General features: G+C 43.7%; 3 protein-coding genes and 1 long non-coding RNA gene across 6 annotated transcripts; 1 reads left to right on the top strand and 3 right to left on the bottom strand.

Moving 5' to 3' along the window:
* Window positions 1-16,607: 16,607 nt before the first annotated feature.
* On the bottom strand, window positions 16,608-62,698 carry LOC120909356 (tetraspanin-33-like). Of its 2 annotated transcripts, XM_040321112.1 has the most exons (8): window positions 62,300-62,698; window positions 56,845-56,902; window positions 51,387-51,511; window positions 42,828-42,902; window positions 38,568-38,663; window positions 34,225-34,353; window positions 32,073-32,234; window positions 16,608-16,904 (listed from the first exon to the last, which is right to left on the bottom strand). In XM_040321112.1, exons 1-8 carry the CDS (start codon window positions 62,354-62,356, stop codon window positions 16,746-16,748), a joined length of 861 nt encoding a protein of 286 aa, XP_040177046.1. In that variant the 5' UTR covers window positions 62,357-62,698; the 3' UTR covers window positions 16,608-16,745. The 2 variants fall into 2 exon arrangements, with proteins under 2 accessions (XP_040177046.1, XP_040177054.1); XM_040321120.1 differs by lacking the exon at window positions 51,387-51,511 and having other exon boundaries at window positions 62,300-62,692.
* An 8,359-nt stretch (window positions 62,699-71,057) lies between these two features.
* On the bottom strand, window positions 71,058-122,319 carry TMEM38A (transmembrane protein 38A). The gene is made up of 6 exons (XM_040321102.1): window positions 122,106-122,319; window positions 96,062-96,218; window positions 90,626-90,810; window positions 80,978-81,065; window positions 77,886-78,003; window positions 71,058-72,985 (listed from the first exon to the last, which is right to left on the bottom strand). The coding sequence occupies exons 1-6, from the start codon at window positions 122,227-122,229 to the stop codon at window positions 72,767-72,769; spliced, it is 891 nt and encodes a 296-aa protein (XP_040177036.1). The 5' UTR covers window positions 122,230-122,319; the 3' UTR covers window positions 71,058-72,766.
* Window positions 122,320-141,558: 19,239 nt separating this feature from the next.
* On the bottom strand, window positions 141,559-142,191 carry LOC120909336. 2 transcript variants are annotated; one of them, XR_005741249.1, is made up of 4 exons: window positions 142,172-142,191; window positions 142,007-142,053; window positions 141,686-141,873; window positions 141,559-141,598 (listed from the first exon to the last, which is right to left on the bottom strand). It is a non-coding gene; the product is annotated as an uncharacterized LOC120909336 (long non-coding RNA). The 2 variants fall into 2 exon arrangements; XR_005741248.1 differs by lacking the exon at window positions 142,172-142,191 and having other exon boundaries at window positions 142,007-142,155.
* Window positions 142,192-184,532: 42,341 nt separating this feature from the next.
* On the top strand, window positions 184,533-218,713 carry SMIM7 (small integral membrane protein 7). The gene is made up of 5 exons (XM_040321082.1): window positions 184,533-184,637; window positions 205,359-205,400; window positions 207,524-207,576; window positions 215,043-215,133; window positions 218,229-218,713. The coding sequence occupies exons 1-5, from the start codon at window positions 184,612-184,614 to the stop codon at window positions 218,242-218,244; spliced, it is 228 nt and encodes a 75-aa protein (XP_040177016.1). The 5' UTR covers window positions 184,533-184,611; the 3' UTR covers window positions 218,245-218,713.
* The last annotated feature ends 13,481 nt before the right edge of the window (window positions 218,714-232,194 follow it).

Raw genomic sequence — 232,194 nt, 5'->3', positions numbered from 1 at the left:
AACGTCACAGGGAACGGAGCTCGACACTCGACACTGTGACTCGAGCGAGGAGACACAGCGGAGGAGCCCGCACACGCAGTGGGGACACATCGCAGGATCCAGGGACAAGGTAAGTGTTAGGATTAAGTTCACCTGCTGGTGGCACTATCCTGCTCTGGGCTGTTTGCTGCAGTTCCAGTGTCCACCAGCAGGTGTCTCTCAGAAGCCAGCAGGTTCTGATCAGCCACACCTGGCTCCAGCTGCCAGGTGGATATTTAAGGCTGCTCCTCCCTTCCCCCAGGGCGTCACGATTCTGGTCCTTTCCTGTCTGCCTGCTACCAGCTTGTGCCTGATAACCTGCCCTTGTCCTGATCCATCCTGCACCCTTCTTGCCTTGTTCTATGCTTTTGTCCCCAGCCGTGTCCCTTTTATTGCATCCCTGTTGCCTTTTCCCTTAAGTTGTAGATCTTGTAAATAGATAGCTGTTAGGTTTATCAGTTATTCTTGTTCTTGTTTGCTGGAGTGGTTTATGTTTTCACTGGTTGCTGTATATGTTTATTGGTGTATGTTCACTGTAAATAAATATCACTTTAATGATAAATGCTTGTTTGGTCTCAGTTCCTCTGTGTAGCTACGTGTCTGGTGGTCTTAGACTAATGGAGGGGGTGGTTTGTTCTAGGGGGTGGTTTGCCCTGACGGGGTCTGTACTGAGGGAGGTCTATACTGATGGAGGAGGGTGGTTTGTTCTGGGGGGTGGTTTGTACTGAGGGGGTCTGTACTAATGGAGGGGAAGGTGGTTTGTTCTAGGGGGGTGGTTTGTCCTGAAGGGTGGTCTGTACTGAGGGGGTCTATACTGATGGAGGGGGGGTGGTTTTGGGGGGTCTGTACTAATGAAGGGAGTGGTTTGTTCTGGGAGGGGATGATTTGTCTTGAGGGGGGTCTGTACTAATGGAGAAGGGTGGTTTGTCCTGAGGGGGGGTCTGTACTAATGGAGGGGGTGGTTCGTTCTGAGGGGGGTCTGTACTGAGGGGGGTCTATACTGATAGAGTAGGGTGGTTTGTCCTGAGGGGGGTCTGTACTAATGAAGGGGAGTGGTTTGTTCTGAGGGGGGTCTGTACTATTGGAGGAGGGGGTGGTTTGTCCTGGGGGTTTGTACTTAGTGGGGGGGTTTTCATTGATGGAAGGGGGTCTATACTTAGTGGAGGGGGGTCTGTACTGAGGGGAACTACAGTTTGTGGGGGGGTGACACCATGTTTTGCCGCACTGGGTGACACCAACCCTTGTGACGCCACTGGGATGAATGCAGTATGTTATCAAAAAATACTGGAGGAACATTTGCATTCATCAGCCAGAAAGCTGCACATGGGGTGTATTTGGACATTCCAACATGACAATGATCCAAAACAAAAGGCCAAGTCGACCTGTCATTGGCTACAGCAGAATAAAGTGAAGGTTCTGGAGTGGTCATCTCAGTCTCCTGACCTCAATATCATTGAACCACTCTGGGGAGATCTCAATTGTGCAGTTCATGCAAGACAGCCCAAGAATTTACAGGAACTGGAGGCTTTTATGCCAAGAGGAATGGGCAGCTTTACCATCTGAGAAGATAAAGAGCCTCATCCACAAATACCACAAAAGACTTCAAGCTGTCATTGATATTAACCACTTACGGACCCCCCGCTGTCATTATACGTTGGCACTTTGAAGATATTGTTGTTATGGCAGCAGCTAGCTACCATACCCTCTTCTTCAGCGGGCAGTCCGCTTTCAGATAAAAGTGGTTTCTGAGGCAGATTCGCCGCAAGATCACTTTTATCGGCGACGGGAGAGAGGCGATCCCGTCAGCTACCGTCTGTGGTATGGAGCTGACTTAGGGGAAGATGACCCCCCACCCGCCTTCATACTATTGCAGGGCGAAAGCAACGTCAAAACGTCACTTCCACCCATAAAAAGAGCAATTTTTTTCAAACAACATTTTTTTTTTATTGCATTTTAGTGTATATATTTAAGAGGTCTTGTCATGCTTTTGTTCTATTACAAGTAGGGTTGCCACCTCATCCCTTTAAAACAGAACACATACGAATTACACAGGTTCTGAGGCTAATTTAATGCAGGTAAGGCACCAAATGAGTCTAATTACCACCTTAATTAGCCTCAGAACCTGTGTAATTCATATGTGTTCTGTTTTAAAGGGATGAGGTGGCAACCCTAATTACAAGGGATGTTTAAAATCAACCCATTTTCAGGCTGTCCGGTCATGTTATTCCCTGTGTGAGCCAGTGGTGTATGCAGGGGAGAGGAAGGAGCACCAACAACAGATGGGACACAGGAATCTATATTTAATGTCACCACTCCAGGCTTTACCAGTCATTGACGAGCACGCTCTCCTCTCCCCTGCAGCCACCGCTGGCTCACACAGGGGATCATGTAACCAGACTGGAGCTAGCTGAAAATAGGTAAGTCTGTGAGTCGGGGGGGGGGGGGGGGAATTACCCCGGGTGCTGACAACCCACTCTACGCCACTGGTGTGAGCGCAGATACAACCGGCCCTTTGAGGGCAACCAAACTGCTGATGAGGCCCCCGATGAATTTGAGTTTGACACCCCTGATGTATCAATTTACACGGCATAACATCATCTTTCACAATATAAAAAATATTAGGCTAACTTTACTGTTGTCTTATTTTTTAATTCAAATTTTTTTTTCCAAAAAAAAAAAGTGCACTTGTAAGACCGCTGAGCAAATACGGTGTGACAAAAAGTATTGCAATGACCGCCATTTTATTCTCTAGGGTGTTAGAAAAATATATAATGTTTGGGGGTTCTAAGTAATTTTCTAGCAAAAAAAAATATTTTAACTTGTAAACAACAGGTTTGAAAAATAGGCTCGGGGCTGAAGTAGTTAAAGGGGGCAATACACAATATTAAGAACTAGGGGATCAGGGTCATTTGGGCAGTTTCTGTTGTCATTAGGATTTAAAAAAGAGTAAACACAGTTGATTGATAATATATGACTTCAGCCAAACACTTACCATAAGTGAAAGAAATGTTTTTGTGTATACATATTCATTGAAAAATGAATTAATTGCCAAGAAATCATAAATTCTGCCAGGGTATGTAAACTTATGAGCACAACTGTACATATAATACAATAATCATTCATTAGTCATTAATTAATTAGTCCTTACCTGGTCGTGTAGAAAAATAACAACAGCTCTTGCTTCGAACAAGACCTTCACTTCAAATCCATACTCAGGCTACCCAACTGTTAATACATTTTATGTCTGTCTCACTATTGATTATACAGTGACAAGTGGCAGAAATAAAGAAAAAATGTTCTATATAAAGAAGTCTATGTAAAAATAATTCTTCTGAAAGTAACAGAGCGAAGCTGTTGATGATGTTAGCTGCAATGAAACAGTGAGTAGCTTTTGTCTACAGGGGAGTACAATGCTAGACACGCAATGTGTGTGACAATACACCATCTCTATAACAACATGTGTTTTCGCTTAGGGACTGTTTAAATGAGCCTTTAGGGAGCTGCCGCCGATGATCTCAGTTCACATGCCTCTGTGCACATACTTCAATAATGGTAAGCTTTGTAGGAAGGCAGGTTGGACCAGTTATGATCTGGTCCGTTCATTATTGATCATGGTTTCCCTATCACCCAACTGACAGAACTTTGTTGCACTTGCTCTCATTTAACCACTTCAGCCCCGGAGGCTTTGCCTGCCTAATGACGGGCCATTTTTTGCGTCACTTTAACAATTGCGCGGTCGTGCGACGTGGCTCCCAAACAAAATTGGTGTCCTTTTTTTCCTACAAATAGAGCTTTCTTTTGGTGGTATTTGATCACCTCTACAGTTTTAATTTTTTTGCGCTATAAACAAAAAGGGCCAGATTCAGATACAATTGCGTTGCTCCTGAGCGGCGTAACGTATCTGATTTACGTTACACCGCCGCAGGTTTACAGCGTAAGTGCCTGATTCACAAAGCTCTTACCTGTAAACTTGCGGCGGTGTAACGTAAATGCGCTCGGCGCAAGCCCGCCTAATTCAAATGGGGCGGGCACCATTTAAATTAGGCGCGTTCCCGCGCCGAACGTTCTGCGCATGCTCCGTGTTTAAATTTCGGCGCCCCGACGTTTTTTTTTAAATGCGACGTGCGTTACAGAGTTTCAAATTCCCGGACGTCTTACGCAAAAAAACATTTTTTTAAATTCGACGCGGGAACGACGTCGTATCTCTTCTGTGAATCTGGCCCAAAGAGCGTAAATTTTGAAAAAAAAAACAATGTTTTTTACTTTTTGCTATAATAAATATCCCCCAAAAATATATATACATTTTTTTTCCTCAGTTTAGGCCGATATGTATTCTTCTACATATTTTTGGTAAAAAAAAATCGTAATAAGCATATATTGATTGATTTGCCCAAAAGTTATAGCGTCTACAAAATAGGGGATAGTTTTATGGCATTTTTATTAATATTTTTTTTTTTAGAAATGGCGGCGATCAGCGATTTTTATTGTGACCGCGACATTATGGCGGACACATGGGACACTTTTGACGCTATTTTGGGACCATTGTCATTTATACAACGAACACTGCTATAAAAATGCACTGAGTACTGTGTAAATTACACTGGCAGGGAAGGGGTTAACCACTAGGGGGCAAGGAAGGGGTTAAGTGTGTCCTAGGGAGTGATTCTAACTGTGGGGGGGGCGCTACGAGTGACACGACACTGATCACTGCTCCCGATGACAGGGAGCAGTAAATCAGTTTCTTGTCACAAGGCAGAAAAGGGAAATTCCTTGTTTACACAGGCACCCCCCTGTTTTGCAGCGCCGTGACACGATCGTGGGACACCGGCGGACATCGAGTCTGCGGGTCCCAGGGGCACGGTCACGGTGCGCGACGGCAAATTCAAAGGGACGTACAAAGGGACGTCCCTTTGAGCAGCCATGCCATTCTGCCGACCTAAATGTTCATGCAGCGGTCAGCAAGCGGTTAAAAGTCTGCCTGAATAATTGTCACAAAGCCTAAAAATACCACCACTGTCTCTTAACCGCTTAAGGACCGCCTACGCCATATATACGTCGGCAGAATGGCACAGACAGGCATTATCACTTACCTGTACGTGGCCATTTAAATGCCTGCCGTGTGGTCTCGAGCGCGGCGGCACGCTCCAGACCCTGCCTCCTTCCCCATGAGTCGGACCGGAAAAAATCACTGATCGCCGCCATTACTAGTAAAAAAATAAAAAAATAAAATTGCCATAAAACTATCCCCTATTTTGCAAACACTATAACTTTTGCGCAAACCAATCAATAAATGCTTATTGCGATTTTTTTTTAACCAAAAATATGTAGAAGAATATATATCGGCCTAAACTGAGGAAAAAATATATATTTTTTATAGATTTTTTGGAGATATTTATTATAGCAAAAAGTAGAAAATAACATCACTGTAACAGACAGAAAAGCGCAAATCGTCTTTTACTAACACGGAATCAGCTAAAGCAGCCCCAAGGGTGGCGTCATCCGCATGGAACTTCCCCTTTATAGTGCCGTCGTACGTGTTGTATGTCACCGCGCTTTGCTAGAGCATTTTTTTAAAACGATGGTGTGTGGGCAACCTCGTTTTAATGATGAAGTTGGAAAAACTTTGTTTTTTCTAAATGCCGAAAAACTTCGTTTTTTTTCATGCCGAAAAATGATCGTGTGTACGCGGCATAATATTCTTTTCACAGAAACACAAATATGCAGAAGTCTTGAATTCTTAGTTTGCACAAGGAAACTAGAGCAGACTACACTTTATTAGAAAAATCTGAAAACTTGCTTATTCATGCAGGTACCTAATTAGTCAATCATGTGGTGTCAGCACAATCCAAAAAATCATACAGATATAGGTCAGAAGCTTCAGTTATTGTTCACTTCAAGCACCAGAATGAGGAAATGTTTCATCTCAGTGATTTTGACTGTAGCATAGTTCAAGTGGGCGGGGCTGAGCACTGCTGCTGACATCAGCCGGGAAGGAGAGGAGATAGAGAGCCAAGGAGTCACATGATCGCAGCAAGACGCTGTGTTATCAGTACAGATAAGCAAATTTATGATATAACACAGACACAGGGGAACTTATTGTTCTTTTTTTTTTTTTTTTTTTTTTTTTTTTTTTTTTACTTCAGACTCAACCTCATAGAGTGTACGTTATATGCTCATGTTCTACGTACCAGCCCATTGCATCTCTATATTGGTTTTGCATCATAAGTGTCGCTTCTTTTGTGTGAAAATTTACTTTTTTTTTTTTTTTTTTTTTTTTTTTTTTTTTTATAAGTATATATTATTTTAATTATTTATTTAATATCATTCCTCATGCTTAAGAGGCGCAAAGTAATTGTGATTTCAATTATCCCCCCCCCCCCTAGACCATCCCTCCCCTCCCCTCCTATCTCACCTAAAACAATCTCCTATATCTCTAGTTCTCTCCAGTTTTCTTCTGGTATATCTTTTTAGATGTCTACCCTTAATTTTTCTGCGTAACTCCACGTTTTCTTAAAAGTCCTCCATTTATCCCATTTCGTGATTTGTAGGATGTTGTTACCCTCTATAGCCTCTTTTAGTTCTTCCATTTTGTACGTTTCTTCAACCGCATCTATCCACTCCCAGATTAAGGGGCACTCCACCTCCTGCCACTTCCTTGGAATAAGTCTCTTAGCGGCATTGAGTAGATGCGGTACCAGCGTTTTCCTGTAACTCCTTATACCTTCATCCCCCCCATGGAATAGGATGACCCATGGGTCCATCTTGATCTTTTTCCCCGTGATCTCTTCTACACAGGCCAAAATTTGTTCCCAATACCTCTTAATCTTAGGGCATCCCCACCAGAGGTGTGCCATATTTCCTGATGTTTTACATCCCCTCCAGCACTCTCCTGTCTGCTCTTCTTTATACTTTTTTAGCTTGTCCGGAGTCATGTACCATCCGGATATGCATTTAAAACACATCTCCGCAGTGCGGCTATCAACCGCTGAAGAGTGCGTCAGAGCCAGCATTTTATCTATTGTGCCCCCATCCTGCTGTGTTCCCAGTTCCCTTTCCCATTTTCTAATGAATGGGGGTACATTCTGCCCATCCATCTTCAATAGGATCCTATATAACTTTGAGGTAGTTCCTTTTGATCTTTCCGTGGAACATATTTTTTCTAATTCTGTTAACTGGTCTCCCAGTCTCAATGGTCCTGGGAGATCCTGAATAAAATGTTTAAGCTGCTGGTACCTCCATTCATTGATTTCCATTAAATTATTTTTACATTTTAACTCTTGTAGTGTTATTATGTGACCGTCCTTCATTATATCCCTTAATTGTACGGTGTCCTGTTTAATCCAATTACCCCCCACTTGTGTTTTACCTGGTGCAAAATAATCGTTATTTTTTAGTGCTATTAAAGGTGAATTATATTCTTTTTGAGTTTTTTTATATATCTTATCCCATATTTTAAGTGCATTTTTTGTTATTTCGTGTGCGTTTTTATCTAGTGTCCTAAATTGGGGAGGGTTCCAAATTATCTTATCCAACCTCGCCTGTGCTAATTCATTTTCTAAAATTACCCACCTTTTCTCTTTATTGGCTCTGGCCCACTCCACCACCCTTGCTATTGCCACTGCGTCATAGTACCCTTTAATATCCGGTACCGCTAATCCTCCCTTTTTTTTTGGTTGTTTTAGGGTCTGGAGTGATATCCTATGTTTCTTATTTTTCCATATATAGTTCATAATTACTTTTTTTAATACAGAAAATAATGTTCTCGGGAGGGCTATGGGAATCATCTGAAATTTATATAAGATTTTGGGTATAATCACCATTTTACAATAGTTGATTCGTCCAATCCATGATATTGCTCTATTTTCCACTCTTTTTGTTTCTATCTTAATTTCATTTAATAGGGGGATGAAGTTTATTTTATACATTTTTTTAGTAGAATTTGCTAACAATATCCCTAGGTATTTAAGTTCTTTGACCCAGGCGAAATGGTACTTCACTTTCAAGGATTGCTCTTCTAATTTACTTATATTTATACTCATAATCTCCGTTTTGGTGAGGTTTATTTTGAAATTCGTAATTTCCCCGTACTCTCTGCATAAGTTTAATAGGCTTGGGATTGATGTTTTGGGTTCATCCAAATAGAAGAGGACGTCGTCTGCAAAAGCAGAGAGTTTGTATTCCTCCTCTCCTATTTTAACCCCTTTTATTTCTTGGCAGTTCCGGATCCTGGCCAGAAGAGGCTCCAATGAGAGCACAAACAGGAGCGGCGACAGAGGGCACCCCTGCCTTGTACCATTTTTCATTGAAAAAGTTTGAGATAAACTGCCATTTATCTTTATTTTGGCCGTGGGAGACACATAGAGTGCTGCGATCCAGTCTATCATTCTCTGTCCAAACCCCATGTCCTTCAGGGTAAGCAGCATAAATCCCCAGTCTACTCTGTCGAACGCTTTTTCTGCATCGATCGACATAAGCAGACCTGGGGATCCTGCCGCCCTGATTCCCCGGAGTATCAGGAGTGTTTTTACTCCATTGTCTCTTCCCTCTCTACCTTGAACAAAGCCCGTTTGGTCCGGGTGTACCAATTTTGTCATTTCCTGTCTGACTCTTCCGGCCAGTACCTTTGCGTATAATTTTATATCAGTGTTCAGAAGAGATATCGGCCTGTACCCTGAGCAGCTTCCCGTGTCTTTACCTTCCTTTGGAATAACCGTAATGGTTGCCTCTGATGCTTCTTTACTTAATTTATACTCTCTTCCAAGGCCATTAAAATACTGGCATAATTTCGGGAGAAGGATCTCCTTGTATTTTTTGTAATACATCACAGTGAAGCCATCAGGGCCCGGGCTTTTACCGGCCTCTGTACTTGTTAGTGCTAGTTTAATTTCATTTTCTGTAATAGGCCTGTCCATCTCTCCTGCCTCCATTTGTCCAATTTTCGATATTCCTGCTTCCTTTAGAAATGTAGAGATCTTATTTTCTTTTTCCCCTTTTTGCCAGTTCTTTTGTTCTACCGAGTATAGTTTTTCATAATATAATCTAAATGTTTCTGCAATATCTTTTGTTGTATGTAAGACCTCGCCTTTTTCATTTTTAATTTTGTCTATATAGTTCCTTGATTTCTTTTCCTGTACCATCCGAGCTAGATGTTTGCTTGTTTTATTCCCCCACCTGTATCTTTCCCTTGCTATTAAGTTAAGTTCCCTTTTTGCGTCCTGATCTAATAGTTCTTTGAGTTCATTTCGCTTATTTACTAGATTTAGATATAGGTTTGGTTGTTTTCCCATTTTCTTATGTTTCTGTTCAAGATTAAAGATCTCCCCCATTAGTTTTTCTCTTTTACTACTCTCCTCTTTCTTCCTCCTTGCTCCTTCAGAGATCAGGATCCCTCTTATCACCACCTTATGGGCATCCCATAGGGTTGCTTTAGAAATTCCATCTATCTCGTTTATTTTAAAATACTCTTCTAATTCTTTTTTAACCCTCAGAAAACCTTTCTCTTTGATTATTAGATCCTCATTAAGTCTCCAGTTTTGATAGGGCTTTTGGTTCCCTGAGATTTTTATGGATATGCTAATGGGGGCATGATCCGAAATTGTCATGGTTTCTATTCTTGTCTCGACCACCATTTCCAGTATTCTATGGTCTACCAGTATGTGGTCAATCCGAGAGTAGCTCCCATGAACCGGGGAATAGAACGTATAATCTCGTTGGCTTGGGTTAAAGATTCTCCATGTATCCACTAGTTGATTTCTATATAAACTTTCCTTAACCTTTCTTAGTTGTTTGTCTTGGGTTTCTGATGTCTGGTGAGTCTTATCTACTTTCGGGTCCATACAGAAATTTAGGTCTCCTCCCAGTATTAACTTTCCCCTCCTATAATCTTTTAATTTCCCTAGAATTCCCAGCAGGTATTTCATCGGGGAGGTATTTGGGGCATATATATTTACAAGGGTGTATTCTTCCCCCTCCAGGTTTCCCCTTAAAAAGAGGAATCTCCCTTCCGGGTCTGTCATTCTGTCCGTTAGTACAAACCTAGTCCCCTTCGCTATCCCGATTGCTATCCCTCTGGCTCTTTTGGAGATGGTATCTCCATAGTACCATCTGGGAAAGTCGGGGGAGTAAATCTTTGTATTTGACTCCAATGTAAGATGGGTTTCTTGTAAGAAGGCAATGTCTGTCTTATACCTTTTCAGCTCCTTTAATATCTTATGTCTCTTAGTTGGGCTGTTAAGGCCTTTTACATTATAGGACAAACATTTAATCACTGGCATCTTTGTTTTCCTTTCTTCGGATTACGATCTCTTCTGATTGTTTTGGTGAGATAGGGTTTTTTCCCTCCCTGCTTCCCCTCCCTCCCCCCTCCCCCCAACCCCCCCAACTCTCCCCCCTCCCTCCCATCCCCTCCCCCCAACCTCCCTCTAACCCCCCCTCTCTCCCCTCCCCCCCCTCCTCCCCCCCTCCCAATTGGCCTCCCAAAGACCCCTGAACCAACTACCATATCTTGGTCCAGATCTCTCTGGGTGAGGTTTGGGATTTTCCTCCCCCTCCCCTATCTTTTGGACAGAGGAGGTGGGGGGCAAATTGCACTCATCTCCCCCCCTGTCCACCATGTGGCCCTCTCGGGACCCAAAGGCGGACGGGGGAAGGAGAAAAAAAAAACAAAAAAAAAAAGGAGAAAAAAAAAGAGAGTAGCAAAAAAAAAAAGGAATAAGGAGAGGTGGTCTGAAAGAGACATGGTGTGCCTACACACCGGTCTGGCCAGAGAGGGAAGGAGCGGATGGGGGGTCGCCAAATAGAGCCCCCCTCTCGTACTCCCCTCCCCCCCCTAACTCCAGCCCGGCAGATCCGGCACCCGAATGTCCAGCTTCCTGCAGAACTCGTTTAAGTCCTCCGGGAATCTCAATGTTGCAGATCTTCCCTCTCTTGTCCCGATCAAGCAGGCCGGGAACCCCCAGGTATATTTGATGTTCAAATCCGTCATCTGTTTTAGGAGAGGTTTTAACAGCCATCTCCTGGACAGAGTTTCTGGGGCAACATCGGTGAAAATCTGGAGGTTCACCCCTTCAAAAACTATCGGGGGTTGTCCCCTGAGCTTCTTCCAGATTTCTTCCCTGTCTACAAAGAATCTAAAACTTATTATAACATCTCTGGGTCGCTCCGAGGACATTCTTTTCGGGTTTCCTACTCGATGCACCCTTTCAGTCATAACAGGATTTTCCGCCGATCTTCCCAGTAGTGAATTGAATATCGTCTGTGTTATCATCCTGAGGTCTTCCCCCTTCTTCTCTGGTATTAACCTTATCCTCAGGTTTTGTCTCCGGTTTCTGTTTTCCTGATCTTCTAGTTTATAGAGAATGTGCCTCTGTTGGAGTTGAATTTGATCAATCTGATTTTTTAGTGAGTTTGACTCTTGTTCTTGTTTCTCTATTTGTTCCTCTACTGATTCAAGTCTGGAGAGCATATGGCCCAAGTCAGTCCGTAGGTTCTGTATTTCGCCCATTATCGTATTTTCCATTTTTTTCAGCATCTCTGCCAGATCACTCTTTAAAAGGGGCTGGGCGTCTGTTCTTTGTTCGTCCATCCTACTGCTTTCCATTGCCCCTATTGAGGACCCTTCATCCCTTGATTCCATAGATGTTTCTCTAGACGTTTCACTTTGAGGCTTCTTATTTTCAGTCTTTTTCGCTTTATGTGCTTGTTGTTGCAGCTTTGTTTCCCCCTGGGCACCAAGCATTCTTGGGCTTTCTCCTCGGGTCACGAAGGGTCTTATTGAGCTTGTTGCTGTCGTGTTGCTTGGGGTGGTGTGGGTTCCACCCTTTGTTGATCTACTTATCATTCTGCTCATTTTAATTGCCTTCCTTCTAATTCTCTTCCCCAGCTTGACTTTTTGTTTCCAGCAGAAAAGAAATGTTTTTCCTTTTTTTTTTTTTCTTTTTTTTAAACGATGGGCCAAGCGCCAGACAAAAAAAAAAAAAAAAAAAAAAAAAGAGAGAGCAGACCCAATATGGACGGGGGTACTCTGTCGGGTACTGGGGGCCTCGGGGTATTTTCCCTTCCCTTCCTTCCCCTCTCCCCCCTAATAATAAAGTAGGGAGGGAAAGGGAAAAAGAAAGATAAGAAATAGAGGCCAAAAAAAAAAAAAAAAAACGCAAAAAGGGTATGTATTATCCTCCCTTTTACCCTACCACCTCTCTCCTCTTCCCTTAGGGTTCCTCCCCTATTTCACATATGTTACATATGTTTATTAATATTTTTAGTTATCACCAGGTCTGCTTCCGGGGGAAGTAATGTCCCTTTCTACTAGAGGGATTATTTAGCCAGTAATTTCCCTATTTAGTGTTTACTGTAAGGGCAGTCGGAAGATGGTAATAGATCCACTTTAAGTTTCCTCTCAGTCTCTCTTTCTGCCTAGTTACATGGCCTATGAGAGTGTAAGACCACAGAAACGGAGGAGGGAGAGTCCCGCACCACCGGAGGTCCCCAGGTCCTCAAAGTCACCCCTCGGTACTCAATGACCTAAAGGCACAGGGGCGGCCCCCCCGAGCTCCATGGTAATGTAAGTATAAGGAGAAAATCTATGTTTATATGGAATTGTAGGTTTGTCTGCTCTATGTTTCTCCTGTTAAGATTTTTTTTTTTCTCTTTTTTTTTTATAGTCTCCCCTGGTCCGTCCGTTGTCCTTATCTTCCCATTTATTCGAGGTCAGTCAGGGCCAGCCACTACTGCCGATCTTTAAACTCCCGCTCTCTCTGCAGTGTGGATCCCACTGTTCACATATGGGGGTTAATTCTATGTCCCTTCAAGCTTTGTAAAATGCCTTTCCCCAATACAATAACCTGTATTTTCTATGTCCTATGGGGGGTATCTTCTCATACAAGGGAGAGAGAGAACAAACGACATGCAGTATGCAACATGTAAGGCATCAAGGACTAAGTTCTCCCATCGGGTCTGATATGTCTCTTTTTGTAATAGTGTTCACATAGTTTAACAACAGTGTTCACATAGATATACCACTCTTCAAAACTTCTGTGATGAAACTTTATACCGGTCTTTAAAAGATTACCTCATATCTTCTGGATCCACTGTACAGGGTATAGGCATTTCATCCAAGCTCAGCATGTCACTGACTCATCATACTCACGGTTGAAGCCAAGCTGGGGAGCGTGTGATCCGCAGATGCCGACCCCCCCCCTGGGCTTACCCCGCTCGTCCTCCTATGCCTTTCCCCAAGCGTCTGCGTAGGCTCCGTCTGATATGTGCCTCTGAGTGCCTCTACGTGGTGCGGCGCCGGTCAGCATCTATCTCCGGCTATCTCCGGTTCTCATGACGGTGGGATTCGAGCCGTCTCAGCGGCTCCCTGGTAAGCCGAATAGGAGGCTGTGCGGCGTTCACGCAAGCATGGGGGAAGCCTCGCTCTCACTCCGTCCTTCCTCCTATGTCTGCTATGCCTCTCCCTCCTCACCCACGAGCGCGGCGCGACCTCACATCCTCACATGAGCAGCGCTCCTCGGAACTTATTGTTCTAATACAGAGGGGATGGGGGCTTTTATCGTTAAAGTTTATGTAAACCCACTCTCATCCTTTCTAAACTACTGCCATAGTGGTTATCTATAAGGATATACATGCCTCCTGGATGTATCCTTACCTGTCAAATGTCTCCCCTCTGTCTGTTATGAAACCCGAAAAATTGCAGATTCTGTGGGTGGGTCTGTTGTCTGGAGCTCGGTGGGTGGAGTCGTGATGTCAGTAGACTCCCCGCCCACCTCTACACTCCCCTTGTCAACGTGCATTTTCTCCTGTGTATTTTTTACACTAAACTTCTGCTATGATCACTAACATCAAGTCAAAATCCAGAAAAGTCACCACATGACTCCAGCATGCCTAATCATGCTGAGGTGTGGAGCAGCCAATCCTGGGAGAGCTGGAGAAAAAAGGAGAGGATCTGAAGTACACATAATGCCTCTCTAAGGCCCCGTACACACGATCGGACAAACCGATGAGAATGGTCCGACGGACCGTGTTCATCGGTTCACCGCTGAAGTGGCCTGATGGTCTGATGTGTGTACACACCATCAGTTCAAAATCCGATCAGGTCAGAACGCGGTGACGTAAAACACACGACGTGCTGAAAAAAACGAAGTTCAATGCTTCCAAGCATGCGTCGACTTGATTCTGAGCATGCGCGGGTTTTGAACCGATGCTTTTCTGTACTAACCATCGGTTTGGTCCGATCGGGCAGCGGTCCATCGGTTCGGTTTTAAAGCATGTTTTAAAATTTTGGACCGAAGGAAAACAGACCAATGGCCTATACACACGGTCGGTTTGGTCCGATGAAACTGAACTTCGGTTCATTTTCATCGGTTTTGTCCGACCGTGTGTACGGGGCCTCAGGCTCCTGCATGAGATATGTAAATCACCTGTCACTCAAAGCAAGGGGGAGAACCTGACACCTATTTTTCTGTGTGTCAGTTTTTATCTCACTGAAAAAAGATAATAAGATTGCTCAGAGCTGGATTAACTCTTTGTGGCAAGACTGTGCACAGATGACGTGAAATCCTATACTGTACAAGGTGCAAGCCTTAATTTAAAAAAAATTATCGGGTTTACATCCACTCGGGGTGAGATTTTTATACCAAAAGTGGTATCCCCGAGCCAGACTCGGGCTTGCCTCACTGCAGCCAGAGACAAAGTTACTTACCTTGTCCCTGGATCCAGCGATGCCACCGCGCTGTGTGAGTGAGCGGGACCTCGCTCGATTCACACAGTGTCCTTCTGTGCCGCCAATCTCTGTTCCCTGCGACGTTACGACGCACGGGGGCGGAGAACAGCGCCAAATTCAAAAAAGTAAACAAACACATTACATACAGTATACTGTAATCTTATAGATTACAGTACTGTATGTAAAAAATACACACCCCCCTTGTCCCTAGTGGTCTGCCCAGTGCCCTACATGCACTTTTATATAATAAAAACTGTTCTTTCTGCCTGCAAACTGTAGATTGTCCATAGCAACCAAAAGTGTCCCTTTATGTCAAAAATGGTTTTAGATCAGCTAGAAAACAGCGATAATAAATTATAATCACTTGCAGAATTGTGCGATAGCGATTTGTGGGGAAATTCGTCATAAAAAAATAAAAGTAATGACAGCGACAATTCTGCAACTGAGCAAATTTCAGTGATTTTGAGTTGATTACATTATTGAATAATTTTTATTATAATTATATTATTACTTGTTATAATTATTTATAATTATTTATTATATTATAATTTATAATTTTGTTTTTAAAAAAAAATTCATACCCGGGATGCCTATTAGACTCTTGTTTGGTCAGATTTAAGTGAGTTATTCCTAAGAATTACAGGCCTACAGTATAAAACGCCAAATTTCCTTGCAAATAATGGTACCGCTTTCAGCACCTTTTTTCTGAAATAATCATACCGCCAGGGAGGTTAAGGGAACAGGATCTGTTTTTTTTTTTTGTGTGTGTGCTTTAAGACTATTTCTATTTTTTTATTTTCATATTCTTGACAAAGTGAAACTAATTCATCAATATCTATGTAGTAGATGGTTTGCAACTATTTATTAACAATTGATAAATATATCTTAAAATTTCAAAAACCTTACAAAAAAATGATAAAAAAATAAATAGGAGCTGTGTTTGACCCCTACTTCTTCACATGTCCTACTCTTCCTTTGCTTGCCCTTGATTTAAATGGTAGAGTCAGCACAGCACAACTTCTCCAGCTTTCATTGAATGTAAAACAGACCTATCACAAACTTTATTGCAAAAACTGAGACATACTGGTAAATGTAAATACGTTATGTAGATATTATTAGAAATAAAGATTTTGTTTATACTGTACATAGGGTTATTTTTCATCAACTTCTAATTCACAGTGTTTTTTTCAAGCTCTATAAAACAGAGAAACAGAAACAAAACTTCAGATAAATAAAGACATCTTGTTTCAAATAGTTACAGGGGGCCATATTCTGAGTATAGTTACGACGGAGTATCTCAGGATACTCCGTCGTATCTCTCTTTTTTGGCCAGTGTATCTATGCGAGTGATTCTTAGAATCATTTTCGCATAGATACGCTTAAGATCCGACATGTGTAAGTCACTTACACTGTCGGATCTTAAATGTAATTCGCCGCCGGCGGCTAGGTGGAGTTTACGTTCAGGTCTCATTTGTTTATGCAAATGAGCCTGATACGCCGATTCCCGAACAAATTCGCGCTGCGTAACCGTCGCCAACGTCGTTTGCGTAAGCGTAAGGTTACCCCTGCTATATGAGGGGTAACCTTACGCCAGTCCCACGTACGCCATGTTAAGTATGGCGTCGGGTCCGCGTCGTCTTTTCCCGTCAGGTACGTTGTTTCCCTAAGTCGTTCTTGAATACGACTTTACGTCAATGACGCACACGTCGACGTCATTGACGTTTTACGCCGAGAACTGGAGCATGCGCACTGGGCTATTTTAAGCCCGGCACATGCGCAGTTCGTTCGAATCGGGGGCGCGCTTAATTTAAATACAAGCCAATTACACTACGCCGCCCCGGAGCAAGTGTTTGGGGAATACAGCACTTGCTCCTGTAGGTTGGGGCGGCGTAGTGTAAATGGCTTACGCGCCGCCCGCCGAAAATGTACAAGAATATGGCCCACGGTTCTGTTCCTAAGTAGGTCATGATTGAAAAACAAGTTCTTGATGACCATGCCTGGTTATTCACAGTCCATCTGTATCTGCTCCATCTGTGGAAGTTGGAACAAACTCTTCTCTGTTTTGCCGTGTTCCACTAGATATCTCCGTAGCCATGCTTTTTTTTCTTTCCATTATGAAATTGATCTGGTAGATTTGCACAAAAGCCAGACAGGTCACCAGGATCTAGGAAGAAAGATAAAAAAAATGTAAAGGCAGCACCAGTTTAACCACTTTAGCTCCGAAGCATTTGGCTGCCCAAAGACCAGAGCACTTTTTGCGATTCAGCACTGTGCAATTGCATTGTTTATGTCAGCATTTCCCCGTTCTTCCTCTCCGTGAGACGATCGCGTAACTCCCGGTTGACATCGAGCCCCCGGGACCTGCGGTCACACTCACGGAGCTTGCGCTTCTCTAAAGGGGACGTACCTGTACGCCCATATGCCCAGCGAAACCATTGTGCCAACGTATATAGGCGTGCGCTGGTCGGCAAGTGGTTAAAGCGGAGCTCCGCCAAAGTCAGCAGCTACAAATACTGCAGCTGCTGACTTTAAAAATAAGAACACTTACCTGTCCAGCGCACCCGCGATGTTGGCACCCAAAGCCGATCTATGCCTCAGCTCTCGGGTGCTGCCACCACCATCTTCGGTAGGGGAATTAGGAAGTGAAGCCTTGCGGCTTCACTTCCTGGTTCTCTACTGCGCATGCGCGACTCACGCTGCGCGTTCCCACTGGTCCCTGCTGTCTTATGGGATCTGAGTGTCTCCCAGAAGACATGGGAGGGACAGAAAAGGCTCTGGAAGTGGCGCAGATACCCGCGGGTAGCTTGGGTATCTATGCCCGGAAGTGGGAGCAAAATACCTCTATTACACAGGTATCTTCTCCCCCCTCCTCCCTGAAATGTGTCAAACTTTAGTGGATGGCCCTTCCACCTTACCTATAGAAACCTCTTCCAGAGGCTGGTGGGAGTAATTAACCACCAAGCTTAGGGAAACCTGACCACACCTAGAAAACAGATTGCTACTCCAGCTGAGCCAAAGACTAAATTTAGCCTAACTAGGGCAGGGTGCTAAAGCCTTAAAGTGTTTGTAAAAGTATTATTATTATTATTTTTTTAAATAACAAACATGTCATACTTACCTCCACTGTGCAGTTCGTTTTGCACAGAGTGGCCCCGATCCTCCTGTTCTAGGGGCCCACGGCAGCTCCTCCCCGCAATAGCTAACCCCCTCTGGGAAGCTCTCTCCCAAGGGGGTTACCTTGTCGGCGCACTCCTGTGTCATTGGATTTGATTGACAGCAGCGGGAGCCAATGGCTGCGCTGCTATCAATCTATCCAATAAGCGCAGAGACTCCGTGGAGAAGAGGATGCCGGGGACGCATAAAGCAGGTGAACTGGCTCAGGTAAGTAAAACGGGGGGCCTGTGATTGGCAGGTGTTTTTTCATAGGATGCATTAAGGTGAAAAAAACAATTGCAGTAAGAATATGATGATAGGTCTTTGCAAAAATTATGTGATGAAAATACAGGCGGCAAACAAGAACATCAAAATACATGGGTTTTAAAGACAGGCAAAGCTTTTCAGTTAAATATACCATGAACCTCTTGGATACAGGTACATCTTGGATACAAATACAGTATACAGTGCTGAATAATACTTTTTTTGACTGACGCTTCTGACCACTGTTGGATAATGTGACCTTATACAGGGGAAACAAAATCTGTTTTCGATTTTGTCTATAACATCATTGGGCACTGATTTAATTCATATGAGGTCATATTGACAATAAATTTGGAAAACATGTGTCAATAATTGTTATTCGCAGAACATTTTTGCAAAAATTAAAGTACAGATTTTGCCTTTTCTGGCAATTTTGAAGAGTTAAGCTGATACTCTATGTCCCTGTTCAATATGTATACCATTCCTATTAAAATTGTTAATAAATTGGGGTATATTAACCACTTCAATACAAGGCATTTTCACCCCCTTCCTGCCCAGGCCAATTTTCAGTTTTCAGTGCTGTCGCACTTTGAATGACAATTACTCAAATTATTTTTTTCCCCACAAATAGAGTTCTCTTTTGGTGGTATTTGATCACCTCTGCTGTTTTTATTTCTTGTGCTATAAACAAAAGAAGAGTGACACAAAAAAACACAATATTTTTTACTTGTTGCTATAATAAATATCAAACTTTTTAGGCCGATATGTATTCTTCTACATATTTTTGGTTAAAAAAATCGCAGTAAGTGTGTATTGATTGGTTTGCGCAAAAGTTATAGCGTCTACAAAATAGGGGATAGATTTATGGCATTTTTTTTTACTAGTAATAGTGGTGATCTGTGATTTTTATCGTGACTGCGATATTGCGGCGGACATATCAGACACTTTTTTTTTTTTTTTCTTTTTTTTTTTTACTTCAGACTTCAACCTTATAGAGTGTGCGTTTATACGCTCATGTTCCGTTTGCCAGCCCTTAGCGCCTCTAATCGGGTTTCGCATCATTAGTGTGGTCATTTTTCTTAAGTTGCTTTTTCTCTTACGAAAATATGTATATTATATATTTTTATATATATATATATATTTTTTCTTTTTTTTGAGATATATAGTCCCAGAAAAAAAAAGTAATTTTGCAATTCCTTCACCTTATCCCAGTTCCTCCCTCCCCCCGTCCCCCCCTCCCCCTATCTCACCATAGACAATCCAAAATGCCTCCTGATGCCTTCATCTAATTTTAATTTGTCTTTAGGTCTCAGCCCTAAGTTTTTCTACATAACTCCAAGATCTCTTAAATTCCCTCCAGTTGTCCCACTTCTTATCTTGAGCTATGTTATTGCCTTCTACTCCTTCTCTCATTTCTTCCATTCTATAGGTCTCTTCCACGGAATCTATCCATTCCCAGATTGAGGGACATTCTACCTCCTGCCATTTTCTCGGTATTATCCTTTTAGCGGCATTTAATAGATGTGGGACTAGGGTTTTCTTATAATTTTTAATTTTTTCCTCTCCCCCATGGAACAGTACTACCCAAGGATCCAGTTTAATTTTTCCTTTTGTAATCTCTTCTATGCATCCCAATTTTTTTTTCCAGAATTCCTCTACTTTAGGACATTTCCACCACAGATGAGCCATGGTTCCCGGGGTCCTACATCCCCTCCAACACTCTCCCGTTTGTTCGTCGTTAAATTTGGATAATTTATCCGGGGTCATGTACCATCCAGTCAGGCATTTATAGCTCATCTCGGCTGTACGGCTGTCTACTGCCGAGGAATGAGCTAGTGTCAGCATTTTTTCTATTGTGATCCTATCCCGTTTTGATCCTAATTCCCTCTCCCATTTTTTGACGAAAGGGGGGACCATCCGCTCGTCCACCTTTAGCAGAATCTTATATAATTTTGAGATGGTTCCCTTGACCTTCTCTGATGTACATAGTTTTTCCAAATCGGATAGCTGCTCCCCTGACCTCAGTGGGTGCGGCAATCTTTTTATAAAGTGGGCCAGCTGATGGTATCTCCATTCGTCAATTTCTAAAAAAAAAGTTTTTTTCTCTTTTAATTCTTGTAGTGTTGCAATGTGCCCATCTTTTATTACGTCTCTTAATTGGGTCGTGTCTTTTTTTATCCAGTTTCCTCCAATCTGTGATTTGCCCGGTGCAAAATAATCATTGTTTTTTAGTGCTAATAGTGGTGAATTAAATTCCTTTTCTGTTTTTTTATACATAGTATCCCAAATTTTTAGTGCATTTTTAGTAATCTCATGTGTATTCTTATCAAGTGTCCTATATTGAGGTGGGTTCCATATAATCTTATTGAGACTTGCCTTTGACATTTCATTTTCAATGTTAACCCACCTCTTTTCCTTGCTGGCCCTAGCCCACTCCACTACCCTTGACAAGATCACCGCCTCGTAGTATGTTTTAATGTCTGGTACTGCTAGTCCCCCCTTTATTTTAGGTTGTCTTAGGGTCTGGAAGGATATTCTGTGTTTCTTGTTTCTCCAAATGAAATTCATAATCTGTTTTTTAAGAGCTGAGAAGAGTATTCCAGGCAAACTTATAGGTATCATCTGGAACTTATAGGTAATCTTTGGTAAAATTACCATTTTACAGAAGTTTATTCGTCCTATCCAGGATAATGGTCTATTTTTTATCCTCCCAATTTCCTCCCTGATTTCATTTAGCAAAGGAATGAAGTTTTTCACATACATTTTTTTGGTTGATTTTACTAGAAAAATACCGAGGTACCTGAGTGCTTTTACCCAGGAAAATCGGTATTTCAACTTTAAGTCCCTTTCCTCTCGTCCGTCAACATTAATACTTAAGATCTCGGTTTTGGCTACGTTGATTTTAAAGTTTGATATTTCTCCGTATAGCGTGCATAGGTCTAATAAATTTGGAATTGAGGTTTTAGGGTCCGACAAATAGAAGAGGATGTCATCTGCGAATGCCGAAAGTTTGTGTTCGTCCTCTCCTATTTTAATTCCTCTTATATCGTGGCACCTGCGTATCCTGGCCAATAGTGGCTCCAAAGAGAGCACAAACAGGAGTGGAGACAGGGGGCATCCCTGCCTAGTACCGTTTTTCATTATCAGATCTTGAGATAAACTACCATTTATTTTTATTTTTGCCCTCGGTTCCTGATAAAGAGTTGTTATCCACTCTCTCATCCTTTGTCCAAACCCCATTTCCTCCAGGGTGCGTAACATGAATCCCCAGTCTACCCTGTCGAATGCCTTTTCTGCATCTATCGACAGGAGTAGACTGGGGGATCCGATCATTTTCATTTTTTGCATTATCAATAATGCTCTGACTCCATTATCCTTCCCCTCTCTTCAGTGGTGTCTCCAGCTTTCATATTTAGGGGGGGCACATGGGGGGACAGGGACAAAAGTAGGGGGGCCAACTATAAAATGCAATTATATATATATATATATATATATATATATATATATATATATATATCCTGGGCCCCTTTACTACGATCCCACTATGGGCCCTTTCACATATTCTGCAGTGAGCTCCCTTCCTACTATACTGGGGCCCCCCAGGGTGGCAGAAAACAAGAGATATATGTCACCAGCACACCAAGAAAATATAAGGGTCCAAAGCAGTGGGAGAACTATCAGGGTTGCAAAGGTTGTCTTGCCACCGGGCCCTGGGGTTCTGCCACAGTGGGGATCCCCAGCTGTCCTGTCCCTGCTATTTACAGCATCTGGTCTGGCGTCTGTCTCCTTGGCAGCGGCGGCAGTCTATTAGGACCTAGTGCTGGTGACATTATGGGTGCATGCAGGGAAGGCTGGCACTATTGGTTATAGAGAGCCGAGCCCCCAGCTGGTCACCTAGCAGCAGTAATGCTGTATAACCTTCTCTGTTGACATGCTGATTGGCATGTGATCCAGGTCATGCTCCCAGTCAGATCTAATAAACACAGTATTTATTAGCATCAAGAGTACAACCACATAAATATAATCAACCGTATGATCAGCAGCCATGTGGGCTCTATGCCTGTAAAGTGTGGGCTTTGATCAATAAAATCACTGATATTTATGACTAGGATTTGACTAAGAGCATCACCTGGATTGCATCCCGATCAGCATGTCAGAGAAGGGTCCACTGCTGCTAAGCAACCTGCAGGGAGCTCAACTGTCTACAACCAATAGAGATGGGCTCGGATGTGTTTGAAATCCCACATGCCCGATCACGCCAGGAAGCCGACACTCCACAGTGCTAATCAATGTATGGGCTGCCTAAGAGCTAAGACCAGCCATAGACCGTTTAAATCTCAGCTGGTTCAGCAGAAACTGGCTGAGATTTGAACCATTAATGAGCAGATTCTCTTATAATTATCACTAGTGGTTGCTGTATAGTCACTAGTGATAATCACTGTTTGTCGGGAGAATATAATTGCTGGGCAGGAGGGATATTCCTGTCAGCAGTGTCTGTGTTGATGGGGGAATCATGCAAGTTTCTTTCCTGCAATGTGGATGCAGGAAAGAAATTTGCACCATATATTATCTGCCTAACTGAAAGTGAAAGTAAATTGTGAATGTTTTGAAAGAACAGGAGAGGGGGAGGGAGACAGATGGGGGGAGAGAAGGGATGGAGATAATGTAGTTCAGTGATTACAGTGTACTGCAGTCTGCAGTGCACACACTTAAACACGGCCCAGGCTAGAATATCTGGTTGTGTGAGCACTCGCATTATGCAGTGTCGGCGAGCACAGGGAGGGGGAGGAATCCCCCGCAGAGCTGACTGGGGACGCTCTCCCTCTCGGGGAGCAAAATACAAAAATTGCAAAAAAAAAAAAATTTTTTTTTTTTTTGGGGGGGCGCATGGTGGGGCACAGCATGATGTTGGGGGGGTCAGGGCCCCCTCTGGCCCCCCCCTAGGGACGCCTCTGCCTCTCTTCCCTGGATAAACCCTGTCTGGTCTGGATGTACCATCTTTGCCATTTCTATCAGACACTTTTGACACTATTTTGGGACCATTCACATTTATACAGCGATCAGTGGGTGCTATAAAAATGAACCGATTACTGCATAAATGTCACTGGCGGAAAAGGGGTTAATATTAGGGGGCAATCAAGGGGTTAAATTAGTAATCTAGGGAGTGATTCTAACTGTAGGGGACTTACAAGGGGAGGAGACCGATCAGTGTTCCTCTGTATTGTTTACACACACAGATCCACATCCCTGCTCTGTTTCAGGCAATTGCGGGTGACGTCATTTGACTAAGGGGCGGGAAGCAAGTGGTTAACCACTTGGTTACTGGCCCATAGTCAAAAGACGTCCTGTTTTTAAAGATGGATATCTCAGTAACGGCAGCAGCTGCTGCCACAACTGAGGTATCCATCTTTAGTGCCGACGGTCCTGTACACGATAACGGCGGTCTCCGTGGCGAATTCGCCGCGAGATCGCCGTTATCGGTGGCGGGAGAGGGGCTCCCGCCGCTGTAACGCGCCCTCCGCCACTTACCGGAGCCGTCGGTAGCGGCGGAGGGGATCGCGACCATCCGGCAGCTGAGCGGGGACGAGACTGAAGGAAAAATCTCCTTCGCCCGTCCCCCATAGCTCTGCTGGGCGGAAGTGACGTCAAAACGTCAGTCCCGCCCAGCCTCTTAAAGAGACATTTTTTTTTTTTGTCATTTGAAAAAATGACATTTCCAAATTTTTATTTTTTTTTGCATTTAAGCCCAAATATGAGATCTGAGGTCTTTTTGACCCCAGATCTCATATTTAAGAGGACCTGTCATGCTTTTTTCTATTACAAGGGATGTTTACATTCCTTGTAATAGGAATAAAAGTGATAATTTTTTTATTTTTTTTTTATTTCAGTGTTAAAAATTGTAAAATAACTAAAAATAAATGCGAAAAGCAAAAAATAATTTTTTTAAAGCGCCCCGTCCCGACGAGCTCGCGCGTAGAAGCTAACTTATACGCGAGTAGCGCCGACATATGAAAACGGTATTCAAACCACACAAGTGAGGTATCGCCGCGATCGTTAGAGCGAGAGCAATAATTTTAGCCTTAGGCCTACTCTGTAACTCAAAAAATGCAACCTGTAGAATTTTTTAAACGTCGCCTATCAAGATTTTTAAGGGTAAAAGTTTGACGCCATGCCACGAGCGGGCGCAATTTTTAAGCGTGACATGTTGGGTATCATTTTACTCGGCGTAACATTATCTTTCACAATATATAAAAAAATTGGGCCAAATTTATTGTTGTGTTATTTTTTTATTTAAAAAAGTGAATTGTTTCCAAAAAAAGTGCGCTTGTAAGACCGCTGCGCAAATACGGTGTGACAAAAAGTATTGCAATGACTGCCATTTTATTCTCTAGGGTGTTAGAAAAAAATATATATATAATGTTTGGGGGTTTTAAGTAATATTCTAGCAAAAAAAACTGTTTTAGTCTCGTAAACACTGAATCTGAAAAACAGGCTCGGTAACGAAGTGGTTAAGATAATGTGCCGGTCCCTTTTTTACCTTGTTTTTTTTTTAAGCTTCTGGAATAAAAACTTGTTTTTCAATTTGATGATGTATTTTGTTGATAATTACTGTATTTATTGGTGTATAACACTCACTTTTTTACCCTGAAAATAGAGGGTAAACTGTGCCTGCGTGTTATACGCAGGAGGCTGTGGAAAGTTTTTTTCCTGAAACTTCCCAATTAAAGTTAGGGTGCGTGTTATATGCCTGTGCGTGTTATACGCCGATAAATACGGTATATACAAGACATTTATACAATTGTTAGAAGCCCCCTAGTGTCTAGGATGTTAAGCCAATTTCCAGACCTATAGGGGGCCTTTTGCTTTTTAGGGACAGTGAGCTTAAGCTCCATCTCGTCCTGCTGGTTCCACAGTATAGACACTGTAATATTCGCTTTCCTGACTGACTCCATGGCAGCCTACGTGTGGGTTAATCCCGCCTCCTCTCCAATGTGATAGGACCCCATACCCATAAAAGTTAACTCACCAGTAGCACCAGTGTTCCTTTTTTTTCCTCCTCCATGAATTTAGAAACTTCTCAGGACAGGAATAGGATGGCACACCTGAGCGGTGCAGCTCGGATCCCAGCCATGGGCGGGTGGAGAGCTTTTGCAGCAACCCTTTGGGCGTTTGCTATGTGTGCTGAAGACGTCTCATCACGGCTGGCAAGGTCCTATTCTCTCATGGCAGTCGCCTATTTGTATTATTTGTTGTCTTTCTGTGTCTGTTTTTGTCCCCATGGCGGCTGGAGCGCTTCTGCGTTCCAGCTCGCACTTTGCTTCCTGGTCGCGAGCGCCAGTACCCCGCGCATGCGCTGTGCCCACTCTCAGAGCGAGGCCTGGTTTCGCGCATGCGCAGTCTGTCGAATCTGCGGCGGCCGCGCACGCGCCGTCGCATCGATTGTACCGCGCAGGCGCGCGGACGACAGGTGACGTCACCGGCGGGTGATTTAAAAAGCGGCTGCTCGCCTATGCACATTGGGATGTTCCCTGATCAGGCGTGCAGCCGCAAAGAGCGATACTCTTCTTTGCCAGGTCAGTGAGCAGGGCTCCCCCTGCTGTATTAGCCTTTCATGTTGTACTAGCATATAGTATTGCTTCTCATCTGTGTAAGCGATTTTAAAATGTTGGTCATTCAAATTATTTAATGTATTAATAATTTATTTATTTATTCATTTGTGTAAAAAAAAAAAAAAAAAAAAAATCTTAAAGGGACAATGCATTTATCTTTCCATTATTTTGACACTTTAGGTTTTCTTCCTTTTCGGATCCGTATCGCTGTTTTACGCAGGTCCTAAGTCATGGACCAGTCACCGTCTACAGGTGGCCAGCCCTCACGCACAAGGTATGTGCAGGATAAGGGCGGGGCTAGGGGTGGAAGTCACAGTCAATATGTGTTGTCTGACAATTTTCCTCCCTATGTGTCTCTCTTTAAAGCCCTCCTGATCCAGATCCTATCTCCGCAATCCAGTCCCATGACCTTGCCAGACCGCATCATTCTTCCAGATCAAAATCCAAAAGGAGTTCTCCATCTACATCTTCCCACCGGAGGAGACGCTCACATTCCTCCTCAAGACACCGCTCCCACCGCCATGATAGTCGCTCTGATCGCAGAGCCTGCTGGGGATGTGACACTCATGTCCCGGAGGGCAAGTCACTGTGCGACCGATGCTACGCCCATGCGGTCGGGGAAAAAGAGACTGAAGGTCATCGGATCGAGTCTCTGGTGGAACGTGTGGTTCAACGAACTCTAAAAGAGCATATGCCCCACACGCAGATTCAGACCAACACTGACGGGTCTGCTTCTCCAAACTTGGAGATCCTAGAGGATCCAGGTCCTTCCCGGCCTCAAGCCTCCACTCCGGCTTCTCCTCAAGGTGACCTAGAGAGTGACGAAGAAGGCTTAGAATTTGACTTCGCGCAGGTGACGCCACTCGTCAAAGCGATTAAAGAGGCTCTCTTATGGGAAGAACAACCCGCTTCTCCAGCCAAGCAGAAAAAATATTTTAAACGCTTGGGGAAAGAACGCCCTACGTTCCCGTTCTTGACTGAACTAAAGGGTATTTTTGAAGAGGAATGGAGCAAGGTGGACAAGAAATCTTCCATGGCTAACAAAGCCTCAAAGCTCTATCCCTTCAAACAGGAAGAGGTCAAACACTTGGAGAATGTTCCTCTAGTAGATGCGGCAGTAACGAGACTTGCTAAACACGTCACTTTACCTATTGCTGACTCCGTCTCTTTCAAAGATGGCCTGGACAGAAGAATGGACCAGGACCTCAGAAGAATTTATGGCCTTGCGGGCACAGCCTGCAAACCGGCTCTAGCTTTAGCGGCATTATCAAAGGCCATGGAAGCCTGGACGGAAAACGTTGATTCTTTCCTCAAAGGCGTCTCTGAAGAACTAGCCAAGAACTCAGCCACGGCAGAGTTAAAACTGGCGGTCGCATTCCTGGGCGAAGCCTCCGTTGACTTAATCCGCCTGTTAGCCAGGATTATGCTTTCTTCTGTGACCGCGAAACGGGCCCTCTGGCTACGCCCCTGGGTTGCCGACCCATCATCGAAGCAGAATTGGTGCAAGATTCCTTTTGAAGGATCAACCCTGTTTGGCAACAAGCTAGATGATGCCATCTCCAAAGTCTCGGGCGGCAAGTCTGGTTTCCTTCCTCAGGACAAGCGCCAAACGGGAAGAAAAATGCCTCAATTTCGGCGATACAGCCCGGACCGCGCTAGGGAAGCTCGTGCTTACAGGCCTGGTGGAAACTACAGAAGGAATTGGAGCAGAGGTAGAGGCTCCTACCGGAAACCTACTCTAACTACTCAGGCGTCAACTGGACGCGACAAGGGGAAATCTTTTTGAGACAACGCCCGCCCAAGCGGATCGTGTGGGAGCTCGTCTACTCCTTTATCGGCACGTCTGGGCGGCCTCAATCAAGGACTTTTGGGTCATCAAGACCGTGACCTCAGGACACGCATGGTCCTTTTCCAGTCCTCCCTGTCCAAAGTTCATCTCCACCCTTCTTCCAGGGTCACTGGAGCAGAAACAGGTCCTTCTAGACTACATTCACCTCCTGAAGATTCAAGGAGCAGTGATACACGTCCCAAAAGACGAACAGTTTCTTGGGGTGTACTCCCCTCTCTTCTTAGTACAAAAGAAGAACGGTACCTGGCGCCCAGTCATAGACTTGACATATTTGAACAGATTTATAACACACAAAAAGTTCAAAATGGAAACTCTATCAACCATCCAACAAGCAATACAGCCAGGCGACTGGATGATTTCCGTGGACCTAAAGGATGCCTATTTCCACGTCCCAGTAGCAGCAGAGCTGCACAAATACCTCAGGTTCTATGTCAACCAGGAACACCTCCAGTTCGTGTGCCTACCCTTCGGCCTAACAACATCCCCACGGGTCTTCACCAAAGTTCTTTTGGCTCTGGTAGCTCTCATCAGGCTGAAGAAGATTCGTCTGTATCATTATCTGGACGACCTCCTGGTCCTGTCCCAAGACAAGACCCTTCTCTTGGCACAGAGGGATCAGGTCATCGCGACCTTGTCCGAATTCGGGTGGCTCCTGAACCTGGCAAAAAGCCATCTGGAGCCAACTCAGTGTCTAACCTATCTAGGTGCTCAATTCGACACAGTAAGGAAGACCATCTCTCTACCAACAGAGAAAATTCCGGTAATTCAGGAGAGGATTTCCCGGGCCTTGAGTACTCGTCACCTAAGAGCTCATCAATGTTTGAAGATCATTGGGACAATGGTATCCACAACACCAATGGTAAAATGGGCGCTCTGGAGGCTACGTCCCTTCCAATCCGGCTTTCTCAGGCAGTGGAAATCAGGGAGCATGAATCAGCGGATCCACATTTCAACGTCAATGAGGGGCAGCCTCTTCTGGTGGCTTCAACCGAAGAATCTGCTGAATTGTCACTCCATCGCTCCAGTCTCGTGGGTCACAGTGACGACAGATGCCAGTGGCTCCGGTTGGGGGGCCCTGTGCGGCACAAGCATGGCGCAAGGCAGGTGGGACGCTCGCCTCCACAATCCAGGCTCGAACACCCTGGAGCTTCGTGCGGCCTGGTGTGCCCTACAGTCCTTTTCACAACTGCTGAAAGGAAGGTCAGTAATACTAAGGATGGACAACACCACAGCAGTATCATATGTCAAGAGACAAGGCGGGACTCGGAGCTCATCCCTTCTCCAGGAAGTAGAGCCCATTATGAAATGGGCCCAAGTGAACCTAGTCAACCTGACGGCGGTTTTTATTCCAGGTATTCAGAACTCCCAAGCGGATTTCCTATCACGAACTCAGGTGGACGTCAACGAATGGTCTCTCCACGATCAGTCCTTCCGTTGGATCTTGTCCCTGGGAGTCAATCCCCAAGTGGATCTCTTTGCTTCTCCGAACAATGCCAAATTGAAAAAATTCTACACAAGAGGTTACTGCAACCAGGCAATCGGGACGGATGCCCTAACGGATCGGTGGTGGTTTCAGAGGGCGTACGCCTTTCCCCCGATCCCAATAATTCTGAAATTCCTGAAGAGACTTCTTGCGGAAGAAGTAGAAATTACAATGGTGGCTCCATGCTGGCCGAACAGGCCATGGTTCCCTCTTCTGGTTCACCTGAGTCTTCAGGACCCAATTCTAATACCATGCAGACCAGACCTTCTCTCCCAGGGAACGCTCCTCCATCCCTGTCCGGCTCAAATGAAACTAGCGGTCTGGTTCTTGAAAGGGAAAGGTTAGAAACCCTTGGCTGCGCCTCTCGGGTGATCTCTACCCTTATGAGCTCAAGGAAAGGAAGCACAAATAAAGTGTACGGTAGAATATGGTCTAAGTTTGTGGAATTTTCTTTAACCGCGGGCAGTTCCTTCAAGAACCCAGAAATCCAAAACATCCTAAGCTTTCTTCAATCAGGACTAGACCTACCTCTGTCTGTAAGCTCACTAAGAGTTCAAATCTCAGCACTTTCAGCCTTTTCTGGAATTCCTTGGGCAACCCATCCACTAATCAAACAGTTTTTTCGTGGAGCCTCAAGATTGAGACCTCTGAGGAAGCCAAGATTCCCCAAATGGGATCTCCCGTTAGTACTTGACTTTTTGAATGGACTTAGTATGTCGGGGCCCTCCCCGTCCTCGTTGAAGAACTTTTCAGCCAAAGTAGCCTTTCTGGTAGCTATCACCTCGGCCAAGAGAGTGTCCGAGATCGGTTTTCTAGGTCACGAGGAGCCATTTCTCACCTTTTTCCCAGACAGAGTGGTTCTGATACCCATGCTGGGCTCCAAACCGAAGGTCTCGTCGGTTTTCCATGAGAATCAGGAAGTAGTTCTCCCTACCTTTAAAAACCCAGATTCTGATGAGACTCACCCTCTGGATATGGGCAAGATACTCACTGAATATCTGCAAGTTACATCTACATTCAGACGATCTGATCACCTGTTCATCCTGCATTCAGGCAAGAACAAAGGGAAGAAGGCATCTTCAAGAACAATTGCATCCTGGATTGTCCAGACGATACAACAGGCTTATTGTGCAAAGGGCTTGGCTCCTCCGCAGGCGGTAACAGCTCACTCCACGAGAGGGATGGCAGCTTCCTGGGCAGCAGCCCGTCATGTGGCGCCAGACGTTATTTGTAGAGCGGCCTCTTGGTCTTCTATAAACACCTTTATGTCCCATTACTGTGTTGAACCTGCAGCACTGTCTTCTGTAAATTTTGGTTTATCTGTCTTGTCGGCTGACGGGACAAATTAAATATATTTCTGTTCAGCATACCCACCCGTGTGTTTGGCTAGTTATTTCCCACACGTAGGCTGCCATGGAGTCAGTCAGGAAAAAGGAAAATTTATTATCATACTTACCGTAATTTTCCTTTCCTGATGGACTCCATGGCAGACGGAGTTCCCACCCTGAAATTATGGAGTCGGGATAGTTACGGAACACTGGTGCTACTGGTGAGTTAACTTTTATGGGTATGGGGTCCTATCACATTGGAGAGGAGGCGGGATTAACCCACACGTAGGCTGCCATGGAGTCCATCAGGAAAGGAAAATTACGGTAAGTATGATAATAAATTTTCCTTTTTCTCATGTCATTGGCATGGATAGGAGTAAGCCATACTTATCTTCAGAGGCCTTAATTACTAACGTGGTTACAGATTTAATTTACCGGTGGTCACGCCCATGACTGGTAGTATATGTTTCCCGAAAAGGGTAACTGTTCAAACCTACTGTATCTTAGGTGTCCTACGTGTGTGGATTTTAATGTATTATGTAAAACTGTTATGCCCTGTACACACAATCAGTTTTTCCGACAGAAAAATCGTGGGTTTTTTCAGCAGGAAAATAGCTGAAACTTGTCCTGCATACACATGGTCACACAAATCTTGTATGAAATTCCGAACATCAAGAACGCGGTGACGTACAACACGTACAACGAGCCGAGATCAATGAAGTTCAATAGGCAGTTCGGCTCTTCTGCTTAATTCTGAGCATGCGCATTTTTTTTCCGTCGTAATTGCATACAGACGACCACAATTCCCGATCACGAAAATTTAGATCCTGCTCTCAATCTTTTCTTGGCAGGAATTCTCACAGAAAAAGTGTGAAGGAGCATACACACGATCGGAATTCCTAACAAAAACCTCACATCACACTTTAGTTTATAACATTTTAGAATGGGGTGCCTTCAGATTATCCATAATTTTAAAGGGTGCCTTGACTGAAAAAGGTTGAGAAACACTGGCATAGATAATAGGTGAAAGCTAAAGGAAAATGGCAGATTGAAAAAAAAATTATGTTTATATTTTTCTATACCGCATATACGTATGGTTCGCACAAAGGTTGGTCCGTGTCTTGGTGACTTTTAGTACTAGAAAATGCATTCTTAAAATATTACCAACTGCACAGAAACATTCAATCATTCAATACTTCTCTAAAGCAGGCCATACACGGTCGAATTTCGAACAAATTTTCTTTTCAAAATCAGAAAGTTTTTTTTTTGTGATCTGATGAGGCCACTATTGATTTTCAAAATTCAGCCGACCAAACCTTCATGTTGCCGGGAATATTCGCTGCTCTCCGGGAATATTCTTTTCTCTCCGGGAATATTCTTTTCTTGCACATGCGCATTTTTTTTCTATTACATTTCTTGCATAATCATTGATCAGAAAATCGTTCGCTTTTCAAAAAAATTCCAACATGTCGGATTTCTCAAATTTGCTTGCCGCACGAAAATCGGCTGTTGCTGCAGCCCACTAACGGTGCGAAATTCGTACAAAAATTATTTTATACGATTTTCGAAATAAAATTCTTTCGAAATTCGAACCGTGTATGGCCGCCTTAACGCTTAGGATGGTAAAGTTGAAAAAGTTAAATACCTCTAGAAGGATGAGTCCCATTGCAATGCCTCCCAGGAACAACAAATTTCTTCTACCCCAGCTTACAATCTTATTCAGGCACCCATCCACGAAGATCTGATGTTCCACATGCCACCTCTTGAGATTCTGTGTCCCATATCCACACATTGTATTTATGACAGTCTGTGAAAATATTCATCAAGTTATGAAATTATTGTGTGCATAGTTAAATTCCAAAATTCCAATACAGAAAAAAATTGGATTATGAGCATAATTTGTTCCAGAAACATGCTTGTAATCCAAAGCACTTGTATATCAAAGCAAATTTCTCCATAAGAAATAATGGAAACTCAAATGATTCGTTCCACAACTATTTATTCATAAGTCCTTCAGTTTATAGTCCATATAAAAAGATTATAGCAATGTGATAGGTTGTGTAACCATAAAATATCCATCCACAAATGGAAGTCGCCACAAGGGGATTAGAAGCAAAATCCACCAGGAACTACAGAGTATAAGGCCCCTTTCACACGGACGGATAGAATGGTACACAATGACACCCTTCACACACTGCGTTTAGCTGCAGTTTCGTTACCTGCGGTTTGGTGCGAATAGAAAAAATAGAATTGAACTGCGATTTGGCGCAGCTATCTGCACATAAGTGCAGGTACTCGCAGTGCACTGTGTCAGCTGCGTTTGGTATGAATCTTGAGGGGGAATTTTAAATAAAAACCGGCATAGGTTCCCCCTCCAAGAGCATACCAGGCCTTTAGGTCTGCTATGGATTTTAAGGGGTACCCCGTACGCCGAAAAAACGTTGTGGGGTTCTCCCCAAAATCCATACCAGAACCTTATCCGAGCACGCAGCCCGGTCAGTCAGGAAAGGGGGTGGGGACGAATGAGCCCCCCTCCTGAACTGTACCAGGCCGCATGCCCTCAACATGGGGAGGTAAGAAGCGACGTGTCAACATCGAAGAAGAGAAGAGGGAAGAAGACTTTGCGGAAGACCGGGCCCCCGCTAGTAAAAGAGCTGCAAGAACACAGCGAAGAAGCCTGGCAGAAGGACACCGGAGAAGAGGGAAGAAGACGACGCGGAAGACCGGCCCCCTGCTAGAAAAAGAGCTGCAAGAAGATAGCGGAGAAGCCCGGCAGAAGGAAGAAGGCACCGGAGAGCAGAAGAAGAGACCCCTGAAGTCGGAATAAGACCCCCAAAGTCGGAAGAAGACCCCCAGAGCTGCCTAATAAATGACTTTTAAAACCTGTGTAGTGTGTTTTTTTTTTTTTATTCCTCCAGGTGAATGGTACAGTTTCATTCACCTAGGGTGGGGGGGGCCCCCTTATTAAAGGGGGCTCCCGGATTCCGATAAGCTCCCCGCCCACAAACCCCGACAACCAACGGCCAGGGTTGTCGGGAAGAGGCCCTTGTCCCCATCAACATGGGGACACGGTGCTTTGGGGTGGGGGGCCGCCCCCCTGCCCCAAAGCACCTACGCCCCATGTTGAGGGCATGCGGCCTGGTACGGTTCAGGAGGGGGATGCTCGCTCATCCTCACCCCCTTTCCTGACCGACCGGGCTGCGTGCTCGATTAAGGGTCTGGTATGGATTTTGGGGGGACCCCCACGCCGTTGTTCCGGCGTACAGGGTTCCCCTTAAAATCCATAGCAGACCTAAGGGCCTGGTATGCTCTTGGAGGGGGAACCCATGACGTTTTTTGTATTAAAAATTTGGCGTGGAGTTCCCCCTCAAGATTCATACCATACACAGTGCCTGGTATTGACAGGTATCCAAGTCGGATCCCGTTCAATATCGTGCCGCGGCTAAACGCAACCCCAGCTAATCGCACTGTACAAATGCAGCTGATCGCTGTGCCTGGAGTCTTGAATTTCAGCAGAAAATAAACATGCTTTGGACTGAAGGACAACGGACCGATGGGCCTTACACACGGTCGGTTTTGACAGATGACACTGGACTTAAGGCCGTTTTCATCGGTTTGGACCGACCGTGTGTACGCGGCCTTAGAGGCGCCTCTCTTGACCAATGAGGAAGCATAAAAAAAAACTACACATTCTATACAGTAAATATATAATCATGTTAGTAATGTTTGCATTGACCTTATCATTGATATACATAAGAGTGTAAATCATGTTAGCAAAGGTTTGTTCCTTCAATTACCTGCCCTTCTTCTCTGATGCAACAAGAGTATGGAACCCCACATCTTTCCAGACTTGGGTTGGTTTCTATACAGTAGAAGTATATGTTCAGAGACCAGTCTGTGTAGCTATTCACTCCACAGCATTCAAACTTTAATACAAACAAGAAAATGTACAACTTAGATAATCATTGTGTTTATATAATGTCTTTCTATGTCTTTGTATAAGTTATGCAAAACTGTCATGTAAAAATGATTCAATCCAGCCTTTCTCAATTGTTTCAACACAGAGGAACCCTTGAAATATATTTCCAGTCTCAGGGAACTGTTGCTTAAAAAAAATTACTATATCTACAACTCGTGATATGGTCAGTGGGAAGAATGATCCTTACATGTGTGGTCATTGGGAAAAATTACTCCCTTACAGATAGCTAAAATGATCAACCAATCAACCAATAATTTATAATCAATCAATGATCAATGGTGTTAGTGGGAACTTGTCTGAGAGGCAGAAATTGTTCATTGCTGATTGAACCCCTAGCAACCTCTGGGGAAACCCTAGGATCCTTGAAACCCTGGTTGAGAAGCCCTGCTATATACACTGTACCATATTGTTTAATACCTGATACTGTATATGTACCAATTTGTACAGAAACACCAAAATGCTCATATTGTATATTCACTACCCTATGGCTATGAAGGTAACAGCTACGATTCTTTCATATACAGTATCTCAGCATATTTATATGAGGTTTGTAATTTTAACACAATTACAGTATGTATATAATTAATTATATGTAAACCCAAAATCAATTTTTCAGTATGTTTGGCATCATACTGTACCTCAGCCTTACAACAGGATTGCTTTTACTGTCAGAATCTCTAGGTAATAAATCTTGGAACAATATTACAAAAGATATTTGCCTAAAAATGCTGTATACACTTTGAAACCTAAGTTAAAGTGATTGTAAAGTCCGTGTGTCCATTGCAGCTCCGTGTGTCCATTCAGACACTGAGCTGCGGTTCGGCCGGCCCCTCTCTCTCCTGATTGGCTAACTGATTTTGATTGACAGCAGCAGGAACCAATGGGGAGAGGGAGAGTCTCAGATGGCTGATACACTTGTGGACATTGCTGGATAGAGATGGGGCTCCGGTAAGTATTAGGGGGTGCTGGGGCGGCTGCTGCATACAGAAGACTATTTTTATCTTAAAGGGGTTGTAAAGGTTCGTGTTTTTACCTTAATGCATCCCATTTAACTTATTTGAGCCTATTCATCTCCTTGACGCGTCCCGCTGTCCTCCTCTTCGCGGAGTTTCAGCTTTGATTGGATAGATTAATAGCAGCACAGCAATTGTCTCCCCTGCTGTCAATCAAATCCAATGACGCAGGCGCCAAGGCCAAGTCAAAAACTCTGCGTCTATGGACGCCCGCAAGGTAACCCCCTTGGGAGAGTGCTTCTCCAAGGTGGTTATCTAATGCCAGGAGGAGCCACGAGAGCCACAGAGGGACCACAGAAGAGGATGTTCAGGGCCACTCTATGCAAAAACGAGCTGCACAGTGGAGGGTATGGACAGGTTTGTTATTTAAAAAAAAAATAACCTTTAGGGCCCTGTACACACGGGCAAGAAATCTCATCAGAAAAAAAAACATGCGGTTCTCTTGAAAGGAAAGAACCGCTGACGTTCATTGCGTACGACGAGCATGCGCTCGTCACATTCAATGCCTTTGCCGCCATCTTGCTTCACCCTACCTATGCCGTGGAAGCTACTTGCGCATGCGTCAGTCATTTCGAGCATGCGCGGGTTTTCCACAGCGACGGGGTAAGTATACACACTCTCGGGTTTGTCGTCAGGAAACAGGCCGACAAGAATCTCGACGAGAAAAAAGAGAGCAGGTTCTCTTTTTTTCTCGTCGAGATTCTGGCCAGATTTCCTGACGAGAAACCTGAATGCCTCGTACACACAAACGGTAATCTCGGCAAGAAGCAGTTTTGCCGAGAAAACCGGTCGTGTGTACGAGGCTTTAGTTTCACTTTAATGCACTAAACCAGTACACAGCAAGATAAGGGTCATATTACATTGAATATCCTTTGTGCACATTTTTTATTTATTACAAAATTTTGACATTTAGGGTATTTTAGATAGTTTTTAAAACATTGAAATCTAATGTTTGAATTTTGTATTGGAACAGTTTATATGCAAGGTGACCTCAACCCCCCTTGATCACTATCCCATTATTTGTTAGGGGAGTCCCTACCTCTAAAAGAAAGTCATTGTGATAAATAAAGAATGCATAAGAAAAAGAGAAAGTCATTGTGACAGTATATGGGGCATATAGAAAAATGTTCTATAGATATAAACAGATCCTTAGAAGGTTTTATATTGGAAACCATAGGTGGACAACCAATTTTGTAAAACTCATGTGGTTGGTTAATTAACCACTTAGCAAGGGCATTATGAAATCTTGATGAGTTGCACGGCTTGTTTTCATCTACATGTAGCTAGGTGGGCACTCACCATCATCCAGCAGTCTTCACAGCTCTTTTCCGCTCATCTACTAACAGCCGGCTGTGTGATCATTGCTCTCTCCCTGTGGAGATCCAAGGACCTGCACAGCTCATCCTGCAGTGTCAGAGACTACATATATAGCAGTATTGTGAGAGGGCATATGCCCACCTTTCTTTTTACCTAGATGCACAAAGAGACTGCTAGCAGACAACGGTCTAGCAAAAGATACTATCCCCAACCTTTGTATTACTCTATTCTATTTACACAATTGCTCATTGCTTATTTAAAGGTGCACCCTTCCTTCATACAAACATTTCTAAAAAGGTATTCACATGGTCCCATTGCGTTGCACCAGTGGTCACAAGGGAGCTGGCGGCCTTCTTAAGCCTCTCCTCCACAACCAGTGTTGCACTCTCAACAGGCACCATTAATACACAGTGATTATGAACAGTCTCCTGATATTATTTAAGCCAGGGCTCGACAAATCCCGGTCGCCAGGTCGCCATGGCGACTAGAAATAGGGTCCTGGCACTGGGCTTGAAGGGGGGAAAAAAAAAAAAAAGTTTTTTTTTTTTGTGAGCTGGCGCCATCTGGTGGTGAGCCGTTGGTATTACAAGTTATTACCACCAGATGTGTAAGCTGGCGCCATCTGGTGGTGGCCATTGGTATTACAAGTTAAGCATTACAATTTTAACAGCAATTCTAATGTAATTTTTCACTATTTTTCACTATTTTCACTGCCATCTTCCTCCCTCTAATTAGAACCCCCAAACATTATATATATTTTTTATCCTAACACCCTAGAGAATAAAATGGCGATCGTTGCAATACTTTCTGTCACGCTGTATTTGCGCATCGGTCTTACAAGCGCACTTTTTTTGGGAAAACTTACACTTTTTTTAATTAAAAAATAAGACAACAGTAAAGTTATTCCCATTTGTTTTAATATTATGAAAGATAATGTTATGCCGAGTAAATTCATACCCAACATGTCACGCTTCGAAATTGCGTCCGCTCGTGGAATGCCGACAAACTTTTACCCTTTAAAATCTTCATAGGCGACGTTTAAAAAAATCTACAGGTTGCATGTTTTGAGTTAGAGGAGGTCTAGGGCTAGAATTATTGCTCTCGCTCTACCAATCGTGGCGATACCTCACATGTGTGGTTTGAACACCGTTTACATATGCAGGTGCTGCTCACGTATGCGTTCGCTTCTGCGCGCAAGCTCGTCGGGACGGGGTGCGTTTTCTGGCTCCTAACTTTTTTTAGCTGGCTCCTAGATTCCAAGCAAATTTGTCAAACCCTGATTTAAGCATTGACATTCACTTTGTGGTACCATTGCTTACTCCTTCAGATTGTGTGCATTGCTGTAAATATTTTGTAAGTCAGGGGGTCTCAAACTGGTATAGTCCCATCATGCCTTTGCCTGAGGTAATCATGTTACTGTAACTGTCACCCTTGCCATAAGTTGTTACTTGAGCACCATTAAGGTATTCAATACAACTGTGCCCCTTTTATTCTGTGCTTGGTAATATTGGTGAACATTATTGGTCTAACTATGTCTGTAGAGTTTCAGAAGGGTTGAGGATGAGGAGTTTACAGGGTCAAGCAGCACCAGAGGACGTGCATCATCCATGGCTCCTACGTGGTAAGCGCTACATACAGACAACCCTTACTGCATAAGAGATTTTCTGGGTAAGGTGAACTAACCCATTACAAAGATAAGGAGCACAATAACATATGCTATAATTCTCTTATTAGCTCACTGCATGCTATGTAAATCCATAGCTGTTATAGGTATACAAGATGATTGGTCAAAACATTGATACTGTTTCCTGTTATTAAAGCAAAATCTCACCTTTTTCTGGATATAATCGATAAAGTTTTCTAAATCTGCATCTTCCCGATAACGGATGATTGCCTTGGACATTACATTAGAGGCTTTTTCTAAAACCTGAAATAGAAACAATCGACCATCCTTTAGAATTTTAGATGGAACATGTTATCTTAGTAACCCCTTAATGACTGGGGTCAAAACAAACTTTAAGGCCCAGATCCAACTTTGCAACTTTGAGATGTGTTAGTAAAACTGTACATATGATTGCAAATACTTTGTGTATCCAGATGAATTGTATCTTTTTTTTATAGAACAAATTGGGCTTTAATTTGGTGGTAAATGGTAATGGTCATCTGATTTGTTTCTATTATCAAAGGAAAACTGGCCCAAAATAGTAACTTAGCTGTATATTTCTTGATATTGTCATAACCTACCACCAAAGAACAACAACAACAGAAATTCTCCTGCTCCTTATGATTGCAGAAATACCATATATGTGTATAATACTTGTTGTATGTAATGTACACGTAATAGGGCCTGAGAAACAATAATACAAATTTTAGCTTTTTTTTATCCTACCTAAAACACACTGACAATGACACTGCCATTGATACAATTTTTTTTAAAAACACACATTTAAAAAAAAAAATCCTACCTAAAATATACTGGCCCGGATTCACAAAGCACTTACGCCTACGTATCTCGAGATACGCCGCGTAAGTGCAAATATGCGCCGTCGTATCTATGCGCCGTGCCCACAATCTGAGATACGCCTAAAATTAGGCTTCCTACGACCGACGTAACTTGCCTACGCCGTCGTATCGTGGGCGCATATTTACACTGGGCGCATTTGCCGCTCCTATTGATTTTCTATGCACATATGCAAATGAGGGAGATACGCCAATTCACGAACGTACTTGCGCCCGGCGCATAATATATGCGATTTGCATAAGTCATACGTCCGGCGTAAAGTTATTCCCCATATATGAGGCGCAACCCATGCAAAGGTATGGACCAGGGAACACAGCCGTCGTATTTTACGTAGTTTACGTAGTACGTGAATAGGGCTCGGCATAGGTTAAGTTCACGTCGTAGGCAGTGATCCGTCGTATCTTAGGGAGTAGTTCCGACGTGATTCTGAGAATGCGCACTGGGATACGTCCACGGGACGGCGCATGCGCCGTTCGTTTTAAGTACTTGTATGGCACTCGGCCCATCATTTGCATGGGGTCATGGCTCATTAGCATGGCTCACGCCCACTCCCACCTACGATGGCTTACGCCGAGGGAACCCAGCGCAGTTTGGGAGGCAAGTGTTTTGAGAATTCGGTGCTTGCCTCTCTGCGCGACGTCGGCGTAGCGTATATTAGATACGCTACGCCGGCATAAATATGCGCCAATGTATGTGAATTCGGGCCACTGACTCTAACATCCTGATCCTGACACTGACCTAGATCAAATCTTGATCTAGCTATTTTTTCCTTTTTTTATTCTTTTTTTTAATACACTTATTTTTCTCCCTTGGCAAGGAGGTAAACAATCTCAGGCCCAGGCTGCACAGTGACTGATCAATGTAATAGCCAATCAGAGGCAGGTGATCAGAAACCAGGACATAGTTACATGGTTACATAGTTAGCCAGGTTGAAAAAAGTCCATCTAGTGCAGGGGTCTCCAAACCCCGGCCCGTGGGCCACATCCGGCCCGCTTCTGTGTTTTATCCGGCCCGCCCGGCGCCCACCCGCAGCTGGCAGGTCCTACAACCAAAGTCGCACACCCGCCCATGCTTCCACGCCGTGCTTTTTGTTTGGCTGCTGGGACCGCCGATATCCCGGCAACCAGTGACGTCACAGGCGCGGCACCTCCCCTCGTCGGGACTCAGGAGTGGCTGGGAGCTGCAGAAGCCGGCTACTGCGGAGGCAAGTGTTACACAATGCCGATGGGGACATTGCTGTGCTGAGCTGCTGGGGACACTGCTGATGACATTTATGTGCTGCTGGGGACACTGCTGATGTGGATGTAAACCCAAAAAATATATATTTTTTTTTTTATGTCACAACGTAGAGTATAAGATGTCCTATCATCTGTGCCCAGTCTTGCCATACAGAGTTAATCCAGCTCTGAACAATCCCCTTTTATTGTTCAGTGAAAATTAACAGACTTCCAGATAAAACCCTGTCTAAATACAAAGTCCATTCCTCTCTCCTTACTTTGAGTGACAGGTTATTTACATATCTAGCTTGGACATGTTTATCATATGCAGGGCCGATCCGCCCTTTAGGCTCACTATGCAAGCCGCTTAGGGCCCCGAAAAGCTGCGAAGGGCCCCCCAAATTACTAGAGGCCCCGCCTGGTGAGAAGTCATTTTCGCCCCCTCACCCCGCTTCTCACTCGCTGGCTGCATGGGAGAAGAGGTAAGAAGTCAGCACCCCCTGCTTCTCAATTTAATGTAAGATGTCATTTCCGACAGCAGAACACCCCCTCCCCCCGCTTCTCAACTTTCTTTAATGTGACATTACACTGTCTGTTAGCATACAAGGTTTGTATTCAATAAGCAACAACCACTATATGTCATTGCTGTGTGCCTACTACATTGTATGATCACTAGATGGCAGTGTTACGTTTGTGAGTTCATGTTTTGTCTATGCCTTATAAGTAATAAAAGAGTTCCTGAAGCAGTTTTTCACAGAGAAACAACAGACTGTCTGCCATGTACTTTGTCTAGCCCCAAAAGATTATATCTAACACTGTCGTCAGCGCCCCCCGCTTCTCATCATTTTTAATGTGCCATGTCATTTTGCTTAGGGCCCCAGGGAGATCAGGACCGGCACTGATCATATGTTATGTTATGTTTATCATTATATGAGGTGATCCACAGGTCATAGTATATTACCAGGGTGTGTTATGTGGGGGAGGGGTGGATTTGTCACTTTTTATACTGTGGATCACCTCATATTATGATAAACATAACATAACATATGATAAACATGTCCAAGCTAGATATGTAAATAACCTGCCACTCAAAGCAAGGAAAGAGGAATGGACTTTGTATTTAGACAGGGTTTTATCTGGAAGTCTGTTAATTTTCACTGAACAATAAAAGAGGATTGCTCAGAGCAGAATTAACTCTGTATGACAAGACTGGGCACAGATGATAGGAAATCTTATACTCTACATGGTGACATAAAAAAAATGTTTGGGTTTACATCCACTTTAAAGTAACCTATTTAGAAAATGTGCATATTCAAAGAGCCACTAAATCATTTGTTGTGTGTAGGATGAAATATACCTTGTTGATCGTTCCTTCAGCTATTCATTCCTCCCATATTCTCTGTGCTTGCACTGCAGCCTGAGATTGTATAAACCAGCTGTTGTCATCTACTGCAGTGTTTCTCAACTCCAGTCCTCGGGGCGCACCAACAGGTCATGTTTTCAGGATTTCCCTCAGATCAAACTGCTGTGGTAATTACTAAGGCAGTGAAACTGATAAAATCACCTGTGCACAATAATGGAAAGCCTGAAAACATGACCTGTTGGTGCGCCCCGAGGACTGGAGTTGAGAAACACTGATCTACTGAGCATGCTTCAGTTTCAGTTCCCTTCTAAGCTGATAATTTCTTCTTCTCTCTTATCTGTGCAGCCCGTGTAACTATAGATTCACAATTGTGGGCATATACACGGTTGAAAATGACACTCTCCTCCTCCATGTCCTTCTATTGCTAAACACTATGGGGCGGGATATAGTATGCTGATTGATTAGATTCACTTAGAATTTGACAGAAATGCTTAGTTTTTTCAATAAATCAGTATTAAAGATATCAAATGTAATTGCTAATGCCTGTTAAGTTAGAAAGAGCCTTAAATGCAGATGCTGTCTGAAGAAAATAAAAGCTAGTGTCAATCATCTTTGACTCCGCCTACATCATATTAATGCACAAAAAAATAAGCGTTTGATGTTCCATAAAGATTAAGAGAGAGCTGTAAAACATTTTTTATAATGTAATTTAAATTGCTGTTTTTTTTTTGTTTTGTCATCCGACTGGCACAGCACCAATCAGAATTGTGCAGACACAGACTGCAGTAAAAGAAGCCCCTCCCTGCAGATGCCAAGGAAAAGGGAAAAATGATGTGACCACACAACAGCGCTGCAGAAATAAGGTACTTATGGAGTATTGAAAAAAAAAATACAGTAGCATGATATACTGCATATGATTTATGTGAATGAATTTTGGCAATTAACATTTCTCTGTTTAGTATCACTCTAAGACAGGTGTACAGTACTTACCATTCCTGAGAATATAAAGCCAAGAATGGCTGCAACAAGCTGAAGAATTAAGACCAGCAGAAGCATAGCAGCAAACTGAAAAAAAAAAAAAAAACATCTAGTAACTTTTTAACTATGGTTTTTAAACATGCATATAGACAAGGTATGAAAGAGGTAGAAGTAAAATGATGCTAGTAAACTTATTTATTTTGTTACCATGGTTTCTAAATAGGTGAGCAGAAATCAGTAGCACAGCATCAAGGATACGAATAGCCATGGCCCCCCCGGCCATGTTCACACATGGTTGGTTGACTGGCGTTTTTCCACACTGGGTGAACACCGGTCACCTCTAGGGCACATAGGGCCAGATTCACCAAAGAGATACGACAGCGTTTCTCCTGATACGCCGTCGTATCTCTGTTTCTATCTATGCGACTGATTCATACAATCAGTTACGCATAGATAGCCAGAAGATCCGACATGTGTAATTGTTTTACATTGTCGGATCTTAGGATGCAATACCGCGGCCGCCGCTGGGGGGAGTTTGCGTCGTAAAAACAGCATCGGGTATGCAAATTAGGAGTTACGGCGATTCCCGATGGATTTTCGCGTTCGCTACGTCGCCGCTAGTCTAGTTTCCCGCCGCAAAGTTAGTTGTTTTTTTTGGTGCCCTAACTGTAGTCAGCAATCGTATTGCTGTCTAAAGTATGGCTGTCGTTCCCGCGTCGAAATTTAAAATTTAACGTCGTTTACGTAACACGTCCGGGAATACGGAAGTACGCTACGCGCGTCGCCGTTCGAAAAAATGACGTCAAGGCGCGCAAAGCACGGCGGGAGTTAGGAAACGGAACATGCGCAGTAGGTCCGTCGCGGGAGCGTGCCTAATTTAAATGGCACACGCCCATTTTAATTGGCCCGCCTTGCGCCGGAGGCCGCCGGCGTAGTTTTCATCGCAAGTGCTTTGTGAATCACTTGCGATGAAAACTTGCGGCGGTGTAACGTATCTACGATACATTACGCCGCCGCAGTTCTATGTGAATCTGGCCCATAGAGAACAATTATTTTCTATGTGCTCCATGTACACTGCAATGCAGCCGGGAGGTGTGATGCATTGAGCTGTGATAAAATGCAGACATGCTGGTGGGCACTGCAAATCACTGCACAGCAGCTCAATGCACTGTGCTGCTGTGCGGAGACATGGACAAACTGTCACTTTGTGCACTTTAAACAAAGTTAAAGTGAATGTAAAGCCACTCTCATCCTTTCTAAACTACTGCCATAGTGCTGATCTACAAGGATATACATGCCTCCTGCATGTATCCTTGCCTGTCAAATGTCTCTCCTCTGTCTGTTATAAGACCTGAAAAACTGCAGATTCTGTAGGTGGATCTGTTGTCTGGAGCTCAGTGGGTGGAGTCGTGATGTCAGTAGACTCCCCGCCCACCTCTACTCTCCCCTTGTCAACATGCATTTTGTCCTGTGTATTACTTACACTGAATTCTGCTATGATCACTAACATCCAGTCAAAATCCAGAAAAGTAACCACATGTTTTCAGAAAAGGAGTGGAGGTGGGAATTAAAAAATAATGCCTGTATCCAGACTAGTGCATGAGATATGTAAATAACCTGTCACTCACAGCAAGGGGGCGGAACGGACTAAGGTTTTTCTCTGTAAGTCCGTTTTATCTCACGGAACAATAAAAGAGGATTGCTCAGAGCTGGATTAACTCTTTGTGGCAAGACTGGGCACAGATGATAGGAAATATTTTACTCTACATTGTGACAGCAAAAAAAATGTGCATCACACCTCCCCCTACTGTTCCGCACTGCAGCACAAAACTGACAGCTGTCCACATGATAACATAGAGCATTTAGCATGAGAGCAGTGTTAATTGGACCTTAACCCCTTGCCGACCGCTGCACGCCGATATACATCAGCAGAATGGCAGTGGTGGGCAAATGGGCATACGGGTACGTCCCCTTTAAGAAGCCATGCGGCGGACTCTCCGTGACTGTGCCCGCGGGCTCTGCGAACTCGATGTTCGCCGGCGGCCCGCAATCGTGTCAAGGAGAGGCAGAACGTGGCATTTCCCTGTTCAGCCTAGTGACAGAACAGTGATCTACTGCTCCCTGTCATCGGGAGCAGTGATCACCGTCGTGTCACTAGTAGCCCACCCCCCCCACATTTAGAATCACTCTCTAGGTCACACTTAACCCCTTCCTCGCCCCCTAGTGGTAAACCCCTTCCCTGCCAGTGTCATTTACACAGTAATCAGTGCATTTTTATAGCACTGATCGTTGTATAAATGACAGTGGTCCCAAAATAGCATCAAAAGTGTCTGATGTGTCCGCCATAATGTCGCAGTCACGATAAAAATCGCAGATCTTTGCCATTACTAGTAAAAAAAAAAATTATAATAAAAATGCCATAAAACTATGCCCTATTTTGTAGACGCTATAACTTTTGCGCAAACCAATCAATATACGCGTATTGTGATATTATTTTACCAAAAATATGTAGAATAAAATATATTTTTGGGGAATATTTATTATAGCAAAAAGTAAAAACTTTTGTTTATAGCGCAAAAAATAAAAACTGCAGAGGTGACGTCGCTTCTGCCTACGCATCTGCACATTATTCATCTGCATGTGTATGACCCGGTTTGTCTGACTCTGCCTCTGTCCCCATTCCTGCTTGGCTGCCTGTTTTGCTCATCTGCCTATATTCCTCCGGTTCCTACTCATCACCTGTCTGCTACCAGCCTGTCCCTTTCTGCTGTCGCCAGTGCCAGGCTGCTCCTATTTGCTGCTCACTTGTGTCCATCCAGCACTCCTGCTTCACTGTGGTGTTACAGGTTTATTCACATACACATACAGAGAAAATAAGAGGCACAATCGTGCATACATTGGCAATCTCTTAACATATGTTCAGACCTCAGTGCAAAGTAAACATGAAATAAGAAAAGGAAGCAAGGGATACCCCATCAAGTAGTGTGTGTCTAGTACCTCTTCTGGGACTCTTTTGAGATACTATACCAGATAAAGTAATTGGGTTGAAGCAGTGGCACTAAAGCCTAGTACACACAGGCCAAATGTTGGGTGGCAGCGGACGGTTCAATAGAAATCAGGCAACATTCGACCTGTGTGTACTGCAGCAGGTCCGATTAGTGCTCTTATCCAATGACCAGAGTGTTCTGGCAACAAAAAAGAAAATATGGACAGCCGCACTCCAAAAAACCTTGATGGTTGTCTTTATTTAAAAAAGGAAAAATGAACTACAAGTCACAGCACACAACACAGGAGTAAAATAACTGACGCGTTTCGCACTATAAATTAGTGCTTAATCATAGCTGACAATTATAAAACATCACATCTAATATATAGCAAACTTTCAAAGACATGTGATCAATGCTAACCCCTGATAGATCAAAACTAATTGACCAATGGGGTTGCCAGATCTGAATCCCTAACCACAATCATCTGTGTGTGTGTGTGAATAGGTCTCAGAGATCACTGAGATTTAATCGCGAAATGTCTGGATTATTGGAAAATGTATAATGAAAAACAAATTGTGCATTGCCAGCACCCTTGATCTCCTGAGACCATACTGATCATCCTAACACAATCCACCTGGAGCGGTAACTTTCTTTCTTTCAGAGTGTTCTGGCGTTATTCTGTAAGCACACAATAGAACAGCAGGGGAGATAACTGTACTAACATTGCATAGTTAGTACAGCAGCTCAGACTGTCTGCCCACACGCAGCTACCCTGTGTCATTCCCCGCTTCAGCTACCTCTGGATAAGAGGTGCTGACTGTCAAGAGGTGAGTGAGCTCACAATGCATCCCTTTCTGTGACTGAAGTTTCCCTCCTTCTCTCTCCTGCCTCTGAGTGAGTACACTAAGGTAAATCGTGGTTCTCAGAGCACCCCTTACATCACAGTCCCCCTTTACACCAGAGGCCACAGTGTACCCCCTTACATCAGAGTCCTCTCTGTGCGTCAGAGTGCTCAGTGTTCCCCTTTGGATCAGGGTTCACAGAGTATCATTATGTTCTTCCTCACATCAGAGTCTGCAGAGTTCCCCCCTTAAGCCCCATACACACCATCAGATTATCTGCAGATTTTTGTCTTCAGATTTACCAAAACCATCTAATATGAGGTCAAACCTTAAGAGTTTCAATTTGTATGCAATCAGGCAGGCCCTTGCACTACATGGTTTTGGTAAATCTGAAGACAAAAATCTGCAGATAATCTGATGGTGTGTATGGGGCTTTAGGCTGGATTCACACCTATGCAGTTTTACTGCTTTTTGCATTTTGCAGATTTGCATGTTCTGTAGTGCAAATCTGCAAAATGCAAAAAGCACAAAAAATGCATAGGTGTGAATCCAGCCTTACAGTGTAAGAGAACTCTGCGAGCTCAGACGTAAAAGGGGAACTCTGTGGACTCTGATTTAAAGGGGGACTCTTGTGATTAACTTAATTTGATTAGAAATGTTATTTAACCACTTCAGCCCCAGAAGAATTTACCCCCTTCCTGACCAGAGCACTTTTTGCGATACGGCACTGCGTCACTTTAACTGACAATTGCGCGGACGTGCGACGCTGCACCCAAACAAAATTTATGTTCTTTTTTTCCCACAAATAGAGCTTTCTTTTAGTGGTGTTTGATCACTTCTGTGGTTTTTATTTTTTATGCTATAAACAAAAAAATGCGACAATTTTGAAAAAAAAGCAATAAATATTTTTTACTTTTTGCTATAATAAACATCACCCCAAAAAATATTAAAAAAAAAAATTCCTCAGTTTAGGCTGATATGTATTCTTCTACATATATTTGGTAAAAAATCGCAATAAGCGTATATTGATTGGTTTGTGCAAAAGTTATAGCGTCTACACGTTTTTTTTTATTAGTGATGGCGGCGATCTGTGATTTTTATCGTGACTGCAACATTATGGTGGACATGTTGGGCACTTTTGACACTATTTTAGGACCATTGTTATTTATACAGCGATTAGTGCTATAAAAATGCACTGATTACTGTGTAAATGACACTGGCAAGGAAGGGGTTAAACACTAGGGGGCGATCAAGGGGTTAAGTGTGTCCTAGGGAGTGATTCTAACTGTGGGGGGATGGGCTACCACTGACATGACAGAGATCACTGCTCCCGATGACAGGGAGAAGTAGATCTCTGTCATGTTGCTAGGCAGAACAGGGAAATGCCTTGTTTACATAGGCATATCCATGTTCTGCAGTTCCGTGACACGATCGCGGGACACTGGTGGTATCGAGTCCGCAGGTCTGATGGACACCTCTCTGTTGTCTATCAATTTAAGTTGTCATTTCTTCTTTCACAATCAATATATCAGAAAATTCTACAATGACTAGAAAGTAAAGTTTGCACTTCTCTACTGACCAGGGCTGGCACAAGGCCATTTGGTGCCCAGGGTGAAGATGGCAAACTGCGCCCCCCCCCCCCCCGTTTTTAAGAAAGAATCAATGTTGTTTCAAAACTGGCGGCAATTGATGGGGCAAACTGACAACAAGTGATGGTTACCATTGTTGCCAGTTTGCCCCATCAATTGCCGCCCGTGTGTTCTGCCTGTGTGCCCATCAATTGCCACCAGTGTGCTGCCAGTTTGTCCCATCAATTGCCGCCAGTGTGACCATCAAACGCAGCCACTGTGCCATCAAACACAGCCACCTAGTGGCTGTGTTTGATGGCACAGTGGCTGCATTTGATGGCACAGTGGCTGCGTTTGATGGGCACAGCTGAGTGGCTGCGTTTGATGGGCACGGTGGCTGCGTGTGATGGGCACAGTGGCTCTGTGTGATGCGCACAGTGGCTGCGTGTGATGGTCACAGCTGAGTGGCTGCGTGTGATGGGCACAATGGCTGCGTTTGATGGGCACAGTGGCTGCGTGTGATGGGCACAGTGGCTGCATTTGATGGGCACATTGGCGACAATTGATGGCACAGTGGCTGCGTGTGTTGGCACAGTGGCTGCATGTGATGGCACAGTGGCTGCATGTGATGGCATAGTGAGGCTGCAATTGATGTTCTTTTTTTTTTTTTTGCTAGTCAGAGAAGGCAAGCATGGCTCAAAATAACACAAACACTTTTTTTTTATTTGCCATTTTTTATTAACAAAGTGCTGGTCACCTCAGTCAGCCTCCTCCACCAGCATACTGGTGGCAATTGATCGGGCAAACTGGCAGCACGCTGGCGGCAATTGAGGGGCACAGTGTGGAAAACTGGCAACAATTGATGGTTACAGTGGCTGCGTTTGATGGGCACAGTGGCTGTGTTTGATGGGCACAGTGGCTGTGTTTGATGGGCACAGTGGCTGCGTGTGATTGGCACAGTGGCTGCGTGTGATTGGCACAGTGGCTGCGTTTGATGGGCACAGTGGCTGCGTTTGATCGGCACAGTGGCTGCGTTTGATGGGCAAAGTGGCGAGAATTGACGAGTGGCACATTGGCTGTGTGTGTTGGCACAGTGGCTGCGTGTGATGGCACAGTGGCTGCGCGTGATGGCACAGGGGCTGCATGTGATGGCACAGGGGCTGCGTCTGATGGGCACAGTGGCTGCGTTTGATGGGCACAGTGGCGACAATTGACGAGTGGCACAGTGGCTGCGTGTGATGGCACAGTGTCTGCATGTGATTGCACAGTGGCTGCGTGGGAGAGGCACAGTGGCTGCATGTGATGGCACAGTGGCGACAATTGATGGCACAGTGAGGCTGCAATTAATGTTTTTTTTTTTTTACAGAAAAGGCAAGCTCAAAATAACACAAAATCATATTTTTAAACTGCTTTTTTATATTAAAAAGATTCAATTTTTTTTATTAAAAAAATTATGGTCATCTCAGTCCAATCCCCCCGATTGGACTGAGATGACCATAATTTTTTTAATAAAAAAATGAGTTTGTTATTTGTATTACACTATTTTCTTACTTTTTACAGTCAGTAGTAGCAGGCGCAGCTAGTGAAGGCAGGCGCAGCTAGTGAAGGCAGGCGCAGCTCTGCAGCAAGCTCCTCGTGGCTTGTTCTTCACGCGCCGACACAGCAAGTCCCTGTAGGCTGCGCGAGTCCTCCTCCCTCTCTCACCTCTCACCTCGCCTCCGGCGTGAGCCGCGTGACGTCACACGGCGCACGCCGGAATCAACCAAATTAATCCTCCATGGGGGGGGGCGAGGAAACGCAGAGGAGGAAAGGGAGCCCGAGCCAGGAGCGCAGTCGGTCGGCACAAAATTTCTAAAGTGCCACTGCGCTGTCTATGAAACGCACTGCCACTGACACACTGATCCAACTAGTGTGTCGGCCGTGGCTGATTGCGCCCCCCTCTTGTACAAAATGGTAGCGCCAAGGCCACTCGCCCCTCCCGCCCCTGCCTTGTACCGGCTCTGCTACTGACCACCAATATAATGGGGCATTTACATTGACCTCCAATGTAACCGGGGCATTTACTTTGAACACCATTGCACTTAAAATTTGTGGACCTGTAGGCCACTTACTACCACCGCTAAAGGAGTTTGGTATTGGGGTATTAGGGATACTAGCTGACACAGGAGTTTTGACACTGACACTGGAAAGAAGAGGGTAATCAGATTTTTACTATGGGACGCTATGATTTGTAGTTTTGTCCCTGTTTCCTCTAACTCTGTGCCAGGACTGGTAGGGGGGGTGGCCAGGATATTTAGTCATTAGCATAAAATGCTGGCACCAAATGATACCTGCAGCAGCATTTGCCATTCTCATTTTGCAAATGCTTCAGGTAGGAGCTTGCTGCTAAGCGATTTATAATTATTTTCATTGGCCCATCACTATTAACGGTGGACATGCTTCAGTACTGTAGAGAAACGCTTATTCCTCGTTTCCACTGAGCGGTTCGGTTTGGTACGCTATATTGGGTGTTTCCATTATGAAAGTGTGCCATAAAACCGAACCGTACCGAACCATTCTGGGTCCTGCTTCAGATGTGGGGCCATAGAAAATGGAACGGTTCCATTAGGGCGGAGATGCAATACATTCCACTGATTGGTGGACGTGCTAGGCATTTTTTCTAAATCCTGTTTGGTCCCGACGGTCCGATTTGCAGTGGAAACGCTCACAAGAATAGACCGGTCCGTTCTAAACCATTCCAAATCTACTGACCCGAACCGTTCCGTCCAGTGGAAACAAGGCTTTAAACTTTGTCAAATAAGAATTTTGGACAGAATTCACTATTCCTAAAGTAACAAAGTCTCTTAAGCCAATAAAGTTAATTATGCTCCCTAAAAACACTGATAACGTTTACAAGTGTTAATCCTGATAAAATAACCAAAATGTGAAATAGCAAACAGATAAAATTTGCTGGTGAAACCAAAAATTACTTTAAAAGTTACCATTAAAACTCAAAATATGTACGGTACTCACTGAAAATATACCATAGTCTAATTTTAATCCCAAAATGGCATAGCCTGGATAAAGTGAGATTTGCTTCTATACATTTAGAAGTGTCACAAGAAATCTAAATGGATCTTAACTGTTAATTTGTCAAAAAACTTTTGACACTGTTCACCTCTGTCCCATACTTACGATTTTTAGTAATATATGCAAATCCCTCAGTGCTCCCATACATCCTAGAAAGGTAATGGCAAACATCAGCATTCCCACCACAATTAATATTATGGCCGGATCGGTTGTTAGGGTGTCCACAACACCTGTCAAATGATACAAAACTCAGTTCCAAATTCAGACACTTTACAACATTGCTTTCCACTGGCCATATCTATATGTTAGAATGCAACATATTGATGACAAACCATCACTAAGACCCAACTATAGCAAAGTCAGTTTTTTGTATTTCTTGATTGGACTGTTAAAATAATAGGCTAGGCTAAACAAGAACAACGAGTTGTATATATTACAATTAGGTAGCTTCATTCATAAATTCCTCTTCAGCTGTTCTAAAGTAGCACTGCAACAGAATAAAACCTGCCCTTGACTAGGGCATCTGTTTTGAAAGAAACAAAGGGCCAGATTCACAAAAGGGATACAACGGCGTTTCTCCTGATACGCCGTCATATCCCTGTTTCTATCTATGCGACTGATTCATAGAATCAGTTACGCATAGATATCCCTAAGATCCGACAGGTGTAATAGTTTTACACTGTCGGATCTTAGGATGCAGTACCGCGGCCGCCGCTGGGGGGAGTTTGCGTCGTAAACCAGCGTCGGGTATGCAAATTAGGAGTTACGGCCGATCCACGACGGTTTTTCGCGTTCGCTACGTCGTCCGTAGTCAAGTTTCCCGTCGCAAAGTTAGTCTTTTTTTGGTGCCCTAACTTTAGTCAGCAAGTGTATTGCTGTCTAAAGTATGGCCGTCGTTCCCGCGTCAAAATTAAAAATTTAACGTCGTTTGCGTAAGCCGTCCGGGAATACGGAAGTACGCTACGCGCGTCGCCGTTCAAAAAAATGACGTCACAGCGCGCAAAGCACGGCGGGAGTTAGGAAACGGAGCATGCGCCGTAGGTCCCGCGCGGGAGCGCACCTAATTTAAATGGCACACGCCCATTTGAATTGGCCCGCCTTGCGCCGGAGGCCGCGGGCGTAGTTTTCATCGCAAGTGCTTGGTGAATCAGGCACTTGCGATGAAAAATTGCGGCGGTGTAACTTATCTAGGATAAGTTACGCCGCCGCGATTCTACGTGAATCTGGCCCAAAGGTCTTATCTCCAGTGGTAAATCTGTTTCAGACTTTGTTAACGGACCGGATTTGCATCTACATTTGTTGATAATTTGCTTGATAAATGTCCTTTAAGGAGCCTTGGGTTAACGCAACTACTGACCACATGAGAGGGCAATTCCATCCTACACTGTATTGCTTTCAAACAATGCAATGTTGCTAACTAAATGAAGATATAGCACGCAATAAACAACATCGATGACCCATTTGTGTTGTGTTTTTTTTTTTTGTAGTATTGAGTGTGTCACATACTACACTGCCCAGATCTACCCAATGACATTCTTTGCTCTGAAGAATGAAGCCTCGTACACACGGCCGAGGAACTCGACGTGCCAAACACATCGAGTTCCTCGGCCAGTTCAGCACTGAAGCCGCCGAGGACCTCGGCGGGACGAGAGCTCCCATAGAACAACGAGGAAATAGAGAACATGTTCTCTATTTCCTCGCCGAGCTCCTCGTCGGCTTCCTCGGCCGAAAGTGTACACACGACCAGTTTCCTCGGCAGAATTCAGCCAGAAACTCGGTCGGAAGCTGAATTCTGCCGAGGAAACTGGTCGTGTGTACGAGGCCTGAGATGTTCTAAAAGCAGCTTAAGCTAACCATCAATGGGATTCTACCTGCAGACTGCCAAACCAGGAGAAAAGTAAGCTGCAATTCAGGAAGCTTGCTCTTCCACCCTCTTCCAAGGCAACACCATTTAAAAACATCAGATTTGATTTAAATAATTTTAATTAAAACGGATATGACTTACCGGTACTTTAAATCCTTCAAAATCCTCATCATGCTCATCGTGTGACATAAGTTCATCAATGACATTTTGTGATATATTTGTGCATCAATATCATTTCAGGCTTTTATGACAAAGTTACACAAAACATCCAACTGTGGAGCACGCATGTTTCCTCCTTTTGTGAATGACTTTTCACCGCTAACCATCCACTCATTCCACTGTTCTCAAATGTGATCTTTAACCACTTAACCCCCGGACCATATTGCTGGTCAAAGACCAGAGCACTTTTTGCGATTCGTCACTGCGTCGCTTTAACTGACAATTGTGCGGTCGTGCGATGTGGCTCCCAAACAAAATTGGCGTCCATTTTTCCCCACAAATAGAGCCTTCTTTTGATGGCATTTGATCACCTCTGCGTTTTTTAGTTTTTGCGCTATAAACAAAAATAGAGCGACAACTTTGAAAAAAATGAATATTTTTAACTTTTTGCTATAATAAATATCCCCCAAAAATATATAAAAAAACTATTTTTTTCCTCAGTTTAGGCCGATACCTATTCGTTTACATATTTTTCGTAAAAAAAAATCGCAATAAGCGTCTATTGATTGGTTTGCGCAAAAGTTATACCATTTACAAAATAGGGGGTATTTTTATGGCATTTTTATTAATATTTTTTTTTACTAGTAATGGCGGCGATCAGGGTTTTTTTTTCGGTACTGCGACATTATGGCGGACACTTCGGACACTTTTGACACATTTTTGGGACCATTGGCAATTTTAATAGCGATCAGTGCTATAAAAATGCATTGGATTACTATAAAAATGCCACTGGCAGTGAAGGGGTTAACACTAGGGGGCAGGGAAGGGGTTAAGTGTGTTCCCTGGGTGTGTTCTAACTGTAGGGGGGGTGGACTGACATGTATACATTGTATGAACAGAAGATCAGCATTTCTCTCCCTGACAGGACCGGGAGCTGTGTGTTTACACACACAGCTCCCGGTCCCCGCTCTGTAACGAGCGATCGCGTGTGCCAGGCGGCGATTGCGCCCGCCGCGCACGGGAGTTGGGGGCGAGCGGGGGGCACACACGCCCCTATTGGCTGCTGGGCGAGGTGACGTATAGCTATGTGCTCTCGCCCAGCAGAGCCGACCTGCCGTCGTATAACTGCGCCGGCTGGTCGGCAAGCAGTTAAATGGCTTCTTTAGGCACACATCCTGTACCAACATTGTCAATCCTGCAGGAATAACTGACGAATCTGTGTTTATTTTTGCCAGCCTTTTCTTTGAGCTGGTAGTTAAATGAGCCCCTAACATATCCCACCCCACTAGGCTATGTTCTCGACTAAGTCCACCTGGTCGCCTACTCCAAGCCATAGCTTTACCCCTTCTTCATCCATCCAGCCTTTTTCATTCACATGTACCAAAAAATCCAACAGGGAACTTGATTTTCGGCATTGTTTTTCTTTTAAAAATAATAATTGGTCTCAGTTTGGCGCCATCAGCTGTACATGCTAGTACCACTGTAATACTGGACTTCTCATGTCCTGTTGGTTTAATTAACACTGTTTTTGCACCTATTGACTTGACAGTTTTATTTCCAACCATATCTAAATTCATAGGAGTTTCCTCCATATTTCCAATAATACTTAACGCATAGCCGGTAATTTTTGTGCAATTTGGGTCTTTTGCCTCAGTACCAGATTATGCCTTTCCAAGAACCTAGTACACCAGGATACAGTGGCTTTAAATCCTTTGCTGTGATCTGGGTTAGATTTGGCCCAATGAAGTGCAAACATACGTATGTTGTTTCGTGTCACTACATAACCATTTTGACAATGCTCATGCATCTTGTCTGCTACATGATTTTCGAGTTCTGGCCAATGTGGGATGCCTCTTCTTAATGTACACTTACTCCTTGGCATTCTTTAATGCATCTTAATTTGCTTTCCAGTCTCAGACCATCTTTTCTGTTACTCCATATCGTCTTGCAGGAGCACAATTATTATTTTCCTTGGCAAAGTTTATAATTTTCAGCTTGAAACTGGCTTAATTTTGCTGGTGGAGCCATGATCGGGTCTTGTCTACCAGCCATTTTGTTTACACCCACTAATCTGTCAGCCCTCTGGATGTGCGGTAATACTGTATGTATGGTAGCTTCAGCTACATACAGTATACCTCGCTGAGCCAATCACAGCGAGCGATGTATTCTATTAATGAATACAAAGCCTGCTTGGATTGGCAGAGGTTGTAACATCATCAGCCCGCCTCTCTGACTCAGCCAATCCGAGCAGGATTTGTATTCATTAATAGAATACATCGCTCACCGTGATTGGCTCAGCACGGTATACTGTATGTAGCCAAAGCTTTTTACCGCACATCCAATAGGCTGACAGATTAGGGACGTTAGTTTTGGGCTAGCTTGGCTCAAACGAACTATGTAAAGTAGTCCTAAACCTAAAGGTTCACATTTTATACTCCGCGCATAAGACGACACCTGATTTTTGGGGGGTGTTATTAACCCCCCTGACGGTAAACCCGAGCGTGACTCGGGGTTGGTTTTACATGTTAGGATCGGCAAACCCGAGTCACGCTCGGGCTGGACGGGCTTACCTTTCGCTGGATTCACAGGCTTGGTTTACTCACCTTGTCCCTGGATCCAGCGATGCCACCCGCTGTGTGAGCGAGCGGCGTCCTCGCTCGATTCACAGTCCCCGTGTGACGCCGATCTCCGTTCCCTGCGACGTTACGACACACGGGGACGGAGAACGGCGCCAAATTCAAAAAAGTAAACAAACACATTACATACAGTATACTGTAATCTTATAGATTACAGTACTGTATGTAAAAAATACACACCCCCCTTGTCCCTAGTGGTCTGCCCAGTGTCCTACATGTACTTTTATATAATAAAAAATGTCATTTCTGCCTAAAAACTGTAGATTGTCCAAAAGTGTCCCTTTATGTCAAAAATGGTTTTAGATCAGCTAGAAAAACAGCGATAATAAATTATAATCACTTGCAGAAATGTGCGATAGCGATTTGCGGGGAAATTCGTCATAAAAAAAATAAAATAATGACAGCGACAATTCTGCAACTGCAAATTTCAGTGATTTTGAGTTGATTACATTATTGAATAATTTTTATTATAATTATATTATTATTTGTTATAATTATTTATTATATTATAATTTATAATTTTGTTTTAAAAAAAAAAATCATACCCGGGATGCCTACAAGACTCTTGCTTGGTCAGATTTAAGTGAGTTATTTCTAAAAATTACAGGCCTACAGTATAAAACGCCAATTTCCTTGCAAAATAAATGTACCGCTTTTGGTACGTAATTCCAGACAGAATCATACCGCCAGGGAGGTTAAGGAGAAAAAGTCGTCTTATACGTCGGCAAATACGGTAGGTCTCAATTCTTGAGATTAATGAATTCTGCATTACCAAAATATTTTAAGAAAATTCTTAAATATATCTAATATGATAAAGTAGATAAAAGCTTGAATAAATATGGATATTTTTGAGCTGTTATTACATACATATGTATGCATAAATACATAGAACTGAATAACATACCTGTCTCTTTGCATAGTTTAGCATAAAGTCCAACAGCAATCATGAGACCACTAGCCACCTGAAAAAGTGACGCAAAGTAGTTAATAGCATTCTTGATAAATTTCTAGGTTTAAACATGTGAAAAATGTACCCAAAGACGTTAAGACAACAATGGAAGGTTGTAACTAGGACATATCCACAATGACTTATTGATAGTGTGGCTGATAATCAAGTCAAGCCTTTACAATTTTAATATTTTGCTTTATATTTCATATAAATTCACACATTCACATAATATGCGTAAAACATGCATTGCACATTAAAATGGTTGCGATTTCGCTGAAATAGAGAGTGACCAAAAATGTGCTTTTAGCTACTTACTCCTTAAAATCCTATAATATCTTCCTATTTTATATATGTGTCCCTTTTTTCACAATGTTTTGGGTGGTCTTTTTTATATCAAGGTGATGATGTGTGTGTGTGTGTAGTGTGATGTGTACAGGGACTGCATACAGCAGGGGTAGTGAATTAAAATTCACGGGGGTTCCAGTCAGAAAAATCTTCTTCTAGCGGAGGTCCGAGTGTCATATTGGTGCTATGACTCCACATGATATCCTCTACATCGCAGCCTCCTGTGTGTGTCACAGGCCCCTCATCACAGACCCCATCCCAGACTGATCCCCATCACAGACTGGTCCTCCATCACAGACTGGTCCTCCATCACAGACTGGCCCTCCATCACAGACTGGTCCCCCATCACAGACTGGCCCTCCATCACAGACTGACCCCTATCACAGACTGACCCCCCCCCCATCACAGACTGGCCCCATCACAGACTGACCCCCATATCACAGACTGGCCCCAATCACAGACTCACCCCCCACCACAAACTGACCCCCTATCACAGACTGGCCCTCCATCACAGACTGACCCCCCTATCACAGTCTGGCCTCCCATCACAGACTGGCTCCCAATCACAGACTGACCCCCCACCACAGACCTACCCCCATCACAGACTGGCCCCCAATCACAGACTGACCCCCATTGCAGACTGGCCCTCCATCACAGAATAACCCCCCAATCACAGACTGACCCCCATCACAGGACTGACCCCCCCCATCATAGACTGGCCCCCTATCAAAGACTGACCTCCCCATTACAGATCCCCCTTGATAGTAGACTTCTGTCCTGCACAAGGCAGAAAGCACAGTAGCCCTGGACAACGGGCAAGACTTTTCACATTAAAGGTGAGTGATTGATTGCTGGGACAGCCCCGCTGCAAAGCAACCAATCACCCGCTTCTTAACTTAAAAAGTCCCACCCTTTGTCCAGAGCGGCCGCACTTCTTATCTTGTGTGAATAAGACAGGCAGTGTGATAAGGGGGCAGTGCAGCGATCCTATCAAAGGGATAGACACGTGCGCGGTGCACCTGCCATGCTGTGAACATAGCAGCACCAGGCAGGCAGATTAGCCTGTGGTGAGAAGAGGACAAAAAGGCAACTATTTGGCGAGGCTGCAGTCCGAGTAGTATGGCTACTGGGGACAGAACCTGACTGTGGACCTCTATGATGATCTCACTATCTTCCCCTATGTAAGAGGAACGTATGGCTTGCACATCACTCAAATCTTCATGCTGCAAGTCTGCTGTGGTATAGTCAAATATTTACAAAGAGTGCTTAGTTTGGGTGTTTATGGTGGGATAAGCAGAGGGAGAAGATGGTACTTTAGTAACACTGTGGACAAATGTCTGCACTAAGCCTGGGAAGATCAAAATTCAGCCAGTCAACTATCTGCTGGGTGTGTTGTGACTGTGTTGTTCAGCCACTTTGGGAATAAAATGGTACATGCCCTATCTTCAGTTTTAGTGGCTGTGCCATCGCTACCAGCCTTTCCCCTGCTGCTGCTGCAGATTTACTACTGCCAGGTGTAACAACTCTGCCTCTCATTTTAGACCTGCCTCTATATAAAGGGCAGCTCCTCCATGCCTCCATCAACTATTCAGCAACAAGCATATGCTACACATCTCAAACTCAGAAAAGGCCCTAGCATAAGAAAAACAAATAGAATAACCCTTCCTTCAAAAATATATATACATCTGCCCAAAATAAAAATGCCAGCATTTTTTATTCCTACCTTAGCATAATATAAAATAAAAAAACGTTATTTGGAAGAAAACGACCCTAATAGATCACAAAGAAAAATACAGTTGTAAAAGGTGAGTGCAGAGACAAACAAGAAAGCACACTTGCTGCTAATACAGAAATAAACAGTCCTAAGAAGGACAATTGGGTGTATGGAACAGTAAACACAGTTGGGTTACACATGGGTATGTAGCCCACCACACTACAATCCACTGTATTGCAGAGTAGCCCCGTATAGCATTTTATATCCTTATGCTCTTTCACAGATTTGTCAGCCTTCCCTAACCAATTCAAACACACAGTGACAATATGGCTGCTGGGAACCTACCCTTTTTAAAAGGGATTTTTCAGTACATTTTGGGTTCAGGCATGAATTTTCAGACATAAATTCAGAGTTTTGTTGAACTGCAAAATTATGAGATCTGCCATGAACTTAAAGCATTTAAATAGCAAACATGGTATACTTACCTGCTCTGTGCAGTAGCATTGCACAGAATGGCCCCAAATCTCCTTTGCTGGGGTCCCCTGCCAGTGCTTCAGGCTCCTCCTTTTCTGTGTCTGCCCCCATAGCAAGCACTTGCTATGTGGGCTTGACTCAATCCAAAGCCAGGCTGTGTGTATCTATTGACACACACAGTGGGACTTGGCCTTTCCCCTTGCTCCCTCTTCATTAGACTTGATTGACAGCAGCAGAACCCAATGGATCCCCCTGTCACCTCCATGTCCTGTGAAGAGAGAGAGAGAGAGAGCAGTGCTGCGTAACTCAGGCACAAGACTGGATCAAGATTGGGCTCAGGTAAGTATTTAAAGGAGGGGTGGGGGGAGCTGACATTGATAGTTTTTTGTTATCACAGCAATTGGCTAGGCACCTCACTTGAAAGATCTGCGACTGCAATTTTGTTACCATTCTACTAATGGGAATTACTAGTACTATGATACCAATAATGTCACTGATAACATTTTTATTAACCACTTCCAGACCTTAGGTGTTTTTCAGATTTGGTGTTTGCAAGACTAAAACAGTTTTTTTCTGCTAGAAAATTACTTAAAACCCCCAAACATTATATATATTTTTTTCTAACACTCTAGAGAATAAAATAGTGGTCATTGCAATACTTTTTGTCAAACCGTATTTGCGCAGCGGTCTTACAAGCGCACTTTTTTTGGAAAAAATTCACTTTTTTGAATAAAAAAATAAGACAACAATAAATTTGGCCCAATTTTTTTATATATTGTGAAAGATAATGTTACGCCTAGTAAAATGATACCCAACATGTCACGCTTGAAAATTGCGCCCGCTCGTGGCATGGCGTCAAACTTTTACCCTTAAAAATCTCGATAGGCGACGTTTAAAAAATTCTATAGGTTGCATTTTTTGAGTTACAGAGTAGGGCCAGGGCTAGAATTATTGCTCTCGCTCTAACGATCACGGCGATACCTCACTTGTGTGATTTGAACACCGTTTTCATATGCAGGCGCTACTCGCGTATGCGTTCGCTTCTGCGCGCAAGCTCATCGGGACGGGGCGCTTTAAAATAATTATTTTTTTGTTTTCTTATTTATTTTTATTTATTTTATTACTTTTTACACTGAAAAAAAAAATTGATCACTTTTATTCCTATTATAAGGAATGTAAACATCCCTTGTAATAGAAAAAAGCATGACAGGTCCTCTTAAATATGAGATCTGGGGTCAAAAAGACCTCAGATCTCATATTTAGACTGAAATGCAAGAAAAAAAAATTGAAACTGTAATTTTTTCAAAAAAATGTTTCTTAAAGAGGCTGGGCGGGACTGACGTTTTGACGCACCCGATCTCCTCCGCCGCTACCGACAGCTCCGGTAAGCGTCAGAGGGCGCGGGAGAGCGGCGGGAGGGGGGGGGGCCTCTCCAGCCTCCGATAACGGCGATCTCGCGGCAAATCCGCCGTGAAGACCGCCGTTATCGTGTACAGGACCGCTCACACTAAAGATGGATACCTCGGTTGTGGCAGCAGCTGCTACCGTTACCGAGATATCCATCTTTAAAAAGAGGACGTATATCGTCGTGCGCAGGTCTGGAAGTGGTTAAACAGTACTTATAGTGATTAGCATATTAATATACATAGTTCATTTTTTTACTACCGTATATATACTGAAGTATAAGCCAACCCAAATATAAGCCGAGGCACCTAATTTTACCACAAAAAACTGGGAAAACGTATTGACTCGAGTATAAGCCTTGGGTGTCCATCTGCATGCCTCACTGTGCCTCACTTTGCCTCACTATGTCCATGTGCATGCCTCACTGTGTCCACGCCTCACTGTGTCCATGCCTCACTGTGCCCATGCCTCATTGTGCCCATGCCTCACTGTGCCCATGCCTCACTGTGTCCATGACTAGACTGACGTTTAACATGGAAGTCTATGGAAGGGGTGCCCAGCTTTGAAAAATCGGTGCTCCCCCAGACAACAAACTTTGCACACTTGTATAAGAGAAGTGGGGCTACATGTGTGCCAAGTTACGGGATCCAGGGGACCTACGACCGGTACCGGTTACCCAAAGTCACCAGAGAAATGACCGTTTAACATTGGAGTCTATGGAAGGGGTGCCCGAAGAGTGTGGCTACATGTGTGCCAAGTTTGGGGTCCAGGGGACCTACGGCCGGCCGGTAGATCAGGCGCAAAAAGGTGACTCGAGTATAAGCCGAGGAGGGCATTTTCAGCACAAGAAAAATGTGCTGAAAAACTCGGCTTATACTCGAGTATATACTGTACTTTTTTTTTTTTCTTGTATTTAGTTTTTTAAATAGAAAAGTCATAAACATGTAAATCTATGTCCACTTTCAGAAATGCTGCAAAGTGTTATGCAAATAATAGTAAACTGTAGTAAAGGAGTCAGTCATGTGGAGTTAGAAAGTATGTGTATTTAGTACCATGTAGAGGAAAAGTAGCCATAGAGAGACGATAGTTGACTGATCAAGCCATTTTGCCAGACATACTTGGATATCCAATCTTAGGGTAAATAGTTACAGGTCGTGTTGTCTCATTTCAGCCGAATGCTAGTTTTATTCCTTACAGACAGTGCTAAAGGTTTATTACTGTACTCCACCTTCCTATCCCTACATGTAGAAACAAAAAACTGAGGACATTTAAGTATGTTTGTGCAGGAATGTATGAAAAAAAAACTTATAACAGTAAGGTTGTGCCGGTATGTCTTTCTGCTCCCTAACATCTGGGGCCACCCCTAAATATAAAATGTTCTTATTCATCAATGGAAACCACATTATCCTTCGCCCCAGAACAAGACAACTATTTATGTTGTTAGGTATGTTAGAAATAAAGTTGTGTACTCACCCAAAAAATATAGCAGGACACAAACAGCGAATATTTAACAATCTGGCTGGTTCTCATTTCCTTGCTAATAGTTGGTTGCTAGCCTCCAGACTGAGAGTTTACCATGGGCTGGATTGCAGTTGTATAAAGAGAGACATGTGTGCTACTGTAAGACAAGGATAGGAGTGAGCAAACCTACAGACGTGCAGGGTCATGTCATATATGCAGCTTTCAGCTGACTATTCTACCATGACCTGTTTCTCATATCCTTAGTTGTAATACTGCCAACATTTCTTAATTCGTTGTTTACAGCCTTACTAAAACCTCATAATGCCTAATAAAAAGTACAATGTTGTAAAAGCATTGCACTGATCACACATAAGGTGTATGTCACTTATGGTCTAAATCCAAAATCAAGCAATGTACTGTAGTATAGAAAGCACTGCAGATTTAAGTAGCATGGAGCCTTCTATTTTATTCATTGTTGTTGTGCCTAACCTATCTGGTAATGCTGACAGTAAAATTCAGAAGGCTGCATCTCCTATGTATAGCTGACAACGCTGTATACTGTCTTTCTAATTCTCCACAGCGTTGTCATCTTTTAAACTCTGTAGCCACCATTGGACTACATTGTTGCATGGGGCAGCCTCTGCCCCCCATTGGCAAAGCACTGTCACCAGGAAATAGAGGTCCACGTTGGCTTGTCACCGTCATCGTCTGCCATATCTGTCATCTCTGCAGCAGATTGAACTAGAGCAGAATTCTCTGTGAACTGTAGTGAAGGACAAGACTGTAAATTTAACAAATGGGGTATAACAATACAGTTGCTGTCCACCCATAGCATATCTCCCAACTTTTCAACTTCAGAATGAGGGACAAATGAGCATACCCCCCAAACGAAGTTGTTGAGCGGGTGGGGGGTCCGCGGATCAAAGTTGTTGAGCGGGGGGGGGGGGGGGGTTGGCAGATCAAAGTTGTTGAGCAGGATTTATCGCGGATCGCGGGACAATCCTGCTAAATCAAGAACGGTTGGGATGTATGCCATAGGCCCTGCAAATGAGTAGAAGGAAAACAGTAAACACTATAAATGAGAATATAAACACATTTAGCTAATGACAGTGTATATTTTAAGTTGACTCCTCATCAAGTAAATATAGAATGCATCTATTACTTGCATACACAATTTGCCCGATACATTGTAATTCCATTACTTTGCTTTTTGTTGTCCAAACATTCACTAAGGCCCCTTTCACACTGGGGGAGGGAGGTGCGGTGGCGGTAAAGTGCCGCTAGCGGCCGAAAAAGGGTTAATACCACCCGCAATGCACCTCCACAGAGGCGCATTGCCGGCGGTATAGCCACGGTTTCCCATTGCTTTCAATGGGAAGGAGCGGTAAACACACCGCTCCTTTACCGCTCCAAAGATGCGGCTAGCAGGACTTTTGGAGCGGTCCTGCTGGCGCACCGCTCCAGTGTGAAAGCCCTCAGGCTTTCACACTGGAGAAACAGCAGGTGCTGTTTCAGTTCGGTTTGCAGGCGCTATTTTTAGCGCAATCTGCCTTCAAACCGCCACAGTGTGAAAGGGGTATAAGAGGGTATCTCTCCACGAACAAAGATCAGGAATCAAAATAACCTAGTCATTATGACAGCAAGCATGCACATGATGCACTTACTGTACCTGCTTGTTAATCAGAAGAGTAACCATTTCAGCACCATGGCGAATTGTGGTGCAACAACATGCAGCGGGTAAGTGTGTTTGGAGTATCATTGAAAAAGGAGTTAAAGCCGAATTTCACGCTCTCAGTCAACATTGACTATTTTTAATTCTTATGCTGTTAGCATTAGTAAAACAATAGGAATGTATATTATATTTGTTTTAAAACATTGTTTTTTTCTTTAACATTTCAGTTACTTTCTGGTTTTCACGCCTAGGCTAATGATGTCATGCATGTCAGGAGCCTTCAGAAGGGGAAGAGGGTTTTCCTCAGCTAAGCACGCCTCCTGCATGCAGCACCTGAGCTAAAGGCAGATGGATTCCAGGAAGTGAATGCTATATGAATCATCTGCCCTTACTCAAGAAGGCCAGGCCAGAAATGCATAGAGACATGCATGGATAGGCGAGTTTGCTTAGAATATTAAAAATAAATTAAACAGCAATTATAGTTTGTGGTGTTCAGATGTAGTGTAGTTTCACTGTAAGACTTTCAACCTAATAAAAAATGTTAACTCTCAAAGAGTCTAGTGCATGGTTTCTCAACCAGGGTTCCAGGTTCTAGGGTTCCTCCAGAGGTTGCTAGAGGTTCTTTGAGCAATGAGCAATTTCTGCCTCTCAGATACTGTAAGTTCCCACTGACACCAATAATCTTTTTAGCTTTCTGTAAGGGGTATATCTTCCCAATGACCACAAGTGTAAGGAACATTCTTCCAAGTGACAATCACACTAAATGTATTATGAGTTGTAGATATACACTGTAGTCATTTTTAGCAGGGGTTCCCTGGCACTGGAATGGAATTTTTAAAGGTTCCTCTGTGTTGAAAAGAATGAGAAAGACTGAAAGAAAAAAAAAGCAGGGCAGCCACAATTAGACAATCGAATATTTAAACACTAGGCTATTTTGATGTCCTGGACTCTAAGGCCCTGTACACAAAAAACATTGTTTTCCCTGACAAAATTCATGGCAAGAATCTCTTTTGCCGCCCGAGTGTACACACTGACCTTTTCAAAAGAACCGCGGTTCTCCTGAAAGGCAAGAACGCGGTGACGTCATCGCGTACGACAAGCATGCGCTCATCACATTCGATACCGTCGCCGCCATCTTGCTTCACACTACCTATGCCGTGGAAGCTACGTGCGTCATGCGTCAAGGTCATTTCGAGCATGCGCAGGTTTCCACGGCGATAGGTAAGTATACACACGCTCGGGATTTCTCGTCGGTAAACAGGCCGACAAGAATCTTGACGAGAAAAAAGAGCGCAGGTTCTCTTTTTTTCTCGTTGAGATTCTGGCCAGATTTCCTGACGAGAAACCTAAAAGCCTCGTACACATGAATGGTTTTCTCGGCAAGAAGCAGTTTCTTGCTGTTTTTTGCCGAGAAAACCGGTCGTGTGTACGAGGCCTTATTGTTTTTCTTTATGCTTATACCACTCCATTATCCTGCCCGAGCTTGCATCTGGCTGACCTCATCCTGGCCTGTTGTCTTAACTCTGCTGCTAAAGGCATTTTTGCTTCTGCCATGGATACTTATACATTAACTCCTTTTAATTTGCTCCTCCCCACCTCAGGCCTCTTTGTGGTCTTTCCATGCTATACCAAATGTATAAAGCTATTTAGAACACTTTTATGTTTATATCCCAAAACTGTGCTAGATTCACCTTTAAGCCACATTAACAGGCATAAGCATTACAGTAGTGCTGATAGGCATCTCGTTTTTGTATCAGTACGTTCTAGCAAGTCTCAGCAAGCCTATAGTTTAGCTCAAAGCGCATATAGTGATGACACTTTATGTAAAATTATATGCAATTCAAATTTGTTAGGAAAGGTGTGTTGCACAATGTTACATGTAGCATATCCACTAACTGGATAATCAAGGTCATAAAAAACCTGAAAAAGTAGACTAAAATTCCACAGCCAAATGTCCTAAGGATACATTTCAAGGAAGTTTTGGCTTTGACTTTTTTTCTTTGTAATTTTTAATATGCTGAACTGAAGAAATTATATTTAAAAAAAAATGTTTGGATATCTTCATCAATCAGCATAACATACAGGGCTAGATAAAGTTTTAATACAATAGGACATTTTTCAGGGAGTTATTTGAACACCAATATGGGGGCCGCAAAGGTTTTTTTTATTATGCCCTCTTACAGCAAATTGGCCTATGCTTGTAGGGGTCTTTTGTTGCCCTCATATTAAACATACACATACACACATGTTGAACATAATGAACCTGTGTTTTTTTTTGTTTCAAACTCAATAAACTCATCAAAGATAGTGTGTTTAATAAATGACTCAACAATCCTTTATTTAGATGGATAGAGCTTACTTTTGGTGATATTTAATAACCACTGGGTTTTTTATATTTTACTATATCATTTTTTGGAAAATGAAAAAAGTAAATTCAATATATTTTTTCTTGTACTTGTTATTTTAACAAGTTATTTCTCACACAAAGAATGAACATACTTGGAATTACACCTCAAAGCACATTCCGCTACTCCTTCTAAATGTGGGAATACCATATATGTGAGACTTTTTCACTGGCTATCTGCATAGAGAGGCCCAAAATTCAAGGAGCACCTTCGAGTTTTTAAGGGGCCTAAATTCCACATCTGGTTTTCTAACTACCACCCACATTACTGGAGGCCCTGAAGTGCTGGAGAAATGGAAACACCAGCAAAATAACCACATATTGAAAAGCAGACATGCCAAGGTGTTTTCTGAGAAGCATGGTGAGTCTTTTTACAATACTTTTTTGGCCAAAAGTTTTTGGGAAAATGAAGAAAGAAACTGAAAATATGTTGTGAATTAGACCCCAAAGTGCATTCTTTTACTCCCTCTGGGAATGGAGATAGCACATGCATGGGACTTTTTTTTAATGTAAGGACTGAATATGTACCTGACAGTTATAATGATAAAACTTAAACTTAAATTTAAAGTCATCATAATACACAGTTTTGGTAATTCTAAGCTTGTTTGTACAGAAATTGTTTGGTCATATCGTAATGTGTATGGTGAGTATGAATATACCCATAGCACCATTTAAAACTTGCTCCTCTTATCATATATGGACATCCCGGGTGCTGGCTATAAAGCTAGATTCTACTCTCTAGCAAAGATATGAAAATATATCAGTCATACTCCAAACTTAGATCCTGATTGTCAGCGAAGTGACTGCATATAACCTGTCTCCACCCAAAAAACAACCTTTCTTGATGCATTTCACCACTCCTGGCTTGCTCACAAGGTTATGGCAATATTGATTTAGCCATAGCGACATTTCACTACTCTGGTGAAAGTATGTAAAACAAACAAACAAAAACAAGATTGGCTTGCTTGGCTTCAATTGTGATCTGACCAGAGCACCTTCTTCCACTGACCAAAGCACCTTCTTCCACATGTTTGCTGTGTCCCCCAAACTGCAAATGGGACTTCTTATGTCTTTCTTTCAACAATGGTTTTCTTCTTGCCGCTCTTCCATAAAGGTCAGATTTGTGGAGTGCACGACTAATAGTTCTCCTGTGGACAGAGTCTTCCACCTGAACTGTGGATCTCTGCAGATCCTCCAGTGTTACCATGGGCCTCTTGGCTGATAAATGCTCTCCTTGTCCGGCCTGTCAGTTTAGGTGGACGGACATGTCTTGATAGGTTTGTCGTTGTGCCATACTCTTTCCATTTTCAGATGATGGATTGAACAGTGCTGCATGAGATGTTCAAAGCTTGGGATATTTTTTTATAACCTAACCCTGCTTTAAACATCTCCACAACTTTATCCCTGTCTTGTCTGGTGTGTTCCTTGGCCTTCATGATGATGGCTGTTCACTAAGGTTCTCTAACAAACCTATGAGGGCTTCACAGAACAGCTGTACTTATACTGAGATTAAATTACACAGGTGGACTTTATTTACTAATTAGGGGACTTCTGAAGGCAATTAGTTCCAGTAGATTTTAGTTAGGGGTATCAGAGTAAAGGGGGCCGATTTCAAACGCACGCCACACTTTTCAGAAATGTATTTGTAAAAAATGTTGAAAACCATTTTTCATTTTCCTTCCTCATCACAATTATGTGGCATTTTGTGTTGGTCTATCACATAAAATCCTAATAAAATACATTTACGTTTTTGGTTGTAACATGACAAAATGTGGAATATTTCAAGGGGCATGAATACTTTTTTCAAGGCACTGTATTATTGACTAGCATATCTTTAGTCAATTAGAACTGATTTAATGGTGCTTCAAGACAACATTGTGCAAGAAACGGGGGGGGGGGGGGGGGAATAAGATATACAGGTTATAAGTATAACTAAAGGCAAAGGCAACATTTTTGAATAGAGCAGAGAGGGATTTGAACTGTTTTTTTATTGCTGGCTGTGTCCCTGTTACCGTTTTGTCTGTGTACTATTTATCATTACCACCCAGAGAGAAAGTAAAAAACTAGAACAGGAAGGCCCCTTTCACACGGGGCGGATCAGTAATGATCCGCCCCGTGCACCTCCGCTTGCTCAGCAGGGATCGCTCCGTATATCCCCGCTGAACCGGCGGATGACAGGGCGGTCCCCACACACTGCGCAGGGACCACCCTGTCTTTTCTCCGCTCTCCCCTATGGGGGGATCGGATGAACACGGACTGTCTGTCCGTGTTCACCCGGTCCGATCCGCCAGACAGATGGATAAGTAGGTTTTTCCTCCGTCACACTTTGGCGGATCGGAGCGGTTGGATGTCAGCGGGCATGTCACCGCTGACATCCGCGGCTCCATAGAGGAGCATGGAGCGCCCGTTCAGGTCCGCCTAAAAAACTGTCAGGCGGACCTGAACGGGCCTCCCGTATGAAAGAGCCCGAATAGAGGAAAAATCTAGTTCTGGTGACCCTGGGGACACTTTAAAGGGGATTCCCTCTCGCTTCTCATTCTAACTATGGGACAAGAAGTGAAGGGATATCTCCCCAATAGGACACAAATGGCAACAAAATAAAAAAGTGACCCTCCCCTTTTCTATCCAAAATTAAAGAACACACCATAGCCACACAGTGCATTACTGCATATCGCAACTTAAGAATATACAGGTATACCCCACTTTTAAGTACACAATGGGGTTTATTTACTGTTGCTGGAGAGTGCAAAACCAGGCTCACTTCTGCATAGAAACCAATGAGCTTCCAGGTTTTATTACCAAAGCTTAATTGAACAAGCTGTGGTTAGAAGCTCATTGGTTTCTATGCAGAAGTAAGCATGATTGTGCACTCTCTTTCTGCGATAGTAAATAAACCCCTTTGTGTACTTAAAAGTGGGGTATGCCTGTGCAGAGGTTTGTATTGAATATGTACAAATTTGAAAGCCTGCTACTGCTTCTCAATAATGGATCATAAAAAGGTGTAAACTTGTAATCAGCATGACAAAGTGTATTTGTGGCCACTTGGTATATTATCTTCATATCACCTCACTCCCTAGGGCCCATGTTAGCTTAAATTGCTACTCACTACAGCACATGTAAATGTAAACAAGCAGAGATAGTGAGATGAATACATTTTTGCCTCATGGGAGTCGGGTCTTTGAGTATCATATGTGCAGAATGGTCCTAAGGGCACATCTGCAGCGAATGTCAACATGGCAGTGTTAGATTAGGCATAACACAATCTAGTAAAGCTCTCAGCCTTGTTGTCTGCCATAGCATTCCAGGCAAGTATTGCATTAAGTTTTAATAACTTTGTAAAATGTTGGTTCGATACTGTTGCAACACAGTGTTAAAAAAACTGCCTATTCAGATGAGGGGTGTCTGTAGATGAAAACAAACGGTGCAGCTTTAGCCAAAATTGAATAATGCTCTTGCTATAGGTGTATACCATTTACGTACCTCATGAATCTTGATCTGCAAACTCCTAGGACTTTGCTAAGCAAGGCCTAATCATTACTGCTCACCTCCGCCATCACAGCAATAAGGTCTGATTCAACCTCCTTACACATACTTTTTTTCCCCTGATGCATTAGCTCTGAGCTCAGAGTTTGAGAGCTTGCTCTTGTGATGGTGAACAGTAATAGCTGGACCTCTCTTAGGCCTCGTACACACGACCGCTTTCCTCGACAAAATCCATCAAGAAAATTGGTGGCAGAGCTTTTTTGCCGAAGAAAAGGGTCGTGTGTATGTTTTTCGTCGAGAAAACTGTTGTGGATCTCGACGAGAAAAAAAGAGAACATTTTTCTCGTCGGGAGTCTCAATTTCCTCGTCGTGTTTCTCGTCGGGCTGGTTTATGACGAGAAACACGTTCGTGTGTATGCTTAGAAACCCGCCGCATGCTCAGAATAAAGTATGAGACGGGAGTGCACCTTCAGTAAAAGTAGCGTTCGTAATGAAAAAAGCACATTTGTCACGCTGTAACAGACTGAAAAGCACGAATCGTCTCTCACCAAACTTTTACTTAACACGCAGTAACATGAGATTAGCAAAAGCAGCCCCAAGGGTTGTGCCAGTGGAATCGAACTTCCCCTTTATAGTGCTGTTGTACGTGTTGTTGTACGTCACCGCGTTTGAGAATGACGAGATTTTGTCTTGACAGTGTGTATGCAAAGAAAGCTTGACAAGATTCTCGACAAGCCTGACAAGAAACTCGCCGAGGAAAACAACGTTTCATTTACGTCGAGATTCCCGGTCGTGTGTACGAGGCCTCAGACCTCGTACACACGACCGAGTTTCTCGGCAAAAACCAGCAAGAAACTTGCTGGGAGATATTTTTTTGCAGAAGAAACCGGTCGTGTGTACATTTTCGTCGAGGAAACTGTTGACGGGAATGGAGAAACTTGCCTTGTCGAGTTCCTCGACAGCCTGACAAGGAACTCGACAAGGAAAACGATGTGTTTCGCCTCTCGAGTTCCTCGGTCGTGTGTACGAGGCTTCAGACTTTAGGAGGTGCACAAATGGGCAATACCTATTGTAGGAGCATTATTCAACTTTAGTCAAAGCTGAACAGTTTGTTTTTTATCTACAGGCACCTCTTATCTGCATAGGCAGTTTTTTTGGTAAAGGTGAAACCTTTAAGTACAACTGACTAGTAAAAAATGAAGACAGACACAAAAGTTTAAAGCTTTCTTCCCCAAAAATATTCATATGTTGTATTCATCATACAAATGAACAGATGTGATTGAAATGCTTTGTTTAGTAACATAGAAAACACCATGATTTTAAAATGTTCTTCCTTCACAAAATGAGTGGCTTCTCTTTAAAACGACTTTTAAAATGCTAACCAGTAAATAGTCTGTGCATTTTAAGAACACATCATGTATTTTTGTTTTTTTTATTAAAGTGAACATGACGCCTAACTCTATCAGTTATACTACATGCCTAAAGCTGGCTATACACATGGCAATTTTTAGTCAACTGCAACCACTTAAGAACCACTGGGAATTGAATATGTGATTGAAAATGGTTTCCTTAAACCAAGAAATCTACCATTCATGAGTTTGTTTGATCACCTGAATTTGATCAATTTGGGCTATAAATTGACAACTTCAATACCAGTTATGTAAATATCTAGAAGAACTATGGCTATTTTGGCAAAAGCAATGGGATATTTACACAGGGCCTGATCAAGGCATTTTTGATTGAATTTCCATGAGGTCAGTCAAAGCCACTAGCTTCTGTGTTTGGTCAACTGGAACTTTGACTCAACTGATAGTGGTTAAAATTGGGGGAAAGCCACCATGTGTATGGCCAGCTTTAGGGTTGCCATAAACAGCCTTAATTAACTTAATGGCATGATATAACATCTGGGAAAGAATTAGGGCTATTTAAAGGAGAGATAACAAAGAAGTGCAACCTTTGGAAGCACCTATTAATGCACAGAGATGTCATACTTTGTTGGTAATTTCATTGTATTAGACCAAATTCTCCTTTTTGTTGAGAAATGGGAAGCTAATAACTGATAGCAAATGCACAGCATTCTCATCTAAATAGCAGAGTTTGCATTGGTGCATTTGATACAAGCTGATGTATTTTATTCCTGGGTGAATTTAGAAATTTGGCCATTAACCTATAGTTAAAAGTTCCAAAAAACAGATACATTTAGAGTAACATTAATATTAGATATTGATTTTTGTCAAAATGTATGTCATTCCAACCACATATAAATGAGAGGGCTGTTTTAAGCTGTTTTATTTCTCATTGCTTTAGAATGTATGCCTAATACAGGACTCGTTTGTTATTGGAAGGTTTCTGTGCTCTCGCATCTGAGAGTAAAGTCGGTAAGAGCCAGTGAAATAACAACTCCACTGATGGAAACTGTGACTACTTCTAGTTTCTAATAAAAAAAAGATTATTAAATTAATTAAATATAAAGGCCTTATGTAGCATTTAAAAAATATTTAAACAATTAAAAAATAAATAGTTCTTAGAATACCTGCATATATTTTATGTTAAAAGTTTTGTGAAATTGCACCTTATTATACAAATTTGTGAAGTATTTTCTTTAATTTGATTACCCTTCATAGATACATTACTATGGAGTGTAATGTATATGTATTTAAGAACCTTAGCCAATTGGTTCAAGTTTCATCTGTCTCAAAATGCTCAAACACTTAATTAACTTCTATTGGTACAGGAGATAACATGTTTAAATACTGAAAACATTCACAAGTCTTCTCTGGTAGTTAAAATTTAAAAATTCATGGACAGATATGAAAAACTCATATTTCTGTTATTAAGTCCCAATATAAAAGGCTGAGGTTTGACATGAGGACTGTTTTATTATGAGCCATAATGACCCATTGAAGACTACTTATTGTCTTCATTCGGCTTTCTTCACTTTCCTTTTTCGAGTTCCTTCATTCAATTCTTCTTTGGATTTTCCTGCTGAATGGGACACCTCATGATCATCATGATGGTGGTGATGATGGTGGTCATGTTCCTCATGGATGCCATCAGGGGAGCCGAAAAGCACAAGGCAGAGGCCATTTTCTACTGGAGCGAAAGGTGATCCATGGGAGTGGGTTGCAGTCATGAATATCTGGGAAAGAAAGTCATAGTAGTTGTTTGAAACTTTACTAGATATTTTATGATGCAAATATCAACATTTCTACTGCAGTTGTTGTGAAAATGGCAATGAATGGTGAGCTGAAATTTGGTGAATAGGGGCTATACATTCATTAAATTAAGACTGTATATGGAGCAGCACTAAAATTAATAATAATAATTATAATAAGAATAATAATAATAATAATAAAAAAACTTCACTTTTTACAGGTTCCTTTGCCACTACATTATATGATCCCTGTGCAATCTAATTCTACTATTGAAAATCTTGGAAGAGGCGATAGCTATACCTAGGGACAGTAGGGGGACAAAATGTTACTGATTCTAACAGGCCTCCTGGACAAAAAACTATATTTTAGTTTAAGGTGTGCATTCACCTTAAAGTAGATGTAAACCCTAGGCTTCACCATGCAAAGAGTACCCAAACACTTACAAGAAAAATAAAAAATACAGCTTTTTTTCTTGCACATGATTGGATGATGGAAGTCAGCAAAGTTTCTGCTCATTTACTAAGCTCTGGAGCAACTGCACCTGCAGTATGCAACTGCAAAGTGCACAGTCTTTTTCCCTTTAGTAAATCGACCTCAAAGTTGGCTCTGGGTACCATGTATTATAAACAGCTGGCATGTTTCTTCCACAAAATACTGATTTGGGGGGGGGTGTACCAAAACTAGAGCAGATACAATCTGGAGCAGTTGTGCATGGCAACTAATCTGTTTGTTCAGTCAAGCTTTAAAAAAAAAAGACAGAATTCCAATTTTACTATCGTAAATTATACAATCCATACTTTCACATATAATGGTGCTTCCCACACAAAGCAAGGATCTCTCACAATGCAGTAGTTATATACAAATGTAGATCTCAAGCTGTTCTCCAAAATTCTTGACAATAGACTCCTTCCTTTTATATCCTCAATTGTCCATCCTAATCAGGTAGGGTTTATCCTCCAATGTAAAGCACATAACACAAAGCGGGTCATTGACCTCATTCATTTGGCCATGTTGATGGCCTCTCTGCTCATGATTCAATCTACTGATGTGGAGAAGATTGGAAATTTCTCTTATCAATCCTTTCTTATGTAGGCCTGGGGTTCCACGTGCTGTCATGTCAGCTCTGTATTCTACCCCACAGGCTGTGGTATTGATCAATGAGACACGTTCTGACTATTTTCCATTATCCAATGGCACTGTCCTTTGTTGCCCCTGATTTCTGTATTGACTCTGGAGCTATTGTTTTGTATGATTGGGGCCAATCCCAACATTCAGGGGATCATTGATAAGTTGGGCCACCATAAAGCTATGGCATATAAGGATGACTTACTCTTCGTGGTCTCTACTCCAGAGGTGACGTTCCCAAACCTAATGTTCCTTTTCCTGCAATACAGGGCTCTCCCTAATTACAATAAATTATTCCAAATCAGAAGCCCTCAATGTCTCCTTGGCATCCAACCATGTCCCCAGACTGAAACAGGCCTTTCCTTTCTCTGGGCTACTCCCAGTCTTAAATACTTAGGGATTCAAATCACTCCTAATCCAGATCAGTTATTACATGTGAACTTTCCGCCCCTGTTGACCAAGATCCGTTTTGACCTTCAGAGGTGGAGGACCCTGAACTGGTTTGGGTGATGTAACGCCTTTAAAATTACCACTTTAACCCAGATCTTGTACCCAATTCTAACTCTCCTGATTTGGATCTCCCCGGTCTTTTTTGCCCAGCTGAAGACATTACTTCTTACATTTATCTGGGGAGATAGGAGGCCTTGAGTCCTTTTATACCTACCTAAACCAAAAGGCGGAGTTGGATTGCCTGATATTCAGTTATACTTCAAGGCTTTTTACATAACCCGAGTGGTTAGCTGGTACACAAAACCAGACTCGGGATTCGCATCGCAGTATCCAGGCAGAGTTACTTACCTTGTCCCCTGGATCCTGCGATGTCGCTCCGCTGTGTGATCAAGTAAAAACACAGTACACATACAGTACACTGTAATCTGGCAGATTACAGTACTGTATATAATAATGACACACTCCCTTTGTCCCTAGTGGTCTGTCCAGTGACCTGCATGCACTTTTATACTATAAATACAGTTTTTTCTGCCTAGAAACTGGAGATTGTCCATAGCAACCCAGAAAGTGTCCCTTTATGTCAAAAGTGGTTTTAGACCAGCTAGAAAACAGCGAAAAGAAATTACAATCACTTGCAGAATTGAGCGATATCGATTTGTGGGAAAATTCGTCATCAAACACTGAAAGTAATGACAGCGACAATTCTGCAACTGAGCAAATTTCAGTGTTTTTGATTTGATTACATTATTGAATAATTATTATTATTATATATATTATTATTATTCTAATTATACACAGCAGCCATGTGCAATGTGTGTTGATGTGCAGTGGTGTGGGCTTTTAGAGGTTAAAACAGGAGGTGAGGCAGTGACATAATGCCTTCCAGTCTGCTGTCAAATGCCAATCCACCACAGATAACTCTTCAAAGTGCACAGCTAATGTAAAAGAGCCCTTTTAAAGTATACATATACTTTAAAGCGGAGGTTCACCCTAATAACATTTATATCTGACCAACTTCCTTATACTTGTAACAAGTACAGTACGCAAGGCGCAGGCGCCATATAGAGCCGACTCACAGCTCTGCATGTTCGGCTCCTTCCGGAAACGCTGTGACTCGTGCGCGCCTACGCAATACAGGGGTGGGGCCTTATCCACCGGGGGGAACGGACGTCAATCATCTGGGCGACCTCCCAGATGACATTCCCCCTTGGCAGAGAAACGCCTACTCCCGCGGGGAGAACTACCCGGAAGTCGGGTTGTAAAGATAGATTACAAGGTTCGTACAGCCTAAAAAAAAAAAAAATTGCGGACTGTACTTGTTACAAGTATAAGGAAGTTGGTCAGATATAAAAGTTATTAGGGTGAACCTCCGCTTTAAGGGCATGCCAGTTAGGGGGAAAACTCTGTGGTTCCCCTTCCTATGGTACCCTAAGCACCTAAGCATGTGCTTATTTTGCTTAATTGTTATTCCAGCCCTGACTGTATGTAATGTCACATTATTCAAATCTCCTTAGGCAAAATTAGTAAACCTGCAGTGCAGAGGGGTCTACACTCCAAAGGTAACTTTTTCTCCAGCCCAACATTCAACTTTAATGTAATGTAAACATTGTGGGCCAGATTCAGGTACATTTGTGGCGGTCTAACGTATCCCATTTACGTTACACCGCCGCAAGTTTTAAGCGCAAGTGCTTGATTCACAAAGCACTTGCCTGTAAACTTGAGGCGGCGTAGCGTAAATGCGTCCGGCGCAAGCCCGCCTAATTCAAATGGGGCGTGTATCATTTAAATTAGGCACGTTTCTGCGCCGAACGTACTGCGCATGATCCATTTTGAAATTTCCCGCCGTGCTTTGCGCGAAATGACGTTGCACCGACGTAATCTTTTGAACGGCGACGTGCGTTACGTCCTTTCCTATTCACGGACGACTTACACAAAAAAAAATTTTTTAAATCCGACGCGGGAACGACGGCCATACTTTAACATGGGCAGTCTAAATATAAGCCATGAAATAGCAGCCGTAACTATCCGCCGGGAAAAGCCGACTAGCGACGACGTAAGAGAATGCGACGAACGCGCGTACCTTCGTGGATCGCTGTAAACAGCTAATTAGCATACCCGACGCGGAAAACGACGCAAACTCCACCCATCGGGCGCCGAAGTATTACACCTACGATCCGAAGGCGTACGAAGCCGTACGCCTGTCGGATCGAAGCCTAAAGCCGTTGTATCTTGGTTTGAGAATTCAAACTAAAGATACGACGCGCCAAATTTGAAAATACGCCGAGTATCAGTAGATACGCCGGCGTATTTCTACTGTGAATCTGGCCCTGTTTTTTTTAGGACTGTTGTAAGCTTTAACAGTGGAAACTACTAGTAACTGCTGCAGTAGGTAAAGTCATTCCATCTGCCACTTTGATCTGAACACAATTTTAATAAAACTGGAGAGTGCAAAATCTGGTGGAGCTCTGCATTGAAAGCAATCATCTTCCATTTTTTTTTTTGTCAAAGCTTGATTGAACAAGCTGACGTTAGAAGGTTGGCTACCATGTACAGCTGCACCAGACTCAAATTTTAGTAAATAACCCCCATAATGTTTAATTTCTAACTACAAGATATCTAATGGCAAAACAGCTTTTCCTTATACAGTAAATAGAATACAATTATTTAATTCCTGACAGGCTTTTTTGTCTACCAGAACATGAAAGGAAAACTCTCTGAAGTGTTCTGCCTGGAACAAGCGTCCCACAAGTGTCCCAAGGTGAAAGATTTCTCCTCTATTGCTGTTTCAGTGACAACTCAAAATTCTGGATTTTCTCACATTTTAATTAAAAATATTTTGTATTACATGCAGGGCCGGATTTGCTCTCCCTGCCGCCCCAAGGCCAGGTTCTGCAATGTACCCCCTGCCCAAATCAATGGAGAATGGTAACCGGATGGCAGGGGTGGCACGGTTAGTTCAAATATTTTTTTTATTTTTTTATTTTTTCACTTGTTAACGAGCGAGCGGATTTCCCCACACTACATTTAGCCCTGCTAGAAAGCAACTTACCGCCCTTAACTGTATGTTGCGGCCGTCGGGGGACTCCATGCCGCTGCCGCCCCTCTGTGCCCTGCCGCCCTGAGGCCTGGCCTCGGTGGCCGTGTGGGAAATCCGGACCTGATTACATGACACTACTAAACCCAAAAAGTAATTTTTAAGTCTATATATTGATAAAAATAAATAGATTTGCTAGTTCCTCCTCATTAGTCTACATTGACATAAAAACATTCTTTAATTTACTCCTGTATTGAATCTGCTATGATTCTTACCTTGCAAGCTGCCATGAACAATGTAAAAAAGAAGATGAGGTTGGCTTTGGAAATAGGTAACCAGTGGGCCTGCTGTAGAGTAAACAGGATAGCTCCATACAAACTGGCCTTGGTTGGGCTGCAGGAGAAAAAAAGACAAGATATTCAAAAGAAACAGTATGACAAAGTCCAGGATTCGATTTATAAAGTTACCCAAAATGTTAATTTGTTTTAAGATATTTTTATTATATATTATATATATCAATTATTATTTTCTCACTCTATATATACATATACAGTTGTGCTCAAAAGTTTACAAAATGTATGATTTCTTTGCCATTTTTCAGAGAATATGAATGATAACACAAAAACTTTTCTTTCACTCATGGTTAGTGTTTGGCTGAAGCCATGTATTATCAAGCAACCGTGTTTACTCTTTTTAAATCATAATGACAACAGAAACTAATGACCCTGATCAAAAGTTTACATACCCCAGTTCTTAATACTGTGTATTGCCCCCTTTAACATCAATGACAGCTTGAAGTCTTTTGTGGTATTTGTGGATGAGGCTCTTTATCTTCTCAGATGGTAAAGCTGCCCATTCCTCTTGGCAAAAAGCCTTGAGTTCCTGTAAATTCTTGGAGGAACTGCATGTTTGAGATCTCCCCAGAGTGGCTCAATGATATTGAGGTCAGGAGACTGAGATGGCCACTCCAGAACCTTCACTTTATTCTGCTGTAGCGAATGACAGGTCAACTTGGCCTTGTGTTTTGGATCATTGTCATGTTGGAATGTCCAAGTACGTCCCATGCGCAGCTTCCTGGCTGATGAATGCAAATGTTCCTCCAGTATTTTTTGATAACATACTGCATTCATCTTGCCATCAATTTTGACCAAATTTACTGTGCCTTTGTAGCTCACACATCCCCAAAACATCAGGGATTCACCTCCGTGTTTCACAGTAGGAATGGTGTACCTTTCATCATGGGCCTTGTTGACTTCTCTCCAAATGAAACGTTTATGGTTGTGGCCAAAAAGCTACATTTTGGTCTTATCACTCCAAATGACTTTGTTCCAGAAGGTTTGAGGCTTGTCTCTATGCTGGTTGGTGTTATGTAAGCGGGATAATTTGTGACATTTGCATAGTAATGGCTTTCTTCTGGCGACTCAACCATGCAGCCCATCTTTCTTCAAGTGTCTCCTTATTGTGCATCTTGAAACAGCCACACTACATGTTTTCAGAGAGTCCTGGTTTTACTCTGAAGCTATTTGTGGGTTTTTCTTTGCATCCCAAACAATTTTCCTGCCAGTTGTGGCTGAAATTAGTTGGTCTACCTGACCGTGGTTTGGTTTCAACAGAACCCCTAATTTTCCACTTCTTGATTAGAGTTGCTGCTGATTGGCATTCTCAAATTCTTGGATATCTTTTTATATCCCTTTCCTGTTTTATAAAGTCCAACTACCTTTTCCCGCAGATCCTTTGACAATTCTTTTGCTTTCCCCATGACTCAGAAACCAGAAATGTCAGTGCAGCGCTGGATGAAAGATGCAAGGGTCTGTCAGGAGTCCAGAAACTCATTGACCTTTTATACACACACACTAATTACAAGAAAACAGATCACAGGTGAGGATAGTTACCGTTAATAGCCATTCAAACCCATTTGTGTCAACTTGTGTGCATGTTATAAGGCCAAAATCACTAGGGTATGTAAACTTTTGATCAGGGTCATTTGGGTAGTTTCTGTTGTGATTATGATTTAAAAAAGCGTAAACACAGTTGATTGATAATAAATGGCTTCAGCCAGACACTAACCATGAGTGAAAGAAACGTTTTTGTGTTATCATTCATATTTTCTGAAAAACAGGCAAGAAATCAAATTCTGCCTGGGTATGTAAACTTATGAGCACAATTGTATACTGTATAACCAATCTTTAAAGCACTAGTTACAGAAGATTTGTACACTATCAATCAAAAAGAAAACGTTGCTTGTTGCGGAGAAACGCATTGGACAGGGCCACACACGTGACGTCATCCCGCACGCCGGGTGGAAACTCTGGTGATGTCTGTTTGTTGTGTTACATGCCGTTTGTATCTGTGTCTCTTTGAGAAGATTCAGGAGTGGAGAGTTTGCTATCTCTGGGATCTGAGTTTAAGTGGCTGCAGAACAGCAAGGTCTCTGTGTGAGACCTAATGGTCTAGTAAGGAGCTTAATAATCCTCTATGGTGGCGTGGCTCTGTGGCACAATTCTTTACTTGGGGGTGGTACTCACTCAAGAATTCTTTACAGTTGACCAGTGTGGTGAATCTTACATTTGCAGTTGATTTGGACAATCCTTCCTTTATATATTCTTTATAAGATGTTTACACTATTATTAATATGAAATGAATTCACTTATATATATATATTTATTGAGCACTTTATTGGAGAAAGCATTTTCATGACTTGATCACTTATATTCATTGATTGCGTTTATTAGCATTTAGTATTTTATACAAATACCTATATAATCAGATATATATCATTACTAAGTGCTCCTTTTTTGTCACCAACAACTCCATCTCCTCCTCTTTCCATAGGGATACCACAAGGCTCGATCCTCAGTTCTGTTTTCTATGTACACCTCCTCCCATGCTAAACTGATAAAACCCTGTGGTTGAGCCTCATTTTTACTGCCCCTCAACACTACCCTTTTTGCTGCAGAGACAGTGGCCAGGGGTGTATACATGGTGCACCCGCAATGTTTTGCTTCCAGCCTTGGCAGGAATTGCCCCGGGTACGCATGCCGGGTGCAACCCATTTATTGAATGCGGATATTCTGCAATGGCCTTGCAACCGTGCACAACGTGTACAGTTGCGGAATGGTTATCTGGTATTTAAGGGGTTAAAACAGGCAATGAGGAGGCAATTCAATGCCGGTTATCAGGCTTAGAGCAAGAGGAGGATCAATACTGCAGCATCGAGGTGAGTATGTATATATTTTTTTTTTTTTGCATTCCCCACTTCTCCTTAAAGTCTTCTTTAATAGGGTGTCTCTGCAGAGATGACATTTTTTTTTAGTAAGTAAAACACTCACAAGGACTTTCTTGTGAAAAAAAAAAAAAAAACACTCACAAGGACATGTGAAGAATTTCATTGGTCTCAGGCTTCCAAACACCACGTAAGAGCTGTTCTAGATTAGACATCAGTGCAACTCCAGAACCTACAAGAAAACAGATAACGCTAATCAATAATCTGTACTGGTAATCAAATGAGTACATAGTAACCATGTTCCAGGGATGTGCGGTGAGGTCAGTGGCTGGTGAGACACTGGCTAATATCAGAGCCAGATACACACAGGTTACATACGCCGTGAACATTAGAGCGAGAGCAATAATTCTAGCACTAGACCTCAGATGTTACTCTCAACATGTAACCTGTAAAAAAAAAAATGTAAGCGTCGCCTATTGATATTTTTAAGTACCAAAGTTTGGCGTCATTCCACAAGTGTGCGCAATTTTAAAGAGTGACATGTTAGGTATCTATTTAATCTGTGTAACATCAACTTTCACATTATACAAAAAAAAAAAATCGGGCTAACCTTAGTGTTTTTTTTTTGAGAAGCTGTGGAAAGCCTGGTTGGGCATTCCCGGGCTGGCCCCCGGTCGATCTCGTTCTGGACCGAATGTCATAGCCAAGGTGCCAAGGAATCACTATCTGTTGGGTAACTCGCCCATAGTGAAAGGTGCGAGGTGATGTGACTTTCTATATGCGTAAATGTGCATGGATTCCTGTTAAATTTTTGCACATATGTCACGTGTTGATGCTTACTGTTTCTATCATGTAGATGTGTTTATTGAATATGCTTGTTTGATACTCTTGGCTGTTTATGATGAGCTAAAAAATTGTGACTATATAACAAACTGTATTGCTCTAGAGCCTGTAATGGAGATATAATATATATGTTACATAAAATTTGTTTTGAGATAAAAAAAACTAATGCCGCGTACACACGATCGGATTTTCCGACATAAAAACCTTGGATGAAGTCTGAATTTCCAATTGTGTGTACTAGGCATTAGTGTTTTGTTCTTTTTTTATATTGATGAAATCGTTATTTTGTTTTTTTAACGTGTTTGAAAAATTGCTGCGCAAATACATTGTAACAAAGTTACTAAAAAGTTGACAACGACCACCATTTTATTCCCTAGGGTGTATGCTACAAAAAAAATATATAATGTTTGGGGGTCTGAGTAATTTTTGGACAAAAAAATTATGATTTTTACATGTAGGAGAGAGGTGACAGAATTGGCCTGCGTGGTAAGGGGTTAATTACTATAAGTAAGTAATATACAAATAATTATTATATAGTGTTTTTAAGGTAATTTACTATATTTTCTAAATCTGTACTCAAGGAGGTGGCTTAACAGGCAAATTACTGAAGTTTGAAGTTATAACTTCCAACCAGTAATTTCACAGTACATAGATAAATAATAAATTATTACCGTATGTTATAACATACAGCATAATAATATATGGTTCAGCTTGATTAAAACAGTACCGTTTTAGCAAGCAGCAGATTCCCATTCTCCCTCTTAACTGTGTGAGAAAAACATGGGATTGTGGGTAAATCTTATACCCATAAACCCATGTTTTTCCTTGTAGTTAAAGGGTCACTAAAGGAAATTTTTCTTTAGTTGAAATGACTGTTTACAGCAGGGGTCTCAAAGTACTGACCCGCGGGCCATTTGCGGCCCGCGGACCGGTTATAAATGGCCCGCAGGCAGGGCGGGGGGTGCCGCGGAAGTGGGGGGAGTAGATTTTCTTCACATGCAGAGTAGCGCAGAAAGCGTCTGTAATAAGTTCACTTCTCTCTCATGTCACGCTGCGGTTGCTCCCCGCCCCCCCCGGCGGCCCCCCCTCTCTTCTCGTCCATACCTATTTGCTTGTGATATCACCTGGGATGGACAAGAAGAGAGGGGGGGGGGGGCGCCAGGGGGGCGGGGAGCAGCCACAGCGTGACATGAGAGAGAAGTGAACTTATGACAGACGCTTCCTGCTTTACTCTGCATGTGAAGAAACCACAAGTAAACGCTGACCTGTGCCCCATGTACCCTGATTGTGCCCTCATGTGCGCCATGTACCCCTCATGTGCCCCATGTACCCTGATTGTGCCCTCATGTGCCCCATGTACCCTGATTGTGACGTCATGTGCCCCATGTACCCTGAGTGTGCCCTGATGTTCCCCATGTACCCTGATGTGCCCCATGTACCCTGATGTGCCCTGATTGTGCTCCATGTGCCCTGATGTGCCCCATGTACCCTGATGTGGCCCATGTGCTCCATGTGCTCTGATGTGCCCCATGTACCCTGATGTGCCCCATGTACCCTGATGTGCCCCATGTACCCTGATGTGCTGGGCTCTGTACCCTGATGCGCTGGGCTTTGTACCCTGATGTGCCATGTGCCCTGTCCTGATGTGTTGTGCCCTGATGTGCCATGTGCCTTGTCATGATGTGCCTTGCCATGCCCCGTACCCTGATGTGGCCTGTTGTACTGTGCTCTGATATGCTGGGCCCTGTACCCTGATGTGCTGGGCTCTGTACCCTGATGTGCGCTGTGCCCTGTACCCTGATGTGCTGGGCTCTGTGACCTGATGTGCTGTGCCCTGATGGTGAGTGGTCAGTGGGGTGTGTAGTGGTCAGTGTGCAGTGTAGTGGTCATCGTGCAGTGTAGTGGTCATTGTGTAGTGTAGTGGTCAGTGTGTAGTGTTCAGTGGTCAGTGTGTAGTGTTCAGTGGTCAGTGTGTAGTGTGCAGTCGTCAGTGTATAGTGTGCAGTGTAGTGGTCAGTGTGTAGTGGTCAGTGTGCAGTGTAGTGGTCAGGGTTAATAATGCATCCACTGACACCAGTGCTGGGGGTAATAATGCGTCCGCTGACACCAGTGCTGGGGGTAATAATGCGTCCGCTGACACCAGTGCTGGGGGGTTAATAATGTGTTCGCTGACACCAGTACTGTTGTTTTTGAAGTTTGAAAGTTTGCATGGGGCCCCCCATGGGATATGAAAATTTGTCTTGTGGCCCTCAGGTAATTTGAGTTTGAGACCCCTGGTTTACAGGGTATAGAGACATAATAGTTAACTGATTCCTTTTAAAAATGATTAAAAATAGATAAAAACCATTAATATAATGTACCTGCAGATTAGTTTTGTTTTTGCTGTTGTTTCCTGGTTCTCTGATGTACAGAGACAAAGAGCCAATAGAGGGCAGTGATGCTTTGTAAAACGAAACTGGATTGGTGCTGAGGAGTTTTAGACACAGTAATCACACCTCCTTGATTAGTCACCACAGTGAGAAATCTCCCAGTACTGTGGTGATCAGGAAACAGACAACCAGGAAGTGTCCAGAAAAGAGAGGAATTACAGCAACATCAAAGCAAAAACGAACAATGAGGACATGAAACAAGGACTGCAGTAAGGTAAAGGAAGCTATTTAGCTAAAAAAAAAAAATCTTTAGTGACTCTTTAAGAGGGCTGGGCTGGAAGAGAGCATTGTCTTTTGGACACATGCCCCTTCTATGACACTGCAATGAGAGACGTGCCTCCACTGCAGCATTTTTAATGGACATCTTGTTCCAATGGTGCTTTACCATTGGTCCAAGGCTCGAAGCTTACCAGTAAGCTCAGTGCCTTTGACAAGAAGTGAGGAGAGGCACTGTGAGCTCATCCTCTCAGTCTGCTGCAAACAGAATGTGCCAGGTTGTATTTAAACTGGCCGCTCTGTATGTAGCTTCTGATAGGCTGCACAAGAAGCCTGTATCTCCGGAGCTATAGGTGGCAGGAGCCTCAAATTTTGACCAATGGTTGGGTAGGACATCAGCTACCAACGAGCTATGACCATTGAAGCTCAAAGGTGTTTTTTTTTTGCAAACTGGTACTGACTAGTATTCCAATGTTTCTCTTCTCCCTCAGTTTTTCTCCATCACCTAGCTAATGAGGTCCCAAAGCTGATGGAGAGAGGCAAGGGAGGGTCAAACAAGGATGATATGCAGGCAACTGACATCCTCCTTAAAAAACTGATGTCATTGGTCATCAGGGCCGGATTAACAATGGGGCTGATGGAGCTGCAGCTCCAGGCCCCTTTCTTAAGATAGGCCCATTTGCCCAAAAAAAAAAAAAAAAAAATTTTTTTTTAATATTTTTTTTTTTCTAAGATCGAATTTGGGGGGTTGTAGCTCGATGACCAGAGGTCACAGAAACCCCACATTTGGGGGTAGGCATGGGAAGAGCTACCCCACAACTGGTTAAAATATGGGACGGCTATCATTTATGGTTCCGGAGATACGGGCCTGCTTGCACAGCCTGTCAGAAGCTACATTCAGAGCGGCCAATATAAATACAAGCTGACACACTGCAGCAAACTGATAGGATCACAGGGCTTATAATAATTATTTGTATATTACTCATGGTAATTAACCCCTTACCACCCAGGCCAATTCTGACACTTCTCTACTACATGTAAAAAATCATCATTTGTTTTTTGCTAGAAAATTACTCTATGGTGGTCTTTGCACTTTTTATGTTGCAGGGTACAGAGCTGCACGATTCTGGCTAAAATGAGAATTGCAATTTTTTTGCTTAGAAGATAGATCACGATTCTCTCACGATTGTTGCGGCGTAACATCATCTTTCACATTAAAAAAAAAAAACTTCACTGTTTTGTTTTTATGGTTTTTATTATTCATTGAAGTGGGAAAATGCAGTGTGACATAAAATATTGCAGCAATTGCCATTGTATTCCCTAGAGTCTCTGCTAAAATATATATAATGTTTGGCAGTTCCAAGTAATTTTCTAGCAAATAATATTGCTTTCTAACTTAAGAAACAAGTGTTGGACTTTAAGTGGTTAAATTTAGTTACAATGTTAGTTAGTTACAATGTTTCATTTTGTTTACAAACTTCGCAGACTGCCCAGATTTGTTCTTTACACACAGAAGTGTATCCCTTTGATCTAAGAAGGAAGTGTCAGTTACAATGGGCCTAATCCTCAAAAAACCGGCGCAACGTAACTTTTTCCAGTTAAGTGCCCGATCCACAAAGCACTTACCTAGAAATTTTGAGCGGTGTAACTTAAATCGGGCCGGCGCAAGGCGTTCCTCTTCTCCAGGGGGCGATTACCATTTAAATGAGGCGCGCTCCCGCGCTGGCCGTACTGCGCATGCTCGTGACGTCATTTTCCCGACGTGCATAGCGCGAAATTACGTTACGTCGGGCTTTGTGGATTGCGACGGGACAATAAAGTTGCGTCGGGTAAAAAAAAAGATACGGCGCCAAAAAAAAAATTTGAAATTTAAAAAAAATCGCGTCGCGACCAAGAAAGGTCTGTTTTTACAAGGTGTAAACAGTTTACACCTTGTAAAAGCAGCCCTAATTTTGCGTTTGCAAAATAAAACTTACGGAGAAAAAACGAAGCTGAAAAGCTTCGTGGATCTCCGTAAGTCCTAATTTGCATACCCAAGGCGGCATTTCGACGCAAAATGCCCCCAGCGGCGGATGCGGTACTGCATCCTAAGATCCGACACTGTAATTCAATTACACGTCGGATCTTCGTCCTAACTATGGGAAACTGATTCTGTGGATCAGTTCCATAGTTAGGACCAGGGATACGACGGAGTAACAGCAGTTACTCCGTCGTATCTCTTTTGAGGATTTGGCCCAATGTTTCCTGTTAAAAACTTGGCAGACTGCCCAGATATTTTCTTTTGACAGCTGAAAGTCTCTCCACTTGTTATATGAAAGAATCAGCAAACTCTGCATTGAAGATAGTCAGGGGGGTTGAATCGAGATCACGATTTTTTTAACGATTAATTGTGCAGCTCTAGCACGGTATTTGCGCAGCAATTTTTCAAACATGTTTTTTTGGAAAAAAATGTTTCATTCATTAAAAAAACAGTTAGTTAGTTAAGTTAGCACAATTTTTTTTGGTATCCTAAGCGATGCTTTACATTTTTTTAGGTTACATGTTTAGAGTTACAGAGGAGGTCTAGTACTAGAATTATTGTTCTCGCTCTAACGATCGTGGCATATGTAACCTGTGTGTATCTGGCTCTGATACTACCAGTGCCTACCCAGCCACTGACTAGTATCTCTCCCCAGCCTGTCCCCACACACCCTCTCACCTGCTGACCTGTGGACGGGGGAATCACTCCTGCAGTGTTATTGTGTTCTGCCAGTGCGTACAATGATCAGTGTTGCTAACTTTAGCTGGCAGCACTGATTGTTTTAAGAAAAAAAAAACAGGCTGGTTGTACTCAAGTTGATTAATAGATTGACTTGTGTAAAACCAGCTAGCCCATACATAGATTGACTATGGCTGGTCTCTGCATAATTGATTTCAATCCATGTATGACCCGCTTAACCACTACTCAGTCCCTAAATATCCTTCCGCTCCTGTACATAGTGCTCACTGTCATACTCTCCACACTCCTCTCCTGTACATAGTGCCCACTGTCATACTCTCCACACTTCTCTCCTATACATAGTACCCACTGTCATACCCTACACACTCCTCTCCTGTACATAGTGCCCACTGTCATACCCTCCACACTCCTCTCCTATACATAGCGCCCACTGTCATACCCTTCACACTCCTCTCCTGTACATAGTGCCTGCTGTCATACACTTCTCTCCTGTACTTAGTGCCCACTGTCGCACCCTCCACACTCCTCTCCTGTACATACTGCTCACTGTCATACCCTCCACACTCCTCTCCTATACATAGTGCCCACTGTCATACCCTCCACACTCCTCTCCTATACATAGTGTTCACTGTCATACCCTCCACACTCCTCTCCTATACATAGAGCCCACTATCATACCGTCTACATTCCTCTCCTGTACATACTGCCCACTGTCATACCCTCCACACTCCTCTCCTGTACATACTGCCCCATCATACCCTCCACACTTCTCTCTGGTACGTACTACCCTCTGTCATACCCCCTCACTCTTCCTGTACATACTGCCCATTGTCATACCCTTCACACTCCTCTCCTGTACATAGTGCTTTTTTCCGTACCCTTTGTACTCCTCTCCTGTACATAGTGCCCACTGTTAGACCCTCCACATTCCTCTCCCTCACCTGCACATACTTCCCACATATATACTGTCCATACTCCTCCCCTATGTCGCTTACCCACAAAAACAGTTCTTTAAAATTATACTGAATATCCTCAATGTTACCAGCTCTAGAATGGACACACTTTTGTTAGTTCAACTAAAGGAAATATCAGTTCTCATATTTGTTCTGCCCCATTATTAGTACTCATTTAATTTTGTGATTACTACTATGATGTATAGAGGAACATCGGGGATCTCAGCTACTCTAAATATATCACTTATATAAAAAAGTGGCCCTGAAAATATTTTTTAAATGTTGGCAACTGTGCACTTAGGCACTGCCCAAGGGCCACCGTCCACCGGGTCAGTAGGGGGCCCCATGAGAGGCTCCTGGGATCCTGTGATAATAAAGCGGTAGTAAACTTTCCTGACATTACTACTTTTTAGAGGCCCTGGGGTAGGTTATGCCACAACGTACAAGTATGCACAGCATATTAGCACATTAGTGTACACTTCAATTTTCAGACTGAGCTCTACAGTACTGCGCTGTGATGAATCAGGCGGGGCCTGGACACTTCCATCTTCACCCGGTCTTCCTTCTGGGTTCTGTGCCTTTGGTCACTTGCCTTGGCTGGGCTGCGTTCATGTCATTCCCACGCATTTATTTATTATTTATTACACCCCATTCACACCTCCGCGACAAAACGCCCGACGCCGGCCGCTCGTGCCGCTGGAGGGGAGAATTCCCATTGCTGTCTATGAGATGGTTCACATCTCATAGACGCCCGTACACCTGCGGCATGAAAAAAAGTCCCGGACCCTTTTTTTCAGGCGGCATTGGCGTTCGGCCATACAAAGCAAAAGGAAGGATTTGTAAAGAAAAAGTTACACTATTCGCGGCAAAATACGCCGCGTACGCGGCGTTACTTGTCGCGGGGGTGGGAATGCAGCCTAAAAGGCCCCACCAAAATCCTCAGCACCAGGCCCATGATGTTCTTAATCTGGCCCTGTTGGTCATAAGTTGCCAGTTAGAAGGTTGTAATGGTGTACAATGAAAATATGTGGTTTTGTGTAACTAAAAGTCAGGTTTCATCCACCCACCGGCTTGTACACAATTTTGGGGCAATTTGTAGCCATTTTTCCAAGGCACCCCTGAAAAAACCTCAAGGCCTCACAGGGTGCCTGGGTTGAAAAAGGCTGCTCTATAATATACAGTACATAGTTTGTATCTGATCACTATGTATATGGATGTGCATAGACATTTTTTGGAGAAAAACAATACTATTTAGTGTCACTTTAAGACTGAAGCAAAAAGTTTAAAAAAACAAACAGACTGCACACCATTTTTACTGTCAGATTGATTTTCAATATTACACATACAAATTGCTTCATAGCTGTAGTTGTAGTATAACAAAATATTAGATACTGATTCATCTATCAACCTCTTGCATAGACATAAAGTGCTTTTTTTTTTTTTATTCTTCTAGTGTGATCTGCACCCTAGACATCCAATCTCTTAAAAAAAATTGCATGTGCCTCATAAAACACTAGTGATTGTTCACACCTTTTGAAGGTATGCTTGAAAATGTATCAAAATGTCCTTTGGAGTTAACTGGGTAGGAGGGCATCTAGTGGTGCAAGGAGAAATTACAGGTTCATCAGTCTTGAGTCATCAAAGTGTATATACTAGCAAAAAAAGGTTTATGTTTTTTTCATTATACTATAGATGTACTCAGGGGCGGACTGACAACTCATGGGGCCCCTGGGCAATAGAATATTATGGGGCCCCTGGGCTTACAGATGGCCACCACGCCAGGAGGCAGTGCAGAGGCGGGGCAGCTAAAATCTCGGGATTTTCACATCAAAAGCATGTCGGTTTTGGACATATCAGGGACAGATCTAAAAAAAACATAGATTTTTACATACTGTCCCTGGTTTTACTAAGCCTGGTAACCCTGATGGGGCCCCCTAGTGGCATGGGGCCCTCGGGCAGTGCCCGAGTGACTCAATGGTCAGTCCGTCCCTGCAGGGCCGTTTGAAGACATTTGGGGGCCCCAGGCAAAAAAAAAATGACATTTCAGTTTTTCAGTTGAGAAGTTGTACTCACACGCACATGCTGCCAGATGTGTTGGTGTCCGCACAGGGGCCCCAGCAGGGAGGGTCCTTGCCGTATCGCTGCATCCTCCTGCAGTCCGGTCGGCCGTGTACCATATCCGCGCGGTACAGGAGATTCAGTTTGCTGTTCCCGGGGCCGGACTGAAAGGAAGTGAACACTCAGTGTGTGCACTTCCTGTCAGTCCGGCCGGGAACATGAACCTGATTCTCCTGTACCGCGTGGTTATGGTACACCGCCGAGTGGACTGCAGGAGGACGCAGCGGTGCGGCAAGGGCCCTCCCTGCTGGGGCCCCTGGCCAGCTCGGGGGCCCCTGGCCAGCTCGGGGCCCCAGGCAAATGCCTGCTTTGCCTGTCGGGTTCCGACGGGCCTGCACCTCTGGATGTACTGTTATGCCCAGCACATATTTTGTTCCACAAAATGTAAGCAGGAGTGGATTACTACTATTAAAAACAAAACTTGCTGGACCTTAAGATGAAGCTTTAAAGAGTAGCACACCACAATTTAATAACGGGGTAAGAGTCACCTTATTGTGTTTACATATTAGCTTACCTTTCACCCATCCAATGAGTACCATGATAACCCATCCATGGTGGTAATGGTGGTGGGCATGGTGGATTCCAATGGCAATTTTGCGTACCCGGACTACCTCTTTCATCCCAACAAGCACTAGTTTAATAGGCAGGAAGCTAACTATCTTGTAGAACAGGTTCAATGGACAGTAGAACACCAAGTACCTGCAGTAATGAAAAATCACAATTTAGTTAACCAGTTAGTAATGCAACCTATACATTGGTGCCTCAGACCTGCCTGTACATGGGTAGAGGAACAGGCCAAGGACATAAGACCAAAAACGACGACAAAGAATTAAAACTGCAGCTTTATCAGACTGGAATTCTGCTGCGACATGGCAATCCACAAAATGCTTCACCAGCCATTTGGGGCACTACTGTAAAGGTCAATAGAAATGACAGCAGCTGTCTTTGGTAACACATGGGAAGTGAGCAGGTGGGAGAACAAGATTCGAAAGAAACTAAAAAGGAAGAGCCACTATGCTTGCTTTGCCATGGGAAGATACTGCAAATGGAAACGACTGAGCATATCTGGAAATAGACTGCTATTGTGTGGCTGGGCGATACTAAAACACTAATATTGTACAATATATTTTCACATGTATATGGAATATGTTGGATAATGCCAAGCTTTTACTAATGCTTCAGCAGTCTTGTATTTGCTTTATTAATCCTTGTAAACTCACCTCTGGTTCACTCTAGGTGGAAAGCATTGTGTGTACACTTAAACCCTTTAAAGCAAAACTCTAGGCAAATACACATGATATGTCCTTTACATATACAGTATAAGTACACCCAGTCCTGAAATTTACACAGTTCTGACCCATAGCACAACTCCGTTTATGGAGGGTTATATAACACATGAGCCTACTCTGCTCCTGGGTCAAGAGTAAATATTGCACAGAGTGCAGGGTTAAGGGGTGCGGAATGTACAGAGTGCCAGGGCAGGGTTGCCAACCTCCTGCAGCATTTTCTACTGACAAAACATGGAAAATTTACTGGCGGAGCACATTTTTTACTGGCAACCTGAGAAATTACAGAACTCCTATTGAAAACTAACACAGTTTGTACATATTTGAACAGTATAAACATGATATGGAAACACTGACAATACCTATAACAAAGTCATTTGCTTGATTTACACTTAAAAAGTCAACACAGCGTGAAATTATTAGCCCCTGAAATTTACTGGCAGTTGTAAAAAAAAAATCACAGATTTTTACAAACTGTCAGTAAATTTACTGGCGGTTGGCAACCCTGTGCGTGCGTAACATACAGAAAGTGAAACTTTTATCACATTATTATTCTACTTTAAAACAACCTTGATTAATCAGACTGACAATCCTTATTGATTAGACTGAGCTTATTTCTCCATTTGCAGCCACATAGGGGGTTATTTACAAAAGGCAAATCCACTTTGCACTACAAGTGCAAACTAATAGCTAGATTCAGAAAGGGCATCCTAACTTTGCGGCGGCGTAGTGTATTGTGTTTACACTACGCCGCCGTAAGTTAGCGAGGCAAGTACATGATTCACAAAGTACTTGCCTGCTAAGTTAGGGCGGCGTAGCCTAAAGCGGGCGGGCGTAAGGGCGCCTAATTCAAAATGGCTGAGGGGGCGTGTTTAATGTTAATTTTGTTTGACCTGACATGATTGACGTTTTTTTGGAACGGCGCATGCGCCGTCCGCCTACATATCCCAGTGTGCATTGCGGCAACGTACGCCGCACGGGCCTATTGATTTCGACGTGGACGTACATGACGTAAATCCCTATTCACGGACGACTTACGCAAACAACGTAAAATTTTTGAATTTCGAAGCAGGAACGGCGGCCATACTTAACAATACTATTCCAGCTATTTGATGGAATAACTGTAGGCCTGATAATGCGTTACGTAAACGGCATATCTGTACTGCGTCGGCCGGGCGTACGTTCGTGAATAGGCGTATCTACTGATTTACATATTCTACGCCGACCGCAATGGAAGCGCCACCTAGGGGTCAGCCTAAATATTGCACCCTAAGATAGGACGGCGCAAGCCGTCGTATCTTAGAGAGGTTTAAGTGTATCTCTGTTTAAGAATACACTTAAACTTAGGACAGCGCAAATTCCGAGTTAGGTCGGCGTATCTACTGATACGCTGGCCTAACTTTTACTGAATCTGGCTATAAAAGTGCAAAGTGCACTTGAAAAACGTTATTACGCTATCGGCGTCTACCGGTTCTCTTTTTTTTGCATATCATCCTTATCTGGAACGCCTGGAAACGAGATTCAATAGTCCATATCCATGTGTGTGTAGGCACAATCCTGCACTAGCCCATATGACCATCTTTTTAAGTAAAGTGGTCAACAGGCTCTGGTAAGAGCACTTTATATACAAAGCACCTTGGGTGGAAACAAATGAAATTTGAAAAGTATGGTGGTGGCATTTTCTACTTTTCTCCACTAGGAAGATCACAGCAATTGTCAAGATTCGTTTGGCTTTCTATGCATGCTATTGGGACTCTATTTTTTTATTTTTTTGGTGTTTAACCACTTGCCCACCAGGTAAATTCTGGCACTTCTCTCCTTCATGTGAAAATCACAATTTTTTTGCTAGAAAATTAATCAGAACCCCCAAACATTATATATATTTTTTTTAGCAGACATCCTAGGGAATAAAATGGCAGTCATTGCAATACTTTTTGTCACACCGTATTTGCGCAGCGGTCTTACAAGCGCACTTTTTTTGGATAAAAATCACTTTTTTGAATTAAAAAATAAGACAACAATACATTTTGCCCAATTTTTTTATATATTGTGAAAGATAATGTTACGCCGAGTAAAATGATACCCAACATGTCACGCTTAAAAATTGCGCCCGCTCGTGGCATGGCGTCAAACTTTTACCCTTAAAAATCTCGATAGGCGACGTTTAAAAAATTCTACAGGTTGCATTTTTTGAGTTGCAGAGTAGGTCTAGGGCTAGAATTATTGCTCTCACTCTAACGATCGCGGCGATACCTCACTTGTGTGGTTTGAATACCGTTTTCATATGCGGGCGCTACTCGCGTATGCGTTTGCTTCTGCGCGCAAGCTCGTCGGGACGGGGCGCTTTAAAAAAATTTTTTTTGGTTTTCTTATTTATTTTTATTTAGTTTTATAATTTTTTACACTGAAAAAAAAAAAAAAAAAAATTGATCACTTTTATTCCTATTACAAGGAATGTAAACATCCCTTGTAATAGAAAAAAGCATGACAGGTCCTCTTAAATATGAGATCTGGGGTCAAAAAGACCTCAGATCTCATAATTAGACTCAAATGCAAAAAAAAAAAAAAAAATGTCATTTTTTCAAATGACAAAAAAAAAAATGTTTCTTTAAGAGGCTGGGCGGGACTGACGTTTTGACGTCACTTCCGCCCAGCAGAGCTATGAGGACGGGTGAAGGAGATTTCTCCTTCAGTCCCGTCCCCGCTCAGCTGCCGGACACATCGGATCCCCTCCGCCGCTACCGACGGCTCCGGTAAGCGGCGGAGGGCGCGGGAGAGCGGCGGGAGGGGGGGGGCCCCTCTCCCGCCACCGATAACGGCGATCTCGCGGCGAATCCGCCGCGGAGACCGCCGTTATCGTGTACACCACCGCCCCCTGAAAAGATGAATATCTCGGTTGTGGCAGCAGCTGCTGCCGTTATCGAGATATTCAACTTTAAAAAGGAGGACGTCTTTTTGACATGGGGCGGTGGTCAAGAGGTTAACATAGTGAACTTCAGTGTTTTTTGCTTACACTGCAGAGGAATCTGCGTATTCATGCACATCTGTGTGGGACATTTCTGCTGTATATTGATTTATATTGTTTCAGCAATCACTGTTCACATATGCTTTTGGAAACTTATTTTTATTATTAATTGTTGCACGGTGTTGTGTGGTATTCCACATTTCACAATCACTATTGTGTGGTTGAGCGCCCTCTACCTTCCATTTTCATTATCACAATTCAGTATTGTTCTTTGAGGAGCAGCTTATTTAGTTTAATTTAGTACTTATTTATATTTGGCGCGGAATTTTCTATTCTGCACTTGAAATTAAACTGAAAGTGCACTTGGAAGTACAGTCGCTGTAAAACTGAGGGGTAGATCTGAAATGAGGGGAAGCTCTGCTGATTTTATTATCCAATCATGTGCAAGCTAAAATGCTGTTTTTATTTTCCTTGCATGTCCCCCTCGGATCTACAGCAACTGCACTTCCAAGTGCACTTTCAGTGAAATTTCAAGTGCAAAGTGGATTTGCCTTTCATAAAATTACGGAATTCCGTTGGAAAAATCTGTTGGAGTTTATCCTGACGGAAATTCTGATTGTGTGTACAAGGCATAAGAGAACATTGCAAGGATAGCAGGCAAGGCAGCTTTTAGAAATCACTGGTCGCCATACAGCCTACCTGACATGGCACCCTTCTCCTGTCCGAAAGTGACAGAGGATATAGATTTTTCCATCCCTTTCTCTGTAGCCTCAGCTGCACAGATGAATGAATAGGAAGCGCTTTGAGGCTTCCTGCTCATTTACAAACTGAAGCATAGTAAACACTGTTTACTATGCCTCACTGATAATTGGACACAAGAGTAATTGGTACGATCTCTCACTGTGTTCATTCAGGAAAGGAAGGGGCCAGCTTCTGGTGGGAGAGGAAGGGAAGATGGCAGCACTGCAGGGGAAAGGGGTACACAGGAGACCCAGACAGCAGATAGAAGAAGCGGATGTGCTAGAACCAATCCCTTTGCAGTGCAGCCGGGGGGGGGGGTTGAGTAAGCACTGACGTTAGCGCAAAACGCGTTACCCTTTATGTTCCTGTCATACCTGTGATGTGATTTTAATGCTTCAATAAATATACCAAGGAATGCAGCAATATTCAGAATTGTGCATGTTACTGCAGTCAAAGGAAAAAAGAGGAGGAGAAGCTGGCAGCGCTGCAGGGGGTGGTAGAAGAGGATCAGTGTATGCAATAAGACAGTACATCCGGACCTCTTGCTCAACAGGTGACTGGGCCCCCCCTTTTGAACTGATGGGGCCTGGGCCCAGCACAGGAGGGCTGGCTGTACTGCCTTTTCAGCAGCCCTGATAGCGGGAGTACAATCTGTATACTGACATCTCCAAGCAAGCCTAGCTGCTTTACATACTTCCTTTAAATCTAGATCATCCCATATATGTGCATGCACAGAAGCATCATTTTACATGGTATTTTACTGGTACAGGTATAATGTTACTACGGGAAAAGCACAGTAATGTCATCATGATACCATAGCATATATTGTTAAAAGGTCAGTGGTTAATATCTTGAAGCTTTTGATACTCTTAACAGTTCATGCTATGTTTTTTATCGTTATATATGCAACAGAAAAATAATCAATATTATATAGCGATTTACAATGCTGTGAGCTTACCAAACAGCTGAAGCCAAAAGTATATTGGAATTATTGCTGAAGTAGTCTATGGGTGAATCACCAAGTAAGACATCTGCAAGAATGTAGCTGCCAAAGCAGTAGAGCATCGCACATAACCAGGAGGCTACTGGACTGCGTCTGGAAAGAGCCACAGCACCTTCACAAGAGAAAAGACAATTGAGGGATATTAAAACCTGAGCTACAATTTGCCAAACATCTCTATATGAGTACATTGTCAGTATGCAACATTCTCAGTATGCAACAATTACAGTGGAACCTTGGTTTAAGAGTAACTTGGTTTGAGAGCGTTTTGATTTGCGAGCAACTTTTTTTTTTTTATTCTGACTCGGTTTTGCGAGTCTTGATTTGCAAGACGAGCAGAATTCAAGCTAAATAGGCCTGCAATACCTCATTTGGCCTGAGGTATGGGGGCGCAGGAGCCGAGCAAAGCCGAACATAGGCCTGCAGTACCTCATTTGGCCTGAGGTACGGGGGGCAGGAGTCGTGCAGAGTCAAATATTGGCCTGCAGTACCTGATTTGGCCTGAGGTACGGGGGCGAGGGAACCAGAGCTGAAGTGTCCTCGGGCCTTTTCGCCAGTTCCAAGGCTCTCTGGTGCCCCCCACCTCTGGCCGCATTCGGTATTGCATCCCATTTACGTCAATGCGGAACTAATTATTTTTGTTTCCATTCACTTCAATGGGAAAACTTGCTTTGATATACAAGTACTTTGGATTACGAGCATACTTATGCTCGTAATCCAAGGTTCAACTGTATAGCAAAAAGATCATTTTGTACAAGCAAAGACTTATACTGATGTAAAATTATTTTAGGGTGATGGTCACCATTAGGGCCTTTGTCAATCGGGCCTCTATATGCTTCAATAGGGTTTTGGTTTTATAGTTCGAAAGGAAGGTCATGTGTATGATAAAAAAAAAGTGAGTTTGCAGCCAAGTGACGTTTTGCCAGCCTAGGCAAATGGTTTTCCAAAGCTGCAGGCCTGAATATTAACATTGCACATTACATTCATTGCCTTAAAGGTCCCTCATATAGCTTAACTTGGCTTGGCAGCAAAAGTGTTAATAACCAACTGTGTGAGTTAGATGTTGCTATGGGAAGACAGAATGGGAGGGCAGACAGCTGATCCTTCAGTATAGGGTCTAATTATAGGCAATAGGTCAGGAGAGGGGCAAAGGCTGAGGGACACCTGTCAAAGTCCTTCATGGTTGTTAGATGAGAAGTGCACTGGATCAAACATATCAATGGACAGGACAAACTCTGAGCCACAGAAACTGTTTTGTATCCTCTTAGAAAAACTTTATATTGGACAAAAAGACCCTGTTGATATTAGTTAGAAATAAAGTCAATGGGCCAGATTCAGATAGAATTGCATAAGTTTCGGCGGGCGTAACGTATCTCAGATACACTACGCCGCCGTAACTTAGAGCGGCAGGTCCCGTATTCAGAAAGAACTTGCGCTCTAAGTTACGGCGGCGTAGTGTAACTGGTCCGGCGTAAGCCCGCCTAATTCAAAGTAGGCATGGAGTGGGCGTGTTGTATGCTAATGACTCGTGACCCTACGTAATTGACGCTCCTAACGAACGGCGCATGCGCCGTCCGTGAAAGTATCCCAGTGCGCATGCTCCAAATTACGCCGCAAATAGTCATTGCTTTAGACGTGAACGTAACTTACACACAGCCCTATTCGCGTACGACTTACGCAAACGACATAACATTTTACACTGTGCCGACGTCCATACTTAACATTGGCTACGCCTCATATAGCAGGGGTAACTTTACGCCGAAAAAAGCCTTACATAAACGACGTAAATCAATGCGCCGGGCGCACATACGTTTCTGAATCGGCGTATCTAACTCATTTGCATATTCTACGCGGAAATCAACGGAAGCGCCACCTAGCGGCCAGCGTAAATATGCATCCCAAGATACGACGGCGTAGGAGACTTACGCCGCTCGTATCTAGGCAACAGTGAGTTACGACACACTCAGAGTTACGACGGCGTATCTGGAGATACGCCGTCGTAACTCCTTTCTGAATCCGGGCCCTTGTTTCCTTATATATTGTACCTTGCAGGTACTTAAATGGAATACATTCAAGGCATCCCGAACTATGGGCTATGCTAGCACTAACTCAAGTTCCAAGATTTCTAAGGGGCCCCATTCAAAAACAATGACTGATTTGTGGATTTTAGAAGTAGGGAGACTTGCTTGATAAGCTTGGTGTATTTTTGATTCAGGGAAGTACTATTACTACTATTACTACTACTGTATTACTATTCATCTGTAACAATCCGTGTAACCTTGATGTAGCCAAGCTTAGTCTTTGTAAGGCATGATGCTGTTGACATAACAATGCCCTCTCACTACTGTTTAACATTAGGGTGTCTACGCATCTATACAAGTAAATATATACAGTTACCAAGAGTAAATATTGTACACAATGGGGGTTATTTACTAAAGGCAAATCCACTTTGCACTACAAGTGCACTTGGAAGTGCAGTTGCTGTAGATCTGAGGGGGACATGCAAGGAAAATAAAAAACAGCATTTTTGCTTGCACAGGATGATAAAATCAGCAGAGCTTCCCCTTATTTTAGCTCTTCCCCTCAGATCTAAAGCGATCTACAGTGACAGTGGACAGTGGATTTCCCTTTAATAAATCAACCCCAATGTACTGTATACATGCAAAGTATCACATTGTAGTAGGCCAATCACTTCATAAATAAATAAAACCTGTAGCTGTGACTTATATAGAAACCAAACTCATAGATGCATGATCTAATTCATGTCAAATTCTCACTAGCATGATTTCTTCATATTAGGAGACCAAACCAAGAAAGCCTAAAGCCGAACTCCAGGTTTGGATACGATTGCTTAGTTACATTCGTCCAGCTTTAACCATAGAAAGCATACATATTTCATACATATGTAACTGCTGTGGAAGTGGAGAATCACGTTGATAGTCACCACTGCTATAGTGATCCACACTGTCTTCCAGGTCCCATGCCAGAGGCTGCCCTGCTGCATAGTAACTATGGCAGGAAAAGGGCGGTAAGGGGGGGTTGCTCGCTCAGCACGGGCGCCATTCACAGAATGCCTTGCATTTTTCTCAATAAATGCAAGGCATTCTCTGATTGAACGAGGTGGAGAGGCTGGGCAGTGATGTCACACTCTCCACCTCGTCCAATCAGAGAACTCCATGCATTCATTGAGGAAAATGCAGCTGCAGCCATGATCCTGGTATCCTTTTTTAGAGCCTGCAATACACTTTACTGTAAAGGTGATCCGAGCGGCTGTACAGGTCCCCAAATCACAGTTATAGTGCTCGGAAGGGACCCCCCCTCCCCCCTGTCGCTGCTGTTCACAGGTTCTCCCATTCTACCGGGGAGCCTATGACCTCTGTAAGTGGTCAGGTTGGATGTACACAGTGGAGAGGGGGAGCATCCATTTCTTCATCTCATCTGTGACTAATGAAGCCAGAAGGGACAAGGATTAAGTCACTACTGGTTTTGGTGCTGTTTCCCTGGCCAGTTATTTTTGCCAGAAAATTACATTGGCTCTCTTGGAGGGCAGAGGAGGTAAGGGGCCTATTCAGGGCCGTCTTAATGGGATCATGGGCCCCTAGGCAAAGTAATGCTCTGGGCCCCTACAATGATGACAGTGCGGGTAAACAGACATCAAGTAGGTAGGAGGCAGATGGCCTCCCCTGTGTATCTATCACTCTCAGTGCCATCATGGGGCCCCCAATTTCAGGGCAGCCTGGGCTCAAGGACCAGCTGCTTTTGGGGAAAAAAACAGGGGCCCCCCATGCAGCTGGGGCTCCTGGGCAGTGCCCAGGTGTGCCCTCTCATTAAGACAGCCCTGGGCCTATTAGAGAGTATCTGTCACTGCCCAAAGCTTGTGATAGCAATAAAGTTAAATGAAAAAAAAAATTTAAGCGCAAAAGTAAATAAAAATTATAAAAAAATATATAAAAACGTCCCCATCTCCCCATGACCGCAAATGCAAGTGTTCATGTAAGCAGTTGCCAGATTATTGCTGCAGGTTCTGATTTTCCCAGGCTTTTACAGGCTTTGCCCTCCACCCTGTGGTACATATAAATAGGGGGAGGCTGGACTCAGGAGGAGGGGAAGCAGGGATTGCATTGGAAAGTGGAGAGAAGTCCTCTCAAGGGGTCTACCAGTTATATGGACTGTTACCTAGAAAGGTATGCATGGGCAGACTGGGGCTAGTTAGAGGAGAACTTTGTGAACTTGGAGTGTATTATTGCAGTAAAACAATTGTTAACCGGTCAAAAACCTGGTCTGAAGTTAATTATAAAGGGGTGCATGGTGGTGCATAGCGTAACTATAAGAACAGGGCCTAAGCACTTACGGTTTAAGAGGAAGGAACGGAGAGCCACCATGAAGGGTTAACGCAATACAGAAGTTGGAGGAGGTGGGTAATCATGAACTGGTGGGAATGCATAGTAGCCAGACAGCGAGGAGTGGTACCAGGGATGAATGACAGGTCCTCTGGTAGTGAGGGGAATGGTGCTCTGGCTTCCTCTCTAGTGGTCAGTTTCCCAAAAGCTGTATGTCGTTACACAGCTGCACACAGTTTTTGGCTCATCTCTAAGCTGGAGTTCTGCCCTAATGTTGGTGTTCACATAAACGTGGCCCTGTCTGGTCCTGGGCATTGGTGAAACACAAAAAACTACCCCCACGTGCACAGGGAGTAGGCCCCGCCCCCACACACATGCATGTCCAGCACGCATATGTGAACAGTGATTGCACCACACATGAAGTATCGCTGCGAACATTGGAGTGAGAGCAATAATTCTAGTGCCATAGCTCATGTTTAACTCTAAACTGGTAACCTGTAAAGGCTTTTAAGGTGTCGCATACAAACAATTATAGGAACCGTAGTTTGTCTCCATTTCATAAGCGCGCTCATATCCACCTGTCTGTTTTTCAGGCGGATCCGAGCGGGCCACCTATTGACTCCTATGGGCGGGCGGATGTCAGCAAGGACGTGTCTGCTGACACCCGCCTGCCATCCGGTCCACTTAAAACAGCTGTATGGCAATACATTCGCCATCCGTCTGGTGGATCGGATCAGGTGGGATCTGATGAAAACTGACATTCTTAGCTAGATTCAGGTAGGGCGGCGCATCTTTCAGGCGGCGTAGCGTAGCGTATTTACGCTACGCTGCCGTAAGTCAGAGAGGCAAGTGCTGTATTCACAAAGCACTTGCCTCCTAATTTACGGCGGCGTAGCGTAAATGGGGCCGGCATAAGCGCTCCTAATTCAAATGAGGATGAGGGGGCGTGTTTTATGTAAATGATTGGTGACCCGACGGTGATTGACGTTTTTTACGAACGGCGCATGCGCCGTCCGTGTACATTTCCCAGTATGCATTGCTCCAAAGTACGCCGCAAGGACGTATTGGTTTTGACGTGAACGTAAATTACGTTCAACCCCATTCACGGACGACTTACGCAAACAACGTAAAAATGTAAAATTTTGACGCGAAAACGACGGCCATACTTAACATTGACTAGGCCAGCTATTTGTTCGACTAACTTTACGCTGGAAAAAGCCGTACGTAAACGAAGTAAAAAAAATGCGCCGGGTGCACGTACGTTTCTGAATCGGCGTATCTAGTGATTTGCATATTCTACGCCAAACTCAATGAAGCGCCACCTAGCGGCCAGCCTAAATATTGCACCCTAAGATACGACGGCGTAGGAGACTTACACCTCTCGTATCTTAGCCTAATTTAAGCGTATCTGGTTTCCAAAATATGCTTAAATTTAGGACGGCGTAGATTCAGAGTTACGTCGGCGTATCTACTGATACGCCGGCGTAAAGCTATCTGAATCCAGCTATCTGTCTATTTTCGTCTGATCTCCTTATAGAAATAAGCGGGGCTCTGACAGGCCCCTCCCCGCTCAGTGAGCAAAAATGGACCTGTCATCTGCCGGCTCAGCGGAGATTAAGGGATCGATCTCCCGCTGAGCTGGCGGAGTTTGCTGAACGGATCCATCCTCGTGTGAAAAGGGCCTTAAACCCCAAAGCAAAGATTTATTATATTGCAGCTTACCAATTCTTAGATGTGATAGCTGCATTCATTTTCTTTTTTAAACTTTCTTTCTTTTATATTCACCTGGTGATCTGACCAGCACGTCTGATGTTTTTCAACAGAACATGCTGTCCTACAGATTCAGTTAGAGCATTGAGACAAACCATTTCCACTGACAGGGGGGCCCACAATGATCAGCTTTTATTTGTTTACGTAAAGTGGTTATCCCAAAAGGCACAAAACAGTTTTCTGTACCTGCTTAAAAAGTGTGAGCTGGAATTTGGCTTCAATTTTTTAGTGTATCCAAATCTGCTAGTGCATCTAAGGCCCCATACAGACGAGCGGACTGTCTGCTGAAAACGGTCCGCCGGACCGTTTTCAGCGGACATGTCCGCCCGGAGATTTCTGTCTGATGGTTGTACACACCATCAGACAGAAATCCGCGCGGACAGACAGCGCGGTGACGTGGCCGTGCCATCGCCGCGACGATGACACGGCGACGTGCACGACCCTGGAAGGTCAATGCTTCCATGCATGTGTCAAATCACTTTGACGCATTCGAGGGATGGCAGCCGATCAGACATATCCGGTGAGTCTGTACAGATGACCGAACATGTCCGACGGACAGGTTTCCAGCGGACAGGTTTTTGTCCGCTGGAAAACGGTCGGCTGGACAAATGTCTGCTGGAAACCTGTCCGGTCGGCCGTACACACGACCGAACTTGTCTGCTGAAACTGGTCCGCGGACAAGTATCAGCGGACAGATCCAGTCGTGTGTACAAGGCCTAACTCTCCCCCCAGACTGACAATGCTGCTGTCCAATTGTGTCTCTGTAATTCCTACTTCCACATTACTCGAATACAGGAAAACAAAAAGTATAACCCTGCAATAAGTGAAAAAAACTGTGATATTACAGTGGCCTAAAAATAACACAATGAATCCTACTACAGAAGGTGTGTTACTGGCAAGACCATCAGGTGAAAACAGAGGGAAAAAAGCCTGAAAAAGGAAAACAAATGCAACTACCACATTTAATGCAATATATTACTTGTTTGGTTTGGGGTTTAACGCCACTTTAATGACGATACCTTATATCAGTGGCGGTGCATCCATAGTGGGTGCATTGCATGAATCTATGTATTGTCACCGCTGCTGCCCACTATTCAGGTGTCCGGCCCCCTGTTGAGCCCCGGCCATCTGAATAACAGCGGTGGGTGTGTTTTGGAAGTGTCTATCAAAGCCAGCGGCTCTGATAGGCTTTCCGATTACACCCTGTGGGCTCTAATCGGCTTCCAAATGGTTAACCAGAGGGCACACAGGCTGTGCATTCCCTGGTTAACACTAACCCGCATCTCAGTCAATCAGGTTCACCAGGTCTGGTTACCGGTCACCTGATTGGCTGAAGGGACATCGAGGGCGGAAGAAGACATCGAGGGAGCGTGGAGGAGGATGGCTGACCCGAGAAAGGTAAGTGCCGGGCGGGGCAAACTGGAGGCATTTGAGGGGGCAATCGGGCGAAATTTGAGGGGGCAAACTGGCGAAATTTTTGGGGCAAACTGGTGTATTTGATGGGGCAAACTGGCGGCAATTGATGGGCACAGGGGATGCGTTTGATGGCACAGTGGCGACAATTGATGGCACAGTGGCTGCAATTGATGGCACAGTGGCGGCAATTTATGGCACAGTGGCGCCAATTGATGGCACAGTGGCGGAAATTGATGGCACCGTGGCGACAATTGATGGCACAGTGGTGACAATTGATGGCACAGTGGCAACGTTTGATGGCACAGTGGCTGTGTTTGATGGCACAGTGGCTGCGTTTGATGGGCACAGTGGATGCGTTTGATGGGCACAGTGGCTGCTTTTGATGGGCACAGTGGCGACGATTGATGGCACAGTGATGACAATTGATGGCACAGTGGCGACAATTGATGGCACAGTGGCGACAATTTAAAGGGCACAGTGGCGACAATTGATGGGCACAGTGGCAACAATTGATGGGCACAGTGGCAGCGTTTGATGGCACAGTTGCGACAATTAATGGGCACAGTGAGGCTGCAATTGATGTTTTCTTTTTTTTTTCGTTTGTTTGCGCTCCCCAAAAAAAATTGGAGCACCAGCCGCCACTGCCTTATATTGCTTTAAAGCCAGTACATTTTAGTTCTGTCACCCAGGTGTGAATGTACCATTGCATTTAATTTGCTTTGGCTTTAAAAATACCGTATGTGTTTTGTTATTTTATGTAACTTATTGTAACAAACCAATCTAAACCCTACAACAGCCTGACTGTGTATGGGAAGCTTCAGAGCTTTCAGTTTAATAACAAAAAAAAACAGCAACTTTGGCGCCACTTGAGGAACTAGGGACTTATCTGCCTAAACTCGATGGTAGTTTTCTCAATAGGGTGGAGCATTTAATCTTATCTGCTTCTCTGTACTATTAGCAACACCACCCAGTACACTTTGACAATGATTGCAGAAGTTGTGTCAACATAGAAAAGAATGTTATTGGCAATATACACATTCATGCCATATACACTGGGGTATGGGGCACTTTTACCTTGAGTAGCTCATAAAATGCACACTATAGCAAAGGTCATCATTTATTAGTAACATGAACTGTTTTTTCCCAGCAGGACAGAAATGGAAAAATCTAGCCAAAGCTTTCCTTATGCTGGCCATTCATTATACAATTTTCTTGTTCAATTTCCTTCAGCTATGTAGTGCAAGATCCTGACTGATTGCATACAAATTGAAAATCGTTAGATTTGACTTCATATTGTGTGGATTTGGTAAATCTCAAGGAAAATTTTACAAGAAAATTGTATTAGACGTTGGGAGTTTTTGCAGGACTTTTGCTGCGTTTTGTGCAACACTTTTGCGGCATCAGTGCTGCGCTTAGAGCCCTTTCACACTGCCAGTGGGCCGCATTAGAGGTAAAGCGCCGCTATTTGATTCACAATGCGACTTTGCAATGCAATTTTTGATGCAATGTCATGCGATCGGTGAAAAAAACATGTGAGAACAAGTGGCACCGAAGTCGGAACAAAGTAGTGCAGTAGCGCACCAATTAGATCGAAGACCATTGAAATACATGGGTTTTGACTTGTCATGCGACTTCACATGTGTCAAGTCGCATAACAAATCGCAGTAGTGGAAACAGAGCCAAAGGGTTCAGCACATCTACAGGGTTACCAAATTCAGGCTCTAGTTTTACAGCCAAGGAATTATCTTGTGATTATAGTAGACAGACCCTCCTTCTGCTTCCTAGATATTTGTTTAGGGATGTATGTAATGTAAAAAGCGCAGGGGTTAGGATTATTTTACAAGCAAAGTGCATATTGTACAGGGTGCCGGGGTCAAGAGTGTGTAATGTACACTGTGCAGAGGTCAGGTGTAAGAAACATGCAGAATGCAGTTTTTTTGGAATGTGCAAAGCACAGAATGCAAGGATCAGCAGAAACACACAGGGCCAGATTCTCGTAGATCGGCGTATCTTTGTGCGGGCGTAACGTATCCTATTTACGTTGCGCCTCCGTAACTTAGACGGGCAAGTGCTGTATTCTCAAAGCACTTGCTCCGTAAGTTGCGGCGGCGTAGCGTAAATAGGCCGGCGTAAGCCCGCCTAATTCAAATGTGGAACAGGGGGGAGTGTTTTATGTAAATAACTTGTGACCCGACGTGATTGACGTTTTTCAGGAACGGCGCACGTCTGTGAATTATCCCAGTGTTGCTCCAAAGTACGCCGCAAGGACGTGTTGGTTTCGACCTGAACGTAAATGACGTCCCCATTCACGGACGACTTGCACAACTGAAGTAAAATTTTCAAAATTCGCCGCGGGAACGACGTCCATACTTAACATTGGTACGCCGCATGTACGCCTCATATAGCAGGGGTAACTTTACACCAGGAAAAGCCTAACATAAACGGCGTATCTATACTGTGTCAGCCGGGCGTACGTTCATGAATTTGCGTATCTAGCTGATTTACATATTTCTAGGCGTAAATCAGCGTACACGCCCCTAGCGGCCAGCATAAATATGCAGTTGAGATACGACAGCGTAAGAGACTTACGCCGGTCGGATCTAATAGAAATCAATGCGTAACTGATTCTAAGAATCAGGCGCATAGATACGACGGCTCAGACTCAGAGATACGACGTTGTATCTGGAGATACGCCGTCGTATCTCCTTTGAGAATCTGGGCCACAGAGTTCAGGGATCAGGAGTGTGTAATGCACAGAGTTCAAAAGTCAGGAGAAAGTAACAAAAAGGGGTAGATTTACTAAAACTGGTGCACACAGAATCTGATGTAGGTGTGCATAATAGCCAATCAGCTTCTAGGTTTGAGGCCTCGTACACACAACTGTTTTCCTCTACAGAATCCAGCAAGAAACTTGGTGGGAGAGCTTTTTTGCCGAGGAAAACGGTCGTGTGTATGTTTTTCATCGAGAAAACTGACGTGGAATTCGACGAGAAAAAAAGAGAACAAGTTCTCTTTTTCCTCGTCGGGAGTCTCAATTTCCTCGTCAGGCTGGTTTTCGACGAGAAACACGTTCGTGTGTATGCTTAGATACCCGCGCATGCTCAGAATAAAGTATGAGACGGGAGCGCACCTTCGGTAAAAGTAGCGTTCGTTATGGAGATAGCACATTTGTCACGCTGTAACAGACTGAAAAGCGCAAATCGTCTCTCACCAAACTTTTACTTAACACGCAGTAATATGAGATTAGCAAAAGGAGCCCCAAGGGTGGCGCCAGTGGAATCGAACTTCCCCTTTATAGTGCCGTCGTACGTGTTTTACTTCACGGCGTTTGAGAACGACAAGATTTGGTATTGACAGTGTGTATGCAAGGAAAGTTTGACAAGATTCTCGACAAGCCTAACAAGGAACCCGTCGAGGAAAACAATGTTTCTTTTACGATGAGTTTCTCGGTCGTGTGTACAAGGCCTTAGTGTCAAAGCTTAATTGAACAAGTTGAAATTAGAAGCTGATTGGTTACAATACACAGTTGCACCAGATTTGGTAAATCTCCCCCAAAGAGTGCAGGCGTCAATAGTGTATAATGCACATGTGCAGGGACCAGGAGTGCCTAATGCACAGAGTAAGGAGTAAGTAACGCACAGAGTGGAATGGTTGTGAATATGTAATGGTTAAGCAGTAATTAACAGTGTGCAGGGGTCACATGTGTGTAACACACAATTGCAAGGTTCAGGAGAGCATAACACACAGAGTGCAAGGCCAAGGAGTGTGTAATGTACATGAGTAAGTAACCACACAGAGTGTAGGGGTCAGGAGTGTTTAATGCACATGAGTAAGTAACACACAGAGTGCAGGGCTCAGGACTGTGTAAAACACAAAGTACAAGGGTGAGGAGTGCATACCACACAGAGTGCAAGGCCCAGGAGTATGTAATGTACATGAGTAAGTAACACAAAGTGCAGGGGTCAGGAGTGTTTAATGTACATGAGTAATTAACACACAGAGTGCAGGGGTCAGGAGTGTGTAATGTACATGCGTACGTAACACACAGAGTGCAGGGCCCAGGAGTGTGTAATGGACAGAGCTCAGAGGTCAAAATTAGGTAACACACATGGAAAGAATTCCTTTCTCCATCTAATTCCATCCCCCCACTCAACAGGCCCAAACCGTACCCAACACAGATCCCCCTTCTTCCATGCAACATACTCAGTAGACTTTGGCATTATATTTCATCTGCTTATTTTCCCCAGGTCCCAGTGCTGTGACTGAGGCCCCGTACACACGACCGAGTTTCTCGGCAGAATTCAGCCAGAAACTCGGTCGGAGCTGAATTCTGCAGAGAAACCCGGCCGTGTGTACACTTTCGGCCGAGGAAGCCGACGAGGACCTCGGCGAGGAAATAGAGAACATGTTCTCTATTTCCTCGTTGTTCAATGGCAAATTTGGCCTCGCCGAGATCCTCGGCGGCTTCACAAGGAACTCGACGGGCAAAACGATGTGTTTTGCCCGTCGAGTTCCTCGGACGTGTGTACGGGGCCTGACCGTGTTATTTTTTTTTCTCCATATGTTACTTATGCAGCTGTTTGCCTATCAGACCTATCAGCAGGGAGCCTTCCCAGCCAGCAGAACACAATGATCACTGCTAGTGGTAATATCTGCCGGCAGCAATTGCATGTAAAAAAAACAGACAGACTGAATGTACCCAAGTTGATCGATGGAATGATTTGGGTACAACAAGCATATCCATAGATGGATCAAATCTCCTCTGCTCCCTGCTCAACCGGCCAAGATTTGATCTATCTATGACCAGCCTTATGTTATTTATGTCTGCTGCCTCGGTCCTTTGCTATCTGCATGAGTCACTTCTGACAAGTTTTTCTGATATCAATAGACAAAATGTGACAGGGGAGAGAGCTCCAGCCTGTGATTGACAGCCTCAGTTCTGTTCCTGTCCGCTGTGTGAAGGGGGGTGTGTCCCTTCTGTCCAATCAGGTCTCACTGAGATCTGCAGAGTGTAACTTCAGCTCCCGCCCCCTGCCTTCTGAAAGCTCAGACAAGCTATATAACTTATGGACTTTGAATGTCTTGTAGAGAAGAGAAGACTGCAGATAAAGTACACATGTGTAGGAGGATTTGTTTAATTTCTGTGTATCCCCTGAGACCAGTCACTTCACTGGGTCTATGTAACGGTTTACAAACATTTTAACCACTTGCCGACCTCTGTCAGTAAATATACGTCGGCAGAATGGCTGGTGTGCGCAAAGCAAGATACGCGTACGTTGCTTTGAAATTCAAGCCGTGCACGCATGCCCATCGCAAGCTCTGTGACCGTGCCCATGGGACCCGCGGACTTGATGTCTGTCAGTGTCCTGCGATCGCGTCACGGAGCGGCAGAACAGGGGGGTGCCGTTGTAAACAAGGCATCTCCCTGTTCTGCCTTGTGACAGGACACTGAGCTCTGCGATGGGAGCAGCGATCAGTGTCGTGTCACAGTAAGCCCAGCCCCCACACAGTTAGAATCACTCCCTAGGACACACATTACCCCTTCCTCGCCCCCTAGTGGTTAAACCCCTTCCCTGCCAGTGTAATTTACACAGTAATCAGTGCATTTTTATAGCACTGATCGCTGTATAAATGACAATGGTCGCAAAATAGCGTCAAAAGCAGCAGTCGTGGTGGGTACAATTATCAACTCCAGACTCGACTACGCAAATGCACTCTATCTTGGACTCCCCAAATACCAAATCACTCGTCTGCAAGTCGTTCAAAATACGGCAGCTCGACTAGTTACTGGCAAAAAAACATGGGAATCAATCTCATCTTCTCTGAGATCCCTTCATTGGTTGCCAGTAAAAGACAGAATCACTTTCAAGGCACTCTGCCTAATACATAAGTGTATTTAAGGAAAGGCCCCCCAATATCAATGCGAAAAACTAAAAGCTCACAACCCCAATCGCGTTCTGCGATCCACCAATCAAAATCTACTCCAGATACCCAAAGCCAGATACAAATCCAAAGGAGAATGTAGATTTGCAGTCCAAGGACCTAGACTGTGGAACGCTCTACCAACCGCCATCCGATTGGAGGTGAACCACTCGGTCTTCAGAAGAAAGATCAAGACCCATCTCTTCTGAGGTCAAAAAAATTCTCACTCAGGAAATGGACACTAAGCGCCCAGAGGCGATTCAGTTCGCATGTGTTGCGCTATATAAGTTTTTCACTCACTCACTCAAAAGTGTCCGATGTATCCGCCGCAATATCGCACGATAAAAATCGCAGATCGCTGCCATTACTAGTAAAAAAAATGTAATAATAAAAATGCCATAAAATATGTAGAAAATACGTATCAGCTTAAACTGAGGGAAAAAAAATGTTTTTATATGTTTTTGGGGAATATTTGTTATAGCAAAAAGTAAAAAATGTTGCTTTTTTTTCAAAATTGTCGCTCTTTTTTTGTTTATAGCGCAAAAAATAAAAACTGCACATGTGAACAAATACCACCAAAATAAATCTCTATTTGTGGGGAAAAATAGATGTCAATTTTGTTTGGGAGCAATTGTCAGTTAAATCGACGCAGTGCCGAATCGCAAAAAGTGGCCCGGTCATTTGGCAGCCAAATCATCCAGGGCTGAAGGTGGTTTATGTAAATTTAAACTATCAATTTTCGGACGGTCATCAACTTGAAAGACTTCAATGATCTTTAAGAGCCAGAGACTAGAGATTTTCACATATTCTCGTAGTAGCCCTTTTTAGTCACAGGTATCACATTGACAAGTCAAAAAGGTACCTATTTCACCAAAGCTGTCTTTTATTCTACCTAATTTGCCATTGTTTTATAGACAGAATACACAGTAAGTGAAGCAAAAATTCACTAGAAAGCTTTCATTTAAATCTCTGGCATTGGAAATGATGGTGTCCTACAGATTTTCTTGCTGTCTTAAGTTTCCCCTTTTTTTTAGGTTCTACTTACCTGCTCTGTGCAATGGTTTTGGGTCCCACGCCAGTGGTCCTGGCTCCTCCGCTCTGCCGAGTGCCCCCAATGGCAAGCCTCTTGCTATGGAGGCTCTCAAGCAGGCTCATTCCTGAGCTGGGCTTTGTTTGTCCATTTACATTCGGAGTGTGGCTCGGCCCTGTCCTCATTGGCTCACTGGCTGTGATTGACAGTAGCAGAAGCCAATGGCTGGGGGGGGAGGCTGAGGGGGGAGCTGACTCCATAAGGTTTTTAACCTTAATGCATAGAATGCCTTTAGAAGCAATCTAAATATACTATTGGCAGTATGAATTATATCTGTTTGACAAGTGCAGAAAATAGCTGTTCATCCATCCAGAAACCTTGTGAGCTGATAACATTCTGTGCTCTCTGCCCTGCTATCTCTCTGGAATACAAAACACCTGCTTCCAGAGGCGGCTCTAGGCTTTGTGAGGCCTTAGGCAAAACTTGACATGGGGCCCCCCACTCACACCCATGATGGGAAAAATAATTCAAGGACAAGAGCCTCTTCCCCATAACCCTGGCCGGTGGTTGTGGGGGTCTGCGGGCAAGGGGGGCTTATGGGAATCTAAAAGCCCTTTAACAAGGTGGCCTCCAGATCCTGCGCTTTATTAACGAAGGGCCTGGGGCCACGCGGTTATGTCACCTGGTGAACCCGCCCCCTTGTGACGTCATTGACTGAGGGCATGCTGGGTCATTGACGTCACAAGGGGTGGGGTTACCGACATTCACTAGTTGTTAGGGACGCTGGCGGCCCCGCTCCTGAGTAAGGGCTCTTAATGCTGCCTGAGCACAGCAGCGTTAAGACCCCTCAAAACTGGGGTAATGCATTGGGCAAGGCCCCTGTTAGCGCGAGGCCTTAGGCAGCCGCCTAATTTGCCTAATTAAAGAGCCGCCTCTGCCTGCTTCTGTAATGGGGGAAGAGAGGGGGGTGGTATATAGTCCTAGCACACTCCCTGTCCTAGGGTAATAATGCTGATAAACATGGTTGTCAACCTAGGACAAAGCTCCCAATGGTCCATGATTTAGAGGGACTGTCCCTTATTCGGAACAAAGTCCCTCTGTCCCTCTTTGCTCTTCGTTTGTCCCTCATGTTGGTCTGATCTAAATAGTTGTATGTAAAATGCACTTTTTATCTTTCAAAAAAAAACTTTCATTCAATTTCTAAATTGCCGCATTTGTAAATTCAAAAAGCCAATATAAAGAAATAGTAGCGGTACAAAAAAAACACTTGTGGGTCTACCTAATAATTTTTTTGTTTGTTTAATTCTCCTTTAAGGGGGTGTAGGGGGGGTGTGTCCTATGCCTACATACTTTTACTAATAGGTGTCACTCATTCCCATCTAAAAAAGTTGGCAGGTATGCTCTAGGACAAGAAATGAGTAATGTCAGCATTAAGAATGCAGCCACAGCCACCACATCTAAGGGCTGCAACATGATCAATTTTGTTCTTGGGTTTAGATAAGTCAGAAAAGTGTTTCTGAAATATTGTAAGACCTATGACAAGATATCTATGAAGTCTAGTACTGAGTCCCATATTATTATTCCTGCCTGGATGTTATTGCTCTCTTGTTCTGTGCTTGGGAGATTTCCCTAATTTCTAGATGTATCCCCTAGACGGTAAGTAAGGAGAAGGTCTCCAATAGGAAAGCAGATGGCAGTTGTGATGGAACCATCCAGCACCCAGCTTGAATGCCTCAGTCAATATATAGCTTCCTCCAGTCTGGACACTAGCTCAGAAGCAAACTGGAACTCTTTATTGAAAAGTCACACAGAATATATAGCACACAATTTCAGATATGGCCTGATTACATTACTCTAACAATGCAAACTATAAACATAAATATAATTAACATAGCTAAGGAACAGCCAACATACACATAATGCTAATCCTCATCTAGCAACTAACAGCTGACAGTGATCTAATTAACATGAACTATTTAAAAACGAGTCACCCAGACATTCCGGCGCCAACAACCCTGAATACAAAGTACTGTACATTACACATTATTATAAGCATAAAACATAACATCCCACAATGGTTCCATAACAAGGTAAAGTGGTCACAATTTTAAGAGATGATCAGACAGAAACAATAGGTGACTCAATTAACAATGGGAATGCACACCTAGTGTATGAGGCACACAATGGGAGAGATATATTTAATAGAAAAACACTTAACACCTTCATAAACAGACTATAGCAAGAGAGCCCAGTATCAGGTTGCTTTGAGATGATCATATTAACATCTGCTCTGAGTGTCAGTCTAAAGCAGTCATTGCTGTTTTGGGCATAGAGGGTCCAAATATGTGTTCTGGGCCTAGATTACCAGAGTCTGTGTGTTTCGGTGATTATAATCCCGAATCCGAAGCAAGACCACTCCAAGGGTCCCCTTCCCCAGTCACACTTCTCTCAAAGAGTAGTATTCCCCTAAAAAACAGAGCCCATAGTGAGAGGCCACCCTGCAGTCCACTCCAAAAGCCCCTGTCCTGGTTGGGTCTGTCACAGCAGTAAAAGCACTTCTACTAGTTAGGTGAAGATGCGTCAGGACCACCATCAGGATGTTGTCTGTGTCCCCACTAACAAGATATTCATACTCTCTGTATCTCCACAAGGGGGACAGTGCAATAAGATGGCTATTTTCCAACCTATGCAAAACCAACATGACTATGAGGGCTGGAGTTCTACTTTAAGGACTTGTACACATGATATCTGAATGTCATTGAACAAAGTGAATGGCTTGGGCTTTGCAAATAAGGCATGTTTTTCATGTGCTTTCAGCCATGTCAGATCCGGTATCCACTAACTGCATCACCGAGCAGAAAATAGAAGGGAACAGCCCCGAATATAAGTGAAGGGCATCTCCAGTACATGAAAAATCAGCTAATGCTGAAAGAGGCTTGAAGTGCCTTGTCTTTCCAATTTGGTATTCAATATATTCCTCTCTATGCACATTATAAATAATAACAGTGTTGTTCTGCTGCACTGTGGTTGGCTTAGCATCATTGAGCACTGGTCAATGCAAAGTACACAAATATATGGAAATTGTGTCGTGTGTAAAATAAGTTGCTTGACATGTGTTTATAACAGGCCATTTGTACTAAAGTTATTCCTTATACATACTCAGAGGTCTTCAGTAATAAACTCTGGGCTATAGGTTCTTGTTTCCCTAAAGCCAGCCATGCATGGAAAGAAATGTGTCTGATGCAGCGGAGACTGGCTAAGATTAGATTCATGTATGGGAGAGGCCGATTATACCAAAGTCAATCCATCGATCAACTTGGGTTCAACCAGCCTGTCAGATTTTTTTTTTACATGCAATAACTCCCAGGGGTTATAGCCGCTTGGCAGTAATTATTGTGTTCTGCCGGCCAGAAAGACTAACCGTAGTATTAGAATGTAGCTCATTTCAATACCATTTGGCCCATGTGCAGTACAATTTAGGTGTGTTGCATTTTAGGTGCGAGTTACATTTGTTTTTTATGCATTACCATTGTACTCTAGATAATGTCTGTTTTGATGAAAGTGCATCAAAGATTCAGTAAGCAGGATTTTTGTTTATTGCACAGCACCTAAAATGCACAGGGTACATGGTATGAACAGTTGCTGTAACTGCAAGGTTTGCTGCAAAGTTTGAGGGCCTCTTCATACTTTTACACTTTCCTGCCACAAAACCAAAAATATTAAAATGCATTCCAAGTTGAAAATCCATATGTGGCTTTTCCTGTACAATTAATACTTATTACTACTAATACTATATGTACTCTCAAAGTACCTGAGCTATATTGCCTCTCATCGTATGCGCTGCTGTTTAGTGTGAAAAGAAAAGGAATGCATTAAGGTAAATTATGTTTAGGCTTTAGAACCACTTTAACTCCCAGCTGGTGCATTTCTTTATTATTATTATTATACAGGATTTGTATAGCGCCAACAGTTTGCACAGCGTTTTACAATATATAGGTTTAAAAAGGTCTTCTTTATAAGAGCTTACAAGACCCTACAGAGTCCATAGGGTTCAAAGGTTCTGTGCTGACAGCATGATTCCTGTCTTGTTGACTACTTATTGACAGCTCCCAGCCACGGTTTGGATTGAAAGCAAGCAGAACAGGCTTCCGATCATGTGACAGCCAATCACATCGATCAGGTAATCAGGATATCACCTTCGCCTCCTGGCCTAAACACCCACTTATAGGGCCACGGGGAGATGGCGGCAAGGTTAGAGGTTAACAAAAAAAAAAGAAGAAGAATATAGATGTAGCACCCTGGGGTTTAGTCAGAGAGCTCCTCACAAATGTACTTGCCAGGAGTAGTTATCTTGGTCGATTGATAGAGATTTATTGTTTTCTCCCTAAATTTGATATTGTTGCACTTTTCTCTTCTACCACTAGGTGGCCAGGTACTAGGTGGTACTAGATATGAGAAGGGCAACCGAAGGTCAGGTGATGAGTATATGGGGGATCTTAGCCAATGGCATGGGTTTTCTTGAATCCCTTGACGTGCTAGGAGAACCTATATATTTGGGTGAGGTTAGGTGATCTATGGTTTGTGCCACCTGGACGGCTGTCTGGGTGGACGTGTGTCGTACACCCCGGGCTGCTAGGCTGGAGATTGGGCCTATCCCGGGGGCATCTGGCTGCCAGTCTGTGTGAGGGCCTATCAGCTGGAGAACCTGTCAGTAGTCGGAGTTAGAAGGGAAGCTGTCGCCACAAAGGGACCAACCACTTTTACCAGGGACCACAGTGAGTAACTGAAGCAAGTACCGGAAACCACATTCTCACCGAACAGGGCACGGTGGAGAATCGGGAAACTTCAGGCAGTGATCAAGTCAGGGACCCAACCCACAGAGGAGACCCTTGCAGAGCAGCCTTGTGAGTCAAGCCAGGGACCCCGCCAGTTAGTAGTGATGGAGCTTGAGAAGTATCTGGAGTGCCAAGCTAGGGACCCAGCAGGGAAGCGTGGGTGACGCTTGAGGGGATACCACCGCAAACCTTGGAGGAGCTCAAGGGATTCAGAGTCAGTGAATCAGAGGGTCTAGTAAGAGACCGGGAGCTCACTGTTGAAGAACTGAGATGTAGTGGAGTTGAAAGAACTGTTGCGTTAGGAACTGTTAAAGACTGTTACAATAGGAGATAGCAATCCTGCAAGTGCAGATGTGGCTTCTTGCTGGGGCCTTTCCATGCACGGCTGTCCTCTTGTTGAAGTCTCTGAGCCTGCCAATCGAATCTATAACTATTTAAGGGTGTCCTGGCTCTAACCCTCTTTCCCCCAAAAATACAAAAAGGACTGTAAAAATAAATAAAACCTCTTTTAAATCCATGAAGTGTCTGGCACCCAATGACTTTTACCATCTTTGCACCCACTATGCCTCACAACCCACTACATATTGAAGGATGTCAGCTATCTTTGGCCTTGGAGGTCCTTATTAGACTGGAAAGGGCCAGGGACCTTGCTACATATAAAAAAGAAAGAATATATAAAGAAAATAGTAAAGTGTAGCAACATATAACCACCCCTACACATGGCACACCAGCGCACATGTATTTTAGTGAGCAGACAAGTGTGAACAAGCCCCTAATGCTAGTGACAGAATGCATCATATTCAGGGCTGGACTGGGACAAAAATCTACTTTATTAGAGTCGAACGGCTGGTACTGGTACTTTTATAGGCAGTACCAGTGGGGAAGCTAGACATTATTTCACCTGGGGAAAATAATTAGTTCGGTGCCCCCTCTTATGGGACAAGCTTAGGCAGAAGTGAGAAACTCCCAGGCCATAGCTGTTGAGTCAGCTGTCCCCTCCCCCATGCTCCTCTGTCCCCTCCCCTGCTCCTCTGGTCCTCCCCCTGCTTCTCTGTTGCCCCCAGGTGAGCGCTGCGGGGGAGGGAGAGGAGGTGAGTGCTGCGGGAAGGGAGAGACAGAGGAGCGGAGGGGGGCAGCGGCCTGCTGTCACTGAAGCTGGCCCACTGAGCCATCGGCCCACCGGGAAACTCCCTGTAGTCCCAATGGCCAGTCCATCCCTGATCATATTTATTTTTTCCTCATTGTTCTACTTTAAGAAAACCAATACTTGGCCCTAAGTATCCGTCACTTAAATTCCAAGCACTACATTGTGGGAACTGATGGGCGTCCATGTGTGCCCCCAATCCAGAGGTCCAATTTTTATGTAGCTCTGGCAGTGGATCACAGTGACCAGGGGTGCTGTCAAAGTAGTAATACATTCTGTAGCCTATGGTGTGTGCTGACCGGCATTACAATAAGAGCCGGTTCACACAGGGGCGACTCGTCAGGCGACTTAGTTGCCTGACAAGTCGCGCTGCGCTCTGTACTATGGAACCATTTTAATAGGAGCGACTGAAGTCACTCTGACTTAGAAAAAGGTTCCTGTATTACTTTGGGACGACTTCAGGGCGACTTGCATTGACTTCAATATAGAAGTCATTTTGCAAGTCGCCTCTGAAGTTGTGGGTAGATCGCCTTCCCGAGTCGCTCGGCAAGTTGTGCTGCCCCAGTGTGAACCGGCCCTTACTTTTCCTGTTTGCTTTACTTCTATAATATTGATGGGAATTTACTAAAACTGGAGCAGACAGAATTTGTAACAGCTGTGTTTGTTAACTAATTAGCTTGTGGGCAGGTGCAAATTTCCTACATTCAGTAGGTGGTACTGTGCCAGCCACATCGGTGTACCATTTCAATAACCACACACAGTCGCCCCTCCAGCAGAAGCTGTTCTCCAGTAATGCATGCTCAAGCCTAGTGACACTACAAAAATATACTGCTATATTATCTGAAATCAGTGCCTACAGAAGCTGTCTATTTCTTACCACTAACCTATATACAATATACAGTAAAACCTTGGTTTGCGAGCATAATTCGTTCCAGAAACATGCTTGTAATTTAAAGCACTTGTATAGCAAAGCATTTTTTTACAGGGTATAAAAGAGAAGAGAGGCACCTCTAAGTATAGCAATAAGTTTCTAAATGTTGTACCTTCATTAAATGTAACTATATTGCTACACTTAGAGGCGCCGCTCTTCTTTTTTATACTCTTAGACATCACCAGTGCCCATCTGTGCCCACCAGTGCCCACCTGTGCCACCTATCAGGGCTACCCACAAGTACCCATCAGTGCCACCCATAAGTACCCATCAGTGCCGCCTATGAGTGCCGAAGAGTGCCGCCTATGAGTGCCCATCAGTGCCGCCTATGAGTGCCCATCAGTGCGGCTTATCAGTGACCATCATCAGTGACCATCAGTGCCACCTCATCGGTGTCCATCAGTGTTGCCTTATCAGTACCCATCAGTGCCGCCTTATCAGTGTCCGTAATTGAAGAAGAAAACATACTTATTTACAAAAAAAGTAACAGAAAAAAATAAAAACGTTATTTTTTCCCAAATACGCAAAATCGTGCAAATGCGCAAAAAATAAAAATCGCAGAGGTGATCAAATACCACCAAAATAAATCTCTATTTGTGGGAACAAAATGATAAAAATATTGTTTGGGTACAGTGTAGCATGACCGCGCAATTGTCATTCAAATCGCGACATCGCTGAAAGCTGAAATTTGGCTTGGGCAGGAAGGTGCCTAAGTGCCCGGTATTGAAGTGGTTAAACCTTAAACCGTTTTTAACCACGTGCCAACCGCCCTATAGCAAATATACTGCTGCAGAGTGGCCTCTGTGCGCTGAATCATGTATATAAACACGTGATCCTGCACTTCCGGGTAGCGGGTGTAAACTAGGGTTGCCACCTGTCCAGGATTCACTCGGACAGTTTGGGTTTTGAATCGTGTGTTCAGGTTTCAGTCCACCTGAAACCCGGACACATTAATCAGACCAGGCTGTGGCTCCCCAAGTAACTGAGATAGTCGTAGACAAATCTGTTGCTATCCGGGAGCTAAGGGCAGCTGTTTGGGGGCAGGTTTGACTGAAGGGTGGGGTGATAATGTCAGCAAGAGCAATTTGGCCACACCCACTGGTTGTCAAGGCGCTCTTGGTACCCTACATTACTACTCTCCTTAGGGCACTCATATGTATCCAAGGTCTTTTATAATCCTATAGTATTTACTGCAAAAAAATATATATAATTCCCTGTGCTGCAAAAGTGTTCGGGTTTGGCTTGAAGAAAAAGTGGCAAACCTAGTGCGAACGCACGCCGCCGCCGCAGGCTGCTGGAGCCGATCAGTGTATACCGTGCACTCAATGTCCACCAGCACCCACCGATCATTCAATACAGAGGCAGAACGGCAGTCCCCCTATGTAAACAAGACAGATTGCCGTTCTGTCAGTAGGGAAGGCATGGATTATGTGTCTCTGCAAAGCAGGGGCAAGGATCCATGTCTTCCCCTAGTAAAAGCACCTCCCACACTGTACAAAAAACACAGGCTAGGCACACAGTTAACCCTTTGATGACCCCTGATGGTAACCTCTTCCCAGCCAGTGTCGTTAGTACAGTGATAATGCATATTTTTAGCACTGATCACTGTATTAGTGTCACTGGTTCCCAAAAAAGTGTCAGTTAGTGTCCGATTTGTCAACCACAATATTGAAGTCCCGCTATGTAGGTCACTGATTGCCGCCATTACTAGTAAATTATGAATAAATATTCCATAAATATATCACATAGTTTGTAGATGCTATAACGTTTGTGTAAATGAATCAATATACGCTTATTGGGATTTTTTTTTACCAAAAATATATAGCAGAATACATATTGGCCTAAATTGATGAAGAAATTCTATTTTTTATTAGGATATGTTTTATAGCAGAAAGTTAAAAATTTATTTTTTTCTAAATTTTTGGTCTTTTTTGTTTATAGTGCAAACAATAAAAACCGCAGAGGTGATCAAATACCACCTCTATTTGTAGGGGAAAAAAACCCACAAATGTTATTTCGATACAGTGTAATCGCGCAATCGTCATTTTTTTTTCTGCTTTACTTTCACCTGGTGATCTGGCCAGTAATCCACTTGCTGTCTTAGAATGTCTACGCTCCATTGGTTGAGCAATTGAGATGCCTTTGGACAAATGCTTTGTCTGAACTCTGAACCCTCACTTTTGTTGGACAGCTTGGTCTGTTAGGACGTTGAAAAATTTCAGACTTAGGGCTCATTTACAATCATCAAAAATCTCATTGCAAAGTTGCATTGTAAATCGCGCGACTTTGGCGTTGCAATAGTGGAAACAGAGCCTACTTGCTTCGGCTTCGGACAGGCTTTGTTAAAGCTCTCTGAACGCCAGTCAAAGTTACTGTCACTAAATAAAATGGTTAGCTTACAGTCCTGTTTACACCTTGCTTTTGCTTTGCTTCAAAAATTATACCCCATGTAGCTTTAGTGGTGCTTCAAAGCGTCTTCAAAGCCTCCATAAAAGTCTACAGCAAAGCTCGCTCGAAGCCCCACGAAGCCCCACCAAAGTCTCGCCAAAGGCTCATCAAAGCATGGTGTAAACAGGACTGTAAGCTAACCATTTTATTTAGCGACAGGAGCTTTGACTAGCCTTCAGAGAGCTTTAACCACTTGCCGACCTGCCGCCGTCGTTTTACGGCGGCAGGTTGGCTCCCCTGTGCGCGAGCACGTAATATAACGTCGGCTCTCGCGCAGGTCACTAGGGGCGCATGCGCGCCACCAGAGGCGTGCGCCGCCAGAGGCGCACGCCCCGACCCTCGTGCGACTGCCCGGTGGGCGCGATCGCCGTCGGGCACCCGCGATTGCTCGTTACAGAGCGGGGACCAGGAGCTGTGTGTGTAAACACGCGGGGAAAAGGAGCTGTGTGTGTAAACACACAGCTCCCGTTCCTGTCAGGGGAAGAAATGCTGATCTTCTGTTCATACAATGTATGAACAGAGGATCGGTCATTTCCCCTAGTGAGGCCACCCCCCCACAGTTAGAACACACCCTAGAGAACATAATTAACCCCTTCACTGCCCCCTAGTGTTAACCCCTTCACTGCCAGTGGCATTTTTATAGTAATCCAATGCATTTTTATAGCACTGATCGCTATAAAAATGCCAATGGTCCCAAAAATGTGTCAAAAGTGTCCGAAGTGTTCGCCATAATGTCGCAGTCCCGAAAAAAAAACGCTGATCGCCGTCATTACTAGTAAAAAATGTGTTTTATAAAAATGCCATAAAACTACCCCCTATTTTGTAAACGCTATAACTTTTGCGCAAACCAATCAATAAACGCTTATTGCGATTTCTTTTCCGGAAAATATGTAGAAGAATACGTATCGGCCTAAACTGAGGAAAAAAAAATTTTTTTTTATATATTTTTGGGGGGATATTTATTATGGTAAAAAGTAAAAAATATTCATTTTTTTCAAAATTGTCGCTCTATTTTTGTTTATAGCGCAAAAACTAAAAACCGCAGAGGTGATCAAATACCACCAAAAGAAAGCTCTATTTGTGTGAAAAAAAAAACGCCAATTTTGTTTGGGAGCCACGTCGCACGACCGCGCAATTGTCAGTTAAAGCGACGCAGTGCCGAATCGCAAAAAGTGCTCTGGTCCTTGACCAGCAATATGGTCCGGGGGTTAAGTGGTTAACAAAGCCTGTTCCGAAGCCAAGTTTTGGAGCATGTGTAAACTAGCCGTTACTAGTCAGATCATTATATAAAAATAAAGGAGAGAAAACTGATGCAGCCACCGCATCTAAAGCCCCGTACACACGATCGGAATTTCCTATGGAGTGTATGCCCCATCGGAGAAATTCCATCAGACTTTAAATGTAGAACACATTCTATTTTACTCTGATGGAATTCCGTAGGAATTACGATGCATTTTTGGTCGGGCAAAAGCCCGATCGCGTGTATGCGCAGGGCCGCCATCAGGGGGGTACAGGCAGTACACCTGTAAGGGGCCCGATGGTCCCCAGGGGGCCGGCCGGAACCCCCCTATTTTTTTCCAGAATTGAAAAAAAAAATGTATTTATAATTTTTTTGTCAGCTCCCCAAGCCCCCCCTCCCACCTCAATTTGCGGCCGTAGCACCCTCCCGCGGCTCAAATTGGTCCGCGGTTCTCAATTTGCGGCATCCCCCGTGGCTCAATTTGCGCCCCCCGGTTCTCAGTTCGCGGCACCCCCCGCTTCTCAATTCGCGGCACCCCCCCCCTGCTCCAGGGGACCTATGCCTAAAGCTGTGTAAGGGGCCCCAAAATTCGTGGTGGCGGCCCTGTGTATGCGGCATAAGAACTGGTAATCTGCAATAAAATACCATTTTGGGTTTAATAGCACTTTAATTGAACACGTTGAAGCTAAAAGCGATTGGTACCCATGCACAGCCGCTTCACATTCTGTCTGCTCCAATTTTAGTAAATTCCCCCGTTTCTTTATCCTTAAAAGGTAAACTGTAGGGATGCATTCACCTGAAGCACATTCCAACCTTAACCCCTTCAATATGCTATTGTATGAAATAGTACTGAGAACACTAGAAGCATATGCAGCAAAAGGAAAAACTAAAACAATTGCAAGACCCCCGCTGAAGCGGACACCCACCTGGCTCATACTTGAGGTACAGGATGGAGATGATATAATAAGCCACATCGAAGAGAGGGAAGACAGGCAGTTTGGAGAAGGATACAGCCAGATCCTCCAGGCTTAGAGATGACAGCAGCTCCATGGTTCCCCAGCACGTCCCAGACTGGCCTTGCTGATGAAGTGACAGCACGCTGGATGACAAGCAAACCGTATGGGTGTCCCTTTCCCCACGCCCACCTCTACTACAGCAAAAATAAAACCTTCGCTCTGATCACTATATTTAGCTGACTGAGAGGAGCAGGCCCCTCCTTTTCTGCTGCTTGGAAGGACAGGGAAATAGAATACAATTAGAACTTCCTCGTCGTCTAAGTAAAACCCTCCTTTAAGTCACTTCAGGACTTGTCCTCTGTATTCTTTTCAGAAATGCCACTATTGGATTACTATACGCACTAAAGCCCCATACACACCAGATTTTCTGCAGATTTACCAAAACCATATAATATGAGGTCAAACCTTAAAGCGGATGTGCGGCCAAAAAAAAATATTAAAAGCCAGCAGCTACAAATACTGCAGCTGCTGACTTTTAATATTAGGACACTTACCTGTCCTGGAGTCCAGCGCCGTCCGCAGCAGAGGACGAGCGATCGCTAGTCTCTCTGCTGCCCCCCCCCCCCCCCACCATCCACTGTGAGGGAACCAGGAAGTGAAGCGCTCCGGCTTCACTGCCTGGTTCCCTACGGCGCATGCGCGAGTCGCATTGGCTCCCGCTGTGTGCTGGGAGCCGAGTGTTCCCAGCACACAACGGGGGGTGACGGGATGTGATGCAATGCCCGTCTTTTGCCCGTGAATGCTGGGCCGGAAGTTGGTGCAAATACCTGTCTTTAGACAGGTATCTGCACCCCCCTCCCCCCTGAAAGGTGTCAAATGTGACACCGGATTGGGGGAGGGTTCCAATCAGCGCGAGTTTCACTTTAGGGTGGAGCTCCGCTTTAAGAGTTTCAATTTGTATGCATTCAGGCAGGCCCTTGCACTACATGGTTTTGGTAAATCTGAAGAGAAAAATCTGCAGAAAATCTGATGGTGTGAATGGGGCTTTAGGCTCATAATACTCATTACAATCTGACTATACAATCAACCTTACATCTACCATACCTATGTAACATGAGGACCTACCTAAACTATGCCATATAGTGTAGCCAGAGGCGTTGCTAGGGTTTTTTTTTTTTAGCTGACGTGTGGGGGGGGGGGGGGCGGCTCCCCCCCGCGACTTTAGCGATGAGCGCCGCGGAATCGGAGCGCCGAGCTCCGCGGTACAAGAGGAGGGGGGGTTGCGGGGTGACACCGCAGCACCATCCATCCCCTCCTCTCACAGCCACGGGCTGTTAGCGGTGATCGGCAGTCAGCACACAGGCACAGCCCCCTCCTCTCTGTTTGTGTGTACAGAGGGGGAGGGGCCGAGGGGACCTTCTGTCCATGTGCCGTGGCACTGCCTGCGATGATCTGAGGTACTGAATGGGGAGGGGGGGGGTGTTTGCACCTGGGGGGATTTCACTGAAGGGGTGGGGGGGATGTACTAAGTGGGTGTTTGCACTGAGGGGGTTTTCACTAAGGGGGGTTTGCACTGAGGGGGGGTTGTACTAAGGGGGGGGTGTTTGCACTGGGGGGTTGCACTGAGGGGGGGGGTTGCACTGAGGGGGGGATTTGCACTAAGAGGGGGTGTCTGCACTGAGGGGGTGTCTGCACTGAAGGGGGGGGGTCTGTGTAACATGCAGGGGTCCAGAGGTGCAGGTGGCTGTGTAATGTAAAAGGGGTGCAGTGATGCAGGGTGCTGTGTAATGTAAAGGGGTGCAGAGGGCTGTGTAGTGTAAAAGGGTCCAGAGGTGCAATGTGATGTAAAGGGGTGCAGAGGTGCAGGCGGCTGTGTAATGTAAAAGGGGTGCAGTGATGCAGGGTGCTGTGCAATGTAAAAAGGTCCAGAGATGCAGGGTGCTATGAGATGTAAAGGGGTCCAGTGATGCAGGGTGCTGTGTAATGTAAAGGGGTCCAGTGATGCAGGGTGCTGTGTAATGTAAAGGGGTCCAGAGGTGCAGGGTACTGTGTAATTTTAAAGGGGTCCAGTGATGCAGGGGGCTGTGTAATTTTAAAGGGGTCCAGTGATGCAGGGGGCTGTGTAATGTAAAGGGGTCCAGTGATGCAGGGGGCTGTTTAATGTAAAGGGGTCCAGTGATGCAGGGGGCTGTGTAATGTAAAGGGGTCCAGTGATGCAGGGGGCTGTGTAATGTAAAGGGGTCCAGTGATGCAGGGGGCTGTGTAATGTAAAGGGGACCAGTGATGCAGGGTGCTGTGTAATGTAAAGGGGTCCAGTGATGCAGGGGGCTGTGTAATGTAAAGGGGTCCAGTGATGCAGGAGGCTGTGTAATGTAAAGAGGTCCAGTGATGCAGGGTGCTGTGCAATGTAAAGTGGTCCAGAGGTGCAGTTGTGGAGAGGGGGTACACAGTAGTAACAAAAATATATTGAAGGATGCAGAGGTATGCAGGGGGCACAGTGGGGTGTTTTTACATTTTAACGTGGGGGGTGCCAGATATTGGATCCGCTCCGGGTGCCTATATGCTCTAGGTACGCCCCTGGCCTATAGGCTCCTGAGATGTGAATTCCGGTCCTGGAGAAAGAGAGGTTGAGTCTTGGTTATTGTTCTGTTTTCTGGGAAATTTGTAGATGTAGGGGCAGATCCTCGTACAGCGGCGCATATTACCGCCGGGCGTAGCGTATCTAATATACACTACGCCGCCGTAACTTACTTTTTTTTCCTGAATCCTCAAAGAATTTGCGCCGTAAGTTACGGTGGCGTAGTGTATCTTTGGCGGCGTAAGGGCGCGGAATTCAATTTGATGTGATGGGGGCGCGTTTTATGTACATACGCCGTGACCCGACGTAAACAATGTTTTTTTTTGAACGGCGCATGCGCCGTCCGTGGGGGTATTCCAGTGCGCATGCTCGAAATTAAACCGGAACAAGCCAATGCTTACGACGGTGACGTCATTCTACGCAAATCCCTATTCGCGAACGACTTACGCAAACGGCGTAAAAAATTCAAAATGCGAGGCGGGAACGACGGCCATACTTAACATTGAGTACGCCACCATATAGCAGGGGTAACTATACGCCGGAAAAAGCCGAACGCAAACAACGTAAAAAAATGCGCCGGCCGGACGTACGTTCGTTGTTTCGCCGACGCCGTAACTAGCTAAATTGCATACTCGACGCGGAATTCGACGGAAACGCCACCTAGCGGCCGCCGAAAAATTGCACCTAAGATCCGACGGCGTACTAAGACGTACGCCTGTCGGATCGATCCGAGATGCAGTCGTATCTTGTTTTGTAGATACAAAACAAAGATACGACGCACAAAATTTGAAATTACGCGGCGTATCAAGAGATACGCCGGCTTAATTCTTTTGTGGATCTAGGCCTTAGTGTGCAAACCCTACCTGAAGGACATTTGGTTTGCTAACTATTAAAGGGGTTGTAAAGGTAAAAAAAAAATCCTAAATAGCTTCCTTTACCTTAGTGCAGTCCTCCTTCACTTACCTCATCCTTCCATTTTGCTTTTAAATGTCCTTATTTCTTCTGAGAAATCCTCACTTCCTGTTCTTCTGTCTGTAACTCCACACAGTAATGCCAGGCTTTCTCCCTGGTGTGGAGAAAGCCTCTTGAGGGGGGAGGGGGCGAGCGGGAGTGTCAGGACGCCCACTAACACACAGCTCCTTTCTCTATCTGAAAAGTAGAGAGTGTCCTGACTTGCCTGCTCGCCCCCTCCCCCCTCAAGAGGCTTTCTCCACACCAGGTAGAAAGCCTTGCATTACTGTGTGTAATTACAGACAGAAGAACAGGAAGTGAGGATTTCTCAAAATGGAAGGATGAGGTAAAGGAAGGAGGACTGCACTAAGGTAAAGGAAGCTATTTAGGGAAAAAACATTTTACCTTTACAACCCCTTTAAACATTTGCAAATTAGAAAAAAAATACATATTTTCACTTTTTTTAACCACTTCAATACCAGGCACTTACGCACCTTCCTGCCCAAGCCAGTTTTCAGCTTTCAGCTCTGTCACAATTTGAATGACAATTGCGCGGTCGTGCTACACTGTACCCAAACAATTTTTTTTATCATTTTGTTTCCACAAATAGAGCTTTCTTTTAGTGGTATTTGATCACCTCTGCGATTTTTACTTTTGTGCGCAACAAATAAAAAAAAGTTTATTTTTTTCTGTAAATTTTTTTGGTAAATAAGTACGTTTTCTTCTTCAATTACGGGCACTGATATGGCTGCACTGATGGGCACCGATAAGGCGGCACCGATGAGGTGGCATCAACGAGGTGGCACTGATGGGCACTGATGATGGTCACCGATAGGCGGCACTGATGGGCACTGATATGCACTCATAGGCGGCACTGATAAGCGGCGCTGATATGCAGCACTGATGGGCACTTATAAGCGGCACTGATGGATGGCACAGATGGGCACTGGTGGGCACTGATAGGTGGGCACTGATGGAGGCATTGCTGGGCATCACTTGTTTTATATTTTTGACAGTCAGTGCCCATGTTGCCAGTCAGTGGCATCTATTGTGAATATTTTTTAATATGTGGATGGCCATGGAGTACATACTTGGCCATCCACATGTTGCCCCTTCCCTGGTGGTCCAGTGTGGGCATCCGCGGGGGGGCTGCGCTGATAAACAATCAGCGTATACCCCCCTGTTAGGAGAGCCGCCGATCAACACTCCTCTACTCGCGTCTGTCAGATGCGAGTGAGGAAGAACCGATCAACGGCTCTTCCTGTTTACATCGTGATCAGCCGTGATTCTTTACCTTGATCGCGCCCCCATGTTATCCTGCTGGACGTCAATAGACGTCCAGTCAGGATAACAGAACCACTTCCCGGACGTCAATTTGCTATTGACCGGATGGGAAGTGGTTAAAGGATAACTTTTTTAAGTCAATATATTTTTATTAGATATTTCAATTTTTTTACAATAGTAAATAATAAAACAGTGCGGTACAGTATACAAGAGGTGAAACAAAAGATATCATCGAGTACATAGATAAAATGCCAGGTAGGTATAACGAGTACATTTAATTTCCGCATAAGTATGGTAGAAAAGTTTCTAGAAATATTTGTAGTTTTGGATCAAAATCCTAACATCAATTGTAAACAGGGGGATACAACCCTTCCGAACACCACCGAGGGGACTCATAGTGTCCGGGAGGTATCCCTCTTTCAATAAATCTCAACTAATATAAAATTAAATATTGGAAGTAAACAAAGTGATTTAAATCATGTCAAGTTATCATATCAGAGGTTCCAAGGAGCCCAATGTGTTGTGTATTTATGCAAAGAACCCAAAGATGATGCCAAAATGTTCTCATATGAATTATGAAGGTTGGTAAGGTTAACAGAATCATCGGGAGATGGCGGATTAGAATTTTTTCATTTTCTTGTAATCGATAGTCTAGCCGCTAAGAGTAAATGAGTTATCGGTCTACGGAGATTGGCTGGGAATTGTTCTATCCCCAGGGATAAAAGGGCTAAGGCTGAATCAGGTGTCACTTGTGTCTGCGTCAAGTCAGAAATTATATTGAAAATTTTAGCCCAATAGGACAACTCCATAATATATGGAATATGTCTCCCTTAGCGGGACAAAGTCTCCAACATGTGTCAGGGGTTTGGGAATCAAATTTGGACACTATCTCCGGAATAAGATACCAATGTAGAGTAATTTTGGTTGATACTTCCCATAGGGAGGTGGTTAAAGGATAACTTTAACCTTTAAATAAAAGGTTCAGCTTTTAAAAAAAAAAAAACCATGTCATACTTACCTCCTCTGTGCAGTTGGTTTTGCACAGAGTGGCCCCGATTCTCCTCTTCTGGGGTCCCTCAGCGGCGCTCCCCTGGCTACTACTCTTCTCGAATGCCCCGTCGTAGAAGTGCTCTACCTTGGGGGACCCGTGCGGGCGCGCTCCTGTTCCTTGCTGTTACGTCCATTGACACAGACAGCATTGGCTCCCACTTCTGTCAATCAAATCCAATGACTTGGGAGCCAATGTCTGCGCTGCTATCAATCTATCCAATCAGGACTTGAGACACCGGCTGGAGCGGGTGTGCTTATCCCCAATGCAGGTATGATCGGGCACAGGTAAGTAAAAGGGGGGTTTTGCGGGGCTGGTGGACTACAAGAGGTTCTTCACCGCAATGCATAGAATACATTGAGGTGAAAAACTGCAAGGGTTTACAACCCCCTTAACCTTTGAATATCAGTGCGGCTGATCCGCTGTAGCCTTTTTTGCAACCACTTTTTTTTACATGCATGCTTTTCCATGATGGCTAGGGATCTGGCCAACTGCAATTAGTGTGGGGTTTCTCAAATTCCATTTGAAGCTTGCAAAACCCAAACCATTGAAGCATGTGGGGGACCATTATTCATACTAAGTTCTGGTCATTTTCAAGCTCATAAGCTAGCTATTGTCAGGAAGGGGTATGAGATGCCAGTCACTGTCATTGGGGACATTTAACAAAGCAAAAAAAACACACATATCCCAGAGAAAGTCTTTTTAAGGAAACGTCAAGAGTGACATGGAAACAACACAAATTCCTTACAGTACAATCTTGGGAGATGCCTTTAAGCCGCATGTGGTGTTACAGAACAGTATGATTCTGATGGACAGTGTCAGCAACTTCGTATTTTGGCATCACATTTTGTAAAATTGTCACATTGTATAGTGTTACTAAACCCAGAACTCTGCATTTACTATATCTGATCTCCAACAGTACACAGAAATTCAATTATTTTAGTAAATACAAACTGCTAAATACACTTTTTCATCAGCAGTTAGAGCAGTCTTGTGACTTCTATCAGAGACTGGTTGAAGCTTGTAGCAGGAGTTTTCATTCTCCCAGGATTGTTCTATAAGAATAAGGACCCATGACCCCCTGTCTGGACAACGGTGTTTGGCTCTGTGCTAATCACATACACTCTCCCAAGAAAAAAAAAACTCTCTAGCAATTCACACTAAACTAAGCATGTGCAGCCTGTCCCCTGGCTCTGAAAATATTAGGAAATATATTGGAGTCAGTGGAAGAAGGAAATAATTAGAGAAGACTGCAGTGGCGGCTGGTGCTCCAAATTTTTGGGGGGGCGCAAACAAATGAAAAAAAAAAAAATCATCAATTGCAGCCTCACTGTGCCCATCAATTGCCACCACTGTGCCCATCAAACGCAGCCACTGTGCCATAAAATTGTTGCCACTGTGCCATAAAATTGTCGCCATTGTGCCATGCCATCAAACGCAGCCACTGTGCCCATCAATTGTCGCCACTGTGCCATGCCATCAAACGCAGCCACTGTGCCATCAATTGTCGCCACTGTGCCATGCCATTGTCGCTACTGTTCCCATCAATTGTTGCCACTGTGTCATGCCAAATGCAGCCACTGTCTCTGTATTGTTATGATGATGACCCGAAAAACTTTGTTTAGTTCAGCATATGTGTCTGTCTACTTCGGAACTTGTTTTTATTCAATAAAAATACATTAAAATACAAATGCAGCCACTGTGCCATCAATTGTCACCGCTGGCTCTGATAGACACTTCCACAGCCAACCAGCTGCCGTTATTCAGATGGCCGGCGCTCGCCAGGGGGCCGGCCATCTGAATATTGGGCGGCAGCGGCAGCGGCAGCAGCGACAATACATCGATTCATGCATTGCATGAATCTATGTATTGTTTTTCAGTGGCGATGCAGGAGCGAGAGGGGGCGGCGCTCCTGCTCCCTCTATGGACGCACCACAAATGGAAAACTGTATCAAACATCCATTTTACACAATGCAGAGGATTAACCCCTTAAAGCGGAGGTTCACCAGTAAAATGCTGTTTTTACCCTTAGATGGATGCTCATTTAGTCTAGGGGAATCGGCTAGTTGTTTTAAAATCCGAGCATTACTTACCGTTGTAGAGGGCGATTTTCTCCGCCACTTCCGGGTATGGGCTGCGGGACTGGGCGTTCCTTCTTGATTAACAGTCTTCCGACAGGCTTCCGAAAGGCTTCCGACGGTCGCATCCATCGCGTCACGATTTTCCGAAAGTAGCCGAACGTCGGTGCGCAGGTGCAGTATAGAGCCGCACCGACGTTCGGCTTCTTTCGGCTACTCGTGACGCGATGGATGCGACCGTCGGAAGCCTGTCGGAAGACTGTCAATCAAGAAGGAACGCCCAGTCCCGAAGACCCATACCCGGAAGTGGCGGAGAAGATCGCCCTCTACAACGGTAAGTAATGCTCGGATTTTAAAACAACTAGACAATTCCCCTAGACTAAATGAGCATCCATCTAAGGGTAAAAGAGCAAAAAACAGCATTTATGGGTGAACTCCCGCTTTAAGTTCCAAAGTGAGTCTAACACACATGCTTTGTATATGCAGTAGACTGATTTTACTGTTGTGGGTTTATTAACCCTTCAAGGGCCAGTTCACACCACATGCAGTCAAGTGCATTTTTTTTGTCTGCATCAAAGACGCACGGACAGTAGGTTACATGGATTTCAATGGCAAAGTTCACACCATTGCAGTGTGTTCCAGTTAAAGGGGTTGTAAAGGTAAAAAATAATTCCCCTAAATAGCTTCCTTTACCTTAGTGCAGTCCTCCTTCACTTACCTCATCTTCCATTTTGCTTTTAAATGTCCTTATTTCTTCTGAGAAATCCTCACTTCCTGTTCTTCTGTCTGTAACTCCACACAGTAATGCAAGGCTTTCTTCCTGGTGCGGAGAAAGCCTCTTGAGGGGGGAGGGGGCAAGCAGGAGTGTCCAGGACACTCTCTACTTTGCAGATAGAGAAAGGAGCTGTGTGTTAGTGAGCGTCCTGACACTCCTGCTCGCCCCCTCCCATCTGTGGATTGTCACCTGCCACGTCAACTGGCCACATCACCTGCCACAGGTTGTGGATTGTCGACTTGCCACGTCACCTGACCACGACACCTGCCACAAGTTGTGGATTGTCCAATTGCCACGTCACTTGCCACAAGTTGATTATCCACTTGCCAAATCACCTGGCCACATCACCTGCCACAAGTTGTGGATTGTCCACTGGCCACGTCACCTGCCACAAGTTGTGGATTGTCCACTGGCCACGTCACCTGCCACGTCAACTGGCCACAAGTTGTGGATTTACTAAGCTCTGGAGCAAGTGAATAATATATTTTTCTTTAATAAATCAACCCTATTGTGTTTATTCACCAGTGGCTGCTGGAAGTAAGGAAGTGTTGCAAACCCCGGCCTCTCAAAATGACACAATCCCTTCATTTATAGAGAAAATTACATACAGTATTCTGGATCAGCAGAGGAGGGTCCAGATCAGCTGGGAATGAAGATGGCCAACAAGTTAGAGCCGTTTTTAAACCAGACAACAGGGGGGAGAGTCCAGAGGTAGAGATAGTCAGTGCAGAACATATTGCAGAGAGTAGTATTAGGGCATTAGTGGTAGGGTAACAAAAGTCCATAAACCCAAGGTAAGTATAGTATAAAGTCCTAGTTGCAATCTCGGAACACTCAATAAGAGGCTTGTATGTGACCGGTCTAAACTATGTGGCATGTACACCAATGGAGCCTGGTAAACAAGAAGGGTGAACTAGAGATACTGGTTCAACAGCTCTCATGATTGGCTGGCAACCATTTATGGGTATACCCTTTATCGCAAGGATAGAGAGGGTAAAAAAGGGGGAGGGGTATACCTATATATCAAGAATAATGTACAAGTGAATGTGAGGCCCCATACTCACGACCAAACATGTCTGCTGAAACTGGTCCGCGGACCAGTTTCAGCGGACATGTTCGTTCGTGTGTAGGCAGTAACGTACTGAATTCCAGCAAACAATCGTCGGCCAGACCGTTTTCCAACGAACAACTGTTTCCTGGTCTTGCTTTAAAACAGTCTGCTGGAATCGTGTCCGTCAGACATGTTCGGTCGTCTGTACACAAAAGCAGCGTACAAAAACCCCGCGCATGCTCAGTCCAAATGAGGAGACGGGAGCGCTCGTTCAGGTAAAACTCGCGTTTCTTTGGGATATGGCACATTCGTCATTAGAAACCTTTTATTCTAGCAAGAGAACAATGTCTTAAAAAGGCGCACTAAACCACATTTTCAAGCCTCGTTTTATTAATTCTTCTCTTGCTAGAATAACCCCGTTCTCTTGCTGATGCAATTTCAATAGAGTTGTCCCATACTGAAATGTCACATTTCTTGCTTGTGATGTAATCCTTTAATAATGTTTTCTATGCCAGACGTGTGTTTTGGTTGGTGGTCCTCCATAATTTAGAGTAGTCATTTTTGTAAAGGAATGTGCATTTTTTTTATTTTTTTTTGTTGTTTCTAGTTATGTCACCATTTAAACTAATTTTTTTTTACATGTTTTTTTCATTTTTTTATAATTTTTTTTTTTTTTGGTGTTTCATTAGAGAATATTAAACCATGTTGGCACACCAAATGTCCCCCCCCCCCCCAAGGAGTGTGTCCTTTGTAAATTACCCATTGTATATTTATTAAAGGTTTGCTGCCTAATAATCCCCACAGTATAACAAACAATAGACATGTTTTCAAATGAAAGCAAAAAGCCTTTTATTCAGGCAAATGTCATCACAAAAAATAAAAAGAACGGCAGCACTAGAATAGATAGCAAACTATATGCAAACTTGCATTTCCAACATGGTGAAGGATAAACTTCCAAGCCTCAGGAGCCAAACACAAAAATATGAAGCAGCAGCACACAAACAAAGGAACCCAAACTGTGGTAGTACAAACAAGATGTCCTTTATGTGGAAGGAAATGGAAGGCAGAAAATCAACGTTTCCTCCTCTTTCCAGCCTTCCCTCCAGGCAGCCTTCCAGCGGATCGAACACGGGGTCTTGCAGGTGGGGTTGATGTGGCAGCAGGAGGATGGTGTTCCGCAAGCCGGGCCGGGTCACATAGCCCAGTGTCTGGGGTCAGCAGGCCCCTCTGCATCCACCAAAGGACCTGGTTCATCAGGGCCTTTGCCAGTCTTCTCTGGTCCTCCTCCCCTTCATTTAAATCATGGGCCAATGAGGCACTGAAGGCCTCTGTGGGGTTGAGGGGGGCCCTCATGATGGCGCTTGCCTCCTGGATCATGCGGAGGCTTGCCTCCTCCACAGGCCTCAACTGCCTCCTTCGGCCTGATGGCCTCACCTGGGGGGGAGAAGACTGGCTGGTGGTGGTTCTCCTGGCCGGGTGGACCTGCTGCAGGCCACTGGGCCCAGCCTCCTCCTGGCTGCCACTGACCCCGGCCTCCTCCTGGCTGCCACTGACCCCGGCCTCCTCCTGGCTGCCACTGACCCCGGCCTCCTCCTGGCTGACAGACACCTGAGGATCTGCCACCTCCTGGCTGATCTCTTCTTCCTGTGTGGAAAAAAAAGGAATTGTTTTACAATTTCGCTAAATCAAACCACACTCATTTTCATGTTTTTCGTTTAGTATTTTCTGTTCATTATTACTTGAATACACTCTACTTCTGACCCCTGCAGTTGTCATCTCTGACACCTATTTGTCTGAACACCTTTTTTTTTGCTTTTTCCCAGCTTGTTTTTTTTTTTACAATATCTAATCATTAATCCACCAAGAATTATTTACGCCAGAAATATAGAGGAAACTACTATACCTCCTCATCGAAGGGTGGCAGATCTGCATCTCTGTCAGCCAGGCCCTCTTCCTCCGACTCTGCAGGGCTGTGGTCATCTGGGGAAGGTCCGCTGGAAGGTAGCATGGAGGAAAGGTTGGAAGAAAGACTGGACATCGTTTTCCTGCCTTCCATTTCGTCCCGCAAAAAAGCCATCTGTTTATAATACCACAGTTTGGGTTCCTTTGCTTGTCTTGCTGCTGCTCCCGATTTTAGGCTTTTATTAGCTTTGTATGCTCTCCTGTATGTGCTTCTGAGGTTGGCAAGTTTATCCTTCACCATGTTGGCAGTGCATCCTGGCACCCAAGTTTGCATATAATTTGCTAGCTCTTCTAGTGCTGCCGCTCGTACCTCTTTATTGCAATATAAAGAGTGCTTGGAATTCCACAGGATGGGCGTCTCCTGATATTTTTGGAGTAAGGCCTCTATAGATTCCTTGCTTTGTAGGAGGTCCATTGTAATTTTTCCAAAATTATATTTCTTTTTGAGTCTAGATTACAAAAACATAAACCACAGAAAAATAAATATTCCAAAGGATCAGCGTTGACCTTGATCTAATATGTGTCTTCAAAATTATTACCTATATCTAATTACAAACACAGTCTCTCTTGTTTAAACAATGATTGGCAGCTCGGCCGCATTGCTTGTACCAAACATTGATTTGCTAGATGCAGAACCATTGTTCACATTGCAGTAAATATTTTAAATATAGAAAAATAAACAATGCTTACAAATGACAGTTTTCATCTAGGCACTCTTTCATGTGTAAATCTCATGCCCCTGACAATGGATGACATAAAAGACACTTCCTAATGACCTCTGTACAACCAACACTTGAACAATACTTTGCCTGATCTGAATACACCATTCAAAAACTTCTCAATGAGGTACAGCATTGTTCACATCTCTATTTTGTGAGGTGTCCAAAAGCATTTGTAACCCAAAATAACATTGTGGTACCCCATAGACAGAATAGCTTCAAAAGGGTGCAACCAACAGCCCAAACCCCCATCCCATGTGTCTACATTTTCAAGGCCTCTGCTGATCACATTTTTAATTTCCTTACCTTCCTGTCTCTCGCTCCTCGTTTCTCACGCTCGCCTAATTTCCGCGTAAGATGCGTAATCACGGCGTAAACCTTTTAAACACTCCGCGTATTTATTAAACCCCGCCCTCGTCACCTTTGCGAGGCCCCTAATCAATGAGTTTAGGAAATATGGCGTTAACTGTGTATGTTCTGGATGCGCTCGAAGATTCTCCGCGTAACCGACGTAAACACGTTGTTTGCATTCTCTACACTCCGCGTATGTATTAAACGCCGCCCTCTTCTCCGCCCATGGCGTAAGAATTCATCTTTTCCACGCCCATAATCTCTGTGGGAAAGGAAAGATGGCGATGTCACACGAGCGGGCACGATGCTCTCATGCCACAAGTGAAGGGACAGAGGCAGGGACGTCCCGATCAAGGAAAAGAAGATATAAAGCCACTAATATGCGGTTCCAGGAAATGGTGGAGTTAGTTTACATCATGCGAAAGAAGGACTATGATGGTGAATTAGGGCCATACAAGACCCCTAACCGCCGAAAGGCACATATTATGGACAAGGTGGCGAGGAGAATGCAGAGGATGTTTGGGATCACCAGGTCCAAGGAACAGCTGAGGAAACGATGGTCAGACTTAAAATTGAGGGAGCCACATCAGATGAAGAAAATACTTAAAATTCTGCGTAAAAGTAAGTAAATATATATTGGGGTTGGGGGGGGGGGGGGTGATTGTCTGCAATAATGTGTTGCCATGTATATTTCACCATCTGCCTCCTTGGCCTGCTTGTAATTTTAAAGACATGTTGTCATTTATTTTTTAGGACATAAATAACTACATATTTACAAATAGTGTTCTTAGTAAACAACGTAACATCACATAGTTTATCAGAAAGGCTCGGTTATTCCAGGAACAACACACCTGGACATGGCTCACTGGCCAAAAACTTTGTTTGTAAACATTGTGTAAAAGCTAGTTCTAGAAAAAAAAAGTATGAGAATGGGAAAGGCAAACAGGATTCATTCTAAAAACAGTGGTAATAAAGCAGATGTTTTCACATCTGCAATGCAGAGCACCTGTGTCTCCCCAAATCAAAAATGGGTTTTGGTAGGGTCTCCCAGAAATACAGTTTAGGGGGGACATCCATGTGTGTCACTTTGCTAAAAAGGGGCAGGATCAGAGCTTGCCATATAGAAGTAATTGCAAAATGTAGGTTTGGTGAAAGATAAAAGTAACTAAATGAAAGCATCTTCTAAGCAATGTGTGCGATTTATGCTCTCCAATATCTGTGTGCTGATGAGTCTACATTTTTTTTGGTTTATTTCAGGGGAAAGAAGTCGCCAGCATTTGGAGGAGGCAGAGAGGGCCAGACAAGGCCAAAATCTGCCATCTCAACATGTGGAGGAGGAGGAGGATGTGGAAGGAGAAGAGGATGTGGAAGGAGAAGAGGATGTGGAAGGAGAAGAGGATGTGGAAGGAGAGGAGGATGTGGAAGGAGAGGAGGATGTGGAAGGAGAGGAGGATGTGGAAGGAGAGGAGGATGTGGAAGGAGAGGAGGATGTGGAAGGAAGAAAGGAGGAAGGAAGAGAGGAGGAAGAAGTAATTTTGGACTTAGAAGTTATAGCAGATGAAGGGCAAGTGGCGGAAGAACAATTTGGCGAATTGAAAGAAGGTGGATTGATGGATGAAGGAGGAGTCCAAGATGATGGGGAAGTGGTGGAAGAAGGAGGAGTGATAGAAGATGATGGGGAGGTGGTGGAAGAAGGAGGAGTGATAGAAGATGTCGAAGAGGTGGAAAGGAGAAGCCCATCAGGTCAGTGTCACCCTAGCTTGATTCAAAAAAACATATGTAGATAGGCCTCATCAAAAAATAATGTTGTAAATGCCATTTTTAAATTTTTTTTTAGGGGAGGAGGATGGTGTGCCAATATTTTCACGTGCAAGTGCTGCTATAATTATTCAGCAGGTAATGGAGTGCAGCACTGAAATGCACAATATGCGTGAAAGGATGTTTCTCATGGAACAGAATGTAACAAATGTCCTTTTGGAATGCAGCACGGAAATGGACAATATGCGGCAAAGAATGATGGTCATCGAATCTAATTTTAAGAACATTATTGACATGATGGGCCGTGTCAAAGACTGAAACACCCCCCGCCCATCCCCCGCCCCCACAAACATTTTTACAGTTTGAATAATGAATACGCCAAAATTTGAAGATACACACACAGTGTGCCAACATGTGCTATCTGCCATCACAGAATATCTAATGTCTGTGCTTTGTGGGTCCAACCCCCTCCTCCATCCTCAAGTAGTTGAGAGGAAGGGTTTGCTCCCACAAAACACAGACATTGATCACCCATGATGTCAGATAGCACATGTGGCCATTTGTCTGTTGAACCAATGACATTTGGCGAGTTTGCACTGAATGTGTGTATCTTCCAATTTTGGCGTGTTCCAGTGTGAAAGCACACCATGACTGACTGCTGTTGTGAGTTTTTAGATTTTTGGAATTGGATTTTGTTACTTTTTGACCATGTTGAACATTTTGGGATACTATAAAGTTTAGACCATAAAGAATAAACAACGCCAAAAAATTTAAAATATATATATATAGAATTATAAATCTCTCTAATCACTGAATTTAGTGAAGTAGAGATTTGACTCCAAAATATCACCTAAAAATTTACTTTTAGAAAAACACACCAAAAACAAAAAAAATGGTTAAAAAATTATTGTTTTTTGTGCATAAAAAATATGCCCAAAAAAAAAATTAAGGCGGTAAACACCCCACCAAAAATAATCTATATATATATATATATATATATGTAAACAATAAATCTAACTATATTTGATAAAAAAAAAAGTGAACTTGTTAATAAATGTATAATCTGCATAATATTTTTGGTTGAATTACCTGAAAAAAAAAAAAAAATATTAAAAAATTTTGTAGACTCCTAAGTACAAAAGCAGGGAGTAATGAAAAAAATATAAAATAATTTTTGGGGTCATGAACAAGCAAAAATTAAAATACTTGACCTCAAAATTTACAAATGGAGTTGCTTCTTATTTCTAGACTCAATACCCTGTTTGTAGATGAGTGAATACTGTGCAAAATGTGGTTAGTTACTAAAAGTGGAGAAATCAATTATGCATTACAATTGAAGAAGTTAGTTAGAGAACCAGGAAGACAGAAAAAGAGAAAAAGCATTAATGACAAACAACTGTATAAAGTCCAATGGTCTAATTATTTATTATTTGAGAGAATATTCCTTTCTTTGGGGGCCGAATTAGAAAGAAATATGATCTGGCATAGCAATGGCCCCCCGACCCATGAAGTACTCAACATATTTGTCGCGTACCTCACAAGCTGATTGGGGGGCCAAGCCAGCGCGACCAGTGTCCAGCCCGGGAAGGGGATCTGAGGGTAGTCTTGCCTCAGAACCGATGTCGGGTAGGTACGTCTGGGAGTGCCTGCGTAAAAAGTTGTGCAAAATGCAGCAGGCAAATACAACGGTGTCCAATTTATATTCCGCCAGATGTATCGATGTCCTGAACAGGCGGAACCGGTTGGTGAGTATCCCAAAGGCATTCTCGACTACCCTCCGAGCCCTGCCCAACCGAAAATTAAACACACTCCTCTCTGAGGTGAGGGTCCTCTGGGGAAAAGGCCGCATGAGGTGAGGACCAAGCCCGAAAGCCTCGTCCGCTAGGAACACAAACGGAAGTCCTTCCACATTATCTTCATCTGGTGGCAATGCCAGACCACCAGCTTGGAGACGATCATAGAAATCAGTCCGTGCGAACACTCCCCCATCAGACATCCGGCCGTTCTTCCCCACGTCCACATATAGAAACTCATACTGTGCCGACACCACCGCCATCAACACAATACTATGATAACCCTTGTAATTATAATAGTAGGACCCCGAGTGGGGTGGGGGCACAATGCGGACGTGTTTCCCATCTATTGCTCCACCGCAGTTTGGAAAATCCCACCGCTGGGCAAATTGGGAAGCCACAGACTGCCATTCCTGTGGTGTGGAGGGTAGCTGTGGGGACAAACAAAAATAGAGATTTAGTACTTTGTAACAAAAACATCCTACAAGCATCCTTGTGACAGTTCACATTATTAAAATTGCATTAGAAAAATGTGCATGGAGAATTTGGGAAATGAAATATATAGGGCCACTTCATTAAGAGACTCCACAGCCCTCTGATGGGGACAATAAAAGTTTGAAGGGGGGGGGGGGGGGACACAAAAACCAAAAAGTCCTGTTTTAAAAAATGGCAAGGTGGGTTTGTCCCTAGGATAGCATGCTGGACAGGTTAATATTGGGTAAGGGACAAATATGCAGGTAGGCCAAGAATAAAACATGTAAAGCTGATATCAACATGCATAGGGAGAAAAGGTAACGTTAGTTAAACACACAGCATATCTGGGAAAATAAAAATAAAGTTAGTTGGCCACATTATTAGAGCCAGGAAACTTACCTTAATATACTCCTCATGCATAACTTTGATGATGGCAGCACACGTGTCCGGTATGATGACCCCAAGCGCCTGCGGAGAGATGCCTGTCGAGAACTTGAGGTCCTGCAGGCTCCTCCCAGTCGCCAGGTACCGCAACGTGGCAATAAGCCTCTGCTCGGCCGTGATGGCTTGGCGCATCACAGTGTCCTGCCTCGTGATATAGGGGGACAGAAGTTCCAGCAGACTGTTGAATACGGGGTCCGTCATGCGGAGAAAATTCCTAAAGTCATTAGGATTATTCTCCTGGATTTCCCTAAGCAGAGGCATATGTGAGAACTGGTCACACTGGCGCAACCAATTCTTGGTCCAGAAACGCCTCCGCCCCCTGTTTCTGGCCAAAGTACTGGACAAATGAACATATCCAGCAGCCATCCCATAAACAGCACCAACTCGCGAAAATTGACGCTGCTGCTCCATCATGGCTTCAAACCGGCCGGCTGGTCAGTCAAGAACACACTGAAACAGAAAGCACTCGCAAATCCAGCACTACCTGCGACAAACGCGTGACAAACAGATACGAGCGCACAGGATGCAACTGCTAAAGCAGAAACAACCTGCTTGCCTATAGCCGAATGACAACTACGTTACCGCAAGCACTGAACCCGTGAATACACGCTGTCAAAGCCTGGAGACCGAGAAGCGCGAATCAGCTCTAACCAAACCTTCACTAACACGAGCAAACCCGTAACTAGCAAAAGAGGAACAGAGGGCGGCGCCATTAACTTTGGTCTTCCCCTTTATAGTGACGTCGTACGTAGTTTACGTGCACGCGTTCCGGTACGACGGGAATTTGGTCCGCTGGTGTGTACACGCCAGCGGAACAAAACACAAATCAGCCTTGTACGCCGGAAACTGTCGGGCAGACAGTTTCCAGCGCACAGATCCGGTCGTGAGTACAAGGCCTGAGAGATGACCTCACTAAGGGAGCTAGGGAAGAGGTGGAATCCTTATGGGTAGAGCTCAAAAGGGATGAAGCTAAGGGGATAATAATAATGGGAGTATGCTATAGTCCCCCTAACCTGAGGGAAGAGAGGGAGACAGATTTCCTATCACAATTTGGATTAGCAGCAAGGATGGGAAGTGTCATCATAATGGGGGATTTTAATCATCCAGACATAGACTGGGCGGAGGGAACCACACATTCATCTAAGGCCCCTTTCACACCGAGGAATTTTTTCAGACAGTTTAGCGCTAAAAGTAGCGCCTAAATGCCGCCTGAAAAAAGGAGAAACAGGAAGTGAGAAATTCAGAAAAAGAAAAAAAACATTTAGAAGGGAAATCAAAGGAAAATGTAAGTGAACCAACAATACACTAGCTTAAAGGGTCACTAAAGGAATTTTTTTTTAGCTAAATAGCTTCCTTTACCTTACTGCAGTCCTGGTTTCATGTCCTCATTGTTAGTTTTTGCTTTGAAGTTGCTGTAATTCTGCTGTGATCTCCACACTTCCTGGTTTCCTTATAACCACCGTACTGGGAGATTTTCACGGTGGTCTAAGCTGTCATTACTGTGTGTCTAAAACTTCCCAGAACCAATCAGATTAATTTTAAAAACAAAACACTGCCCTGGATTTGTTTGTTTTTGTTCTGTGAGTCTTCCCGACTCACCTCTCACCCCGGAACTTCATGTATGTGCCTTTTAAAACCGAAAGTGAACTAGAGGCACATTATATGATAGATTAAATTCAATTTTTAATCATTTTTAAAAGGAATCAGTTAACTTTTATGTCTCTATACCCAATAAACAGTCATTTCAGCAAAACATTTTTTTTCCTTTAGTGACCCTTTAAAGGATATAAACAAAATATGTTACTGCGCCAATCCTAATTTTAGTGAACCTAATATTATTAAACTATGAATAGAACATCTATTATGGTTTGGTCTCAAATAGTTGCCGACACCCCTGATGAACAGAAAAAAAAAAAAAAAAAATGGAGGATCCCCCAGGGTGGGGCTTTTTAGGCAACAGTAGTACAAGTAGTCATGGTAGATACAAAATATATAATAGTTTAATAATAACAGGACGGTATCAAACAACGTTCAGTAAACGTATATAGTACAAAGGTTTAAAAACAACACATTAATGGGGTGTATTGGAAAAAAGGTGAAGAGTCCACAATATAAATACTGGGCCCAACGCGTTTCGGGTTTCCTTCTTCAGGGACCGAAGTATGTGTGGAGTCAGAAAGTGTAACAGACAACTTTTCTAGAAAACAAATAAATGACAATGTGTTGAAAATAATAACATACAGATGAAAAACATTAAACTGGTACAGATAAGAAAAAATCATACCACCCGAGAAGTTTCAACGGCTCAGCACACCCCTTAAAAGGACATCGCAATCGGGACGCATGGCAAGCCTCAGATGGTAAGGAGAGGAGTGAGGACTGGCATCTAATATCAATCACAGCGTAGCAAGACCTTTGGCCCGAAGTGTCACAGCGTAAAAGTTTATTGATTGTATATATATATATTTTTACCTGTCCAAAATATAAATAAGAGGACAGGATAATATCAACGGTGCCGCAGGCAACAAAAACGAAAAAGAACGCAAAAAAGGATCGCAAAAAAGAAAGCTGAACCAAGATTTTATATATGAGGCTAGAGACATACCTGTAATGACAAAAAGTGGCCAGAGAGGTCAGTAGAGGGATCGGAAGCTAAAAAATAAATGAAAGAAATAAATCCCAGTTTAGAGATGTACAGAGTATAGGAAATGGCATGTAAAGCAATAGTATGGGGGTCAGGGTGGGAAACATGAAGGGACAAAGTACTTACATGGGAAGAAAACACAAGCATTGTAGAGTGTGTACAGCTGCTGCAGCCATCCAGCAATGTCTGACATTGTGGGGCTGCTTGGCTTTTAAATAGGAGAGGGGGAGGAGTAAGGTGGGAGGGGTCTGTAAAGGAGCCTGCGTTGCTATGGGTCAGTGTGGAAAAGGGGGCGTTGCCTCCAAGTGGGGAGAGGGGAGGGACAGGTAAGCCCTGCTCTCATCATGTGGGAGCCCGCACTAATGACGTGCAGGGAGAAAAAAAAAAAAAAAAAAAACATGGCAAGTGACCAGGAAGATCACCTGACACGGGGGTGGAGAATATGCAGAATAGTTGGTTGCATGTTGGAGAATAAGAAACGTATAATAAAGGGGGCATGACCATTACTAGTACAGGAGGAGAAGGGTATAAAAAGGGTCAGCTAGGGAAAAAGTAGTAAGAAGGATTGGAAATGCAAGATGCAAATAAATGTTTTTGTTATAGAGTGATTTGTAAGCACGGTTGCTGCTCAATGCAAGCAGGGGTTTGTATATACAGTATCTTTGTGTACAGGTATGCTCAGCCATAAAATTAAAGGGACAGCAATCTAAGAAGATGTTGTATTAAAAGGATATTATAATTATGCAAGAATGGGGACACGTGGGCCAAAAGGTCCAGGGGCAAAAAGGAAAAAACAGGGGCACGAAAAATGTCCACTGTGTGATCCCTGCCCCTGTTATAGGCGCAGGTATAGACCCATGGTCAAAGACACCAAAAGGTGCATGGGGACCAGGTCAAAAAAGCCGTCTCCCATGGAAGGAGGACAGACGGCTTACGTGCGCCCAGCTAAGGAGTGACAATAAGGGAGATGCCAGTCAAGCCAAAATGCGCTTCGAACGCGAATCCCCAGGGGGTGTACTGAGGGATGAATGGGCATGGTGATAAATACAGGGAAAATCCAGTATGTATTACTGACATGGGCAAATGACAGAGTGGAGAAGGGGGTAATGAAAGGAGACAATCGGTGACATAAGGTCCTCGAAATATAGAGTGGTCTTGGTCATTCTTTTTCACAACCCCCGGAGGAGAAACCTTCCAAAAAAGGCCTGAAGCTGATCTGCTCATTGAGGCCCGGTGGAAGATTGGCCTCTAATTCGGCAATCCACCGAGTTTCATGCTGCAAGAGGATCTTATTCCAATCCCCACCTCTGGGGCTTGGATGGATCCTATCGAGGATTAAAAATTTAACCCCTGAGAAAAGTCCATTATGTTGAGACAAGATGTGGCGCCCTAGTGGTAAGTCTGGGTTGGCCGAACGCATGGCATGTAAATGCCGGGAAGCTCGCTTAAAGAATGGTAATTTGGTTTTACCCACGTAGAACCTCTTACATTGACAGGTGAGTAAGTATATTACGCCAAATGTCTTGCAATTGGCAAAGTGTCTCGGTCTGTAAGGCCGACCGTTGGGTAGTAAGGGGGGTGCTGAGCCGTTGAAACTTCTCGGGTGGTATGATTTTTTCTTATCTGTACCAGTTTAATGTTTTTCATCTGTATGTTATTATTTTCAACACATTGTCATTTATTTGTTTTCTAGAAAAGTTGTCTGTTACACTTTCTGACTCCACACATACTTCGGTCCCTGAAGAAGGAAACCCGAAACGCGTTGGGCCCAGTATTTATATTGTGGACTCTTCACCTTTTTTCCAATACACCCCATTAATGTGTTGTTTTTAAACCTTTGTACTATATACGTTTACTGAACGTTGTTTGATACCGTCCTGTTATTATTAAACTATTATATATTTTGTATCTACCATGACTACTTGTACTACTGTTGCCTAAAAAGCCCCACCCTGGGGGATCCTCCATTTTTTTCTAATATTATTAAACCAACAGCATACTGTGAACTCAAACCCCGATTTGAAAAAACCCACTGTAAATGAATACACCAATACAGCCCCGGAAGAATTTACCCCCTTCCTGACCAGAGCATTTTTTTGAGATTCGGCACTGCGTGATTTTAGCTGACAATTGCGCGGTCGTGCGACGTCGAACAAAATTGACGTCCTTTTTTTCCCACAGAGCTTTCTTTTGGTGGTATTTGATCTCCTCTGCAGTTTTTATTTTTTGTGCTGTAACCAAAAAGGAGCAACAATTTAGGCCGATATATATTTTTCTACATATTTTTGGTAAAAATTGATTGGTTTGCGCAAAAGTTATAACGTCTACAAAATAGGGGATAGATTTATGGCATTTTTATTCATATTTATTTTTTACTAGTAATGGAGGCGATCTGCGATTTTTATCGGGACTGCGACATTATGGCGGACACATCGGACACTTTTGACACTATTTTGGGACCATTGTCATTTATACAGCGATCAGTACTATAAATAGCCAATGATTACTGTATTAATGACACTGGCAGGGAAGGGGTTAAACACTAGGGGGTGATCAAGGGGTTAAGTGTGTCCTAGGGAGTGATTCTAAACTGTGGGGGGGATGAGCTACCACTGACATGACAGCGATCAATTCTCCAGATGACAGGGAGCAGTAGATCCCTGTCCTGTCACTAGGCAGAAAAGGGAAATGCCTTGTTCACATAGGCATCTCCCTGTTCTGCCTCTCCTCACCGCAATCGCGGGCCGCTGGCGAACATCAAGCTAGGCAGCAAATTTAAAGTTACGTACAGGTACGCCCATTTGCCTGCCCGTGCCATTCTGCTGATGTATATCAGTGTGCGGTGTTCGGGAAGCGGTAAATAAGGCAGAGTGCCTGAGTCTTTAAAGCGCATCTAAACCCAAAAACAAAAATGGAAAACATTGCAGCTTGCCAGTCCTTGGGTGTGGTGGCTGCAATAGTTTCCTTTGTTGAAGCCTTTCTTTTCTTTTCACCTGGCAATTTCACCTGTAACACACTTCTTGTCCCAGGGTTACAATGCTCACTCACTAAACCTACAGTATAGAGAAGGGTTTCTCAACCAGGAAGATCCCCAGGGGTTCCACTGCGATCTACCCATTAATCGCAGGCAGCTGACGGTAGATTGCATTCCCACCACTGACACAGGTAGAGCTATAGGCAAAGAAGATAAATATGCTGGCTGTGCAGCGCTATTCCCCAACGGTCTTTCCTCTCCTCCTGTCCATCCCAGGTGCTTGTATGTGACATCACATGGGATGGACGAGAGGAGAGGAGGGGCCTGCGGGAAACAACACACCTAAAGAGGACTGATAACAGTAAATTCCCTTCTTAGCACTGCATATGAAGTGTTTTTTGCCCTTCTCTCATATAATGTGCCCTGCTCTCGTATAATGTGCCCTGCTCCCATGAAATGTGCCCTGCCCTCATGTGAAGAGTCCTGTACCCACGTAAAGTGCCCTGCCCCCATGTAATGTGCCCTGCTTTCATATAATGTGCCCTGCTCTCATATAATGTGCCCTGATCCCATGTAATGTGCCCTGCTCTCGTGTAATGTGCCCTGCTCTCATCTGAAGTGCCCTGCTCTGTGTAATGGGCCATTCTCCCGTGTACTGTTCCCCGGTCTTGTGTAATGTGCCCTGCCCCCATGTAATGTTCCTTGTGTCTATGCAATGTGCCTGGTCTCATGAAATGTGCCATGCTCCAATGTAATGTTCCCTGCTCCCATATACTGTGCCCTGCTCCCATATATTGTGCCCAGCCCCAATGTAATGTGCCCTGCTCCTATATAATGTGCCCTACGTGCTTATGTATTGTGCCCTGCCCACATGTAAAGTTTCCTGCTCTCATGTAATGTGCCATGCTCTAATGTAATGTTCCCTGCCCCATGTAATGTGCCTTGCTTCCAGGCAACTTGCCCTGGTTTCATGTAATGTGCCATGCTCCAATGTAATCTGCTCTGTGCTTATGCATTGTGCCCTGCCCCCATGTAAAATGCCATGCTCTAATGTAATCTGCCCTGCCCTCATTTAATGTGCCCTGCTCCTGAGTAATGTACCCTGCTCTTATAAAATTTTACCCTGCTCACATATAATGTGCCCTTCTCACATGTAAAGTGCCTTGCCTGATGTAAAATGTCCTGCTCCCATGTAATGTGCCTAACTTCCATGTCATGTTCCCTGCTCCCATGTAATGTGCCCTGTCCCCATGTACATGAGTCTGCCCATATGTAATGTACCTTGCTTCCATGTAAAGTGCCCTGTCCCCATGTAATGTGCCCTGCTCCCATGTAATGTGCCCTGCTCCCATGTAATGTGCCCTGCTCCCATATAATGTGCCCTGCTCCCATGTAATGTGCCCTGCTACCCTGTAACGTATTCCGACCCATGTAATATGCCCTGCTCCCATGTAATATACCTTGCATTCAGGTAATGTGCCCTGCTCCCATGTTACATGCCCTGCTCCCATGTTATATGCCCTGCTCCCATGTAATGTGCCTTGCTCCCATGTAATGTGCCTTGCTTCCATGTAATGTGCCCATCTGTGATGTAATGTGCCCTGCTCCCATGCAACGTGCCTTGCTTCCATATTAAATGCCCTGCTCCAATTTAATGTGCCCTGCTCCCATGTAAAGTGCCCTGCCCCAATGTAAAGTGCCATGCTCTTATGTAATGTGCCCTGTTCCCATGTAATATGTCCTGTCCCCATGTAATTTGCCTTGCTCTCATATAATGTGCCTTTAGTCTGGTCAATAAAATGTTTTTTTCTTTTTCTCCCCTCAGTAAAATGGTGAGACCAACATCTAGAATTTGGAAACATTTCCACAGTGCAATGTCTGATAAGCGCAAAACTGCAATTTGCAAATATTGTGAGAAGAAATATTATTTTCTAAATGCTACAAGGATTGCAAAACACATCCCAGCATGCCAGAGATGCCCTAAAGACATTAAAAATACTTTATGGAATTAAATAAGGACCAGAATATGACTAGATTCACATTGGAGCAATTTGCAAATGCGATTTGAGAGATCAAATCGCATGATAAGTCACAGCCTATTGGCGGCAGTGGCACTGTTCCAATCGGTGCGACTTTGCAAAAGTAGTTTCTGCACTACTTTTGACGATTTCAGGTGCGACTTCAATAGACATCTGTGTATGAAGCCACACAGATGTCTATGAAGTAGCACCTGAAATCGCGCTGACCTTGCTACTTTGAAATCGCGCTACTTCAAGTAAAGTAGCGTGATTTCAAAGTAGCATCAATGTGAACCACAGCTAAAAGTGTGAGTAGCTTTTTCCTCTGGAGATCTCATTCTGCTGCTTCTTGATCATCACATAGGGGGTTATTTACAAAAGGCAAATCCACTTTGCACTACAAGTGCAAACTACAAGTGCAAAGTGCACTTGAAATTTCACTGAAAGTGCACTTGGAAGTGCAGTTGCTATAGATCTGAGGGGGACATGCAAAAAAAAAACAAAAAAAAAAACAGCATTTTAGCTTGTAAAAGAAATAATATGCGCTGAAAATTAACTTAGATGGTGTAGAAAACTTACAGTATAGGTGATAGTGATATTATGTTAAACAAACATATAACAAAAAACATACAATTAGTCCCAATCAGTGGCTGGGTATGTGCTAATCCTCTGTGTATCAGAAAAAACACAACACTGATATGACTTGAACAATGTTTAGGTGGAATCAGCCTTCACAGTCTCACGTAACTGCCTCACAGCCAGGTGTGCAATCCTCCACACTTAGCACCGCTCATGCAAAACAAGGAGAGAAAGAAATCCTCATAGCGCAATCATGTAAATACCAAAGGAAGTAAATGACAGGCTTCTGACAAAGGCACACTCACGAATCCCAAGGACAAAATGAGCACCAAAAAATCCTCCTTTAGCCGCTCAGATTAGATGTTCTCCTCATTCGGATGTGTGATCCGTCATTCCCGTTCGTAGCTCCTCCCCCACGCGTTACGTCACTAGACACGTGATTTAGTCATGGGTAACATTTTAGCTTGCACATGATTGGATGATAAAATCAGCAGAGCTTCCCCTCATTTCAGATCTACCCCTCAGATTTACAGCGACTGCACTTCCAAGTGCACTTTCAGTGCAATTTCAAGTGAACTTTGCACTTGTAGTTTGCACTTGTAGTGCAAAGTGGATTTGCCTTTCGTAAATAACCCCCAAAGTGTTTCTTCACCAGTGGTTGCTGCAAGTAAGGAAATGTTGCAAACCACAGCCTCCTAAAAATACACAATCCCTTCATTTATAGAGAAAATGACACCTGAATCTTTATTGCTTCCTAGGGACATTTGCTGACTGTACGTTGTATATTGCCTAAATTATTGTATTAAAAAACACAATTAAAATCAATTTTCAAAAAAGGAATATAGGAAAAATAATAAAATGACATTTTAAAACCCATAAATGATGTGAATTTTTATCGATTGGGCTTACATATACTTTCATTTATTGACATGAATGCCACCTGGCCATTATGGTGGCAGTATTATAGAGTAGCAGACTGCCAGTTCTACACCTAGGTGCTTTTTCATTCCAAGAGTGTATTTGCATGTTGTAGGACTTGGTGGATTATTTGCATCTGCTCAATGTATACAGTATGTGCTGAGCTGTTAGACATGACTGGGTGGGTGCACCTGTTTTTTGTTTCTGCCACACAACAAAACTGAGATTATTTGTCAGTCAATAGTTCTATGTCCGAATGATATAATACATATCTGATTATGGAGAACATATGGACAGGGCCTGCCTTAGGTGTTCAGGCGCCCTGTGCGAGCTAATCCTGTGGCGCCCCCCCCCCCACCCATCTTCACCCCTCGCCCCCTGGTCACCTAAACATACACAAAGAGGAAAAAAATATTTGTAACAAATAATTTGTTTTAATTTAACTTTACATTACACAGCACCCTGCATCTCTGGACCCCTTTACATTTCACAGCACCCTGCACCCCTTTACATTTCACAGCACCCTGCACCCCTTTACATTACACAGCACCCTGCACCCCTTTACATTACACAGCACCCTGCGCCTCTGGACCCCTTTACATTACACAGCACACTCCCTCCCCCTCGCAACTGTAGCTAGCTCGCCTCTTCCTGCCTGTGCCAGTGTGCCTCTGCCTAAACCTGTGGCGCTGCCACTGCAGGTGTAATACAATCGCGGAGGGGGGTGCCGGTCTGACTCCCCCTGAATTTGTGGTACCTGGGGGTGGCTCGCCCCCCCTTAGTACGCCTCTGGATGGCCACATGGCGCCCCTGTTGCCCATGGCGTCCTGTGCGGCCGCACAGCTTGCACACCTTAAAGGCCGGCCCTGCATATGGAGAACACCAATCATGATGTACATTTAAAAAAAGAATCAAACTACACTCAGATTTCTTCAATGCTGTATGAAAATTCTCTTTATATTAAAGCGGTTGTAAACCCGCATGAAATTTTTTATTTTTTTTTCCTCCTGTAAGGGAAAAGTCATAATGAGCTAATATGCACCGCATATTAGCTCATTATGAAATACTTACCTCGGAACGAGGTGCGTAGCACTTACCTGGTTCACGCCGAGCGAGATTTCATCTTGCCTCGGCGTGTCTTCCGGGTATGGCCGCTCCAGCGCTGTGATTGGCTGGAGCGGCGATGACGTCACGGGAGATTCAAAACTCGGCAAGGTCCGGCGGCTGCCGGTCCTTTCGCAGTAGATCCCCCCTGCGCATGCGCAGCGGCGCATTGCGAGGGGAATATCTCCTAAACCGTGCAGGTTTAGGAGATATTCTCCTTACCTACAGGTAAGCCTTGTTATAGGCTTACCTGTAGGTAAAAGTACAAAAAGTGGGTTTACAACCACTTTAACTACCTATAAACTGCTGTCCACCAAAAAACTGAAAAGTGAGCTTGGCAGTAAGCCAAGCAGGCTTTACAACAATATCAGGCAATAGATGCTGGAAGGCAAGATGACTTAACAGCATACAAAAGGAAAGGTACACAAGACAGGTCACACTAGTGGGATGATTCTCATCTAGTGCATTCCAAATGCTAGCGGCATGCAAGACAAGTAGCATAGCAGCAGAGCTGCAGGCTCCGATCAGTGGTGTCACCCTCTGGCATTCATGAGAGTGTCTGAACAGAGTTGTAATATTTTCCAGAGGAAATTGTTCTCAAAATGGTCTATATTTTGCTGAATTACTAAACCAAAGCAGTATGTTTGACAAGAATTAGACAGATAACTGTAATGGACCATTTGCATCATGTTGGACCATTGTGGAGGCCCCTTGGGAAACCATTTAAAATGAATTGCTCCACAACACACCAACATGTGGTAAAGCACACATTTTAACCACTTGGGATCCGCGCTATGGACCAAAGACGTCCACAGCGCGGCTCTCAAGTGCCGAGTGGACGTCTTTGGACGTCCTCTTGTTGACATTCCCCGTGTGTGGGAAGCCGATGCGCGATGCGCGTGCCTGGCGGCCGTGATGTCCGCCAGGTACCCGCGATCGGCGGTGACAGCAGGGACGTGGAGCTCTGTGTGTAAACACAGAGCTCCACGTCCTGTCAGGGAGAGAGGGGACCGATCTGTGTCCCTTGTACATAGGGACACAGCATCGGTCACCTCCCCCAGTCAGTCCCCTCCCCCCACACAGTTAGAACACACCCAGGATACACATTTAACCCCTTCCTCACCCCTTCACTGCCAGTCACATTTATACAGTAATTAGTGCATTTTTATAGCACTGATCGCTGTATAAATGTGAATGGTCCCAAAATTGTGTCAAAAGTGTCCGATACGTCCACCGCAATATCGCAGGTCTGACAAAAAAAATCATAAATCTATCCCCTATTTTGGAGGCGCTATAACATTTGCGCAAACCAATCAATATACGCTTATTGCGATTTTTTTTAACAAAAATATGTAGAAGAATACGTATCGGCCTAAACCGAGGGAAATTTTTTTTTTTTTTTTAAAAAATTGGGATATTATTATAACAAAAACTAAAAAATATTGTGTTTTTTTTTAATTTTCTGTATTTTTATGTTTATAGCGCAAAAAATAAAAATTGCAGAGATGATCAAATACCACCAAAAGAAAGCTCTATTTGTGGGAAAAAAATGATAAAAATATAATTTGGGTACAGTGTTTGGGGACCGCGCAATTGTCATTCAAAATGCGTCAGCGCTGAAAGCTGAAAATTGGTCTGGGCACGAAGGGGGTTTAGGTGCCCAGTAATGAAGTGGTTAAAGAGCATTACTGCAACATGCTGGTGTGAACAAAGGTTATACAATTCTGGTTTTATATATATATATATATATATATATATATATATATATGTGTGTGAAATGGGGCTGCCACAGTTTAGATGTCAGTGCTGCTTTTTTATCTCTAATCTGTGACTAAACACTAAAGCTGGACACAGGTAAGCAGCTAAACACGCATCTCTCTGCTTAAAGTGATTGTAAACAATCACCTTGTAAAACAACCCATTTGTTTTAAAATAGAAATGAAAAGCAAAACATTTATGTATAGATATAAAAATAAAAAAAACATAAATACCCTTTTTCCCTTTTTTCTAAGTCATCTTATTCCCTCTGCTCTTAGCTGCATAAGAGCTGGAGGGAGGAGAAGCAGCAGTACACTGAGCTTGCCAGTGAATGGTTTGCAGCGGGGGTATGTCCGGAAAAGTCTGATTACTGGAGAAGAGCAGGCTGAATTCCCAGCATAGCTAGAGAACTGACCACAGTGTGCTCTCCTGCTTAGTGTGGTCAGTGTCTAATAGGAAAGTAGAGGGACTGGCAGATAAACCAGGGATGTCACACAAAGAAAGAAAGCAATACATAGAGAACAGGACAATTGGGGTAACAAACCTTAGGAGAGCTTCATTGGCTTGGGGCCCATTCACATCTAATGCATTGGGCTACACTGAGCAGCCTTGCCAGATGCAGTTTGAATTAACAAACAAAAAGTCTTGTGCAAAGGTGAATTCTCTTTTTTTTCGGTATTTCCTTAAATCAGGGTTCCCGAAGCCCCCGTTAGATCAACAGAGCACCCCTGTAGCCCCCTTGTCCTAAACGGAGGCTACTATGTCAATTTAGTTTTTGACTGAGCTGTAATTAGCTCAGACTAATAATATAGTTTTTCACCTGGTTCTTCACTAAGCTTAAAGGAGAAGTACAGCCAAAGCCAAAGCTCTTCTGTGTACTTCCTGATGACGCATATGTTAATGCGAAATGCGTAGAGGCTGCTGGGAAACTTTTTGTTTGTCACTTCCTGTCAAGCGCAAGAGGCTTGGAATGCACGCCGCTCTTTGAAGAAACACAGGGGCAGACACGCCGACATCCTACACTCCACATACATGGCTGGATCAGCTTGGTGCCGGCTCCATAATATGTAAGTTTGATGATATATTTTTCAACTTTTTAATAAAACATCAGTTATATACTAAACCATGATGGCCATTTATGTGTCTTATGAGAATCTATAGAGCAAGAGATAATAACACATTACTGGGAAGGACTATTGACGGATCCATTGAAACTGAGTGGCTATCCTTAAATAATGAACCAACGGCGCATACTCTTTTTCATCTGGTGAGTGGCCATTTCACTAGGTGGTGGTACAGTCACTATAATGGCAAAAGTAGAAGCACTTAATCACAGACAAGAGACGTCATCATTGAAAGGAGTTGATCACTCACTGTACTTTGCTGCATTTGCACTTTATTTTTGATATATGAACTGAATGAACTGAGATGCACATAGTAGTATCTGCACTTTATCTATCCTATGTGTGACGCATGCACTTTGAATATTGACAATAGCTTGTTGCACAGTTGTTTATAATGTTTATATAGTTTGAGTTGGCATTTTTTTGAAGCTTGGATATAAATCTAATTGATATCATGGAGAGGAATTTTCACTGAAATAGAGCACTGAATATATTTATTCTTCCATTATATTAATTTATTTTATATTATGAGCAATATTATTTAAGAGTTAGCACAATCCATACATAAATCTATATGTAGCACTACCCCGGAGGAGCTGCTGAATATTTCAGGCGGCAGGTTACCTCTATTTTCTCGTCATCCAGGGTAGTAGAAGAGAGCTGAAAAAGTTCAATGCCCACACTTTACACTTCCTTTTCTTAGATTTATTTACAGAACTTGGTTAAAAAAGAAGAAATTGGTGGAGGGGTGGAAGGGTAAATAGGTAGATAGGTTCAGGTGCATAAACTCAATTAGGAAAGACTCCTGCTTCCAGCATACAGTTCTCGTCGCCACTCTAGCCAGAGTGGGTATTTCTCACCCGGATAGGTCCCACTCACTGGCAGGCCCGTCGCAACAGGACAGGCAAACCAAGCAATTGCTTGGGGCCCCGAGCTAGCAAGGGGCCCCCAAGCTGGCTCGTCTGTCTGCCTGCTGCTATGTTCACAGGCTGCATTGCATTTGCAGGCGCGCCCAGAGATGTAATATGGCCTAGGAGAGGGAGTGATTTGAGAGGGAAGATGATATGTGCTAGTGGGGGGTCCGACCCCCCCCCCCACTAGCACATATCATCTTCCCTCTCAAATCACTCCCCAGCACATATCCCCATACCACCCTCTCCCAAAATTAAAAGATGCTCTGTCCCCCTGTACTCATCCCACCCTGTACTCATCCCACCCTGTGCTCATCCCACCCTGTGCTCATCCCACCCTGTCCCCCTGTGCTCATCCCACCCTGTCCCCCTGTGCTCATCCCACCCTGTGCTCATCCCACCCTGTCCCCCTGTGCTCATGCCACCCTGTGCTCATGCCACCCTGTCCCCCTGTGTTAATGCCACCCTGTCCCCCTGTGCTCATGCCACCCTATCCCCCTGCCACCCTGTGCTCATGCCACCCTGTGCCCCTATGCTCATGCCACCCTGTCCCCATGCCACCCTGTCCCCCATGCTCGGGCTCTGTGGACGGTGCGGTAGCTACACTGGCGGATATGAGTGAGACAGATGCTTGTGGTGTGATGGTATGGAGTCTGCAGGAGCGATGTCCAGCTGCTCAGGTGGATATTGGCGGCTGCTGATAAGATGTCGGCGGCTGTAGATGGAGTGTACCAGCTGCTCCATCCTTGGATACTGTCACCGTAGTATCCAAGGATGGAGCCGCTGTTTACACTCAATCTACAGCTGTCAACATCCCAGATGGGCATATTTAATATTAAGGGGCACACTGATGGGCACATTTTATGTTATATGCACGCTGATTGGCATATTTTGGTGTGCTCCTTAACATAAAATGTGCCCATCAGCATGCCCCTTATTTTGTTAAGGGGGCACGCTGATGGGGACAACTGATGTAAGGTGGCACTGTGATGGGGGCACCTAATGTAAAGGAGCACTCTGATGGGCACACCTGATGTAAGGGCCTCTCTGATGGGCACACCTGATGTAAAGCATCGCTCTGACGAGCACACCTAATCTAAAGGGGTATACTAATGGGAGACGCCAGATGTAAAGGGGGATTCTAATGAAGAAACATGATGTAAAGTAGCGCTGTGATGGGGACACCTGATATAAGGGTGGTGCCGGTGGCAACTGATTTATGGGGGTAGTCTGTTGGGGGCACGAAGGGACTCATTGAGTACCAAAAGTCTGCGCGTTAGGGGGTGCAAATTACTTGCCTTGCCCTGGGCACTGACAGCCCATGCTACGCCACTGATGGGGGGACAAGTCTGTGAGGGGGGGTCAGTCTGTGATGGGGGGTCAGTCTGTGATGTGGGGTCAGTCTATGATGGGGGCACCAGTGTGATGGGGGCTCAGTCTGTGATGGGGCACCAGTTTGTGATGGGGGATCAGTCTGTGATGGGGGGTCAGTCTGTGATGGAGGCACCGGTCTGTGATGGGGGGGAGTCTGTGATGGGGGGTCAGTCTGTGATGGGGGGTCAGTCTGTGATGGGGGCACCAGTCTGTGATGGGGCACCAGTTTGTGATGGGGGCAGTTTGTGATGGGGGCACCAGTCTTTGATGGGGGCACCAGTCTGTGATGGGGGCACCAGTCTGTGATGGGGGCACCAGTCTGTGATGGGGGCACCAGTCTGAGTGTGGGTGAACTTAAACTGTATCGCTATGCTGTGGTTCCTGTAGGCTTTGTGTGCGTGCAGGGGGGGGGCCTCTATGTCCATTTTGCTTGGGGCCCCCAAATTCCTTCAAACGGCCCTGCTCACTGGCCTAGTAGCCGGAATGGCGCACGGAATAAAGTACAGTCTCTGCCACAGACCTTCCCTTATGAGGAGACACTTTCGGTCCAGAATCCCCTAACACAGGATTCGGCACCCAGATCTCTCCAGATTCACTTCTGTAGAACTCAGATCTGACAGGCGATCACTATCAAGCCTCTCAGTGTATGGTGCATCCTTCGATGAAGTTTCCAGGCCTTCTCCCAAGATACCAGCCTCTTGCATGGTCCTCTCCAGGATAGGTCCCTCCCCTGGCTTCCTTCATCAAGTGGTTTTCTTCCGCAGGATAGACAGCACAGAATCATCTTGAAAGCGCAGACCCAGTCTGACTACTGGGCCTACTTAGATAGATCACAACCCCGGACCAACGTTGTCCCGGAGCCAGGATTTCAGGAGCACGCACCCCGGCCAGGCGGGCCACAAGGTGCGGGGAACAACAGACCGACGACCTCGGTCCAGTGGCATCTGTTTCTTAAATACCCCTCCACAGCATGCAGAGCGGGATGATCACCCCCACTGATTGGCTGCCGAGGGGACACCCAATACACCCTGACTCTGCTGCTGCCACCCTTGGCCTGGGGTGGTAATGACACCCCCAGGCGAACATTGGTGGTTACTCCCAGCACAGCCATGGCTGGAACAGAGGCTAAATTTGGTCATAATTACACATGTTTGAGTCAACTAACACTCAGACCCCCTCTAAATTTAAAGCAGCGCCTGCCCAACAGGAGCAGTCCGCTACATATATTTTTGCATTCTACCTTAGGGTGGCATGTTTTCCATTTATAGGTCGCTTTTCATTGTTGGTAACTTGGAAACTATAGCACTATGACTATGTATGTAGCAGTGGGCTGGAAAGGGCGGGAAAAGTCAAAGTCAGCACTCTTGACTAGAATCTATGACAGGTCCAGTAACTGTATTGCACGCCCCCCCACAGCCCTGGCCCCTGGAAGACTACCACTGCATGGGGTATGGGGAGGTAGCATAAGACCATGGATTCTAACTACGGCAGCAGTCACCAGCACAAGAGACACTTAGTCCCTTGTGCTGATTTAAAAGGGAAAAAAACAAAACTTAGGCTATAATGAACAGACAATTGTATTTATCAGTTTGAGATCTGGCTGGAGCTCATCTTTAAAGAAGCATCTTTAGATTATGTTTTTAGTTGCCAATATGCTTTTATCTAATTTGGTAATGTTACGATTGTCCTTTTGCACAGGCACTTTCATAAACCACCTATACTACATTGAAACCTTTATACTACCACAAAAGTAGCACATGCATTTTTCATGTTTATTATGTTTTCAATAGTATACCACGTTTGGCTGTCAACAGGTACAGGAACTGGAACTTCAAGCAGTGGAGCTGAAGTGACCTCTACTATTGCACTTCGGAATAGACTGCCTTTTTTTTTTTCATTCTTATTGACAAAAACAGCTGCGTGGATCAAAATACGCTCAGGCAACAGTTATAGGAACAGAAGAAGCTTAAGTGTTCTGCAGAGGACAGCATCAGAGAGACACACAGAAACAGTGCACATGAAAGCCTGTGGCATTATGTAATACAAATCTCTTAGTCGGTGGGAAATGGAAACAGAAAGCACAAGTTATATTCCCTCTTGCATGACTAGGAAAAATATTTTGACATACTGTAGGTCTCGGACAATATGAAATCTACCTTCTTTCTCTATTTTACATTCTTTTTTTCTATTATTATACTGGATTTATAAAGCACAGTGTTTGTGCAACACTTTACAAAACAACTAATAGTACTGCAAGCACCCTTTACAAGTTTAGTGTACGTATCCACTGCATATAAGACTTTTCTAATTCATAGTCAGTGGTATACCAAATACAGGGCAGTGGCAGTGGTCTGTCCCAGTCGTAGGCGGTAAAGGTGGAAGGTGGTAGTCCTGTAGAACTGGAGCAGGGACCGATGGGTATCAGGGTCCAGCAGAAGAAGTCAGGTAGAAAGTCCAGAGCAGGCTGAGGCTCAAACACAGGTAAGCAGACAATCCAGGTCACAGACTGGGGGTCAAGGCACTGGAGACAGGAGGCAAAACAGGGTCACAAGCAGAAGGTCAAAACACAGGAGACTGAAGGTGAATCCGGGTCACAGGCAGAGGGTCAAACAGAGGAGGCAGGAACAAAGTCCGTAAAACAAGCCGAGGTCGGGTCCAGGAGAAGATCTGAGTAGGTCAGGGTCAATCCGGGTCACAGCAGGTAATCAATCAACAGGAAACAGGAACTCAGGTACAGGAAGCTGAAGACAAACCAGCAATTTCCTCTGAGCATCTGCTCAGCTTTATAGGCAGCCAGGAAGTCATGTGGAAGTCATGTGGTGCGTGTCATGTGACAGCCAGTCTGCAGCTGAAGGTTTCTTTGACAGTGACTGTCAACTTTGCTGCCATCTAGTGTTCAGAGTCTAATATGTTTCTCTGACAGTGGGCCAACGGTTTGAAGGCTGCTTGAAGGACTGGAGTCCCGGTCGGTACATTTTCAAAGACAAAGTGGTTCTCAAATGCCCCGGAAAAGTGGATCAAGTTTTCTCCATTACCACTACAAACCAGCGAGGGGACATGCATTGTCACCTTTGTTTGCTTCTTTAAAGAAGTTACGGATGGGAATGATTGCCCCTTTTCAGTCTTGCTTTCATTTCCACTGGATCCACATTTGGTTATTTGTGCAGAACTTCGGGGGGGTTTGAATAGTTAGTAAGAATAGGGTCCCGCCGGCTTCTCCACAACACAAGAAAAAGGAAAGAAGAAGAGGAAAACGTTTTTTTTATTTCTCTTTTTCTTCTGATTGCTCTAATTGAGCTATGGACTGCCTTCTTCTGGTAGTACCAGCGCACTGACCGCTAGGGGCAGTGTTCTGCAACTTCTACCAGCGCAGAGAGACTATTGTATATAGTTATTTCTTCTTAACCTTGCAGTCCAGAAAAAAAATATGATTATTGCTTTATATGCCTTAGCACTTATCTGAGTGTGTCTCTTTGGGAGGAAAGGAGATTTCGCCTTTTGACTGGGAGAAGGTGCAGTTTCAGTTCCAACCTTAGTGATGGTATATGTATTTGTACATGCTTTTTTCTTCCACTTTTTGTTTTACAGGAGGTGACCAACTATCAAAAACTGTCAGAGAATGGGGCAGAAAAGATAGTCAGGAGTGTGAAAATGTTCTATGTATCACTGTACATAATTGCACACATGACAATGTTTTAATTTTTTTTTGTAATTTTCTATTTTCTTTTTCCGCTATCCTTTTATATTGTAATGCAGATTCAGGTCAGGTATTCAGGCTTGAATACCTTTTTGTTGAGACACTGAGGACAGTGTCTATTCAGGTGGGAGGAGTGTGTAGCGCCTGGTTACTTTGAAGTACTGGTGCTATTTAAATTTAAAGGGAGATCAGAGTGTAGTTAACCACTGCTGCTGCTGCTGCGGGCTGGATCTGTGACACATGCAGTCACAGATCCAGCCATCCATCCCTCCCTGTGCAATACTCTGCAGTACCAGCCATACTCTGCAATGCCCCCACACTCTGCAATGCCCCCACACTCTGCAATGCCCCCACACTGTGCAATACCCCAAAATACTCTGCAATGCCCCCACACTCTGCAATGCCCCCACACTGTGCAATACCCCAAAATACTCTGCAATACCCCAAAATACTCTGCAGTGCCCGCAATACTCCGCAATGCCCCGCAATACTCCGCAATGCCCCGCAATACTCCGCAATGCCCCGCAATACCCCACAATACTCCGCAATACCCCGCAATACTCCGCAATACCCCGCAATACTCCGCAATACCCCGCAATACCCCCCAAATCTCCGCAATACCCAACAATACCCCGCAATACTCCGCAATACTCCGCAATACCCCGCAATACCCCGCAATACCCCACAATACTCCGCAATACCCCACAATACTCCGCAATACCCCACAATACTCCGCAATACCCCACAATACTCCGCAATACCCTGCAACGTCGTCTATGGGGATTTTTAAGTAGCGAAGTTTGGCGCCATTCCACGAGCTTGTGCAATTTTGAAGGGTGACATGTTGGGTATCTATTTACTCAGCGTAACTTCATCTTTCACATTTATGCAAAAGAATGAAGAAAAAATACTAAATTTGCCAAATTTTATAACAGAAACAAAGAAAAATTATTTTTTTTTACAGAATTTTCAGTCTTTTTTCTTTTATAGCGCAAAAAATAAAAAAACCCAACGGTGATTAAATACCACCAAAAGAAAGCTCTATTTGTGTGAAAAAAAGGACGAAAATTTCATTTGGGTACAGTGTTGTATGACTGAGTAATTGTCATTCAAATTGTGAGAGCACCGAAAGCTGAAAATTGGTCTGGTTATTAAGGGGGTTTACGTGCCTAGTGGTCAAGTGGTTAAACTCTGATCCAAATTGTTATGCTTAAAACAGGGTCTCTGTCTCAGCTTGGCTGTGCTGTTGTACAGGGGGGGTTCTTCCCACCACTGTGCAGTAGATGGCAGCAGTGGAGTCAAGATTTGGGTGCTCTTCCTCAGCAGCCAATCAGGAGGGTGCAGCCTCGCTTTTTCGTCCAGTGTGGCACCCACCTTTAGGGGATCGTTTTTTTCCTGTAGAGGCTAGTGGTGATTTCACCATTGGTACCCGAGAGTCTAACATCTAAATATTCAATGGTAGTTGTCTGTAAATCTCCTGTGAAAATGAGGTTCAGACAATTATCATTCAGATAAACAAGCCAAGTATCCAGGTCAATGTGGTTGTCAGTGATGATAAATAACAAATCGTCAATGTGGCGACAGTAAAATGCAGTGTCTAAACGGCGGGGACTACTACATCCAAAAATGCGGGACCTCTCCCACCAACCCATGTATAGGTTGGCAAGCGAAGGAGAGAACTTGGCTCCCATAGAGGCCCCGCACTTCTGGAGATAGTAGTCCCCGTCAAACATAAAGAAATTGTGTTTCAAAAGATATTCCAGAGCCTGGCATATGAATTCTTGCAGAACCAGAGAAAATTTTCCTGACTCTATCAAAGAAAACTTTAACCGCCTCAATGCCTAAATGGTGGGGAATGCTAGAGTAAAGGCTTGTAACATCGCAGCTAATCCACCTATGGCTATGTGAATCCATGAAGTTTATTAAGTAAATCTTTGGTGTCACGAAGATATCCTGGGAGTCCTAAAACTAAAGGTTGAAGTTGGCTGTCAACCCAATCGCCCAATCGTTCATTTAATGAACCGATAACTGCCACAATTGGTCTGCCAACCAGTGGGTATAGACCTTTGTGGATTTTGGGCAGGTGATGAAAGATAGGCATGATTGGGTTGACAGGAATAAACAGGTCTCGATCCTTAGCTGAAAAAATCCCTGCCTGTACGGCACGATCTAAAAGTATAGTAAGTTCTTTACTGAAGGGAATGGTGGGATCAGATTTCAGAGAAGAATATGTGTTAATGTCAGATAATTGTCGTAGAGCTTCACTTCTATATGTAGAGGAGTCTAAGATAACAACAGTGCCAGGGTTCGGCATGTGGTGGACCGGGTGGATAAATTACTGGGAGGGGCTGGGCATGACCCAGCTGTCTTGGTCCACGTTGGAACCAATGACAGTATACATGGAAGGTGGAGGCTCCTTAAGAATCAATTTAAAGAACTAGGCTGCAAGATGAAGGGAAGGACCTCCAAGGTGATATTCTCTGAAATATTGCCTGTGCCATGCGCAACACAGGAAAGGCAGGGGGAGATTAGAGAGCTGAATGCATGGCTAAAGACCTGGTGTAGGAAGGAGGGATTTGGGTTTCTAGAGCACTGGGCTGACTTTTCATTGGGGTGCAACCTATATGCTAAAGACGGTTTGCACTTGAATGGAAGGGGGTCTGCTGTGCTGGGGGAGAGGTTTATGGGAATGCTGGAGGAGTATTTAAACTAGGATTGAGAGGGGAGGGTGAATTAGAATTACATCGAGCAGACAGGTCAGTTAGTGGTCAGACATTAATGGAGAGTGGAATGGGGATAGATGGGGGAAGGGTTATGGCAGGTGACAAGAAAGGTCCCATGTTGCAAACAGCCATTGGAAATAATAGTGCCATTTGTACTACTATAAATTATATGAAAAACACCAGAGAAAAAAAATGTAACAATACATTTAAGTGTTTGTTCACCAATGCCAGAAGTCTGCCAAGCAAAACAGGTGAGCTGGAAGCTCTGGTGCATGAGGAGAGCTATGATGTAATCGGTATTGCTGAAACTTGGCTTCAATCCTCACATGACTGAGCTATTAATATTCCTGGCTATGCTCTCTTTCGGAAAGACAGGGTAAAAAGGAAAGGTGGAGGGGTCTGTCTCTATGTGAGAAGTGACCTCAAAGCAAGCGTGAAAGAGAACCTGGTTGATGGAGAGTGTGATGAGGCTGAAGCATTATGGGTGGAACTGCATACAGATGTGCGTAGTTCAAAATTAATCATTGGAGTTTGTTATAAACCACCCAATGTTAATGAGGAGGTGGAGACTCAGCTCCTTGCACAGATGGAAAGGGCTGCAAGGTCTGGGACGGTGATAATAATGGGGGATTTTAACTACCCAGAAATTGACTGGATTAATGGCACTTCTGGGACAGTTAAAGGACAAAAATTTAAAAACCTATTGCAGGACAATTTTATGGTGCAGTTTATTGAGGCCCCAACTAGGAATGATGCCCTGTTGGACCTGATAATCTCAAACCATGCAGAGCTTATTACTAATGTTCAGATAAAGGAACACCTAGGTAGCAGTGATCATAACATGATTTCATTTAATATTAACTATAAGCAAGAAATACATACAGGAAATATTAAAACACTAAATTTTAAGAGAGCAAATTTTACAAGGATGAGGGCTGCTCTTCAGGACTTGGACTGGGAGGGACTATTGGCACAGCTGAACACAGAACAGAAATGGGAATTCTTCAAAAAGACTGTGTGGAACCTCACTGCAAAGTATGTTCCCATGGGCAATAAGTTTAAAAGGCTAAAAATAAAACCTATGTGGCTCACGGTCAAAGTTAAAAAAGCTATAAACAAAAAGAAAGTAGCTTTTAAAAAATATAAAAATGAAGGAACACTAGTGTTGTTTAAATGTTACAAAGAATATAACAGGATATGCAAAAAGGAAATCAAGGATGCAAAAATTCAAAACGAACGACAGATTGCAAAAGATAGTAGGACAAACCCCAAAAAATTCTTTAAATATATTAATAGTAAAAAGGTGAAGTCTGAGCATGTAGGCCCCTTACAAAATAATCTAGAGTGGGTGACTGGGGACAAAGAGAGGCAAATTTATTAAATGCTTTCTTTAGCTCTGTGTATACAATGGAGCATGGGGGAGCTCATGTCCAAAATGGGGGTGGGAGTGACACAGCCCCAAATCCACAATGGCTTAAAAGTGATATGGTCCAGAAATATTTAGACAGAATAAAGGTGGATAAAGCACCTGGACCAGATGGCATCCATCCACGGATCCTAGGTGAGTTGAGCTCTGTCATTTCAAAGCCACTGTATCTAATATTTAGGGACTCATTAAAGACAGGAATAGTACCACTGGATTGGCGCAGGGCCAATGTGGTGCCCATATTTAAAAAGGGAACAAAGTCTTTACCAAGTAACTATAGACCTGTTAGTCTAACTTCTATAGTTGGGAAGATACTGGAGAGATTAATAAAAGACCACATAGATGAGTTCTTGCTGGAAAAAAACTATTTAAGCAGCAGACATCATGGATTCATGAAAGACAGAAGTTGTCAGACAAACCTGATTTCCTTTTATGAAGAGGTAAGTAAAACCCTGGACAGAGGCGTGGCTGTGGACGTGATATATTTGGATTTTGCAAAAGCGTTCGATACAGTTCCGCACACACGGCTCATGTGTAAGGTAAGGTCTACAGGATTGGATATATCAGTTTGTAAATGGATAGAAAACTGGCTGAAAGACAGAATTCAGAGAGTCGTGGTTAATGATTCTTACTCTGAATGGTCCAAGGTTATCAGCGGTGTACCCCAAGGTTCAGTGCTGGGACCCTTACTTTTCAATATATTTATAAATGATATTGGGTCTGAGATCAAAAGTAACATTTCTGTCTTTGCAGATGACACCAAGCTATGCAGTGGAATAACGTCCTTACAGGATGTCTGCAATTTACAAGCCGACCTCAATGCTCTGTCTAATTGGGCGACTAAGTGGCAGATGAGGTTTAATGTTGATAAATGTAAAGTTATGCACTTGGGGGCTAAGAATATGCATGCATCATACATACTAGGGGGAGTACAACTGGGGGGATCTGTAGTGGAGAAGGATCTGGGGGTTTTAGTTGATCATAAGCTCAATAATGGCATGCAATGCCAAGCTGCGGTTTCCAAAGCGAGCAAAGTCCTTTCTTGTATTAAGAGAGGTATGGACTCCAGAGACAGAGATATCATTTTGCCCCTGTACAAATCATTAGTAAGACCTCATCTGGAATATGCAGTTCAGTTTTGGGCACCAGTTCTCAAAAAGGACATCGGAGAACTGGAGAAAGTGCAGAGAAGGGCAACCAAACTGATAAGAGGCATGGAGGAGCTCAGCTATGAGGAAAGATTAGAGGAACTGAATTTATTCACTCTTGAGAAGAGGAGAATAAGGGGGGATATGATCAACATGTACAAATATATAAGAGGTCCATACAGTGAACTTGGTGTTGAGTTATTCACTTTACGGTCAACACTGAGGACAAGGGGGCACTCTTTACGTCTAGAGGAAAAGAGATTTCACCTCCAAATACGGAAAGGTTTTTTCACAGTAAGAGCTGTGAAAATGTGGAACAGACTCCCTCCAGAGGTGGTTCTGGCCAGCTCAGTAGATTGCTTTAAGAAAGGCCTGGATTCTTTCCTAAATGTACAGAATATAACTGAGTACTAAGATTTGTAGGTAAAGTTGATCCAGGGTAAATCCGATTGCCTCTCGGGGGATCAGGAAGGAATTTTTTCCCCTGCTGTAGAAAATTGGATCATGCTCTGCTGGGGTTTTTTGCCTTCCTCTGGATCAACTGTGGGAATGGAGTTGGGTGTATAGGATTTTACTGTGTTTTTTAATTTTTGTTTTTTTATTTTTTGTGGTTGAACTGGATGGACTTGTGTCTTTTTTCAACCTGACTAACTATGTAACTATGTAACAGTGCCCCCTTTATCTGAGTTGCGGATGGTAATATTCTTATCTGTACTTAAAAACTTTAGGGCATCTGTCTCCTCTTTAGATAAATTGCTGGAGACATATTTCTTATGACATACCCGGGAAAGGTGAGTAAGATCCCTTTCAACAAGTTTTTGGAAAAGGTCAAGGTCCTTGCCTCTCGACCCCACCGGATAAAATTCAGAACGTAATTTAAAAGGAATGTGACTATTGTGATCAGTGGGGTCGGTGGGACGAGGATCAGACTCAATAGCCAAATCAGTGAGGTCCTGTAAGGCACAGACCTCTTGAAATAGTATAGGGAGGGATGTAGACTCACCGATCTCCGGGCTGTCAGGAAAAATAGATGCAGTCTCTGATGTAGATGTATGAAAATGTTTCTTCAAAGTGAGACCTCACGAAAATCTGTTGACATCTAGGATAGTCCCAAAGAGATTGAAATGAGTAGTTGGACAGAAATTGAGTCCCTTGGAGAGTAAAGTGGTTTCTTTGGTGCTGAAAGTTCTGCTTGATATGTTCAAAACGTTAGAAATTATTGTTTCAGCCGACCTCGAAGTGTGTAGTGAGGTTTTTGTGTCTTTGTGTCCCCCCCCCCCCCTCGTGTCTTTTTAAAAATGATGTTTTCTTTTTTGCTGGTTTGTCTGACACGTGAGGGTGAGTATGGTTGCGAGCCTCTGTGTGAGAGGGTCGTATGGCAGGTGTGATGATCCGTTCAGGTGACGAGTCTGACCGCGTAGTACCCATAGTATCGTAAGCGAACTCCGATTCAGGGTCAGAGAAGCCGACTGTTTTTGTATGGTTTCTGCGGGAACAACCCGATTGGAATTGTGGTCTCTTCCAGACATACACATTGCCGCTCTAGTAATCGATGTGATCCCGATTAATTTTGCCCCTTTTCGTATCTATCACAGATTTTTCAATTTGTCAAGTTTTTTGTTGAGATGTCCATCAAGTGTGGAGAAATCTGCGTGGGTTTGGAGCGGTGTGAGATCTTTTTGTAGAGAGGCCATTTCCACCTGTAGTTTCTCAACCTGTTTCTGATTGGATCTGGTGAGGATCTCCATTAATTTCAAAGAACAGGTGCTAAGGGTATCTGTCCATTCTTGTTTTAGAGTGTCATCGAAAAGTTCAGATGAAGGGAATTTCTTGATCCGTAGGCCTCGAGGGATCTGGGCCAAGGATATATACTCGGACAGAAAGTGAGTGTCCCAATAAGATTTAATTTCTTTAGCCATAAGTTGTTCTAACTTTCTGAACATTGAAATCAACGGGATGTTGTTGTCCTCACCGGTAGTTGGTATTTGTGTCGATGGCTGTAGTCTTAGCGGATTATCCAAAGGAGATTTGAGGGTTCTACTGTAGCCCGGTTCTGTTGCTGTTATGGTAGGCATATTATCATCCATGAATGGGCTGTGGTTCTGAGAACCAACCAGGCATTATACCTGTACCCTGCTGCCCACTAATGTAGGCACATTCTTTCTCTGTAAGGATATTCGTTCTTCTGTTCAACACCAATTAAAGGGGTCTTTTTTTCCCCATAGACCATCAACGTAAGGGCAGTCTTCATAGTTACATAGTTACGTAGTAGGTGAGGTTGAAAAAAGACACAAGTCCATCAAGTCCATCTAATGGATCAGCAAAGTAAAGAGGCATATTTCCAACGGACCTCCAATGTAACTAAGCATTCCTCCCACTAATGTAATAGGGCATTCATTCTCCAACTGACGAGTAATGTAATGAGGCGATTCTCCCACGACTAGAAATGTAGAAACACTTCATAGTCTGCTATACCTGTTAATCATTCAATTTATTTAATAATTATTACATAAAATCATTTTGTCTTATTGAAGACGGAGTGTTAACAAGTAATACTGTATGCTTCCTGAGTAAAAAACACTAGACTCTTTTTGCAGTACTTCAGCTATAAGGTGCATGTCTGATAGCTCATTCATCTAGACCTCAAGCAATGGATGGCATCCACAGAATACACAAGAAATGTTGGAATTACTATGCATTGTCCCTGCATATCCAGTCAAGCCATGATTTCTTTAACTTGTATTGATGAGAATTTTCCATCCTGAAACAAACATATAGAATAGTGGCAAACTGCAGTGGGTTGAATTCTGTATCTGTTCATCACATTATCTTAATTTACAGTAAAAAAAAAAAAAAAATGATAACGTCATTTTTAAGTGCACCTGGACAGGTCTAACATATTCCTAAAACCTCATGCCCAAAGGCATATTAAAATACTTCTATGTATGCTGGATCTTTCTGCCAGGAGCTAGCAGAAAAATCCAGCTTAAAACATGCTCGATTTGGTGTGAACCTAAGGCTGAGCATATGATTCATTTTTTTCATTCAACCAGTGGGCTGAACGAAAAGAATAATGAGCAAAACCCTCATTCACACATTCGAGATAGATAGGGAAATCCTCCTGCTACCATACTTGCCAACTGTTCAGAATTTCCTGGGAGATCACTGCCCGCCGCTGCTAGAGGTCCGTGGCCGGCGGTGACAATGTCTCCACCGGCCGCAATTTTACAGAAGACAAGCAGTAAAAACAAGAGGAGGAGCCGGCTGGATGACTACAATAGAAAGTGAACTGCGGCTCTGCCCACCCTCCTGCCGCAGCTCAATTTCTATTGTAGCCACATGGCCTGCTCCGCCTCTATCTTGATCCTCTCGGCCAGGCTATTACTTCTTCTGTAATGGCGGAAGAAATGCCGCTACTGGGATTCCTGATATAAGGTGGGGGATACCTGATGTAAGGGGACACACCGCTGGGGCATACCTGATGTAACGAAACACACCGCTGGGGCATACCTGTTGTAAGGGGATGCACCGCTGGGGCATACCTGATGTAATGGGATGTACCGCTGGGGCATATCTGATGTAAGGGGACACACTGCTGGGGCATACATGATGTAAGGGGACACACCGCTGGGGCATGCCTGATGTAAGGGGACACACCGCTCGGGCATACCTGATGTAAGGGGACACACCGATGGGGCATACCTGACGTAAGGGGACACACCACTGGGGCATGCCTGATGTAAGGGGACACACCGCTCGGGCATACCTGATGTAAGGGGACACACCGCTGGGGCATACCTGACGTAAGGGGACTCACCGCTGGGGCATACCTGATGTAAGGGGACTCACCGCTGGGGCATACCTGATATAAGGGGACACACCGCTGGGGCATACCTGATGTAAGGGGACTCACCACTGGGGCATACCTGATGTAAGGGGACACACAACGCTGGGGCATACCTGATGTAAGGGGACTCACCGCTGGTGTATAACTGATATAAGGGGACACACCGCTGGGGCATACCTGATGTAAGGGGACTCACCACTGGGGCATACCTGATGTAAGGGGACACACAACGCTGGGGCATACCTGATGTAAGGGGACGCACCGCTGGGTCATACCTGATGTACGGGGATGCACCCCTGGGGCATACCTGATGTAAGGAGGACGCACCGCTGGGGCAAACCTGATATGCTAATGTTTGCTGACAGCAGGGAGCCTTGTGTGTCTTCAGAATACAATGATCAGTGTTGCCAGCTATAGCCCCTACTGAACCAGCTAAATTTTGATCCATGTATTGCTGGCTTAAGTGCATTTATGAATATTCACAGATGTATGGTGTTTAGAAGTGTAGGCACAAAAACATTTTCTATTGGCTAGAATATTTATTTATTATAGCCACTAGAATTCATCTATGCACTTTAGGCACTTTTGCACAAACATTTTACCAGTAAGCACCTCTCCGAATGCAAGTTTGGGGCATTTTTTATGTACCTAAATGATGCATTCAAATATGAATATAAATGCCATGATGTGCATAAACACATTGGCTAAAACAGAGTTGAGTTCAGAGGCTTAAAAATGCCTCTAAAAGTGTTTTGTTTTTTTTGTTGCTCTTTTACATGAGACGTCAGCCAACAACATTAACTTTAAACTTGGGATGGCTTCAGCATCCATATTAACAGCCATGGGGAAATATATTGTTTGTTACTTTTCTGCACATATTGTGTTTTTTGTTTAAATATCATATAAAGAATCTGTAAATGACCTCTGTCTTCTTAACACACCAAAATACATACGGTCTGCTAACTTGTTTTCAATGCAAAGTCAGAGTAGGTCAGAGCTGAGCATTTATTTTCAAACTTTGGGATCAGCAATTCTACCCTCCAATTTAAAACACTTATGTAATGTCCCGGAATTATCTTAAGGCGTTACAGGAAGCCCTTTTGACACATAGGTGATAAATAACGTCACAACTGTCATAACCAGGACTTCTGTGCTGCCAATCAACTCTATTGTAGCAGATGCTAGTAACTAGCCTGATATTACATAAAATGGGGTAACCATCAGCCTGTAACAGCATTGGTCAGCTTATTGCCAACTATTTCAATAGAGTCTTAAGACCCATATACACGATCTGACTTTTTGACAACAAATGTCCGACGGACGTGTTTGATCGGACAATCCGACCGTGTGTACGCTCCATCGGACAAATATTTTCGCTTTTTCATCGGACAAAATGTTCGCTGTGAAAACAGACAAACTTTCCGGAAACAAATGTCCGATGGAGGATAATCCGATTGTGTGTACATAAGTCCATCGGACTAAAGTCCAAAGTACAAACATGCATTCTCAAAACCATTGCTAAAGATCAGACAATAGCAGAAGTTGCCCACAGGGTGGTGGCAAAGATCTGAAAAACCACGTGATTTGGTGAAAGTTGGCTGAAAAAGTTCTGTCGTGTGTATGCAGAACAAGTTCACGGCCAACGCCCCTTCGGACCAAAATCCACGGAAAAGTCAGATCGTGTGTATGAGGCTTTAGAAGGGTATTAAACAAGAACAAATATTTAATATATTGCAGCTTATCAATTGTTAGATGTGGTGGCTGCATTACTTTTTTGGGGGGCTTTTCCCTTTATTTTCACATTTGGTCTTGTCAGTAAGTCTGTTATTTTTCAGCTTCCTCTAACAGACTAAGCTGTCCAGCAAAAGTGTGAGAGGGTTAAGACAACCATTTAACACTTTCCTGATGACGCAAGTTTTGCGAAACGCGTAGAAGTTGTCTGGATACACACGAAGGGGGAGTGCACCGCGCGTCGGAACCATCTGTTGAAACACAGGGGAACAGGAGCGAGGTACGCACACCTCTCGAGGAACAACACAAACGCTGGTGAGCGGCTATAATGCTCGACACTGCCAGAGATACTCAGTGCCGGTCAGAGGCACTTTTCTTGTAAGTGCACTGTTTTTATTATTTTAATAAATAACTATTTTTACATACTACACTATGATGAGCCCCTTGTTTTTGAGGCAATAAGGAAATATTGCAAGAGGGAGAAGGAGGATATACCCAGTGGTGGTCAGAAAAGAAACCATTTTGTGGCCTTTTACTATTCGGGGTCTGGTGAGTGTTCAGTTTAGCCGTTGGTGATGGTGGCACATGTTTGTCGGGTGGAAGAGACAGCTGCACCTTTAATTATTTATTTTGTATAAAAAGCACTAACAGCATTGAACCCCTCCCTCCTTCCCTCATTGGAATCCATCGTTCAATTGCGAAATTGTTTGCTGTTCCATTATTGAACTTTTTAAGTGTTGTTTGCACATTTATTAGCTATTTATGGGACTTTGAAATTTAATATATTTTTCCCGGTATTTAGTTCACATAAGGAGCACCATTAGCGGTAATATTTCCATCACAGGAGCACAACGTGCATTGATTTTGTCCTTTGATTTCGACCCTGATCTCTGTAAAGAGCCGTGGCCACAGCGTTTTAACCATGTGATCGGCTGTGTCCAATCACAGCTGGTCACATGTACACACGGACATGCCTGTAATTGGAGCTCCTTGCCTCTCACTGACAAAGTGTGAGGGGAGGAGAGCCGATCAGCAGCATCTCCTCACAGAGGACATCTAGGAATGTAATCAGGGCACTGATCTTCAGTGTCCTGATTCCAATAAAGCACCCATAGTGCCAGCAATAAGTGCCCACCAGTGCCAGCAATGAGTGCCCATCAGTGCCAGCAATCAGTGCCCATAAGTGCCAGCAATCATTGGCAATTAGTGATGCCAGTCAGTACTGGCTATCAATGCCACCCATCAATGCCCATCAGTGCCACCTATCTGTGCCCACCAGTGTCGCCTACCTGTGCTGCCTATTAGGAACAGCTCAGATAGTTTCAGTGTAGTGTAGTAAGCCTGTGGCATTTATATATACATTCATGTAGAGTAGGGACAGCTCAAATAGTTTCAGTGAAGTGTGTGAGACCATGTCAGTAATTTTGACATTAGTGTATAGCTAGAGTAGGGACAGTTCAGATAGCGTTAGTGTAGTGACGGTTGAACACCGTCGTCTATTTGATTGCGTTACTGACAGTTTAACGCCATTTACTTCTGTGTGTGTTACTGACAGTTTAACGCCATATAGTTTTGCGTGCGTTACTGACAGTTTAACGCCATATAGTTTAGCGTGCGTTACTGACAGTTTTATGCCATAAAGTTTTGCGTGCGTTACTTCCAGTTGCACGTTATTTACTTCTGTGTGCGTTACTGCCAGTTTAACGCCATATAGTTCTGTGCGTCACTGTATGTTTGGCACATTATATTGCAGTATATTATATTGTATCCGTGGAGTGTGTCTGTGTAGTATGAGTACTCAAATTAAAGGGCACCAAACACTGCTTTACATTGATTAAAGTGCATCTACAGTACGTACAGATTTCAACTTCTACTTTACATTTGCTTATAAGCACCGCCCCCTCCTTCCCAATAATGTCTGGAAGGTCAACAAGGAGAGGCAGATGTTCCCTTGGCACTGTTAGGCCCCATACACACGATAGAATTTATCCGCGAATACGGTCCAGCGGACCGTTTCCGCGGATAAATCCTCTCGAGGATTTCGGAGGATTTTCATGCGATGGAGTGTACACACCATCGCATTGAAATCCGCGCCGAAATCCTCTGGCGATGACGTGTCGCGCCGTCGCCGCGATTATGACGCGGCGACGTGCGCGACGCTGTCATATAAGGAATTCCACGCATGCGTCGAATCATTACGACGCATGCGGGGGATCCCTTCGGACGGATGGATCCGGTGAGTCTATACAGACCAGCGGATCCATCCGTTGGGATGGACTCCAGCAGATGGATTTGTTCTGCATGTCAGCGAATATTCGATCTGCTGGAATCCATCCCAGGGGAGAAATATCCGCGGAAACAGATCCGCTGGCGTGTACACACCATAGGATCTATCCGCTGAAAAATCCCAGCAGATGGGTTTCAGCGGATAGATGGATTCTATGGTGTGTACGGGGCCTAAGGGGGCCAGCAACAAATGTGTCTACAGGCAAAGGTGGACATGGTGGTCAAAGACCAATTGTCTGACAGGTGCATATCATTGCAATTTTTTACAGCAAGGCAAATTCTTGCTTTCATCAAGATTATCTCTATAGGTTTACGGTGGGAAGGGGCCACGACACCCAAAGACCAATTTTAACGCACCCGTTACTTCTATCCAAAGTCAAAGTGACACAAAAATGTATCCAAAAAATCTCTAATCTTGTTCCCAGTGCACTACATTGTGGCCTCATACAGACTGGCTCCCCTGCTGTTGCTGAGCAAAATAAAGGCAGCTTGCAGGAAAAATTCAAATCTTTTTTCGCTTTATAAATTCAATTATTGCTGCTGCAGCAGATTCTAGACATGGTACAGATCTGACACTTTACAGTTAAGCCTCGTACACACAATCGGATATCTGATGGAATCTGATCCGATGGATTTTTTCGTCGGATATCCGATGAAGCTGACTTTCATCAGTCTTGCCTACACACCATTAGACAAAAATATGACCGTGCCAAAACGCAGTGACGTAAAACACTACGACGTGCTGAAAAAATAAAAGTTCAATGCTTCTGAGCATGCGTCGACTTGATTCTGAGTATGCGTGGATTTTTGACCGATAGACTTCCACACAGAAGATAGTTTTTTTCTATCGTTTTTTTTATCCATAGGAAAAATTTTAAACATGTTCTATTTTTTTCCACCGATGGAAAACAAATCAATGGGGCCCACACACGATCGGTTTGTCCGATGAAAACAGTCCATCGGTCTGTTTTCATCAGACAAAACCGATCGTGTGTACAGGGCTTTAGACTAATGCCTCGTACACACGGTCGAAATTTTGACCATGCAAAAGTCCGCCGTGAGTCCAATGGAAAGAAAGAGAACGGGTTCGCTATCTAAGGTCCGTCGGACTTCCAACAAAAAAAGTCAGATGGAGGCTACACATGGCCTGGACTTTCCGAGAAAAAAAGCCTGTCTGACTTTTTTCTCTGAAAGTCCGGCCGTGTGTATGAGGCATAAGGGGCCCCCCAGGCACTATATTGGAATGATTTTTTCATTTTTAGGCTTTCACTTTAAAAATCAAAAAATTACTGCTCATTTAAAAATTATGTTTTTTACAAACTTTTTTTTTATTGATAAATGTCCCCCAGGGCAGGACCCGGACCCCTATTGTATGCCCAATTACTTGCAGTTTCCGGCGTACAAGGCTGATTTGTGTTTTGTTCCGCTGGCGTGTACACACCAGCGGACCAAATTCCCGTCGTACCGGAACGCGTGCACGTAAACTACGTACGACGTCACTATAAAGGGGAAGACCAAAGTTAATGGCGCCGCCCTCTGTTCCTCTTTTGCTAGTTACGGGTTTGCTCGTGTTAGTGAAGGTTTGGTTAGAGCTGATTCGCGCTTCTCGGTCTCCAGGCTTTGACAGCGTGTATTCACGGGTTCAGTGCGTGTGCTTGCGGTAACGTAGTTGTCATTCGGCTATAGGCAAGCAGGTTGTTTCTGCTTTAGCAGTTGCATCCTGTGCGCTCGTATCTGTTTGTCACGCGTTTGTCGCAGGTAGTGCTGGATTTGCGAGTGCTTTCTGTTTCAGTGTGTTCTTGACTGACCAGCCGGCCGGTTTGAAGCCATGATGGAGCAGCAGCGTCAATTTTCGCGAGTTGGTGCTGTTTATGGGATGGCTGCTGGATATGTTCATTTGTCCAGTACTTTGGCCAGAAACAGGGGGCGGAGGCGTTTCTGGACCAAGAATTGGTTGCGCCAGCGTGACCAGTTCTCACATATGCCTCTGCTTAGGGAACTCCAGGAGAATAATCCTAATGACTTTAGGAATTTTCTCCGCATGACGGACCCCGTATTCAACAGTCTGCTGGAACTTCTGTCCCCCTATATCACGAGGCAGGACACTGTGATGCGCCAAGCCATCACGGCCGAGCAGAGGCTTATTGCCACGTTGCGGTACCTGGCGACTGGGAGGAGCCTGCAGGACCTCAAGTTCTCGACAGGCATCTCTCCGCAGGCGCTTGGGGTCATCATACCGGACACGTGTGCTGCCATCATCAAAGTTATGCATGAGGAGTATATTAAGGTAAGTTTCCTGGCTGTAATAATGTTGCTAACTAACTTTATTTTTAATTTCCCAGATATGCTGTGTGTTTAACTAACGTTACCTTTTCTCCCTATGCATGTTGATATAAGCTTTACATGTTTTATTCTTGGCCTACCTGCATATTTGTCCCTTACCCAATATTAACCTGTCCAGCATGCTATCCTAGGGACAAACCCACCTTGCCATTTTTTCAAACAGGACTTTTTGTTTTTTGTGTCCCCCCCCCCCCCCCCTTCAAACTTTTATTGTCCCCATCAGAGGGCTGTGGAGTCTCTTAATGAAGTGGCCCTATATATTTCATTTCCCAAATTCTCCATGCACATTTTTCTAATGCAATTTTAATACTGTGAACTGTCACAAGGATGCTTGTAGGATGTTTTTGTTACAAAGTACTAAATCTCTATTTTTGTTTGTCCCCACAGCTACCCTCCACACCACAGGAATGGCAGTCTGTGGCTTCCCAATTTGCCCAGCGGTGGGATTTTCCAAACTGCGGTGGAGCAATAGATGGGAAACACGTCCGCATTGTGCCCCCACCCCGCTCGGGGTCCTACTATTATAATTACAAGGGTTATCATAGTATTGTGTTGATGGCGGTGGTATCGGCACAGTATGAGTTTCTATATGTGGACGTGGGGAAGAACGGCCGGATGTCTGATGGGGGAGTGTTCGCACGGACTGATTTCTATGATCGTCTCCAAGCTGGTGGTCTGGCATTGCCACCAGATGAAGATAATGTGGAAGGACTTCCGTTTGTGTTCCTAGCGGACGAGGCTTTCGGGCTTGGTCCTCACCTCATGCGGCCTTTTCCCCAGAGGACCCTCACCTCAGAGAGGAGTGTGTTTAATTTTCGGTTGGGCAGGGCTCGGAGGGTAGTCGAGAATGCCTTTGGGATACTCACCAACCGGTTCCGCCTGTTCAGGACATCGATACATCTGGCGGAATATAAATTGGACACCGTTGTATTTGCCTGCTGCATTTTGCACAACTTTTTACGCAGGCACTCCCAGACGTACCTACCCGACATCGGTTCTGAGGCAAGACTACCCTCAGATCCCCTTCCCGGGCTGGACACTGGTCGCGCTGGCTTGGCCCCCCAATCAGCTCGTGAGGTACGCGACAAATATGTTGAGTACTTCATGGGTCGGGGGGCCATTGCTATGCCAGATCATATTTCTTTCTAATTCGGCCCCCAAAGAAAGGAATATTCTAAAAAATAATAAATAATTAGACCATTGGACTTTATACAGTTGTTTGTCATTAATGCTTTTTCTCTTTTTCTGTCTTCCTGGTTCTCTAACTAACTTCTTCAATTGTAATGCATAATTGATTTCTCCACTTTTAGTAACTAACCACATTTTGCACAGTATTCACTCATCTACAAACAGGGTATTGAGTCTAGAAATAAGAAGCAACTCCATTTGTAAATTTTGAGGTCAAGTATTTTAATTTTTGCTTGTTCATGACCCCAAAAATTATTTTATAGTTTTTTCATTACTCCCTGCTTTTGTACTTAGGAGTCTACAAAATTTGTTTAGAATTTTTTTTTTTTTCAGGTAATTCAACCAAAAATATTATGCAGATTATACATTTATTAACAAGTTCACTTTTTTTTTAAGCAAATATAGTTAGATTTATTGTTTACATATATATATATATATATATATAGATTATTTTTGGTGGGGTGTTTACCGCCTTATTTTTTTTTTTTGGGCATATTTTTTATGCACAAAAAACAATAATTTTTTGACCATTTTTTTTGTTTTTGGTGTGTTTTTCTAAAAGTAAATTTTTCGGTGAGATTTTGGAGTCAAATCTCTACTTCACTAAATTCAGTGATTAGAGAGATTTATAATTCTATATATATATATTTTAAATTTTTTGGCGTTGTTTATTCTTTATGGTCTAAACTTTATAGTATCCCAAAATGTTCAACATGGTCAAAAAGTAACAAAATCCAATTCCAAAAATATAAAAACTCACAACAGCAGTCAGTCATGGTGTGCTTTCACACTGGAACACGCCAAAATTGGAAGATACACACATTCAGTGCAAACTCGCCAAATGTCATTGGTTCAACAGACAAATGGCCACATGTGCTATCAGACATCATGGGTGATCAATGTCTGTGTTCTGTGGGAGCAAACCCTTCCTCTCAACTACTTGAGGATGGAGGAGGGGGTTGGACCCACAAAGCACAGACATTAGATATTCTGTGATGGCAGATAGCACATGTTGGCACACTGTGTGTGTATCTTCAAATTTTGGCGTATTCATTATTCAAACTGTAAAAATGTTTGTGGGGGCGGGGGATGGGCGGGGGGTGTTTCAGTCTTTGACACGGCCCATCATGTCAATAATGTTTTTAAAATTAGATTCGATCACCATCATTCTTTGCCGCATATTGTCCATTTCCGTGCTGCATTCCAAAAGGACATTTGTTACATTCTGTTCCATGAGAAACATCCTTTCACGCATATTGTGCATTTCAGTGCTGCACTCCATTACCTGCTGAATAATTATAGCAGCACTTGCACGTGAAAATATTGGCACACCATCCTCCTCCCCTAAAAAAAATAAAAAAAATGGCATTTACAACATTATTTTTCGATGAGGCCTATCTACATATGTTTTTTTGAAGCAAGCTAGGGTGACACTGACCTGATGGGCTTCTCCTTTCCACCTCTTCGACATCTTCTATCACTCCTCCTTCTTCCACCACCTCCCCATCATCTTCTATCACTCCTCCTTCTTCCACCACTTCCCCATCATCTTGGACTCCTCCTTCATCCATCAATCCACCTTCTTTCAATTCGCCAAATTGTTCTTCCGCCACTTGCCCTTCATCTGCTATAACTTCTAAGTCCAAAATTACTTCTTCCTCCTCTCTTCCTTCCTCCTTTCTTCCTTCCTCCTCTCCTTCCACATCCTCCTCTCCTTCCACATCCTCTTCTCCTTCCACATCCTCTTCTCCTTCCACATCCTCTTCTCCTTCCACATCCTCTTCTCCTTCCACATCCTCCTCCTCCTCCACATGTTGAGATGGCAGATTTTGGCCTTGTCTGGCCCTCTCTGCCTCCTCCAAATGCTGGCGACTTCTTTCCCCTGAAATAAACCAAAAAAAATGTAGACTCATCAGCACACAGATATTGGAGAGCATAAATCGCACACATTGCTTAGAAGATGCTTTCATTTAGTTACTTTTATCTTTCACCAAACCTACATTTTGCAATTACTTCTATATGGCAAGCTCTGATCCTGCCCCTTTTTAGCAAAGTGACACACATGGATGTCCCCCCTAAACTGTATTTCTGGGAGACCCTACCAAAACCCATTTTTGATTTGGGGAGACACAGGTGCTCTGCATTGCAGATGTGAAAACATCTGCTTTATTACCACTGTTTTTAGAATGAATCCTGTTTGCCTTTCCCATTCTCATAATTTGATTTTCTAGAACTATCTTTTACACAATGTTTACAAACAAAGTTTTTGGCCAGTGAGCCATGTCCAGGTGTGTTGTTCCTGGAATAACCGAGCCTTTCTGAGAAACTATGTGATGTTACGTTGTTTACTAAGAACACTATTTGTAAATATGTAGTTATTTATGTCCTAAAAAATAAATGACAACATGTCTTTAAAATTACAAGCAGGCCAAGGAGGCAGATGGTGAAATATACATGGCAACACATTATTGCAGACAATCCTCCCAACCCCAATATATATTTACTTACTTTTACGCAGAATTTTAAGTATTTTCTTCATCTTATGTGGCTCCCTCAATTTTAAGTCTGACCATCGTTTCCTCAGCTGTTCCTTGGACCTGGTGATCCCAAACATCCTCTGCATTCTCCTCGCCACCTTGTCCATAATATGTGCCTTTCGGCGGTTAGGGGTCTTGTATGGCCCTAATTCACCATCATAGTCCTTCTTTCGCATGATGTAAACTAACTCCACCATTTCCTGGAACCGCATATTAGTGGCTTTATATCTTCTTTGCCTTGATCGGGACGTCCCTGCCTCTGTCCCTTCACTTGTGGCATGAGAGCATCGTGCCCGCTCGTGTGACATCGCCATCTTTCCTTTCCCACAGAGATTATGGGCGTGGAAAAGATGAATTCTTACGCCATGGGCGGAGAAGAGGGCGGCGTTTAATACATACGCGGAGTGTAGAGAATGCAAACAACGTGTTTACGTCGGTTACGCGGAGAATCTTCGAGCGCATCCAGAACATACACAGTTAACGCCATATTTCCTAAACTCATTGATTAGGGGCCTCGCAAAGGTGACGAGGGCGGGGTTTAATAAATACGCGGAGTGTTTAAAAGGTTTACGCCGTGATTACGCATCTTACGCGGTAATTAGGCGAGCGTGAGAAACGAGGAGCGAGAGACAGGAAGGTAAGGAAATTAAAAATGTGATCAGCAGAGGCCTTGAAAATGTAGACACATGGGATGGGGGTTTGGGCTGTTGGTTGCACCCTTTTTAAGCTATTCTGTCTATGGGGTACCACAATGTTATTTTGGTTTCCAAATGCTTTTGGACACCTCACAAAATAGAGATGTGAACAATGCTGTACCTCATTGACAAGTTTTTGAATGGTGTATTCAGATCAGGCAAAGTATTGTTCAAGTGTTGGTTGTACAGAGGTCATTAGGAAGTGTCTTTTATGTCATCCATTGTCAGGGGCAGGAGATCTACACATGAAAGAGTGCCTAGATGAAAACTGTCATTTGTAAGCATTGTTTATTTTTATATATTTAAAATATTTACTGCAATGTGAACAATGGCTCTGCATCTAGCAAATCAATGTTTGGTACAAGCAATGCGGCCGAGCTGCCAATCATTGTTTAAACAAGAGAGACTGTGTTTGTAATTAGATATAGGTAATAAATTTGAAGACACATATTAGATCAAGGTCAACGCTGATCCTTTGGAATATTTATTTTTCTGTGGTTTATGTTTTTGTAATCTAGACTCAAAAAGAAATAGAATTTTTGAAAAATTACAATGGACCTCCTACAAAGCAAGGAATCTATAGAGGCCTTACTCCAAAAATATCAGGAGACGCCCATCCTGTGGAATTCCAAGCACTCTTTATATTGCAATAAAGAGGTACGAGCGGCAGCACTAGAAGAGCTAGCAAATTATATGCAAACTTGGGTGCCAGGATGCACTGCCAACATGGTGAAGGATAAACTTGCCAACCTCAGAAGCACATACAGGAGAGCATACAAAGCTAATAAAAGCAAAAAATCGGGAGCAGCAGCAAGACAAGCAAAGGAACCCAAACTGTGGTATTATAAACAGATGGCTTTTTTGCGGGACGAAATGGAAGGCAGGAAAACGATGTCCAGTCTTTCTTCCAACCTTTCCTCCATGCTACCTTCCAGCGGACCTTCCCCAGATGACCACAGCCCTGCAGAGTCAGAGGAAGAGGGCCTGGCTGACAGAGATGCAGATCTGCCACCCTTCGATGAGGAGGTATAGTAGTTTCCTCTATATTTCTGGCGTAAATAATTCTTGGTGGATTAATGATTAGATATTGTAAAAAAAAAACAAAGCTGGGAAAAAGAAAAAAAAAAGGTGTTCAGACAAATAGGTGTCAGAGATGACAACTGCAGGGGTCAGAAGTAGAGTGTATTCAAGTAATAATGAACAGAAAATACAAAACGAAAAACATGAAAATGAGTGTGGTTTTATTTAGCGAAATTGTAAAAAATGTCCTTTTTTTTCCACACAGGAAGAAGAGATCAGCCAGGAGGTGGCAGATCCTCAGGTGTCTGTCAGCCAGGAGGAGGCCGGGGTCAGTGGCAGCCAGGAGGAGGCCGGGGTCAGTGGCAGCCAGGAGGAGGCCGGGGTCAGTGGCAGCCAGGAGGAGGCCGGGGTCAGTGGCAGCCAGGAGGAGGCTGGGCCCAGTGGCCTGCAGCAGGTCCACCCGGCCAGGAGAACCACCACCAGCCAGTCTTCTCCCCCCCAGGTGAGGCCATCAGGCCGAAGGAGGCAGTTGAGGCCTGTGGAGGAGGCAAGCCTCCGCATGATCCAGGAGGCAAGCGCCATCATGAGGGCCCCCCTCAACCCCACAGAGGCCTTCAGTGCCTCATTGGCCCATGATTTAAATGAAGGGGAGGAGGACCAGAGAAGACTGGCAAAGGCCCTGATGAACCAGGTCCTTTGGTGGATGCAGAGGGGCCTGCTGACCCCAGACACTGGGCTATGTGACCCGGCCCGGCTTGCGGAACACCATCCTCCTGCTGCCACATCAACCCCACCTGCAAGACCCCGTGTTCGATCCGCTGGAAGGCTGCCTGGAGGGAAGGCTGGAAAGAGGAGGAAACGTTGATTTTCTGCCTTCCATTTCCTTCCACATAAAGGACATCTTGTTTGTACTACCACAGTTTGGGTTCCTTTGTTTGTGTGCTGCTGCTTCATATTTTTGTGTTTGGCTCCTGAGGCTTGGAAGTTTATCCTTCACCATGTTGGAAATGCAAGTTTGCTATCTATTCTAGTGCTGCCGTTCTTTTTATTTTTTGTGATGACATTTGCCTGAATAAAAGGCTTTTTGCTTTCATTTGAAAACATGTCTATTGTTTGTTATACTGTGGGGATTATTAGGCAGCAAACCTTTAATAAATATACAATGGGTAATTTACAAAGGACACACTCCTTGGGGGGGGGGGACATTTGGTGTGCCAACATGGTTTAATATTCTCTAATGAAACACCAAAAAAAAAAAATAAAAAAAAAAATTGAAAAAAACATGTAAAAAAAAAATATTTAAAATGGTGACATAACTAGAAACAACAAAAAAAAAAATAATATATGCACATTCCTTTACAAAAATGACTACTATAAATTATGGAGGACCACCAACCAAAACACACGTCTGGCATAGAAAACATTATTAAAGGATTACATCACAAGCAAGAAATGTGACATTTCAGTATGGGACAACTCTATTGAAATTGCATCAGCAAGAGAACGGGGTTATTCTAGCAAGAGAAGAATTAATAAAACGAGGCTTGAAAATGTGGTTTAGTGCGCCTTTTTAAGACATTGTTCTCTTGCTAGAATAAAAGGTTTCTAATGACGAATGTGCCATATCCCAAACAAACGCGAGTTTTACCTGAACGAGCGCTCCCGTCTCCTCATTTGGACTGAGCATGCGCGGGGTTTTTGTACGCTGCTTTTGTGTACAGACGACCGAACATGTCTGACGGACACGATTCCAGCAGACTGTTTTAAAGCAAGACCAGGAAACAGTTGTTCGTTGGAAAACGGTCTGGCCGACGATTGTTTGCTGGAATTCTGTACGTTACTGCCTACACACGAACGAACATGTCCGCTGAAACTGGTCCGCGGACCAGTTTCAGCAGACATGTTTGGTCGTGAGTAAAAGTCTCTGCCACAGACCTTCCCAAAGGTGGACATAACTTCGGTCCAAAATCCCTCTTAACTGGATTCACTCCTTCAAATAGCCTCAATTGCAGCAATAACTGACAGGCGACCACCGTCCAGCCTCTCAGGTACAAAGTGTCCTCCGATGAGTGGATAGGCCTCTCCTGCGACACCCGCCTCGTGCTCGGTGTCCCTCAGACAGGTTCCCCATCGACCGGCTTCCTCCACTTTGGATGGACAGCGCGGGACCACTTGTAGGTTCGTAGACTTAGTCTGCTTACTGAGTCTACTAGGAAAATCAATGCTCCGGACCAACGTGGTTCCGGAGCCAGGAACACAGCAACACACACACATCCCGGCCAGGAGGGCCACACACAGGGTGGTGGGATGACTGCCCAGGTGGAAGGCGTGGGGCGACGACGACCAATGGCGTCTGCCCCTTAAATACCCCTCCCCAGCATGCACAGCGAGGCGAACAACCCTCCTGATTGGCTGCTAAGGAGAAGTATCCACACGACCCTGAATTTACTGCTGCCCCCTACCGTCTGGGGGTGACTGAAGTCCTCAGACAGGAGGATAGGCACACAACACAGCAAGGGCTGGAACAGAGGCCTTAAATTTAACCAAATTAACATGGTCAGAGTAAAATAACTCTCTGACCCCCCCATCTAAATTTACAATAGCACCTGCATTAAAAGTAGCCAGGCGCTACACAACATTGGAGATTGTATGAACTTTACAAAGTGGCTTTACAACCACTTTAAGTGTAGGGGTGCAGGAATTAAGAGCAATACTTACCTTTTTCCTCACTCCAGCAGGCTCCTCCAGTGGTGCAACTGATCCCACAAATTCTCTTCTCCAACGTGCTCCTGGCCACATTCACACTGTTTTCTCCACCATGTACAATGCAGGGTTACTAGCTCTGCATTGCATGTGATGACACAGTGGGACTACCCAAAATGCTGGAGGGAAAGAAGAACTGGCTGGAACAGGGTAAGGTTACCAATGCAGCTTTTCTCATCTTTCCCTAGTCATAACAAGCCTTGGGAAGGACACTGCAAAGGCAGATTTTGTCTAATTCCTGGATTTGTGCTACAAAAATATTATTTAGAATAAATATATTCATTACCCAGTATTTTATATCTTCAAATACACAGAAATTAAAGTGTATGTATAGTCAAAACGTTTTTGTTCTGATAAAGTAGGAATTGTATATATATATGTAAGGCTATCGGTAACCTAACCCGTCCTGGCACATTTGGCTCTACTGATGCCCAATAGGTACATGCAAATGTCCTAGACCCACTTACTTGGTGATAAATGTCCCAGGGTGAAAGTCATTTTTCAGGGTGGTGGTGGATTAATTGAGGGCGCCAGTCACTTTGAATATGTTTTAGATGTTTTAATAATGAACATGCATAAAGAGTGGGAAGGAGGGTGAAGGGAACACAGGATACGGCCTCCAGCCACTGGGGGGCGCGCGACGGCGCGTGCGCCCGCCGCATCACTGAGATTATTATTATTATTATTATACAGGATTTATATAGCGCCAACAGTTTACGCAGTGCTTTACATCAGGGAAGACATTATAGTTACAATACAATTCAATACAGGAAGGATCAGAGGGCCCTGCTCGTTAGAGCTTACAATCTAGAGATGCCGATGTGCGTGCCTGTCAGACGCAATGTCCATAGGGACACAGATCGGTCACCTCCCCCAGTCAGTCCCCTCCCCCCACAGTTAGAACACTCACTAGGCTACACATTTAACCCCTTCCTCGCCCCCTAGTGTTAACCCCTTCCCTGCCAGTCACATTTATACAGTAAAGCATATTTATAGCACTGATCACAGTATAAATGTGAATGGTGCCAGAAATGTGTCAAAAGTGTCCGATGTGTCCGCCATAATGTCGCAGTCCCAATAAAAATCGCAGATCGCCGCCATTACTAGTAAAAAAAAAAAATAATTCTGTCCCCTATTTTGTAGGCGCTATAACTTTTGCGCAAACCAGTCGCTTATTGCGAAAAATATGTAGAAAAATACGTATCGGCCTAGACTGAGAAAAAAATGTTTTTTTCTAAAAAAATTGGGATATTTATTATAGCAACAAGTAAAAAATATTGATTTTTTTTTTCAAAATTGTCGCTCTTATTTTGTTTATAGCGCAAAAAATTAAAACCGCAGAGGTGATCACATACCACCAAAAGAAAGCTCTATTTGTGGGGAAAAAAGGACGTAAATTTTGTTTGGGAGCCACGTCGCACGACCGCGCAATTGTCAGTTAAAGCGATGCAGTGCCAGAAGCTGAAATTTCGCCTGGGCAGGAGGGGGGTATATGTGCCCAGTAAGCAAGTGGTTAAAGTGATTATAAAGTTTATTTATTTTAATAACAAACATATTATTGTGAATAGGTGTCCTGCGCTGCCAAGTGTGTATTCCTATATGTGTATGGGTTGTTAATTAAAAGGTGATGCTGTAGACACAAACGTGTTCCCAAAGTGTAATACAAATAAATAAATAAACAAATGTGCTGTGCTACAAATGGTCACAAGAACTAAATGCAATCTAAACCAGTCAACATCTATTAACATATATGGCAGTTAACATGTAGCATCCACAAAATTCTGTACATAAACAGTGAATAAAAATGGTGCTCAATGTCCGTCACATATAACTGTGTGCCTGACAGTAGTACTTGAAGACTGAGGTTGAGAAACCACTGCACTAAGATACACCATATGATTGGACATTGTTAGTCTGCCCAATACTAGCCAACAACATGGCCGCCTCCAAGGCAGTGACAACTATTTTTCCTCCTTACTAAACACCTGGCACACTTCGGGTCACAGTGTGTTACTTCCGCAGCATTCTGTGATAGGGAATGTGAAACTGCAACGGGCCACTGCACCCGCCCCCAGCTCCAAGGCAGAAACTCCCTGGGCCAGTAATGGCAGAAGGGATTTAACAGCAGCGGATTTCAAAATGGGATGGAAAACTACACGTGTCTAGTGTGTGACAGGGCACAGTGGGCTCGCACACACTTGCACCTATTATGATACCCCCTGAGTGTAAAGACTTCCCCTTTATGCATACAATCTTCACCAAAATGGCGTCTTTTTGGAGACACCATACAATCGAGACGTATCACGTGTGCAGAGATCGTGCACTGATTGGTCCCCTAAGCTCCTGGTTCCCGGAAGGCGGAAGAGGCTCGGCGCTGGTGAGCTGGCTGCTGTTGTGGCACAATGATTGGGGACCTGTTATTATTCGGGTAAGAGCGGGCAGAATGCGGGCTTTTTATAAATGTGTGTAATGAGAGGAGTTGGGCGAGACGTTTTGTGGATGCAGTCCTGATGTGTAGTGGTGCTGTAGCTGCTCTTACGTCATCTGTTTATTCTCGGTATATTGTGGGTAAATAGAAGACTATTGCCATCATTGTGGTGGGAACTAGAAGCTCACATTGCTGGAGTTATTGGTAATGTAGGTTCTCTCCCTCATAACCTCACCACCATCCCCCCTCATTCTAGGCAGCAGTTCTGCGCATGCTCCTGTCCTGACTTCCCCTGGCCCTCCAGCAAGTTCAGACTGAACTGTTTACCAGCAGCCTGACTTTACAGACACATGACCAAGAAATGACATCTTCCCAACACACCTGGCTGCATCTGGACTGACAGCTTGTCCCATTACTTCTCTGCACACATACATTCACTTACCTCCCTTCCCTAGCTATAGCACAGTGTAAAATCTGACTGAGGGGTACAAATGTTGGTCACTGTATAGCCAGCTGTTAAAGGGTTTGTAAAGGGAATAAAAAAAAAAAACATTCATGTCTATTTCTACCTACTCTGTGCAAATGGATTCGCACAGAACGGCCAGGAACCTCCTCTTTTCGGGTCCCCCGCCGGTGCTACTAGCCCCTCCTCTCTGTCCAGTGCCCCAATGGGAAGCCGCTTCCTATGGGGGCACTCGTGCATGCTCGCTCCCAAATCCCTCTGCTGTGTCCATTGAGACAGACAGTGGGACTCGGCCCGCGCCACCCCCCCCCCCCCAACTCTGTTGTCACTGGCTTTGATTGACAGCACTGGAAGCCAATGGCTTTTTTTTTTTGTCAGTAACATGGCGTGGATGGATTTCTGCAAGTCACACCCCTCCAGCCTGTGTCTTAGAATAAGAGGGAGGTGAAGCCTCCATTAATCTTCATTTAATATCCCACCCATATTGTGTTTAGCTGGTTAGTGGGCAGAGGAAGATGTAGATTGGGTCAGGGGGCCAGACGCAACAAGTGTTTTATATTGGGTGATTCAGCAGTTATACCATACACCAGGATTCTGTCAACCGTGGCAGGCTAAGCATAGGCTAATTTCACACATAGAGTCCCTATACAGACAGGACTTCATCCTCTTCTGAGGGGGAGCTAGGTTTTAGCAGGGGTAGAAGGGTGAGGGAGGGTACCCTTGGGAGAGTGGTGGCCCAGGGCATTCAGAGTGGGGGGGGGGGTCGGTGGTGACCTGTGTGATGTTGGGGACACAACCCTAGTAGGTGGTGGATTTCCCTGTGCTACATTGATACAATATTGATGTATTATATGTCCAATAAAGGTATATATTTCTTGAATTGGTAGCCTTTGTAGGTGCATTTTTTATTGTGTGTGTTTTTTTTGTATGATATAATATTGGAAGCACCTCCCCTCAGTTTTAGGGTATAGGCACCATTTCAAACAACCACTCCCAAGATTCATACAATTTTGGGTTCTTCATCAAAGGAGTGGGTTGTCATTTACCACTGTGTATATCAGGGATAAGCAATTAGCGGACCTCCAGCTGTTGCCAAACTACAAGTCCCATCATGCCTCTGCCTCTGGGTGTCAAGCTTGATGCTGTCAGAGTCTCGCTATGCCTCATGGGACTTGTAGTTTGGCAACATCTGGAGGTCCGCTAATTGCTTATCCCTGGTGTATATGCTCACATGTGTGACTCTATAGTCACATGGGCTGTTCAGATGTGATAAGGAGGAAATGCTCAGCATAACTGAGCATGTGCAGAGTTGCCGCCACAGCTGCAAAATCCCTAGCTGAATTCGGGACATGAACAGAAGGTGGAAATAGAGAGCAGCAGGATCAGCCAGATTTTTTGCAGGATACAGAAAAGGCTCTTTGTGTTTTTAATGCAATGGATTAAACTTGAATTCAACATATATGCGTTTTGCATGCATTTTCATCCTTGGTCACCTTGGGAAAAATTGACACATGACTTAATAACGCACCTGAAAAAATGTGCAGTGCATTTTTGGTGTGTTTCGATAGAGAGGTGCGATTTTCAAACAGGGCACCAAAAATGCATCACGAAGCAGGACTTTTTAAAAACGCAGCGCACTTAAAAAAAATGGTGCATTTTTTGGCCCCATGGAGTTCAATGGCTTTGCATGAGAAACTCATGTAACATGATTTGTGTTCATTTTAGCACATGATGGGGACCCCATAGAAATCTCTACTTTATATGATGTAGGCCCCATACACACTATTAGATTTTCTGCAGATTTTTGTCTTCAGATTTCCCAAAACCATATAGTGCAATGGCCTGCCTTTTTGCCAAATGTGTTTTCGATTGGAAACTCATGTAAATGTTCATCAGTGGTAGCAATGCAAAGTTCATATCAATGTGTGTCCACGATACAATAACTTGCATATGCTGTATACCAGGGCTTTACAAATCCTAGGAGCGATTCACTGGGGTTTTTCGGGCATTTTTTAAAGCGTGTATTTCAACAGTTTTACAGCTTGTGCATTTTTGTTTAGCCAATAGGTTAAAAAGTCAGACGTTTCTATTGAAATCTATGGGGCCAAAAACACTTGTAATGTGCTAAAAATAACTCATGTAGTTTTTTTTGAGCAACAGGCGTTTTGCTTCAGGTGACAGAACACTCAGATGTGAACAGGGGCCATTGAAATAAATGGGATTTGGCGTGTTGAGCATTTTAGAGCTTCAAGCAGAAAATCGCTCAGGTGTGAATGGGGCCTTAATCCTTGTACACACAGTACGATTGTTGGCCAACCAAGCGTCTGATTTTTGTCCAAAGGGCGTGTGCCAGGATCTTGTCTTGCATACTAATGGTACACAATTGTCGTGCCACAAACACGAACGTAGTGAAGTACTACGAGGAATTTAAGCTCTTGAGCGCCACCCTATGGGCCCCTTCTGCAACGTGTTTGTACTTTTGACTTTTGTGGGATGGACTTGTGTACTGACGATACGAAAATCGGACAACAGACCGTTGTCCGCCGAAGATTTGCTAGCCTGCCATCCAACATTTGTTGGACGAAAGTTGGACAATAATTGTCAGAAGGAGCGTACTAACGGTCAGATTTTAGGACAACAGTCTGTCAACAGACAATCCCCTGACAACAATTGGATCGTCTGTATGAGGCTTTAGTGTTGTTTCTCTCTGGTGCTCCGTTCCTCTGTTATCAGCATGTGTCGTTTCTGAGAAGTTTTCCAAACGCATAAGACAACATTTATGAAAGGATGACCACATCATCGAGGTATGCAGCAGCAAAGGCTCGATGAGGCCAAAGGGTCCTATCCATGGTGCGTTGAAACGTGACGGGAGCATTCTGTAACCCAAAAGGCATCCTCCGATATTGAAAAGATCCTTCTGCAAGGAGATCAGCTAAAAGTAGTTGGATCTGTATGTGCGTTATAATTAATCGAAATTAGTCGATTAAAAAAAAAAAACGATTAATCAAACAGAGAATTTTTGATCAGTAACAGCCTATATATATATAATTTCAAAATTATATTGTAATTTATAGTGCAAGAAATAAAATTTGCAGGGAGCTGCGGTGGCTCAACGCGATTGGCACTGCGCTGACAAGCCATTCACCTCTGCAGCTAAGGGTTTGGATCCCGGTCTCGGCTACATGTGAATTGAGTTTGGTGGTCCCAACCCGGCTCCCGGTGGGTGTGCTATGCGAGGTAAGCCTGCGCTTAAGTACGCCCACCCCCCCTCCCACAAAAAAAACACCACACTTGCACGCACTCGAAATTGGGTTAACATGCACGCACTTTGACCACGCGGTCTCTAAAAAGAGAGGCAAAGGACTAACGGGGCTGGTTGAGTGGGCTAGATCCTCTCACTCCCTTATAGGGAGTCCCTCTGCCCCGTTGGGCTTCAAAGCGGAGCAGGTAGGGCGGGCTGTGTGGGAGGACCCCCTCACACACCTGCCATTGCCACCCGGGGCATGGAGAAAGGTGGCAGATTGCCTCTGGGGGAGGCCTGCCTACTCCCAACTCCTGCAGTCCGGCTCCTCTCTCGAGTACAGGCACAAAATACACTTAAAAAAAAAAAAAAAAAAAAATTCGCAGAGATGATCATTTACCACCAAAAGAAAGCTCTATTTGTTGGGGGAAAAAAAACACATTTTATTTGGGTACACTGTGCAATTGTCAGTTAAAACAATGCTGGTCAGGAAGTGGGTAAAACCATCTGTGGCTAAATAGAGTTTTTGGTTTGTGGTGCTCAAATGCAGTGTAGTTCCGCTTTAAGAAAAAAAACTGGGCAATGCTAGGTGTTGGTATGGTTGCTTAGTAAATGCCTTCTATAAACAAAGCACCTTTCAACAGGGGTTAGGAGCAAGGCCTTTGCTTTGTGTACTGAGCTGTGATTTCATCTGATCTTGTCCTAGGCTAGGTTCACATTTATGCATGTGAGGTTGAAAAATGTTTTCAGTGTTGATGTTGTTAGGAGGAGGTGTCTGTTGTCATGCAGGAAAATGTACTAAAAACGCATGTACATGCGTTTTTCATTCAAGTGGTAGTACACCTTTCCCCTTAAGTTTTGCCCATATCAATCATTACTACAAATAGTTAAAAATCACTATAAGAAAAAAAATTAAAATTAACAATTGTTTACATGATAGTCGCAGCTCTCCAATTGAACATATTGTAATTGTGTTACAGCTGTTCCCTCTTCTTTAGCATTTTTAGCGCAGTTTTTCTCCATTTTCCAGTTAAAAATCACTGTATACAAATGTCCCATTTGCTTTTGCTGACATCAACGGCGCATGCGCATCTTTAACCCGATTCACGACACGCTCCTTGTACCATCAGTCCATAAAGATATGTCATATCTGCTCTGTGCGGCATAGCACCAAGATCCCACAATATTAGTCTCATTCAGCATTTCCTGATACCCCCCATGTGACTTTACATGTCACATGGGGTAAAAACACTAGGACATCATGGCACACTGCAGCGGGGATGAGCTGCGGGATACGTTTGCCATAGTGATCCCAGGAACTAGAACGAGGCGTGGCTAAAAACCCACTGCGCATGCGCAAGATTACAGATCAGACTAACAGGGAGAAAGTATATTGCAAGACGCTGGCTTATCACAGGAAGGAGGATTTTTAAAGCCACTGCAAAACAGAAACAAACAGTTGGGGGTTATTTTCAATGCTGAATGTGTTAAACAGCTTGGGAGAGTTTACTACTGCATTCAATTCTATTGACGTCAATGGAGCCAAAAATGCACTATGCTTCTTCTTTAAACTTCATTCACACCAAAGCATTTTTTTTCATGCTTTTTTTGCAGAAACGCAGGACTTTTTTTTTTTTTTTTTAACATGGGTTCCTATGAAACACGTTCACATTAATGCATTTGTTTGCCTCTGCGTTTTTGTAAAGGGTCAGGGACCTTATTATAAATTCAAAAACATTTTTTTTTGGTTTAGTAGACTTCAATGGAGAAACTGCAGAAAAGCAAGTAGTGTGTAGGATCACATTTGCTTAGCTAGGGTCTTGCACTTTAACATTGTTGTTGCTACCCTATTAATCTTCTGTATTGAGTAAAATGAATACAAAATGTACCAAATGTACCAAATGTATTCCCGCTGCTTCACTGTTATATGTGTTAATATGTGTCTCACCATGCAACTTACTGTACAAGGGATGATCATAATATTTTTCTGGTAAAATTGTCATCTATACCTGACATTTCATGTGATAATGCATTATCTGTAAATTTTTGTTTTCTTTATCGTAAATCACGGGACACAGAGCCTAGTAATTACTAAGTGGGTTATATTCCACCTTCAGGTGCTGGACACTGGTGTAATCAATTATAGTTTCCTCCCTATATAACCCTCCCCTACTGGGAATACCTCAGTTTTTTTTCGCCAGTGTCTAAGGTGTTGGTCACGAGTGAAGATGTGCTCTGAGGAGCTCCACTGGAGGGATCCATGCTGGATTTAAATAGCCTCCATAAAAAAACAGATCCATCCAAAGTGCCTTGGGCCAAAGTGGATGGTACCTGGGGCCTCGTATCCGAAGCACAAGTTTTTTTTTTGCCTGTAATGCCTCTCTTGGGAGGGCTGGATCCTGGGTTCCAGTGCTTTGGTCAGACCCAATACCAAAAGTTTTCTGGCAGGGTGCGATACAGGTCCAGGGGTGTGGTGATCCTGACCATGAACCCCGATCCCTGAAGGTCTGTTGACTTAGCCCGCGGTGATGGGTGAAGATTGGGTCTGTCTGTGCTCGGCAGTATCCTGCAGCAGGGATAAGGTACTGTAGTTACGAATCAGGGAACAAATGTGGCAGACAGTTGGCAAGAGCTCTACAAGAAATACAGGCAAGGACTTGCATACCCTCAATTATGAAAAAGGATGGATCAGAGGTACATATGCCTGGACAAATAGTAGAAGCATTCGGAGATTTCTATTCCTCACTTTATAACTTAGATCTGAGGGAACCAGATCAAGTAGACATGGAAGAATATTTAAGAGAAAGTGGAATGTCGTGTCTACCTACAGTTGTGGGTGAGGAATTGGAACTACCAATAACGTTCGAAGTCAAGAATGCAATAAATTTAGCGAAAAGTGGGAAAGCACCAGGCCCAGACGGATTTACGGCCCAGTACTAGAAGTGATTCAGTGCGGAGCTGGGTCCTTTTTATAGTTAAAATGTTTAATGAGATGGGGGATAAATAATTTTTTCATTCTGAAACAGTGAAGGCAACAATTGCAGTGATTTTGAAAGAGGGCAAATACCCAAAGCAATGCTGTAGCTATAGGCCAATTTCATTGCTGAATACGGATCTAAAAATATTTAGTAAGATATTGGCCCTTAGATTACAGCAACAACTCCCCTTCTTGGTCCATCAAGACTAGGGTTGTCCCGATACCGATACTAGTATCGGTATCGGGACCGATTCCGAGTTTTTTCGGCGGTACTCAGACGCCGATACCCCGCCCCGATACACAAATGGAATACTTGCCGCCGACCGACGCCGCGATCCGCCGCCATTCGCCGCATCCCCGCTGCCGCCGACTGTGTAATACGGGCGGGAATATTACAGCTTTGAATAGCTGTAATGATTCGCACCACGCATAGACACTCCCCCTCGCTCGGGTGAACTGTCCAATCCCGAGCGAGGGGGAGTGTCTATACGCAGCGCGGCGCCAATCGTTACAGCGATTCAAAGTTGTAATGTTCCCGCCCGTATTACACAGTCGGCGGCAGCGGGGATGCAGGTAAGCGTGACATGGCTGTATGGGGGGGAGACGCTGTATGAAGGGAGACACTGTATGGGGGGAGACGCTGGCTGTATGGGGGGAGACGCTGGCTGGATGGGGGGGAGACGCTGGCTGGCTGGGGGGGTGACGCTGGCTGGCTGGGGGGTGACGCTGGCTGGCTGGGGGGTGACGCTGGCTGGATGGGGGGTGACGCTGGCTGGTGACGCTGGCTGGATGGGGGGTGACACTGGCTGCATGGGGGGTGACAATAGCTGGGGAATACATTGCTGGATGAGGGGTGATAATGGCTGCATGGGGGGAGACATTGCTGCATGGGGGGAGACAATGGCTGGATGGGGGGATACAATGGCTGGATGGGGGGATACATGGCTGCATGGGGGGAGACAATGGCTGCATTGGGGGTGACAATGGCTGGGGGAATACATTGCTGGATGGGGGGGTGACAATGGCTGGATGGGGGGGATACATTGCTGCATGGGGGGTGACGCTGGCTGGATGGGGGGTGACGCTGGCTGGATGGGGGGTGACGCTGGCTGGGGGAATACATTGCTGGATGGGGGGTGACGCTGGCTGGGGGAATACATTGCTGGATGGGGGGTGACAATGGCTGCCTGGGGGGAGACAATGGCTGCATGGGGGGAGACAATGGCTGGATGGGGGGATACATGGCTGCATCTGTGGGGGGCCATCGCTGCATTTGGGGACACATTTTAAAAAAAGTATCGGTATTCGGTATCGGCGACTACTTGAAAAAAAGTATCGGTACTTGTACTCAGTCCTAAAAAAGTGGTATCGGGACAACCCTAATCAAGACCAAGTGGGATTTATCCCAATGAGAGAGGCAAGGGACGGTACTATTAGGGCTATGAATCTGATGCATATAGCTAATTCGAATAAGACACCATGCATTTTTCTAGGGAGCGATACAGAAAAGGCCTTCGATCAGGTGGGATGGGGGTTTATGTTCTCGGTCCTGCGACATATAAAATTAGGTGAGAAAATTACTAAATGGATTGCTAGTATGTATAAAGGACCTACAGCCCAAGTGAAAGCAAATGGAATGATCTCCCCTCCTTTTAAGATAGCAAATGAGACAAGACAAGGCTGCCCACTTTCGCCTTTGATATTTGCTCTGACTCTGGAACCCTTCCTATGTAGAGTACGGAGTAATAAAGATATTAAGGAAATTGAAATAGGCGAAACACAACATAAAATTGCAGCATATGCAGATGATATGCTTTTTCCAATAACAAATCCGATAGTGTCATTACCTAATTTGATTAAAGAAATGGAGGTGTATGGTAGACTCTCGTACTTTAAAATAAACTGCAGCAAATCGGAGGCCCTGATGGTATCGATTCCGAAGGAAATGTCGAAATCAATAAGTTTAAGCTATAAATTCAAATGGGCAGACTAAAGTTTGAAATATTTAGGGACATATATCGCAGTAAGTTCCTCGAAAATGTATGAGTTATTTTTTGCCGTTATTAAATAAAATACATGGATTTCTAGAGAGATGGAATAAGGGAATGTTCTCCTGGTTTGGAAGGAGTAACATAATTAAAATTAACGCATTACCAAAGATTCTATATCTCCTCCAGGCAGTCCCGATTACAGTACCTAGACTTTTTTTTTCGAAATATACAAACGTTATTCACAAAATTTATATGGGCAGGTAAACAACCAAGAATAAGAAGGACGCTGCTATCCCTACCAAAACAATATGGAGGACTGGCTGTTCCAGATATATTTAAATATCATCAGGCAGTCCACTTGGGTTGCTTACTGGATTGGTGCCGGTATAGGAATACGAAAATATGGCCAAATTTAGAGCAAGTACAGTGCAAGGAATTAAGTAGAGCCCCTTGGTGCTACAGAGAAGTTACAACTGATATCAAAAAAACATCCAATAATAGGAACTACACTGCGGGTATGTTGTAACCTTTTTTCAAGGGAGCATATATCTACCTATGACTCACCCTTGTCGCCTATACTGGGTAACCCGAGATTTATACCTGGTATACAGAAAGGGCCCTTTGCGACATTAATTGAGAGGAATATATCCGATGTCGCATTTTAGAGAACAGGGTACCTGGCCGACAATGCAGGATCTGATGAATAAAAATGGCCCTTTTCAATTAGAGTTCTGGCAAGCAGCACAATTAATGTATTTTTTAAATACTTAAGTAGCACCATATTATTTGGAACGGAAGCTGACATCATTTGAGAAATATTGTATGGAAAAAGAGCCAAGTATGCATACAATATTGAAAATGTATTTGCTACTGAGTAAACCACCAGAGAACTACCAGTTGCCTTTTTTTCAGAAATGGGAAATTGATTTAGGGAGGACCTTTGGAGAAAATCAAAAAATTAAAATGATACAAGCTATATTTAAGACAGCAACATGCACTAAAATGCATAAAAAAAAAACACTACAAAATAATCTCACAATGGTATAGAACTCCAGAAAGGTTACATAAGTATTTCCCAAACATAAAGAGAGAAGGTTGGAGATGTCAAGCAGAGCATGGTACGATGGTACATATTTTCTTGGACTGTCCCAGAATTAAGGGATTCTGGAAGAAAGTTCATGAGATTATTCAAAAGTTTACTGAGGTTTCAATACCGGAGGACCCAGCTTTCTTCCTCCTTCACCTGTCAGATATACTGGGGGGAACATATAGAAACTCCATTATATGTCACTTGGTGAACGCTGCAAAGGCTTGTATACCACTTAAATGGAAGCAAATACAACCCCCTACTGCGAGTATGTGGATTAGAAAGGTTGAAGAAGTAAATAGGATGGAGGACCTAGTTTGGACAAATAGAAAAAAAAAAGAGAAATATATTTAAAAATCTGGACACCTTGGAATGATTTTATCTACTCAGAGGAGGGTGGGAGACTGGTGGGTGGGGACTAGGGGGGGAGAGGGAAGAGGGAAGAGAAGAGTTTGAACCCTTTTCTGTCATGCCGTATTTGCACAGCGGTCTTACAAGCGCACTTTTTTTGGGGAAAAATGCTTTTTTTAATAAAAAAATAAGACAACAGTAAAGTTATCCCAATTTTTATTTATGTTGTGAAAGATAATGTTCCGCAGAGTAAATTAATACCCAACATGTCACGCTTCAAAATTCTACAGGTTGCATGTTTTGAGTTACAAGGGAGGTCTAGAGCTAGAATTATTGCTCTTGCTTTAACGATCGCGGCGATACCTCACATGTGTGGTTTGAATACCGTTTACATATGTGGGCGCTACTCACGTATGTGTTCACTTCTGCGTGCGAGCTCGTCGGGACGGGTCGCGTTTTCTGGCTCCTAACTTTTTTAGCTGGCTCCTAGATTTCAAGCAAATTTGTCAAACCCTGTATTATAGGTTGCTAGAAAAACCTCCACAGGGTCCTCCTCCTGGTGCTGGATTTAGGCTAACCAAACGCACAATTGTGGGATGCACAGTTGCTGGTGCACATTGCTAACGCACAACAGCTATATCGCATGATTGCGGAAATGCACGTCTGCAGAGGATAACTTCCTCTTTACCAGGACTCATGTTTGCATAAAAAACATGAGTTTGGAATGTTCAAAATGCATGTGGGGTAAAAACAAGTAACAGAAAATGTTTTATTGTTGATCACATAAAGATACATGTTTCTGTCTTTGTAGGTTTACATGTTTTTTACATAGTCGCATGAGGATGCTTGGTCACATTAAAGTGCTTAAGTCGCACAGAGAGGTTTATTTGCACAGAAATGCCTAAAATCGCATAAAGATACTTGATTGCATAAAGATGCAGGATCACACAAGGTTCCCTGATCACACAAGTCCTTGATTACCCAAGGATATTTGGTCACACAGAGAGGCTTGTTTTCACAGAAATGCCTAAAATCGCATAAAGATGCTGGATCAAACAAGGTTGCTGGATCACGCAAGTCCTTGATTACCCAAGGATATTTGGTCGCACAGAGAGGCTTGTTTTCACAGAAATACCTAAAATCGCATTAAAATGCTTGATTGCATAAAGATGCTGGATCGCACAGGGGTGTTTGATCACACAAGGGTACTTTTCCCGCACAGTTGTGCTTAAAATGCATAAGATGTCTGATCGCATGAAAAATGCTAAATCGCATAAGGATACATGTTTGCCTTGATTTTGCATGGTTGTATAATGAGGCATGATAATTAGTTTCCTTAATTATACAGGATTCCTTGTGTTTACATAGGAATACGTGTCTGCATGGGTACATGTTGCGCAATGTTGCATAACACGTTCATAACGCATGCTTGCTTGCAAGATGCTCGTTCCATAGCACACATGCTATATGTATGCGTGTATACAGCGCACCCTTTTTTATGTTTTGCCTAAAACATATTTATATGAATTCATGCTTCCATGAACACACGCTTCCATAGAGGCATATGGCTTTAACACTTGCCACATACACATATGGGGAGCCATTTGCATATGTGTTTATTTACATGGTACTGCAGAGGTTGTATGCGTTTCGCAGGGGAACAGCACTGTCTCCAGTTGGTGGTTGTAACGGAATGACCCATGACACCCAGAGACTTTTGAAGGATGAGGGGTACTCCTGAGCCAGCGTCACTAATAACTCTTGGGTCTAGGTTCATCCTGTGCCCCTTTTGGGCATAGGGTGACTGAGAAATATTAATTATAAATTACATGAGATAAGACTGATAACTGATTATTCATATTGCAGGATATCTTGAGATATTCAAGTGGTTATTCTGACCCACACCAGGTCAGTGGAGTGTTTTCCTTCAATGTGAGGACACATGCTTTTGAGGTGTTAATTGAGTCTGCTCCGAGACCTTTCATTATGTATGCTAATAACACTGTTTGTGTGAAGATGCTATTGATGATAGATATGTGTTGTGAGTTAGCAGTCTAAAGGTCAGAGGTCTCCTTTCAGGGGTAGGGAATTAGCATGTCAATTATGTTTAGTAAAGGAATGTGACTTCTCAGCTGTAGTAATTAGGTCATGTTAAATCGGTGCCAAACCTTCTGACATAGAAATGTGTATTATGCAGGTGAATCACTTAGTATCGGAGTCCGGACAATAATTAACTTCTCTGAATGTCATTCTCTAAAATAATGTTATTGAAGCCCCCCCATTGTGTGATGTGTGGGTGGATAGATCATTTGTTCCTTTGATTACTGTAAACATGCCTGTACTGTATATAAGAGAGCTAAGATACCATTAAAGTTCATACATTTTGACTCCGAGAACGGAGCTTGTCTCGTTTATTCTGGGGAAATCCATATGGATCGTGTCTGTTGGATTGTGGAGTGTCAGAAGCTGTCTTGGGTTGATGGAATGGACATGTCGTTAACGGTGGTGACCGTTAGTGGTCTTGCCCCTTGGGTTAGCCACCCTGCCTGGGTTAACAGGGTGATAGGGCCCGCCTCTAGCAGGTTTAAAGGCCCAGGGTATAGCAGTAATGGCATACCGAGGCAAACACCTGCTGATGGATCAGTCAGTAGCATGGCTGGACTTAAGGGTGTCCAGCATGATCAAGTATCTGGAACTCCTGGTTAGGATCCCAGTCTAAAGGTACGTTCTTTCGTTTGGTAAGAAGCTTGGAATGTTTGGGACACAGCCCAAAAAGGAGAGTTTTTTTTTTTTTGGCCTCAGACAAGATCATCGCTATGAGAAAGCTGGTCTATGTGGTCAAGGCAAGGAACAGTTCCTTACATTTGCCTTTTGCTTAAGGTGCTAGGGAAGATGGTGGCTTCATTCAAAGCCGTTCTCTATGCTCAGTTTCATTCAAGGCTGATAAAAACATTATTCTGTCGGCCTGGAACGAGTGGATCCTAACCTAGCTTTAATTAAAGAGTCTGGTCCCAGGGATATGCTGGAATTTCAGTTGGTGGTTCTTAACCAAAAGATTGGCAGAAAGGAAGATCCTTCATGCCCGTTACCTGGGAGGTGGCGGCTACAAAGGCTGGCCTCTAGGGATAGAGGCCAGGCCTGGAAGAGACCCCTGCCCAGGGGAAGTGGTCAAGCTCCAAGTGAGCCTTATCCATCAGCATTCTAGAGCTACTGATGGAGCATTTGGCTTAAGGGCCTGGACGTTTAGGTTGCAGGATTGTTCTGTCAGAGTACAATCCGACAATGCCACTCTAGTGATTTACTTCGTTTAACAAGGAGGCACTAGAAGTCACACAGCCAGAAGAAAGTAAGCCAGGTTCTGGCTTGGGCAGAGGAGCTTGTGCCTTGCCTATTGACAATCGTCATTTCATGGAATGCAGAATTGGCAGGCGATTCTCTGTAGCCGTTAACAATTGTTCCTGGGAGAATGACCTCTACACCCCGACATTTTTCTGACCAGATGCCAGAGAAAGGGTACCCTGTACATAAAATGTATTGGCGTCCAGGTTCAACAAAAAATTGAACAGCTTTGTGTCAAGGACAAAGGATCCACTCACAGATGCGTTGGTGATCCTGTGGGACCAGTTGTCACTGGTTTATGCGTTCTCTACCCCCAGTGCCGCGACTTTCGTGGCTTCTATACAACATCAGAGGAGAACGGAAGCCGGCCTAATTGCTCCGGCATAACCCAGACGACCTTACTGTGCAGGATTAGTAAGGGTGGTAGTAGAGGACCCAGGGTCCCTTACATCTTGTCCAGGCCTACTTCGCAAGGGGGTATTACATTCTGTCTTGCAAACATGGGAATTAATGGCCTGGCTGTTATAGCTTGCATTCTTAAGGATCGGGGCTTTCAGAATCGGCGGCAATTACCTTGATTCATACAGGAGAGCTGGCCTCCAGGACCATGTATCATAGGATCTGGAAGGCCCATGTTCCTGGTGTGAAACCAAGGGGTGGCATTCTTGGTTGTTCAGATCACCTTTTAAAATGGTTACACTCTCTCTCACGTTAGAGTAAGAAAAGTCAAGGCCTATCTGAAGTGGCTGCTCGGAAACAGAAAACTGATGTTGTTGCGCTACCAGGAGGCCCCAGGAAAGGGCAGGCAGCATCTAAATCAGGTTATTATTCAGGCTTGTGGTTTAAAGAGAGGGTTTCCCCCTGTTTCTTTTGGTGTGCACCCTACCAGGATAGTAAGGGCTTCATGCGTGGTGGATTACCAAGCCTTTATGACTCAGATTTGCAAGGCCGCAACTTGGTCGTCGGTGCTTACGTTCATTAATTCTTGTCAGATGAATGCAAGACGGCAAGAGGATGCCACTTTTTGGCACAGTATGCTGCAGGCAGCAGTATAGGTCCTCACGTCTGGTGGCGGTCCGCGTTATTTGTATCTCCCTCCCCTCAGTAAGCATTGCTTTGGGACATCCCACTTAGTAATTACTAGGCTCTGTGTCCCGTGATGTACGATAAAGAAAATAGGAGTTTTATAACAGCTTACGCCCAGGTTCACACTGGGCTGCGGGAGTGAAGCCGTGCGAGTTCAGCTGAATTTGCACGATTTCACTCCCGCTGGCAGTCCTGATTTTGGCTGCGATTTTAGCAGGGCTGTGGAGTCGGAGTCGAGGGAAATTTTGGGTACCTGGAGTCGGAGTCGGCAAACACTGCTCCGACTCCTCCTAAATTTAGAATATAAATAGAATATAGAATATAAAAAAAAAGCAAGTTTAAATGTCCCAATTCACAAAAAGTTATAATTAATGACTTCTCTACTGTAATAATAAAGACCAATGCATGCAGTGCCTCACGCAACCGCAAAACGAACACGTTAAGTGACCGTGAAGAAGCATGCTTTTCATGTGCTTCACTGTATGGCACGCAACGCACAATTAGGAGCTGCAATACTTATACTTTCCATAGTGTTGTGTTCTGCTTTTACAGGGAACGCAACGTCCATGTGTAACCTAGCCTCTCACTGATAAGGGATTAAATAAATATGTTTTTTGCAGGACTAGAGAGTGAGACACTTGTATAAGTGAAGGGAATGGAGGGCCAATAGTTCAAGACTGAAGCTGTAAACCATTGGAAAAACTGCTGTCATTTAGCTAAGGCTATATAATTAATAAAACTTTGTTTTCATTGTGTTTGTCTTTTGCTTAAACTGTGCAATACAGTAGACTGTTGGCTTCCCAGCCAGTAGTCCTGTGGTAGGTTGCGTTTCTTTCCCTCAAGGAATGTATAAAATACATTTGCATATTAATACAGAGGAGTCGGAGTCGGAAGTACATAAAACTGAGGAGTCGGAACATTTATCTACCGACTCCACAGCCCTGGATTTTAGAGACATCTGTGCAGTTTTCTGCACAGATGTCAATGTAAATCGCAGGTGGAAATCTCAAAAAGTAGTACAGAAACTACTTTTCTAAATCGGTGCAGCGTCGCACCGATTATGACTGGGTTATTGCCAGCAATTTGCGGCAAATACCGCAGTTTTGACATGCCAAATCGCATGTCAAAACGCACCAGTGTGAACCAGGCCTACCTGTAAAAAAACTTTTTTTGGAGTACATCACGGGACACAGAGCTCCCGCCCCTCTTGTTTGGGGATATTGGGACACTTATTGCTTTGCTACAAAAACTGAGGCGCTCCCAGTATGGGAGGGGTTATATAGGGAGGGAACTTCCTGTCTAATTGATTACACCAGTGTCCAGCACCTGAAGGTAGAATATAACCCACTTAGTAATTACTAGGCTCTGTGTCCCGTGATGTACTCCAAGAAAAGGATTTTTACAGGTAAGCTGTTATAAAAATCCTATTTTTGTTCTAATAACAGTTTAAACATTAAAGTGGAGGTTCACCCTATAAAACATTTCTAACACTACATCCAGCCGGTGCGCAGGCGCCGAATAGAGCCGAGCCGACTTAAGCTTCCTTCGGGAAGTCGTGATGCGCTGTGTGCGCCGTCGTTTAGCATGTCAATCAATTGGCATGTCAATAGGAACGCCCACTCCCGCGGGATCCCCTACCCGGAAGCCGCGGTGAATTCTAAGGCTAAACGCTATCTACGGCAAAAAAAAAAAAAAAAAAGGTCAGTGTCATTTTATATGCAGAACTGGGCTGGATGTAGTGTTAGAAATGTTTTATAGGGTGAACCTCCCCTTTAAAAAAATAGAAAATAAAAACGCAAGTAGTGTGTTTGTTTGTTTTTTATTATGTTTTTGCTTTTTTTTTTAAATCTGCCCAACAACAAATTCCCCCCCCCCCCCCCCCAAAAAAAACATATATAACATAAAATCTTGGTTAAAAAAAAAATGCTTAAAAGTGAATGTAAACAATGTCACAATGTAGGGTATAAGATTTCCTATCATCTGTGCCCAGTCTTGCCACACAGAGTTAATCCAGCTCTGAGCAATCCTCTTTTATTGTTCAGTGAAATAAAACGGACTTACAGAGAAAAACCTTAGTCCGTTCCGCGTCCTTGCTGTGAGTGACAGGTTATTTACATATCTCATGCTCTAGCCTGAGACAGAGGCACATCCTGTGTAAAAAGTTTACAATTCGCATCCCTCTCCCTTCCATCTTTCCCAGGATTGGCTGCATTTACTGTGTTTTGACTGGATGTTTCTCATCGTGGGGTGTGATCCACAGTTCAGTGTGATGAGGAAATGCATGTATGTATATTGCAGTGAAAACACAGAACAGAAATATACACAGACAAGTGATCTGATTTAGGTTTAGATGTATCTAGTGAGAGCTGGGCAGAGGAGAAGCTCGAGTGATCTGATTGTTATATTGCAGTGCGTGTGTCTGAGGTCACCTGATCACAGTTGCAACATCAAGGTTATTTATATATCTCATGCACTAGCCTGGACTCCGGAGACAGGCATTATTTTTTAATTCCCACCCCCACTCCTTTTCTGACTGGATGTTAGGGATCATAGCAGAATTTAGTGTAAGGAATACACAAGAGAAAATGCATGTTGACAAGGGGAGTGTCTACTGACATCACGACTCCACCCACGAGCTCCAGACAACAGACCCACCCACAGAATCTGCAGTTTTTCAGTTCTTATAACAGACAGAGGGGAGACATTTGACAGGTAAGGATACATGCAGGAGGCATGTATATCCTTATAGATCATCACTATGGCAATAGTTTAGAAAGGATGAGAGTGGCTTTACATTCACTTTAAAGCACAGCAAAAAGCACTGCAGAATTGCTCAAAAGCAGCATACATAGATGTGAATTGATCCTTATAAAACATACATTGCAAGAAAACTGCATACACATAAATGAGACCAATAGGAAATAAGGTGAAATTGATTGTAATGTGTTTCTGTGGATGTGCAACACACACTAACAAAAAATGCATAAATGTGAACCTAGCCTTAACTGGTAGTTTAAACCTTTTAGAGAGAGCAATAGTTCATTGACATTTAGCCAGGGTTAGGCTAGGTTCCCAGTTTTGCATATGCATGAATGGTTGAGCAGCAGGTGGAAATATGCTTCAGGTCTTGGCACAGTATTAGGTCTTCGTTGTTCAGGTGTTTCCTCAGTTTGGGTGACACAGGGTGGTGGATTTTGTTTGTCATCGGCAAAGCAGGGCTGCACGTGTAGGCCCAGTAACAGAAACTTGCAACTATTTTTAATCGGTATCATGTCCTTTTGTATGGCCCTGTTCTCTTCTGGGGAAAACCTAAGCTTCTGGTGCATTTTGGGCTTTTTTTTTTTGTCTTACCATTTTACAACATTTCCATAGAGTGCCTGTAAATCCTTAGGCTGAGTTTGCACAGGAATGGAGAGCTGCCGGAGCGCTTTAGCACTCTAGCTGAGGTAGGGGGCAGTGTGAAAAATGTACTCTTTATTAATGGCAGTATGGAGCAATGCGACGCTCTGCTGTACAACGCAATGTGATTTGACACGGTGCACTGCGATGAAATGCAGCATGTCTGCATCTTATTGCATCACAGCTCTAGGCTGCATTGCAGTGTGAGGAGGACACACCGGAAACAATTGTTTTCGCTGTGTCCTTGTAGTGACAGGCGTCGCTGCATACAGTTTGAATTCAGCCTAAAAGTAAAAACTTTCTAACGTCAAATGCCGAAAAATGCAGATAAACGCTCAAAAACACGGCTCACTTTTTAACATTTTTGATCCCATTGAAAATAAAAAAAACAACAAAAAACACTAAAACTCACTGCGAAGCTACTGGCGTTTTTTATAAAGTTATTATAACGTTCAGTGTGCATGAGGCCTAAGGCCCCATACACACGAGAGGATTTATCCGCGAATACGGTCCAGCGGACCGTTTCCACGGATAAATCCTCTCGAGGATTTCCGCGGACTTCTATGCGATGGAGTGTACTCACCATCGCATTGAAATCCGCGCCGAAATCCTCTGGCGATGACGTGTCGCGCCGTCGCCGCGATTATGACGCGGCGACGCTGTCATATAAGGAATTCCACGCATGCGTCGAATCATTACGACGCATGCGGGGGATCCCTTCGGACGGATGGATCCGGTGAGTCTATACAGACCAGCGGATCCATCCGTTGGGATGGATTCCAGCAGATAGATTTGTTTGGCATGTCAGCAAATATTCGATTTGCTGGAATCCATCCCAGGGGAGAAATATCCGCGGAAACAGATCCGCTGGAGTGTACACACCATAGGATCTATCCGCTGAAACCCATTTGCTGGGATTTTTCAGCGGATGGATTCTATCGTGTGTATGGGGCTTTAGAGTTGTATTCTCACTACAGAGCATTGTCTCATCACCATAATATAGGGAGGAGGTGTGCTGTCCGTCCACAGTAGATTTACTGCAGGGGAATGGCTCAGGCAGGCCGGACAACATACTGCTTTGCTTCAGGGTTTTTGGCGTGCATGCCCACGCCCTATGCTGACCAGAGGGCGTTGCACAAGTTTGACAGCTGATTTCAACCAATGGCTTTGGCTGAAGGCAGCTGATCAGCTATGGCCTATTACATACAAAAACCCAGAACTCTGTGTACTGTGAACAGTGATCCAGCTGTTTCTTCTCCCTGCAAAGCTAGATAAAAAGGTAAAAGCAGCACACATTACACAGTTGGGCACATAGTTAACCCCTTGATTGCCTCTAGATGTTAACCCTTTTTCAGCCAGTGTAATTAGTACAGTGTCTGTACAGTATTACTGATCACTGTATTTGTGTCACTAGCGATATTAGTGTCAGTGACTCTCCCAGATAGTCTCCTAGCATCAGATTGCCTACCACCCTATCACAGTCAAACTTTAAGTCGCTGATCATCGTCATTACAGTATAGCATCTATAGCTGTGTATATTTCAGTGTGTGTGTGTGTGTGTGTGTGTGTGTGTGTGTGTGTGTGTGTATACAATAGTTTGTAGATTTTTCTTTTACCAAAGACATGTGGCAGAATACATTCTGGCCTAAATTTATGAAGACTTTTGTTTTTTCATTTATATCACAAAAAATAAACAGTGGTGATCAAATATCCCCCCCCCCCCCCTTTTAAAACTCTATTTGTGTGAAAAGAATTCTAAATGTTTAATTTGGTTACAGTGTTTCATGACCCCACAATTGCCAGTTAAAATAGCACAATGCTGAATAGCAAAAAATGTCCCGGTCATGGAGGGGGAAAAACCTTCTCAAGTGGTTAAAGTGAGGGAAATTGTCGCTGGATCTAGTGTCTTGCCACAGCAAGATCGCCCAGAAGTGCTCCCCCCTCGCCCCCTGAAAGGTGCCAAATGTAGCAGTGGAGGGGGGGGGGGGGGCAGATAAGCGGAGCTTTCACTTTTTGGGTGGAGCTTTGCTTTAAGGGCTGCACCCAAATTTCTGCCCTCACAGGTTCTAAAACTAGCTACTGCTGGGGGAGTAGACATTTTAAGAGTCGGTTCACACAGCAGCGGCACGACTTCGGGGTTGACTCTGCAAGTCGTCCTGAGGACGACTTCAGAGGAGATTTGCAAAACGTCTGTATAGAAGTCAATGCAGGTCGCCCCGAGCCGCCCCCGAAGTCGTACAGGAACCTTTTTCTAAGTCGGAGCGACTTGTGTCGCTCCTATTAGAACGGTTCCATTGCATTCAATAGAACGCGACTCGTCGGGCGGCTGAGCCGCCTGACGTGTCGCCCCAGTGTGAACTGGGTTTTAAGAAACCGTATATAATGATGAGCACAGTCCCTCCAGGAGGGCAATTTAAAGAAGTATGTAGGCTGTTTCTGAGCCTTTGTTCTAAAAATGCCAGTTATTTGGCTGCTATACTGATCCCCATTAGCTTCAAGACTTTCTGACCTGGAACACATTTGCAGATAAAAAAGACTGTTTAACAAATGAGAGATTGTAATTGTTTTGTGTATGAGCAGCAGGATAGTCACTCACTTTGGGATATCATGGAGAAGTAATGGAAACTACTACCCATAAGAGTAAATCCAGTTCTTTAGACTCTATTAATAAATGAGTCCTTTATTCATTTACTGTTGCTTAAAGGATGCATTGAGATGTCCTATCTCTTTAAGCTTTTGTGATCCTGTTTTATTTATTGCTGTTTTTTTTTTTTGCTTTAATTGCAGGACATTGCTTGTCAATGCAGGAGCTGTGTTGAACTTCAAACTGTAAGTTTTATTTTTCTTCTCTTTTTCTTTCAATCAAAATGGTCAAAGTGTATGAGACGGAGCGCGCCTGCAAGCTAACCCCCTTGGGAGAGATCTTCCCAAGGGAATTGGCTATTGCAGGGATGAGCCAAGACAGCAGCCGAGGGACCCCAGAAGACAAGGATTGGGGCCACTCTGTGCAAAACGAACCAGTAGAGGTAAGTATGGTATGTTTGTTATTTAAAAAAAAAAAAAAATCTCGACAACCTCTTTAACTGTTTCCTCATGTGTGTTTCTAACTGTTGGGGGATGGGATTGACTGGAGGAGGAGACAGATCGCTGTTCCTAATTACTAGTCAAAATGGGGATTTGTGTGTTTGCATACACAGATCCCCGTTCCGGCTCTAGTGCCCGCGATCGTGGGTGTTTGGCGGACATCGCAGCCGCTGGCAATGTGCATTGGGTCCCCTGCCATGCAGTGCACGTCTGCTATGGCTCTTAAACAATCCAACGTGGTTAAAGGCTCTGTCCACATCATCACCAATTCTGTAACATTCTGATTCCACCCTACCTTTCATTCTTGAAATGGGTGCTTCAGAAAGTGCAGTTGCTCTCATTCTATTACAACTTTAGAGTGCCAAGTCACTGCTACACTTTTTCTCAAGGAAACTTCCTTCTTCGAAACACTTTAGAGTATTGGTGTTGTCTGCTTGAGGGTGCAAGTCATCCAATTCAGATTTTTCCAGATTGCAAGAATCTTGAGTACCTCTATACAGCTAAGCGGGTTGAAACCCCACCAGGCCAGATGGGCCTTGTTCCCACGATTTTCATTTCACATAACCTATAGACCAGGCCCAAAGTTTCCTGCTGCTTCACTGCTTACTAAAGGCAAATCCACTTTGCACTACAAGTGCACTTGGAAGTGCAGTTGCTGTAGATCTGAAGGGGACATGCAAGGAAAATAAAAAAACAGCATTTTAGCTTGCACATGATTAAATGATAAAATCAACAGAGCTTTCCCTCATTTCAGATCTTCCCCTCAGAGCTAAAGCGATTTCACTTGCAGTGCAAAGTGGATTTGCCTTTAGTAAATCAACCCCATACTGTCACAACTCAAGGAAGCTTCAAGGAAAGAAGGTCCACCACAGGACAAGAACAGGATGGATTGTTTCCCCATGAGCAACGTGTTTTTGCACGCTCAAACTTTTGTCAGGTAATCTTGAATTTGTGCCATGACACACCCCTTCGCTGTGCATTTTGGAATACACAAGACCTACAGTGACAATGTGCCATCTGTATCCCATTGTCAATATTTCTCTTCACTTCCATAGTTAAAGCAGGAAGTGGGAGGAAATCTTACAAAATGAGGGAGTCCATGGTTGTTACCAGAACCAATTTCCCCTCTATTCCTGTTCATTTTCACTTTAAATGATAATGGTAAACAGGGCTAATAAGGAGAGAGTGGATCTCCCTAATGGGGCACAGAAAACAATAATAACTGACAAGTGTTCTATTATCTTGCCATTCTATCCAAAACTATACAAATTAAAAAAAAAATGTTGCCCTTAGGCCCCTTTCACACTTGTACAACCCATGATTTCCAATGACAACCATTCATATTAGTACGACTTCAAGTCATGCCGACTTAAAACTAGTCCCTGCACTACTTTGGTGCAAGTTCAGGTTAATAGACCTCAAGTCTTCCTGAAATTGTGTCAAAGTTGTGTTAAAATCACACAAATTTAAAGTCGCACAAGTGTGAAAGGGGCCTTAGTTATACTTTAAAGTAATCCTGTCAGCTCAGGTCTCTAGAATGTAAAAGCATACCTATACGGCTAACTTGACGCTCCACTAAAAAGTGACTTGCATTCGGATCGCTTTTCAGAGGCATTTGACTGCCTTATTTGAACCCTGCACCAATGCAAAGCAACCGCTTGTATTGCAACCAAAAGTTCATCAGCACTTCTATGCTAAAATTGTGTGATTAACCATAATATAGACACGGAATATTGGGGAGCTTTTCATTTTTCGTTTTCAACTAAATACTCCTATTTCCTTTTAAAGGCACCGATGTACTTTGGATTTTTGTTTGGGAAGTTTAAGGTCAAATGCGCAACTAACTTACCGCTGTTTTATATTTACAGAAAGAAAAAAGAATCCCAAGGATTTGGTGATGACCCTGCAAAAGCAACTACAGGTAAGTTGGACATCTCCGTATGTATCAAACACAAGTCCAAAGTAAATCTGTAATTCTAAAGCCTCGTACACACGATCGGACTTCCATCGTACTTTTCTGTAGATTTTTGTGCGAAGGGGCGTTGTCTGTGAACTTGGTATGCATACACACGGCAGAACATTTTCAGCCAACATACACCAAACCACGTGTTTTTTTTCAGCTCTTTACTGCCACCCTTTGGGCAACTTCTGCTATTGTTATTTGATGTTTATCATTGGTTCAGAGCATGCGTGTTTGTACTTTGGATTTTAGTCTGATGGATTTGTGTACACGCGATCAGATGGTCCGACGGAACACATGTTTTGTCGGACAATTTGAGAGCATGCACGCCCCAAAGTTTGTTGTCGGAAATTCCAACAACAATTGTCTGATGGAGCATACAGATGTTTGGATTGTCCCACAAAACGCGTCCGTCTGACAATTGTCGGAATATCCGATCGCGTTTACGGGACTTAATTTATAACGGTTTGTTGAGAAACATGGTTCTGGATCTCTATTGGGAGGTGGACCATATGACAACCATATCTCTGTTCGTGGTGGCAATGATGATATTACTTCCGTATTAAGGTGACCTTTGCATAGTAAGCAATGTAGATTTCAGCAGATGGGGTTCCACTGCTTGCTAACCTACACTAAAACGAAAAGCTCCAGTATGACAGTCCAGTAACTATGGTAACCATGTGATGCACAAGCCTTCTAAAATAAAGCAAACAAAAATCTTCCTTTTACCTTCCCTGATTGGGCCAAATCCTCCATTTGTATCTCATACATTCCAGGAAAACGCCCCCCACCATACACTGCAGCTCACATTTGAAGGGTTGGCAACAAAATTGTCAGTATAGAGAGCAGTGGTCAGGTGCTGATTGAAAAGTTACAGGATTGTGAGCCAGCAGTGAGAATGCTGGTAACCATACCTACTGCAGCAGCTTTCTTCCCAAAAAGGAATACAACCAGGCACAATCTACATAAGTGACATCTTTGCTGTGAGTTTAGGAGAAATGCAGCTGTGATGCAACACCATCACATGAAGTCACACTAGGTGATCTTTTACCGGCAGGGTACTCTGGTATTTTAGGGAAGTTACAGGGCCTAAGAGAAACCAGTAAGACCCGCTTGTAATAAGGTGCTGCAGTACATATGTAAATGTATATTTTTTTGTGAGAGGCCTTTAGTTCTACTAAAAAAGCCAATGTCCTTGGAAATAAGGGGGGGCTCCAAAATAAAAAAAATTACATACCCAATCCTCTACTCCCCTGGTAGCTGGTACTCTGCTTCCCTATGCTCTAGCAGTTGACTGCCCCTCGGCATGCTCACATCCAATGCAGGGCTCTGTATTGGACATGGTGATGTCCGAGGACCTGCATCTGCTCTAGCATATGAGAGAAGAGGCTGTAGGTATCAGTCTTGGGCTCCTTTCACACTGAGGCAGTTTTCAGGCATATAAGCGCTAGAAATAATGCCTGAAAATTGCCTACCATGACGCCCTAATGTGAAAGAATGAGTGCTTTAACACTGTACAGTGCACATGCAGGACGTTCGAAAAAAGGCAGTGCTTCCGAAGAGCCTGAAAATTGCTTCGGAAGCGATGCAACACGGGCGGTTTTAACCCCTGCTTCGGCTGCTAGCGGTGGTTTAAAAGTGCCCCAGTAGCGGGCGAAAAGCGCTACTTAAACAGCATTAAAGCACCACTAAAACGAGCATCAATGTAAAAGTGGTCCTACAGTCTAGGGAAAGCCTGTGCGAAAAGAGGATCGGGTAAGAAAAAGGTACTTTTGTGCCCCCCCCCATACCTAAACAAGCATTTAACACTTGCAGTGTTGGAGCAGTCTCGCGGGAAAGGAGTGTTTGTTTTTTTGTTTTTTGTTTTTTTCTTGGAGATTGGCTTTACATAATGGAGGTAATGGGAAGCAGCTTGTAGTCTGAGCAGCAACCTTCTGTTTGTACTCCAGGCAACGTCTTAAAGCCCTCCAAATTAGCCAGTCCACAGATTATGGTTTTAAAGTGGCTGCAACTTCTCTAGATCTGAATGTTTGTCAGAAAACGTTAAAGCAGAACTAAAGATATAAATACTCCTCTTTCTAATGGTCTCTTGCCATCTTCTCCTGTGTGTCGGTTTTCAGAAATCTTTAGTGCCCGGCGCGGGTTGATGTCAATCCTGCGCATGCAGAGGAGCTAATCATCCTGGCACACAGGGACTGGGCCAGCTCTTGTAAGCTGAGCTGTGCATACACAGCTCTGTCTACATTGCAGGGGTCATTGTGAGCAGGCAGGTAAGTGTATTTTATTGCATGTATCTTCTGCAATAAAAAGCCTGCCTGCTCACAGACTGTAGCCACAGAACCTTAGTTCTGCTTTAAAGCTGAAGTTATGTTTTATAGGCTTGGATCTCAAACTTTGATACATACTGTACATCTTGTATGCATTTCGTACCTTATCCCTGTGTAAGATGAAAATCACTGCAGTAGTCGATGCTGCTATAGGGATAGCAGCAGTCTCCCAGGTCCAATACTGAGTGGATGCCCTTTTACATAGTACCGACGGGGTTCACATGTAGAAGGGCAGCTGCTCAGGACAGTACTCGGAAGACTGCTGTCACTGTAGTAGCGGTGACTACTATAGTGATTTTCATCATATACAGGTATAGGTTGGGTATAAAATATGCATACTTATATTGGACCAATGTAACTATGCTATAAAAATCATAGCAAAACTTCAGCTTTAATATGAAGGAAGCCTCTTCAAATGATATCAAAATTTTAGTTTCCCTCAATATTGTAATATTTTTTATACTGTACAATCTGGTGTGCCCACTAAATAAAGACTTGTAATATGCAAATCTCAAAATGCACAATTCTAATTTATTTTTATTTATTTTTCTCTCAAATTTTTGTGATTCTGCAGATATACAGTATAGGTACAGAAGTGGTATTTGTACCGATTGCCGATTGTGTTCTTAGCCGGATTTAGCAAGCTGTTGCACATTATTTATCAGTACATAAGAAGTTTTTCTATGCAGCATTAGGTAGATGTTTAGCAGATAAGATTTAAGCGTACTTAACATAATCCTATTGGCAAAACATCCCTTGGATACTAATGCGAAGGCCCCGATTTTTACAGGGAATTTACAGTCTTTTTAAAGTCTTTTAGCTATAAATGTGAGTGTGACCATCTTTGTGTGTGTGTATTGTATATAATAATTTATTAAGCTATGCACCTCTCTCTTAGATAGTGTCCGATTGTGGTAGTTTTTGAGCTTCCTGCAGTTGTCCCTTGTAGAACTATATTAAGGTAGCAATGGACATATGCTGTAATGAATGTGGATACTTTCAAAGGTACAGTTGTGCTCATAAGTTTACATACATTGGCAGAATTTACGATTTCTTGGCCATTTTTCAGAGAATATGAATGAGAACACAAAAACCTTTCTCTCATGGTTAGTGTTTGGCTGAAGCCATTTATTATCAATCAACTGTGTTTACTCTTTTTAAATGGCAACAGAAACTACTCAAATGACCCTGATCAAAAGTTTACATACCCCAGTTCTTAATACCGTGTATTGCCCCCTTCAACATCAATGTTTTTTAGATAAATAATTTTAGAACTTTTCCCACCTTTTTAATGTGATCTATAAACTGTACAACCAAAACTAATTTTTTTTTGGGGGGGGGGGGGGATAAAATAATGTGGTTGCGTAAGTGAGAACACCCTTATATAACTGGGGATGTAGATGTGTTCAGAATTAAAGTAAATGTAAACCTGATTCATGAATTTTGAGCTGGGCACATATAACTGCAGTGTTTTCTTATCTCTCTTCAAAGCCCCAAGTCTGTGGCTTTCTCCTGCTCCGTTCTTCTGTTATCACCATAACTTCTGAAAAGTTCTCCTTCAACTGTGATAAAACCAGCCTGAATATCGTGTCAGGGTTGCATCTCCTGTGCACAGCCCTCTTCAGATCACCCCACAGATTTTCAATTGTATTTAGGTCTGGGCTCTGGCTGGGCCATTCCAAAACTTTAATCTTCTTGCAAAATGTATCCGGGCTTGGATTTTTTTCTTCGTACGAAAAGGCTTCCGTCTTGCCATTCTTCCACATGGCTCAGACATATGAAGGATACGGAAGATTGTTGTCTCGTGTACCACAGCCAATGCTTGCCAGATGTTCCTGCTGCTGCTTTAATGTTGCTGTAGGCCTCTTGGCAGCCTCCCTGACCATTTTTTTTCTCGTCTTTTCATACATTTTGGAGGGACGGTTCTTGGTAATGTCACTGTTGTGCCATATTTTCTCCACTTGCTGAAGACTGTCTTCACTGTGCTCCTTGGTATATCTAATGCCTTGGAAATTCTTTTGTACCCTTTTCCTGACTCATACTTTTAACAATGAGATCCCTCTGATGCTTTGGACGCTCTCTGTGGACCATGGCTTTTGCTGTAGGATGTGACTAAGAAAACGTCAGGAAAGACCTACTAGAACAGGTGAACCTTATTTGGGGTTAATCAGACACACTTTAAATGATGGCAGGTGTGTACAGACTCCTAGTTTACATGAGTTTGAATGTGATTGCTTAAAGTGGATGTAAACCCTCACATATACCCAGTGAAGTGTACAGCCTCAGATGATACACAGAGATGAAACAAATCCTTCTACATACGTTTTAAATATATATCTGCTGTCTTCAGCTTTAGAAAGTGCACGTCCTGTTAGAATTTTTTGTTCCTGATTCACCTGTGGGTGTGGATTTTTGCTATACACTGTGAGATCACTGATTGGAGAAAAAGCACACACTTCCACTTCATATAGGCAGAGACTTGCAGAGCTTTGCTGTGAATGGACAAGCTCTCTGCTAATATATTTATAGCACCCACCCTGACACAAAATTCAGGCTGGTTTTATCACAGTTGACAGAACTTTTCAGAAGTTATCATGCTGATAACAGAAGGGAACAGAAGAAAGCCATGGGACTTAGGGCTTTGAAGAGAGATAAGAAAACACTGCAGTTGTATGTGCCCAGCTCATTTCATGAGTTGGGTTTACATCCACTTTAATTCTGAACACTGCTACATCCCCAGTTATAAGAGGGTGATGCAACCACATTACTTTTATTTTTACTCCCCCCCCCTAAAAAATTTCAGTTTGTTTTTCAATTGATTTGTATAGTTTATAGGTCACATTAAAGGTGGAGAAAATCTGATATGATTTATCTAAAATGCATATGAAGTCTCCCAAAAGCATGTGGGAAAATGTGTTGTGGTCTGATGAAACCAAGGTTGAACTTTTTGGCCATAATTGCAAAAGATATGTTTGGCACGAAAACAACACTGCACATCACCAAAACACCATACCCACAGTGAAGCATGGTGGTGGCAGCATCATGCTTTGGGGCTGTTCCAAATACCAGTCAATATTGCCACAACACCTTCTGTCTTCTGCTAGAAAGCTGAACATGAAGAGGAACTTCATCTTTCAGCATGACAACGACCCAAAGCATACATCCAAATCAATGGATCAGGAATGGCTTCACCAGAAGAAAATATTTTTTCCTGGTGCCTCCATGGCAGCATACTAGCGTATGCTGCCATGGATAGGCACCAGGAAAGGAAAATTACTGGTAAGTATGATACAATTTTCCGTTTTTTTGGATGGTCCAGTCAGAGCCCAGACCTGAATCTGATTGAAAATCTGTGGGGTGATCTGAAGAGGGCTGTGCACAGGAGATTGCCTCGCAATCTGACAGATTTGGAGTGTTTTTGCAAAGACTGGGCAAATATTGATAGACCCAAAAAGACTTAAAGGTGTAGTTCTGAAATGATTTATCTGTGTCTCATTTATTTACATCACAGAAACCTCACATTTTAACAGGGTTGTGTAGACTTTTTATATCCACTGTATATGTGCTTCAGCAATGTATTTAGTGCTTTCCTGGATTGACAGCATGAAAGAAAACAAAAGTGCATCAAGATCATAAATGAATTGAAGCACTAGTATTTATAGTGAAAACCTTGAAATCAGTTACATTTACTTTTTAATGTGAACTGGTAAAGGTAGTATTATAGGAGCTACCATTGCTGACTTGTATTTGAAAGTTCAGGTTTCTTACCTGGCAAGCTTATCCTGGTTTACAGTGTGTACTTGTACCAGGTCAGATACTGAAGGAAGAACAGGGATGATTGCCTTGCATCCTGCAGTGGCAGCTTCTATAGTTGACTTACATGGTTTTTCTTAAAGCGGGGGTTCACCCTATATAAAATATAAAATTTTCCTCTAGCATTAAATTCGGCATAGTAGCGCGAGCTACAGTATGCCTGTCTGTATTTTTTTTATCCCCGTACTCACTGTGTAATTGTATATTGAAGATTCCGGGGAATGGGCGTTCCTATGGAGAGGGAAGGTGATTGACGGCCGGCCCTGGCACGTCACGCTTCTCCGGAAATAGTCGAAATAGGCTTGGCTCTTCACGGCGCCTGTGCGCAGGCGCCGTGAAGAGCCGAGACCTACTCCGGCTGTCTTCGGGGAGCGTGACGTGCCAGAGCCGGCCGTCAATCATCCTCCCTCTCCATAGGCACGCCCATTCCCCGCGGGAGTCGGAATCTTCAATATACAATTGCACAGTGAGTACGGGGATAAAAAAATACAGACAGGCATACTGTAGCTCGCGCTACTATGCCAAATTTAATGCTAGACTGTTGTTAAGGAGGGTGAACCACCGCTTTAAGTCAAGTCTAATCTGCTAGTTCACAAAGAAAACTATTTTGTTTTATGTGCCCTGTTTACGCCACAACACTAATATCATGTGCAGATTTTTTTCTGTGTAGCAATCTACAACGTATGCAGTTTTCTGCACAGAAAAAAAACAGTTGTTTTCTTTGTGCCCTTACATAGTTTGTTGCAAATTAACATGACTGCTATGTTTTGAAGTGTTTGTAAACCCTTACATATACCCAGTGAAGTAACTTGCCTCAGGTTATGCACAGACATGAAACAAATCCTCCTATATATGTTGTACCTGGTTACCTGCTGCCATCTCTTCTCTGCATCCATTCAAAGTGCTGAATTAATAAAGCTTGTCTGAAAGTTCAAAAAAAGGGGGACGGAGCACTGAATTTACCCTCTGTAGAGCTCAGTGAGGGGAGCTCTGAGAGTGGATTGGAGGGAAGAGCAAGGGACAGTACACGGGAACAGAGCTGAGGCCATCAATCAGTTGGAGGTCCCTTCCCTGTCGCCCTTTTTCTCTTGGTGCCAGGAAAACTTTTCAAAGGTGATTCATGCTTCTTGTGCAGTTGTAGAGACCTATGTAAAAACATTTTTTAATAAAAAGTCAGCCCCCCCCCCCCCCAATTGTTTTCCACCCCGAGGTAGGGCAGTCAATGTTTGTTCTACATATGACTTTTCCTCATCTAGAGGCACAATCTGTTTCTTTCATTTATTTCAGGAGACAACATTCGTGAATTCCTGCTCAGCCTTCGATACTTCCGGATCTTCATTGCTTTGTGGAACATTTTTATGATGTTTTGTATGATTGTGTAAGTGTACACTTTTTTTTTTTTTTATATTATCGATTTAGGGTCCCCCTAACAACTACAACGTCTTGTACTACTGGGAAATGAATTGTATGCAAGAATGCAATACAGTTTGCCAAAGAAAGAAGGGTAAATCATAGCGCTAGATAAGTTTCACATGTTACACTGCATAACACCCAGTGATGACAAAGTGCAAATAGTGATATAAAAGTCCAAATGTGAATAAATCCACAACTAAACAGGCATATTCATCAGTCCATGAAAGATAAATCCAGATAATGTCCACTCCACACCATATGTCATGCGTGCCACTGCTCCCCTCATAAGATGTACTCCCCCGCAATATTTGCCTCACACTCATGCTTGGCAATAAGTCATTATTACCCCTCAGGGTTATTAGTGGTCCACAGCGTATCCTCCACTCTCATGGATGAATAAGTAGCTCCTGTGTATAAAAAGAACATAAAAGGAGCTTCCAATAGTGAAAAGACCGCTAGTAATGTGTTCTGCACATTCTCCAACACAGAACAAGAACATGAAGGGGGTTCTAAGAGTCATGACTTCTTTATCACCATTTCATGATGCATATGCTGCACTGTCACCATATAGAAGACTTCTATATGTCAGAGAATTTTCTAAAATACCCTTTTTAATAGTAATATTGCTGCTCTCTGCCCTCCCACTCCAGTGCTCTGCCCTGGCATAGCTGAGTAACAGCCATACCCCTAACCACAGGAGTTCTCACAAAATCTTTAATGGCAGAGGGGCGTGTCTCAACAGCCTTGTTACTGAGGAATGATTAGTGAGAGCGCTGGCTCTAACTCTGGTGCCTATTGGACTGTACAAGTCATATTTAAATATAGCTAAACTGTTTTAACAAAAAGAAGGGTAAGTCTCACTGCATATCTGTTTCTGTGACTTGATTTGGGCTAACATTTGGTGCTAGATGGGAAGAGACAGTAAGGGGTTGATTTACTAAAACTGGAGAGGGCAAAATCTGAAGCGACTCTGCATAGAAACCAATTATCTTCCAGTTTTTTTTTGTCAAAGCTTAATTGAATAAGCTGAAGGTAAGCTGGAAATACATGGGTCGAATTTCGACAAAATCTTCTCATAAAATGGCAATTATGAATTTTCAGAACTAAAATGTTATCAGCGCAAACCAGTAATAACATACAATAAAAATGGGCAAGCTGAACACCAAGGGTAATTCCACAAAGCCCCATTGGACAATAATAAAAAAAAACAGTGCAGCGCAAATAAGTATAGAACATGTAAGCATCCGCGTAATGTTTTTAAAACGGTCCAAAAGCCCAAGTAGGAATTCACTAAAAAATGAATGTCCATGGATAGTAGTAAATGCCACGTGAGAGGTTATCGGATGCTGCAACACCTTTATAAGCCCACCACCAGCACACAAAATGCTCGCTCACCTCAAAGAATTGACCCCTGAACTAACAGGATGGTCAATAAACGCTTGTTCACACTATCAAGCGGATATGTACTGCAGGCAGCAAATGGTCCAATGCTCACATCCTCTCACGTGGCATCTACTACTATCCATGGACATTTTTTAGTGAATCCCTACTTTTGGACTGTTTTGAAAACCTTACGCTGATGCTTAAAGTGGATGTAAACCCACTCTCATCCTTTCTAAACTACTGCCATAGTGCTGATCTATAAGGATATACATGCCTCCTGCATGTATTCTTACCTGTCAAATGTTTCCCCTCTGTCTGTTATAAGAACTGAAAAACTGCAGATTCTGTGGGTGGATCTGTTGTCTGGAGCTCTGTGTGTGGAGTTGTGATGTCAGTAGACTCGCCGCCTTCCTCTACACTCCCCTTGTCAACATGCATTTTCTATTGTGTATTCCTTACACTAAATTCTTCTATGATCACCATAGGCGTGCACACAGGGTATGCCAGGTGTGCCCAGGCACACCCTAATCCCCCTGTGCAGCAAAAATGCCCTAGCTCCTCCCCTTCTCCCTGCAGCCCTTCTGGCTTCCCTCCTCTCCCGCCGGCTGTTGCTGTGGGGATGTTTTAGAATGAGTGGAGGAAGGGGCCGGTAAGTATGTCATTTACTGGCCCCTTCCCTTTCTAAATGAAGATCGTGAGTGATTGTTAGTGTGTGTTTGAGCTTTGGGGTGCACACCCTAATGCAACAGGCTGCGCACACCTATGATGATCACTAACATTCAGTCAAAATCCAGAAAAAGTAACCACATGACTTCAGAAAAGGAGTGGGGTGGGAATTAAAAATAATCTCCAGGCTAGTTCATGAGATATGTAAATAACCTGTCACTCACAGAAAGGGGGCAGAACGGACTAAGGTTTTTCTCTGCAAGTCTGTTTTATTTCACTGAACAATAAAAGAGGATTGCTCAGAGCTGGATTAACTCTGTGTGGCAAGGCTGGGCACAGATGATATGAAATCTTAAACTTTACATTGTGACATCAAAAAAAGAAATTAGGATTTACATCCACTTTAAGTGTTCTATATTTAATTATGAATTTTTATTCCAATTTTCCCCATTAGTGGGCCACAGCAAGGGATGATTTTCATGCATGTTGGGATTTTTTTTTTTTTTTTAAATTAACAAATTTCTAATCGATGGGAGAATCTTGCGAGAAATATGATCGAAGAAGAAATGCGCATGATCTATGATCTGGAAAGAAAAGAAGATTGCCGGCCACAAAATTTATTTTCTATAATATGAGGTGAAGTTGAAGGCTTGGTTGGTTGAATTTCAAAATCAATGGTGGTACCATCGGATCACAAAACGCACAATTTCAGATTTTTCAAAAGAAAATTCATTCGGAATTCGACCATATATGTCCTAGAATAGAAGCTGATTGGCTACCATGCACAGCTGCACCAGATTTTGCACTCTCCAGTTTTAGTAAATCAACCTTTTTGTGTCCTGTTTTAACTTGCTTGATTTTTGTTTAGCGTTACACTTAAAGGTAGCATTTTATCTTAGATTAATATTAAAGATGGGCTTGCAGCAAAATATATTATGAAATGTATAGTACATGCCTTGTTATTCGTAAATTTGTAATTAATGTTTGTTCTTAATTGTTCTTAATTCTTAGGTTATTTGGCTCATAATTGTGACAAATAGTGCTCACTGGACTAAGTGGATTTTCTACACCAGATATGTCCTTTACGTCCCCCTCTCTGCCACCAGGCATATTTCTGTAAAAAGGTTCAAGTCTGTTTGTAAATACTGTCTTTCTGTATACTTGTAAATAAAAGATAAGTTGTGACTTGAATAGCCAAAATAGCTCTGGGTTTAAAATTATAAAGCAAAAGGTTGTTCTAGAATCTAGCTTGAAACATTTTAAAAGCTAATTCGGATCTCATAATCTGCAAGGTTACTTTCACACAGACAGTTTGGGAGGAAACCGACTTTACACCCAGCTGCCTCTGATCCAGTACTCCCAAACAGAAGGGGACACAGTCCTGGCAGTCCTTATTGGACTTGGAATTCTGCATTCTTTTGTCATGGTACGCCAGGAATCGGAATCTGTAGAAATAAAATGGCAATCCAGTCATTAATAAATTGATGCAGCTTTAATCTGGTCTTTGGTCTGGTCTGATCCAAGATATTGTTAAAGTATATATTAAGCTTGCACTTTTATTTTCATTTTGAAAACCATATAAAATTGTTAAAGCGGTTTTAACCTGCCAATGTTCAAAACAAAAAAAACCTGCAAGGCATTGGCATAATGCATCACATACTAGCACATTATGAAATGCTTACCTTGAAACAAAGCCCTCCAGCGCTGTAAAATCACTGCTCAAAAGACTGACATGTTCCCCCTGTCCGTGTTCCGGGTTCGTGAGCTCCGGTTTTGTGATTGGCTTGAGCTGCGATGACCGACACGGGCTCCGAAGGTCTGGCACTGTAAGTCGGACCCTCAGAGCGCATGCGCCGATGTCATCGGCTACATGCACTCTGAATATCTACTAAACTGTGAAAATATAATATATACTCACAGTGCCTACTGGTAAGCCTTATTATAGGCTTACCTGTAGGTACAAGTGGTAGTACAGAGTTTACTACCACTTCACGACCCCTATCAGGGTTTTATTTTCTAACTGTGTTCTACTTAAATTGTTTGTTACCCCAGCATTTCATATTCCTGCTATGTGCCAGCTGTACCATGTACTTGTATGGAAAAGTATCCTGTTCTCTTTGTATTGCTTCCTTTTGTGTGAAATTCCTGGTGTTCCTGCCAGCCCCTCTTTCCTATTAAAAACTGACCACACTAAGCAGGAAAATACACCATGATCAGTTCTCTAGCTCTGCTCTCCAATGATCAGACTTGTCCTGACAAGCCTCTCTGCACAGCCATTCGATGGGAAGCTCGGTGCCCAGTTGCTTCTCCTCCCCTCCAGCTTTTATGCAGCTGGGAACAGAGGGAATGTGATCACTTTTGAAAAGTGGGCAAAAAAGGTATCTTATAATGTTTTTTTTTTTGTTTTTTTTTTATCTATACAGATATGTTTTGCCTTTTTGTTTCCCTTTTAAACTGAATAGGCTGTTTTACAAGGTTATCGTTTACAATCACTTTAAGGAAAATTCCTTTAATTTCCTGCCTCAAAGGTACAGCTCTAAGTGAGCAAAAACTCACTACAAAGCATGGAGAAATCCTCACTTAGGCAGTTTTTCCTGGAATATGATTCCCATTGGAAACTCTTACCACCTATTTCTATTTTAGTGAGAAATTCTTATTATTAAACAGGCTTTCTATCGTGCCAACAGTTTGTGCAGAACTTTACAATATAAAGGGCGACAGAGTTGCAATACAAATGCAGAGTGTGAATGAACATGGGACATAGCCAGCATTTTGGTATTACTTGTTGGCTTCCATATCATGATGATGCATCCGTTATCGGCTCAAACTGTGTTTTTGTGATTTTTTTTATTTTAAGATACAAAAGGTCTGACCTGATGATGTCTAAAGGCTCATGCTCACTGCATCTCAAAGAAGCTGCTCCTACAGGCTTTTGAGCTCTCATTTATTCTGCCTGGACACTCCCCTCCATACTTGCCAATGTGTCCATGCACACTATGGCTTTTTCAGGAGTTTACGGGCATATGCTCTTACATAGGCGTTTTTGAGAAGCACTTTCGAGTAGAAAAGATGCCCAAAAACATGCAAAAAAGCATACAATTTTTTGAAAAAGCACATATAAATAGGAATAATTAGCTGAGGGAAGGGTTTGTAGGAAAGAAAAAACACTTGTACTCAAAAAGCTCAGTAAATAAAGTGCAAAAGAGCACTTTTTCACAAACCCACTCCTCAGCCCATTTAAAAAAAAAAAAAAGAAGAATTGTGCTTTTTCATGCTTTTCGGAGTGTGTTTGGGCACTTGGGTGTCTTTTGTGCTCCAAAGCTCCTCTCAAAAACGTAAGTTTGGGGATTTATTTTTCTGCCTGTAAGAGCAAATGCCTGTAAACTCCTGAAAAAGTTGTGCATAAACACATTGGGGGTTGATTACGAAAGGCAAATCGACATTGCACTACAGTGCATTTGAAAATGCACTTGGAAGTGCAGTCGCTGTAGATCTGAGGGGGGCATGCAAGGAAAATAAAAACCAGCATTTTTGCTTGTACATGATTGCATGATAAAATTAGCAGAGCTTCCCCTCATTTCAGAGCTTCCTCTCAGATCTACAGAGACCGCACTTTCAAGTGCACTTGTAGTGCAAAGTGGATTTTCCTTTAGTAAATAAACCCCATTGTCTGTCTAACATTGGGGGGAACAGGGGAGTTTCCAGGCTCAAAAGCCTGTAGGAGCAGCTTCTTTGAGCTCCTTTGTGATGCAGTGTGCATGAGCCCCTAGGGTGATATTTGTTGGCTGTGCTTGTCGCTACATCTTTTGTTTCTATTCATCGCTGCTGCTTTTTTTTTTTTTGCTTTTTTTAAATGGTTGCACTACATTGTAGAACATTACATCAGCCAACATACAGTCAGACAATTTATGCTGACTAATCTGTTTTGAAGAGATCTCATTGAGAAATGCTGCAAGATATATCTTCGCAGTGAATTCCTGTGAGAATCAGTGTGCAGTGTAAATCATTGTTGGTCTCCCTGGCCCTTGTCCTATGAAGCATGTTGTATGCTCCAAAGTTACATTGTAACACACCACGAAAACTACTAGTTAAAGCGGGAGTTCACCCGAAATTTTTTTTTTAACATTAGATTGATGCTCATTTTGTCAAGGGGAATCTGGTGGTTTTTTTTTAAATCGAAGCAGTACTTACCGTTTTAGATATGGATCTTCTCCGCCGCTTCCGGGTATGGTCTTCGGGACTGAGCGTTCCTATTTGATTGACAGGCTTCCGACGGTCGCATACATCGCGTCGCGAGTAGCCGCAATAAGCCAAACGTCGGTGCGGCTTTATACGGCGCCTGCGTACCGACGTTCGGCTACTTTCAGAAAATCGTGACGCGATGTATGCGACCGTCGGAAGCCTGTCAATCAAATAGGAATGCCCAGTCCCGCAGCCCATAACCGGAAGCGGCGGAGAAGATCTATCTCTAAAACACCCGATTCCCCTTGACAAAACGAGCCTCAATCTAATGTTAAAAATTAACTTTTTGGGTGAACCTCCACTTTAAAGGTTTTTAAAGGCTTTAAAACTGTCAGGTGCTTTTTGGTATTAAAAAAAAAAATGTACCGGTACCTGCCAGTCCTCATCTTAATTATTCTCTGTGCAAAGATCTGAAAAATATGCACCATTAATGGTAATTAAAGTAAAGTTTGAGGACATCGGTAAGAACCTGAAATACAAGGTACATTACAAAATGTGTTGCTTTAAAAAAATGTAATTTCTGTGCAGAAGTTGAAGGCCTTCAAGCCATTTTTTTTAGTTTTGGATAGAGTTACATTTTCTGTCCAATTTTTATCAAGTGGGAAAAGAGGTCGGTTGTAACCAGGCCAACAAGAGAAGCATTGTAAAACATTCTCTAGGCCGACCAACTAACTGGGTCAATACATCATTACTTTGACGTTAAATACTGGGGTTATGGCTGCAGCTAGATGCCAGAACCCTGGTATTTTTTCCCCTAAGGCACCGGTCTTTCTCATAAAAGCGGCTGGGCATAAAGATGAGTGAAGGAAAGATGGCCACCGCTCATCTCTATGCCCTAGGACAGTGATGGCGAACCTTGGCATCCCAGATGTTTTGGAACTACATTTCCCATGATGCTCATGCACGCTGCAGTGTAGTGGAGCATCATGGTAAATGTAGTTCCAAAACATCTGGGGTGCCAAGGTCCGTCATCACTGCCCTAGAAGGATCAGAGCTACGTCATGATGTCACTTCCGGCCACATGTAAACAAGGCATTTTCCCTTTTCGTCTTTCAGGACAGCCACAATAAGAGACATAGGCTCCTCCCCTTCCTCTGGAATCACTGCGTCGGCCCATAAATTCTTACTTCCCCTGCCGGACTTCAGTTGTTAGTGTTTCCTCCGGAGGGGAGACACTGTGCTTGGAACCTGGCCGGTTAGTCAGGGAACTGAGGCCTCTTTTAGACCTGAAAGAAGGCAGGGGCTTCTAGGGTACTATAGGTGCGGTACTTACCCACCATCTGGAGCCACCCCATCCTCGTCGAGCGCGGCAGCAGGCTGATGGGGTCCCCTATCGCGTCCACAGGGCAGCAGCGGGGAGGCATCCTAGCTTTCCTTGTTTTTCTTTACAGGCCGCATTTTTGGAACCGGCGGGTGACGTCATTTCCTGCGGAGAGTGGATGTTTCCCCTTTAACCCGCGACTTTCGGTTCTGGGTCGAGGAGCTGATAGGGGACCAGGCAAACGCTGGAGAGAGTCGGGAACAGGCAGCGTGAGACTCAGTAGCAGCAACCACTTGCGGTCATATCGGAAGCAGACGCTCAAACGACACCCAGTGACACTACCTCCAGCCTTCCTAAGGTAAGAGTACCCTGGGGTGGGTTGCTCTCTACCTAGGAATGCCCCTCCATACATGGTTCCTGTCTATGGGGGGGCAATCCCCCTGGGTGGTCAGGGGGGGAGGCTCTGATCCCTGCAGGATAAGAGGGTCAGTGCACTCCCGGGGTTGTAACTGTCTGCCCATTTTTTTCTGATTGTTTTCTGCCCTTTTTTCGTGCATGTTTTTCAGAAAGCTACTGACAAGTCGGTCATCCCATACCTCCCAGAAGGAAGTGTGCCTCCTGTAGGGATAGTCTGGGGGAGTCATGGGCAAAAGTCCTTTGCAGGGACTGTATAGACACCCTAGTTAGAGAGAGGGATTCAGAACGGGAGTCGGGACTAGCTGCTTCCGTAAAGGAGCTATCATCCACCTTCTCACCCTTTAAAACTCTTTTTGAAAGATTTCAACGCCCCTCTAATCCCGTCTCTCAGGATACAACACCTCCGCTGGCTCAGGGCTCTGCCGAACCTGCCGCTACCCAGAGGGCAGAGGAGGCTTCAGGTCCTTCCGGCGTTAAACAGGCACGTCCAGATAGTGCTACCTCTGATTCTCAGGGCTCAGCGAAGGAGGGCCAGGATGGGGAATCCGGCAAGCCCTCCAGATATAAGTTGTCCCTGGACGAGGTAGAGCACTTGGGGGTAATTTAATACGACCCTCGGTATCCAGAACGACAAAAAGACCTTAACCCTCCATGACCAAATGTACCAGGGTCTGGGGGAACAAAAGAAAAGAGTCTTTCCAGTACATGAGGTATTGGTTAACACAGTTAAAAAGGAATGGGAGGATCCTGAGAGGAAACCCTTCTTTTCCAGGTCCCTTAAAAGAAGGTTTCCTTTTTCAGAGGACCCGGCGTCTATTTGGAATAAGACCCCCAAATTAGATGCAGCCTTCTCCCAGGTCTCCAGAAACACCGACCTAGCGTTCGAGGACATGGGGGGCCTTAGCTGATGTGATGGATAAGAGGATGGACTCCCTTCTTAAAAAGACATGGGACTCTACAATGGGTAATTTAAAGCCAGAGTTTGCTGTTACAGTTGTGGCCCGCAACTTAGAGCACTGGCTCAACAAGATCCAGGAGCACATTGAGGCCGGTACGGCTAAGGATACTATCTTGTCCTCCTTTCCCACTATCCTGCGAGGTATCGCTTATATAGCTGACGCCTCAGCGGAATCTATCCGCAGGTCGGCGGCCCTGGCTAACTCTGCCAGAAGAGCCCTCTGGCTCAAAACTTGGCCGGGTGACAGCACCTCTATCTGGTGACCTACTCTTTGGCCCAGATCTAGAAACTGTTCTAGACCGCACGGCGGATAAGAAAAGATCGTTTCCTCGCAAACGAAAGGCCCCGGTACAGTCAAAGAAGGGGTTTCGTCCGCAAAGACAGGGGGGCACCCAGGCCTGAGGGGCAGAAGAAGACTTGGACCCCGAAAGGCAGGGGCAGAGGAGCGGTGATTTTTCGCCCTCCTGAGCAGCCCGGCAAAAAGCAATGACTCTCCAGTCAAGGTGGGAGGAAGACTGGGGACCTTTCTCCCACAATGGAAGGCAATTTCTCCCAACCAGTTCATCCTAGGGGGTATCGCCTAGAGTTTGCAAATCCCCCCCCAGAGATACCTGATTACACAGTTACCCAAGTGCAGAGAAAAGTCTGATGCCTTGCTTGGGGTCCTAAGGGATCTGGAAGACCAGAGCATGGTCCGCAGAGTTCCAGAGGCAGAAAAGGGGAAGGGATTCTATTCACACATTTTTGTTGTGAAGAAGACTTCCGGGAAATTCAGACTAATCCTGAATTTGAAACCCCTGAACAGGTCAATTACCTACAAGTGGTTTCGCATGGAGTTGATATTCACAGTCAGGGCCCTTCTCCCCCACAACTGCTTCATGGTATCTCTGGACCTCAGGGACGCGTATCTACACGTCCTGATCAGAGAAGGCTCTCAGAGTTTCCTGCGGCTAGCGGTAGACCTAGATGGAACAATTGTACACATACAGTTCCAGGCTCTGCCATTCGCGCTATCCTCATCTCCCCGCATCTTTACCAAGGTCTTGGCAGAACCCGTGGCGTTTCTGCGACTCCAGGGAGTGTCTATCATAGCGTACCTGGACGACCTGCTCCTGTTCGCGGCATTCCCAGAACAGCTTTCCAAAGATCTGGAGATAACGATGAAGATCCAGCAAGTGGCTAAAATGTGGTGTCCTCGTTGGTAAGGTTTCACATTACTTCCTGTTCTAACAGGAAGTGAGAAGAAGTCTCCCCAATAGGGACATGTAATAAAATCATGTCCATGGCTTCTTTAACCCTTTCCTGTTCTATTTAAAATAGTCTTCACTGGGCAGTAATATGTGACAGCGGTGTTCAGTTGGGTATATAGTAGGACTTTTTTTTTTTACATTTTGATAGAGCAGTTGTATCCATGTTTATTGCTTACATTTCTACCTGGGTATCTGTGGGGTGAGTGAAATACTTTGAATATCTTTTGGTTTTGATAAATGCCTATATTTATTTTAGTAATTTTGCATAAATAATTTTTTTATAAATCAGGTTTACTAATCACTTTGTCTGATTTTGACAGGTCATATTCAAGATGTACTATTGCTGGGTAATTTTAATTATATAATGCATTTGGTTAGTATTCTGCCTAGTCTTTTTTTGTTTCTAGAACAGTGTCATCAAATAACTGTTTTTCATACCTGTAAGATCTCTATACAATTAAACATTTCATCTAAATTGGTCTGTATTTTTCCCCTGTATGGGTTTGAATATTAGGTAAATTATTTGTCCTGCTAAAAAAATTTTATGGAACAACAGATGTGCACAATGGTGATTACTACAATTTATGAAAAAGTAGACGATATGCAGGATTTAGAGTGGTTGTAAACCTGCATATATACCCAGTCTCAAGTGATACACAGAGATAAAACCAATCCTCCTACATAAATTGTACCTGTTGCAGCCCACTTTCCTCTACAGTCTTCCAAAACACACATTTTACACAGCATTTCTGATCAGCACAAAGCAGGGGACAGGGATCTTGCATCACACAACACAGAGCTAAGTGTAATCTGATAGCTGATTGGGGAAAGTGACATTCTCTCCCCCCCCCTTTTTTTACAGACCAAAGGTTCCATTCTTCAGCTTGCAGACGACTTCATGTGAATGCAGATAGGTGCTCAAATTGTAACTAACCTGAGGGAGAGAAATGAGATTTAACATGAATGCCTAGAACCTTTTCTATTAACTAGATTATGCACAGTGCACCAGAACTTGTTAAACTCTAACAAAATTAGAATGTTAATGCCAAAATGTGTTGTGTTAGGTTTATGCTTGACCATCAACAGGAAGTGGGAAAATAAGTACCTAATCCTTGTTTGTAGGACATAGCAGATACCTTCAACTTCCTTCATGTTAAGAATATAGCCCTTTAATCATTTTATGTTCATGTTGTATTTGAAAACTTGCTTTTAGTGCATTTTTGTGATTAAAGGGTTATATTTAGCCATTTAAAGTGCATGCCATGTGATTGCTGCTGATTCCCGAGTAATTCATGGACCTGCTGGTGGGCAAATGGAGTGGCTGCAGCCACTCCCCCCTCTCTTGGCTGTGATGTCAGGTTCGTGAATCACTCAGGAATCAACAGTGATCACATGACCAGCTGGTGGGCTTGGATAGAGGGGGGCATACACGCTTGACATGTCTGGGAGGCAGCCTCCCAAACAGGACAGAAGGAGTTGCTTTAGGGCAAGCTGAAGTCTGTCAAGGTTGGAGGGTGGTGTGGTTTAAGCTGACCATAAAAGATACAGGCACGCTGGGTTATTACACAGCATGCCTGTGTCTAAGTGCGGTATAAAGGAGGATGTAAACTGACCACGCAAGCATGGATGGTCGGCTGCCATGTTTAGCGTGGTCAGTTTACCATCAGGAGGAGGGGCACAGATTGGATCAACCATGTAATACAGAAGAACAGTAGGCACTAATTTAATGGTAAATTGAAAACTGAAGTACAAAAACATTAAAGGTGCAGTGCAAGGGGTTTTTAGGTTTACAAACACTTTAAGTCAACAGGTGCTCAGATATGCATATTTCCTGACTAGTCCCACCTTAACCACTATTTGGGGTCACACCAGCACTAGAGAGGTCATGTACTTAAAGAAACTATTGTGTTACATCAGCCTAAGTATTTTTATAGTATGCAGCATGGTGCTCCCATTAGCTGACACACTTCTCCCTTCTCTTGGCTGCCCTCTATCACCTTTTTGGATTCAAGCCCATTTCTTTATTACCTTTTTGTCAGCTCCTTCCTTTCCCAGCTACAGCAATGGAAGCTAACGATTACATTATTGGTGACTGAAAACCTCTTCAATGTTACTGAGAAGGGTCGTCATACCCTCCATTGTCATTTACGTGTTCACTGTTGTAATGGTGGCTGTCCACACAAGCATGGCTAAATCCAGTGGCTGTTTGAATTTGCTGTATTGATACTCAATTTTGATCCTAATTCCCTTGTTCTCTGAATGGGTACACTTGTGCTGATGAAAGTTCTGCATCTACTCTCTACCACCTCCATCCTTACAAGAAACTCTAGAGATTATTGCACCTAACATCCTACAAAGTCAGGTCCATTAGGTATTTTTTAATCTACAGTTCCATTTTTAAAGCTGTCCCCCAGGCAAATGGTTTAATACATAAGTGAATTGTAATCAACTGCTAACAGATTTGTAATTTTTTTTTTTTACACCTTTTATAATGCCGGGTTTACACTATGTGCAGCCCGGGACACAGCAAGCGGTCTGGTGCGTCACCATTCACCGTTTTTAGCCTGAATTCAGACCTGAAACGGAGCCAAAGACGCACAGGACCCTTCTGCTGTGCGCTCCTCGGCCGTCCCGAACCTGTATGAACCGGCTCCACTGAGAGCTGGTCACAATCTCCTGTCATGCGAATAGGATGAAATACAGTGGTTTCACCTCATTAGCACCCAACTGCTTATTGGAGCACAAAGGAGCAGCAACACACTAAAAAGTCATCGACTCTACTCTCTAATCCAGTCAGCACTTGTGCAAACAGCAGCGTCTACCCTGAAACAATAAAACAAAACAGAGGGCGCACCAACTTAGCACAATATCTTTAAAACATATATTTTTTATTGTTCAAACCCGTAAGTATAATACTCACAAACCAACAGGTGTATAGAAACTTGTCACGCTACAACAACAGCATCAAGTCCACCTTGCATTTTAAATCATAACAGGATATTGGGAGTCCAACAGCTAACGCGTTTCAAAGGGTGCTTCACCCTCTTCCTTAGAGCCAACTGAACTACCCCTTGTATCGGCTCTTAAATGGTATGTCTGCTACCAAACTCCGTAGGCAGAGTTACCCCTCATGTTTAAAATCTACACCCTAGCACACAACTTGGAACAATAAATAAATAAATAAAACAAAATTGTAAAAGGGAAATCTAAGTAAAACTACATGCAATGCGAGTATTTGTATTGGATCCTCGCAATGCATGCAGTTTTACATTTCTATTTGCAATTTTGTACTTAATTTTTTTAGGGATTAGAATGCTTGTCTGTTTTTATTGCTGTCTGTACCCCTATTAAGGAGATTCACGCTCTCTATTTGTCCTGTTCACCATTATTATTGAAAGTAAAAGAAAATCCCAAATTGTGGGTTGTCCCCAGAAAACTAATAGGGGGGAAATCTTCCAATGGGGACACTAGTTCTGGTGACCTGGGTGTCCCCAAGAAATTACCTTAAAGTGTTACTATACTCAGTAATATGAAAATAGTTCATCTGCCCACCCACAGCTTATACATTTTCTTTTACATTAAAATGTTGCCACTATGTACCCTTTTGGCTGATCTTTATACCACGGTCACATGATAACCTCCAGAGTTTGTCCAGAGCTGTGTGTTCAGGTAGGAGGAGATTTCCACTATAACCTGTATACACGCCCACATGTGTGATGCCCATATCATGTGACCTGGCTGGCACTGAGAACAAGGAAATGTTCTCTCCAGCAATACAGACTAAACTGAGCATGTGCAGGAAGACTACCCTAACTGTATTTTCTGGCCTTGCCATGAGAGACAGTGCAGGAGGGAAGGATCTGTCCACATGGGATCAAAGAGCCTTTTTACAGAATGCAGAGGATTAACCCCTTAAGTCCCACAGTGAGTATAACAAGCATGCTTTAATGCATATACAGACTGATTTTACTATTGTGAGTTTAGTAACACGTTAACTTTCAGGGATTTTCTCACTTCCTGTTTGATTATGGGACAGGAAGTGAGGGGAAATCTGACAAAAAAAATAAAATCTGACAGGAATTATAATGCTCCCTTACTTTATCCAAAATGGAAAAAAAGTTTTACCTATAGTTCTACTTTAAGTGCTGTTGTGGTGGAATGACAGGAGCTCAAGTTGGGACGCATACTTGTTTTTCCTGTAAAATAGAAAGGGGTTAGAACCATTTTCAGGTTATTGCTGTGTGACTTTCTGCCCCCTTAAACACGCCATTCCTCTTTTCTCTCCAGTGAAGTCATAAACATTTGACATTTTGAAGTGTATTTACAGTTGTTCATTTGAAAATAATTATTTAAAGCCCAGCCAAACTGTAAAACTGCACTAAAGTAGAACAGGTAACTTTTAAAAAACCTTTTGGATAGAGTAAGGGAGGGTTCTAAACAATTTTTTTTTTTTTTTTTTGCCATCTGTGTCCCATTGGGGAGATTTGTCTTCACTTCCTGTCTCATAGCCAAAACAGGGAGTAAAAGAATATACCTGAAAATTAAAGAAATCCATTGCCACTCCCCCCAGGTCACCAGAGCTACTGTCCCGACTGGAAAATGTATTTCTATTCTGGGGACAACCCAAGATTTGGTATTTTCTTTCACTTTTGATGATAACGGCAAACAAGATGAATAGAGAGGGTGATTCTCCCTAACAGGGGCCAAGGTAGTAATAAAAAACTGACAGATGCTCGAATCCTTCTTGACTCTATCCAAAACCAAATAAAACAAAAAAGCTTTGCCTTTAGTGCCCATTCACACTACCCCGACTTGTGTCGCACGACATGAAAAATTCCATTAAAGTGAATGTGAGCCGTCCTAATGCACACTACTGAAGTCGCTCCGACTTCAGAAAAGGTTCCTGTACTACTTCAAGGCGACTTGTACCCATTGATTTCAATGGAAGTCACCTCCAAAGTTGGATCACTGTCTTAACTGAAGCAACTTTACAGGAAGGGAAAATAGTTTTCTCAGGCAAACCCCTCCCTCCCACAGAGCTGATTATTGTTTGATTGGCCACAGCGAAAGTCGCCTGTCCTGGAGGCAACTCGAAGTTGCCTCGCAAAGTCGTGCCGACTTTCACGTCGCTGTAGTGTGAACTGGCACTAAGGTATATGTATGTGCTGAATTCATGTTTGCCTGGAGTTGAGCTTTGGGCTCAACACACATTTGTACTGCACAAGCTGAAATTTAAAGACATCACTATTAAGAAGTGATTGAGTGGTGTTAGAAATGTTTTAAGTATGGTAGTGAAAATCCCAGTGCTTTCTTCCTTGTTAAGAGGGATTCATTGTTTTATACTGCTGTTCTCTGCTGAGTCTCTTAGTAGCTGCTCTCCTTGTGTTATATTCATACCTTAGTGCTTCCTAAATACAGCATTTTTTTTCTCTTTTCTAGTCAACTCCTATTAATCTGAATGAATTTATGAAGATTCCCACACCTTTACTTGGTGAATATGTGTCTTAGTAAGTAAAGGTGTGGGAATATTCACAAATTTCTGTCACACATTTCACAGAGTCTGCCTTCTGAACTACAGGGGTTCAGGAGGCAGAGTCAGTACAGTAATCACTGCTTGCAGGAAGCAAGGTACCATGGGATATGTAGTCCTTGGAAGCTGAAAGCAAACAGCAGAGGAGAAGCTGCAAAGCATACAGGGAATCCAGGAAGTTATGGCAAGAGATGACCAACCCTCAAAAACATAAGCTTTTTCAAGTTGGCTTCTGTTGGATTGTGAAATAGAAGTATTGTTTGTATTGTTGCTGTGACCATAGAACTTCTTTAAAGCAGAGCTCCAGGCAAGAATGTGTTTACACAGCCTTGTTGCTGATTTCCTGCCTTCGCTGAATATGTCATCCATCTTATAGTTCATTCAGTAGTTGCTCTAAAATAACCTAGTCATTTTAAAATCGAACTGTTATGCCCTGTACACACAAGCGGAATTTCAGTCAGAAAAAAGTTGGGTGGTTTTTCCGACGGAATTCCGCTGAAGCTTGGCTTGCATACACACGGTCACACAAAAGTTCTCTGAACTTTAGAGCGTTAAGAACGCAGTGATGTAAAACACTACGACGAGGCGAGAAAAAGAAATTCAATGCTTCCGAGCATGCGTCAAATTTGTTTCCGAGCAAGCGTGTGTTTTTTTCCCGTTGGAATTACAGACGAATGGATTTTCCGATAGGAATTTTTTTTCGTCTGAAACATTGAGAACCTGCTCTCAAACTATTTCTTCGTATGCTTTGTACACATGATCGTAATTTCCGATCAAAAAAGTCAGACAAAATTTTTTCCCTGGATATTCTGACCGTGTGTGGGCCCCATCTGACTTTTTTCCGTCGGAGTTTAGAAATAGGACAAAAAAATAAAACATCAGAAATTCCAATTGTCCGTGTGGAACTCCGACGGAGAAAAAAAACACACGAATGCTCAGAATCAAGTCGACGTAACCTCGGAAGCATTGAACTTCATTTTTGCTCGGCTTGTCGTAGTGTTTTATGTCGCCACGTTTTGGACGGTCAGAATTTGGTCTGATAGAGTGTATGCAAGACAGCTTGAACCGAATTCCGACGGATTTTATCCCATCGGAAATTTCGGTCACGTGTACAAGGCATTACTTCCATTTGTGGTATCTGGAAAGAAAGTGAGAATCTTATGTTTCCCCAAATTTGTCTTTTTACAAGTACAGACAACACCACTTGATCCTGACAGAAATTCAGTTAACTGACAATGGTGCCTCTGCTCCATGGAAATCTCCCAAGCAGTGTTGACAATACTGGTTGAAATTTCTACTTTCAACATTTTTAAAGCTAA

This window comes from Rana temporaria, chromosome 1, assembly GCF_905171775.1.
Source record: "Rana temporaria chromosome 1, aRanTem1.1, whole genome shotgun sequence".
Classification (NCBI taxonomy): Eukaryota; Metazoa; Chordata; class Amphibia; order Anura; family Ranidae; genus Rana; species Rana temporaria.
The sequence above is the reverse complement of the archived record's forward strand: the minus strand, read 5'-3'. Positions and strand labels throughout refer to the sequence as shown.

Coding starts and splice junctions, on each gene's coding strand:
- LOC120909356 (XM_040321112.1), bottom strand. CDS start 62,356: ATGAGAACCAGCCAGATTGTTAAATATTCGCTGTTTGTGTCCTGCTAT. Junction 56,903..62,299: donor TGTCCTGCTATATTTTTTGG/GTGAGTACACAA, acceptor TCACTTTTTCAG/GTGGCTAGTGGTCTCATGAT. Junction 32,235..34,224: donor GCATCAGAGAAGAAGGGCAG/GTAATTGAAGGA, acceptor ATATTTTCACAG/ACTGTCATAAATACAATGTG.
- TMEM38A (XM_040321102.1), bottom strand. CDS start 122,229: ATGGAGCTGCTGTCATCTCTAAGCCTGGAGGATCTGGCTGTATCCTTC. Junction 96,219..122,105: donor GTACCTCAAGTATGAGCCAG/GTGGGTGTCCGC, acceptor TCTCTTGTGAAG/GTGCTGTGGCTCTTTCCAGA. Junction 78,004..80,977: donor GAAATTCTTCACATGTCCTT/GTGAGTGTTTTT, acceptor TTTCTCCTGCAG/CCCAACCAAGGCCAGTTTGT.
- SMIM7 (XM_040321082.1), top strand. CDS start 184,612: ATGATTGGGGACCTGTTATTATTCGG. Junction 184,638..205,358: donor GGGGACCTGTTATTATTCGG/GTAAGAGCGGGC, acceptor CTTTAATTGCAG/GACATTGCTTGTCAATGCAG. Junction 207,577..215,042: donor CCCTGCAAAAGCAACTACAG/GTAAGTTGGACA, acceptor CATTTATTTCAG/GAGACAACATTCGTGAATTC.